The sequence below is a fragment of the Ambystoma mexicanum genome, chromosome 6p (genome assembly GCF_040938575.1).
Source record: "Ambystoma mexicanum isolate Mex_15411 chromosome 6p, UKY_AmexF1_1, whole genome shotgun sequence".
Taxonomy (NCBI): Eukaryota; Metazoa; Chordata; class Amphibia; order Caudata; family Ambystomatidae; genus Ambystoma; species Ambystoma mexicanum.
This window is the reverse complement of record NC_090935.1, coordinates 781848500-782136857: the sequence shown is the minus strand read 5'-3', so window position 1 is coordinate 782136857 and position 288358 is coordinate 781848500.

Below are 288358 nucleotides of genomic sequence, written 5' to 3'. Positions count from 1 at the left end.
TGCACATGCACATGTGTGACAGGCTAGGCTTCTAAATCGAGGTTATCCTCGCAAACTGATTAAACATTCTAGAAAAAGGGTACAATATATTAATCGAGATGCCTTACTTATTGTTAAACCAAAAGGTATAGAGAAAGAACAACTTGTCTGCGTATCCACCTTTTTTCAACATAGTGAGGCTATTAAAGGTGTCATTCTCAAGAATTGGAGGATTCTCAACTCTACGGACCTCAAGCTTCAGAAACCATTATTTGCTCTTAAAAAAAGCAAACATTTGGGGCAGAAACTTACACGCGCCAGTAGATTACCTCTTCGAGCTAACTAGGTTAGAGATACTTATCTCAACCAAGTCAAAGGGCATTACCCATGCACTTCATGTGCAGCTTGCAAATTCTCTAAAAAAACTATACATTTCTTTAATGACGGTAAGACTTTGGAATTATCCACATTTAATACCTGTAAAAGTAAGAATGTGGTGTTTGCCATCCAATGCCCGTGCCAATTGCATTATGTAGGAAAAACTTCTAGAGAAGTACACTTGCGAATCAACGAACACCGCTCCAAAATTAGAACGCACAATCTTTCGGCTCCCTTAGTCACTCATTTTGTGGAAATGGGACATGATGCAGAATCACTCACATGGTTTTGCATTAAAAAAATCTTTGCCAACGGACCAGTGCAAATTGCCAATAAATTGTCCTACAAGGAACAAATGTGGATTTTTAATTTAAAAACACACCATAAAGGTTTGAACACTTTGGAATCGTGGGATTTCAATGTGAGCTAGTCCCTTAAAAAATAAAAAATGTGTCTTAAAATACAACTTGTAGTCATCTAGCCTTAGTGCTTTTGTATTTACATTGATACAGTGTCTGTGTGGGTGCCATTTAATATATGCACAAGTTTGTTAATGTGCATATCTTTTCGTACGCTAATTGCACTATTTAGACATGTATGGTAGTCATTTGTCATCTTTACTACTTGTGTTTCGAAATATATGTGGCCGTTTTGGTAATAAATGTGCCAATTGGTCTTGCAACTTCTTTTTTTGCCTTATTTCTAAAACATCTTGCGGTCTTCTGAGTGTCACAACTGCTGTCTTTTTACTATTGCACCGCTTTGCGGTCACGTGAGCAGAGGCGTTGCTAGGGGGGGCTAAGGGGGCTATATCCCCTGGTCTTTTGGCTGTAGCCCCGGATATAATCTCAGGAGCTACAGCCAAAAGGCTAGCTAGCCCCCAGTCCCGACAGTTCCGACATTAGCGTAGCCCCGGGTCTTTTACAGACCTAGCAACACCCCTGCACGTGAGCGATACACACGTTAATGGTAGTGCATTCTTTTTGACCCAATTGGTTCTGTTATTCTCTTTGCCTCATTTCAAAAGCAGCTTGCGGTCATGTGAACGCCAAACTTGTCCCCTTTTTACTTCTGAACCGCCCTGTAGTCACGTGAAGGGCAGACATATGCTACGCATTGACGGCTGCAGGCTTTTTGGGCTATTTATAAACCCATTAAAACGTCAGTGTGCCGTAGCCTGAGCCGCAGATTTTTGCCACTACGCGCATGCGTGGCGTTTACGGGTGCCTCTTTACTGAAGTGCAGAAGATTAATCACTTCCTCCTTTCCATTAGAAGTTTTGCGGTGCATGAGGTAAGCTTTGTAATTTCTGGGACTCTGTTTATTTTAGGAGGAGTCTCTTCTTACCCCTGTACTCTTCCTTCTATTATTCAGCCAAGGTATCCCGATTTAGCGCCACTAGAAGCCGCGTAGCAGGCAGTTGTAATAAGAGCCAAGGCAGTGCATGCGGCTCTAGTCTCTTGTTAATCCTGGGCAATGGCTGGTTAACTTATGTCACGGACTAACGGCGGCAATATTCATGTCTGTTGGGTCACTTTCGGTATTTGGTTAAACTTCAAATGGCATTTTACCCTTTTTCTTACAATTCCTTGTGCAAGCTTTTCAATCACAAGTATTCATTGCCATCTGACACTTCTGGATTTGTGTTAAATTTCCAGTTTATTCACCTGATTACTCAAGCAGGCTACGCTTATCCAGCTTCCATCAAGTAGTAGCTGCCTCTTGTTTCCCCGCCAGCAAGTTGAGATCTCTCAAGGTGAGCCTTTGCTACCGCTCCATCTATTTCCTTCATAGTGGGCACATTAGGATTTGCTCGCTAATTTTACCCTTTGGTTTATATAGATCTTGGGACCAACTTGGGCACATGTCAAAGGACCATGAGACACCTTTCCTCGCCAATCCGTTTAATACAGCAGTTTGTGCATTCCAGGTTAGTCTTACTAGCATGTTTCCTAGCTGTTTAAGTTTCCCCCTAAAAGTGTTTTGCTGGACTCACCATTGGCAGGCTTTGCCACTAGCACTCAGCATGGCTTCGATCCGGGTCTCACTCGCCCTCAGCTCTGGGTTTCAACTCTGGTGTGTTTTGATGTCACTATATTTATTTGTTTTTGGTATATTTGACATTCTTTTAATCATTTTCCTTCGATTTTTTATTTAATTAATTGCAGTGTACATGCAGCTTATTGTTGATTAGGGTTTTAATTGTAATATTACATAGTTATGTTTTTGTTTTTTTATAGTATGTGTACATCATCCCCCTGATGAAGACGTTTTATAAATTAACATTCCACGTCGAAACCGGTTGAGAAAAACTCAAAGGGAGGCGATCTGTACTTTTGCTGTCATCCACCTTTTCAATAGATTTGTGTTTAATAATTTCTATTGTCTCTTGTATAAACTATAAAATAATTAATGTTCTTATAGGAAGAAATCATGAATTGTGCTCCTCACATGTCTATAATTCTATTTTTCTGGATTTTAACAATTTGTATGAATGTCACTGATTGTTGAGGTGTGTTTGAATGCTGCACTATGATTGGAAAGTGTGTGATTTTTACCAGCCTTTTTTAGGCAAAATAATTTTGCTGCTCTGCTGTGTTTTCTAAAAATGGTGTAGTGCCTAATAATTTGTGATTTATTCACTTTTTCTAATCTTTGTATCATTTAAAAATAAATGTTGATATAATTTTGTAAACAAATTTCTCTGGACATTTTCTCTGGTCTGCTGATGTCTGGAGGAAGTCCATCCTGAAGAGAAGATCACTTGCCGCTGTGGGCCATGGACATTTTAAAATAAAAAAGGGAATGTTGAGTATGTGTTAAGGTGTTCTCAATCAATAATCAATAATCAATAACAAGACAAACTCACAAAGATTGAGTAACTACAATTGCATGAGTACACCCAGCTTTATTCAAACACAAACAGCTGGGAAAACACTCAAAAGCATTCTCAATCGTTGTGATACAAAACACAAGCTTTTAAATGAAAAACGCATGTAGAGGAGCAGCTGAATGCCGCCTCTTCAGGAAGTCTCGCCTCCATACTTTCTATATGCAGGAAGCCAGAAATTGAGACATGCAGAACACCAGTGATTGTGCCTATTCCACAGCAAGCCTTCGAGAAAAGGTATCCATTGAGAAAACCCTATATGATATATCCCCGTAGAGATGACAATATCTTCGAGGAGACACCTGAAGGAATAAGGAAGTTGAGAGAAAGAGAAGTGGTGATGTCACAAGAAGCGAGAGTGACACACTGGGAAGAGTGGCAGAAGAAAAGGATGTATCGACCGTATGGAATCTGATGATGAAATAAAGAATCGAATAAACTTTCATATGTGGAATGAAGGTTGCATGTGTGAAGAGCATTTCAGAAAATGCAAGCCATTTTATAACTGTTCAGATGCAGCAGCGCAAGTAGACTAAGTGATCTTAAAGGCTAGCTATATGTAGTGAATAGACTGCAGGTGGTGCCACCATTGTATAGAATTCTGGACATTAGTGTCACATATTTAGTGAGCTCAGGCCCACGGAGAAGGAAGGATCGGCAAGCTTTGTCGCAGTAACATGAAGCTAAGAGCATGGAAAGGCCGGGAAGAGCTGTCTGGCTCGGTGTCAAAGGATGAAGTAGCCAAGAACTGGTTATCTATCCATAAAGAACAGGAACCGTGAGATGCTGAATACTCTCGTGTTAAGGTGCAAGGAAAGAACAGCATGAGGGCCAAGTTTATTAATTAAAGACAATTAAATGCTGCAAAATAGGCCGAAATACGAATATGTCACGTGAGCCAAGGATGGCAATAGGAGTTGGAGGAGCAAGAATACAATGCAAGGCCAAGTTCAAGGACAATCTGAATGGGAGAAGGCATGAGAGATGTTGGGCTAATTGGGTGGGGAGGCACTGTAAAGTCCACCCACAGGCACCTGGGGTACCAGTTTATGTGCTGCTAGTGGGACGAATGTTCCATTAGGGTACAAGCATGCCAACCAATTACAGAAGGGCCATATAACGAAGGGCCTTATAGTTTGAAAGCCAATGATATACTGTGTATCTAATAACTGATGAAGGTGACTTGCACTAGGGGTGGGCATAAGTTGTCCACCTGACTGTAGAGACCCAATTACAACCCGTCCCTAGATCGAAAGTACACTTAGATGTTCCCTTTGAACGTATCACAACACCCCGTAGGTTTCTCTTATTTGCCACATAGTTTATGCAAAATAATTGAGAGCTCGAGCGAAAGTCCGTCGATGTCCGTTGTACTCCCTGTTTTAGACAATTGATAAAAAAACTGTTGGATGAGAATTTTGCCAACTTCGTGAGTCGGTCTTATTATTTGGTGTAGGAGTTATTCTGCATCCCATCCATGCATGACTTGTCACTGATTTAAGGACCCCCTGGGCTCACGCGTCATAAATGGCATCATTGTTAGTGATAAGAAAACACTTTTATTGACTAATTCTATTGGTTAGTACAATATAACATGTATATATGCTATAGGCAAAGGCTACTACTATTGGATATTCTTTAACTGATAGCTCCTCCTAAATTCATCCCACTAAAAGTGTTACACTTCATACTGTCATCTCATTGGTTGGCTCTCTACTGTGCTAGCCAACATGGCGGACAAGGTTCTAATTGGTTCCAAGTTTGCTCATCCGATCATGGTCACTTTAATATGATTTCAAGGTGCGTGGTCGGAAAGGAGAGAGAAACGGACCGCTATGATCCAATTTGAAGAAGTTACTCCTTTCTCGTTTCCAGGCCTGAGACCTTGGGTGTCATTACGAGGTTGGAGGTAAGGGATAAACAATGCCAGTAAAGGATCGTTTACCGCTCCGGGCCATTACGACCCACCAACCCGCTATTAGCGGCACCGTCACTAACAGTGCATCAAATAGCGGCATGGGAGCGGGCACGGACTACTGAAGCCCAAAAAGTACCTTACTGGCATGGAGTAAATACCGGCATCGCGGACCACCCGTAAACGGCCATGTGCAGTGTTGCCAACTGCCATAGGTGCACACAATCAGCACATGTGGAGGCAATATAGACTGGGCCAGCACAAAAGGAGCACACCCCACCCCTTCCCACACCCGGTCACTCACCAAAATTATTCCAATACTACTAGCCATGCTGGATCTGGAGGACATGATTGCAGTGGAACTGCTGAAACAACAACAACAACAACAACAACAGGCAGCACAGAGGAGACGCAGGAGGAGAATCCCTCGCATCCGAGCCAGTCCATTCAACCTAAGCCCTGAGCAGATCCACACCCTGTACTGTCTGCACCGGGACACCATCACCACCATTGTGGACATGATACATGACGACATCGTCAGCCTGAATGAAATATGCATCGCCATCCCACCTCTACTGAAGGTAGTGTCTGTGCTCCACTTCCTGGCCATAGGCACCTACCAGCACACAGTGGGGCACATGCATGGCATATCACAACCATTATTTTCACGTACGCTGAACCAAGTGCTCGATGCCCTCCTGAAGCACACAGACGACCACATTTTCCTACCATTGACAACCCAGGAGATCTCCAACACCAAAGTTGGTTTCCATTCACTGGCCGAAATCCCTGGTTGCATTGGTGCCATCGACTGCACCCATGTCGAATTGGTGGTCCCACATGCCATGGAGGTATTGTACCGCAACCGTAAGTTATACCACTCCATCAACGTGCAAATGGTATGTGACTCAAACAAGATGATCACACATTGTTGTCCCCGATTTCCCGGATCAACCCATGATTCAATGGTCCTGCAGAACTCCACGATACCACGCTACATGGAGCGACACGCAGGGCTCCAACCATTACATAGCCATCAACATGTACACTGCACATAATCAGACTGTAGTCCCCACAGCACAATGCAGCGACAAGCAATTAGGATGGCCAATGCACTGCACCAAATACCATCATCAAAAAGGACAGGTCTCCATTACTGCGTACAAAGGAGCCACATGAGGGCAAAATACATGAACACCCCTACACAAACACAGAGGTCCACCAAAACAGCATGTCACCATTTGTCGTGCATAGTGATTATAATGACGCTGCCATCAACGTTGACAGGATGGAAGCATACAAATCACTGCACACCACCCAGATCATGGGAACAACCAGTGTGGACTACCACAGTGCATGAGCACTCACAAGGAATTGGCCCCCCCTGCGCCCACTAGATGATGGCACGCACACCTCTATAAGAGGAATACACACATATCAGTCACATCATGTGTCTCTATTCATGCATGGATCTGTGGGTGCAAACAGGAAATGTATCCATGCTATGGTGTCATTGATACAGGTCCCATATGATGTGAGGACCTACACATAATCATTGTTACCCACATGCAGGTGATGCAGGCTATCCCTTGAAGAGGTGGCTCCTTACCCCCGTCCGGAACCCGCAGAACAGGCACGAGGAGGACTACAATTGTGCGCATACACGTACCCGTGTGGTGATTGAGCAGACAGTTGGCCTCTTGAAGGCACGGTTTCGCTGCTTCAGCAGGTCTGGTGGGGCACTCCTGTACGGCCATGAGAAGGTCGGCAAGATTGATATGGCATGTGTCATGCTACACAAAATGTGCATCAGACGGAATGTGCCTCTGCCCCCTGACGCTGAACTGCAACCACCTGACGATGAAGATGAGGAGGGTGGAGATAGGGCTGCACTTCAGGGAGGCAGTAATGCACAGGAGGGACGTGCCATGCATCAGACTCTGATTGACCAAAGTTTCTAGCACACATGGATGGGGAGTGTGACATGGAGGTGGAACTCAGGGCACTGGGTGTGTCAGGGACATGGACACTGTAGACTGTTCACCAATAAAGCACACGTACACAATAAGCAATGTCCGCACATGTGATTTCAGATTTCACAACAGGTGTATTCAGAATATGTAACATATCAAGTGCACAAGCCCTCCACCCCACATACCCACTGCCCCCTTCCCCTCCCCCCTCAACTTCCCCACACACCCTCTCCCCCTCTCGCTCCTCCCACAACTTCCCCACACACCCTCTCCACCTCTCCCCACAACTTCCCCACACACCCTCTCCCCTCTTCCCCTCCCCCTCAACTTCCCCACACATGGTGGGCACTGGCATGCACCATAAATCCACATGAGACCAGAATGCCTGGCTGAACCTACAGCCCTTCTCCTCTTTTGGCAGCAGGTGGACCCCTGTCCGACCTGCGCAGGTTCCGCCCAGACCTACGCAGGGGGCTGGACTTAGTGGAGCTGGCATTGGAGGATATCCCAGGTTGTTCTGCCAGCTGTGCTGGACGCATGGCCTCCATTGCTGCCACCATTTGAGAGAGGACCTGCCGCACTGCTGCCAATTTACTGCATAGTCTTTTGAGGAGGTCTCAATCACAGATTTGAGGGATGAAGCACATTCCCTTATCTCATCCCTTGCCCGGCCACATTCCGTGATGTGCTGTGTCAACAGCCCTGTCAACTCCTCCTAATGCTTCTGGATTGCCCTGATCCCCTCTTGGCTGTTCAGGACACTGGTGGTGTGTGAGGTGCTACCGACATGGTTGGTTCCTCATGCACGGTTGGCGTGGGGCTAAAACTACCGGGCCATGACTCCCCAGGAGACAGCTCATGGCTGTTGCTGTTGTGTATGCTGGATGGGGAGAGGTGTGGTGAATGCGGGGGGCCTGTAGCGTTGGTTATGCCATGTGGCATTACATCAGCCTCGTCATCGGACACAGTGCCTTCAGCCACTGGCTCCTGTGTGTTGGTGGCTGGTGTGGGTGCTGTGGTGGGGGCCGTCATGCATATTGGTACCGTGGGTTCTCGGGTTGTCTTGCCCGTCCGCGGTACTCCAGGTTGCCCACTTCCCCTTGATGTAGAGGGGCGGTTTCCTCCCTCCATGCCCCTGGCCTTCTTGTGTGGTGTTGCAGCATCCTCCCTGTGGTCCTGGTCATTGCTGTCTGATGGCGTGCCTGTGTGGGACCAAGAGAGGAAGAGGATTAGTGATGGGTCTACATGCATCAGGCATGCATTGGGGTAGCTGCATTGATATGGAATGGCAGCTGATTGGCATTGGGGTAGCTTGGCTTTTGGGTGGGTGATGCAGGGATGCGTCTGCGATGAGACATATATGGGGTGCATCAAGCATACGGACAAGATGGTGCTGTGCACTGCATGTAGGCAGTCTTGCAAATATGTTTCTGGTGGACCCTGCTTTCCATCATTGCACTGTCAGGTCAGGGGGATATCATCGTGTTGGTCTTTGCAGTGTTTCATTTGGGACACCTACCTGTATCAGCTGATGACGGGGCTCCTCGCTCCATGTCGCCCACTCCCTCAATAGCCTCCATCCCAATGGTGCTTGCGCAGATCTCCTCCCAGGGTTGCATCTTAATGGGGGAGTCCGCACCTCCACCTGTTGCCATCGCCTGCTTGCGGTTGGCCGAGAGGATGTTCCACACGCATAAGCGCAGGTCGTCCCAGCGCTTCTGGATCTTTAGGAGTGCGGGGGTGGTGCCAACGGCACTCACTTTCTGCGCCACCTCCACCCATATCTCCTTCTTCCGCTGCACTGCAGGTTGAGACATGTTGGTGGAGAATACGACATCCGCATGTTCTTGCAGCATCTCGGGCAGCATATTCAACTCCTCTGGTGAGAAGCGCTCCTTGCGCAAGCTCTCTGCACTTTTTTTGAGTGCTTTGGGTATTGTGAAATTCTGCAGGTAGTGGTAGCGGTGTGGTAGAGGTATGGTGGCGAGATGGCTCCTGGTTACAGAGGATGGCAATGGATTGTGTTTTTAAAGATGGCTACCGTGCTCTTTCCCGTATGCGATGACGCTACTTCCGGTTCCGCTTATTAGCGGTGACCGCTAATTGCAGTCACCGCTAATAGCGGTCACCGCTAATGTCGATGGCTTGGATGGCAGTGGAGCTATCTGCGCTTCGCGTCGATTTTTCAAACCTTTTACGGCATGGCGGAAAGGTCGTTACCGGAATGGCACAAAGCTTGTGCCTGCGTACTCCTAATCGCCCTCTAATAGCGGCCTTGTGGCAACACAGACACGGTATTTGCTCCAGCCGGTAAGAGCCGTACCTTACCTAAAAACTCTTAATGAGGGCCCTTATCTGTCAATTTGCTCATGGTCTTGGCTGCCGGCCCTGTGTCTGAATGTACCAAAGGAGTGGCAGGTGCGCTGTCAAGTTTAGCCTGGAATAAATTATAACAGTTCCTGTTACCTGGTATAGTACCACTGTTCCGACCTCATTTTCGCATATTTATTGAGTTTTACCCGTGTGCGCTGTGCTGTGTGTTTATTCATTCGAAGCCTGCTTAGCATGGTAGCTATTTGCACCTGGAGATCAAGACCATCTGTAGTATCTCACTGCCACCAAAAGAAACCAATCAACTTTATAGCTGCATACTGTGCGTTTCTGGAGAATGTTATCTAGTGGTTTTGATTCTCTGTCAGGGACTCCTTGCTTACTGACCTTGATGCCTGAGCGTCTGTCTGAACATTGTGGGGCTTGGAATTGTGTGCAAAGTAGTTTGATGTCAGGATTCAGTGTTTCATAGTAAAGGCCTTCCAAGCTTCTGCCTAAAAATGCTGGTACTCTGGTACAATCTCTGCCATGTTAATGTTCATTGTTTCTGGCGCGATGAGTGCGACCATACATTTATTATGTATGCTGCAACCTTCCCCTACCTATGCCCATTTCTCACCCTACTTGTATAGCATGACCTATTCTACTCTTTATGGCGGTTGCATTATCACTTATGTTGACTGGCGGTTTACAGGTCACTTGCCAGTTTATACATTTGTTTACCGCTGTAAACGTTTAGGGGCAGGACCAAACAGTGGGCCTCATCACGAGTTTGGCGGTAATCCTTAAATGCGGCAGTAATCCTTAAATGCGGCGGTAGCGCTATTACAGCCGCATTTAAGGGTCCGCCAAATCACCGGTTTGGCAGATTTCCCCCAGCTCTGAGTTGGGGGGAAATCCGCTGAAATTTCGTGCTCATACCGCCGGCGGGAAATCCGCCAGCGGTAAAAGTGTGGCAATTGCCAATTGAGCCCAATGGGGAATGGGGCATTCCCAAATGGGTTCAGTGGGGAATGGGCAATACCCGTTCTGCCAAACCCGTGATCCGGCGCTATTAGCACCGGGGGTTTGGCGGTAGGGCTATTAACGCTGGCGCTAATAGCGCCGGCGTTACTGCCCAACTTGTGATGAGGCCCATTGTGTTGATTTTATCTGCATCATCACATATGCATGATTGATATGTCCATGTATTTGCATGAGTTTATGTGTTTGAGCGAAAGAGTTTATTTGAAAAAATGATGTGCGTGTTTGAGTGACTATGTATCTGCATGAGTAGGTGTGTGTGTGGTGTGAGGGCAAGTGTTAATGGCAATGCAGTGTGAATGTTCTGGGTGCACATGTGAATGAATGATTGAGAGAAGTTGTATGGGTACCTGACTGCTTGCGTGAATGTGTATGTGTGGAAGGCTGGGACAGCATTGGTTCATGCAGCCAGCAAGGACATCTCTTCTTACTATGTCATGACATTTTACGAAGGCATTAAGGGCAAGGGCAATGTGATGAGTGTTCCTGCATTTGTGCATCAATAAAAGACGTGTGTTCTTACTGTGGCATAGCATTTTATACTGGTATTAAGGGCAAAGCCAACATGATAGGTGTTCTTAAATTAGTGGAGGGCATTTGTGCAGCCATTAAAGGCTTTGTTTCTTACTGTGGCATGATGTTTTTTACAGGTGTTAAGGGCAAAGCCAACATAATGAGTGTTTTTATACAGCCAGCAAAGAAATGTTTTCTTCCTGTGACATGGAATTGTATGCTGGCATTAGGTGCAAAGCGAACATGTTGGGTGTTCGTACGTGGGGCGGGGGTGAATATGTGCAGCCAAGCAAGGAGATGTTTTCCTACTGTGGCTTTGAAGTATGCATACTTCACCTGGCTGAGATGGGGGTGGGGAGATGCATACTTCACCTGGCTGAGATGGGGGGGGGAGATGCATACTTCACCTGGCTGAGATGGGGGGGAGAGATGCATACTTCACCTGGCTCAGATTGGGGTGCGGGAGATACATACTTCACCTTGCTGAGATGGGGGGGAGAGATGCATACTTCACCTGGCTGAGATGGGGGGGAGAGATGCATACTTACTTCACCTGGCTGAGATGGGGGGGAGAGATGCATACTTCACCTGGCTGAGATGGGGCGGAGAGATGCATACTTCACCTGGCTGAGATGGGGGGGGGAGATGCATACTTCACCTGGCTGAGAGTACCTGAGAGGATGTACCATGCTCATACCCCAAAGCAGGCCGGACTTGACCTGACACCTGACCACAAAATGCAAGACGTAAGCTGCCCTACCACGAAAATGATGCAGTGCAACAACCATTACATAGCCATCAACATGTACACTGCACATAATCAGACTGTAGCCCCCACAGCACAATGCAGCGACAAGCAATTAGGATGGCCAATGCACTGCACCAAATACCATCATCAAAAAGGACAGGTCTCCATTACTGCGTACAAAGGAGCCACATGAGGGCAAAATACATGAACACCCCTACACCAACACAGAGGTCCACCAAAACAGCATGTCACCATTTGTCGTGCATAGTGAGATCATCATGACGCTGCCATTAACGTTGACAGGATGGAAGCATACAAATCACTGCACACCTCCCAGATCATGGGAACAACCAGTGTGGACTACCACAGTGCATGAGCACTCACAAGGAATTGCCCCCCCCTGTGCCCACTAGACGATGGCACGCACACCTCTATAAGAGGAATACACACATAGCAGTCACATCATGTGTGTCTATTCATGCATGAATCTGTGGGTGCAAACAGGAAATGTATGCATGCTATGGTGTCATTGATACAGGTCCCATATGATGTGAGGACCTACACATAATCATTGTTGCCCACATGCAGGTGATGCAGGCTATCCCTTGAAGAGGTGGCTCCTTACCCCAGTCCGGAACCCGCAGAACAGGCACGAGGAGGACTACAATTGTGCGCATACACGTACCCGTGTGGTGATTGAGCAGACAGTTGGCCTCTTGAAGGCACGGTTTCGCTGCTTCAGCAGGTCTGGTGGGGCACTCCTGTACGGCCATGAGAAGGTGGGCAAGATTGTCATGGCATGTGTCATGCTACACAATATGTGCATCAGACGGAATGTGCCTCTGCCCCCTGACGCTGAACTGCAACCACCTGAGAATGAAGATGAGGAGGGTGGAGATAGGGCTGCACTTCAGGGAGGCAGTGATGCACAGGAGGGACGTGCCATGCATCAGACTCTGATTGACCAAAGTTTCTAGCACACATGAATGGGGAGAGTGACATGGAGGTGGAACTCAGGGCACTGGGTGTGTCAGGGACATGGACACTGTAGACTGTTCACCAATAAAGCACACGTACACAATAAGCAATGTCCGCACATGTGATTTCAGATTTCACAATAGGTGTATTCAGAATATGTAACATATCAAGTGCACAAGCCCTCCACCCCACACACCCTCTCCCCCCTCTCGCTCCTCCCACAACTTTCCCACACACCCTCTCCCCCCTCCACCTCTCCCCACAACTTCCCCACACACCCTTTCCCCCTTCCCCTCCCCCTCAACTTCCCCACACATGGTGTGCACTGGCATGCACCATAAATCCACATGAGACCAGAATGCCTGGCTGAACCTACAGCTCTTCTCCTCTTTTGGCAGCAGGTGGACCCCTGTCCGACCTGCGCAGGTTCTGCCCAGACCTACGCATGGGGCTGGACTTAGTGGAGCTGGCATTGGAGGATATCCCAGGTTGTTCTGCCAGCTGTGCTGGACGCATGGCCTCCATTGCTGCCACCATTTGAGAGAGGACCTGCCACACTGCTGCCAATTTACTGCATAGTCATTTGAGGAGGTCTCAATCACAGATTTGAGGGATGAAGCACATTCCCTTATCTCATCCCTTGCCCGGCCACATTCCGTGAAGTGCTGTGTCAATAGCCCTGTCAACTCCTCCTAATGCTTCTGGATTGCCCTGATCCCCTCTTGGCTGTTCAGGACACTGGTGGATGTGTGAGGTGCTACCGACATGGTTGGTTCCTCATGCACGGTTGGCGTGGGGCTAAAACTACCGGGCCATGACTCCCCAGGAGACAGCTCATGGCTGTTGCTGTTGTGTATGCTGGATGGGGAGAGGTGTGGTGAATGCGGGGGGCCTGTAGCGTTGGTTGTGCCATGTGGCATTACATCTGCCTCATCATCGGACACAGTGCCTTCAGCCACTGGCTCCTGTGTGTTGGTGGCTGGTGTGGGTGCTGTGGTGGGGGCAGTCATGCATATTGGTACCGTGGGTTCTCGGGTTGCCTTGCCCGTCCGCGGTACTCCAGGTTGCCCACTTCCCCTTGATGTAGAGGGGCGGTTTCCTCCCTCCATGCCCCTGGCCTTCTTATGTGGTGTTGCAGCATCCTTCCTGTGGTCCTGGTCATTGCTGTCTGATGGCGTGCCTGTGTGGGACCAAGAGAGGAAGAGGATTAGTGATGGGTCTACATGCATCAGGCATGCATTGGGGTAGCTGCATTGATATGGAATGGCAGCTGATTGGCATTGGGGTAGTGACATATGGGTTGGTTGGCTTTTGGGTGGGTGATGCAGGGATGCGTCTGCGATGAGACATATATGGGGTGCATCATGCATGCGGACAAGATGGTGCTGTGCACTGCCTGTTGGCAGTCTTGCAAATATGTTTCTGGTGGACCCTGCTTTCCATCATTGCACTGTCAGTTCAGGGGGATATCATCGTGTTGGTCTTTGCAGTGTTTCATTTGGGACACCTACCTGCATCAGCTGATGACGGGGCTCCTCGCTCCATGTCCCCCACTTCCTCAATTGCCTCCATCCCAATGGTGCTTGCACAGATCTCCTCCCAGGGTTGCATCTTAATGGGGGAGTCCGCACCTCCACCTGCTGCCATCGCCTGCTTGCGGTTGGCCGAGAGGATGTTCCACACGCATAAGCGCAGGTCGTCCCAGCGCTTCTGGATCTTTAGGTGTGCGGGGATGGTGCCAACGGCACTCACTTTCTGCGCCACCTCCGCCCATATCTCCTTCTTCCGCTGCACTGCAGGTTGAGACATGTTGGTGGAGAATACGACATCCGCATGTTCTTGCAGCATCTCGGCCAGCATATTCAACTCCTCTGATGAGAAGCGCTCCTTGCGCAAGCTCTCTGCACTTTTTTTGAGTGCTTTGGGCATTGTGAAATTCTGCAGGTAGTGGTAGCGGTGTGGTAGAGGTGTGGTGGTGAGATGGCTCCTGGTTACAGAGGATGGCAATGGATTGTGTTTTTAAAGATGGCTACCGTGCTCTTTCCCGTTCCTGTGCGATGACGCTACTTCCGGTTCCGTTTATTAGCGGTGACCGCTAATTGCAGTCACCGCTAATAGCGGTCACCGCTAATGTCGATGGCTTGGATGGCAGTGGAGCTATCTGCGCTTTGCGCAATGCCGGTAAGGTTGATTTTTCAACCCTTTTACGGCATGGCGGAAAGGTCATTACCGGCATGGCACAAAGCTTGTGCCTGCGTACTCCTAATCGCCCTCTAATAGCGGCCTTGTGGCAACACAGACACGGTATTTGCTCCAGCCGGTAAGGGCCGTACCTTACCTAAAAACTCGTAATGAGGGCCCTTGTCTGTCAATTTGCTCATGGTCTTGGCGTGCCGGCCCTGTGTCTGAATGTACCAAAGGAGTGGCAGGTGCACTGTCAAGTTTAGCCTGGAATAAATTATAACAGTTCCTGTTACCTGGTATAGTACCACTGTTCCGAACTCATTTTCGCATATTTATTGAGTTTTACCCGTGTGCGCTGTGCTGTGTGTTTATTCATTCGAAGCCTGCTTAGCATGGTAGCTATTTGCACCTGGAGATCAAGACCATCTGTAGTATCTCACTGCCACCAAAAGAAACCAATCAACTTTATAGCTGCATACTGTGTGTTTCTGGAGAATGTTATCTAGTGGTTTTGATTCTCTGTCAGGGCCTCCTTGCTTACTGACCTTGATGCCTGAGCGTCTGTCTGAACATTGTGGGGCTTGGAATTGTGTGCAAAGTAGTTTGATGTCAGGATTCAGTGTTTCATAGTAAAGGCCTTCCAAGCTTCTGCCTAAAAATGCTGGTACTCTGGTACAATCTCTGCCATGTTAATGTTCATTGTTTCTGGCGCGATGAGTGCGACCATACATTTATTATGTATGCTGCAACCTTCCCCTACCTATGCCCATTTCTCACCCTACTTGTATAGCATGACCTGTTCTACTCTTTATGGCGGTTGCATTATCACTTATGTTTAAACTGGCGGTTTACAGGTCACTTGCCAGTTTATACATTTGTTCACCGCTGTAAACGTCTAGGGGCAGGACCAAACAGTGGGCCTCATCACGAGTTTGGCGGTAATCCTTAAATGTGGCGGTAATCCTTAAATGCGGCGGTAGCGCTATTATCGCCGCATTTAAGGGTCCGCCAAATCACCGGTTTGGCAGATTTCCCCCAGCTCTGAGTTGTGGGGAAATCCGCTGAAATTTCGTGCTCATACCGCCGGTGGGAAATCCGCCGGCGGTAAGAGTGTGGAAATTCCCAATTGAGCCCAATGGGGAATGGGGTATTCCCAAATGGGTTCAGTGGGTAATGGGCAATACCCGTTCTGCCAAACCCGTGATCCGGCGCTATTAGCACGGGCAAGGGCAATGTGATGAGTGTTCCTGCATTTGTGCATCAATAAAAGACGTGTGTTCTTACTGTGGCATAGCATTTTATACTGGTATTAAGGGCAAAGCCAACATGATAGGTGTTCTTAAATTAGTGGAGGGCATTTGTGCAGCCATTAAAGGCTTTGTTTCTTACTGTGGCATGATGTTTTTTACAGGTGTTAAGGGCAAAGCCAACATAATGAGTGTTTTTATACAGCCAGCAAAGAAATGTTTTCTTCCTGTGACATGGAATTGTATGCTGGCATTAGGTGCAAAGCCAACATGTTGGGTGTTCGTACATGGGGCGGGGGTGAATATGTGCAGCCAAGCAAGGAGATGTTTTCCTACTGTGGCTTTGTGTTTTATAATGGTGTTAAGGGCAAAGGCAACGTGAGTGTTCTTACATGGGGGTGTAGTCATTAGGGCAGCCAGCAAAGCTACGATTTCGTATTTTGGCTTGACATTTTTTCTTGGTGTTAAGTGCAAATCCAACATGATGAGTGTTCATGCACAGCCATACTGACAAACATCGATGCAACTAGTCTGGGCACATTTTCTTACTGTGGCATTGCATTTCTTATTGCCTTTTTTTGAAAAGCCAACAGGTGTATGTTCTTATTTGGGGATACTGAATATATTTGCAGAGCGAACATGGACATATTTTCTAAGGGAATCATTACCAACATTATTTCGAAAGAAAACGCGAGCATGTTAAAATCCTGCATTGTATTGCTGAAGACATCATGGACATGTATGGGCACCGTCAGCATGAATGCATTTTTTTGCATTGCAAGAATATTGGCATATATTGGACAAAGGCATCATAAAAATGCTCCCTTGCACTGTTGGTGTCTTCAAATAGAATGTATTTTTTCCTGTCTTTTTTCTATAAAATTGTGCATCTTTTTACCCAATGTTTCACATAATGTGTGCTATAAAGCTTTACTTAAAAAAATATTGGGGGGAGAACCCCTCCCCCCCTCTGATCACCCTTTGGTTAGTTCTTGCTCCCTCGATCATTCCTGCATATTCATGGCAAATGTTTATGCGTCCACGTAAAATGAACACCAGCCGCCACTGTGGGTATGTGGGGATTGATATGAACAGGTCAAAGTGCAGGCATGCCAGCTGTATGGTGCACTGACCTGGCAGGAAATGGGCTGAGACCTCATCACCTCACCCTATAAGGAAAATCCACCACAAACGTTGGCGCTGAATCTAATATGAGAGTTTTGCAACAGCCATTGCCACACTTTGCAGAACCAAAAACTGAAGCGGCAGGATTTGCTTCACACAGTTGCATCTGACTGAAGCACAAAGGGGAGAAAGCAGAGCGGTAAGAATAGAAGGCTTTCACCAAACTATTGCCACTCAAATGTATAGACGCTTTCTCATGAGAGGAATAGGCGCAGCACTCAACCGAGCATGCGCACGTGAAAGCATGCTGTCTTCACATTTACAAGAATGTCTACCTATCAAGGTGCCACGTTTGCCTCAGTGTTGGGCAAGTATTCTTCCAATCTTCAGGTTTAACTTTTGTAAACGGAGGCAGGGCCTCACCATGCCACGTAAAAAAGTTTTTCCCAATGCTTTAAGTGGGGTTAGAAATTGAAAGGGGGGCCTCATTTGGGGGCGTGGCCTAAAACAAGAAGGCGTGGCCTAAAGAAGAGCCTGTAAAAATGAACAGGGGTGGTCTAGTCTACATAATTTAGCGCATACTGCAACACTGCTGGTACAACCAAAACGTGTGGTCCTGGGCAAATAATTTAATTGCATTGTTGAGGGTGAAGCTTTTTAAAAAGAGAGAAAGTTGACTGCTTTTAACATAAAATACAAGCAGTCCTTGCATTCGGGGAGGAGGGCCTAGCAACAACTTTTTTACTCAGAGGGCTTGACATAAAAAAGTTTGTATACCTCTGCCCTTGCCAATGCGGCCAGGGCATGGTTGCAGAGCCCAGTGCCTGCACGTGGGTCTGCTGCCGACAGGGTAAGGTGACAAGTGGAAGATGTTGGCTATGAAAGTGCACTACCGGGGGACCTCATATCCCCCCACACCAACAAGCAAACAGAAAAGTTTACAAATTGTTCTGTTTTTAAATGCATTGGGGTGTCCTCTGGAGTGTAGGGCGTGATGCCCTACATGATACTCGCAGGGGGCATTGTTTAAGAAATAAGAGACGGTCATGACCGTGTGAGGAAGAGAGGGTGGGAGCAGGGGAGGAGCGGGGCAGAGGCGGTGTCTGTGTTTCGGTTCCAAAGTTGTTTAGCATCTCTGTGTCCATTCTCTGCGTCCATGCTCATCTCTGTTCTGTTCATGCAAATGCTATAACGGCCCCTAAAATAACTTCCCAGGCCAGCACCCGCCACCACTAGCACCTCCCCCCCCTTTATTCTAATGTCTGCATTTTCTCTCTTTCTTTCTTTCTTTCTTTCTTTCTTTCTTTCTTTCTTTCTTTCTTTCTTTCTTTCTTTCTTTCTTTCTTTCTTTCTTTCTTTCTTTCTTTCTTCCTTTCTTCCTCCCTTTCTTTCTCTCTTTCTTTCTCCTAGCCACTCTTTTCTTCCTCCCTTGCCCCTCCTCCTCTCACTTGAGTGAACTCCTCCTCTGCCCCGCTCAGAAGGCCTCCCACCTCCCCGCATTCCCTCACCTGTCCCTCCCGCCTGTACTTATTCTGACATCTGTCACTGCCCCCGGCATTCTGTCCCTCTCCTGCCGAGCGTCCGGCTGCCCCGCTGGTTGTCCTCTTCCCCAGTGTCTGTCCGACTGTGGGCTGTGCCACTCCACTGCTCTGTGCAGGACTGTTGTAACTTCATTGTGCGCCCTGTCCCGCCCTGAGAGCAACATCCAGCCCTAATAAAGACAGCCACGCCACTGAAAACTTATTGGGCCCGGCCCTTTTTTAACACTCTTTTTTTTTTCTTTTTAAGTCCAAAACCAAGCTGTGGCATAGAAGGCTGGACACCTTTTGAATCCTGTCATGGGGTTAATGGGTCAAACATTAACACCCTTTTGTCCCCACTTCTGTTGTGCCTGTTACTCCCAGCCCTATGCTGTAAATGGCACAACAGGGAGTGGAGATAAAAGGGTGTTAATGGTGGGTGGGACACTGTGCGTTTCCTGAGCTGTGACTAACACAAGTGCCAGCCAGCCACAGCTTCGCCCAAACTAGTTTGAGCGAAGCTATGACTGCCCTGCACTTCTGTCAGTCACAGCTGCCTGACTTGATGATGGCAGGCTCATCTCCCGTCGCGGCTGCGGCTGTGGAGGGACAATGACTCTCCGTCAAGTGGTGGGACCGGAGGGCCCCGGCAGGGCCCCGGCTCAGCCTCACTTTTTGGAGACTGCCGGGACACAGACCCGGCAGGCCCCAGCCCCCTTAAAGCACTGGCTTTTCCTTAAGGGTAGTCATGGTGACAAGAGCAGTGCAATGCAGTGGCAGTAGCACTGACCCTTACACATGCCGTGTACCAACACTATAAGCACATGAGGTAAGCCGTCTCACTCTGTTCACCTTCCAGTCAACGTTGGGACAATGCAGCTTGTTCCCTCGATGTCTGTTGGGGGCCTGCTCCGGGTCACCGGGCAGGCCCGATACTCATGTCGGGGGCTCCCGATGGGGTTCCGTTGGGTGGCGATCACGCCGCGGATAATGCAGTGGCAATCACCCCACTGCGCTCCAGGTCACTGGAGCCCACACTGGGCTGGGGGCACCCAGCACACGACAGCCCCGGCTCTGGGGGCACCCAGGCCGGGGTCGTCCCCAACAGCCATGTTAACATGGCCCACAGACAGTGGAGGTCAGCGTTGCCCAGCAGGGGCGCCATCCTCGTGGTGGGCCCGGTCCCTGGGCCTACACCACGCGGTGTTGTGCCAGGCAGGCACTCAAAGGACAACACCAGAGCCAGAGTAGAGTATGACTGACGAGCCGGAAGCGGCTCGTTAATTTTATTATGTTGGTCACGTGGCTGCTGCCACGTGACCCATGACAACATCCTGGGAGCAACCATGCTCCCAGGAGGGGCATTATGCAACAATGTCCCTCTCCGTGAATTGGCATGGCCAGCGCACCCCACTTCATCTTCTTTGTTGTGCATGAATGGGGCACGCACTAGGCCACAGCTGGCCACATTTGCAACTGTTCCGGCTGCAGCGCTCATCACACGAGCCATTCCTCAGCACACTGAGGGCCCGATGGAGAGGTTTGTATAAAAATAACAATGTGTTGTTCCACGCAGGAAAAGCACAATTCTTAAGTGCACCATGTTGTAATGATGGAAGATCCATCAGAAATGCAGGGCAGCCACACGCAGGGAATTCTCCTCTCAGCAGCACTAGTTTAGCACGTCAAAAGGAAAGTTAATATGTGGCCTCTGTGAGGTGCCGTTAAACTCCACTGCACTATTTTTCCCTATATAAAAATAGCCTTTCTTAGACTGCACCACTTTTCTAGTTTAATGAAAGTTTAAGAAAACGTTCATAATTAGAAAAGTGTCAGTCTTTTAAGAAATGCTGCAATGGCACCCGAGGACATGTTTCCCCAACAACGAGTGATTTTAGCAACTTTTGCTGCTGGAAAGCACGATATCTCCCCTCCAATACTTCCACCCACTTCAGAATGGCTGTGCTGGAAACTGGAGGCGAGAATGTCGTATTTCCACACTCTTTTTGCCATAGGCTCAGAATCGGCACCTGAGTCATGCCACAGAATACCGATTCAAAACCTTTGCAAATGTACTTCACTTTTCCAAACAGTTAGGTGCCTGCTACAAGCACTGAGCAATTTGGGAAAGTAAAGTGCAATGTATGGGGTATATCATGCCATGCGCGTCAGAACAGAAGCCTGCGCCTGTCGGGACACAAAAGAAAAAAGTGCTCTGTCGTTGTCTGGTGACCTTCCACCCGAGGGCCGGTTGGGTCCTGAGAAAGTAAAGGCAGGCTTTGCTCCTCAGGCCACACCCCTCCTACACCGCTACAGGTAATCAGAGAAAGGAGATAGGATCAGGGCTTTAAATGGGCCGGGGCCTGCCGGGGCTGGGCCCCAGCGGGCTCCAAAATTTCGTTTTGATGCGGGACCCTGCCGGGGCCCACTAACGTCCCCCGGCAGCCCGGCCACTACATGAAAAGGTTTTTTTTTTCTACAGCTTGAAGCTCTCGCTCGTGTGCGAGAGCTTCAGGCATCAGAAAAAAATGCCTTTCAGCCATAATGGTGGCGCCGCACCTACAAGGCATCCCTTTAATTAAGTGATGCCCGTGGGCCGGCACTACCATTAAGGAGATAACGTGAGGCTGCTGGAAGCAGAGGCCTTGCTTTCTAAATTCTGAAGCTCCCGCAGATTCGCAGGAGTTTCAGTCTTTAGGAAAAAGGCCTCAGCTCTCAGCGGCCTCACCCTTTCAGCCTTAATGGTGACGTGGCCCCTCCCCAGCTGGTGAGGGTCAGCGCCACCATTAAGGCTGAATAGACGAGGCGCTATCCCCTGCCAGGCAAGCCTATAAAAAATAAATGCAGAGATCAGCACCCTCTCCCTAAAGGGGAGAGGGTGCTGATCTCTACAAAAGGCTGCTTGGCAGGGGTGCCAGTAGCCCATTGAGCCGAGGCTCGTCAAGGGGGCGTGGCCTAACAGGCCAGCAGGACCCCCACTGTTAGGCCATGCCCCCTCAATGAGCCCGGCTCGATTTGTAGTGCCACTTATGCACGCAAGAGAGACACACGAGCGAACGGATACTCTTAGAATTGTGTCTTCATAGGACAAGGTCTCAACTTTGGCTCCATTGACTTAACATGAGCAAGTCCTACTCTTACCCTAGCGATAGATTTTTCCACTGATAACTCAAACGGTTATTTTACCATGACCAAAGGAAATAATTAAAAAGTCCAAAGAGCAGATATAGAGTGAGCCAAGGGTGCGTTTTAATGGGCTGGTTACGGGATGAATGAATGAATGAAGTATTTATAAACGTGCGCACAACGAACTTAATCGAATCCTGGCGCAGTTGGAATGTATCATCATAACAGGTATAGTAGCCAATCAGATAGTGGTAGTAGCCATAGGTCAGGATGGAAAATCCTTATTTAAAGAGATGCGTTTTCAATCTTGCTCGAAAGGTTGACTACTCAGGCGAAACCCAAGCAAACCCAGGCAGAGCTGACTCAACATATTATTCACGCAAAGTGAAGAGAAGTAATCAAGAGATGTAAGAGGTGGGGTGTCAGGTACCGGAGCTCATCCCATAGATTAGAGATCTTAGAGTTCTCCTTTCCAGCGACCTCATACTGTCCACACTCCGTTAAGGCTTTACCTGAAGGATCGCGACAGGTGATAGAGGTCAAGATTAGTGCAGTCTAGATGCCAGATAGATATTTCCTGGATGAGCAAGTAGCAGCAGCTTTGAGACTGGGAAGGCTGGGCAAGCCGGGCAGTCCTTATCTGCTGCCTCACAGGGGTCTGCAACCTTTGCTCTCCAGAGGCTTGGACTACAAATCCCATAAGGCCTAGCAAGTATAGTCATGGGAGTCAGAGTCCTACAGATTTACAGAGCCACAGGTTGTAGTCCTGTTCCAGGTCTACTTTATGTAAACTGAGTTGTGAGCCCCGGGAGTCACTTTCAGAAAACGGTACATTGCTCGAATAAAACATATATATTACATTAACTAGTGTTTGAAATGTGTGGTGCACATCTGCTTGGACTGCTCCACCAATCCCCAGCTGTCTGAACATCTGTAAACTAGCACAAATAACACAGCAGCATACAGCAGGAGTTCTTCTTCAGGTGTCGGTGCTGCCACCAGTCCCAGAGCACGCGAATGGAAATAAGCTTTCATATTGCATTATTGATCACATGTGCAATAACATATGTGTTCCATCCAGTGCTGCTGAACCTCCGAGTGCACATGTTTCACGTGTCTTGACAGCGTGGAGTTATGTCCAGAATCTCTCCAAAGTTCAACTTCACATATAACTCCATGCAGAGGTCTAATGCTCTCTTGTATTAAAGGAATGGTTCCCCCCAAAAAATGTATTTCAAAAATAGATAGGCAATATAAAAAAAAAAGATTGGCATTTTTTTTGTTGAAGTCCCTATGTAAAATTTTGAGCAATTCAAGCTCAAAGATAGCACATGGGGGCATCCATTTTGTGAAATGGATGTCCGCCGCTGTGATCGCTTTGGCTTTTGCGGCACTAATGAAGGAAAAGCCAGCCAGCTGTAGTACACAAAAGCTACCACTGGGTGGCTTTTCCTTCATTGGTGCCGGGACTCACAGGATGGAGACCGGAGACTACAGGCAGAAAAGCTGCAGCTACATCTCGGTAAATGCTATTTTTTTAATAAAAATAAACACTAGCTGCGTTTTTTTTAGCCCGGAAAACTTCGAAATAAAACCGCAGCTTTAAAAACGTATTTATGTTTGCGGTTGATTTTGAAGTGACCGCAAACATAAATACAACGTTATTGTGTTTGAAAACGCTGCGGTTTTTCTTTCTAGGTTTCTCAGGCTCCTCCGGCTCGGAGGAGCCTGAGAAACTCAGAAAGAAAAACCGCAGCGTTTTCAAACACAACCGCGTTGTGTTTCTGCTTGCTGTGGCTATCACTTTGGGTCTCCGGTGCTCCCCCATGGGAGCCCTAGAGCCCCAAATGGGAAAGCAGATTTAGGCAGAAACACAACGCGGTTGTGTTTGAAAAAGCTGCAGTTTTTCTCGGAGGAGCCTGAGAAACTTAGAAAGAAAAACCGCAGTGTTTTCAAACACAATAACATTGTATTTATGTTTGCGGTCGCTTCAAAAGCTACCGCAAACATAAATACAACGTTTTTAAAGCTGCGGTTTTATTTCTAAGTTTTTATTAATAAAAAAATAGCACTTACTGAGATGTAGCTGCAGCTTTTCTGCCTGTAGTCTCTGGTCCACGTCCTCCGAGTCACGGCACCAATGAAGGAAAAGCCACCCAGTGGTAGCTTTTGTTTACTACAGCTGGCTGGCTTTTCCTCCATTAGTGCCGCAAAAGCAAAAGCCAGCACAGGCGGGCATCCATTTCACAAAATGGATGCGCCCATGTGCTTGCTTTTTCAATTTTTGAGCTTGAATTGCCCAAAATTTTACACAGGGACTTCGAAAAAAAAAATGCCAATTTCTTTTTTTTTTTTTTTTTAAATATTGCCTATCTATTTTTGAAATAAAACATTTTGGGCGAACCATTCCTTTAAGCCAAAAATAGCTTAGGCAGCAGCTTGAAAGACTAACAGCCAATCTTGAATTAATCCTGGCCCGCGAAAAGAAGAGTGATAACGTGAGTGATTCTGGCTTAAGGGTCACTTTCTGGATACGTCTCTACTACACGTAAGAGATATCCGCATCCCACAGCCGAGGAATGTGTCCTTTGGTAAGCGGTCACCATCGGTTATGTCAAGTGTGTAGCGTAAACAGTCACTGAATGTGTGCGAGTGATAGGCCTGCAAAAAAGTTCAAGAACGCTATTGTAATATTGCCCCGATCTTCCACCGACCCTCCCGAACCCGCAGGAGAGACTGAGCAGGCGGGGGATTCCTCGTGTTGAAGATTTGCCTTCGGCACCGCTGCTTTCTTCTGGGAACATTCTAAGACAGACGTGCATATGGCTGGCCGTCAAGCTTCAATTGGCGTTAAGAGAAACATCTCGTACCGTTGCGTGAGGCTTCGTTTTGTGGGACACTGCACACACTCGCTGCACTACTGTACTTAATTTTCGCAGCAGGTGGGAACGCCATGTGTTGCAGCAGGGTAGCAATGTGCATGGTGGCTGCATGCTGACATACCTAATGTATGTAATTCAAAATGAAAGGCCACAGCCGGATCAATGTCACCATTAAAAGGGTGCTTGATTTGTAGGCGCCATGGCACTACTCTTTGGGACCCATGCTACACAAACAGCAGGTGGTTGATTAGCATTCGTCACTTCAAGAACATATCGAAAAATCGTAGCAGTGGATTTGCTTGTGTATAAATGCGTGTTGTATATTTGGTGGAAGCTAAACTATAGGATCTAACACCGCTTAAAGAAGGTCCAATAAGAGCGATAAATCATGTGACTGCAATATATATTTCACTGACGATCTGGACATTGTCTCAAGCTTAGTGCTACACATCTTACTGCGACATATGCAACACATCAGAGAGTCCTTCTAATCAAACAGAGCATGGCCACATAACCTGTTCAGTGGAACGGCTGCCACAGAGGAGGGTCTGCATTCCCTTTTTGGCCTTCTGTGTCTTCCACTGGGAGAGCCCAACGCTGAAATTCTCCTCCGAACAAGAGTGCCAGCACCAACCCTAGAAACCTGGTACTACTTTGTTGGGCATTGTCCGTGCAGTGTGGTTAAATTGCAGCATATTGGGCACACAGAGCTGTCCATGCCTAGATTTGCATTACTAAATTAGGGTGAAATTCCAAGTATTTCTACATTTTCCAAAAAATGTGAGAATGACCATGAGCAAACACGCTACGGTGCCCACTTAGGAGTTTGTACTATCACATGATAGTTCTGTACTCCATGCCAGTGCACAAATAACCATTTGCATATCAGTCTGATCCTGCCCACATGGGCAGTCCAGCACTGAAATGGCAGGCCATTCTTCTCTGAATGCAAGTACCACCGGGCAACCCAGGTAGGTAGATTTAACAAGCTAATGAGGTGTGTCATTCAATCGAAGCCGGGCACTATGACCCTACAAATAAAATTGTAATTGTAATTGGTTATTTATAATGCACTTCAATACCCAGAGATTTCTAAGCGCGGACCCGGGGATCGAACCTGTGCTGCTCCGCGGTTCGGCACACATGAAGAAACTCTGACTGTAATGTCCTACCATTAGAAAGGATCTTCAGCAGGATTTGAAACCCCATCGGGGTCCTGGAAATGTAACTCTTTGATAGAAAATGATATTAAAGATCTGACAGGCTGCTACACAACCATGTTTAGACCTGTAGTTTTTGCAACAATCTTAACTCTACTGCAGATGCCCGACCAGTGATGGACTGGTATAATGGTAAATTGGGATATGGATGCCCCGTCTCTTACCTTCAAGTACTCACACTCTTTACAGTTGGATCAAATCTCACTGAGCTGTCATTTTGTCACCCTTGAAGCAGCTTGAAGCCTCTGGTTTGTGGGGGTGGGGGAGCATTGAGGGTCCCGGTTGAACTGTTTGCTTAATCCATCTGCTCCCTTTGCACCCTTCACCGTCCCTATTACTGATAATATGCAGAACCTACATTCTGCTGACGAATTGGCAGCCGCCTACGGTACAACTTTAGAAATGGCCACTGAGAGTGTGGCTCCTTTGAAGTCCCGCCTAATGAAAAAACTACCTGATAAAAGTGGTATTCGCCAGGCACCAAGACCTTTAGGATAGATAAAAATAATGCTCTTAAACACTGGGAAAGAACCAAATGCAACAGCGACAAGTCCTCCTATTTGCAGGTAGTTAAGGTACACAAGACAGCCATCTCCCTAACAAGAACAAAAATACGACTATAATCAACGTATCCTTGGGGCTGCCTCCAGCTCTAAAGAGCTGTTCAGAGTTCTCAGAGAGTTCCAGGACCCCTGTGCCCCTCCATCTCACGATATCAAAGAAACCAAATGGTGTAATGGTATCCAAAGGCTTTTCTGGACACATTAAACAAACACCCAGGCTACTATCTGTAGCGAAAACGGCCGAGGCAATAAAGAACACAGTGACCAGGCAGTGTCTAATAGCAACAGTACTTACCCTAAATTCCTTTTTCACCCAATATCAGAGCAGGACCTCGCTGATGTCCTCAGTAAGGTAAAACCAATTAATTGTACAGGGGACACTTGCCCGGCCATTGCAGTGAGATCTTGTGCCCCAATTCTGGCTCCGCTTATCACTACATTTGTGAATGCTTTTTTTTGGGAAGACCACGTCCCCAGTGACATCAAACAGCATGGAATTTGCCTTTGTAAAAAAAAAATACTCCTTGGATCCTAGCATACCAGGTCACTACCGGCCCATTTCTAATGTCCCCTATCTGCTCAAAATACTGGATAAAGTGGCACATCTGCAGATTGAGGCCTTCCTCTGTGGACATGATATTCTGTGCTACAAACAACCGGGATTCAGAAGTGCTCATAGCACTGTGTCCACGTTGCTCAATTAAAAAACCAACATATTTCGGATCATGGAGGGATGGACATACTGCTCTGCTTGTGCTATTGGATCTCTCTGCCGCGTTTGACCTGGTAGATCATACCATCCTATAAAGAGACTCGGTAGTACAGCGCATTTCGCCTCAGCAGCAGCCAAATGGGTGAAATACTTTTTGGCTGAACGTAGGGCTAGGGTCTTCTTTAAAGATATTAAACACAGAAAGGACCAAGGGGTGGGTGTTCCCTGTACACAATCCCTAATATTCTCACACATCAAACAGTACAGGTAAAGTCTATCAATTCATTTTTGTTTATTAGTGATTTCCAAGTGACCATCCAACCATACTAACAGAGCCCTCACTTGGAGTTTGTCCCTAGACATCTGTTGTGGACTGCTTATCTAGGGTGAGGTAACAGGGAGAGACTGACCCTATTGCTCTGGGTTGCACTTAAAAGACACAATGCAACACTTTGTGCTGTCCCAGAGTGTTTAGTTCTAACAGAATCACAGTTATTTCATTTATCCTGTTTCAAAGAACTCAAATAATTTAAAACAAAATAATTTATTTTATGCACGTGGTTCGTGCATGTTTTATAACTAGGGTGTCCCTTAGTTAGCGGGAGATCCCTAGATCGAACATGGCCAATCGGTTTTAGTGGTGTATGTTGTTAAAACCGCTTTTCTCAGGACCTCTGGTGCCACATTTCACACTACTAGAAAAACTGTTGAGTAGGTTGGCACTACACCTGTGAGGAGACAGATGGGGCGGGGGCAGATACCGAAATATTTATAAGTGAGTGGACACAGCATTGATCTCTGTTGTCTTCCATCTAAAAAAATAGCTCATATTAGTAGACAACTCCTCACTGCAGTGTTGCATGGGGACTCTGATGGTACATGAATGCCTCTCTCTATTAGTGCTGCAATGGTCTCATAAATGCCTTCATCTGCCTCCTTTGTGAGTGGGCACTGTTTCTCTCTTGGTAAAAATGCTCCTTGTTTCAGTTTTATCTTCGCTCCCCCTATGCTCTTTAAGAGCCCCACATCATAGGGACTTGCCATCCATAGTGTGCTGGGCACCTATGCTAGATCCTCCTCACAGAATGGGGGTGGTGCTTCCAGTGCCATTGACATCCTCTGTGGTGTTTCCCTGTAGTGTATCCTTAGCCAGTAAGTCACAATCATCTCAAACACCATCTCTGTCTCTAACCTCTCTTCCCGGAATAGCTCATCATATGTCACTGCGGTCAACCTGCACCCCTCTGCCACTGCAATCACTGCTCTCCATGCTTGTCCTGTGTTGTCCATCCCATGCACCGCTAGCCAGGACTCTCTTGCTATCACTGCCTCGATTTCTATTGGCACTATAGTTCTCTCTTCCTCGTCCAATTGTGTCTCATGCCTGAATAGGAACCCACCATATGTTACCTGCAATGCCTAGGAGCCATGCAATAGCAATGTCAGTCCCGTACTGGAACATTTCCTCGTCCACTGGCATCCCCCTCTGTACCCTGCATCTCTTACGTTGAGCATGTGCATTCCTGGTGTGGCGCACACTACCCCCTTGTCTGTGAATGAAATTGTCATGTTTAGTCTGCTCATAATGTCTCACCCCAGTATATTTACAGGTGTCTGTCGAGAGTAAAGTAAAGGCAGCGATAGATTGTGATCTCCTATAGAAAGTGAGATATTGTCTGTGAAAGGAACCACTTCCCAAGCCGCAGAGAATCCTTAAGTGTTCATGGCATCACCTGATGATTTAAATGCTCCTTCCCTAATGCAGGACCTAGTCGCCTCTGTGTCTTCAAGAAAGGAACATGTTTTGTCACCTATCGGTTCCTCCACAGGATTGGGTGTGATCGACAGGATGGGGCACATCAAGTTCATCTGTGGGTTGTCCTATTGAGGGTATAGGGACATCCCATTCCCTGTAAAGGGGTTGTTCCCCACCATGGTAACCCCTCCCAGTTGTCTGACTTGAACCGTTTCCATAGAGTCCACATGTGCTGCTGTGTCATTGTTCTGTATCTGTGCCAATTGCTGTGTGTTCCTGCGAGCCTGTGTTGCTTGCAAATACTGTGGTACTGGGGCTTGCATTTGTGGTGCTATTACTTGTGCTTGTGGCATCTGCTGGTGGGTGCCCTGTATCTGTCCTTGCTGCTGTGGGTCGTGTGTATAGTAGTCATCCTGACCCCTTGATATGGCTTCTGGCCCTGTGCTCCCCAGTTCTGCATCTGCCCCCTGCTCCTACACACTCTCAAAATATGTCCTATTTGCCCACACATCCAGCATTGTGGTGGTTCCCTGACTTGTTGAGGGAAACCCCCGAAAAATCCCCTGGGCACTGCTGCACCGGCTGCCCATACCCCCTAAATCCTCCGGGAAAGCCCCCTTAGTTGTGATGCATCTGCAGCCCAAATCTGCATCCTCTTGTTTGCCCCCCTCTTCCTTGAAACCCTTGCTGTGTGTTCCTGCACCCCATGAATGATGCGGTTGGTGATGCTGCTGCTGTTCTTGTGGGTTTGGGCTGGTTAGTACTGCCCCTTCCATTACATACTTTGTAAATTTCTTCTGTACTAGCTCCGCTTCATCTATCTTCCTGTCCTCCGCCTTTTTGATGAGCTTCTCCTGCCATAGCCTACAATGGTGAACTATCGGTAGCTGTATTTCTGGCCACCCTTTTGCTTCCATGCCTACCAACTTCCTTAATTGTTTCTGAATGGGCTTATAGAATATTGCTACTGTTTATCCCATGGTTCGAGAGTTTCAAGGTGCCAAAGCTCTTGAATCTCTTGAATATTCTTCACAGGGTCTTTGTCTTCCCTCATTTTCCGAGATGTAATTGCCCCAATATCTGATGTTTCTGGGTATTGTGTCCTTAATTCCTGCCATCCAACAATTCTGCAGTTTGCAAATGGTGAACCATTGTGCGCCGTGTTTTGTGTTGTCACCCCGGGGAACCCCGCCCTCCATACATCATCAACAGCATCTCCGAGGATCACCACTAGCAGTCCTTTTACGTCTCCCACTGCTAACCTATTTACTGCTGTCATCTTCTCCATTTCGTTAATCCACATCCCACCACCAACGCTGGGAAGCCTACACTTCACGTTCTCCTTGTCAGCGTGTTTCCATGGTATATACGGAGGTGGCACCCCTTCCCACTCCAATAAGGGCATCTGTGGGATCCCCTCCCCTCCCTGCATGCTTCTAATCAGTCTGACCTGTCTGCTCTTGCTCTCAATGCCTGTGTATACATCTATCAGCTCTAGTATGGTTGCCCGGACACTGTCAATATATTTCCTCGTTAACCTTCCCCTTGAGCAAGCTATGGCTGTTTCCCCCTTCCTTCGTCCTGGGAGATCTCTAAGTCTGTCCACATATGTAGTGTCATCATTTAGGGTGCGCAAGCCTGTCGCTGGCTGAGCTTGCTCATCTGAGCTGCCCCCTCCTGCTCCTTGTGTGTATGTCATGTGCTCCCATGTCATTCACTTGTCTGTCCCTGTCCTCGTTCGCTGTTCCTGTCTTCATTGTCAGACCGAGAGCCCATGTTACTGCAGAAATCATCTGCAAAACGCAGCTCCTAGAGGTCAAGTCTCTTAGGTTTCATGCTGAGGTCAATATCTCTCAAGTCATATCTATTTTATCCCCACAGGCCACTAGGCCTGCTCCGCCTCTTTCTGTTGTGCTCCTATTCCATGAGCTTGTACTATCTGGTACTGCTCATCGGTCCTCCACAAGTCTGTCGTTTCTCTATCGATTGATCCTTGTGACTTTACCGCCCTTATTGCTCGCTCATCCTCCTCCTTGCACATGCTTTCTCTTGCCAGTCTGTCCACCTCTAACTTTGTCTGTTCCCTCTCAACAAACTTGCATTTTTTCCATGCTGCTGCCTCCCTCTGCCTCTCATGTTCTTTTACTTCCCTTGTCTTTCTGTCCCACATCTCCCATTCCTCTTCTTTCCTCTCTGCAATACCTTTGAAGCCTCTCTTCTCTTTTTCTCTGCATCTGCTCCTTCTCTTTCTCCTTCCTTTGTTCCCTATCTTCACTCTCTAACCTCTCCTTTCTTCTCCTCTCCCTGTCCTCTCTTTCTAGTTCCTCCTCTTGTTCCTGATCCCTCCTATCTGTCTCGTCCATTATCTCAGCCAAGTCTGTTGTTTCGCTGCTTCACTTCAGACCTCCCATCGTCTTATCCGCCCCCTCTGTCTCCCTGTCTGTTTTTCCCTCCTAGCCTCAGGAGTATCTGTCCTCATATCATCCATTTGTAGCTATGCTCCAGAGTCCCTCCTTTGCACCCATCTGCACCTCGCTGCTTGTCTCTCATTCAGTAGCAGGCTGCCCTGCACCACTCTGCCGCTCTTCATTTGTATATGGCGGTGGCATATATGCCGGATTTGAATACCCCTCTGCTGCTCTCAATTGCCGTATAGCTCTTACTTCTTGCAATGGGTACATCCCTTGCTCGTCGTCTGTGTCATCTAATGCTACACTCGGAGAGACGTCTGGGGGAGCGGAAGGTGAGGTCCCAGGCCCTGGTACCTCCTGCTAGCTCAGCATCCACTGACACTTTGCTGCACCCCACTCACCCTCCTGGAACATGCGCTACAATTTGAATATGGCCATGCGCTTTGCTAACTTCTTCCCTTTATAGGCACCCTGTATAGGTGTCAGTAGTTATTGCTGCACGTCTTTGCAGAAACGTCCTCAAAGTGATCATGGTTTAGTTAACTTTCCCTCTGGGCTTTTGGACCATTCTATGCGATATTTACATATCTTTTCCCTATGAGATGGGAGTGTCTTTCACAGTGCTGTAGGGGCGTGTCACCCACACACTCCCCTTGATAAATTTCCCTTGCCTTTACCTGACCTCAAGTCGAGGGTTTCAACAATCCACTGTTTAGGGAGAAAGCTACAGTGTAATAACAATAATTTTCTGGTTACTATGAGCCTCTCTGGCTCCACAACTTATCAGGCGTGCTCTGTGCACTGCCCCTTTACAACCTCGCTGTCACTGCCTCCTCAGGCAAACCCACAATCTTGCACATGTGCCTTCCGTGCACTGCCACTTGTTCACCTCGTCTTGCCAACCCCAAGTCCCCAATGCTAGCTCCTCACTGTCTCATGCTCTTAGCGTCCTATGTGCAACCCTATGGGTGATGTCACCAATTTACTAACCAAGGTAGTGCTGAAAAAATAAAATAACGCGTGTACACTGTTATAGCCTGTTACTCCCAATAGACACAAAACCCCACAGCTGTCTTCCTCCCTCCAGGCAGAGTATACCAATATTCTCTTGTGATCAAACTGTACCCACTGCGTCGCCTAGCATACAAAATGTTTCCCTCCAGGAGACTTAACCAGTCAACTCACCTTCTGCAATCTAGGTCAGCTTCCCTTGCTAACCCTTACTGGGATACTGTCATCTATGACCCAAGCTAAAATGCCCAACCCACAGGAAATCCACTATTTGCATAACATCTGCCATCCGTGTCCTCGATTCAATAGTCTAGGTTATTCCCCAGAACCGTTTACCTCTAAACTCGAATGTGCCCTAGACATAGAAAAGGGACATCTACCTCTGCTCCTGTCCCTACTCACTTCGACACTGCTAAAAAATACTTTGACAATACTCACGATACTAAACAATACTCAGGAATATTCAATACCCTCCCTCACACCCACAGTTGCCGTTAGACTTGGTCAATACTTACACTCTGTGATCTGCTGGCACTGCTCAGCTGCCGTGTCCCCCAGAAAGTGCTCACTTCCCCGTCCTGGTCTACCTACACTCCTCGCTGACTTTGGGCAGGATGATTCCCAAGCTGGCTCCTGACAGCCTTTCCACGGGAACGCGTCCCCGTCTTCTCAAAATATTCAACGGTCCTGCAGCCTTTCAGGTTCTGCGGCGGAGTAGACGACTTTGTGCCGGGCTGATGCAGCGAGCCATCCTCTGCTACCAACTTCTTGGGGAGAACTCCCAGGTATGCCTGAGCGATGCTGGAAGGCCGCAGACTTGGAGAGCCAACTCCCTCCCCTATTATACACTGAGGGCTCAGTCAACAGCCAGTTCAAAGTGCGGTTTATTACAGACAAAACCAACAGGGATAGATACAAGAACACAGGTGGATTGAAGTACGTCTTGGCTTCTCCTGGCTCACAGGCCAGTTTTAGTATACAATTACGTCTCTACTCCATGATTAATTGGGCCACTCTCCAAAAACCTATTGATCAGTGGGTCTGGCCGTCAGGAATCTAGATACCTATATGGTCACCTATATGTGTTATTCTACTGGCTCTTACATGTCAGGTGGCTGGCTTGTCCCATCCCCAACTTACTAATGCATTGTTGCAAAGTAGTGAGCCTACCATTGGTTCTTGCCAGTTGCTACCCACCCCTAGGATACTAAGCTGTGATCATATGGGGCTGACGTCCCTAGGCTTGGTACCAGAAATGGTTCTCAGCCCACTGTGTACCTGTTTAAGGTAATGTGAATGATTATGTGTCTGTATTGTAACTTGTGTGCACCACCTTTGCCTATGAGACCATGTCACAATCTTCGCAACACTTGTTACACACTTGTTGCAGCCTTTGTCTGGCTGCCTGGTATCGGCTTTCCTTTCCCACCACCGATCACTGCCCATTGTCTGCTTCAGCTGCATCATGTGTCTTTAGAGCACAAAATGGAGCTCTGCAACTCCAAATTATGAGGATTTATTCAATTTCTCTGCAGATCGTTCCTTGTCATCTGAGGATTGCAATGTCTTTGTGTCTCTTGACCTTGGCTGTGGGCCCTGTCTCACGCGTCTTGCTCTCTGTCCTGCCTTAATTGGCTCCGCTCATCTCCTGCTCAATGATTTGAGGCCTATTGTAATTGTCCTAAACCTTATAATGCAGTTTCTGCATAATCCATGGTATACTACATTCCCTATAGGTTAGCTCTATGTGGCAGTTCCGTATATACTCCTGTATGTCCACGCGATTATTGGATTCAAACATCAGCAAGCTCGCTCAGGATCTCTTGTGCCTAGCGGTTTTTGCGTTAATGTGTTTGGCTAACGACAAAATAATAAAAGCAATGACAGTATGTATATGTATCTGTCCTCTAAGTATAGAAATGTGCATTCATGTTCTTCATGCATTCCAGTTTGTGCGGTGCAGTGCGGACTGCACGTCTGCTTCATGTCTAAAGCTGCTGTGTCGTGGTGTCTCTAATTTGGTCAGCAACATGGCTTCTTGGTGCTTAGTCCAGGCTGTCCATATGGGTGTTTCTGACCATGGTCTTTGGCTCTTCATTCACGCAAGGATAGATTTGTACCGCACCTGGTCTGTATGGCTGGCTGAGAAGGTACCTCTCATTGTATTTATCGATCATTGGGGCATTTGGGATTCATCCGAAATAAAATGGGCGGATGCGTTCTCTTCTGGCCTTCCGCCTTGTCATGAACTTGGTGGGAGCCGGTGGGGCCCAGAAGGCCCCTTTCTGACTAAATGTAGCTAAGAAAATCATGCCTTACCCCGTTATGGCAAAGAAAAGCCTTAGTAGGAAGAGATTGCATTAATGCAACTCTACCACATGGGCCTCTATAAACCTCACATTCACCAATTGCAATGACTTCTATATCAGGCAGCTAGAATGGTAGTTGCAGTGAAAAACTGGGACCCTCTAACACCAGCTTCAAAGGCATTACGTTGGCTGCCAATAAAACAGACGATCCGTCCCAAGACACTACCACCCAGAAAGCCCATTCCAACAACAGGTCTACCTACATGAGATCCAGAATGAGCACCCCCTGCCCCAGAGGGAGCCTGACATCTACCATCCATGACTGAATCACCACCACAAATTTTAGGAAGAATAACTATGGGGGCCACGCACCCTGAGAGATATTTTGTGTCTAAATGCTGGAACAGATTAACTTTTATTTTTTTATTAAAATGTTTATTTGGTTTCTGCATACACAAAATAGACCTTTAATATTATTATATCTTCCATACATAAAATCCTTAATTTCCAGATTTCCAAATAACGATCACTGTTTACTAACTTATCGTAGGGCAACTTCTAGCATCTTCATTACGGCAATTACCAATTTGATTCGATCTCCCATTAGCATCCAATTCCACCAATCCTTCCGAGAAAGGGTGACACCCAACATTTTGAATTCAGTAAAAAAAAAACGTATTATTTCACAAAGACCCACACAATGCATCACTAGATGCTCTGGCATTTCAATAGACCTCTCATATGTACATAAACGACACAGAGCCTTTTCAACCCCAGTGGTATTCCTCATAAACAAAACTTTTCGGGCATGCAGAATGTTTAGCCTACATCTAAGTAGAAGGTCTCTATATTTCGAAGAAGGGAATTTCAAAAGATATTTAGGGAGGACTTTACCTGCCCACTCTCCGAAGTTAGAATTCGCCGAGATTTCAAGTTGGAGGACTGGTCAACCGTGGTGATCCAGTCCCTAGTGATTAATTTCTTTTTAGCCATGTCAGGGTTCTGCCTTAACATTCCCACTGCAATGTCTTTTTTCCTGTAGGAATCCTCAATCTTCCGCTTCCAGAGCATCACAGGTCCCTCTAATAGGGTTTTATTGAAGGCCAATATTTTAAACAGCCCTTTCACTTCCTCCAGTGCACACTTTCTGTAAAGGGAAATAGTTTTCCAGGTTGCCATGGACTCTAGAGGTTAGAGCCTGAGTTCCCACCTAATCGCACAAGGGGGAAGAGAAGGCAGCAATTTCAGGACAGATCTCCAAAAGAGCGCCTCCAATTTTTACCACAGTTGCCAAGAAAGACAGAGGGTAGACTCTGCTCCATGAATTAAAATGTGTGCCAACTTCTCCTTATAGAAAGACAGGACTGGCTCCATGGTGAAACGTCCGTATCTGCGTTGGAATACACGACCTTGGTTAATCAACAATGTTAATCTCAACCGTAGGTAGTCTAGATGGGCCGCATCATTGCTATTTTTATTCAGTGTGACTCCCAAATAGACTGTAGATGCTACCCTTTCGAGCGGGGCTCTTTCCACCCTCCACATGAATCCCTCTATTTTTTTCATTCCCGCACTTTTCATTGGGAGGATTTTGGATTTCTTTGAATTTAACTTCATCCCATTTTCCTTCAGATAGAATTCAAAGGACTCCAGTCGACGATGAAGTCCAATTTGGGTTAAATCCCAAAAAACCAAGTCATCCGCAAACAGAACACATGGCACCTCCATGCCATTTAATTTTGGAGGGAAGGCGCGGATCCTCATCTGAGAAGATGCCATAAAGATCACCCAAAATTCAGGAAATCACTAAATACCTGGCTCTTCAACACCACAGACTAAATCTGGAAACCAAAACCAAAAAAAAGGTGACTAAACGGGAAAGGAGACAGACATCCTCGACCGAGAGGGTAACTCTCACGACACCTGGACGGGTGACTCCGGACAGACTGAAACACAGATGGCACGCACAAGGAGACTGAGTGAACTATCCCAGACAATCCCACCAACACCACGCCTGCCCTTAGTTACCACCAGGTACCATATTTGTATGGAATTGACGAGATATTGACAATCACCACACTACCTAAGAGGTTGACATTGGCAGATGCACTTCCCACAGGTGTATTAAAGGAGAATAAGGGGAGCACTGAGAGAGCATGTTAGAGGTGGGGGTCTGAAGAGTAAGGAACCTTATATGCTAGTCGGACCTAGATCTGGACACAGCTGCATGAGGGGAGACCACGCAAACCGAGCGCCTCAACTCAGGATAGAGACGCAAACTAACCAACCCTACTAACAATTTCCCTTTCTGCATACACATCTCAAACGCCAAACCAAACACAACCAAACCTACAGCACAACAAACCGCACAAACTTCACTACACTGCAACAACGAAACAAAAACACACATAGTCGCGCACAACAGTACACGACGTCTATCGGCCGCAAACACCCCAGGCCCAGCCAACGGACCCACCGGGCTGAGGCTGCCAACAGCACATCACTGCACTCTTCCTGCTTCGTCCCACTAACTCATCCTCCTCTCCTTTTTCAGAACCGCCAGAGCGCCAGGGGACCACTCCGGTGGTGATAGTGCGTGGTACAAATGACAACATTTCCACAGCGACAGTGGACAATACCGCGGATTTTCCCTGGATGTGCTGCAACCGGAACTTTACAATGTGTAATGTTTATTATTTATGTTCAATTGAAATTAAGATCTAAAATAAAACCCAACATATATTTTAACAATGGTTGTTTTGATTTTTTAAATGAATCTAGTGTGTCTCCATTGAATAGTCTTCCTGTGCCTTGTCTTGTCACACCACATGTCTCCGGCCAGCATCCTCCCTCACGCTGGCCGCCCACCTTCAATCCACATAACCGTTGAACCCATATGCAGCAGACATACATATGTTATTTTGCGGGTTGGCATCAAGCCTCCCGGCCTTGCCTCCTCCCCCAAAAATACTTACCACACCACTTTGTTCAAGCGTTGGCAATAAAAGGAAGGCCGTTGGATTTTATTGATACAAAACATGGTTATAGGTAAATAATCCATATGGTTGATCATAATAAATCATCCTTTTGGGCACCGGGTACAGAGATGACCCCCTCTGGCCCGTGCCGCCTTGCCACCACAGGCCAGCCTGCTGCTGACTAACTGCCTAGGCATCCAGGGTCTCCAGGGTGAACTGCACCCATATATTCTCCTGGGAGGGTGAGGTATTTATAAACTCACCCCCCTGCCTTCCATGTACTAGATCCTGCAGCCTGCCTCTTACATGCAGTTAGATGGCCTCTCCTTGGTGAGGCCCTGCGGCAAACGAGTTTTGTTTGCACGACCACCGCCCCAATCCACCCCCCCCCCCCGCCCTATCAAAGGCAGTTCGCACCGGGGTACTTGTGCTGGCAAGTGGAGCTGTCAGGGAGCGATACAGGCCAAGAGGTGCCAAAGACCATGTGCACTTCAAAGTGGTCTATAGAGCATGGGTTGTTGTTCCCATGTCTACCTCCAGACCCCGTGTCTCCTGCCAAGCATCCCCCCTCAAGCTGGACGGCCCCCTGCAATCCACATAAGTGTGTCTCCATTCACGAGTCTTCCTGTGTCTTGTCTGCACGACCACCGCCCCAATCCACCCCCCTGCCCCCCGCCCTATCAAAGGCAGTTCGCACCGGGGTACTTGTGCTGGCAAGTGGAGCTGTCAGGGAGCGATAAAGGCCAAGAGGTGCCAAAGACCATGTACACTTCAAAGTGGTCTATAGAGCATGGGTTGTTGTTCCCATGTCTACCTCCAGACCCCGTGTCTCCTGCCAAGCATCCCCCCTCACGCTGGACGGCCCCCTACAAACCACATAATGCCACGACATATACACGTCATTCATTCACAAACACACCCCTGTTTCGAATTCTTTATAACCCACTTCATATTCTAATGAGAACTTCTTTGCGCTTTGCTAGTCAACCCGTGAAGGTGCTGGTTATCTGCTCTTCGTCTTTGTGAACTTCCGTGACCACTTCGAGGAAACTCGTCAGTTTGCAACCTGTGAACTGCTCCCTGTTCTACGACAAGAAACTACTCTGATCCCTGCATCTAACTGTTTGTTCGTCAAGGTAAGGCCATGTACCATAATCATTTTGCGTCCAATTTCTTTTCGTTCAAGACAGTACATGCAAGGAACTAGTCACATGTTCTGAGTTTAGTCAAATTATCTTTCTATTTTTTTAAAGTTATTCAAATACTTATCCGCATGTGAATAACGTGTATAGTTCCAAGAACCAAAACGAACCTTGCATTGAACCTTTTATGTGTCATTTAATTTTTTAACACATTGGTATTCATAGAGAATTGTTGATCTTTACTTTTCAGAACTTTCCACAATGCCTGCCTGTTCCATTGGCGGTTGCCCTTCGAAGACCCATAATAAATCTGAAGGTACTATAATGCATGTTTTCCCTAAGACAATAGATCAGATAAGAGAATGGGTCCGATATTGCGGATATCCACCGTCTGAGCTTGAAAGTAGAGTCCTAGAAGTCTTTTCGGACAAGAGGGGTGATCGATACCGCATCTGCAGCAGGCACTTTAGCTCAGACATGTACTCCACATCATTACTAATAAAGAAGAACACACCGCGAGCGAGGCGAAAATTGCTCTCAACCGCTATTCCCACTCTATTCGTCCACATCCCTCCACTGGTGAGTCAAGTTTACGTATTTATCTCTCGGCCTTGCGGTAGTGTGTAGCATTAGCTAACAATAATTTCCCCATTTATGTATCCACTCAATATGAAGGCGGAAGATTCTCCATCCGTGTCGTTATTGCAGTCATCAGCCACTTCAAGCGCCTATCGGGTAATCTTACTTAGCTATTCTGCCACTGACTTGTTTTAGGCATGTAAATCAATAGTTTTAATTTATCGTGTGATTATTTTACCTAATGGTACACCCTTGTACTCGTCCTCTAGTCTTTGTTTTCAGTTATAATTATTGTTATCCAAAATAATGCAAGTACTGTCTTTCAGGGAGATGCTGAGGAGTCCAACGTATTGACGACAACCGTTGATGTCACTCAGATGCTCGAGGTACGTTTCCGGACAGTTCCATCGATGGAGATCATCAGATCTTACATTCTTGTAGCGTGATTGTTACACACAATGTTTCTTTCGTTTTTAGCCATTGATATGTCCTTCTGTCGTCGCCCTCCTATGTGTCTTCTTTTTTCAATATTGTGTTCATTACTAATGAAAGTCCTATGTTTCAGTTAGTCGATGGAGCATTAGTCCAAGAAGAAGGGGGAGCATGCAGTTACGGGTCGGCGCAACAGCTTGCAGAAGTGTGCACCGCAGTTACATCGTCCCTTGATGTTCTTATGCATTTCAAGGTATGGATACTGACAGTTCGATCAAGCGAAATCATATGACGTGATTACCTCCGCTATACTTCCTTCTTTATTAACGCAAGTACTATGTTTCAGGGAGATGACGGAGCTTCTTCTACAAGAACATCACCCCTAGTAGTTGATGCAGATATCTAGGTGGTGACACTTCCAACGATCGAGCAAATCGAATCATATTTAGATATCCATTATTTATTTTAGACAACTGATCATTTGTGCAGGTCTATTTAGATGAGCCGTTGACGCCTGCACAAAGTGTATGTTCTTTTTAACAAAATAGAAAACCATACTAATGCAATTACTGTGTTTCAGGGAGTTACTGAAGCATCATCTTCAATAATATCATCAATGGAAGTCTATGAGGAGCCCGAGGTATGGATCTTGACAGTTCCATCTAACTAGATCAACAATGCGTGAATAATTGTCGTTTGAATGTTCTACACAAAGCGTTCATTCGTGTTTTGCTATTGAGATGTACGTGGGTATTGGTCCCCAAGTACATTTTGTGTTTTCAATATTATTATACATAATAATGAAAGTTCTATGTTTCAGGGAGTCGATGGAGCGTCAGTGCGTGATGGATGTGCTTATCATAAAAATATATTCGTTGCAGCGCAAGAGGAAGTGGAGACATGCACACACGAGTCGGAGCAACAGCGTCCCGATGTTGAAGTTCGAGGCAAGAAAGTTTCAAAGAAAAGAAAGCAAAAGAAGGTTATTGTCCTGGTCACTATATTATGTTGTTTTTCACTGTTAATAGTTCAATACTGTAAGTTGTGTTTAAACTGAACATCCCTTTTCCAATCTGTCCTCTAGTTGCGAGTGTGTGGGTGTACGAACTAGATCTACACAGACAGTGAAGCGAACGAGAGATGTTGCTTGTCAAACCTTTTGGCAGGGACTTGAGACTGGAGATGCATCGTGCCAATGGGAAGAATATGAAGTGATTGACAACGGAGCTATACCACATCCAGCCATTGATAGTGAATGTCCTCCTGGTAGTTCGGATGCAGTCGGAGATCAATTCACAGAATCCACACCCGCAAAAACTAAGACCGCGAGAAAGTTGAAGGAACAGATGTTGCAATGGAAGAGAATGAAGTGGACGACAATGAAACACCATCAATATCACTGAACATAGCGGAAGACGATATCAGAGATTCTACCTTTCATGTGAGTGACATGTCCTCAACGTTACAGGCCGAACCAGCTGGGATGCAGAGTGACAGTATAAGGAAAGAGGCCAAATTCATTGTATTCGATAGTTGTTTGATTGATATTATTATTCGGATGAAATGTGGGCATTCGGTTGGTGGGGAAGTATGTGGGGAGCCATTGATTAATGTGACTCGTGCAATTCGAGGCACTAACCTTAAAATACATGCCACCTGTACAAAATATCATCCTTTCTCATGGTCTGCACAACCCATGCTGGGGCAACCGCCAGCAGGCAATCTACTTTGTGCAGCGGCTGCACTTTTTAGTGGTTCAAGTTTTAAAAAGTTAGAGTCTTTCTTTCAGTTTGTGGGAATCCATTTCATTGCGAAAACTCAGTTCTACAAATACCAAACCGATTATCTATTTCCAGCCATTAGCGAAGCTTGGAGAATGGAAAAAATGTCTATTGATAGTACATTCGCGGGCAAACGGTTCAGGCTAGCCGGTGATGCACAGTGCGACAGCCCAGGATTTTCAGCCAAGTACTGCACCTACCACTTTCAGGACATGGAAAGTAAGAAAATTGTGAGTTCGGTGGTCGTGCAGGTGTCACAAAGTACATCCTCAGTGGCCATGGAGAAAGTTGGCTTTGTAGCATCATTGCAAGAACTACAATCGCGGGGAATGGTGATCTACCAGTTAGCCACGGACAGACACGTTTCAATTGCCAAGACAATGAGAGAAGAGAACAAAAATATAAATCACCAATTTGACGTTTGGCATCTTGCAAAAACAATCAATAAAAAAATGTCGGCTGCAGGTAAAAAAAAAGATATGCAAGGTATTTCACAGTGGTCCCAGTCAATCAGCAACCATCTTTGGTGGAGCTCAAAAACATGTGGAGGGTCGTTGGAAATTCTACTGGAAAAATGGCGGTCAGTAATGCTACACTGTAGCAACGTTCACCGCTGGACCACAAACCAACATTTCCACAATTGTGAACATGGCCATTTGTCCACAGAGGAGGCACGGAAGAAGAAGTGGTTGATTCCTTCATCACCCACTCACAAAGCCATTGAAAAGATTGTATTTGATAAAACTATAACAAGAGATTTGAGGGGACTCACGGAATTCTGCCACACAGGAGATTTGGAGGTGTTCCACAATATGGGCCTAAAGTACAGGCCAAAACGATTGCATTTTGGCATGGAGGGCATGATAAATCGGACTCTTCTAGCGGTCTTGGCACATAACCATAATGTTGGCCGTCAACAAAGTAGGACGACCGGAACTTTAGGGACGCTTCGCTGCAATAAGGCCTTCACAAAAAGAAATAAATAATGGGTTATCAAACCAGTGTTTGAGGATATGCAATATGACTTTATTGAGAGACTTATTGTTGATGTCCTAGATAGGCACATACATGGAGTTGTGAACGAACCTGTGCAGGGGACAACTGCATTGCCACCCAACATTGCCTCTGTTCCATGTCCACCTAAAGAAGAGCTCATTGAGAAATACACATCACGGTTTAAATGATTGTAATTTGATTGTCTCTTCTCTCGAGTCTCCTCATGTCGCAGGCCCATTGAATATGTGTAGCTATGTATTGTGTAAATAAAGGTGATTGCTCTGTGAGTCCTGTGAGATGGCCTTACACTGAATGTAGCTAACTAGGAATGTGTGCTCGTTCAAAGTGAAGGTCAGCTGCTTTGATTTTTTTCTCGGGTGCCGGAATGGCCCACGACTCAGTATAAGGTTCTATTGTTATTTGACCTTGACAGGCCGGGAGCATCCCGAAAGACTTCTTTTTGGGGGTGTGTGGCAATAACGTAAGAAACGATAATGAATATAATTTCAGAAACGAAAGCCATTTAATGTTCGTTCATTAGAAGAAATAACGTCGGCATAGAAGGAGTGGTATTTCGGGGCTGCCCTACGCACAGACACAATGGAAAATGCAAATATAATGTAAGTAACTCTTTAGATGAGTTTATACCGCAATTTAATTACTATACAGTAGCTTTAAAGACAGGTTAAGTTGTACTTGTTCGTTCTATGTGGCATATTGTTTTGTACCGCGCACTATCTTGAGGAGAACCATCTCCTTTTACGGAAGCACCTCAAAACCTTCCTCTTTGCTTCTGCTTTCTCTCTCCCTCTCCCCTGCTACAACTGGTCCACTGTCTGCGACCTCGGTCCTGGGCCCTTCCACTCTCCACCTGCACTGCCTCCCTGTCAACCCCTGCACTGGGGGACTGTCTCAGTATCCTACAGCCCCCCCTTGACGTATAATACCCAGTTGCACTGTCCTAGCTATGAAATAATTTCCCGACCTAATATATAAAATGAATAATTTTAATAAAGATCTGATGGTGAGACTAATTTCATTTTTTATGTTTTTAAAACAGGTACATCCTTCATTATTGTATGTGTCACGAGTACCAGACACCGGCGGATGGCTTTTATAAGCGCCAGTTGCTTCTCCGCGTGAACAACGTTAGCACCCTGACCATTTTATGGGACGATCGCCAAGTACAAGTATGCCCTTACGCGGTACTAACGGCTAGATGCAACATACAGACCGTTGTGGTGGCCTAGTGCCTCGTTGTTGGAACAGCCATGCGATTATCAGTGCGACCGAAGAGCTTATTTTAACGTAAACCAACACCCTGTGTACTGCACACGAACATCGCGTGCCTCAAGACGAACTATTTTGGATCGAGAGCAAAGAAAAATGCAAATCGCAGAATATTCTCTAAACATTTGATGTCCAATAAATGTACTTTGCCAAATGGACAATCTTGCCATTTGCTTTTAAACCACAGTTTCATATTCCGAATTGTGGCGTTGTATTGTGAGATGATCTAAGACCCTGTGTACAGCAAAGGAACATCGCATGCCTCAAAACGAACTTTTTGGAACGTGAGCAAATAAAAATGCAAATCGCTGAATATTCTCTAAACATTTGATGTCAAATAAATGTACTTTACCAAATTTACAATCTTGCGGTTTGATTTAAAAGTACAGTTTCATATTCCCAATTGTGGCGCGCTGTGTTGTGAGCTGATCTGTGTTGGTTTCCGGGTTCTGTGTGTAGTCGCATAGAAGACGCCTGGGCGCGTTTGCCTACGCAGCACAGTCACGTCACGGATAGAGGCGGGGAATATGAATGTTTTGATAAAGTCTGTTTCAGGGGCGGGGGATTTGATTTAGTGCCGCAAAAGCAGGTGAGCCAGGGCGATGGGGGGAAATGATAGGATTATTAGAAAATGTCGGCTGATTTCGAGTGCGTTAATGGACGAAAAGTCGTGTAAGGTCCATAGGAAAGTTTTCTACGATCTACCGATTTATGCTTAAAAACACATGGCCGAACCGTAGGGACAATAAAAAAAAGTCCCGGAACTATCCTTTAAGTTCTTGGTTACAAAGACCATCTGGTCCCGCTGCTCTCGATCCATTCAACTTACTGAACATAGTAAGAGCATCCTGCTCATCAAATGTGAAATTCCATCTCCCTGTCCCAGCTCTGAGGGCACCGCTTTCACCTCAGATTAACAATTAAAATCAGAAAAGGTTCAGGAAACTAACCAAGGAGTGCCTATTCAGGCTCCCAGGCATTTGAGGCTTCAGCACAGGTAAGGTTTCTCTTGTAACTTTTATGAATATTATTTTGGATATATTATGCATGTTTCTATTGAAGATGCTGCATCTCCTGCGCTGTGACTGAGTATGTAACGTACCTTTTTTTTTCCTAACTGAACATCTTCTCACCGCATGCTCTGAAGTCGCCTATTGGAATTTGGCATTTTGCAAAATATCATATGTATAAGTAAATAAATTCCTGCCAATGTTACAATCCAGGTAGAGCCGGCGGGTGCAAAGTTGTGAAGCACCCCAAAGTAAGCTTGTGGGATCTATGTCTGAAAAACGCTCAAATAAGGGAGAAATTGTGAAGGTCCACTTGCCTTTTCCATTTTCCTACTACATGACCCCACCTCCCCCACCTGGGACCAAACCACGGCTACACTTCCACCGTATTCCCCTGCTTTGCCACTTACCTGCCCTGGGCTGGCTCTTCTCATACCACGTCCATCGACCTTTGCACATTGCTCTTCTGTGCTTCGTGCTTCTCCCTGGTGATCAACAGATAGCTTATAGGGCTTGTGTCACTGGCAGGCAATAGAATGCAGAATCTGGTCCCAAATCACAGTGAGACGAGAAGGGGAGCAAAACATAATGAATATCATGTCAGTGTAGGGAAAGAGCAGGGATCGGTACTACGAAGTAGCCAGCAGTGGAAATAATCACTGTGGCATGGGATAACTGCAGCAGACGTTCATGAGAAGACAGCAGTAGGGATCCCCATGAGGGGCTTCAGTGAAAACAACAGGGAAGACAACCAGTGCCGACAACAATGTATATCAAGCCACAGTGGAGTTAGGTTGCAGAGGCAGAGGTTGTGTAGTAGCCAGCAATAGGACTATTGATTTGAAGTTTCTGGGCTAGTCCCCTGTCTGACAAAATTACTAATTACTTGACCACTATGGCAATCTCCGAGCAAGTGCGCATATTAGTAGACCACAAGAATGTTGTGTGTGGGACATTGACTGGAGAAATCCTGATTTCCATCTTGTCAGGGTGGAGTTTCAAGTTGTTTCCGGTCATCCGTGAGTGGCTGCAAAGCATTGTGTAGGGTTGATGTCTGCGTCTTTGTTGGCTGTCAGTCAATGACATGTCTCCCAGGTATTATCAAATTCATATCTAAACTGCTAAATACAACTACAATCCTAATTTGCTTCCTATGCAATGAATGCTAATGTGGGGTGGAACAGTTTTCATAATGTTAAGAGTAATGAATACATTTAGCTTCTATTCCAATTATTAGTAATGTGAATATTCAGAACCAATTGAATGCTATAATGGCTACGTTTGGCAATTTAAAAATATATATTATTGGTACAAATATGTTCTATGGAATACAACCCTGTAATACTGCTCCATTTCACCCTCACTGAACTGCTGGATACATGGAGAATTGCAGCAATTCTGATTATACACTTTTCTTTTAATCTGCACATAATGTACATTACAGCATTAAATAATTTACTGGAATTCTTGAATTATAATTGTGCACTAAACATTGCAAAGAACCTCAATCATTGTGTTTATATTAACTAGCTCTGTGATTGGCCATGGGAAAGGCTTTTGGACTGGGCATTATGAAATGGCTTTGGTTATTTCAAACCAAGTTTGGCAGCTGTTGGAATACCTCGTCCTTTCTGTTTGTTCTTGAAGCGTAATGTAATAGGTGTAACTTTGTGAAGGGAGCGATATAAGTTCTGTATGCATGAAATCCTTGCAAAGCAGGCCTACAATGTGAAAAACAAATGACTGTCATTTTCAAATGAACACCTGCATCGCCTAACATAAAAGAAATCAACAGCATGAACAGCTCGTATCATGGGATGCTCATAGTCCTGAATTCTATTCTTGGTTCATGTTCCGGTGTTAATTCCTCTCGTTCATCCTTACATGCAAGTGCATTTTTCCACAACAGGCAACAAGTGTTTTGCAGAGTTGTAGGCTTTGCTTCTTGAAAGCCAGATGCGTACTACATTCCTCATTTTGAGTGGAGATGCCTTACACCAACCCAGATTTCAATGGAGGCCAAATGAATGCTTGTGGGATTAGCTTTGGGACTGTCATTAACATTGGCCTTTCAGGACTCGCACCGGGATTGGTTTTGTGCATTTATTTTCAGATTGGTCCTTCAACCAACCTTGTGATTGGAACAGGTCCTTGGGGAAGATCTCTGGAGTATTGACCGTGAGACTTGCCTTAGCATCTTCAGTGGAATTCATCACCGAGATTGATGTCTGGCCTGCTAATAGACCATCGGGGGTTGAATTTGGCATTGTCTTTGGTAGCTGGGCATGGGACTGACCTTGGTGGAATTCCTTTGGGATTGGTTTTCTCAATGGCCTTGGGATTGTCCTTCAAACTGACAATTGGCAGCTGCATTGATTTGGGCAGTGGCCATTGCAGCCTGACCTGGGTCTTGACCATGGGATGGCATTGGGATTGGCATTGCGAGTAGCAGCATTTTGCTCCTTTGTGTCTCTGGAGCAAGCATTGGTACATATTGGGAACCTACCAGGCTCTATATTTCTGTGAGGGCTGGGGACAGAGGTGCGATGCCAATGCATATTCCATAGTTCCCTCTTCACATGGGTGCTTAAAACCCCTTGGAAAGGGCAAGCCATGCACATTATTCTGGTTCTCATTGAGAGGAGAGGTAGAGTTACTTTCAAAATGAGGATAATATGCAGTGGCCGAGTTTGACTCAGTGGGGCGGGCCAACATGACACTATCGTTGTTCATAGAGGGCTGAGGCCATGAGATCTCGATCTACGTTACATATTGGTATAGCAAAAAACACACAACCATGGTATGATGAAGCAACCGACACCAGCCCATGACAATGGAAAGACAGAACTCCATACGATTGGATACCATCACAATTGGTAAGTGTGGAAAGCTCCCAGTGGAAGTCAAAGTGTGGGTTTTATAAAAGTTATCAAGCCTATGGAGGAAAGAACAGGCAAATCATTCCCTTGCTGCCATTTAGCAGAGGTTATAGGATTAAAACAATGAAGGAGGAATATTAATCGTCAAACCTAATTCCATTTAATTTTCAATGAAAGGGATTACAGCCCTCAATGATCTCCTAAACGATGTTGAAATATTTTCACTGAACTAAGTTAAAGGGAAGGGCCGAATCACAGCACTGGCAGCCCCGTGCAAGTGTCAATGGACTTGCAATCTGCGATCCATAATTCTGGGGTGCAGGAGAGCTGTGCAAACGTGTCATTCGCTACAATTAAGTCCAATAACAAGAGGGGTGTAAAGGTAGGGACAGATGGGCTTTGTGATTGGATCCAGAAGTTAGGCAAGAAGAATAGTAGAAGACATGTCTAAATTAAGGTATGAATATTTATTACACATTCTAGAGGGGGTTGCTGATTTTATCCACCTGATGTGAGATTGCGATCATGATAAAACATTCTGAAAGCCTGTAATCAAGATGGTTGAATTCATTTTTTGTGGAACTATTGCAAGGCCCAACTTAACCTCATTGCTAGTTGCTAGTTCCTTTTGACAAAAGTTGTAAATTGGTCAGGATATGTGTAGCCTGATTGCACCCACTTGTTAAATGGCTCAGTGCCAACACTTGAGTACAGGCTTCATTAGTTTTATAATATAGTATAATGGAGGACCTGTGTCATGAACAGGTGTTCTGACATGTAAAAACAAAAAGGTATATACATTAGTTTCAGTACGATTTTACTTAATGGCCCACAATTATCAAAAGATTAATACATTTAGCTAATTCCAAATTGGTTTATTAGTGTGTTATAGATATGAGGCAAAATCCCATTATTAGTGCACACTAATGCCCAGCCACATTACATCATTTGAAATAGGTATTGCTATATAACGTTACTTTTGTTGCAAAGAACGAAAGAAAGGTATTTAAAAAACATGCCACTCCAGTGACTGGGAGAGGTTATAGACCATACATAGAGAGTGAGATTTTACATTCAGAGTGTGCGGATCTTTGCACAAATCAAAAGGAAACCCCTCCGGACTATTAGTAGTAGAAGCAGATATTGGGTCTCATTATAAGTATGCTTACCAGCACCGCTGTTACCGGACTGGCAAACTACAACTCTGCGGCCGGGTGTCCTCCCGCCTGGCAGGTCAGATGTCCTGGGCAGGACGGCACCCGCCCGCAGAGGTTTCACAGGAGCACCAGCACTGTTAGCATAGGTGCCAGTGCTCCTGTGTCCACATTCCCATAGAGTCCTAAGCGAAAGGGGACTAATGAAATTACCGGCACCTCACTTCCTGGCTGCCAGAATTGGAATAGCCCGGTGGCACCGAGAAGTCAGGCACCGTAGTTTTTTACGGGTCCGGCGGCAACCCCCTGGTAGCACCGGCAGGTTTACCGCCAGACCCGCAATGAGGCCCATTGTTTCCGAAGGGGCACAAAGGTCCATGGTCATGCTGTGGTGACTAGTTTGTTTTTTAGATTTCTTTCTTTGTGCAGTTCTTTCTCTGACATTTAGAGACATCTGTGTTCGTAATTTTTGTTTTGGTTGTTAGGTGGTGCAGTAAGCACTGCCTATAAGCTGATACGATTGTCATGGAAACTGAAGATCGAGATGAGATGGGGTGTGAGTAGGGACACACAGTGTGTGGATGTTGTTTGGAGTTTTTACCCACCTATTGACCGCTTATGGCCATGCCAACCCCTATGGTCAGTCCCACCCACTACCTGCACTTTACCACCCAGATTGTGCCACTCCACTTCTCCTAGGATTTCTTTGATCTAGCTCTGTGTTTTCTGAATAGTCAATTGAAAGGTAGCCTTATCTGCAGCTGTAAAACAACTCCTTGTGTAATAAAAATGTCTTAACCAAGTGTGCCTTCAGCAACTTGATTTACAAAGAATATGTGAATACTTGCAACACTTCTGTGCACAGAATTAGTGTTAAAAACAAGCATGTTCAAAGCCAACAGTTTTGCATGAGAAAGGCATTTGCCACACACTGGCATAATATGCTCAGCTACTAAGGCCATTCACAATATTATGGCCAGGTAACACCATTATGGCAGTACCCTGAAACACCCATCTGTTGCCTACACCAACGGCAGAACTCTTAGCTTTGCCAATGCATGTTATTATTTACTGCGCTGCTGTGCTTTAGTAGTAGTCAGTTCCCAGAACTGAAACCGCTCAAAATATGTGCTTACAATATATTGAAAGTTCCAACAGGTTGCGTTTATTCCACAATGTGGGTGATCGCTTGTTGAAATTGTCAAAAGACCATGCATTGACAGAAGGAGGAGAGCGAGGAGATGATTGCGTATTACAAGTAATACATCACCCCCATAGCCTGCATGGAACGGGAATTGTAAATTATATTGCGTCCCTTCATCTAACCAAATAGAGTACACACTCGTTTATCTCTTTCTGTTTTTTATTCTGTACAAACTGCTAAATAGCACTCTGCCTATGGCTGGCTGCTTTTTATGTACTTAATTACTTCTAAACCAGAAGACCTTGTACTGTAGCATATGTGCTACAGCGGCATAGTACATTGCGAAACCGGGCATGGCAGTTCTGCTTCTAATTCCCAATAAAAATGTCCTATAATCAGTCACGTTTCATTGATGTTCTTAACTCTATCTAGAACATCACTAGTCAGGAGCCCTTTTAATTAAGCCTAGAGATATTCCTTAAAATATTTAGACAATAAAAATCTGCTTAAAAATGGCCTGCCAAATAGTGGCAGCTTGTCTTCAGAATCATATTTTGTGTGCATGACACACTTGATTTTGTTATTTTTTTGTGATTTCTCACTTTTATTTGGTTGTACCGCTTCCATATGAAGCAATCAGCAAGCACATGCCATCAACGCGGCTATCAAAACCTACATTTTCACCTCTGATTGCCTCACCACTTCAGGTGAATTAGAACAGTAATGATCGTATTGTCCTATTGCAAGGCACTCTTTTAAGGCTTAACTTTTGCTTGGAGCTGATCCTTTCATGGAGTACTTGTTTGTTCATTGTTTCTTTGAACTAACTATGGCAGGCATTTTAAATTTACATAAATGTATTTCTAACAATATTAATGTGCATGTTCTGTAATAGCCATTTAATCCTTTACCATGTTACCAGCAAGCTCAGTTTTAACTCATACATACTCCCTGATCAATCTGGATTCAGAGATTCAATATTTGTCAAAATGAATACCTCACCAACATTCTACATCACTGCATGGGGACCAGTGAGATTGTGCTCAGATGGTTCAAATCCTACCTTTCTAACTGCCACCAATTCATCCCAATGGATTCCCCCACATCACCAATTCTTCCCATCACCTGTGGAGTCCCGCAAGGATCCATCCTTTTCTCCATGGTCTTCAATCTTTACATGGAACCGTTCGGGAGCCTCCTGGCTCCACACAACATCATCACCCACCAATACAAAGATGGCACACAGCTCTACCACAAGATATCCTTCATCAAAGAGATCAGTGGGATCAAGATCTGCCTCACAGTGATCAATTCCTGGATGTCCAGTGCTTACCTGAAGCTCAACCCATCCAAGACCCAATTGTTACTGCTTAGCAACAACACTGAATACCCAAACATCCAAACTTGTCTCTCTGCTATGAACCTCGAGGGCTTCAGACCCCAAATGTTCACCTGCACCAGGTTCCTAGGGTTGTACATCAATAGACGCCTCTCCTTCAAACAGCACATCGCAAGAAATACACAAATGGCTTTGTACCAACTTTCTCTCCTGATGAAAAATGAAGCCCTCCATTCCAGAAAACAACTTCAAATCTACTGTTCAAACTTTGGTCCTCTCCCACCTGGATGGTGGCAATGCCCTTTTGGAAGGCCTTCTGGCGACTACCCTGGTACCCCTGACATGTGTCCTACATGAGGCAGCATAGCTCATCAAAGGGCTCTGCAAATTTTACCTCATCACCCCGAGACTCATTGAACTGAACCCGATCACACTGCAAGCCCATATCATCTTGAAATCCTGCTACATAATCTACAAGGCTTTTTCTCTGAGGTCACCAAGCTACTTCACTGAGAAACTCAGCACATCCAGAGGCCTACAAACCACCAGATGCATGGACGTGTGCAGACTTGAACTCTGAAAGTGCAGGAAGCAAATAACCAGAAGCTGCCCTTCTCTGTTTATGCCCCCAGAATCTAGAACCTCCTCTCTGTCAACTCCATACTCGGACCCCTACTTATACATTTTAAGAAGGAGCTCAAGACCTTTATATTCAAAGAATGGCTCCTCCCTAACACCTAGGTTCACACACCCTCCACTCCCCACCTAACCTAAGATTTAGTGATCTGGTCCCCCCTTTTTCCAACACTGGTTGCTTGTGGATCCTCGTCTGACGAATTGCCCAGCTTCCCCTCCCCAGTTGTTAGCTCCCCAATTCCATGAATCTCTGCTTCCCCCACCATGTGTTTGCCGCCATTGATTTGAAAAGTGCTCTGTTATCCTACAGTAGTTAAATGCTCTAATACTAATGCTACTACTAGTGCATATAATAATAATAATAATAATAATAATAATAATAATAATAATAATAATAATAATAATAATAATGTCATGTTGTTGCAATATTTGGATATTCTTCTTTTTCCTTCTGATTTATTCTAGTTGTTTCCTTGAGTATAGTTGGTATTGCTTGTACCCAGCTCAGAATTCATATTGTTTTATTTCAAGAAATCTGGAAACATGCCCTCTGTTGAGGTCCTTCTGAACTGTTCCCGGGTGAGCATCATCACATTGCGGATAAGTCTTTCCATTTGAGCTATTCAGTGGTACTAAAGTGCCAACAATAACATGAAAATATTGCATTTGAGTATGGATGGGAGGGAGATGGGATGTGAAAAGGGACACACAATTTGTCTTACAGCCATTCTGCCCCGATTGCTTGCCCCTGCTCTCCCACAGCACATTCTTCTGGCATATGTGAGAGCTAAATCTTTCGAGCAGTAACATCATACATTGTGTTGTAAATGACTGCTGGTGTTATTTGTAAGCATTCTTTTGAGAATTATTGCCTTAATTGCAGATGTAAAAGTACTACTGGCATAGTCAAAATGTCTTCACACGAGGCCTTTAGCCACTTAATTTCTAAGCAATATGCCTCTGCATCTGTTAATGGCCCTGAGGTGCTGTAAAAAACAACATTTGCGAAGCCAGGCATTATTTCATTTACATAATAGTTAGATAAGCATTGGCCAGGCACTGCTATCATACACCCATGTACTCAAGCAATTTGCCAGCTGGTGTTATCTTATAGATAGACAGTTTATGGCAGCGCCTGGCCAATGCTTATCTCATATGTACCCAAAAGGCACAACTATTGGCTTTACCAGTGCTTGTTTGTGAGGTAGCTCGGTCCAGGTTTACATTGTCTTCAGGGCTTCTTTCGGAAAAGGGAACCAATGAGGTTGGTGTGTAAAGTTTGCAGGAACCCACTGGGTGAGGTTAACAATATGTCAGAGCATTGCAATCATTCTCCACTGGGGCACTGGAAAACCTGTTTTCAGTCTTCCACCATTGCAATGAGCAGGAGACTATGGGCCTCATTACGTAAAAAGGTGTCGGCGCCGTTAAACCCTTAACGCCTCATTACGAGTTCCCTTTGCGGGATCCGACCTTAACGCCTGCTTTTAGCAGGCATTAAAGTAGGGTGCCGCAAAGGGACCTTGGTGCTAAGTACAGTGCCGCAATTTGTGGCACCGTACTTAGAACCTTCCCCATTCCCATTGAGCCCTATGGGGCAAAAATGGGAATAGGGAAGGGCCCATGGTGAATGGGGAATTACCGCCTGCCAACCTTGGAATAGGGCGGTAATTCCGCCATTCACCATGGCGGACCCCGGCATGGATCATGGTGCTAATAGCACCATGGTTTAGTGCCGGGGTCGTAATGAGGCCCTATGTCTATTTTGGAGGAAGTAGCATGCTAGCATTGTGGGTCAGCGTGGTTAACAACGAGATATACAGATTGCGTATGATGATGGAGAGTCGCAGAGAGAGGTGGTTGCCTTTAGCTGAGACCATCCATTGGTGTCTCAATCTGTTCAGAATTCATGTTGCTGGAGCCTGAAAGGAATGCTATATGGGTGTTGAGGATAGCCAATGTCCGTTTCCTCATTGCCATTAGACAAACTTGAAGCAGATCTAAAGTATTCTGGCAAAAAATGTCAAACCAAATGTAATTTACCTAAATATACACCTTCACTTAGCTTGTAGCTTGTATGCATGCTTCTCTCCACCCCAATATCTCCCTTGGATTTGCACTTTATCTCCTGTCAGAGCAAAGCGATCAGCTGACAACATGAATTCAAATATTAGGGTCAAAGGGACTTATTACGAGATTGGTTGTATCTCAGAGGTAATATCACTGAGATACCACCAAATGGCATTAACTGTTATCACCACTTGCTCTGGCGGTATTACCACTGGAGGTATTACCTCAGGCGGTAATACCGCTGGATTACAAGTGGCAGTTTGGCCGTGTAAATCCCCATTTTATGGAGTCCATGGGATTCCATTGGGGATTTTTGTCGGTATTACCTCTGGCAGAATTACCGGATGGTAATACAGCTGATTCTTTTAGATAAAGTGACAGAGTTCCTCCACTTTCCCCAGAAAAATCGGCAGTATCACTGTTATGGGGGAATGTGTTGCTGTGCCTTTAAGGCATAGCCACGCCAGAGGGAGACACGTGGGTTGGAAGAGGAGGAGAAGAGAGAGAAACCCACAGATTTTCCCAGGAGTTGTCAGTTAATAAAGTATGAGTGCAGTCCACCTGCATCCCGTGTCATCCTTGCTGTGAATGAGGACCAGTTACTCCCAGGTTGCAATTGGCAAAGAGGCCGGTGAAACTGACTGATCGGAGCCCACACCGACACGTCCTGTTGGAAGACCGACATCGTGTCTGCTATGTGCCGGTGTGCGTCCGCACAAGATAAAAGTATTTGCAATTCCACTGTGCTGTGAGGTCCAGCAATCCCGCCAGATTCCTTTCCCTGGAGGTGAGGCGATACCGCCCGCCTGTTCCTGTTGCTCTGACGATCACGCTGGTTGTGAACATCCTGAGGGGATCCCGGCCATCTACTTTTAAGATGATGATCCCTCCATTTACAGTGTGCCAGCAATTCCGCCGTGGCACAAATACTGTCCCTCACTGTGCCTGGAGGCACTTGCTCCCAGGAGAGGGCCACCACCAACCAGCCTCCCTGCCACCACCAGAGATCCTGCAGTGACCCCCACAAGGAGGTGCACGCAGCAGGCTACACTCCAATGCTAGGATCTTTACCGAGCAGCCTGCCAGCCAGCCACACAAGGTCTCCTCCCCATCCCAGGTAGGTGATCTTCTCAGCGGTATGTAGCGAGACTCGCTCACAAAGGAACACAACTAAGATTTTGTTGGGGGGAGCCAAATTAATCAGGAGAAATAAACTACACGCAGTACACATGATTTCTGGGTGGAGAAAAACTATGTCTGTGGTGCGTGTCACCTGCCAAGCGGCCAGCAGAGGAGCACAAAACAAGGGTAGCCCTGGTGTTCTGGCTGCTCCCTCAAGATAATCCAGCATGGATCCTACAGCACAGGACGCAGAAGTCCAGCAGTCTGCTATTGTCGCCACGTCCAGGGCATCCTTCCTACGGAAGCTACTTCAACCTGACACCTCATAATGACAAAGGCCTGAGATGTCTGGAATGGGTTGAAGAGTTCCATGACTTTGTCAAAGCAGCTGGGGAAGACAAGTCCCCCGCGTTACCTGACATTTTCACCAACCTCGAGATTAAAGCTGTCATAAAGACAATGCCTGAGGGAGAAAGGGACACTCATGAGTACTTCTTTGAGGCCTTGAACAATAAGCTTGTCATCCAAGCCAGCCGGGATTAGTTGTTTTCAATCAATGCACGCAACAAGCACAAGAGGCTGTGGACGAGTTCATAACACGGCTATGCCAGAAAGTGTCTCACTGCTAATTCTCTCAGTTCTTCGAGGACAGGGCTATTAGACTTCACGTGATTGAAGGGTGCCTCTTCCCCAGTTTTCGGAAACAGCTACTAAAAAAACCTCTCCTCATCGATGAGGTCATAGAGATGGCGAGGATCTTCGAATGAGTGGATGCTCGTGTGGTGTCCATTGAGAACAGAGCCGCAAAGAAACAGGACGCGGAGAAACTAGGAGCAGCGGTGCAATCACACACGCAGGGTGACCGGCCACCACTCACTTACCGAACACCCTACCATCAACCAAACAGGCCCCAGAGACTCTGCTACAGGTGCGGGCTAGCTTTTCCATACACAGGCCCTGCACAAGAGTGCTCAAATTGTGTTTGTCGGCAGGACAGACCATTCCCGCCCTTGAGGACAGCCCCTGCAAGTACACAGAGACAGGGAAAAACAACATACCTGTCAACCCTAAGCCGGGGCATACCACAGTAAGGGTACGCACCAGGCCCTCGGAGCTATGCCAGAGCGGTAGAGGGGTCACCTGAGGAGGCCTACACCCAAGGGGAGGATCAACTTTCTCAGTACACACGCTATGGAGACGAATACGATGACCCACCGTACCCACCTAAAAAGTATGCCATGAGTCTGGCGGACCAATATTTTGGATACCATCCAAACCTCGACCAAAGTACCAGGATGAATATGTCAACTTGATACAGGACAGCCAGGAGGCTGTGGAAGCAACAAAGGTGGCCATTAACATGGGAAACAGAATACACCTCTTTTTGATCGACAGAGAAGCAACTGTCAACATAATGGTGGAACAAGAATTCTTACAAATGGCCAGAGGGAACACACTGTCCAAGTCTTGAGCACAGATTTTTCAATGGGGTGCCTCTCGTCCACTACAGTCGGTTTGGCCAGTTCCAGCGCACGTTGGTCGACAATGGTTGATCAGCAGAGGCCACTATCCATGTCATCCGCAGTCCCACAAAATGATTGTGCCTTCTCAGCTACAAGACTGCAAACCACTTGGGCCTCATTGACATCCACTATCAGGCCTCTGACGTCATCCAATCCTCCATGAGTCTGCAGAACCCAAGAGACTCAATATGTATGCTTACCACGGTGCCGCTCTCCAAAGACACCATCCAGGTGAGGTTCCTGCGGCTGTTCCAGGGGCTGGGCAAACTAAAAGAGAAAAATTGTCAAACTGCATATAGATGCATTGGTCCCCCAACACCCACGGAGAGTATGTTTCCACCCCCAGGAGGCAGTGTCCCAGGAACTCAAATAATTGCTGCAAAATTAAATCATTGAATGGCCCACAGGGCCCATGCCATGGATCTCCCCACTGGTGGTGGTCCCAAAATAGGGCATCAGAATAAGACTCTGCATCAACATGCAGTCCCGAGCATGGAAATCCAATGGGAGCGCCACCCGGGCTCCAGTAATGAAGACATGATTGTGCAACTGACCATCGCCACCACATTCTCAAAACTTGACTTCAACCAGGGGTAACATCAGTTGGCGCTCCACACAACTCCAGAGTTATCACCACCTTCTCCACACATGATAGACTCTTTCAGTACCAGAGGTTACATTTCGGTATCTCTTCCGCCATTGAGATATTCCAGGAAGCCGTACGTCAGTTGATTCTCCACATCAAGTCGACACTAAACTACAGTGACGACATCCTGGTGTTTGAAAGTTCTCAAAAGGAACACGACCAGGTGCTGCTGGAGACATGCAAGGCCATACAAGAGGCTGGTCTGGCCCTCAACTTGACAAAATGCAACATCAATAGACGTAAGCTGAGATTTTTATCTGTAACATAAATCAAAATCGTTACAGGCACTCAAAAAAATGTTTTTTTTACTTACCTCAATATTTTTTCCTAAAATGGTTTTGTGTACAATTTTCCTTGTTTGGTTGACCCAATGTTTTGTCAGCCATACTCCTTTTCTCTGTCTTCATGTTCCCTGATGCTTTATATTGCCCTACGCTCCTTTTTACTGTTGGCCAGGAAACCTCATTAGTGCTATTTGTTTTCAAATGTTTTGCATATTTTTGTCTGTTTTATGCTTTTGGGTTTATTCCCTATCCTTTTATTCATTTATCCAATTGTCCGCTTCCTCAATTTTTCTTTTATTCTTTTTTCATTTAAGATAAGCAATCATTTTCATCTTTTTCCAATTTATTTTTTCTGATCCTGTGTAACAAAGGCCCAAAGTCTCCCTAACATTTTTAATCCTTTTTCTAATCATCTTTTATTTATGTTGAGCACTTATTTCATTTTTTTTCATGGATATTAAACCATACTTCCTTTCTTTTTCTGTGTGATGCTGTGAGAAAAGTACCACTTTATACTCCATTAAGCCCTGCATGGCTATACCGTCATCTGTGACTTGTTTAACCTAAATCTTTTTATCTGAACCATTATTGTCCTTCATGATTCTTATTTCAATTTGTTTGCTTCTTAATCATTCGCCATGCTTCCCTACGTTATGGCTGCCTCTAACTACATGGAGGTCATCTGTCTCTTCCTTTTGTTCATAAATGTTCATGGCCTGAGCCTGAATTTATTAAATATTTCCATCATTTCTCCACCAGGTCACAGAGCTGGCTATATTACCACGCCTGCCACTATAATAAAATCCTTTAGTTTTTACCCAAACAATCTCATTGGCCTTCTGCCATTTTCATGCCTCCAAAATTAAGCTTGTGTCTTAATGGTTCATGTCCCAAATAAACAAAACATGCTTTCTTTGATAAACTAAACAATATCATTATGCTTTCAGGCTTTGTCATTCTATCCTTTCCTCAACCATCTGAATCCTATAATAATACAATCTCAACTGTTAGTCCTGAATGAAAAAAGTTTTTCACTATTTTTCAAAGAATTTTCCCCACGCCAGCCGCCAAGGCCTCTAAAAAAGATATTCAAAAAAGACTAACCCTGGTGTAATGCCATTCAGGCTGTCCCATCACACAAGGTGGAGCTCGTGAAAAAGGACTTTTAAGAGCACCCCAAAACACGCATTCAGTACATTATGCTATCCTCAAAACTCCCCAAAAAACAGGTCACAGAGGAAACAATAACCACCTTCAACTTCAGAGGGCTTTCTAAGTCAAACATAATAGAGAACATGAATAACATTAGACCATTCAGTTTAAAAAACCTGCGTAGAATCACTTACTCCATATCTCATGATGTTCACCAATGCCTCCTTTAATTTGAACACTATTTCTGCATCTGTAAAATAACCCTTAGGGGTGTTCTTTGACTCACGCTTGTCCGTGCCATGCCAGATTAAATGCTACAATCTGTTCTGTTGTGCTTATCATTGAATGCCATTGCCTCCGCTTCACTACCAAGTTCGCTGATGCCATCAGCCCTTTCCTTTCCCCACAATGCTTGCAGAAAACTGCTTATTAGTTTAGTTTTAGCTAGTTTTAGTTGTGTATTTATAACGTGCTTAATACCCAGAGGTTTCTAAGCGCGGACCCAGAGATCGAACCTGTGCTGCTTCGTGTCGTCTTGTTTCCAAGGCGAGCATGTTGCTGCTGAGCTATCCTCCCGTGTCATTATCAGAGTTAATTTGGACTACTACACTGCCATCCTTGCAGGCATCCTAGCAAAAAATCTTCACAGGCTCTAAATAGTGCAGAGTGATGCTGTGTGCAGCTCTCAGCATTCTCAAAAGAATACACATTACTAAAGGCAGGCGAGTTGCTCACTGGCAACCCGTGAAGGAATGGTTAATTGCAAAACCCTAACCATCATGCACAAATGCATGTCTCATACAGCATCAGTATATCTAACTGATGCTGTCAATAGTGTCAGTTCAGCCTGACCCAAAAGAAGTCACCATGTCACTCAACTGCAAGTCCCACTAATCAAAAGAGCTAATGCCGGAGGTCTAGGCTTCCCCCACATTGCTCCCAAATCATGGAATGCTTTCCCTAGCGAACTTAGAGCAGAACCGTCCTTCCTCATTTTTCGTCAAAACCCTCAACACTACCCTGATTAACTACCCCATTAGTTCCCCAGCAGTGTCTGTAGGTATTCCCCATGCTGTTTAATTAACCACTATGCCATGTGTTTACTCAATTTCTACTGTATCCAATGTAAGCTAAACATGCAACTTATCCATTGTAACTACAGTGTGTATTTGTTTGTCCTATAACTACAGGCGAAGCTGTGGCATGCAACTACTTATGTATGCAATTTTCCTTATAATCTGCAGGCCTCTTCTTTGTAACAGCACTATGATGCCTAAGGGCTGCTAGGTGCTCTATAAATGCTAGTAAAAAATAAATAAAAAGGTTTTTCATGCATTTAAGCCTTTCCTCTCTACTAGGAATTGCTTATTCCTTGCCAAAACTACAATGGGCACCAATAGTGGATCACTGCAATGCCCCTTCTCCAGGCATTCATGGACAACTCCTCAATAAAATATACATCACACAGAATAATGCCTCTAGGCAGTGCTGAATATTCCCATAAGGAAGCCTTTCAAAAGCCAGGAAAGAAGCGCACTGGCTAACAGTAAACAAATGCATTCCTTTTTTTTTTCTTTTTTTTTTAACTCATGACCATCACACAAGGATGCCTTTTTGTCCACGTCCCTTCATACTTATCAGAGCAAATTACTCTTTTTAGTCCATCAGACCCTCCTGGTCAGTCCAATATATATGCATGCCTTTAAAAATCCACAACTGGGGGGCCCAGCTTTAGCCATCTGGCTCCTACAAAGCTTGAAAGCCCTCCCACCAGCACTAGGAAACAAAAGAATCTTACATTGCTTTTCTCAAAACACTGAAAATATTCATGTTAAACCAAGCCTCTTTGTGATCTCATCATGATGAATAGCTAAGCTGGCTATGACAATGCCATCCATGTGCTAATTCCTCTCTTGTATTCCTGTACCTGTACCATTGAACCTTCTGTACTCGCGCCACAATGCCGTTGGGCTGATGTGCGCCTTTATTTTCAAATAACTACCACTGAAAAGTGCCTACTGAAGTTACACCACAGCTAACACTTTTTCCTCAAAGACTGCTAAACCAATGCCACATCTGTAATCTTAAAAGCCGTCTTTGCTCCATGGATACAAAGTCCCAATGTCTATCACTAGACCAAAAAAACGTTTTTTCTTGCCATATTTCTCCTTGTATTCTAAAACCCTAGTGCCACTTAACTCTTCTAAACACATCTGGTCAACCCCTGAGGCTGTTCTCCTGTGAAACACATTAATTTTTCTGTTTTGCAAAAATATTCCTTACTTTTAGATTGATACCTTTTATTCCTAGGTGTCTCTGTGTATCCTGTGTTTACATATTGCTGGGCCTACATGTAAGCTCACATACTCGTCCTCTGCAACAAATTTACTTTATTTTCACAATAAATGCAACATATAAAACACAACTAACCTGAGGATTTTCCAGATCCCTAAAAAATAGCTTTCATCTAACAATTACACCAGCTGCACACATAGCTGATACACCCACGCATCATACAATGCTATCTCTCTCGACTGACTTGACCTATGGTTCTCGAGGGTGTTCAACCGATCAGTGCTTTAAAGTAATACCACTGATATGTAAGGTGCTATATGCCTGCCAAATAACATGACATGACATCCTTGCTCATATTAATGTGTCTTTTTTTACTACACATTTTAAAATAATGTATCAAGTTTGCCACCCTGCTAGAAAATGACCATTAAAACTCATAATGAAACATAAATGCAGAATGCAATGACCCAGCCAAATCCGAGCCCTGTGCCCACCAGAAGTGGGACACGCAAACACGGGCCACATCAACTCTCTTCTCACTTCAATAGTTGCGCTTGCCTGGTGCGCACAAGAAATGTCCTTTATCAAAAGAATGCCCCCAAACTTTTCAAATGTTTTGGCAAGTGTTTAAAAAATGCGAGACAATGTTTGACAAACAAAACGCTTCATATCTACAATCTGCATTTGGCACATGCTTTTGATAATTAAAGACTGTCTGTAAACGCGGCTCGTGATGCACATTTTGCACTGCCTCAACATGGGCCAATTTCCTGAACTTGCAATGTTATCTTCAAGGCCGCCACTGTGCATTCCTCCCTAGTGCCCTTTCGTCTGAGCTCTCGTGCCATGTTTTTGAGCAGAACAAAAACACAATTGCTATTCGTGTGTCAGTTTGCCTACTTCATTCTGCACATAACAACACTGTTCAAACCTCAAATATTTCTCAACTGTGCACTTTTAAGCAGTTTTCTCTGATTTTATATTCAACAATGTTTTTTCACCTTATAAACAAAATGCCAACTGAGTTTTTAACACTGCATTTCTCTTTAACAAAATCGCAGTCTAAACATAACATCATTTTTCTCACTTTGCTAAAGATATGCTTAATTTGAAACACACAAACAGACTGGAATTCCACAATACCGCGCTTCTTATCACAACCTCATTAAATCATTCCTTCCCATCTCCACCGTTCCTTGTCCATTTAATCACTGTAAATCCAATGCGATTCTCTGTTTGCACAAAGTTTCTAAAGGTCCCGACCTCTCATTCTGTCTTTCAACATTTTCATTTCTCACATACACCAGCCCTCTTTAAATCAATGTAAATTAGTCACTTAAATGCAAAACTCTATCGTTCTTGGCATGATTCTTTTATTATCTTGTCTGGTACAAGGAAATCACAAATTTAACTCCATAGCTGCCAGTTTGAATTTTTTGTGATGGCTACAAGTTCAACAGCTTTTTTCGCTTATCTCAGAACTGTTAAACCTTTTTGAGGTGAAATCACCACTAATTTGTGTGCCTTAAGTCATAGCATCTGATCATCTAGATTTTTGTTATGTTTGGCATTTTCAAAAACTTGGCTGAAAGTCAAGTTTTTAAATTAGCTTGAAAATCTAATTTTATGTGTTTCTAATATTTTACAGTGCACACAGACAATATGACATATAAAACAAACAACATAACATATAAAATCAGACAAAACAACATAACATGACATGTGACAAAATCAGACAGACTCCGGCCGACTACATGAATATCTGCCCCTAAAACTTACCCTGACATAGAGTTTAGACTCATCCCTTTCACGGGCGTCTTTAACTGCTGTGGTGGCCTACTTGTTCCTCTTTATTCAGGACTATGGATGCAAGTTTCTTCTTGTCGCTATATTAAAGCATAGGAATAAGGCGAATTCTCCCTCTTCTCAGGTGTCTTCCCCGGTATCCTCTTTTACTACTTTTAATCACCCTTTAAGTCACTATTTCCTTCCCCATATATATATACACATTCTACTCTACTTCTGACTATATTTTGGTTCCCCATGAATGTTTTACAATTGTGTTTTTTAAATGCTGTTATATCTTTGGCTTTTTCCCAATTCTGGACTGGCATTATTATTTTTCACTGAAAAGTTACCACAAATATATATTTAGTCTCTTTCTGCCATACTGTTCTCCCTGGGCAGAACAGTATGGGTCACCTTAGTCTCTTAGTCTTAACTGTCCAGGCTCTTTTTCGGCTTGAAGAGATGTAATATGTTCATTATCCTATCCGTCCTGGGTTGGCTCGCCCTGTGTTCTCGAAGTCCTAAGACCCCGATCTTGCTTTTCAGCACCTCTTCCGCTCTGACCGGCTCGCCTGGATGTTCTGGGCCTCTCTGGGGCTCTCTGGGGCTCTCAGAATTTCAGAAAAAGTACTCAGACAGTGGGCAGGAGACAGAGCCAAGTTAATAAAAGACTTCAGGTTTTATTCACACCAGACTGACACAAACAGCATCGTGTTCAAATACACGAACTCTGGCCCCCGAGCTGAAAACAGAGCTTCTAACCCCCACCCTTTTCTAACACATGCCCAGGCAAAACTCTCCATTGACATTACTCGCGTACCAGGCAATTATTCCTTATCTGCTTAAATCTTCAAATTGAAATACATTTTGGCACCCATCCTTGGATTTTCCTGGCTACGCTACCCAAATATGGTCACGCAGCTGTATTCCTTGGCTAAAAATTCAGACATGGCCTCATTATCTGTCTGGTTTCAGATTGCTTATCTGGTTTCTGCAGGGCACAGTGGCCTTGAAACTTTCCTGCTCCGGGCTGACTCATGCTACCACTGTCTGCAGGGAGCTTCTTCATTTAATGCATTCTATTTACTCATTAAAGGCATTGTTCGAATTAAAGGTATTTGTCAGTTATACAAATGGTAGCGTTCCTTTCTGTCGGGTATATTTAAACACTTAATCATTTCCCTACTCAATCTTTTATAATATGCATTCTGTACCTTGCCTACTTACTGAACCATGTTAAAAAGCATTTTTGACTTTATAAACAGGACACCATTAAAGTACTAATGTCTTTCAACCCTATGAGTACTATTTTCACAAATTTACAATACTACATCAATCCACACAAATTTCTATGAGTAGCTTTAAGTGGGGGGTCTGCCCCCTACTGCATTCAGTTGCTGGTACCTTATCTTCATATTGGTACCTCCGTTACACCCCGAATGGCACACCAAGATCAATGTTGACGTGAGCCCTGTCGCTCTAGGGGCCATCGTTGCTCAAGCAAAAGACAATGGCTTGCACCCAAACACATTGTGGCATACGCAAGCAGGGCTCTGTTCACCACCGAACGAGCATGCTCCCAGGCCGAGAAGGAGAGTCTAGCCATGGTCTAGGCATGTGAACACTTCCACAATTTCATCATTGGTAAGACCTTCATGCTCGTTACCGACCACTAGGCCCTCCTCTCACTTTCTGGCATCCCTTTCACCAAGATCCCTTCCAGGATTGTAAGGTGGGGCATTTACTTCATGATTATGACTACACCATTGTCCATAGACTAGGGGGGACCAAAATCTGGTGGACTACATCTCATGCTACCCAGCGGGGACCAGATGACACGGAAAGGTGACACAGAATATATCAACTACATCACGGCTAATGCAATGCCACCCGCACTCACACTGGAAATTGTGGCCCATGAGTCAGCAAAAGACCTGTTCATGGCATTGGTCATGATATGATATGATATGATAGTTTATTTATATAGCGCCTATACACAATGTGTTTCAAAGCGCTTCAAGGCAAGGGAGGGAACAAGGGAAAATACAATGACATTCTTACAGGCCATGAACAGTAAGGATGTGAAATAACTATCTTACTCGGCCTGACGACATTTCAGATAGTGCAAGAGCTATGACATAGATAAGGAAGGGAGGGGGAGAGTGGGAAGGAAATGGAAACAGACAGGCGACTACCGTACTAGGCCTGACGACATTTCTGGCAGAGCCGGAGAAAACAAAAGGGGAGGGAGAGGGGGGCAGAAAGGGAGGGGAGGAACAAAACAAGCGACTATCATACTAGGCCTGACGACATTTCAGATAGTGCTGGAGGGGGTGGGGGGTGGGGAGGAAAAAAACAGTAATGGGAGGTGGAGGAAACAGACGAGGTTGCTATCATATTAGGTCCAGGGACAATTCTGATAGTGTAAGTGCATAGAAGAAAGTAAGGGGAGGAGATAGGAGAAGGGAGAAAGGGAGAGGAGGAGAGAGCAGAGAGTAAGCAGTCCAAAAGAGTGGAGAAGCAAGAGGGGAGAGCGAATACAATTGCAGAAGTCAGTAGTAACACAATGTTGCAAGCCAGGATACAAGATGAAGATGGGAGTAAAAGATGCAAAGGAAGTCCAGCATGAGAGTTGAGAAAGGGTGACGCACCGTGAATGAATCAAGTCCATAAAAGTCAAATCCAGCATTGGCCACAAGACGGTGATGGTGAAACCAGAATGTATCAGGACAGACTCCTGCAGAAGTAGACCTGTGTCACGCATAACACCATGATCCAGCACCTTCCATTTGCATGCTGGTACCTTTAGGCCCATACTTATAGGGGAAAAGAACAAAAATACCAGTTCCAACATTCAACGAGAAATACAGAGACTGGCTCATGTTTGAACACATGACTTGGGCTACCTGGAAGCTCTGCAAGGGAGCAGAAGACCGGGAGGGGGGAAGAGGGGGGTGTGCAGGAGTCAAGGAGCGGCAGGGCAAATGATAATGACTCGCCAAGGACCAGTTGGGCAACAAAGCAGTGAAGCAAAGGATATACTTTTATAAATCTAATACATACAAGAAATGAAATAAGACACATGTTCATGAAATACAAAGTGTAATAAAAGCTTTATGTTCTCACATACTATGTGTTCACTCTATGTATGTATTTTTGGGGGTTATGCCTTAGTTTTGGGACCTATCCACAGTGTTTTAGGTGTGGCTTGTTTGTTAGCCTCGTTGGATGGACAGTCAACACTGTCTCTCGCTCTCTCACCTGGTTGAGCTGCGGCATCAGGGCTAGGCTCATGCAGGCAGCAGACTTGCCAGGCTCGGGCTCCTCCTCGCCGTCTGTAGGGTCGAGAAGCAGGCTTCCTCCTACGCCACGACAAAGACCACAGCCCACAACAAGGTCGTACATCTCGATACCTGCGTCGGCCAGGGCCAGCGAGGCGCACGAGACCGCACCTGGTAGAGCACAGCCGCGATCCTCCAGCACGAGCACCCACACCTCAATCTGCGAGCGGGGGTAGCTGCGTAGCCGGACGGCCGCCTCCAGGCTCTCCTGCAGGGTTAAGGCCAGCTCGCGCTCCGGGTTGCCGGTGCCTGGCGCGTGCGAGAACGGCCACTGCGCGCGCCCCCGGCGCGCAAAGGGCGCCCAGCGGAAGTCGCACAGCAGGCGGCCCGCGCGCTGCGCGGAAGCCGCATCGCGGCGCTCAGTCACCTCGCGGGGACCGTGATCCAACTGATGAACCGGAACAAATGAAGAGACTATCACAGGCAAATAGCCACACACCCAGAAGCCAACCAGACATAGGTGGAGTGTCTAGCAAAGATACACAAAGAGCTAGCCATATTGAACAACTCAATCCTACTCAGGTGATGAAGGCTTGTGATACCACCAACACTGAGGAAATAAATCATCCAGATAGCTCATGAGGGAACACAAGAAACAACTAAGGCAACACGTATGGACACACTCATAGAGGACATGGTGCGACAGTGTCTGCCCTGCCAGTGCACAGCCCAAAGTGATCCTCCAATACCGCTAAAGCCTACCCGCATCCCTTAGAGGCCATGGGACAGAGTTGTGGTTGACTTTTACAGGCTAATGGACACTGGAGAACACCTCCTAGTCTTCGTTGATGAATTCTCACAGTTTCCCATTGTGAAAAGAACAATGTCGCCAGCGTTCCCATAAGTGGCGGCACTCATCGATGAAGTATTCAGTGAATGGGGAATCCCAAAGACCATCAAGTCGTACAACGGACCCCTGTTCAACAGTCATGACTTAGCAACTTTCGTCCGCCATCTGGGATGCGTTCATCGGAAGATAACACCCAGTTGGCCCCAAGAAAATGGAATGGCAGAACTAATGTCCTCCATCAAGAGGACCATTCAGTGAGCCCACATTGAGGGCAGATCTCCACACCAAGCACTCTGCAGCATGCTGAGAGACTATCAGAACACGTCCCATGAGCCACAGCGAAATCGGCTTCTGAGATCATGATGGCGTATCAAGTAAACACCAGAATCATCAACATCCCTCCAGAGCGAGGAGACATGGACACTGAGATAATCAGACTGGACACCACTAGGAAGCAACAAGGCAAAGAAGAGACTGATATCAGGATATGAGCGAGGCCAAAGGAGCTGACAGTAGGAGATTAAGTCCTCATGAGACAACAAGTATGAAAGAAAACAGACTCCCGATACAGATTGCTTCCGCTCAACATCATAGCATTAAAGGGATCAATGATTACAGCAGGAAGTGAAGGTCAAGAAGTGACGAGAAATGCATCCCAGTTCAAATAGCTAATCAAGGGCGAAGGGAACACCAGTGAGAGCACGGAGCACAAGTTGGAGAGAGCTGAGCCCGTAGATGAGCCCTGGTGCCCTCCACCCACACTCGTCGAATGTGAGCTAGGTCTGTTACAAGGGCATCCAGAGGAAACAGACTCTGGTGGAAATGCTCACCCCCAGCGATTGGTAGAGGAATGCTAAGCCCGACCAAAGAACATTTGTGTGGAGGTGGGGAGGGGGTATTTAATGAGGGAATGTGTTACTGCGCCTTTAAGGCAGTCCTTCTTCTTACTCCTTTCGAAGTCAACATCTCTGGCGGCCGCATCCCTATGTTGCGGTGCTGCTCTGACGTTTTGTCATTTGCTTATGGTCCAGATCTCTTACGGGTTCGTAGTTACTGCTTGCAGTATGGTCAATCCGTTTCTTTAACGGTTCTTACTGCATTGGCTTAGGGTAGCACTTTTTTGTTTTATGATATATATTTTATGTTTATATGTTATCTTCTGTACTTTGTTCGTCTTGTATGTGCCATCATGCCTGAGGGTCAATTGTGCGCGATAAAAATAAACAAATGTAAATGTAAAGCATACCCACGTGTAAGGGAGACACATGGTTTGGGAGAGGAGGAGGAGAGAGACAAACCCACAGTGTTTCCCGGGAGTTGTCAGTTAATACAGTTTGAGAGCAGTCCACCTGAGTCCCGTGTCGTCCTTGCTGTGAATGAGGACCAGTAACAATCACCATCCGGTAATTCTGCCGGAGGTAATAGTTTGGCAGTGTGGGAAAAATGGAGGTAAATGGAATTACCTACACTTTTTTCCTGCACCGCCAAACAAGTAATGAGGCCCTTTGTATTTTAATCAGAACAAAAGCAAATGGGAGTTTGAGCTTAACTGAGACAAAACACTGATTTTTGAAGCAATAGTTTATTTAGATTTTCCTAGGACCCGGTTCCTCAGTCTTTCCCTCCCCCTTGAAGTGCTATGCCTTCTCAGTTAAAACACACATTTGCTCCTACTCACTGGAATATGCAATACCCAGAACATCTTTCTTGGCTTTGTGTACAGTCTTACTTGCCCTTCGTTGGACGTATCAGTTTTACTTGATGGTTCTCTGGGACTTCCGATATAACAGCACCATCGCGCTTGATGCCCTGGGTTATCTGCAAGGGGATTAGGCACAGACACTCTTTAGAAAATGTTGGACCTCTGGATGCCAGGATTACCCTCCCCTTTAAGTCTGTCTTGGCCCTTTCATATTTTTCTCTTCCACTGTGTAATGTATTTCTCCAGGGCCTTGGGTCTTTGCAGGGTCTTTCTCTTGCTGCCCCTTTGTGCAGGGCAAACCCCTTTGTCCGTCCTGCTACTTCCCCCCTGCCTTCTTTTTGGTTTCACTTTTCTACCACACCTCCTCTCTTCCCTCCTTCATTGGATACCTTCACTTCTTGATGTTGTAGCTTCCCGCTCCTATGCTATCCTACATCACTCCCTCTTTTGCTCCTCTTCTAACTCTCACTGACTCTCTCTCTTCACTGTATATTCTAAAACCATCACCACTTCCCTCCTCTCTCTCACTCCCACCTCTGCTTTTGATTCTACCTCAATCTATGTTCTTCCCTTCTTTCACTCCCACTTCCATACTTGATGTTCTCCTGGCCACCTCTGCTCTCCTTTTTCTCTCCTCTTTTCATCCACTCTCTTCCATCACCACTCTCCTTTCTCTCACCTCCACATCTGTTCTAATGTCATTCCGCATTTCCTCATCACTGCACCGCCACACAGTACTGTCCACTTCACTATACATAGTTCTCACTCCACCCTCTTCTTTTATCTCCCTGCTGGTGAGGATCAGTGGTCATTTTCATATGAGAATGCTTAAAGAGTGTGGGCTTATCTTCTAGATTATAAATTTGACATGTGTCATTACTGGAGTGGCAGCCTACATCAGGGGTCAGGTAGCCAATGTGGAAAAGCATCCATTTGCAATTTTGGATTTAGTTCAGGGGAGACTGATGCTTCTGTTGGTGGGGAGGTCTGGAACTTCAGGCATTCAATATTCATGCAAATAATGTGTGTTCTGATATCTCCAGGCTCACGTGGCTGAGTGTGCATGAGGCAAACCACACTATGAGCAGTGTTCACAGACTGTTGTCTTGCCATGTATCAGACCTTGTTGGAATCCATTTTACGTTTCCACTCTGTCTGCTCAGTGAACTGAACATCTATTGATTAGTTACAATATGTTCCCCAAAATATGACCACTTCCCGCACCTCCAACAAGTATTATGACCAACTGGGCTTTGGAAATACATTGGGCTAGAGTTGTCTGAGGAATATGCCATTTGCTTCCTTTGAGTCCTGTGTCAAGGAAATGGTGGTGGTCCACAACCCACAGTGTCACCATAGTTCCAACCTTGATTTTCAAACATGGACTCAATTACACTCCCCACCCATCTGTTTCTGCCTCCCTTTTGTTGTTTGCCTCTTTTGTTCTTATCAAAAATTGTTTTTCTGTTTTAAGGGAATTTTACAAATGTTCTCGTTAGATGTAAATCTAGAGGTTCGCCTGTGTCATGAATCCTTTTTTCCCATATGGTTGTATTGCACCCCAAACCTTATTTTCGGTCAGAGTTTCTTATATTCCTCCACAATGTACAGGAAATGGATCCATCCACTATTTGCCAGATAATACATTGGAAAAATATGTTCCCCTACGTCGCTGAGCTATGAAGAGCATCCTACAAATGTACTTGTCATGGGCATGGTCAGAGGAATAATTCATATGGTTTGCTGTGGCAGCTATGAATAATTTAAAACAAAAATCAGTTGCAGATGTAAATACAGGGATGAGATTGGCTTTTTGAAGGTCTATGACCAAGTAGTCCATCCTTGGAATATTCAATGTATCTGCACTGTAACAAAGCAACAGGCTGGATGCTGAGGACTGGACGGTGAGATTGCGTAGTGATTCGGCACCAGCTTCATGATGCAGACCCCAGAGAATGAATATGCAGGATCCTCTTGGCTCCAGAGCACATTCCAAGCCTTGTGGTGATTGCCCACCATATCACACAGAGACTTCTTTGGGAGAGCTGGAATGTGTCACAGTGTAATTGAAGTGAAGGTCCCACATTGTCCTTGGAGGAATCAAAATCACACTCTGGAACTGAAGGACAACATTCACGTAAGCCGTGGAGTCATATCTACCCACGGCAATGACTCAGATCATCCCCCTCAGAATAGCTAGTTCATGCAGAGATTTGAGTCTGTGGGTATAGTCATTGCATGTCTGCACACATTTGAGAACAAATATTGGTAATGCCAACAGGTTGGGCTTTTACCTAGGCAGGGGAAAGGCACTTACCAGGCACTGCCATAATGGTATAACTGACCATTGATGGTAGCACGTACAAAATGGTTTGAGTACCTGGGCATCTAATAGTGCTGCCTGTCAAATGCCTAATACTTATACACCAGTTGAAACTGTTGGATTTGCCAATGCTTGGTGTTAACAGGACCTCAGTGAAGGACGTCCATAGTGCTTATAAATCAAGGCACTGAAAGCAGACCTGGTTGTCATTTTCGTGACACCAGTAGTGGGTTGCAACATCGACGTTATAAGGTTTGAGCATCATGATTGGTTACAAAGAACAGAGGACTGCCAATGAAGATCAATTTTACTCAATGGGCCTCATTATGAGTTTGCTGGTCCGGTAGTAACGGCGCCGGTAAGCTACCGGCGCCGTTACTACCGGACTGGAAAACTGCAAGTTCTGCTCGCGGGTGGCTTTTCGCCCGCCAGGTCTGACATGGCGGGAGTACCGGCACCTGCGGGCAGATCATGTTGGATGCACCGACTTCATTCACGAATGGTGCCGGTGCATCCGGCTTCCCCATTCCCATTTGAGCCCTATGCGGCTCAAATCGGAATGGGGAAGAATATTTTCCGGTGCCTGCAAATGGGCAATTACCGGGTCCGGCAAGGCCATAATGACCCGGTAATTGCCCATTTGCGGGAGCTGGAAAAATAATTATACCGGCGGCAGCAGTGTCATTTTTATCGGCACAGCTACCACCAGAATCCTAATGAGGCGCAATGTCTTCTATGTAAAAATACAAGAGTACAACTATATAAAAATGAACATAGTTAAAATTCACTTCACCAGCACTAAAAAAGGGGTGGGTTTACAGCACCAACTAAACCATTAACTGTCTGAAGACTGCTTTGTAGAAACACTTGCAGGCACTTCAAGTGCAAAGTGTGATGTTAAGGCTTGAATAAAGCAAGCTGAAAAAGTTCCCATGAGGAGATGTTTTGGGCTGGGAGGAGCAGGAACTGGGTGGGAACGACCATAGGGAATAGCATGGTCATGAGCAGTCAATGGGTGGGTAAGTAACCAAACGACACCTTCAAGCTTTGTTTCCCTCCTCATCCGACATTTCTACCTATCTGTACTCTAATGTAATAGTTTTGGCTTATAGGTGGCCTTGACAGTGGTGGTCCATGGTCTAAAACAAGATGGCACATAAACATAAAATATCCTCACTGGGGAATGCTGCTACATGGTCTGACAACCCTTCAGATTCGGTTGCCAAATTTGTGAATTTCAGAACCAGCATCCAATCCCCCCACACACATGTACACACTTTACAGACCTGAACTTAGTAAAACAATTGACAGGCCCATGACTCGTTCACCTGGTGATTAACAAGAGCAGAGAGATTGAAGGCTGTATGGGTGCTAGGGGAAGAGACAGGAGAGAATGAGACGGGGGACAAGAGGGGAGAACAGAGAGAGGAGGTGAAAAAATTGAATGCAGAAGAGAATGAACAATGACTGTGAGATGAATGTGGGGGAGTGGAGGAGGAGTAAAGGAGGACATGAGAAGAGCAAAGGTAGAAAGTTAAGTGGGAGAGGGAGTTATAGGAGCAATGATGAAAAGAGGAGTGGAAGAGGGAATGAGAAGAAATGAAGGTGAAAGGAGGAGTGGAGGCAAGGAGGAAGAGTGAAACGATTAGCAGTGGAAAGAGGAGTGGAGGAGGAAGCATAGACAACAGAAGTGATTAGAGAAGTGGAGAGTTGAGTGAGTACCGAGGTGAAATTAGCAGAAGCAAGAGTAGACGAGGCCGCATAACAGGGAGAGGAGAGCAGAGTATAGTGAGAATTGAGATAGAGAACCAAGTTGCTTGGTTTGGCAACGAGAAGGGTATAGAGGAGAAAAGTGGGAGAGGAATGCGAGAGGAAAGGAGGAAAGAGGAAAAGGGAACAACGTAGAGTAAAGGAAAGGAAAAGAGAAGTGAAGGGGAGACAGAGGGGTGTCCAACAATTTCAAAGTGGTGGCAATAGGCTGGTCTCCAGTTGAGGGAGGGGAAAAATCAGCTAAGCCAAGCTAACCCCTTCACAAACGGAAGAAAGTGATCCAGGGTACAACCGCTGCCTAAGAATCGGATGCCTGACACCTGTCACTGGTGACCCCAAGCACTGGGGGGGTGGCACTGGCAGCTTTTAGTCCAACACAGGAGAAGCATAGCAGTATCATGGCAAGAACAGAGCAAGCCAAGACAAATCCAACAAACTGCAAATAAAAAGAGGAGAAGGGACACTCAATACTGCAGATATTGAGAATGGATGTTTGCTGCCAAGGAGGGCACTCTATACTGGATGGAGCACAGTCTTAAGATGGGTCAGTACCTTTATAGCCATTCCTAAAGTACCCACACAGTGACCTCAGTTAAACCTAATTTCCTTGTTTCTGAAGTTTTAATAAAACCTCTGAACTCTTCTTCCTGGCTTTAAGTCGTCTTTTGAACCCTTGACTGTGACAACATCTGGAGTGTGGCATCCTTTTGGTCTGAATTTCACTCCTGAACGCAGGGTATTTGCAATACAGCAAACAGGCCTGCCCTTCAAACACTTAGACTTGGTGTGTTTAATTCCCAGTCTTTGAATTTTGGGACGAATGAACTGTCCACTGTATGTCATTTTCTCGTGCATTTCCATATTCAATAGGAATGTGTCTGGCAGCATATTCCTTGGTCTGCTCTTCCTCTCAATAACGCATCATTCCATGAAGATTACCAATACGTAGCTAGATTCCTGCAAATCTGTAACGCTTCTAGGGTTCCCAAGTCAGTAGGGAAATTTTGCTCTAAACTCACGCTGTGTCTGGTGCAGTTGAGGAAAATTAAATGTATTTTTTTCTAAATTCTCAATAATTCCTGCTTTGATGTTTTACAGACAAAAGGTCCCTCCACCTCTCCCCCGCCTTCTTATATGGCATGACAGTTGCAGATATCCTTGAGGAGAAAGAGGGGTGTGCCATTAAGGCGCTTGTCTGGAAAGGCGTACCGCTTCTTCCACAAAAAGCACACCTATCGGAGCGATTCCATTGGAGCTGGGGTTGCAATCTTTAAACTCCATTATATTACCTAAGCAACTTCACAACATTTCAAATCCCCTGGTTAGTTCTATGTATGTCATTTTGCAGAAGGTTTTGGTAAATCAGTAGCATTAAGCTCTTTCAGAATATTGTAATGAGGCACTATGCGAGGCAGCCTGTTCTGCAAGCGTATTCATAATGACAATTCGCCAAAACCATCAGGATGTATGACATAGGCCCAAGTCATTTATCCTGCTTTCCCGATCCTCATATACGTTTTGTAATTATGCAGTAATCTACTTCCCAGCATTGGACATTTGTGACCATCGTAGTGGTTTACAGAAGGAAGAGCGAATGTGTTGCCTTTGTAAGGAGCAGGAAGCATATCATCTAAATTGTCCAAATACGCGATTATTGTCTTTAAGAACCTTTGGGAAATTTGCCAGAGGTTTCCACATGGCTTTGGAATGGAATATTTATCGTCTGAATAGTTCTGGTTGCAAGTGTTGATTGGTGACAACCATAAGCTCAGTATTGTACTGATGCACTTGATTGAGTTGATCTGTACAGAATGGGGAGAGAGTTGGTCTTTTGGAAGCCTGTTATGGGCAAGACATGACAAAGGACTAATTATTGCTTGAGACCCTATAGTTTGGTTGGAGTCTAGATTGGGATGGACTCATCAGTTTGGTGTTGTGCTGTTTGTGTGTGTATATAGGTATTGTATTATAAAGAATTGCAAGGAATGTTATTGAATTTTACGGAATAGTTGACCTACATAGAGGACATATTGAAGTGATATGGATCAAGGCGTGAAACGCTATGTGAAGGGTATGAATTGTAATGATTTATGAATTGGATGAATTGTAGTGTTTTGTACCAAATGTAATATGTGTGTTTTTAGTGTATTAAATGGATGTGTGTATAAAGGTTTTTATAAACCAAATATAATAAACAAAAATAATAATAAAATAAAAAATAAGTACTAGGACTGTCCCCGTGTTCACCTAGCCACCATTCAATCCCAGGCAGGCTTATGTAAGAGCTGCAGATTTGTACTGGGAATACACAGCTTCTGACCATGCGTTGCTTGATAAAGTGCAGGAGAGGTTTCATTAGATGCATAGATTATCACGTACATAAAATGCATTTAATCCGCTCTGCATTGTGAAAAAAAATTCTTGGCTTTAAAATAGACATAGAGAGCAGAACAATACACAGTACATTATTGTCTCAATATTATCTGACCAGTAAGGGCACCAGCATTCCATGGTGTCTTATTGTGTGAAGGTATTGTCAATCAGCAGCATGTTCATTTTTAAAAGTGTCAGTAATGTTCTTTGGTGCCATACATCTGTCCACGTTAGGTGATTACCCCATTGAAGAGATAATGGTATGGGCTCAGTTAGTATGGTTTCTTATTTCAGTATTGTTGTATCGTGCGTGTTGTGAATGCAAGTGCTAGGCAATGCATGAGAGAATGTTGGTGTGCGTGAAAGAATGTTGGGCAGTGAGTGTAGGAATGCCTGTTGCGAATGTTCCGGAGTATGTCAGTTGGAGAGGCCCAGCCTGGGTGATGGGACCCAGTGGTTCATGTCTAACATATTAATGTTCAAGGAATAATGCTTACCTGTGGAACCTTACAGATGTGTCCAAGGAACTTACTTTTCTACACTGGCGACGAGGCGGTCTTTCAAGTAAAGAAAAAGAACCTGTGTGGCAAGAAAGTTGAAGATAAGGTGTCCAGTCTGCTGCAGGGTGTGCAGAAAAGAAGGAAAGGAACCACTGCCCCCACCCAAGTAAGTCCCATCGCCCAAGGCCAAGAAAAGCAGGAACTGCAGCCTTATGACAATCCAGAAAGAAGAAAGAGGGTTAGCTGCAGTACATCCAGGCCAGGAAAAAGGGGGTGCCTGATTACCCAGGCCGAAGAAAGGGGAGGCTGATCCACCCTGAGAGCTGGGCTGGCCCATCAATTAGAGAGGGGCATGAGAAGGGATCCTCATCCCACATAAGAGCCAATACCAAAAGGAACTTTATAGTGATGGAGAAACAAAGGGAGCTGTCCCTCTCCCGAGGGCTAAGGAGAAGGCGAGCTGTGCCCCAGGGAACATTGGGTTTAACACAAGATATCGGATGAGTTAGAAGTAAAGATGGCTGCAGCCATGATGTCCCAATGCTAAAGGAATATAAACCGCTTCTCTCTGTGAGGATCTGCTGGCGCAGCCCCTCAGCTCGTGCTACAGTGAGGGACTACTGGCCTGGCCATAAGCTCTGACGCCCCTGGGGGTTGAGGGAGGAATGGTGATGTCACTTGAGGCACTGAAGGAGTTGGTGAAGAGTGGACACCATTCCGTTTAGAACCCTGACAGCAGTGGCGCACTGCAAGTCGGTCTCCCGAATGCGCAGCATCTGAGTAAGGGATCCTGTCCATGACGGCGTCTCATGCCGTCCGTGTTCCAGGGGTGAGGGAGTATGGGTAAAGCACCCAAATTGCTGCTCTCCGTAATGAATAAGAGGCTTGGAATGCAGAAATTTACTAATATTGTACTTGCACTATGTATGCAAGCTGTTTGTGTTCAACATTGCGTAGTCCATTTTCTATGGGACATTTGAGAGAATGTGGAAATGAAGATTATACAAAACTTGCGAGTGGTGAACGTTTCTACGGGCAACCCATTTCGTATAGCCTTATAAAAAGGAACATCCGAAGATCAAAGGGATGCTGTCGAGTTTTCCCAGAAAAGGAAGAACGTTGTGCGGGGTGCCGTGCACTTACGGTAGGAAGCGGATGTGAAAGGGTAAAATATAAAAGGTTAAGTGTCCGGAATTGGACTGCTGTGGGAGACGTGATTACAGAAGAAGCAGGGGAAAGATAAAGGACAGAGAGGCAGAACAATGATGCCAATATGGCAGTCCCAGCAGAACCTGCATCGCCGTCTGCAATGTGCCACACTGCCACATTGCTACAAACATAGCACTCGGGAGAAAGATGGACAAGATGAGGAGAACTTTCCTGACATATCCTTTTTGGAGTTTTAATAAGTGAGAGTAGCTTATGAAAACGTTAAAGAGTAGCAAACAAATCTTGCATGCCTAGCGGAATGTTTACGGGCACCTTAGGAGGGTCGTGTATGATCATTGTTGGATGAGGAAATGGTTAGAAGATGTGCCCTCGTATCCCAGCATACTGTTGCTGGGTACATGCATTGCAGTGATATAGGTAAGATGTGTAGGTCTGCAGTTTTGAGGTGCAGACGACTATGGACTTTTAGGGTTTATTGATTCTCATTAAGGTGGGTTAGATGTGCAAGGACCTATGGACTTTAAGGGAATTATCGACTTTCTATTTTCATAAGTTGTAATGCTTATGAAAGGGTGCTGCATGGGGAAAATGCAATATGGTTGAATACAAGGGACTAACACATTTTTAGGATTTACAGGTTTACAGCTGTGTTCAGCTATGGACTTTTAGGATGTGTGGATAGTGCAAGGGTCTAACACATTCTGAGGTTTTTGTAGGCTGATAGCTGTGTTAAGATATGTTAGAATATCGTTGTGCAACTATTTTGGAGTTTAAGGGTGTTTGAGTGAGGTGTATATGATGTGCGACTACTCCGGTGTAAGGGGTAGTCACAGGTTAATGAAATCACTGCGCCAATACAAATGTGTCTTTAGAAGGGAGTGGGACTTCTGCTCCGGTGTGAGGGCTGGTCATAGGTTTTTGAATGAGGCATGGTTTGTGGCGACACCACGCCCACACAATTGTGTGCATAAAAGTGAAGTGGGACCTCTCCTCCGGTGTGAGGTTTGGTCAATGGGTACTGTGTATGCATGGAGAGTTAAAGGAAGTCCGGAATGGGTACTTTGTAGGCATGCAGAGTTAAAGTGAGGTGAGGAACGGATGAAATGTGTTTGTGAATTAAGGGGGGGCGCCTACCTATTCACGTGACTGAGAGAAGTAGAGTATGGGATAGATGGGGGGAGCCTTCGGTTAGAATGAGTGGCTGCTGTTGGAGGCACAGCCAGTATGTTGGGGAGACGCCCTCCACCTTTATTGTGAGTTGCAACTCTCACAAAAAAGAAGCCTTGTATGAGTATTCCCTGTACGTTTCCTTTTGCGGATTTGTGTGTGTGTGAAGAAGGTAGATGTTTTGTATCGTGCTTGGTGTGAATGCAAGTGGATTATCCAAAGGAATTTTCTCCATTCTCTGTGACATTTATCGTGATAGAGAGAGTGTCATTTTTAATCATTTCTATGCAACAATAGTATAGACCTCTTTCTTGAAATAATGTAACCACGAGATCCTGAAGGACATTTTATTCTAGATGGGATATCTCCCAAAATAATCATCAAATGAGTCTAGCAATCCTTGAATCATAATTCTAGCCAAGCCAACGTTTGGCTCCAAGTTGATCTGATAAATAATGCTCTGACAACTGCAAAGGCTGCTGCTGCTGATGATTGCAAGAAGTTTCTTATAAAATTACTTTTCAATGGTTTGTATTCCTTCTATGTATTCATGCCCCAATACATCTGCACCGATGCTCCGACGCTCCGACGCTCCGACGCTCCAACGCTCTTGCCTTGACTTTAAACCGTCACATGTATGTTGGATAAGAGCAGACTCAGAAGCCTTTTTTCAATTTAAGCAATTCTATGTGAATTCCATTAGGACAGGGTGATTTGTGTAGAATCAGAACAATTAACATAATGATAAATTCTTTAATATTACAATCTCAATATGTTCCCTGTTGTCGTAATGTTCCTATCAGTATCAACATCAGCTAATGGGTCCTTATCTATTCCGCTATAAAATATGAGACAAGCATGATCCTCTATATGTAACAGCAATTCTCCTAATCTTTTCTAAATTATTGCAATCCTTGGCTGCTAGAAGTCATAATTGGGATGGTGTGTGCAAAACCTGAACCCCTGGAATTTCAACAGTTTTGACCAGGTAGAACATCTCAGGTTTTTCCCAATGTTTGAGATTTTTCCTAAAGTTCTTCTGGATTAAAACATGTGTCTATATAAACACAGTTGAATAGAAACATGATGGTTGGTAGTTGAAGAGGCAAGATCAATACTGTGTAGGTGTGGATTGTTCTGGAAGGGACTTTTAAGTAGTTTGGAAGTAATTAGCATTATTTATAGTGCATGTTAAAGTTGTACTTAATCCCCTTAATCCATGAGAGGGTTCAGGTAGAGTTATGGAATTGAAAAAGGGTATGTAGGTGATGCGGGCGAACATAATTTACGGGTGCATGGGGAGCACAGCAAATGGGGAGAAGCCAAAGCAGTGAGAACTTCACACACATGTTATATGTGTGGGACCATGCAATAGCAATATCAAGTATACATGAATTTGGTAGCTGCAAACATTCCACAAAGCAAGCTTAGGCACACACATGTTATTTAGATGGGGGAGTGGAGTGCATCTAAGTAGTTTTAGACACATGTAAATTGTGTATTAATGGACGTTTCTTAAAGCAGTTCTAGCACATCTGAATTTAGTGGTTGGGGAGTAACCCAAAGCAGTCATACGCGCATGTGAATTTTGTAGTTAGCCCAGTATGGTAACACATTATTAGCAACAGGTAACTTCTGCAAGGCAGTGGAGTAAGTCTAAGTAGTCTTACACATACATGCATATTGGAGGCAGGGGAGTATGCCAAAAATTCATAGACATGCAGAAATTGCAAAGATGAGGGAGTAGGTCAAATCATTCTTAGACAAAGAAATTCATAGGTAAAGAAGAATGCTAAAGCAGTATTTTAGTAGGCAGAGCATAATGCCTAAGGAATTGTAGGCCGACAGCAAAGGCAGAACAAGGGGACACATACGTTGACAAACCCATGTATTTGACACTTCCTGTGTGCCTGTGTGCAGTCTTTACAATTCATAACATGTGCTAGTGGTAGTACAACTTGCATTAAGTCCCATTGACAGCACCAGCTACTCAGTCAACAATACACATATAGTATGTACTGCAAAGGACACTCAGCAGCAGGCCCGGCTCCAGAATGTATCATCTAGGTGGGCCAGAGGTGGTGTTGGGGGGGGGCTCAATTTCCAGTTGGTGTGAGAGTAGCATAACCCACCCAGGAGCTACTTTATGTAGCCTTACAAGCCACTGGTAGAAACAATACACGGGTTAGATTCTGTTTCCATACAGACACTATGGACAGTTACCCAAACTTCATGAGCTACTGAAGATCAGTACTTTATAAACAATCCCAGCCATGACATCCTCTGGCCGGGCAGTCTTCCACACTTGTTTGGTCAGAAACCCTCCAGTAAGTCGTACAACAGGAAGCACTGAAACACGTCCCATACTCACCATCTTGCCATAGGGGTGTGTGTGTGCATGCGAGCGATGTAGGCACACGCATGTTTTGTGCATCCATGGCATATCGTATGTCCCGGCCCAGTAGTACACTAGTCTGGTTCTCTCACCATTCTCTGCCTCTCTCTTCTGCTTTCTTCCTGTCTCCTTCATCCTTCCCTTGCTGACTGTTTATTCTGTTCTACCTCTCCCTGCCCACTTCTTCCTGCCTTTCCTGCACCATCTGTCGCTTCCTAATTTCCCTTCCCCTCTGTCCCGGTCATCCTGACTGTTCCTTCTGCTTTTTGACTGCCCATCTCCTCCCATCCTTCTTATTCATTTCACTCAGCTCTAACCCTCACTTCCTGCCTATCCCTTCTGCTTTCTCTGTCTGCCCTGCACCTCTTCTTCCATCCTTTGCATCCTCAGTGCCTATTCGCTCTACCCCACCTCTATTGCTGCTTGTTACTTCTGTTATCTTCCTGCCCCCATTCATCCTTCTCTTTGTCGCTGCCCCTCCATCGTTCTGGCCCTTCATCCTTGTACCCGCCATTGCCTGGCTCATCCTTGTACACGCACATCTCTCCCCCTCACGCCTCCATTCTGCCCATTCTCTTGGCAGTCTCTTTGAAGATAGGCTCCTACAGCCCCGATGCCCCACAATGCATGAGCTCTGGAGCGCATGGCCTAGGGATCAGGGTAGCGCAGGAGTGGGGCAGGGGCACACTAAAGTGTGTTCCTATAATAGAAGGGGTGCTCCTCTGCACCCTTTATATCTTAAGGCATTATGCCTCTTTTTCAAATTTGATTGTGCATCACATCTGCTGCTGGTGTGACCCCGGGAACCCAGCTCCACCCCTGGATATGCATGCACCCCCCAACACCTCCATGAATAAGGGGAGAAAGTGTCACAGGCAAGGTGCAAGGGAGGTGGTATGAGAGTGTGAACAAGAGTCCAGACAACACAGGGATAGTAGCGGTAGGAAGAAGGAAATGCAGTGTATAGGGAGTGGTAAGGTGACAGGAAGAGGTCACAAACATGGGCACGTGTGGGGATAAGTAGGGTGGGGCAAGTGTATGCAGAGTTTGGGGAAATATCTTTCAGCCAAAAAAGAGACTAAAGGAGAGGCAGTGATGCAAAAGTGAATTTGGCTGGAAGTAAGAGAGGGGGAGCTGGGGGAGCTGAGGAGACTGAACAGGGTGATCATGTGATTATCAGAGAGAGCGCGAGTAAGGGACACAGTCTGAGGCCAATCCATTGCAGTGTTGCAGGGGGTCCTTGCACCTCCCCTCCCAGAGTTGCAGGAGGTGCCCTCACCCCCAGTGTTGCAGACAGTGCTTACGCTCTACTCCCAATGTCGTGGATGGTGCCAGCTCCTCAGCTCGGGCTGTGGGTAGTGACTGTGCCCCCAACTGTGCCAGCAGTGGGTAACTCAACCTCCGCTGACATAATCAGCCTGGGCGAGGAGTCACTACCATAGATACAGTCGGATGAGGTATGGGATTTCTTCAAACCCCATGTAATAAGATGGAGACATCCATGGCTCACTCAGTGAGCGAGGCATTAATCAATGTCAGTACAGCTGTGTGGACATTAGCCGCTGACAAGTACTTAAAGGTTTCCATGAACCCGGGACTTTCCAGCAACCAGCATATATTTTATGGCACAGAGCAGAGCGCGGGAGACAGGAGCGGAGCACGGGAGACAGAGTGCAGTTTTCTACGCAGTTTGCCGCGGCAGAAACAAACAAAAGCTGGTAAGCCTCTCTTATATTCAACTACTCAAATCACAGTTATCGGACATTGAGCCCCAGGCATCTAGAGCCAATGGTCTGAAACTACCCATTATTAGTCCGCCTGTCACTTTGAGTGTGCTTTCAATCAAGCAAATTTAGCAACGTGGATAAGCAAAATGCTTCTCTTGCGATGTCGCAGATAATCCAAATTTAAATGAGAACACATAAGAACAAAATACTCTTTTCCACTCCTCCCGTGACATTTGGGTGCATTGGAAAAGAGTATTTTGTTCTTATGTGTTCTCATTCGAATTTGGATTATCTGTGACATCACAAGAGAAGCATTTTCTCAATACTCATAAAAGTGCCATCCAATTAAAAAAAGTAAGCAAACCATCAAAATCCCGTCTGAACACCTGGGGCTAGGGCTGACTGGCCTCTGCATCCTCCACCTACCTACAACTCCTACTCCGATCTTGACCAAGTTCCAAAGTAAAGTTTAGGCACTGCAGCTGGCCCGATGACTGCATGCAGTGCGATATTGTTCTAGCAAGGGTGTTTAGACTTGGCCGCTGCCGCTTGGGCCAATGCATGTGCATAGTGAGGGCATGTGCAAAAATTACAGAATGTCACTGCTCAATCAATGCGCAGGCGTGGGCCAAGGCTGTGCGATCCTGCAGCCTTGCTGTATGTGGTGCTCTGTGTTGATTTACTTCGATGACATTGCACCTGAGCAATCCTATTAGTGCTGCTTATTGTTTGGTACAGCACAGTGACAAACTACGGAAGTGCTACCTTAAAGACATCAGTAAGCCCCAAAATGGTGCATTTCCTCTGCGCCCAAAATCTGCTACGCTTATTCTCATTGCAAATGCATATGCTTAGCCAACTGTGATTTTCAAAAGAAAGAATGCCCATTATAAATAGAGCGCAAGACTCTTCAGCTCACCTGTATTCTGCATCACAAGTTTCAGAGGCCTGGAAAATCATGAGCTCTTCTAAAGCAGCCGGGATGTTGCAGTGTTCCGGCGACACTGTGCGTTTGAGGCTATGGTGACCATGTGCATGTGGGGTGAAATAAAAAACTACTGTGTGAGTAACTACGTGGCCGCTTGGTTGTAAAGCACCCAAGGACATTGACAGGCCTGATTACGCAAAAATGGGGACATGCGCAATTGACTTGTCCAGAGATAGAAGCACTGTAGAGCGTCATTCCATCTGGCACTGTGCAAGCTCCGCACCACAGGGTGACTTTCTACTCAATCGAAAGACAAAAATAGAAAAGTGATTAGCGAATCCCCGGAGCGATGGAAAGCAAAACAAGCACTGGCAATACAAACGGTTTGTCCTTTTTTCCAAGCATGGAAAAGCATTTGCCAGGCACTGCTGTAGAGGTATTAAGTAGCTATTATGTGCAAAATGGTACAAGTACATTGGTATCTAATAGCACACCTGTGTGCCTCCTAATTAACCCTAAACTAAGCTGGTGACCACCGTGAGCGCTTTCTGCAGTGTGTGTGCCGTTTTCTTTTTGTTCATAAACGGAGCGAAAAAAAAACTGTATACAAGAAACTCTTGATCAGAGGCCTCCTTTCTGGGGGGGGGCAGAGCAGTTTCTTGGGGGTGCCTGGCCCCCTGCTACCTCTGGCCCCCCTGCTGGAGCCAGGCCTGCTCAGCAGACTAAAGAAGGAGAGGCAAGGCTCAGTGTCAGCTCCCAAAGAGAAACAGGTGTGTGGAGTATGTTTTTGCAGAAAACCAACAAACATGTTGCCACCTGCCATATACGCAAATATAGTATCTTGTGAGCAAAGTCTAGATCCAATTTGGGCACCTCTTCCTTGTGGACCTATATGCATTATTATCATCATCCTCATGCTGGGGAAAATGGAAAGGTGACAGGACTGCCTTCCATTGCTCAAATGCATGCAATAGGCACATTTCCACTGCCATCCTAGACCACTATACCAAAGAGTTATGCTGATTCATAAACGTTCATAAGCTATTTCAGAACACCAGCTTTGCTCATAAGTACCAGAGCATGTAAACTATTTATTTAACCCTCAATGTGAGAGCGTACTTTTGCTGAGGCTTTTGAGCGTGTTACAAAATGTCACAAAAGACACAAAAAGCTCTGTCTCTTCAATGAACAACTTAGAGTAATGTGTATCACTACATATTATCCCCACCAAATATATTGCCACATATATTGTCGTCTGGAACGGCCATAGGCGATATTTTTTGGGGGAATAATTTTGGGGTTTTCTGGGAGCAGGGGTTGCGGGGGTGAACCCCCGCTCATTTAAAAATATTGCAGGGTTTGAGGGGGTGTCCCCCGCAGGTTCCATGCCTTAATATCGCTGCAAAAATATGGCGATATTTTTGGATGGCGATATTTTTGCGGGGATATTAACACATGTTACTGAGTAATGTTGGCAACACATTTAGTGCCCTACTCCTTTGTTCAGAACAGGGGCTTCAGACAGACCCTTGGCCTCTTCGATCCCTGCTATGTTCGCACTACATCACACAAACCCAATACTGATCCTCTACGAGCATGCTATGAAAGCAGTAAGGATGGAATTGGACATCTGTGAGGGGAAGCTGGCCACCCTGTCAAATGCACAGTGATGGCCATGTAATCACAGCATGGATTTCATGGCCATCACTGGACACTGAGTCAAAGCTCAGGACAGTGGCTAAATAATGCCATTCAGCAGGAGAACACATTTAGTATGAAAGGGTTGACCACAAGTAAAGGAAGTTGTAGCCATTGGCTCACTCCATGGGGTTTATAAGTGGGATTTGTGGCAGCTGATAGTGGGTCTGATTTTGTAGCTGCCATTTTGATAACTGAAGCTTTCACCTGCCCTGCTTTGTACAAATGTCTTCCGTCTTGTGGTGAACCTCTTCATAAACCAGTACCCACGACTAGAGGAGCTGGTAATAGTGGCCCAGAAGATTAGTGCCCACTTAAGAGCTATAATGCCTTAAAACTTTAAGAAAATTATAGTTGTCTCTCCAACTCACCTACAATCATATAATTACTGCAATGCTGGCCTTCCATACGCGGGATCATCTGCGAGAACTGAGCAATGCAATTACACACTACTGCAAAGGCCAGAGGCAGCAATTGCACTCTGCCTACTAAACACCTGCACAGTGGAAAATGTTGGAAAATTCTCTATTTCATTGCAGGATTTTTGTTTAAGGCCTTTGACAGGTTAGGAAGTGCGCTAAGTCACTCATCAAGGTTTTGCCTTTGGTTTATAGGTTGAAATGTATACTCTCCAAAGTAATATATGAGCATCAAATGTGTGGTGATGCAGAAGCAGGACAAAATGCCATGGAAAGTCTCTCCAACTACTTACAGGATCCACATATTCTTGCAAGAAAAGGGAATATGTATTTTCCCCTGCCATCTTTTCTTCATCCTTAGTTTAACATTCAGGTGGCATATTTCAAACAAGCTCACAAGGAGGATGGGGAAAACACAAGGACTTGTCATTCATAATGGAACACTGCAATTCTGGCTTGATAATTACCATGTGTGATTATATGTACTTCAGTTATGTGAGGGAAGCCTTAGGTTGATACTGGCTAGCGTGAAGTGTACATGGGAAGTTAGAGTTGCTGGGGCTATTGTCTCAGAACACAGGAGATGCTACAATGACACACATAAGAGAGAACTTAATTTCATAAAAATGAATGGGTATTGTATTGCATAAGACTAAAGTGGGAAGATACACCAGGTCCTTCACTTGGAAGGCCATTGTGATGGATTTCCATCTGCACCGGGGAATGTCCGAAAATATTGACATTTTTGGATCTCTAGTAAATGGATTCTGCCATGAAATTCAGATCTGCTAAACAGTCTCACTTCAGACAGCGCTCTGGCATTTATAAACTGTTTTCGGTTGGTTTGTACCCAGATGGACCTACCACCCATTTAGGTGTATAATTGAACTTAGCAGCATCCATATATACTTTCTGCTATTTTGTACTTTGTATGTTAGCAGCATGTTAGTAGCACAGGAGTGAAACATGTGTTCATTAAAAAGGTTAAAACCTGTTTTGGTTGCCAGATCTGCCACAAAAGTGGTAGGCATATTCCCACAACCATTTGATATGTTATTGTCAGCCTGGCTTCTGGTGACTCATGCAACCTTCAGAGTTTATGGGTTCACCTCTCTGGGACTGTGGTCTCTTCACAACAAGCTGCTCAGGCTCAGCTCAGAAACCCCCTCGTTAATACTTGGGACGATGTATCACCTTCCCTAGAGAACAGGATGACCCAACTGTCCAATTGTCCTAGGAGGTTGGGGGGGCAACCTGGCCCCAAAGGGCAAGCTCTGCTAGACTTGAGGAAATCACACTAATATAGGAATTACTGCAGACCCTTTGATTTAGGACAGCCAAGGAGAGGGAGGAGTCTGACCAGAGAAAGTACCAGCCTGTTGGATTGTCTTAGGCCGATTGGATGCGGCTTTCTCCAGGTAAGGTCTTTGATGCAGATACTGTGAACTTATGTTCATTTACCCCCGTAGATACCACACACTGTTGTATAATGGCATTTGCCAAACTTATGAAAAGCGTAAACCATTCGTGGATAGTAGCCATTGAGTTGTTATCCCTCTGCACGGCATGGATCACTAGCGTTGCTGAAGGGCAGACCTTTTACTCCCCACACATTCAGTCTAATAAGACACCGCTGAGCATGAGTTTACCCACATTGACTCGTTGCTACGGAGATGTTTAGCCGTTATGCTAATATTGAAGTAACGTGACATGTCATCCTGACATGACTGGTATACCCTTTTATCTCTCCATGCCTTCAGCTGTTCGTATTGGGAGTCACAGCCCGACACAATTACAGCACCCTGCAAGACGTTTTGGTCTTCTGACCTGGGTGAGTAATCGAGAGCAATACATGTATCATTCTAGTACAAGGCCCTTTTCAGAGAGTGGACATTTACGATGTGTGTTATGTTGCATTTACCACACAGGTGATAATGAATCCTCTCTGCTTACCGAGAAAACAATATTAGTGTATTTCCACTTTTTTGAGAGAACTTGCTAAGTCTCCTAAACTCTACAGAGGTCTAAATAGTTTATGTGTTACCTTGTAGGAACCCTAATTGAACATTGTTGAAACTAATGCACGCCCTGCCCTGAAGATGGATTATGATTAATCCGAAACACGTTGGCACTTATTACCCCTTAGGAGTGTCATTAGGAAGTTCTGAGCAGAATGAAGTAGACTGCCCAGACCGACGAAAAAGCAAATGTGGCCATTTACCCACACATGAATCTCCTCACTATGTTTGAATGCATGTAGTGTACTTTATACATGCTTTTTTTGTAAACTACTGTTTGTTTGAGCACCCGTTTCAGGTCATTTGAATTACTGTTTTTGCTTTTGAATTGTATAAATACATGTTTAAGTTGAATTAGCATCCCACACTGTGATGTAACAGCGTGGTGCCAATTGAATTCTGTTACGACATAGATAAAGATACTTGATCTGTCTTATACCTGTCTTCTCTCAGCCTTGGGGTTCTTGACTGTAGACATACTTATTGACAGATCTTTATATTCACTAGTCATTAATTGAGCACTAGTCAAGTAATGTGAAACTAACAAATTTGAAGACTAATAATTTGATTTAACCAACCCTCACAGATCAAACACTTCTAGTTGGGAGCTGTTTGAGTCCACGAGGCCAAAATAGCGCTTGGGATTAATTCCCGTTACGAGTGCAGCATAGGGCTACCGAGTGGCAACGGTCGGTGTGTGTCTTGTGTCATACATTGTGAACACATATGTAAGGGAGGCAGCCCTTGTGGCCAATATTTTCAGGTCTAAGGTGTATAGGGCCAGTGGCCCTGATGGACTGTGCAACATGATACTAAAGGGATAGCCTCACCTCTAGGCTTCGCTACTCTGTTATTTATATTTGTTAATATGCAAACAGGAATTATTCCTAATTCTTGGAAGAGCTCTATTCTAATCCCAGTTTATAAGAAAGGCCCCCGCAATTTAGCCTCAAACTACAGGCTCCTAGCAATGCTGGACTGTAGCTCAAACATATTTGCAAATCTCCTATTGGGTTGAGGAGAAGGGCCTATTGAATTTCCAGCAAACATGATTTAGAAGGGGCTGTGGGAATACCCACTCAATCTGGACCCTTCTGACCCTGATCACTGATACTCAACTCTATCCGGGAGCAGTGTTGTATTTGTGCTTCAGGGATCACTCGGCCACTTTCGACAGTGTTATAAGAACATAACTCTGGAGAAAGTTGGTCCAAAGGGGCTTAGATCTGTTGCTCCTATATTTCATCAAGGCACTAAACAGTGATATACAGGTCAGGGTCCGATTGTCCCAGGAGGGTGACCTGTCCGAAGATTTCCCTACCAACTGCGGGTTAAAACAGGAATGTAACCTTGCACCCCTTCTCTATAACCTATACACATCTGAGTTATCCCTGGCACTGAAGACCGCCAAGAATCATCTGCCATGATACGGCTGTGAAGGCATTCCTTATCTGATGTACACAAACGACACATCCTGGGCTGCACACCAGTGGGTCTGCAGCATTCCCTGGATGCATTACATCTATTTGCTAGAGAACATGGTCTTAGTCCTAACACTGTGAAAACTAAAATCATGATGTGTGGGAAAGGGGCCTACGATTCGCCCTCCTTCCTATGGAACCTAGGTGGGGTTAAATTAGAACAGGTAGAGGAATATAGATACATTGGTGTTGGCATTAGAGAAACCCCAGTGTTTTCATACTTGGAGGAAGGGATAACCCACAAGACCTGGTATAAGTGGCTGTCAGTCAAAAGAATAATAGACACCCATGGGGGATGCTCAATAGAGGCAGAAATCATGGAATACAGGACCTTATTTATTCCGTGCATATTACATGCCTTAGAAGTTTTCCCAGCAACAGCTATCACCTGGCTTCCCAAGGTGGAAGGAAAAATGTTATGGTCACTATTAGGCCTTCTGAGCAGGGTGCCGCTAGAGGCGATAAGACTTGAATTGGGAGTCCCATCCCCAACATCACTTTGGAAGATTGCGGCCAGCAAATTCTGGGCCAAAATATATTATTGCTGTATGGGAGATGACTTTTTGCTGAGCCAGACCATTATTCACTCAAGTAGGTTCAGCAAAATAATATGGTTCAAGGATCTAGGGGCTCTGGTTGAATCCAGTTTTTTTTTTAATTGGTATAAGTAGCTTCCCAGATTCATGGCTGGATTTCAATGGAGCCAAGTTAGAGGAGAAATCCAGAAAACATGATAAGATACTAGCGCTGAAGAATTTGCCCCGATTGCCTAGGTTTGAGGCCTATTCGCAATAAGGGTTCTCTATTGACCACCCAAAATTATTCTTGATAAAGCTTTGCGTACCAGCAATGATTAGATTTATCCTTGCGATTCAATTCTGTGGGATATTTTGACCCACTCAGATGTGCTATGTTACACCACTTTGCTGCTTTGATGCCAGAAACAGAACACAATGGATACGCTGACTCATGTGCATGCCAAAATCACTAAACTGTGCTTTGCAATAACCAGAAAATGGCTGCCCCACCCTGCCAAAACACATTTCAGGTGGGGTGGAACAGAGTACTCACTGCACGAATGTGCCAGTGTGCTCTGCAACATTTTACATGGAGCAAAGGAAAGAAGCAGCATTACTTTGCTGTAAGCCCACAATGCCTCTTTAAAATATCAGCTTTTCAACCTTAAAAACTGCTGTTTTGGTGCTAAATCCATCATTTCTACTGAACCACTGTGATTAAGGGCCCTGCAATGCCCAGGATCAGTCTTGAGTCTCAGAGGAACCGGGCCTCATTTGAATGACAGCTCATACCAAAAGTATCTTTGAAAAAGCAACCATGGGACTTTGTTTTTCATTTTCCACGAGGAAACGCGGCTATTTCTTTGCAACAAGTATCAAGAAACAGCTGTCCAGAGAAAGACTCTAAACAAATGCTTGAAACATTTATCCATGCTGCAAACAATTCCAGCACTCATGGAAAGGACTAGAGCTGACTAAAATGTGTATCTGCTGCAGATGAAAACTGAATTTAAAGAAATCATTTTAATGTGCTTTTTCCTGAATGAAGAGCCAAATCGCCTATTTTTAAAAGTATGTTATTGTGTAAAGGCTTGATTATTTAAGAATGTAAAAGGATTTGATACTGTAAAAAATCCACTTATAAACTCTTTTAATTCCATAGGTTTAAAGTAAAGATTTAAAAATTGAAACTCAAAAGTAAACCCAGTCTGAGTTAGTAAACTATATAAAAAACCTGCTCTGCCAGTTCGTAGCCCTGAGAATGGGTGACACCTCAACTGCTGGAACAAAAAAAGGCTAGTTGCTAGCTGGAGGCTTTGAATCCCCAGGATAATGCGGCTTTTCAAGTCACATTAGACATTCGTCTTTGCCCCAGGCTAAGACAATAGCAGGCTAAGACACTCTCCCTTCCAGTGGGAGGGGCAGGAAGCTTCAATCACAAGAGAGAGGCCCCTCATTCTGCTTCAAAGGATTTGACATTTGCTCACACTTGGGAAAAAGAAAACAAACTGACAAATGACATTTGGTGTTTAAAATGCCTATTTTACAACTGAATTTTCAAGACATTTAACTTTGCCACAAGAATGAGGAAAAATCTGAAAGTGGGTAGTTTTAAATCTAATTTTATGCTGTTCATTTGAAGACTTGGTAGGACTCAGTACTGCATAAGGAACAGAAGTTATGAAAAATGACTGATTGTGCGGAAAGTATTAATGTTGGAAACATAACATTGTGTACACATATCTCAAGGGTAATTGCGCATCTATGTACATAATTGGGAAATGTTAGACGAATTCTTTCATGGTTAAAATTGCCAAAGTTGCAGAAAGATTAAACCAGGTCCTACAGACTTGGGAGTTGGATTGAAATGTAACCCACAAAATATGTAACCTGTGCATCTGATTTTCTTGGAGGTCATAATTACATAAATATGTATTTTTGGGAAAGTTAGATTTGGGTCCCAATAGCTATGGGAGGTTTCCAGACATTGTAAAAATAATCCCACAAACATGACATCCTTTTCTGTCATCCAATCAGCAAAAAGCAAGGCAGAGATTATGCCTTTGCCCAATCCTAGCATTAGGGGTGTGTACATTAAGACTGCCCCTGCCATATACTTTAGTGATGTCATCTGGCATGATAAATAAGGGAACCTCACAGCACACAGACACACTGATTCTTGACTTCTTCCTGATTTCTGCGTGGCGCCCTGTTTCTGATTTCTCTATCCTTGTTCCTGATTCCTGATTTTCCTTACAAAGCCAAGGCCTCAGCATTTCTGAACTCCTTTTCAACTAAGCCTAAGAATTCTGAAACAAATCCCAAAACCCAAGGGAACCATCTTGATCCTGCTGGCTTGCTACTACTAAATGCATGCCTGCTGCAAACTCGCCATCCCACTGATCTCCAGTCTCCAGTAACCAGTGCAGTCCAGTCCAGTCCAGTGACCAGAACCACCCACCTGATCCTGTTCCGCAAGATGTGCCCTGCTGTCCTTGGTTAGATTCAATCTGTGTGATGACCAGAACCCTAGACGGTCCAAAATCCTAAATTAAAGTGGACTGTAAGTATTAATAGGAAGCATAGAAAATCATAGCATACCTTGCTTGTTTTGTTTCATCCGAATCTCTAAACCATCCTATCCTTACCTTAAGAACTTGTAATATTGTCACAACCATTCTTGAAACCTTGCCTTTGATTCTTTGTGCTAGTGTTAACTTCTTTAAATAATTTTGTCTTGGGAAATCCCAAACCCTTAATCCTCCCTCGGGTAATCACGCTGAGTCAGCCAGGCCAGACACGGAGGTGCTGGGGTTGGTTCCGCGGATCAACTCTAGAACTTACTGGGCCTCATTACGAGTCCGGCGGTAACCATGCCGGAAATTCCAGCAGGTTAGCGCCGGACTCGTATTACCATTTTGCCTCCGTGATTCCCAGAATCACCGGGGTATTACAACCCCGGTGACCCGGTAATTCCAGAGGCAGAATTCGGTAAATCCCCATTCCCACCGAGTCCCATAGGACTCTGTGGGAATGGGAAAGTGGAAACACCGGCACCATCTTGTAATGGTGCTGGTGTTTACATGTCCACCTGCAGGCGGGTGGTGTTAAAGCCACCAGGTCAGACCTGGCGGGAATGACACCTCTCGCCTGCAGGACTCTTAATCAGCTGGTCCGGAAAGAACGGTGGTGGTGGATTTGCCACCACCATTCTTTCCGGACCGGCTGACTTGTAATGAGGCCCACTGTGTTTCAATCTGGTAACCTAGCCTGAAAGCCCTAGTGTAGAGATAACTATGCTTGTAAAAATTGATTTCTGTTTTCTTTTTCGCACCATTATTTTCCAAAAACACCTCTCATTCAACATTGCATAACTCACTCAATTTAATAGCGAGAGACTTCATTTCAACTCTGAAATATACCTAACGCCCATAGCTACCTGCCAACCTAAAACCCACACTCCAAATCTCCACATTTTATTAAAATCCATTTGGTTATTTTTAGGTAGGAATCCGCATTTCTGAAAAGTTTTACACGTGTGATTTTCAATTTAAATTATTTCCAAACTTCCATTAAGATTCAAAGTGTTTACTGTTGTTCAAACTATATCATGATTGTTAGCGTCTTTCCAATGTTGCTCCCACAGAAATGTATACTGATTTAAGGATTTTTGCACACTTTTCATTGTTTTGCTAAGCCATTTTCAAATGTCATTTTAAAACCCGTTTTTCTCTTGTTTGGGCAGGGAAGGTTGTACTCAAATTCTGTTTACTGTTCTTTATTCCTGAATACCTGCTGCTTCCTTATATCTGTTTAGAATTGCTTATCTGTGAGTTGAGGAATATTGCAGGGGGAAATCCTAACTTAAGTGCTATCCTTCCACACAAGCCAAACATGTTCTTTTCTCTGATGCTTTATATTCTGTGTTGCTAAAAGTGAATTTAACTGCCTTACATTCCTTATTATCTGTTATTGTCACCACATTGGTGATTGCTGCTCCCTATTCAAAAGTATATGTTTAATTTTAGTTTTAAATAAATAAATAAATAAATATTATCTTTACCAGCCAGCCTGATTCCTGGTCCATTGTGACCTGGGTTATTTTGAGAAGGGGTGTGATATGAGTGGTATATCACTCAGAATATTGAACCTATAGACATAATAAAATAATCATTTCAGCTGTGGTCTGCATACTAGGCTGAGACCAGGGTGTACCGCCTGATTGAAATACTTAACAATTATACACTCTGCCGGTCCTAGAAAACACTGGGGTATATGCAGGGCTGCCATGGAGTAAGCAATTTTGCAGACTTTGTTCTAAACAGGTAGAACCCCCACCGCAAATATTAACACAATGTATAGTGCTTACCATTGTTTATACCAAGGCTTATAGTCAATTTGCTCGTGGCCCTTTGGACAAATTATGGAGTGTGATTGTTTGGTGCTGAGTTGCTATTGATTACAGCGGCACCTTTCATTGTATGATGGCAGGCAGGCAATATTTTATGCCTCGAGCCGTGAGCAATATTTTTGGGTTAAACAGCATGGTTCATGTAGAATGTGCAAAGTGTGAACATAATTTTGTATTCATATGTTGAAGTTTTCATGGAAAAAGGAAAACAATATAATGTATTTCTATTTTATTATTGCAAAATTGCTAATTTTTTATGACTTATTTTTTATGTGTGATACAGTGTGAAAGGTTATGGTATAACCAAATGCACTTAATAAAAAAATACAAAAAATAAAAATGATTAGGTTGTCAGTCTTCCAGATGTTCCCTGCCATAGGGGGAACCAAGGTAAAGAGCAGCTCCTCTGCCCCTCCACTCCCCCCCCCAGTGCACTATTTTGAGTGACCTGCATTTTAGAGCAAAGCTTGCTGACTTGCTGGGACTGGTACCCAGGACTCTGCCTACTGGAGGAGGAATCCCTGCAAGTGCGCTCTCTGGCCATATTCCTGGCTAGGAAGGGAAGAAAAGGGACTCATTTTATTCTTTGGGACCCTGGAATGGGTCTCAAAGCAACTCAGGGACAAAGGAACAGCTCTGATCTCTGCTAGCCCGCTTGTGAGTTATGCCTGAATGGACATCATCTGCCTGTCCCAATCTTCTACGTGCTATGTGCCATTGCTGCTTGTTGAACCACACTTCATAATGGACCTAACCAAACTGCTCACCAACCTGACAACCAATTACCACCATAGAAAGCTCCCAGACGCTCAGATCCACTCTGTTGAGCAAAAAGAGCAACGCGGAAAGGTGTCTGTAATAGGTCTGTCTCCTTGGACAGGTTTTATGGACCCTAGTGACATTTAGGGCCCGCTCTTTACCTTTCCAAACAATTATTTTTTAAAATTAAACCTTTCTGTTAATGACAATTGTCTGCATACCCTTGTCTTCAAAACCATGGTTCTCCTTTTATCCAAAGTCTGCATCGTCTGTGCATTTCTTTGCACGGGTAGGTTGTATTAGTTTGTCATTTTAGTTTGAATAATGTATTTTATTTTGTATAGAACCTTGATTGGACATTTCCTTTATTTTTATATTTACTGTGCTATCGTTGTTTGGAAGTTTCTTTGCTCCTCTTGAGGAGTGCAGCCTGCCATGAGCCTGTTATCATTAGAGGTGAAAGAGGTGTACCATTCACGCTATGCCTTTTTCTTCTTCATGAATGAGATCACATTTGGACTGGTAGTAGTGTGGGGCTGAGTAAGGGTTTAGAAACCAATGTTCACCCCTCTACTCCTGCAAAACAGAAGTTATTTCATCACAGGTACCCAGCAGATTCTTCTCAGGATGATCTGTGTTCAAGCCAGTTGCAGTCATGGAAATGGGGAAAGGGCACTAGGAAGGTGATGATGGCTTTGACTCTAACAGTAGTTGCTGATATGCATGCATGAACAACCATGCAACACTCAGTCTTCTCAGTTACACTTGGGCACTTGAGTGCACTGCACGAGTAAATGTTGCTTGCCCCTTCATCCTCATTCTATTAGGCTATGCCAAGTTACCAAGTGCAAACCAGCAGAACCACTCTCTCAGTCCTAGTACCAGGCTCACAAAGACGATGTTCAACCACTATCTCCCTGCACCTCATCAACTCCTGCAACCACTGAGTCTCGCCCAATGTTTCCCTGGCCCAATTCGGCACTCTACAAATGGCCATTCTCTTCAACCTCTATCACGTCATGCGCCATCTCAACCTCTATTCGTCATTCCTTCATCTCTGTCTCACCATCTGGGTGACTACCTCAACCTATGAAAGGTTGTAGAAGAGTAGTCCAGCTCCTCATCCTCTACCCTGCTACACCGTCCATGTAAAAAGGACATGTTGCCTAAGATGTCGATGTGCAAAACACAAAACATTGACAAAGGGACTTACACAACAGACCCAAAATGGGAAAAGGTTGTTTTGCGAACAAACAGGCATTAGGGTGGGTGATTGAATGATATACAGCACAGGAAGACTTCTTGGTTTCACAAAAGATTTCTACAGACAAAGGAAAGTGAAGGCTGTAGTTTTGTTTAATTTGTTTTTAATGTATGTGTCACACCAAGGGAAAAAGGTGCTGGGGAAAACACAATAAGAACTTTTTGTGGTTTTGGAAAATGGTTCACGTGACACAAATTATAAAAAAAGAGCATGGATATGTACACGAGGTTTTTAAGACAGTAAGCATAAAGAGGAAAGATTTTAGAGGGGGCCTAAAAACACAAAAACAGACAAAAGAATAGAAAACGGGGATCAACAAACACAAAAAAGCACCACAAACGACAATATTCAGACCAATCAGATTCAAACAAATAATTATCACAAACACTACAAAAAAGTAAAATATGACTCTAAAACCCTGGCTACATTCTCAAACTTGCCAAACGCAGTAGAAAACTCTTTCAAAACCACCAGTTGTGAGCCTGTGCTGTCCACTACACTCTTGACATTTACATGAAACCCACAAAGGAAGCAGAGAAACAGCAAGGCCTTATTAAGGGGCTTGAATCTGTTTTAGAATGGCTGAAGACCTCCGATTGGGTGGAAAAACACATCTCTCAAATTTCGCTGCTGCCAATTGAACAGCAGTACTCAAAATTGGCCTTGAGTCCTGAGGGGGGATTTAACCCTTGGTAGAATCCACAGAGTGCATCAAAGCCACCGAGAAAGTTTGGACCGTCCCCTGGTCAGGTATTCGCGAGTTAGTGCACTTTGCTACTTGTTGTAAACAAATTCAGCTATCTTTTGTCTTATCCAAAACTTCAAGGGTTTTCTTTGCTTTTACCATGCATGTAAATATGACCTTACATGATGCTTCTTCATATGTCCTCTGTTGTACCTTGATTTCCTATTAGCCCTCCAGGATTTTTGAGGGAGATCAATAATTTTCGTTTTTATTTTTACAGTCTGAAAGGTACAATCTGCAACCATTTTTGTATCTCTTGTCCCTGTTCATAAAAGATAAGGAAATAGAGTAGGGTGGTCAAGTCTCAGGAGGTCAATAAAGGTATTTCCTATCAAATTGAGCACAAACCCAACTTTGTACCACTCATCAGTATCCTTCAAAAGGACATTATGTGAGGTATGGGTTTCCCATTTCATTCTCTACTATTGCTAGATAAAGTGCCTTCCTCGTGGAGAGCAGACATTAATGCTTTCTTTATACAGCTTCTCAGAGTTATTACAGGAACAAGCATTAGCATTGCCAACAGTTTTGGCTGTTGTGTAGGCATGGGAAAGACATTTGCCACCACTGACACAGTAGTATTAACTGGCCATCGATAATAGCAGCTACAAAATGGTGTGAGTACCTGGCCATACAATAGCAGTGCCTGGCAAATGTGTAATACTTATACACAAGCCAAAACGGTTGGCTTTGACAATGATTGTTTTTTACAGGACATCAGTGAAGGACATGCATAGTGCTTATAAATGGAGTGGCTGAAGGAAGACCTGGTTAAGATATGTCTATTAGACCAGTAGCCCATTAACAACTACAATTAAGTCATTAATTCTCAGAAGACTGCTTTGAACAAACTGGCATGTCGAGCACAGAGTTTGATGGTAAGGCTTGAAAAAGCTAGCTCAAAGCAGGGCAGGAAGTGGATGGGAATGGCCATAGGGATTGTCATGGCCATGACAGCCAATGGGTGGGAACAACCAAACAACACCTCCAAGCACTGTGACCCTCCTCATATGCCATTACTTCTTAGCTCTACGATAATGCTATGGTTCGGCTTATAGGTGGCGCTTAAGCGACACCTAATAGTCAAACCTAAAAGCTGGAAAGTGTTCACACTCTCTTCAATAATCTCATAGATTTTTTGGGAGCCTAGTGCCTAATGAGAACAAAATAATCAAAAGATTCCCCTGTCACGTTTTTCAATATAAAGTTAATAGGGGAATTAGACATGGTTGTGTGGTTTCTGACAATTGTGACGGTTCATGTGATCACGTCTCTTCTCCCCAAGGGGATGCCCTTCCCTGTGAGGCTACAGAGGTGAGGATGCTACCCAATAGATCCCCCAGGGTTGGTAACTCACAGGTAGAAACTCCCCCTATGGGGACAAAGATCCCCGTTCCATTATGGAACTCCCTAAACCTCCTACCCTAGTAATTATGAAATCCTTAAGATCTGTCGAGGTTCAGGCTGACAGTCCTACTGTGCACTATTGTGATATTCCTTTTCTTTCTGTAAGATTAGACACTATTAATATGAACACTCAGTCTAAACAGGATTTGTACTATGAAGGTACTGAGAAGAAGAAGAACATTCACAGAGTCATGCAACACCAAAGTATAGGTAACGGGAGCTACGGGAGACCTAATTGGGGAGTGGGTGCATGTAAAGCAAGCCTCAGGAGTGTGCTCCCTCATCTCAGCAATTGTATTGAAAATTAGAATTGTTAAGCAAGCCTCAGGAGTGATCTCCATTATCTCAGTAATTGCATTGAAAATAAGAATTGTAAAGCAATCCTCTGGAGTGATCTCCCTCGTATTAGTAATAGCACTGAGAAAAAGAACCGTGAAGCAAGTCACAGGGGTGACCTCCCTTATCTCAGTAAACCCGTTGAGGATAAGGGTTGTGAAAAAAGCCTTGTGAGTGACCTCTCTCATCCCAGTAATTGCCCTAAGGATAAGAACAGTTGGGAAGAACCCCTGGGAAGGTATCTCCTTCCTCTCAATTACTGTTCCAACAGTAACCAAAGTGAACAGAGCCTCAGGAGCAGTCTCCCTCGTCTCAGTAAGGGCAACATGATTGTTAACATCAGAGATAAAGAAATTGATACTTTCAAAAGAGCCCTCGGAGAAGCCTGGAGGGAACCAGAAGGACTCATAAGAACTGTTGTGAAAAAACAGATAGAAGAGCACTTTGAGTCTTGGTACCAGGACAAGGGAGTTAAAGGCTGTAAGGAACTGTCAAGAGAAGGTTGGACGTGTGGAGCAAGGAGAAGGAAGTCATTCTCCTGGAATTTCCCTCTTCAAGAAGAAGAATTGAACTGAAATACAGGATCTTGGACATTGCCCCTGTTGCTGATCCTGGCACAGCCAGGGGAAGGGAGTCATTCTCCTGGTACTAGGTAGGTTTCTTTCTGTTGTTTAGTGCTAGAGTAGAGGAGGTTTTTGGACAGAGGATGATATTCATTTGGACTGCCACCCTGACGGCGACCACTCCAGTTATTCCTTGGTTAGGTATGGACAACCCACTAGCACTAGGGAAAGGTAGGTGTGTTTTTCTTTCTTTAAATAAAAAGCACACTGAAATGCTACCTCTGTCTCCAACGCCTCACTCCAGCAGCCCACACTATAAACCCTATTCTTTCAGAAATGGGTGAAACTGCAATCCTCTTAAGCTCTGTGACCATACATTTCACAACTAGGAATGGAACCCCTGCCTTGGTCTTCCTCATCATCGCAAAGTCACTCTCATAGGCCTTTTCCAACATTTACATTAAGACTTTGCCATATAACTCGTTTCATTATTCACTACTATTATGTCTATGTACATTATCTATAATGTACTTTGGGTGATTTCCCGCCATCTCGGGGCATTCTGCACACTTTTGCTGTATTTTATTTCCTGATAGGCCATTTCTCCAAAACGAATCATGTATGCACGTGAAGAGACCGGAAGTGGTGGTGATGCCAGGACACGAAAGGAAATGGCTCAGAGAGGTCAGGTCAGGTGATTAGGTTGGCAGGGCTGGATTAAGATTCTTGTTGCCCAAATTAGCAATAATTCTGGGGGCACAAATGATTGAGAGAATCCAACGCCTTACACAAGCATTTAGAGTAGTCACATGAAATAAAACGTGAGAAGTAGACGTGAAATTAAATCCATCTTCTAACATGTGCCATTACCCTCTAAGATGGTACTCTTTTTACTTGTACAGAACAAAATACTGGCATTTGAAGCATGTGATGCTCAAGGAACGGGATGTGTGAGTAGTTAGGCAACTTCACACATAACGCAATAGCGATTTCAAACACAAAACCTGTAGTACATATGGTGAGGCAGCTAATAGCCTAAAGCTGCAGTTAGCCATCAGGGCCACTTCTAATGAACTCTTCTCCCTGCCATCTTTATACACTAGCCTGTGCTACTCGAAGCACACGCATGATAACCTGCCACGAGTGCCACCGGGGATAGCAACTCCTCTTATGGGAGCAGACCAGCTATGGTGCACTTCCGCTTGAAGGAAGCACTGCAAACAACCCAGAAAGCGGTTTTAAAAAAATCCCTTATGAATGATTTGTTGACTGTTTCTGACACTCACTCTAGACCAAAGTTCAGGATGAACAAACCTGTCGATACAATTGGGTAATGAATTTGCAAATGTTTTTCTGTTTCTATAAATTGGTGCCACCAAGGGACACTCTGGACTGTTTCTTAGGATGGACAAAGTGGGTTGATGCTGGGGTGCAGGTATTGTGAGGGTGCGGGATCCAATGTTCCTAGCCAAAGCTCAGAAACTAATTTACAAGCTCTGTTCCTACTTGTGTGTTTTATTTTTTTCTTTATATTTCAAATTAAAGAAAGAAACAGGATAACACAAAGTCTGTCAACCATGATTAAAAGATATCTTTGTTGTAGGCAGAGCATTTTAAAAGCAAAGTGATTAATAGTAGATGACTGCAGGCACAGCTATGAGTGGGTAATTGGCAGTCAACATTCTTAGTGGGAAATCCTGAAAGAAATGCAAACGTGTTATTAGAAGCAGGAGGGGTGCATAATTAGCTGCATATTGTGTTAAACAATGACTACAATCAGGTGACTGTGTGCATTTTCTTTCAATGCATGACATCCGAGTAGTACAGGTGTAAAACGCAAAGGAGAGTTGTTTAGGCTTCCAATAACATATAGCTATACAAACCAGAGCCTGGACTATAGGTGGTTAAGTGCCTAAATTACATACTTGGCGAAATCTCTGTTGACCACCACTTCACCGACGTGGGTGATCCTGGGCAAATCATTTGATCTCACTGTGTCTTAGCTACCACAATTGGGAGTCCTAGGAGGGATTCAGTTCCCAGTATGTATTAATCAATTAAATCCTCACTAATGGCTTACTGTGCAATACTTATTGTCAAAGCTAACTATTATGATGTGTGAATAGTGAAAATTATGTCATTGTTGCAACGTGTTACACAAACAAAAATAGATATTTGTATTTTCAAATTTGTGGGCCAGCCCGAGCATCTTGGTTACAGGTTCTGCTGCTGTCCTAATGGCTGAAGAGCATCTATTGGGTCTAGTTATGAAGTCAATTGAGAGAAAAATGAACTGATGTGTATGTATACAGCTCATGTGCCAGAGCTGTCTTTTCTCCCCTGCACCTGGATGTTATACTACTTCCAGCAAGATTGTTACTCTGAGGCTTTTTACATACGATGCTAACATATATGTGTGCGACCTGCAATATATCCTCATACCTTTGGGACCATCACAGTTCGCATTCACAGTACACATATTTCTATTTGCCTTTTGATGTAGAGCAATGTGGTCATGTGTAGTGCACTGTGTCCCATTTCGTTGAATCTTTTCTTCTGCACTTAAAGGGTCGTATTTAGAGCAAATACTGAAACTCTCAGGAAGCTCAGCCTAGACTTGATTCTGACAAATGAAAATCCATCTGCCAGTAAAAAAAATTAAAATGGAAAGTTGTGGCATTCATCTACATTCGGAGGGCCCTTTGAGACTGGCGTGGTATCTACGGCTGTACCTTTTGCTCCATGGTTAATCCTGCCCTGGCTCAGTTTGAGGTTTGGTTACCATGCCGAGGGGAGCTGGCTGTCAGCGGCAAGAGGGCGGAGTCACTGTAGGGAGCAGAGTGGGCCTGGAAGATGACTGGGGTTTCCGGGGTGTCTCCACGCAAGCTAAGAAAGATGGGTGGGGGCAAGGGACTGGGAGAGAAGAACAAGAGGGTCAGGGGAAGCAGGCACAAGAATGGTGTTTTCCCTCAGTGCCAAAGGAAGCAGCTAGTGCTTCGCCAAAACTGGTCTGCGGAAAAAAATCATAGACCATTGGTAGAAGTAACTAATGGGATCATTAAAATGTCCTTGTCAGGGATATGAACATACACGACCTGTCCCAGGAGGATGACCACATTTATTTTGAATGATTCCATAACAATGGTTGTATTGCTATCTGAGTGCAGTGGCTCATGGGACCAGGTTTCTATCAGTAGTGTTACACTACACCAGGCAATTCTACTCTTCTAATTCCTTTCTGTTCCCTAATTTATTCCATGAAGCTACTGGGTGTCTTGACCTGGGTGCTTTGGCCCGATCAATGTAAATACCAGGGAGCAATTTTTGTTTTTTCCAGTTATAAAATAACTCAAGGGTGTGCAAATAGGAACATTATAAACTTAAAACCGCAACATCTCTGGGCAGTTGTTTCTCAAAGGGATCCATCATTCCACCCTTCTTGACGTTAAAATATTGTGTGGATCAATGTTCACACTCCCTACAGTAGAGGCCAGCCAGTAATCAGATGTACATTTTAATGACAAAGTATAATTGTGGCTTATTTGCTTTACTTCTGGAGAATTAGACATAACTACCGCCAAAGGCACCTCTTTGCGTGGTTCACAACCATACATTAATAGTATGCATTTAAATCGCAGGGCAATACCTGGCAAACATGGGGCTTGCAAGCCACTGTTTGCATTGTACCTTGCACCGCATAAATGTTTAAGGCGCCCAAATGATAAATCTACAAACTTGGCTGCCCGTATTCAAGATGATGATCAGTCTTTTGAACACCAGCCCTGCGGAGCCATTGGCCATGTCAAAGGAATTGACACGTCATGCAAAATGCATTGGAAGGAGTCAGGACTAATAACCCAAGATCAATCACAAGCTCTGGGCAATTACCAAGCACAGCTGCAGCCACTCGAAGCTTAGTCTCACAATCATGGAAAGAAATGGGATATTTGAGGGAGCCATGTCAGACCAGGGCTTTAGAACTTGGAGTCAAAAAGGTTATATGGAGAGCAGTGAAGAGAAAGTAGAGAGAGAGAGAGAAGGGTGAGGGTGGATTCATGCAAGAGGGTTTGAGAGAGAAAGACAGAGAGAGAACATAATAGGAGAAACATGTGTATATAGAGGAGAAAGGGATTCAGAAGAGAAGTGGAATACCAAGTGACAAAAAGAAAAGAAGGACACAAAAATCCCAGGAGAAAGAGGAGGGCGAGTTCACAGTGGTATAAGGGAGAGAGTGAGTAGACGAAAAGAAACATCTAGTAAGAGAGGTGGAAGAGGAGAAAGAGTATTTATCTCAGTAGCCGTTTATACATGCGCTCCCTCGAGTTCACCATAAGAGCTCTCATGGCTTGGGATGTGGCCTCTATTAAGCAACCAATAGCAATAACAGTAATATCAAGTGGGAGATAGAGAAGAGAGAGGAGAAGGATGAACTTTTAGAGGGAGAGGAGGAGGATCATGAAATCCATGTGATGATTTCCACAAACAAAGAGTAACCCACGGCCAATAGAATTCAAAAGAAAAGTGATGAAAGCGTCCTACTAAGCCTCAAGATCAAGGTTGTAAGAAGAGCAAGATTGCTGGAAGGCAGTGAGTCATCGTCTTCAACTTCAATAATAAGTAAACAAGCTGTAAGGGACACTCACAAGCTTCACGATTATATAATCATCCATCTAGACACCTCCACGCTTGTGATAAAACACAGGTAGAAACGGGCCTCTCTTTTTGGTACATGAAAGTGACTACTTTACATTTCAGAGCACAATTGTAGATGGAGCTCTGGTTTGTAGACACACAGTTTTATTTCCTTTAGTTCTGGGCCCTTTTGTATCGATGTGTGGCATTGTCACACATGTGGACTTGAAAGATGCCTAGAGGAGGAGGGAAGGGAGCCTGGGTTGTTAGTTGACATGCAAACCCAGCTTTTGTCTCAGAGCCTGGGGGTAGTTGCCAGTCACTAGTACTCACACTTCATACTAACAGTGGCACACCTGTCTTTATTAACATATTGTATTAAGGATTATGTATATATAAAAGGGATAAGGAAGCATAGTTAATAATATTAATAATGATAATAATAATAGTCATAATAGTACCTAATCAAGACACTAGCCTAATTGTGCTCAATAATTCACATCAATGACATCTCTCTTATCAACATTTCATTAATCAAATATCACATACATGTTCCAAAATCTGTTTCAAATTTCGCCGAAGGATAGTTTATATTTCCTTGTTAATAATGCTAAGGTTGGTAAATCACCTGTGTATTCATACTTAACGTACCCAAAACCTAGTACTTCTTATTTGAAATTCTCAAGTACATTTATCTAATGCAATTGAAATATGAATTCCAGAAGTCCATGCCAACAGGTATTTCGCTTAGTGATCTACAAGTATATGATGTTGCCCCAGTGAGCTTATCCCAGGCTGGCCACTACACCCACAATGAAGAATTAACTGTGCTCTATTTTTACATCTATAATGTCCTAGATGTCTTGGATCATTTGCTATTTCAAACTCCTTTACTCTCCTATTATTTCTTAATTAGCTTTCCCTCATTGTTTTAGCACAAGTAATCTGTCTTTGCCATGCTATATTTGCTTGTCTGGTACAAGATCTCTGTGACTTTGGGGGCACTGTTGCGCACGCTGCCGTATGGAGCACGGCGTGTAGGATCTGCAGGCGAGCCGAGGTCCGGGGCTGATAATCCGCAGCAAATAGCCTGATTTCCTACCAAAACAACGGAGTTGCTGTGGGAGGATGGCATCTACCCACAAATCAAAAACCGGATGCAATGGTGCAGCGGTTCCAGAGATACACCATGAATTGTATGCATCTCCGGATGGCCCAATGAAAGGATCTGGAACGCCACGTGAGACTGGAGTGCAGAGGCTACAACAAGTAATGGTGCGTCTTTGTTAAGTGGAGAAACCTGCTCCACCTGCGTCTTTGACTGGTGGGCAAAACACAGAAGCCAGGACACACAGCCATACATGAGAGCTGAGACCTACGGTACAACGAGCAGCATGCGGGCGCTCTGGCAGGAGCCGTAGAGTGCCTGCACATGCACAAAGTCTCAGCAACACTATCCAGCAACCCCGCGGGAGACAGAGCCTATGGACCATCTGCCATAAGGTGAGGACCTTCACCGTTCTCCCCTCCCCACCCAAGCAAACACTGCACAGCACAGGACAGAACTGGCAAAGGCGCCCACAAGGTACGGTTGGAGGCAAGAGTACGAGTAAGAACATGAGAGCAACAACACTGGGCTGCGTGCCTGGCCTGATATGGGCACCCGCACAGCAAGCCTGAGTAACGGCCCGCTGAGGGTGCATTTACAAGTCCACCAGGGTCTCTCGAAAGACCCACCAATAGTCACCATCACTCCATATTGAATTAACGAGCACGGGAGCGCTCCACGCTCGGTAGAGGGAACCCATCCTCCTGGACACAACGGACACCCGGTGTGGGGCCCATGCTGCGCAAGATCCCTCCTGCTAACACCACCGCCCGGACACGGTGGAGACCAGTAACCACCCGAAATAACACAGAAGAAGGGGCCCCCCTAATCCCCCAGGTCTCCTGTGAAACGAGTGAATCGGCCTGCAACACACGTAGAGGACAACACGGGGCAGGCACTCAAGCCTCACTGCAGAAACGAACAACCCAAGTTGACATTCAGTGCCCATAGACAATAGGCTGCAACACTCCTGCGGCTCCTCTGCCCCCGCCCCACGTGCCGCCCACTAAAACGTAACGGTGAGACAGGTGTCGGGACAAGCTGTACAACCTGTACATGTAAGGGCTAACTTCCAGTTAAACACAGCACCCCGGTGCTCAAAACTCGGAATGTGAGAAAGGTAAAGCAGCATACCAGCTACATACTTGGGGCATACCATATAATGGCCGCACATGCTCGTAACATGTAAACTGGAATACAGAGCCACAGGATATAAACCGCATGGTTGAGAAACATAGGGGCTGAAGAACTGAACACACCTTGAAACTGTACACATATCTGGCAACACCCCGGAATCATCCAGACTCTGCTGGAGCAATCAGTAAAGTGGGTCATAGTGGACAGGGGGATACAAAATGCAGTACTTGCAGTGGAGCGGAGCAGAAAACCTAAGGGGCCTCCAGGCATCCGAATCGCACCATAGAAGGGTGTATAACACTTCATATCGAACTGAGCATCAAGTCTCTCACAGCACAGTGTCCTGCTGGGCCCACCCCACTTGAAACTCTAGGGGGGGGTACATTTTTGTTACATCATTGGGGCAACCCTGGCTCCCAACACCAACCGACACAGGCGGCTGTCATATAGCGCCACGACATAACGGACCCAAGACTTCAAGATAGAAGGCACTGCCTCACACATGTCATGTGCAAAGGACTCCCGGACACCAACGTGGATGTGGAAGATGCTAATAGTTACCATCAATAACTCTGTAACCCCATTGTAGGTGGTGCGGAATCCGTGGCAAGGCATAGTACAATGCAAAAACGGGCTGCACCCAAGAAGGAGAAAGGTGCCATTGAGAAGTTCACAACAACAGTCACCAAAGCAAACACCATGAGCAGTGTTGGCACCGAACAGGACATGCAATCCACTCCACTTGCCTCCCCAGCTAGCATGGATCCCCAAGCGGTATTTGCATCAATGCAGCAGGGTTTTGCGACCCTGAACTACAGACTTGACGGAAACAACTCGAACGTGCCGTCAATAAAAAAATACAACTCGAGAAAGATACGGCCCGCATCACAGAGGCCGAAACCCGGATCAGCTCGATGGAAGATGCACTCGAAACCCTGAGGAACAGTGTGACAGAGATGGCCAAGGACCTGGGAACAGTGAAAATCAAATGTGAAGATTTGGAAGCAAGATCCCGCCGCAATAATGTGCAAACTGTGGGCATGCCCGAGGACGCTCTAAAGGGCCCTAAGGAGATTGCGGTGGAGGAACTGCTTAAAAATTTACTGGGAGACCCGGGCTCGTCTGAAATATTCATCGGCGAGTGGATGCATAGATCCCTGGCACCCAGCCCCAAACCAGGTGCCTACACTAGACCTATCATTGCCAGACTCATGAATTACAGAGACAGGGACCTGGCACTTCGTCTGGCAAGGGATAAACAAACGTTGTAGCTTGGATGCAATGTAGTTTGGATCTTGCCAGACTTTACGCTGGATGTCCAATAGGAGAGGCGGTCATTCACAGGGGTTAAGAAAATGCTCCGCAAACGCAAAATCCCCCTATGCAATGATGTACTCCGCCAGACTGCGTCTACAATATAACAATGAAACATACTTTTTCACCTTTCCAGAAGAAATGGCCGCCTTTGCAGAAACAAATATCCCTACACCACCCAAGCATCGACTGGGCGCAGTGGGGAACAGTAAGAGCACCTAACTACTGCACAGACAAGATGGATGCACTGACTGACCGGATCTCACACCGAGAATACCGATTGAGATGCTACTGTTGTTGGCATTGATGGCTAATTATGTACATGATAAAGAATAGTGATACAACGGTATGCCTCATATTTACTATGAGTACTGGAAATGGCACAAGTTGGAAACCTCAGGGCAGTTAAACTACGTTCTTCAGCCTCGGCTGCTGCAGACGCGACTCCCTAATGTGGGTGCATTGTTTATTTAAGCAGAGTAGAGGGAATATGGGTGGAAAGGGTGGGGGAAAATGCATAATTGGAACTATGAGGGGTGGGTGGGAGGGTACAATGCTGTTCGGGGAGTTAAAGTAAAAAATGTACAGGCCCACACTGTTTGGATGAACAAGAGAGGGATGGGACACATAACCACAGATAATCAGACAAGAAACAATGCAGAGAATGGCTGAGAAGGGCTCAACTGGGATTAAACTAATAAGCTGGTATGTACGGTGTGTGGGGTTGCAAGTGAAGACGAGGAAAATAAAGGCGTATGTTAACAGGACCGGAGCCCGAATTGCATTTCTCCAAGAGACACACTTGCTCGATCACCAGGCAGACAAAATAGCTCCTAGTTGGGGCGCCCACCGCTTTTATACAACCTATTCTAGCAGAGCCCGAGGGGGGGGGGGTACTGATCTTAATACACAAAACAATACCATTTATACACTATGCGACTGAAAGCGACCCCGAAGGGCGGTATGTGTTAATCCATGGGAGGCTGGCTGAAGAAGAGGTCCTTCTCATTAACCTATATGGCCCAAACATAGGCGACCCTGATTACTTCAATAGGGTTTACTGGAAATGTGCCAAATACCCTACAGCCCACATAATAAGCGGCAGCGATATCAACACGATACTCAACACCCAGCTAGATCACATATCCAGAACACTCACTGGTGCAGCCCGTACTATACATATGCATATGACAGATCTGGAATTGCGTGATGCATGGAGATCATTACATGGATCACAGCGGGCATATACTTTTTATTCATCCGTGCATGACATGCACTCCAGAATCGACATCTGGCTGATATCACAAAGGGCCCTAGGCTGGGTGGAGGAGGCTGCAAAACTGCCTAGAACACTGTCCGACCACTCCCCAGTGGTGTTGACCATGCACATCCCCAAAGTCCCCCCACAGAGACCTCTGTGGAGGTTCAAAGCTACCACATTTACTGATCACATATACAAGATCAGTATAACCCAACACATCAGCAAATATTTTGAAATAAATTATGGCTCAGTTGAAAGTCAGGCAACCCTATGGCAAGCCTTCAAGGTACATATGAGAGGGGTGGCAATGGTAACCGAGCTCCAGGTACTCAAAGACATTCGGAGGGAACTCGGGAGGTGGGAGGTGGGAAGAGAGCATGGCCCAACTACAAGAAAGATATGCCACCGACCCTACCCCACAGATCAAGCTAGATATTAGAACCCAACTGGATGAATTTAAAGCGGCGGCAGAGGGAGAGGTGTGCTATTTTGACAGGCCCGCAGCTGCAAGATGGTACAGTGAACAAGAACGTCCTGGCAAACTCTTGGCTAGGATGGTGAGGGGAGAATGCAGGACCACCCACATTCGAAGCATGACACGACCAGACGGTGTAGTGGTCACTGGCTACACTGAAATAGGGAAGGTCTTTTATGATTTCTATGCTGGACTATACTCCCCCCAGAGCGTCGCCACGAAGGAGGAAATAGACAGATACCGGGTGAAGATACCCACCACACTCCTGTCCAATAAGACAAGAGACGCATTAGAAATCCCCCTGACGCATGAAGAAATAATGGAGGTCATCAAATCCTTGCCAAATGGAAAGGCACCGGGATCAGATGGATTGGGAGCCGAGTTCTACAAAGAATTCTCGGAGGTCTTGGCCCCCTGACTCCACGCTTTCTGGATTGAGGCCTTTTCAACGGGTAAACTGCCTGAGACAACTCGAGAAGCGATAATAACCTTGCAGGGAAAAAACCCGAAGAGTGCAGGTCCTGTAGACCGCTCTCACTGACAAACACGGACGTGAAAATATTCGCAAAAATATTAGCCACTCGACTGAACCCATTGATGCCACATATGGTCCATGAAGACCAGACGGGCTTTGTACTAGGTTGGTCGATGGCAACAAATATTCACCGCTGCTACACTATACTAGCATCAATCCCTAAAACTATGCAGGGAGTGACACTGGCACTGGACATGCAAAAAGCCTTCGAAACCATCTATTGGCCGTTCCTCTTCAGGGTACTGACAAACTATGGGTTTGGGCTGAACTTTGTGAGCTGGGTACGGATACTTTGCACCCTACCATACACCAGAGTGTGTGTCAATTGGCTCCTGTCAGCGATTCTGGAATTGGCCGGAGCAACCCGACAGGGATGCCCACTATCACCACTACTATTTGCACTGGTCATCGAACCCCTAGCCGACCTACTAAGGGCTAGGCACAGCAGGATCGGGATCCCTCTGGCCGGTAAAATAGAAATCATCACTCTTTATGCAGATGACATAATGTTATACTTGAGAGACCCTGAGACAAATCTCAGCAGAGTACTGCACACAGTTAGGGAAGTCGGGGAATACTCTGGTCTCACATTCTACCTAGGCATGGACATAGCCTGCTCAGCATAAACCGTGCGCACTCTCAACTATGCAGCACTTGCAGAAGCGCTATGTGCCAAGCTTGTATGGTGGCAGTGCTTTCCAATCTCTCTTATGGGCAGACTCGCCTTGATTAAAATGATCATCCTGTCCAAACTATTTTACCTATTTAGTACAGTCCCTGTATGGCCGGGCAGGTCATTCTTTTCTAGAATCCAAGGGGCTTGCACAACATTTGTATGGAATGGTCAACCTAGAGTGAGCTGGCGTAGACTAACCGAATCATTCACATGAGGCGGCCTCTTCGCCCCAGACTTTGAATTATACTATCTTGCTGCACAGGCACACTATGCGACACACTGGGTAGATGGAAACACTCAGGCACCACATGCAACAATCGAAACACACGCATTGGCCCCAACAAAGCTCTTACACAGAGTTGTGGATGCCAAGAACAGGAACAATAACACAATTAATCCGGCACTTGTAAAATACGCCGCCTGGACCAGAATAGCAGAGCTGGACACGAAGTTTTATACAAACCAAACATGCCATTATGGGATGCACACTATCTCCCCCGACACAAGATAAAACACTTGCTGCACACTGGGGGGACAAGGAGATAGACCGGTTCGGTGACCTATTCTCAGACAAGCAATTCATCAGTTGGGAGGAGATCAGACCAACCGTAGGAGATACCCCTTTGCAGAAGCTACACTATTTACGCCTACGCTCTGCCATGGCAAATGTTTGGAAGACATTCCCCAATGAACCTCAGATACACTTGGGTCTGGGATACATATTTACTGCACTTGAGACCAAGACGTCCGCTTCAACACTATACAAGATCCTGTCCTCCACTAGAGAGACCCCCCCACCCGGATGCTGTAGTGGGAACTCAACCTTGGCCACCCCATTACAGACCAGCAATGGACACAGCTATGGGCTCTGATAAGAAATATTTCCTGCAACTTGAGATACAGATTAATACACTATAAAGTACTACACAGAACCTATTATACCCCGGCCAGGCTCAAAACCATATACCCCACGACAGAGGGAAAGGGCTCTAGATGGGGGAGTGAAGAGGCAGGCATATTACACATGCTATGGGCGTGTACATGACTTACTGAATACTGGGCATATGTGTGCAATGCAATAGACGAAATGTGAGATCACCCCATTGTGTGGGATCCGGGTACATGTTTGCTGGGGACAACAAGCAAAATGAATCCCACGTGGCACAAGTTACTTAACCTTAGTAGATTATTACCGAAACGTGAAATATTGGTGTGTTGGAAGTGTAAAGACCCGCCAACGAGAAGTGATTGGGAAAAGATATTACATGGGCAAGTGACTGTGAGGAGGTATACGCCGACCTACTACCTGTGCAGAGCCATCCCAGAGACCTATGGGGCAGATACAGGCAATACCTATCAGACCAATCTACGAGGGAAGAAGGCTCAGATGCACTGTGATAATGGTTGTGATGTGTACCCAGTAGATGTGATGCAAAGTAATGGCAATGTTAACAATGTAAAGTTGAAGTAATGTTGATATGCCTGTGCAAGTTAAAATTAAAATATAAAAAGAAAAATTCTGCGACATGTCCTGATAAACACGTTGTTTTGGCGTTCTGTGATAACATCACATAATTGTGAACCACTAAGCAAAACACTTGTTGGTATAAACTTGTAGAATTGAATACTTCAATTTCATTAGATAGCTATATTTATGTATTTCAAATAAGAAGCACCCTGTTTTTGGCACGTTAAAGGGGAAGTTCACTCAAAAATGTTAACGTTTAAAATATTGGCCATAATTAAAAATATATATTGACATTTTTGTTAAAGTTCCGATGAAAACTAAGCTGCACATGTGCCTCCAAGTCCTGATTTTAAAGGACAAAGAGGAACCCATTGTGTATGCGTAAACAGTATTAACTGTTTAACAGTATTGTTAAATAACAGAAGTAACTGTTTCTTTCATTCTCTGCTCTCGCGGCACTATGCAATCAGGAGCCCCTTACTGGGAGCTTTAGCTTGTTACTGCTGGAGAACAGAGAATTAAAGCATACGTTCACAGGACAGGAAGTCCTAATAATGAAAATCCTTTATACAGCAAACAAACACTTTTTCAGCAAAATCTGAAAACCGTTTTTTACTGCATTAGGAAGGCATTTAAGGACTGCCTGTCCTGTGAATGAGTGAACAAGGCAAACAGGTTCTGTTTATTTAACTGCTCCTCTGTAGGGAAGGTCTATAATATGTGCGCATAGCTCCACCTGCCGCTATTTCACCTACAATAGTTCACTCAATCTTTCAGGCCTAGCTTGAACGGTTTTACAGGTGTTCGATGCATGCTATATGCAATCTTCTGTTCACACATAGGTTACTGTAAGTTAATTCACTCTTTAAGGACATAGCCTAGCCACATAGCCCAGTTGTTCTTGTATATGTCCATGTACAGCCCCCTCATCCAATCTCGTCTCATCTTGTCGAAGAGCTTCATATTGTTCTCTGCCTTGTGTGTCTGGGCCTTTACTACTGTTACCATTCTCCCTTTCCCCAAGGAGACCTTGTTCAGTTAGGAGCTTGCCCTATGCCTGTCCCTTCCATTCACTACATTGTCTTCATCCACCACTTTGTTGATACCCACATAATTCCCTAGCTCCCGAGGCAGGAGGTCAAACGCCTTTAATCCCCATCTGGACATTCTGGTTGATCCACAGTGAGACTCCTGGTCCCTTCCCTTATTTCTTTGGCGCCAACCTCTGCACAGCTCTTCCCAATGCAGGTTCACTGGTTGCCTGTTTAAGTCACAGTACCTTCACTTAAACAACGTCAATCTCCTTGCACATTGTTCTTTTCAAGTCAACCCAGCCAGGCGACTTGGTTGTGTATATTCTTAGTGTCTGAGAGCATTGCTCTAACATGTTTGACCTATAATAGTCGCCCAGACATGAGAGAAACAAATGCCCCCTTTCTAACAGATATCTTGAATGTGTCTAGGCAACTACAAAATCTGAGATAATCTTGTCTATCTCCAAGAGCTGTGTCTTCTGAGTAGGTTTGAGGGAATCGTTGGTAATGCCATGATTTTTACCAGGTTGATATTCCCATAGATCCACAGTTTCAATGTGATCATCTTTGCATGCAATTATTTGTTGTAACAAGCCTTTGATCCAGGTTCAGTTACACTATTCTCTGCATTTCTTTTGGGAAGTAAATTTACAGATAACTGATGTTGTCTGTAGCTTCTTGCAATCCAAAGTGATCTATACTCTATTCATGCGGGGTCTAATGCATTGACATGATAGTTGATTTTCTACAACTTACTTTGTATCGCAACAACACCCTCCAGTATTTTTCAATACAGTTAAATGTACAGGACAAGTCCCTTTCTAACTGCCCAAAAACAAAAATGAAATCGTCAGCAAACAACAATGACTTCAGTTCCACTATGTTATTCCCAATCCTCTGTATATGTCATCCACCCTAAGGCTAGTAGCCATCATTTATAGGATCGGGTCAACTAGCAGCTGAGACATTTGGCATCCAGCAACACAGCTGTATTTCTTCAGACAGTATTCCATTTATTCAGATTCTTGCACTTGGGTAATGTTACCAAGCATTTATAGTGCGCATGAATCCCTCTACAAAATGGGCTTTCCCTAACACTACAAGCAGGAGCACCTAACATAAATCATCAAATGCTTTTTCATCACTTCAGCCAATATGGTTTTGTTGCAGTAAGGTAGGATGTCTGCCAATGGGTGGGTTTGGTGCTGAGGCCGCCGTCCCCTAACAAAACCTGCTTGTTCTCTGTACACCAGTTTAAGCAATAGTTCTTCCACTTTCCTTGCATGTACATTCATGAGAATCTTATTGTCTACTTTCGTGAGGCACACAGGTCTGGAGGTGCTGCAGATTGCCATGTCCCTTCCTTGTTTTGTGAACACACACATGAACAACTCCTTAAAGGTTTTGTGGAACTTCCGATCTTCAATCGCTTCATCATAGAGCCGAAAGATGCCACCAGCTCTTTTTCTATTGGTGATAGAACCAGAGTGGGTGCACAACCGACCAATGCGGTTTTGCACATCATCAGTTCTTCCATTGCCATTTCATTTATTTTCCCATAATCTCGACATCCAGCCTCTTTCTCTCTCCTAGGTTGATACTGAAACTATGTTGACATTTCTTAACTTCCAGTCCTGCCTAATGATGCAAATTCCCAACTGTTGTGTCACAAGAGTCTGTGCTCATAGTGCAATGAGGGATTACAGTTTTTTCACCTAAAGAAAGTAGATGGTTTTGAGTGAAAACTTGGCTACAATTTGATAACTAAATAATAGGGAAATTGGGGCAGGTGCAGTCAGAATGACATTTGTGAAAATACGGTACATGGATATCAGCAAATTAGCTAATAGCTTCTTAAATATAATATATCTAATTACTTCTCATATACGTCATTGAAAATATTCTGAGAACCTAACTTGATTTAACTATTTGGTAGGAAGGCCAATCCTTAAATTATAGGCAATCATGTGCTGCTTTTCAGTATTCACAGTGGACGCAAACGGGAGCGTGAAGTCGAGATAGATGCACATTGTGTGTCAGTGTGCTGTGTAACAAAACATATACACAATTAAAAAGATGATTGCATTGCTTGAAAGAGCAAAGCAACTGTGCACTGGCACTTTGCAGCATCCTCCATGCACTAGCTGAAATTTCCAGTAAATGTCTTGGCCCAAATAATCACACAGACCCAAGGAAAATGGTAAAATACTGCTTTAATCTCAATGAAAGAAAGCAGGGAGTTGTACAGCTATCAAAATAGATGAATGCATAATCACACCTCTTGTTTGTACAGGATTTATGTCCGTTTTCATGCATCATTTATGATGCCATGCTATGTGACATTTTGCAAAAGCTACTACCGGGAGAGATTCAATTAGGGGAACATGTCAATTTATAGAATCATATGAGTGTTAATATCTCATTGGCTGCCCATTGTCTGTAGCACACGCCCTGATCTACGTCTAAATACCTAGTACACTGATTATGGCAGAGAATAAGGCAGCGAGTTGGTAACTGCAACATTGTATGTAAACGTGCATGGCAGGTTTTATGATTAGTTGCAACCCCATCTAACCTTGGACTTACGGCTTGTTTAGCAGCATGTGAGTTGAAATGAAACTTACGTGCTGCGTGAGATGCGTCAATGATTTTCTTCTTTTCCTAATAAGTCTATTGTATGTCATCGACATGATCCTTAGCCAAGGCCTTCTGTTTGTAGTTGACCTTGTAATCTGCTCACTGTTCTGGAACATTGAGACAGTATGAGCAGACCACTATCTCCATCTGGGTTAACGAACAGCCCTTATTTTTGACTTCCGAGTCACGTTTTAGGAGACCACAAATGTGCCTAATTCAGGAGGGGTATCCACCTGCTCCTCTACATCCCCCCATTGGCCAAATATTCAACCATACTCTTCTTTTCCTCTTCTTCCGCAATTCCTGTGTCATCTTCTTCTATCATCTCATTGTATTTTCTTTTCTTTGGGACCCATATTTTCATCACCCCCCTCAGGTGACTTGCATTTTCTATGTGTTCATCCACACTCCAAGTCATATATCGACAATCCCCAGCTGGTGAACAGAATATCCATCATCCCATATACCTCTTACTATCTTGGGGATAGTAACATTTTGTTCCTGGAGATGCAAGAGAACTCTTCTTAATGTTTTCTCAAGTACTTTCTTCCATCTGAATGTTTTCTCCAGTGCCACTGTTAATGTCAATCATTATCTTCATTCCAATAGCTTTCTTGGCTGTCTTCTGGCATTGTCCCAAAATGATCCTTATGAGACAGAATCCTCGCAGCACCAACACTAGTATTGGTCCAAGCAATTTGAAAGCATTTGCCAACCAAGATGGACTCCATGAAAAGAGATGAGAACAATTGTCTCCTGCCATCTCATTAGCTTCCTCTTCCATCTTTGTATGCAGGGTTGTTAACATTGTTATTGCTTCTGTCAGGGTTCCCTTTTCTCCATCATGAGATGGTGTAAAAGTACAGCAAGACGGCCCGACCTTGGCACAAATGACTCCTTCCATTACTGGTATTAGATTCAGAACACACCTGTTTTGGAGAGTCATCAGCCTGATGACTCTCAATTCTTCTTTGATTGCATTGAATCCCTTTAGTGTTGCATTGATTGTCTGCAGCATTTCCCACCTACTGATCTGTAACCACTTGGAATTCACTGCTGCTTGCTGTCCTGGTGTAAATGCAGATGTCATTATCATGGCAGTCTTACTGAATAATTTGAATTTATCAGGAATATCTTCATAAGACTTTATTGATTTTGATGAGAAATAGTTTTCTCTTTTTAGTCAATGAAGATGAAGTGATCTCTTCCTTCTTAGGTACTCATTCATTTTTGGCAGCTCCTCAATATGGCGATCACTTTGGGGAATCACTAACTGTGGGATGTTTACCATTACAATGGAGAACACTCCCCACAGTCTTTGGGTAATTGCATGTAAGCTCTGGATCTGGAAGCCCAATACCGATCCATTAGCATTACAGGTACTACATTCCTTCCTGGCAATTTGTTTATTTCTCCACAACCTGTATTCTTTCCAACATAGACCTTGCCATCATTCTTGAAGCAGGTCGTTGCATTGTTCACTTGCAATATATTCACTGGTCCTGCTTCGTTCTCAACCCAGGTTAGTAGTTTTGCATGCTTGCCCCATGATTCTAGGCATTCATCATTCACCTTTTGCACCTTGCGGATTGCTTCTTTCTTCAATAAGTGTGCAGGGCATGATATTATGCCATCTTCCCATCCAGCACTGGTTGCTACACACCCATACACCAACAGCTGTGTTCTTTCCCAGCATCCTGCCTCTCCTGATTTTTCAGTCATGTTTGAGCAATTCATTCTCGTGATTTAGACAGTTTTTATTGAGTACCATACTGGGACGGATACATGAGTCCCTTGCTTGTCCACCTCAATCCAGTCTCCATTCTCTGTATGGAAAATTCTGCATTGATTGCCATTTTAGAGTAGCCCATTTCCTTTGAATTGTCCTCTGGTGGTGTATGCTACTAGGTGGCTGAGACATTTCGCATCATGTGACGGCAATACATGTTCTTGCTGTATTCATGGCATACAGTATTATGGAACAGACATAACTTTCTTTGGTCGTTCTTTCTCCCACTTCTTGCATGTGCCACAGGTTCAAATAAGTTTGGTGTAAACCATTTGTCTGCAATAGTAGCATATAGACTTATGAGTCACATGCACTGGGTAGTGAGGCTGCCCCAACGCTACCCTCAATAATGCTAGAGGCATTAATCGATTTGCAGTGCTATCCTGTCTCCAAATTGCTTTAGTAGGGCATAGAGAACATCCTTGTTTTCTCCATAACTCCTTTTCTTCCTGCAATGCTCGTCCTTACATTTCAATTGACTGTGCAATGGATGTCATATTAAATCATTCCTTGAGCAGCATGAATCGCCCTGTCATCTGCCTTATATTTTTTACTTTGCCTTCAAATGTGGTGAGGTAATAGGCTGCTTTATTGCCCTCTGAATCTGCGGCTTTGTTTCAGCGAGAAATTAAATCTGTTCTTTTGGAATGGGCTGTGCATTTTACAATTGTTATGGTCTCTGGGAAACATAATGCCTCAATATGTTATTCTAATAAGCCTTCCTGCCTGTTGCACTGGAGTGCTGTCTGCTTGACAATATGACAGGACTGCGTGCATAGTTGACATCATGTAGGCGGAGCCAGAGTACACTGTCACTTCCTCATCCTCAAAGCTTCATAGTGCACCAATAAGCGCTGCTAATTCTGCAGCCTGTGCTGAGTAATTTGGGGACAATTTTCTGCTAATCATTACCTCAAATATACCCTCTCGGTTCAGTTTTATCCCTACTGATCCAGTGTGTCTCACCCCATCTTTTAATTAATTCTTGATGACTCATCAATGAAAGCCACTTCCCCATTTCCTAGAGCATTCTCTCTAATTTAGGGAATATCATCATAACATTCAGAATACATCATAGAGTTATACACATAGCCATCTCCTCCTACTGGTTCGGCTATAAACATTTCTGGATTTACTGTACTACACCTACTAATTTTAATTGTAGGGTTTGAGATAATTACCTCATGTCCTAATGTTCTTTGTGTGGTCAATGTAGTTATGGGTTTCTCTAAAATTGTAAATAGTGAATGTTCTACCAACAATGTTACCGAACACTCCATAGTTATATTTGAGGGCTTTTCAATCACAAACAGAGCTGTGGCTAAAGATTGCTCACAAGTATAATGTCCTTTCATGATTGGATCGAAGATCCCACTATAATAAGCCAATGGTTGATGACCATGTCCTAGTGTTGTTTTCTGTGTAGCTACTTCTGTCATGACTTCTCAATTTGAATGAGAGAATAAGTACAATTGTTCAGTATAGTTTGGAATTCCTAAATCATTTCTTCTGTCCATTATATTTTATTTTTAGCCATCTGTGCCTCTTTGAGTCCTTTTAAATGTGGATGAATATATGTACTGTAATCAAAGACCAGGCCCTGCAATAATTGCATAGACCTAAAAAGTGTTGCATTTGTCTCAGTGTTCTTGGCTGTTCAGTTCTCATAATAGCCTCTGCCGTTTCAGGTGTCACTCTTCTTCCTTCGTGTGAGATCAACTGTCCAGTATACAGTACTTCTCTGGACAGTATTGTAATTTGTCTGTATCTTCTTTATACCCTTTCACTTCCAGTATAGTCATAAGTTTGACAGAGTCTTCCTGGCAGCTTTCTTCTGTCTCACTGCACACTAAAATGTCATCAACGTATTGAATGATGGTACTTTCAAGTTGAACAATTACCCAAGTCCATCTGAAGGACTCTACAAAAATAATTATGGGGACTCACAGCACCCTTGGGCAAAGGAGTGTTTCTCAGGCAAAACATTCTATATGAAAAGGAAGTCAAATCTTGTGACTCTTCATAAAGGGGAATTGAGAAAAATGCATTTCTTTAAATCTACAACAGTGAAATACTTTGCTATCGATGGGATATTGCACAATATTGTCACAGCATTCAGAACCAAGGATACCCTGCTTCAACTATTGTTCAGAGGACGAAAGACCTGAATAAATCTCCACACCTCCCGTTGATTTTTTGACAGGGTACACAGCCGTGCTACACGGGGAAATCAGATAACACCAAAATACCTTGCTTCGTTAAAGTGGATATGGTTTCCAATATACCTTCATCCAATTTCTGGACATCAGATACTGTTTTGCACGTGGCAGAATTGCTCCTGGTTTAAGCTTTCTCTTAAATGCTCCTATTCCTTTCAATAAGCCCACATCATATGGAATGGTAGTCAGGAATTCTTAATAGCTTAACGATCAATTTAGGCAACCATGATAATAAGATAGTCACTCCATACCAAAACACTTCCTCATTAAGGGGCCGATTCATGGAACAAACGTGCGCCGAAAATCTTCGCGCAAGCAGGCGCAAGCAGGCGCAAGCGGAAAAAAACAGGCGCACGCGCGCGCGTGCGATACATGGAAGTCCCTGCGCGTGTTTACCACGGGATGTGCGCCAAACCCGTGCATGGCGCACACGTCACTGCAACATCCCAAAAGACGTGCGCGATGCGCACAGTGAAAGCGCACAACCTCGGCGCATACACCAGAAAGTGGGCGGAACACGGGGCGTAACGCGCGGAATGGGGAACAACTCGCGAAAACAAGGGCGTAACTGGGGATGTACTGCAGGGAAGCAGACGGAATGCCCACACGCACCTGAACCACACGTATTCATGGAATCGAATAGGGCAAAACCACGCACAGCGAAAGACACGCACAAGCCGATACACGTCCGCCACACGAAGGCAGGCGGTAGCGTCCCTGCGCATTACAAAAGTGGCAACATACAGCAATTGTGCGAGGGGGGCACGTGTATTTCGGGGTTGCGCGGGAAGTTAAACACGCGATTGAGCGGGATACATGTATTCTGGGGGTTCGCGGGAAGTCACACACGCGATCGGGCCTGGGGGAGCGGGCTACGTGTATTTCAGGGGTTCGCGTGAACTTTCTCACGCGATCGGGCCTGGGGGAGCGGGCTACGTGTATTTCAGGGGTTCGCGTGAACTTTCTCACGCGATCGGGCCTGGGGGAGTGGGCTACGTGTATTTCAGGGGTTCGCGTGAACTTTCTCACGCGATCGGGCCTGGGGGAGCGGGGTACCACTCACCGTCTGCCTTGCGTGTAGAAGAACGCGTAGCCAACACCCGCTGTGAAGCAATAGCGTGTGAACCCCAACGGATGGAAAACACACGCACCGCACGAAAAGCACGTACAGAACATAAATGCACGCGGGATCACCAAGCCCTGCCAGGGCAACGCCTGTGCGCAAAACGTCACAGACGCGCTTACGCTGCAAGGGCCTTGGGTCCAATGAAATCGCTTACGCGTGCTGACGCGCTTACGCGCTAAGGGCCTTTCCTCGATTTTCACGCTGACGTGCAGGATTTTCACGTGCCAAATCACTCCGTATCAAGCTGGCCACGCGAAAACACACGGAAGACCACGCTCCTGCCCAGAAGGCCGAATCACTGCCCCCCAGTGCCCCGAGCAGCCTCCCACGTGCCATCTGCTGCTGCCTGCCTGCCTGCCTGCCTGCCTGCTGCCACCGTGCCCTGCCATTTGGTGCCTGCACATCAGCCATCTGCAGGTGTCCAGTTGCTGTGTCCACCCCTGCTGGAACAGAAGACTCCCGACTCGGATAACATCGCTCCACAGCCCAGCCCCAGGACCCAGTTGCCCACCCACTCCTGCCCCTGGGGTTGCCATGTCGGGCACATCAACATCTGGCACCAGTGGCAACCCCCAGCCAGAGGGGCAGAGGGGCACCAGCTTCACTGCCACCGAAGTTGGTGTCCTGGTGGAGCAAGTCCTGGGGCAGTATGATGCCCTCTTCGGATCGTCCCGCGCCAACAAGGAAGGATGGGACAGGATCTGGGCCGACTGTGTGGTTGCCATCAACGCGGAGGGGGTGGCAACCCGCACCATCCAGAAGGTCAAGAAGCGCTGGGAAAACTTGAGGTCCAGGACCCTCAGGAAGGCCCGGCGCCTCGTGGAGGGGGGCCGGGGCCGCATGAGTTCCATCCAGTTGAGGGTCCTGGAACGCGCACACCCAGCGCTCCACGCCCAGGTCCTTGAGAGGGAGACCCGTCTGGAGTTGAGCGTTAAGTGGCCACGCATTGCTGTGTGAGACAGGGCATGTTGCAGTGTGCTGGTTGTCTGATACTTGCCTGCATGTGTGACATAGCCCATGTACGCATGTATGTGTGCAGGGACATCATGGGAATGCATGTGCGACCTGTAATGTGTGAACCGCACGGTTGTTGCATGTGTTTGAATGCGACATGGGGAGCACTGTGCAGATTGCACACATGAGAGCATGGCAGTCTCTGTTCCTGGACATGGGTGGGGACGAGGGATGGGTGCTGATGCCAGATACATATGTGGTATCCATGTCTGTGTGCCTGACCTGCGTGTCTGTGACTTGTGAGTGCCATGGATGCATGACACATGTCTGTGACAATGTACAGATTCACTGATGCAGCCTAGTCATCCTTGTATGTACTGTGATTGGGGTGTACGGGGCCAGATTGATGTGACTGAGGTGAAGTGTGTGCATGTGATAAGCATGACCCATGATGCATGTGAGTCCCATTACATTGTATGATTCGAGAGTCCATTGGACATGCATTGAAATGTCCATGGCACGCATCATGACTGTCACTGTGTGTGTTTTGCCTGGACTGACACATGTGTTGTGGTGTGACATGATGGAAGTGTACTTTGACAGTGGCACTCATCTGCTATTGCTTCCTGTCTAGGGGACCATTGTACAGTACCCTGATGCTTGTGTTCTATGTCTCCCTCTACGCAGCGGCTAGTGAAGGAGAGGGCGGAGACGGCGCTTTGGAGCAAAGCGGCGGGGATGCCCCCACGGCTGCAGCGGAAGGGGTGGGTGAGCCCCCACAGGGGCCTGCTACGGCGGTAGACGGCGAGGAGCCATCCAGGTTGGTGGTTTCCACAGAGGAGGAGGAGGCCGCCACTGAGGCGCACATGGGGCCTGGTGGGGGCATCCCTGCTGGTGCAAGTGGTGCAGTCCAGGGGCAGGGGCAGTAGGCAGCACAGGTCACCGTGGAGGGGCCTGTGCATGTCGCTGTCCCTGAACCTGTGGGTGCACCACCTTGCACCAGCAGGGATGCCCCGTCCCAGGCCCGTCCGCAGGTAGAGGGGATGTCCATGTCATCTGACTCCCCTCCACCTGCGGACGAGGGGACCCCTGGCCGTGTGGAGAAGGTCCTGATTGGGGTCGCGATGCGCCTGGCTGTGATTCGTGATGCCGTGCGTGCTTCCCAGGAGGAGCACGCACGTCATCACGAAGAGCACCGTGCCGACGTGGCCCAATTGGGATCGGCCATGTTCGGGGGTTTCCTGCATGTGTTGGCCAATCTGGCGGCCCTCTCCTCCTCTGTGGAGACCATACGCCAGTCGTTCTCCTTGCCGTCTTCCGGCCCAGATGCCACCAGGGCCCCCTGTGGACCTGCCCTGACCAATGCAGCCAGCTCGGTGGGGATCCCATCCCTGCCACAGTCGGGAGTCAGAGGTCCAGCAGGGGTGGACAACACAGCAACGGGACCCCAGCAGATGGAGGGTGTGACGGCATCATCGGGCAGGGCACGTGCACGACGGCGTCTGTGGTTTCCATCATCCTGGATGCCGTCGTGCTGGCAGAGGCAGTGGCGTCGGAGGCAGCAGCAGGCTCGACGTGGGAGGCATCATGGCTCGGGGCCATCAAGATCAGAGGGGCAGGCATCGGCCGGAGGGCAGGAGGACCCTGGGATGGTAGTGTCTTCCGTGTGGGAGCAGTTGGTCCAGCGGATAGGTGCGGAGCGGCAGCGGGCGGAAGAGGAGCGGCTCACCATGGTCAGGGCAGAGGTCTCCATGCGTCGGGCGTTGTGGCGGGCTGAGTGCCTCGAGGAAGCTCGCAGGGAGTTTGAGGTGAACATGGGGTTATCCCTGCGAGACCTCGGGGCCAGGACAGAGTCCCGCCTCCAGGACATCGACATGGAGTTCGATGATGCCCTGGCCGGCAACATCACAGAGTGAGCCGCAGGACTTGCCCGCTGCCATTGTATATAGTTATATAGTTAGTGGTAGGTTTCCTTTTAATTATTTTTTTTTTATTTGGTTGCGATTGGACAATGCGCCACTTTTTTGTATATAGTTCAGTTTTAGTTAGTTGACATAGTTAGGTTTCATTTGGTTGGGCTCATGGACCCGGGATTGTCTTGTAAATAGTTCTTCTATGGATTTTTTGATTTTTTGGATTTTTTTCCTTGGACATTCATCTTCTTTTTGTTGTTTTGCTTTGTGGTTTTTCTAATTTCATTTCCATTCTAGTTGATTTTCAATACATTTTTATTTTCATCCTTCAATGTGTCGTATCATCTCATTACTTTCATGCATGTCATGTTGATTGTTTTGACATTCACTTGCAGCCATTGTGTGTGACAGACATGTGTTCATTTGCATTATTTACATTGGGTGTGTAACATGTAATTGCCTTTGATATGTGGGTGGATGTGATAGTTGGTTGGGCCTTTTGGCAGGGGAGGATGGCCATTACGGACATGATTGGGGATTGTTGGGACCCAGATGCAGGGGGGCATGGATGGGACATGGGCGAGGGCCTGGTGGAGGGTGCCCCGCAATGCTGGGGGGTGGGGGTGGTGGGGGACATGAGTTGGACATGGGTGGGGGCCTGCTGGCAGGTGCCCCACAGTGCTGGGGGGTGGGGGTGGTGGGGGAAATGAGTTGGACATGGGTGGGGGCCTGCTGGCAGGTGCCCCACAGTGCTGGGGGGTGGGGGTGGTGGGGGACATGAGTTGGACATGGGTGGGGGCCTGCTGGCAGGTGCCCCACAGTGCTGGGGGGTGGGGGTGGTGGGGGACATGAGTTGGACATGGGTGGGGGCCTGCTGGCAGGTGCCCCACAGTGCTGGGGGGTGGGGGTGGTGGGGGACATGAGTTGGACATGGGTGGGGGCCTGCTGGCAGGTGCCCCACAGTGCTGGGGGGTGGGGGTGGTGGGGGACATGAGTTGGACATGGATGGGGGCCTGCTGGCAGGTGCCCCACAGTGCTGGGGGGTGACGGTGGTGGGGGACATGAGTTGGACATGGGTGGGGGCCTCCTGGCAGGTGCCCCACAGTGCTGGGGGGTGGGGGTGGTGGGGGACAAGAGTTGGTGTTCATTAGTTCAAGGAGACATGTGCCTTTGCTGGGGGGCATGCCCATGTTGGGTGGGCTGCCTGCGGGACATGACCAGGGATGCAGGGTAGTCCCCTGTGGTGTGGGCTGCCTGCAGGGGCCGTGGAGGGTGTACAGGGAACACCTGGGAGGACCCACACTGTCAAATCACATGTAGGACTCCCCGGCACCCCTGAAATACACGTACCCTGCTGAAATTGCGTGTAGAACTTCCCGCGCACCCCTGAAATACACGCGCCCAGGCTATTCGCATGTGAAACTTCCCGCGCACCCCTGAAATACACGTACCCTGCTGAAATCGCGTGTAAAACTTCCCGCGCACCCCTGAAATACACGCGCCCAGGCTATTCGCGTGTAATACTTCCCGCGCACCCCTGAAATACACGCGCCCAGGCTATTCGCGTGTAAAACTTCCCGCGCACCCCTGAAATACACACGCCCAGGCTATTCGCGTGTAAAACTTCCCGCGCACCCCTGAAATACACGTACCCTGCTGAAATCGCGTGTAAAACTTCCCGCGCACCCCTGAAATACACGCGCCCAGGCTATTCGCGTGTGGAACTTCCCGCGCACCCCTGGAATACACGCGCCCAGGCTATTCGCGTGTGGAACTTCCCGCGCACCCCTGAAATACACGTACCCTGCTGAAATCGTGTGTAAAACTTCCCGCGCACCCCTGATATACACGCGCCCAGGCTATTCGCGTGTGGAACTTCCCGCGCACCCCTGGAATACACGCGCCCAGGCTATTCGCGTGTGGAACTTCCCGCGCACCCCTGAAATACACGCGCCCAGGCTATTCGCGTGTGAAACTTCCCGCGAACCCCTGAAATACACGTAGCCCGCTCCCCCAGGCCCGATCGCGTGAAAAAGTTCACGCGAACCCCTGAAATACCCGTAGCACGCTCCCCCAGGCCCGATCGCGTGAGGAACTTCACGTGAACCCCTGAAATACACATAGCCCGCTTGCCGTGCTGGTACAGGGTTAGCGCAGCCCTTTGCGCTGGATTGGGGATTTTGATGGCTTTTCCCTGCGCGGAAGGCGTTCTTGGGGGCGTAACTGGCGCTGCTGGAAGGTCGCTGCGCCACTGTGCGCCACGGCTGGTTTTGGTGGCTGGAATCCATGAATACGCTTGGCGCGGAAATGGGTTTTAGCGCACGCGGCTGGCGCAGGGATTCGCACGCGCACACTGTGCACCAGCCGCGTGCGCCACTTGTGCGCTGAATTCTATGAATTACCCCCTTAGAGTTAGCCCTCGTAAAGCTTCCTTTACTGTAAATGCTAATATGAGCTCTCTCATATTTACATAATGTATCACTGAGTTGAACACACTATTGCCAATCAGTAAAAGATATGGGCCTCATCACGAGTTGGGCTGTAGCCCTGAAATGCGGTGGTAACGGTATTACAGCCGCATTTAAGGGCTGGCCCTATCACGAGTTGGGAGCTAAATGGGCTGCTTTACCTCCAGCCTTTCTCTGGAGGTGAAAATCCCCTGTTTTTGGCTGTGTTACCGCCGGCTGTATTAGCCCGCATAATTAGCGCTGAAAATACCCCATTGAATCCAATGGACCCAGTTGGGGATGGGGATTTACCGTTAACACCCAACTCGTGATCCAGCGGTAATACAGCCGGACCGGTCGGTGCTAGGGCTATTACAGTTGGCGGTATTACAGCCGGGAATACAGCCCAACTCGTGATGAGGCCCATAGTCATGTTAAGTTTCATCATCGAGTCCCACCTAACTATGTTTACTGGTGTTTGTATAATAATGGGATAAAAATGTCATGTTCACCTACATAAATTGGTTATTCATCTGTGAAAGGAACTAAGCTCATCACTCCAGAGAATCCCTGTGCATTCATTGCAGCACCTGGGTATTTTCCTGCGCGGACATGGGATCGAGTTGCTCCAGTGTGCATGAGAAATGAAAACGTCTTGCCTCCTATCGTCACTTTGACTCTTGGTTCCTCTTGGGTGTCTGGTGTCATAGATCGTACTGAACACATCAGGTTTCTCTGTGGGCTGTCCTATTGTGGGTATAAATCCATCCCTGTACCTGTGAAAGGATACCCTCCTACCACAGTCACACTCCCCGATTTAGGTGCAGCTATTTGCATGGCTCTGGTGTCCATGTAACATTGTGATGCAACTGCCTGTTGCAATGGAATATATTGTATTTGTTGCATCAGTGCCTGCTGTTGTTGCCACTGCGGCAATTGCATATGCATTGGGACGTGTTGTATTTGCTGTTATTGCGGTGCATATGTCTGAGGTTGCATATGATCTTTGGCATAATGTCCTTGTGAATCCGTAATATACTGTGGAGTATATCATGTGGGATATTTTGACCCATTCCAATGTGTCCCACTGCATCACTTTACAAATGTGGAAAGAAACCACCCAAAATGTATGCACTGACTCCTGTGTGTGCCAAAATCTGCAAAACTGCATTTGGGTCACAACCACACAAAGCTGCAGACCCTCCCACACACAGTCGGGGGGGTGAAAAACAGTTCTCACTGTAGGAGCATGCCAGTGGGTTCTGTTCCATTCAACATGGATCAATGCAGCAGAATGGTGCTAAAAACTGAAAATGCCTTTTAAAATGTTAGCTTTCCAACCTTCAAATGTGCTGTTTTTTGCGCTAGATTCATTTATGTCCATTGCTTGATTGAGATTAAAAAGGGTACTGAAATCTCAGGATCGTCCAGTGTGGCTCAGAGGAACCGGGCCTCATTGACTGACAGCAGTTCTGAAATGTATCTAAGGAAAAGGCAGTCCAGGAACATGCGTTTTCAGTTCCACGGGAAAAATGCAGCTAAAATTGCAACATGTAACAAAATCAGCTGTGCAGACAGAATCTTTAAACACAGGCTGGATACATGCATCCAGACTGCAAACAATCTCAGCACTCAAGGGAAGACCTAATGCTGAATCAAACTGTGTATGTGCTGCATAGGAAAATGATTTAAAAGAACTCCGTTTAATGTGTTTTTGCATGAAGAAAGTGCAAAATCGCCTGTTTTGAAAGCCTGTTTTTGTGGAAAGGCCTAATTCTTTAAGAAATGTCAAAGGATTGCTAATGTAAAAATCCACCTATAAACTGTGTTCATTTTATATGTTTTAATGAAAGATGTAGGTACCTTAAAGTAACTCAGTTTGGAGTTAATTAATTGTTTAAAAAAACAATTCTGCTTGACAGTCCTCAGCTGGGCAAGGTTGACACTTCAGGTTGACAAAGAACTGCTGGCAGGAAGGACCAATTGCTGCTGGGAGGCCTCGAATACTCATGACAAAGGACTCATTAGACATTCATCTGTGGCCCAGGCAAAGACAATGCAGGCTTGAACACTCATCCCTACAGGGGAGGGGCAGGATGCTGGGAAAGGCTTGAAAGGACTGGCCATTTGATCACACTTGTGAAGGAAGAAAAAAAACTGACTTGTGATTTTTGGATTTAAAATGCGTATTTGCAACTGAACTTCATGACATTTAACTTGGCAGCCAAAATAAGTAAACGAGTGAAAAATATATACATATAAATCTGAACTTAAGCTAGCCATTTGAAGACTTGGTAGGATTTCTTAATGCATAAGGAACTGATTTTATGAAAAATGACTAATTGCGGAGAAACTATTAATGCTTCAAAACTAATATTGTGTACCCATGTTCATGGGGTGATTTCACATATATGTGCCGAATTAGGAATTGTTAGGCCAAACCTTTATGATTAAGATTCCCAGAAATCCATAGAAAGACAACACCAGGGGCCTCATTACACGGATGGCGGAGAACCATGGCGCTAGTAGCGCCATGGTTCATGCCGGTAAAATACCGGCACCGCCTTGGCGGAAAGGGGAATTACTGCCCCATTCCAAGGTTGGCGGGGCGGCAATTCCCCCTTCCACCATTGCCCTTCCCCATTCCCATTTTTGCCCCATAGGGCATAATGGGAATGGGGAAGGCGCTAATTACGGTACCGCAAATTGCGGTACCGTAATTAGCTCCCTGGGTCCCTTTGCGGGTTGGTTTTTAACGCCTGCAAAAAGCAGGCGTTAAATTCCCCAACCCGCAAAGGGACCTCGTAGTAAGGCGGTAAGGATTTACCGGTACCGGTAAAATACCGGTACCGGTAAACCCTTACCGCCATCCGTGTAATGAGGCCCCAAGTCTCAATGACTTGGGAGTTGGATGTAAATGTAACCCACAAAATATGTAATGTATGTGTATGATTTTATTAGAGGGCATAATCATGTAAATATGTATTTGTGGGAAAGTTAACTTTTGGTCCAAATAACTGTCGGAGGTTCCCAAGTCATATTATAAAATATGACAACCCTTTCTGTCATCCTACGAGCCAAAATCAAGGCCGGAACTGTGCCTTTGACCAATCATAGCCTTGTGGGTGTGGGTTGTAAGTCTGCCCCTACCATAACCTTAGTGATGTCATTTGGCAGGATAAATAAGGGAACCTCAAAACACACAAACACCATGATTCCTGACTCCATCCTGATTTCCGCATGGTGCTCTGTTCTTGAATTCTCCATCTTGTTCCTGATTCCAGATTTCTTGACCAAGTCAAGGCCTCAGCATTGCAGAACTCTTCTTCAGCTATGCCCAATCCTGAAACCATCCTAAAACTTAAGGGAAATAATTCTGATCCAGTCTGGCTTGCTACCATTAAGGCTTGCCGGCTGAAACTCGCCGTCCCACTGATCTACAGTGTCCAGCAACCAGAAGGGGCCAATCTAATCCAATCCAGTCCAGTGTGCAGTGCGGGGACCAGAACCGGCCAGCTGACTTATCCAACCAGAAGTGCCCTGCTGTTTGCTGTTGTCCTGCGATCCGTGATGACCAGAGCCCTTGACGATCCAATCTTAAATTAAAGTTGACTGTAAGTATCAATAGGGATCATAGTAAACCATAGCATATATTACCTTGTCATATCCCAATCTATAATCTATCCCATCTTTAACTTAGCAACCTATAATAGTGTCAGAACCATTCTTGCAAGTCTGTCTGTAATTCTTAGTGTTAGCACCGATCTTTTCTCATTTTGTTTTTCTTGAACATAAGTCATTAGTGATTTTGAGTAACTAAAGTAATTCCCATAAAGAACGGGGTATCCCCCACATGAAGGGTTACAAGCGGCCCTGCATAACTCTGGAGATTCACGGTTGGCATTCTTTGTTTCTTAGCCATTAATCTATTTTAAGTAAAATCAACCTGTCATTTTAAAACCGATTTTCTGCTTTTCTCTGTTCTGTTTTTCTAAAAACGCCTCTCATTCAAACTTGCATAACTTCCTAAATTTAATAGCTAGCTGCTTAATTTCAACTCTGACTTAAACCTAAGACCTGTAGCTACTTCCCTACCTAAAAACAGTGTATTTGACCCGTTTTTCTTAAAGATCGCATAGTGAAATTTTGGTGGGAATTCGCAATTTTGCTAAAGTTTTAAACGTGTGTTTTCCCATTCAAAGTATTTCCAAGCATCCATTCTGATTCAAAGTGTGTACTGTTGTTCATATTATAGCTTATGTTTGTTAGGATTTTTTCAGTGTTGCTCCCATAGGAATTTATATCAATTTAAGGATTTTTGCACACTTTTCACTCCTATATGGTGTTATGGTGTCTATTCTTTCCATCCCTCGTGGGCCTGTGAAATTGAGGTATCCTTTTCTCTTCATTAAAATCCCCAAAAACCAGTTACTCTTTCTATATATACATACAACTCACCACAATACAATCCCTCGCCCCTTTCTCTTTTACCACATTCAATTGTCTACTTACATCCGCTATTCAGCTTGAGTCCCTCGTTATCGACTCTTTCGACAGTTTTCCTTGAATCTGCGGGCACCTGTGGGGAGAAGGCAGGAATTTCATCAAAGGGGGAACTGCCAACCAAATCTGGAACATGTGTTCTTTACGTGCCGCTATCTGCAGGAAACTCTGTGATAGTCTAGCTAATGGTAGGAGCAGGCAATCGATCAGGGTCTGGATCTGGGCCTAGATATAGGTCATTAGACCAGAACCATCCGCATCGCTACCAAATGTGCCATGGCACTGTTAAGCATCCTGTATGCGCTAGATGGAATTACCAGTAAATATCTTAGACCAACTAATCAGACAGACCTAAGGAATATGGTAAAATACTGCTTTAATCTCAATGAAAGAAAGCAGGGAATTGTACAGCCATCAACAAAGATGCATGCACAGTCACACCTCCTCTTGTTTGCACAGAGTTTATATACTTTTTCATACATCAGTTATTATGTCCTCCTACGTGGCATTTTGCACAACCTACGACTGGGAGAGATTGGATTAGGGAAACATGTCTACTTATAGACACACATAAGTTTTAATATCTCAATGGCTGCCCCTTATATGTAGGACATGCCCTGAGCTGCTTCTACATACTTAGTATACTGATTATAGCAGAGAATATGGCAGCGGGTTGGTAAACTGCAACATTGTATGTAAACGTGCATGGCAGGCTTTATGATTGATTGGTTGGCACCCCATCCAACCTTGGACTTTCGGCTTGTTTAGCAGCATGTCAGTTGAAATTAAACCTAGGTGCTCGAGATGTGTCAATTCATTTCTTCTTTTCCCAATTAGTCCATTGTATGTCATCTACCTGATCCTTAGCAAAGGGCTTCCGTTTGCAGATGACCTCGTAGTCTGCTCAATGTCCTGGAACTTTGAGAGAGTATGAGCAGATCACTATCTCCATCTAGGTTTTTAATTAATAGCCCTTGTTTTCGACTTCTCAGTCACGTGTTAGGAGGCCATGATTTAGTCAATTTCAGCCTCTTATTTAGGACTATTTGATTTTATTAAACAGGGTGCCATTAACCTCTCTGGCCTTTAGAGACTTGCTCACTCCACCTCCCATAGGCTTTTGCCCTTGTGATTGTCCAACACTTGAAACTTGCAAATGTCCTTGTCTCTCTGAATCTTAGCAAAAATATGTCTTATGCACATATTATGTTCCTTCATCTCCCTTTGTGCCTTGAACCCATCTCTCGAAAAAGCCTTCTTGATCTCAGGCCAAGGTACTCCCTTATTCTGCACACAAAACAGCTTCTTCATCAATTGTTCAATTTGCAATTGTAGGCTCGTCTTTTGAGGTAACAGGGTTGATTCTTAACACAGGCCGTCGTTCATTTTCTTTCAATGACCATCCTAAATATTGTATGTATATCTCTTTTTAGCAAGCGTCTATGCATCTAATTTACAGTTATTGATCAGCACGTTATTTCATCTTCTTATATTCAAGATTACTTTGTCTGTAAGTACATGTTCTTAGTGCATCAGTTACATTGTCATTTTTAAGTATGTTCATATCGTGTCAGCATAGGTTAAACATCTACTTTATGACATTATTCTGTCATCTTCAGACTTTACTCTTAGTTCATCGTTATCACTCATAACCACATTCTGACATCTTGGTAGTGGGCACCCTTCCTAGCAGCATCCTTCTTCTGTTTCTATGTGAGGGTATAATCTGAATGGCTGCTTGAGTGCATATCATTTTTCAGACACTCAATGTGTTATAGGAATGTTGCATGGATTCATGCATGGGGTCACAATTGTAGTTCTTCACCTCCTACTCCAATAGGATGGTGGTGAGGGGAGCGGGGACCAGAGGAGAAGCATCCACCTGCTCTTCTACCCAACTGTGAGATTGTAAAGCAGAGAGTGGATGCAGATATTACACAAAACATGAATTCAGAAACATGCTTTCAGTGCCTTCCTAAAAGAGAGGCGATCATGGGTTTTACAAAGAAAACATCTGGGTGGCATTCCAGCAGGAGACAGAAGCAGCTCCAGAGAAGGCTCTCTTTAAGGTAGAGAGGCGCTGAATCATGGGGACGTAAAGAGGAAGTTGGTCTGTCCTCCTCAAACTTCGGTGACCCCAGAATTCAGAAGCTTTGTAGTTAGATAAGGTTAAGTTTTCAAATGGCTAGCTCTGTAGGTTAAATAGGCAAACATGAGACCTAATTATAGCATGTAGCTGCACCCAACAGTAGCTGCTTGCATAAACAGTTCATTTTATTATTTTATTAATCAAAATCACAGGGAAAGCAATGAATTATGTGCACAAAAATGCTTGCAGAATTACAGAACAGAGGACATGGGTCCTTTACAATAGAGTGAGAGAATTTGACTTGAAAACCTGATGTTGCAGGAGAAGGTGAAACATAAACCAGGGATGAGGACGGGACAGAATGACATAGGTACAGGATGGTGGAAATAGTGTTCAATTAAAGATGGAGGAGGTGACAGAAAAGTGTTGTAGGGTTGTCCATGGAGGGTAGTGAGAGAGGAAAGTAGGGTGATGAAGAAGCATATAGTGCTAGGAAATAGGTTCTTCAGAAAGGAGAGCTTTGAGATTGGTTTTAATAAGTGGTAAAGTTTGCATAGTATGGAGAGTGAGAGGAAGAGCATTCCAGAGCAAGGCAGCGCGGCGAGAGAGAGAGAGAGCAGAAATGAGAGGGAGTACTGGGTGCTGGAGTGGTGGCAAGGAGGTGAGCCCTGGATGATCTCACCGAGCGAGTTGGAGAGTAGGGAGTGAGATGAGTAGATTGGTATGGTGAGGTGCGTCCATAGATAGTTTTGAAGATGATGAGAAGATGTTTATACTTAGAGCTTTGTTTCATAGATAGCCTGCCAATCTGGTGCAGGGAATGTATGTAATCACTGTGCCGTCTGTAATTTCACCAACAAAAATGTCAACTACAATTATGGCGGGGAGCAGTGATCAAATAGATCACTTTTGCCCGCAATCCTCCAACCTGCACCTACCCACCCACCACTTAACTTTACTGTGGTGCACTTCTGTGTGCACTGCCAACTTCCTACTACTCTAGCGGTGTACGTGGGACGGTGCTGATGCAGGAGGGTCCTTTTTTTTGTTGGTGTGCCCTGCTTACCATAATGGTAGGCAGGGGGTACATCCCGCAACCTTGGACTCCCATTATTTTGACCAAGGAGGCTGAGGAACACTCCGGCAACCTCCGCTATGCTTGGGCACAGTAATGGGGGTCAGGATTTTTGTATAGAGCTCAGGCGCAGTATTATTAATGCCGCCACAATCGTGATGACATTTTGGTATTATTCTGCGATGGGCAGAAGAAGTAAAGGAACATTAAGAAAGGTTGAAAAGTGTGCGAACTGTGAGGTGAAAAGGCATAGTTGGGAAGACCAAAGAGGAGACATGAACAGTAGTCAGATCTAGAAAGGACATGGAGGAAATAGCTGTTTAGCAGTATTGAAAGGAAGACGATGACAAATGTGTTCTAATATTTAGAAGGTTGAGTCTGGCTGCAGTGGCAGAATTGGAAATGAAGAGCGAGAAGTTGTGTTTTGGCTTGAAGGTGACACCAAGGTTATGAGCGGAAGTGGTGCAGGGAAGGTAGTCAGAAGAGAAGAAGAGGAGAGGAAGAGATAGCCTTTTTGGTTGGGAAGAAGAGAACTTCAATCTTAGTGGAATTGAGCATGAGCAAGTGAGACGCTATTCAATATTTGATGGCAGAGAGACAATATGACATTTTTTACAACAGCTCATCAGACAAGAGTGAAAGGAGAAGATCTGAGTCTCGGCAGTGCAGAGTTAGCCATAGGAGAACCCATAAGAGGAGATTAGTGTGCCAAGAGCTGAGGTATAGAGCGTGAAGACAAGTGGTGCAAGGGCAGACCCTTGGGGAACTCCAACCTTAAGGGGGATGAGGGGGTTGGAGGGGAGATAAGGCTGTTCCAGGACACTCAACAAGTGTCTGGGGTAAAGGTATAAAGCAAACAAACTAGGGCCTTATTTCTGATGAGGCAGTGAAGAGAAGAATAAGAATAGATGAAGGTTTTGCATGCTGATAGGAAGAGATGAAGTTCCTGATATTGAGGAAAGCTGTCTCAGTAGAATACAGAGGTCAGAAGCCAGATGGAAGAGGGTACCGGAGGTTGCAAGTATCTAGGAACTCAGTGAGTTGAATGAATACTACTTGCACTAGGATTTTGGAATAGTGTGGTAGAAGAGGGGCCGGGCAAAAGTTAGGATCTAGACCAGGTTTCTTAAGGACAAGGATGACAGTAACTGTCTTAAGGGATGAGGGGAAGTGGCAATGTCAAGAGAGGAGTTTAAGAGGGAAGTAAAATGTGAAGCAACACTGAGAGCTATGTGCTTCACAATGAGCAGGTACAGTGGGTCAACGGAGGCACAGGATGGGCTTGCCTTGAGGTGTAGGGCAATACCCATTAGCGTTGGTGGGTGCAAAGGACAGCATAGTAGCAAAAGTGAAGGTTAGGGGTGGTGGAATAAAATGAGCAGGAGAAGGTAATTAGTGAGGGGAGGGTAGTGTGAATGGTATAAATTGTAGATGCAAAGTAGAGAGCATGATCATTTTCAGAAAGAATAAAGGAGATGGAGATGGGTTTAGGAAGTGAGAGAAATTAGTTGAGAGATTTTTGGAGACAGCTAGGTTGGAAGGATTGAGACAGTAGACATAATCTGTTCAAAGTCTTGGTTACAAGTTCCAGACTAAGTATCTGATACTGAGTATCCCACCAATGTTATGTGTGACATTTGCTTAGCACATAACTTTTATTGGTATGGCCTCAAAGCACTTTGGGTTGTCTGGAGTTTGGTAGACAATAACCTCAACATTACATGATGACTGTACATTACATTGCAGAAAAAAATAACAATGTTTCCCATCCCTTCCCCGCTCCCTTGCACTTCCTGTTACTGCACAATCTGAATGACATAAGACCTAGTAGGCCCGTTTTTTGTTTCATTCCTGTTCCCCCCTCTCTCTTGTCTTGTTGTGCTTTGAAACATCTTTGCTGTACAGGCACATTATAACTACCCAATAAATTAAATAAATAAATAAATACAAATAAATAAGCAATGGCTTTGGCATAGTCAGCTGGGATTGGAACATTATTTCTAACTGTTGTTTTGTGTTGGTGGCATGTATCATATCTGCAATGACTCCTATTCTTCTGCCAGGAAACATATAATTTCACCTTCACTGTATATGTCATATGTTACTGGTATGAATACTGCACACTGCTACCATTTGCACAGCCTCCAGTCGCTCTGCTGGATCTCAAAATGTGGTGGGTGGCTTAGGATCGTGGGAAAAGAGGGAGGATGCTAGATATCTTTGTCGTTGATTTGATTAAAACTGTAATTACCCAGTCACTGTGCAGTGATCTGTGTGTTTTGTGGGGTTAGGTATGTGCATGTGTGAGCTTTGTGGGCCCAGGGGTTAGGATGCATTGGCCGGCGCTTTGCAATGTGAGCATGTAGTACAGGTGTAGAGTGCTGTTATTTGATGTCTGTTTGGAGGGATTTCAAATAACCTTGCGAGAGTGGCAAAGTTGGTCTGTGCATAGAGTGTTTGAGAGTGGAAGATGGGAGTGCTGGTGTAGGACAGGTTATTGAGAACTTCGGGCGTCCATCCAATGAATCAGGGAACAGAACATACTAGGGCATACATCGCCTTTGGTCAACATGCAGCAAAATATCAACCCCCACCGCTGGTCTACAACCCTAGGGAGAATACATTAATCTAGGGTGAGAGTTAAATACAGTGGGCAATCGTTGATCTAGGATGCCAAGGAGCAGAATATAGTAGGGCAGAAACTAGTCTTTAGGCTTTTGACACAGACTCATTTTCCTGGTCTGATAGACCTTTGTAACACAGCCCTATTTCTTGCAGATGACTCTCTGCAATCAGTGCAATATGAAGTGCCATCTCTTCATAGCACTTCTGAGCAAGACCCCTTAACAGCGTATAATGGCGAGCAGGGAAGGCCTTATTGGACTAACGATGATTTCTGATGTCTGAATCCTGACTTTCCCTTCTAAACAGATACTGTTCCTTGCAAGCTGGCTAATATGTTCCATATGCCTGACAGATTTCAACGTATTCCTGGTGGAAGAGTGAGCTGGCTCAGATCCACTGCTTTGGATGTGAGGCTGGTAGCCAGGCCTGGCACAAAAACAGGAAGAACCACATTTATTTCAAATGTTTTCGTTTTATAGGACTCTGAGGTTAAATCGTCTCAAAATCTTTATACCACACAGGCCATTTGAAATCCCAATGGAGTGCACCAATTTTGTATAGGCCTTCTTCATTAGTCATAATCAGAATTACATGCAAACTCATTTTGAATATCTCACAGGAGCATACGTGCATACAAGTCCCTTTTCGATACTGCCCATTCCAAACTGCAGCTGCCGATTGGCGCCCAGTGCAGAGCACGTGCGATTTTATTAGAAAAAGAAACAGTTAATTCTTCCCTTTTTGTTCCACATGTTGAATTAAGGCAGGGTGTCAGAAATAGGGTCATGGGCTGTGCGGGGCTCATAATGTAGAACATACGTTCCCCACATATGGTGAAGCAAAAGTTAAGTAGATAGATTGAATTTGTGAAATTCGAACACAATCAGCACATCGTCATTTTGCTGAAATCTTAACACCCTGAGACAGCATGTGTATTTACTTTATTGCGCTGGAAACTATTTAAATGCATTGGCAAGCGCAAACAAAGACACATATTGTTAACTAGAAAAAAAGCCTATTGACAAACGTTTTTTTTTTTTAAATCAGGCCCAGTGAAGTAACTTTGCTGAAAATGTTGGGGGGCTGCAACATGAAATCTAAATGAAAGGGGCCCCTGGCAAATGAGAGCAGCGAAATCGTGTCCCGCAAAAGTTGGGGGGTCGGCAAACCCCCCCCCCGACAATTACACCCATGATCAGGCCATTGCATTAAAATGTGTGTCCCAATTCGCATCTACCGAGTGCTGCTTATGTGAGTCAACTGTTCACACAGTTCGGGAAATAACCACAATTTGCTCAATGCCCCTCACACGAAATCGGGACGCCTAATGGAGCGCATCTCTCTGAGTGCGGAATAATAGCCCAGTAGACTCCCTGTGCAGCAGCCATCACTTGCACCTCACCACTGCACCGGAAGAGGAACGTGTTGCAAAGTGAGAGCGTTTCCGGTAGTACATCAGCAAATTCAGTTGCTGACCACATCGCGTTAAATGTGCGCTCTCAGTACCACAGTGGGTGCTGTTCAGTGAGTCAGTTACAAAATCTGCCTTCAGCGGTAATACGGACGTGCGTGCTGTGAACATTTCCGGACGTACAACAGCCTTCCTATGTAAGGCCATACCTGCCTAAGCTCCGGGTTTTTTCGGAGACTCCGGGTTTTTAGCCTATTCTGCGGGTTTTTGTGGGCGGGACCAAAAAGAATGCAGACTGGGGTAACATAAACGTACAATCCTGCTTTCAATCCGGTGTTGAAGGCAGTATTACTGCGTTTATTTTGCTTAGCTTTCATTGTTTTTGGCCAGTTTGCCTTATGTTTTAGTCGCCCTAAATGGAAGGGTGACTAAAACATAATGCAAACTGGCCAAAAAGAATGAAAGCTTAAGCCAAATAACCGCGGGAATACTGCTTTCAATCCTGTGTCATTAATGACACCAGATTGAAAGCAGTATTCCGAGTTTCTTATTTTTTCAGCTTTCATTCCTTTCGGCCAGTTTGCAAGGGCTCCAGTCGAGGGAACACGTGGGTGGACTGAGTCCACCCACTTTTTCAGCGGGAGGGAGGGCCTCCTTAAAGTGAGAAACATTGAAGGTCCTCTTTGAATTCATGCCGACCTCAGGGATTGAACCACCGCCATCAGGTTTGCATGCTGGACACGTCACCACTATGCTGATGGAAAACAACATACAACCAATGTGAAATGTCCAATTTCGGTACTTTAACGTTTTCAGAAACACTATTTGAAGGCAATATCCTCTCCTGGTTTTGTGTGTGTATTGATTTTATGGAGGGCGAATGCCATTCGTCCTATGCAATTTGGGCGGTAATGAATAGCCAATTTAATAACATTTATTGCATTGCACTGTAAAGTGCAAACTGCACATTTTGACATGTGGGTGTGACGTGTTTGCGGAGCGTGTGCAAAGGGGGTGAGTCTTGTGTGTCTGTGGGCGGGGCATACATCTCAGGGTTTTTGATTTTCAAATGTAGGCAGATAGGTATGTGTCTGGTCTGACCTGACACAATGCAGGCGCAGGGAAAAGTGCAAGGCAGAGTTTGGTCGGCCTCGGCCTTGCTTGCAGAGCCCCAAATGGAAGGCGTCATGCACGGATTGAGCATTTCTGTTCATTTTTTATTTATGAAAATGTGAAATGTCCATGTGATTTGACTGACTGAGCTCTGAGCATCCACATGCGTGGATGCCTTAAGGTCTTGTAAAAGTTATCGCGAGACTACCTGCGCTGGTATCCAAGTAATAGTGGTGAAATATAATACTACTTAAATTCATATACAAAAGTGGATTCCAATAGTGAATAATGTATTTGAAGAGTTAGCCAGCACGTGTTTCGTCCTACCTGGGTCTTTACCAAGGCCATGAAACATGTGTCTTTAATTAAGCTTGATAGTTACAGACATAAGGATTTCTCTGTTGGTGGAAATCCATTTAACAGAAATTACTGTTATGTATTACAATTAAGGGTTATGTCTGGAGAGCCCTGAAAATGTGGCCAACTCTCTGGAGTATGAGATTATGGTGGCTTAGTCTCCCCCACTTTGTGCCCCCACAGCTGCTTCTTCCTCACTACTTACTTGGCCTACTTCTATTTACTCCTCCGCAAAAAGTTTGCGACCTGGCACAGGTTGATTCATTATCTAGTGCCTGCATTACCCTGCATTACCCCGTTCCGTCTTTTAATAGTTGCCTATTGTTGAGACGACATCTTCTGTCGTCCTGCGGAGACAATGGAGTTGTGCACATGTCTTGGTCTCATCTCTAAGTTAGGAAGTCTGGTTAGCCAATGCACTGGGCAGAGCATCCAGGGCGAAACTCCACTGATGCTCATGTCCCTTATCTCTGTGGAATATACAGGGATGAAGGGCCACCCCCTGCCCATTAAACATCGAGTGGGCATCGCATGGGGCCCTCACCTTGCTTTGACCCCAAGAAAAGTTCCTACCTACTCTTTGCCACTAAGCAGACCCTTTTTTCAGAGCTGGACCTGCTTCAGGCTGGAAGGTCTGCACTGTTCCACAGCAACTTTGGCACGACCACGTGGTCTCTTGGCATCCCCAACGCCTGTAAGGAACTTTCTGTCTTCCATACATTGGTGTGGACTTTAGGGTCTCCCTGGAGCACAGAGCTTGATGCCAGATGAACCCCAGGGATGGGCAGGCCATGTCTGTGACTATAATGAAATGATGACTGCTCTGCACTAGTACTGGGATGAGTAGTGGTTTCTAAACTCCTACGCTGCCCACACTACTTTTAAACCAGCCGGGATCTGAATCATAATGGTAAAACAGCACAACATGAATTTTACACGTCTTTTGTTGATTTAAGGTAGCATGGGCCGAGGAAAGATTATACACTTCAAGAAGGTCTGAACCAGCATGGAAGCATCCAAACAACATTAGTACTGTCAAACAAAGTAAAACAAATGTACAATCAAGGTTCTATAAAAAAGTAAAACTTTAATTACAATAAAAGAACAAACAAACGTGCCACATACCACTGGAAGACAATACACAGATAATATAGGTTTAAATGTTTTGGGAGAAGGGGGGCACTCTAGGTCTGAGAAATATAGGTATGCAATGAATAGTCTTTGTAGCAAGTTCAAGACTATTTCTATTCAGGTAAAGAGTGGGGCCTTAAGTGTCACCAGGGCCCATAGAACCAGGCCAGTAGGACGCAACCTTATTGTCTTCTTTCAGTAGTTTGACACCAATGAGCCGGGTTTGTGGACACTTTCCAAAGAGGCAATTCAGGTCGAGTTGGTCAAGCTGGTTCAACAGGAATCAGCACAGCGCAATTCAACAATTGATAACCTATCAAGACTTGAAAAAGCTTAGGACATTTTGTGATGTGAAGGTCCATGCATTCTGAAAACTCAGCAGTGGTTTGGTGGAACTATTCAACTTAAGCAGTGAGCTGTGTCAACTGGGTTCAACACGACATTGCAATTAATGAGCTGCAACAGCTCAAACCTGCAAGAAGCTGGGACACAGGCAGTCGATGTTGGGGCCACCAGCTCAGAGCTGCTCAAAGTGGTTCCCAAACAGGAAGGTTGCCAGGGACACTTGCAGGTTTGCCACTAGGCAGATTCCTGGTACCACTGTTACAACAGTCATCAGGTTAAAAAAAGCAGGTCACTTCAAATGTTCCCCTGGTGTGGTTAGTGGAAAGGTCTGCACCCTCCTTGGAAAGCATGCTCTTCACTCCAATGGCTGGGGGCTTTGGGCATGACTTACCCCAACACGTTTCCAGTGAAATCTTGTAAGGAACCTCAAGAAGATGTTTCCATAAAGATGATTCAAAGAAGATTAAACTAAAGAGGGGGCAAAGCGGAGAGTTTACAGCCTTAAATAGTCATTTTGCCTCAACAGATTTTTTTAATTATAATTTTTATTGATCATTTATAACGCGATTAATACCAGGAAAGTTTTCTAAGCGCGAGCTCAGATTCGAACCTGTGTTGCTATGTGTTGTCTTGCTTCCAAGACAACCCGTTGCCCCTGAGCTATCCTCCCTGCCTATTGGTCAGTTTCAAGCCTTCTGACTTCAAGCCTTGCTGCTATAACAAGGGTTTAGCTTTCTGATGCTAGCTCCGAGAATGCCTTGTCTGCAGGAAGCTAGGAGAGGTCACAGTAAAAAAATGTGGCCTAGGCATTTTCAAGATGGTGGCACCCTTCTTTCAGTGCTCAAATCCCTTCCTTAGCAATACCATATTTATTCTATACATTCCCCATATGTCTGTCTGCGATCAAAAAGATTCCAATTAGTATCCCACTGGGGTGACTTCCCTATAATGTTGCAGAGAGTACCGAGCTGCCACCTTACCCTCAAGGGTATGGCCTGTCTTCCTGGAAAAGTTCTCAACCTTCCCAGCGGAGATAAAATGTGCATCCAGGGGTGGGCTCAACATTGTTGTGGGTGAAACCCCCAGACAGAAAGAGGCAAAGGACTCTGGCAAATGCCTAAGTCACAGTTTGAAAATAAAATGGCATCAGATTGGTTTCGGCATTTATAATTTTAATTCCTCATAGGTCACTGCATCAAACTAGATATAGTTTTATATTTACATTTAACCATGGATATGCACTTATTTATAGTATGAACCACGGGTTCTTATTGTCAAAGGCAGCACATGCCTGTTGAAATAACATGGATTTCAGAAAGCAGTTGCAGGAATGTACATTCAGCCAAATGCACAAACGCATCTTAAGTCCACTCTTAGAAATGTTCCCATACCTGGGCAACGGTCCCTGAGGGCACTCCTACCACAAAGCGCTTTGAGGGCATACAAATGGCAAAAGGCGCTATATAAATGACTACTACAATACAATACATTAAAATGTTACTCTGTGGCTGCAATGTTGCCAAATCACATTTCAGCTGCTGGTATATAAGAAAACAGGGCCAAGCAAGAGCACCCATGGGTACTGTATTTTTTCTAGCATGGAGCTTTAAGAAAAATGAGACTTGGTTAGCAGGGTCAACCAGTGTCCGACTGGGACAGGAAATAGGGCTAGCACTAAAATAAAAGTGGCCCACCCGTTGCCTCAAAAAAAGTGGCCCTCATACCATCATCAGTGATTTGCATCAATTCACGACTTTATAGAAAAAGCAACTTTTGGAGGGTTAAAGGTGTTTGTTGCATGTTATGTTTTGTGTAAATGCTTGAGTAAGCGATAACATTCCTTTTGTTCAACTTTAAATAAAAAAAACATCATCATCACATAGCTAAATACTTATTTTGCAGACCCAGACTCAAGGCATGTCCACGAGTTGCCACCAGTAATGAAAACTGAGTTGCATTTAATAAGCAGTACTGCCAAATGATGGCATCAGAAAGTATCTTGCCAGTTGTATTTATGCTCAAATATTACATTACAACACAACTCATAAAATAAAATAACTTTAAATACTTACAGTTCTGTGACAGGGTCCACAGTTCCAAGCCCCAAGAGTGGCATGAACCAACCACCCCCACTTCGGTTATGGGACCTGCAAGTCGATGCTTAAAGAGGACTCTGCAACCCTAACAGGGAAGAAGGAGTAGGGTGATGATGGTTGGATAGGATGGGGGAAGTAGGAAAACCAGAGTGAGGTTTAGGGAGAGGTTATGGATATGTTGGGGATGTTAGGGTGAGGTTTTGACCACTGCTATGATGTTGGAGAGGGGGGTAGCAGTAGGGGAGGGAGCAACGTGAGGCGGGGGCGTTTTCTGGTGTTTCACCCTGTGCAATATGGTCTAGAAACTGCCCTGGAAACAACGGTACATCTTTTACCAGAAGATTTGTTGTGGGCGTATGGGCTCGGTATGAAAAAGTTTATCTAATGAAATAGCTCAGGTAGTAGAATGTGAGTACCTGCTGGCTGCAACAATATGCGTAGAACCTGCATGTGGCCATTTCAATGCACTATGCACTATGAGCAAGCGCCTAAGCTAGAGGCTCTTCAGTTTTGGTGCACAAAGCATTTATTTGAGCATTTTTTAATGCGCCACCTATGTCGGCAACGGGCACTTCATGGTCATTGAGCGAGCGGTGGCTAGTAGAAGCAAATAGCGAGCAGGCTAGTGAGGGCCCATTTTTTTTTATGAAAGTGTACACCTATTTTGACCAATGTGAGAAGTTACCTCACCATCACCATGCGGCTTGTAGCTTTGACCACTTACTGAATAAATATTCTATAAAATGCACATTTTGCATCACATTCTATAAAAAAAACTCCCCCCTATAACTGGGCTACTACTCATATGGGTTGTCACAAAAGGAATGAACTGCCATTTGCAACTGTGGGACACTAATTTGGTGCCAGATCAATTTTATGACCCACCAGTGACAGTCCGACCCTGAGCTTGCAGCGTTAACGCTATGCAAACGTCAGGAAAACATAGGTGCATGTCATTGTACAACATAGTACAGCTACACTGGCACGGTTGAATCCGCCCTCTCCTCCTCCAAAATGGCCAAATACCTCAGATTGGGGAATCTCCAAGCAGAAACTGATGTGCGTGCCTGGGGATAGTGTGGGCAATATTTTGTGTGCACGGTATGGGGTCACTGACTATCCAGTACCCAGTATTTACCGCTGTATTTGCCCACTGTCCTGACGGTTGACCTTCTCTCCGACTTGTCCTCAGCGGGCTGGGCCTGGGTGGTGGGCACTGCTGCTGCAGCAGCCTGGCTGAGGCAACTCGGCAGTCGGCCCTTCACTTGGTGCAGTCAGTTTTTCCTTTGGCCAGAGCAGAGAGCAGTCTGGTCCACCTGATGCTCCCTGATTCCTTGTGTCCTGCTGCTCTGCCTGCCTCGTGCTGGGGTGTGCGAGTAGTGGCCGCAGACCGAGGCTCATGCTCACACCACCATGCGCATGTCCCCCTACTGGGCCAGCCCAGCCACACAAACTTGATACTGACACAACAGGAAGTCACAACAACATGAGGAGGAGCATGCTCAGCGGCTTGCACCCCCGGCCCCCGGGCCCCAGAACAATTGCACTTACAAAGGTATAAGCAACTTGCAAGTCAACTTGAGTATGTTGTTACAATTTGCAGTCTCGCTGCATCAGCGGCCTCCTGACTGGTGCCAACCACGCTGTCGCCGGCGGATGGGAGGCTTGGCTCAGGGGTACTGCCAGGCCAGCATGGCGTAGTGTGATGTATTCATCAAAGAGAGGTAACACTTATGTGTTACCTCTCTTTGATGAATGCATCATGTCAGTGCCGCAAGCTGGCTGGCTACTGAGCGGACCGCAGCCAGCAGCCCGCACTCCGCAGGCAACTAAGGCAAGCAAAGTAACTTACGTTACTTAAAGTAACTTAAGTTTCAAACACATTGTTTTAACCTTAAAAAGACGGCCCAGGGTGGTGGCTTGTAATGAAAACAGCCCCCTAGGCCTCGAAGTCAATGCCCGATAGCTACAGTCCGACCTAGGAGACAACATTCTTGAAGACAAAACCAGCATCATTTTGCATAGAAAAATAAAAGCTCAAGATTGCACAACTACGCAGATGGAATTCTGTCACAGTGACAGTCCCTGACTCCAGAAACTGAGCATTTTCTTGCTCTGTGCATGCAAAGCTCAGCTGAAACACATGTTGAAACACAATATTGTATTGAAAAGTAACATGAAGAACATGTACAGCCCATCTCTCCTACCATCCCCATGCCAAAGTACCCAACATAACACACCCACCATGCACACCACAAATACCCATTCATCTTTCACCCAGCCCAAGCCAGCAGACTTTCAAGATGACCCCAATGCCCATTTCCCTTATTGCCACCCTAACCGAAAACCTCCTCCAGGAGCACAATTTCGCTTTGCAGGTCTGTCCTTTCTGCCAACATAGATAACCACAGGAAGAGTCCCATTGCCGTCAGTACATAGGAAGGAAGACCACCCGACGGTGAGAGGATTCTAAGTCTGATTCTTAACATGGGGGAAGTTCAGCCTAAAATCCAGGAAAATCTCTTCTGAGCAGCACCATCCCTCCAACACGAGTTTCTTCCATGCTCGTGAAAGTAAGCCCCTGAACGCTCACACCAGAGAAAATACAACCTGCTAGGGAAGAAAGTCCCAAGTCGATCTTGTCAGGATAACAAGTTTTAATCTCATGTGCAGATGAGAGCAAGAGCAAATAACTCTGCTGCCAAGAACGTTCTGCCAAAAAGAGGTACAAACAGAAACATTTAAGGCAAAAACATTGTCATAATGACACAATGCATATAGTACACACCTGCGTGGCTCATTGGATGCACCTCATGCAGGTGCTGCCTTTATCCATATGGAATGGCAGTTTATTGGTCCAAGCCCAGTCCACTCATCTTCCATCACATGGTCACTGCAGCGATCTTCTTCTCATGTCGAAGGTCACAAAACAAATGATCTATACTCCTACTATACAGCTTGTTCATCACTCATACTGTACACTTGGCAGGCTTCAAAACAGACACACGGGAGATTCCAGGGCACTCTAACCTTCACCCGCACATTTTATTCACTCCCTCCACGCAATCCGACTCCAAGATCTCGACCCTTGTTTGAACTATAATGTATCCCTCCCAGCACCTCGCAATACAAATCACATGATTGTCACTGCAACAATGTATTCTGTCCATCCTCTTTCAACATCTCAGGACTTGTTACTTTGGGGTTGATGGTCAAAGGGCACCTGGTGTCATGGAATTCGGGGATCTTAGTGTTCTGTCATTTATATGGGCTATTTTATTTTTAAATGGTATAGTTTATTTATAAACTTTTTCATTGTGTAGAAGGATAGAACATTTTAGAGAGATAGAGGTTAAGAGGTGGGTGAAAAAAAAAGAAAGTTAATCACTTTGTTTGTTAAGTTCAAGTATCTTTTGGAGAAATAAGGCTATCGTATAGGTGTATTTGTTATTCTGTCCACTTAGAAAGGTAGACCATCTTTCTTCTGTTGTTGTCTGTTGGTCAGAGAGTTCAAAAAAAGCACCAAATTGTTTGCGTTGGGTGGAAAGGCAGTGCCATTTCATTACAAGGTGGAACAGAGTTTCGCTTAAGCTTTGCACATCACAAAAGTGACAATGTTGGTCCTTGCAGGGAATCTGCTTGGTGATGGCAAGGTAAGATCTTGTCGGAAGCATGCTCAAACGTATTCTGAGGAAAGTTGATCTTATGGACGGATCTGGAAACAGCACAAGATATTTAGGGAGCTCATGTATTTTCCGGATATCTGAGATGCAGTTCAGAGTCTGTTGGTAAGTGTGTTTTGTTTGTATAGTTTTTATCCAATCATTATGTAGAAGTTTTATTTTGGCATGTTGAGGGCACATTGTTAGCAGCTCTTCTGAAATATCCTCGTTTGCCATTTCGGAGATCCTGCTTCCATTGTTGGAGTGTTGTGTTATTAGAAGTGCTTGGATGGTGTCTCAAAATTTGTATAGCCAGTGTTTTTTTGTCTGTGATGAGTTTACGAAAAATATCAAGTTGTTTCCACAGAACAATGGAGGCTAGTGATTGAGTTGCCATCTCATATCTGATTCTTGGCATCAGGAATGCTGGTGGTAGATGTAGAAATTTGCGCCAGAAGATTGTGTCAAACTTCGTCCAGTTTATTGAGTTTGCACTGATCATTTCTTCTGTTCCATAGGTGATGATTGGAATTTATTTTTGTCTGTAAAATATTATGATTGGTTTAAAGGAAAATTTGCCGCATTTGTGGTGTATCAGACAGCCTTGGCGTGCTAGTGATTGTCCTTTTTGCTCAATTTTATCTAGCTATTCTTTCTCTGAGTTTGATTGGTTTATTTGAACCCCTAGGTATTTGAAAGAGGTGACGTTTTCTAGTTCAGTCCCATCAAGTATGAATGTAAGTTGTTTTTGTTTCTTAAGTGGGATCTTGGCTAGCGTCATAGTCTTGGTTTTGCCGGTGTTAATTGCAAGCTTGTTTGAGGACATGTATTTGCTCAGTGCTGTTAGGGCCACTTGGAGACCGGATGGTGTTTTATCAAGAAGGATGATGTCGTTGGCATAGAGCATGATCGGGACAGGGATGGAATTTATCCTGGGCTGATTTATCCGGTTGTTTGTTTTTATTCTTTTCAATGTCTGAGGTAAAGAGGTTGTAGAGGGTTGCTGCAAGTGGACATCCCTGCTTTAAGCCGTTTTCTGTTGGAATGGAGTTTGTGGTAGCGCCTTCTTTCGACAGTCTGATCCTGATCGACCTTTCAGAACATAGAAGTTTAATTGGTTCGAAAATGTTTGTTGGGCAGTCCCATGCTTTCAATTTAGACCAAAGTTTGTCTCTGGATATTGCGTTCAAGGCCATGTGTAAATCTATGAAGGCAGTGTACACTGTGCTGCAATTTTTGATTGCCTCATATTTGATTAAGTTTAGGAGGATGAGGTTGATGTTAGTTCCCACAATCTTGGTGAAGCCTGTTTGTCTATCGCAGAATCTGCCCGTATCTGTCACCCAGGTGGTTAGTTGTTTCAACAGGATGGACGCAAATAGTTTCCCCAAGGGATCGAGAAGCGCGATCAGGCGTAAATTCGCTGGGTCCTCGCATGGTCCTTGTTTGTGTATTGGGACGATAATTGCAGTTTTCCATGAGTTCGGAATTTGATTTAGGTCTTTGATCAAGGTTGTCAATTTGCACATCAGGTTTGCCCATATAGGGGGATCTACTTTGATGGTGGCATTGGTTGTGCCATTAGGTCCTGGAGCTCTTGAGATATTCAAGTTTTTGATCAATTGAAGAAAGTCATCATAATCTGCATTGACTTGCTATTTTGGTGTATTGAGAGTAATATTACTGGATTCTTGTGTCAGTCACGCTTTGTATATGTTTGAAAAGTGAAGAGTCCAAGTTTCCTGTGTGACGTTAGCTGTTCGTTTAAGTTGCTTTTGTGAATTGTTGTTGAGTAAGTTCCATAACTCTCTCGTGTTATGAGACTTGTAGGTGTTCAAGATGGCTTCTGCATCTAGCTGTTGGAGTTTCTTGTGGGTTTTCCTCCAGTTCGAATATTTTAGTTGGAGCTGGTTGGCCATTGCACTGTTTTCCTTGGTTTTGTTTTTATTCAATCGACGGAGTGCTTTTGCTAGTTTTCTTTTTCTTTCTGCTGTTTCTTGGTTGTAGGCATGTTCGTGGTTGGTCCGAGATTGGGATTTGCCGGGCTTTTGGAAGAGAAGCAGTATCCATTGGCAGCTGAGTTTTTCTTAGTTTTTCATCTCGGAGTCTTGAAAAATGGTAGGTAAACTTGTCATCGCTTGATGTGAAATGTGTAGTCTTGTCGCAGCGCTGTTCAATTCCAGAGCGCATTGTGGGAACAGTTTCGGGGGTTTTTGTGTTCCAGAGCCAAGTATAATCAGTTGATTGTGGTCACTTTGATCGGAGAGCACTTTTTCTACTTTGGATATTAGATCATGTAGATTTTGTGACATAAATATGTAGTCAATTATCGCTGTGCTATTGCCTCTTGACCATGTTGGAATTGGTTGATTTGTTTTATCGGTGGCATGATTGAGTAGTTTGAGGTTCCGGGTGGAAATTTCCTTCATCCATCTTCTTGCTTGTGCAGATAGATTCTTTTGGTTGATAAATGAGCCTGTTTGATCATATAGATGAATATTTAGATCTCCGCATATTACAAGTTCAATTGGATGATATTTGGTGGTGAGTCTGTCAATTGCCAGGAATACCCCATCAATGAAGGTTTCATTCGTAATGGCCGCTGGGTTCCAATAGAGATTCAATAGTATGATTATGGTTGCTTTGCGGATGTGAGGAGAGTTCTTTTGAAGAGTTGTGACCATTCCTGTAATCTTTAGTATGGTAATTTGTATCCAGGGGTTGATATTTTCTGTATTAAGTATATTCCAGTGTGGATTAATCTTGATCAGGGTAAGTAGTCCGGAGGCCGGTCTTCTTTGATTTTTTGTTAATGCTGGATTTAGAAATGTATCGCTGAGCCACGTTTCTTGTAAACATATGATTTGAAGATTTTCAAATTCATGTAAGGAGTTATTGAAGAGATGCAAGTTGCCTCTGGTGTTCCATGAACATAGTGACCATGTGGGATCAGGATTGGCTAGTGGTTATGAAGTACCGGCGGAGGAATTTCCAGCATCTGAGGACTGTGTGTCGTAATTTCTTCTGAAGGGGCGAACATAGCTGGTGGATTGTTCTGGATGTTGCAGTCTTTTCTTAAGGTCAACAGACACCACCCAAGGTCTTGCGGTGTTCAAAGGCTGGGTTGTTTTATTGCTTGCAGTCCGTGGATTGATTGAAGTGTTTCCAGTAGTTTACCAGCAAGAGAATCCCAGCTTTCTAAGTTGCGAATGCATTGTTAGTATTAGTTCTAGGGTTGTTGGATCTATTATCTCCATGTAGATTTGATCCAGATGATGATCGTCTTTGAAGGTTATCAATTTGATATCTTGGCTAGTAATCTTGGTTTGTTGCGGGATTGCTCGGAGAAGGCGTAGAACATTAGTTCTGGTTAGAATAAGACTAGCTTTTCTATTTCATAAGTTTTCTATGCAGATTGTGTGTGTTTGTTTTTGATGCAAAGGATTGATGAATGAGAGGTGGATATAAGAATCTTCCGTGTCGCTGTTATTTGTCTCTTCCAGGGTGCTGTTAGATATTTGGTCATAAGTTACAGATGGGATTTCGTCCATTGTTACATCATTTAAAAGTAAGTCCGAAATGTCTTCATATCCGTTCGTTGGAGAAGATGGATGTTCTGAGCAGTATTCATCTATTATTATGAAGCTTGTGGCAGGCATCAGTGTTTGTGGCATGGATGGACTTGTTTGTTGAGGATCCTCGTGGATAGTCAGATTGAGCAGGCCTTCGTCAATCTGAGATATCTCATGGGGTATGGTAATCACCTCAGATTTTTCTGGAGTAGATCTTTATATGGGCTATAACTCGTGGTCACTCAGGAATGTGCTGTGTTGTGCTTTAGCCAAAGTAAGATAACATGCCCACCAAGCGCCGTCCTCTAATCACGGCCTTGTAGGGCACAATCCTTTTGGGTGAAAGAACAGTGTGGCGGGTGGGGTTGCAAACTGTCCTCATGGGAGCTCAGTCATGACTGGAGAATTCTGTAGCCTTGCAGATTTGGGCCTAGCGCATTCAATGCTGTCTTTACTGTGCTTACCGTGCGAGCCTTCTCTTCTACTAAAGAATATTAATATCTATGCAAAATAGTGATGCCGCTCGCACCTTGGGACACACCATATGAATATGCTATAATTGATGATGTTAGCATGGGGTCCTGGGGGAGGGCTGTCCCCTTCCCAACATTGGTCATCGTTTGAGTTGAAACTGAGCTGCAGCACTACCTCTCTAGGTACAGAGGAGAAATAGGCATGCCCGGTGAGTTGCCGAAACACTGATATCCCAGCGCTCTGGTAACATGTGCCTTGGTACATAGGAAGATACAGTTATCTCAAGACTCCCATGTGTATTTTTGTGCAGCTTTATTGGCTGCATTTGAGAAAGATTTCTGTCGAATGACAGGAGAAATTACTCCCATTTGGAGTGTTTTGTCCAAAGGTAGCTCTCAAGTGCAATGTGGAGAGTAAGAATGCACTGGTGGAGGTAGTCTTAGGATGGTGTGCAGGAAGGTGTGCAGGAAGGCGTATTGCTTGGTTTGTAACTGCTTTCTCTGCATAGTGTAAAATACCCCACTGTTTCACAACCCATTACTCACAATTAATATATAGTAAACAGATTAAATCGTAAGAAATCACAGGTTATTGGGATTCTACCAAGATTTGGCAAATCTTAAAATTTGATCGTGTGGGGTGACTTATTCATGTCCCATGAAATTGTTATCACGAGATAAAGGAATTGTCCAACCCATGTCAATCTATCACCCACAATCTATCAGAGCTTTAGAAAAATGTCAGAAATACATCAGATTGGGCTTTGAATTAATATTCAGCTCCCTCTTTATTTACATGACACATTTCATCAATATGTTTTGCAAAGATCAGTGTTAATGGACTTACTGCCCTAGACGGCATTTCACTAAAATGGCCTATCTCCCCTTAATAATTTGGCATTTATATAGCGCTACGAACCCTCAGGTATCTGAGCGCTGCTTATTATTACCCATGGTGTGTGGTGCTCATTTATCAACCTCGGAAGGATAAACGGCCGAGTTTGGCCCCGCCGGGATTCGAACCTGCATTAGCAAGCTCTGCACGGATGTCAAAGCGAGCGCTCTGCTCGCTGTGCCACTTGACCAGCTACCCTTGTTCTAACTTTGTCACCCCTGCCTAACTCACCAAACTATCTTACCCCTAATCCTTTTTTACTTCTCAGCTGCTTTGGCATGTACCATTCCACTCTCCTTTGGAACATGAAGGGCCTTGGCCTCCATGGCCCAAATCTGAGTTAATTAGTCCTACTTCTATTATTACAAGAGCTAAAATGGCACCCGTTTCGAATCAAGATAGAAAGTACTGACATTCTAAGAAATTTTATTTATTGAATGCATAGTGCTCAAGGACATAAACTGGATGGTTGATATTTGGATTCCATATGAAATAATGCCTTAGAAATAGTTTCGCTATCTGACAATTTCTGTGTGTCACCCACCCTGAAGAAGCTCAAATAATTGGTAGTGAATGTGGCTATTAATGAGAGTAACACGTGTAGGCTTGGTTTAGAGTAGTTAGGCATGCTATTTGGATAACAAAACAGCATGAGAATGTGAAATATAAATGTTTCAATGTCTTATAAATGTTTTGGGGAAAATCGTTAATTGTTATAGAGTAGATTGTGTACTTACAGTTAACATACATTTCGCTGAGTTAGTAAACAGGTATTTGACATAAATGATTGATATGTTTTTGAGAAACATGGATTAAAAACCTGAGTTGTCTGCACAGATATTACGAATGGGAATATTTATTTTTCTACATGGTTATCGCTGGCCCAACTCCTCTCCCTGTTTGCATCTCACAAGGCTCTGTCATTGCTCCTCTTCTATTCACCCTTTACACTTGCTCCCTTTTACAACAAATCCACTAATTCAGGTTTTCCTAGAACTTCTACGTATCTGTCCTTGGACAACTGATCACTAACTTTGGATTCTCTTATAACCTCTACACCTCCTGCTTAGGAGAACTAATATCCTATTTTGGGTTCTCCTATCATCTCTACACCTCCTCCCTCAGAGAACTGATCTTCTACTTTGGGTTTTCCTATCACCTCTACACCTCTGGCCTTGGACAACTGATCCCCTACTTTGGATTATCCTATGACCTCTACACCTCCTCCCACGGACAACTGATCTCTTACTTTGAGTTCTCCTGCGAAACGCACACCTTCTTTTGCTTCTCCAAGCTTATGCCTGACCTCTCTACCCATACATCTGATTGCCTATTGGCTATACTTTACTGGATGTAATTTCACTGTCACATGATTTATCTCTTCAAGAACAAAGTTTTCTACCTTCCTGCCACAAATGCCCCACTCCCCTACCTTCACCCCTATCATTTCCACCCTGTTTACTTTCTTTTTCTTCCAGGTCTAGCACATTTGGGGTTCTCTTTGCCAGGAATTTAAATCTTGATCACTTTATTACCCACCCCACCATTGCGGTCAGAATTGACATTGTCAACATCTAAAAATGCTGCCCCTTCAACTCTCCAAAACCTTCATTATGACCTTTGTACTTAGCCAAATTAACTACTGTGCCGGTCTCCTTCTTGGCCACTTTCTATACTCCTTTCTCTACTAGTACCCATTTTACTAAAAGTGTGAATGCTGCCAAACAATTACACTTTCCAGATGGCATTTACAAATGGGTTTATAGGAATCCACCAACTTCTGGCAGGTGCTAAATGGAGGCAGATTTCAAGATATATGTGGAAAGCACAGCAGAGAAGTTAACTCTGGTTCGTGCCCGATTATCCACCTTGACAGCTTTTGAAAATTGTCTGGAGCAGTTAATTGAGGGATAACAGCATTACGTCTTGCTATTGCGCCTTCAATTACTGCATCACCCATTAGAAAATGACCCCATAGTGAATTAGAAATAACCTATGAAAAAACTGCATAGGAAGAAATTATAGAGAAAAGTGGATTTCCCCAGAAGACATCTGATGAAGAAATGTTAGAAAAAGCGAGATTGTTAGGAAGAAAACAGAGGAACAAATGACAATACCTTAAAGGAAAAGTAATATTGTATAGTCAAAGCACGACAGAGAAGCAAACAGAAATAAAGTATGTTCCCTGAAAAGGAGGACTCGGATTCCAGTATAGGACACTGTAATATTGTAAACGGAGCAAGAGAGGAAGAGAGAGGAAACATTGGGTAGGAAAGATTATTGACATCAATCAATACCTTTTACACTCACCGATGCAGAGCCTTGGAAAATAATCGAAATAGAAGTAGTAAACACTTCCAAAGTGGCAAGTGGAAATGGAGAAGAGACTATGGGCCTCATCACAAGTCCGAAGGTAACAGTGTCAGTAAAACTCTAAGGTTGCGCCGGACTTGCAAATTTTACTGACACCTGGCTTGCCGGAAACACCGGGGGATTACAACCCCTGCGTTCCGGGAAGTCAGACGCCACTAATTGTAAATCTCCATTCCCATGTGACTCCCATAGGACACAATGGGAATGGGGACCACGGAAGCACCAGCACCTTTAATAACAGTGCCGGTACTTCTATGAAACTCTGCAGGCGGGTGCCGTTCCGCATGCCAGGTCTGACCCTGGTGGAGAAGAAAATGCATCTCCGGGAACAATAGACGAAGTGTGCTTCTTAAGCAGACAGATGCTTTGTTGCCAGTGATCGAAGTGAGTGGAAACGGTCGGGAGTGGTGGTCAACTATTTTTTATTTATTTCTGTTTACCCTCCCTCTACTTTTTATGAACATATTCACCATTCTATATAAAATATTTGTCCATTCATAACCCTGTGCAAGTGTAAAATTGTAAAAGGAGCCTTAGTTGCTAGTCATTTAGACAATTGTAATTCCCGGCTGCCTTACCTCGACACAGTGGCACTATGTTTCCGCCTATACTCTCCCTTGCTGAGACCACAGTTGATCCACTTTTTTTCGTACACTTCTAACACTGGTTATTGCCGGCTTCCTGATTAGTGATTAGGGTCGAAGTGAAATCTCAGTTATAAAATATGTATATTAAATCTTGCACCATTTTCTGCTGAAGACTCATTACATAGGCAGTTGTAATCAGTGGTTTCATGTGCCCTCCCTCAAAACAACCACATAGAATTGCCTATCCCCAGATTTTTGGCCTGATAGACGGTCTTCTCTTGTCATGGTGTAAGTCATGAAGGAAGGTAACCCATGTCCCCCTGCTTGCCACCCCTGGCTTCGGTTGAAAGTGGTGCATATATGATCATTTTGGGGTGAAAATACAGCCCCAGAGGGACAGAGATAGGGAGGCGATGCTAGGCCCCTGTTGTGAGAGTGAAGCTGGCTATTGTGGAGTTCCATTGAAATATAAAAGTCAGTACAAAAAAGTGGGACTCATTATGACTCTGGCAGTAGCTGTGTCGGTAAAAACGGCACGACTGCCGCTGGGGTAACTTTCTTTCCAGCACCCGGCAATGGGGACTTACCGGGGCATTACAGCCCCGGTGGTCTCGGTAATTCCTCATTGCTGGGTGCCGGAAATTATTACTCCCCATTCCCATTCGAGTCCCATTGGACTCAATGGGAATGGGGAGGATGAATGCACCGGCACCATTCATGAACAGTGCCAGCGCATCCGTCAAGGTCTGAGGGTGGGTGGCGTTCCACTTGCGGGAGGGCACCCACCCGCAAAACTCATAGTTTACCAGTCCGGAAACAACAGTACCGGCAAGTTTACCGGTACTGTTGTTTCCGGACCAGCAACCTCATAATGACCCCCAGTGATTTCTGAGATAAGGCCTAGTGAAATGGAAAGAAATGGGGCTAGCCAACTCCAGTAAAATGGACAGATGCGCAAGTGAAAGGGAATCTAACGGAGAGCTTCCAAATGATGGATATGCCCAATGAATAGGTAATAACATGTGGTGCTGCAGAAGCTGACTTTGTGTAAACTGGGAAAAGGCAACTTTTGAAAGATTCAAAACTGCAGCATTATACATGGGAAAATATACATGGAAAAGATAGACATGTGAAAAACACCAAGGAGGAATTGTGCCTTACATTTCAAAAGTGGAGCCAAGTGACATAATTCGGAGAAAAAAAAACATACTTTTCACAAATAAACTGACATTCAAATGGAAAGGCCCACTTGTTGGATTATTCTATGTAACTGTGGCCTATGTGTGAATAATACCTAAGGTTAACTCATATCTGTTCAAACCGTCTGTCAAGAAAGATTGTATCTCAAACAATATGCCCAAATATAATGCTAAAATGTTACATGTAAGCACAAATTGTTGATTTAAAGCTATATTTTCTGAAGTATGGATGCAGCTGGTGATTTTCCCACTGCACTGAAAAGTCAGACCCTATGAAACTTTAACCTCAAGACCTGTGGGCTAGGCCCACCAGGAAAAGCAGGCCTGGTTCAGTTATGAATACAAAGAATGAACAGAGAATTAGATCAAAACTGTGGGATTTAAGGTCAGATCTCCCCATTAACTGTGCATTAGTGGCCATCAGAAATTACCTTTTCAGGGCTAACTCAACCTCAAGAAATGGTGTCAGAGCCACTAATGGATGATCGGACATTGTGTATGAAACAGATTGCTGATAAGCAGATGTTCGAGCCAGGTGACAATGGAGAAATTAAATTTAGGAATAGGTGGGGGCTAAGTGAAACTGAGGGACCCATGTCATGCATCTGCATATGAATAACATTGGGCCATCTTTTCTTTAATTAAAAGATAATCGTATGTCCAAATGAGCTCATGCCGGACTCATCTTAAAGGGGATAAACAATCTGTCGGTACCACGTGGATATGAATCCTGTCTGATGTATACAATGTAAGTTATGAAGACAGTTATGATCCCGGCCTGCCCATAATTCTGAGGGAATAGAAAGTTTGTGTGATGATATGTTATGGAAGTAGGGTTTGAATCAGGAAGGGGCAGATTTGTGACTATGACAGCTCAGGAGTAAATCAATAAAAATGCTAGCTCCTCCCAGTAAGGGCGTGCCGAGATATGATTAGTACTTTCTGACTTGCCATAAAATATAGAACTCAAAAATATATAAATGCCTCCGGTTATCTGAAACATTAGGGTAGCTGCAAAGTAGTTAGATTTTAAGCTCACTGAAAAAGTTAAACCCCCTTGTCATTTTGGGATGATATATTTGTCTCCTCCGTTAGCCTCCATCATTCACACCCCCTAACTCCTTGTCCTATTTAAATTGAATTGTGTTGGGAACTGCCTGCCTTAATCCTTTCCATTCAATAGTGAGGATGGGGGAAGCTGTGTAGATCCTTACCGCATTAAATTGAAGTTAAATCAATTAATTCCCATATAGAAAATCACGGGATGAGTGTTGTTAGAGTTTGAAACTAACAAAGTTCATGGCCAGTGTGTTAGAGCCAGTATAGGCAATAAAGTACTTGGGTGACTCTCCCTTTCTGAAACTCCTGTCTTCGCTACCAAAGCAGGGTGTCCATAATCCCAAAATAAGTAACCGTAAAATGCTGCCATTCAGGTGAATGTAGAGGGTTCAAAACGAAATTTCCCATTTATTTAGTTGCATCCCAAAAAGATTTCCCAAAGCACTGCATTTCATGCAAATAAAAAGGCCAAAGCGATTTTCCCATTGAGTTCCTTTCCTGACTTTGCCTTTCAATTAAAAAACCCAAAATGATTTCCATTGTGTCTATTTTTCAAACCCTGCATTTTTAATAAAAAGCCAACATGATTTTGCTACTGTATTCCCACTACCTGTACCTTGCCTTCAAATTAAGGGGTCATATATAACTGATGCCTGGGGGTGGGGGTTTCTGCGAGAGAAGAGCATTGTGATAACCCAAGCAATCACTGTGGGTTGTTCAAATTTCATAATTGTTAATGTGCAAGAAATCCTCTGTGTGTGTTTGATGTACAGTCCCTAAATGTTACCTGTGTGTTTCAAATACAAGTCAGTCAATTGGGGCAAGTAATTTGAATTGTGACATTGTGTTGTGCAACAGCGTTGGTGGCTGATGTTTTGGTGGCTATTATTCCTTGTCAAACCTTAAATAAATATATATTCTTACTATCCACCAGCCTGGTTACTAGCACATTGGTGGTACAGAGGGTATTTGCTGGGGTGGTGTGAAATATGTTGGAGGCTTCACTAAACTTGAATCTGTGTAAGCGCTTTGGGCGCGTGCCACCTTGCTTGGGCGGTGTAGTATCATTTAGCGTGTTTTGGAGTGCAGCGCCACTGCATGAGATCACATTATTACTGTGCTGTGGTACAGCAAGCCATGTGTTGCCAGGGTAACATATGGACATGCATATGAAGACAGGTTATCTATTTTTAAAAGCACACCATTTTTTTCCCTCATTTTTTTTCTCAATACCTATTTAAAAGCACACCATTGTTTTCTTCACTTGAAATGCCTCACTTACAGGAGACACATTAGATACTTGATTAATTAACTTAACTAACAAATACTAACACAATTCTAACTCGTTAACATTATAATGTGTTCTGCATGTGCAAAATGAGGCAGGCTGAGATTCATTTTTAAATGGGCAATTTTTCTTTGCCCTGTTCACTGTCTTTGCTGGAAGCAAAATTTGAATGCCAGGAAATCAGTTAGATACAGTTGCTTTCTATAAAAGTGAGCTATTGTTCAGGAAGGAGGAGGCAAAACTCTACGTAGACTTAGGGGAGGTAACAGAGTTTTTTTGGAGTGTCTCTGACAGAATTACAAAGAGAAGACATTTTGTGGAGTTTCAGTGAGGTTGCCTTCGTTCTGCTGCTGTGAGGAGCTGGACCACTGACCTTCAGAGACTGGGGTTTCCTAGTCACTTGGCAACGGCTTGAGAACTGCAGATTGCAGATTGAACTGCATGTTCTCGCTGGGTGCTTTAAAGAAAGAAAAAAAAGAGAGCCCTGGGTTACTGCTCAAAGACGACAAGCCAGGAGATTTCGCGTGCTGAAAAGCTACAAATAGTTGGTAAATATACAAATGGAGTGAGATTGCTGTGACTGCCGGACGAATAATCTACTATTAGACAGGCAGTGTAGCGATAGGGAATTCTCCTGTGTTTAACTGCCACGTTATAATGTTGCAAGACACATGATATAATCTCTCTTTTTCTTGTTGAAAATGTAAAATGAAATTTGTGGTATTATTGCATTTGTTTCTCTTATGTTTATTTCAGAAAGGATTGTCTCACCAGAATGGTAATGTATCATTTTGAAATGAAATTGTGATAACACACAGTCTGCCTGAGAGTATTCTTGCTTCTGTTCTTCATTTGGTGCCTATAAAAAAAAGAAAATACTCTGTAGGGGAGGGAATGATGTTTAAAGTGCCAAGTTTATTATACAGATGAAGCAATGTCAGGAGCCATTATAAATAGTTGTGCGTGTGATTCCACTCAGGGTATGTGTTTGTGGCTTCTGAGTGGAATATAATGCAATAGTCTGCTGAGCGTATATGAATCAGCAGAGAGAGGCCTATGGAAACATAGCCTCACTAATGTAAATAAATTAGTAATAATACCACATGTTATTGTTAATATTCCATGGAAACATAGTCTCACTAATGTAGATAAATTAGTGATAATACCACGTTATTGTGAATACTCCATGGAAACATAGTCTCACTAATGTAAATAAATTAGTGATAACAGCGATAGGTGGCCCTCCATATGAAAATGTGGTGTTTCTGAATAATGTAGAGGTCTGAGGCCTCTAGAGATCACAAGAACAGTCTAAACAAAAGACAGGGATTTTGTATGTTGGGGCCACAAATAAAACAAAGAAATTATGCTCACCAAAATACCACCAACAAAATGTATTCCACTATAAAGCAAAACCCAATCTGAATGCAAGGAATAGTCACTGTCAAATTACCAAGCCCCAAGTTTATACAAAATACCCTACAGGGGAAAGGATCTCCCTGAGTTGAGAGTGACCACCTAATAAATTGCGACAAAACTGGTGGCTCATCCGGGATTTGGTTGAGAGTCTTCACTTGTGACAGTGAAGTTGCAGCAGACTATTAATTTGGGTGTAATTGCATTACAGTGGATGGAAAGTTGTTTTGCATTGTGAAGGTGTCACTCAGGCCTGTACCATGGGTTCCAGGGCGGTGTATAGATAAAAAAGTGTTCAGTTTAGTTTAGTTTAGTTTAGTTTAGTTTAGTTTAGTTTAGTTTATTCATTTATAATGCGCACCAGACCAAGAGGTATCAGGGCGCATCAGTTACAGATAATGCAAAGTTTAGTTAACAGGTTACAAAGTTGGCAGTGCAATCAAACAGTAGTGCAGATTAGGATCACAGAGAGAAAAAAGAAAACGCAGTAGAATATACATAGACAAATGATTACAATATAGACAAGGTGCAGAGGCATGGTTCGTACAACTAGTATACAGGGGTACAGGCAAATATACTAGAAGGGGTACAGTGGTGCAAGAGTATAGTCCTGAGGGATAGAAGTGTATGAGTGGAGATTAGATGTCGTTTGACTTAAGCCAGTTGATGTAACTTAGTCTGAACTTTGATTTTGAGTTGTCATTGCGAGTGGAAAATACGCTGTAACAGGGTTGAGATTGTTGCCCTTGCATAGAGAGTATATAGGTGCAGAACACATTTCAGAATGAGCACCCTAGAATTCAATATGGTCAGGAAGCACCTCCTACCCAAATCATTTATTAAAGGTGAACGGGTAGAACAAGAACATGAAATGTGGCAAGCCAGAATGATGTTACCTCTGCAAATGTTGCCATGAGGCAGGTGAATGGGCTGTTACATCAGGCCCTGACAAACCTTTACATGACACACACCAGCAAAGATGAGCAAATTAAAATGGGTCAGCTCACATGTATTTAGATATGCTGATCATGGAAGGAAGACACCAGAATAGTGTGGCCTCTTTGCAACACCAGGCTGAGTCTTGGATTCAAGCCCAGAAAGAGCTGAAATAATTAGAAGTGAAAGCGCAACAGACCAAAACTTAGAAAATATTATTGATCAGCTAAAAGATGAGTTGAAAACACAGCAGCAAGAAAGTGGAGAGCAACAAACTCTGGGGCCGATTCATGAAACAAATGTGCGCCGAAAATCATGGCGCAAGCGTGCAAAAGCAAGCGCACATGCACACATGTGATTCATGTTTCCCCCGGGAAGTGCGCCAAATCTAGGCATGGCGCACACAGGCGCACTCATCATTGGAACATCCAGAAAGCGCACAACGTTAGCGCACATACCAAAAAGGGGGCAGAACATGGGGCGTAACACGCGGAATGGGGAACAACGTGTGACAATAAGGGCGTAACTGGGGATGTACTGCTGAGAAGTAAACAGAACACCCACACGCACGCGAACCACACTTATTCATGAAATCAAATAGGGGAAACCTGCGCACGGCCAACGATACGCACAGGCCTAAACACGTCCACCACACCAAGGCAGGCGGTAGCGTTCCTGCGCATTACAAAAGTGTGCGCAAACAGAAAACATGTATATACAGCTATGATGAATGTCCCTTTCTGTGGCACCCTAGGAGAAATGACGTGTCACGCAACGCACAGGCATCCCAGAAAAGCAAAAAAAAGAGATAAGCGACCCATGTTGCCCACGAGCATGTTAAAAAACACATGCAATACGCTGTGGCAGCCAGGAGCCCAGAAAATACGTATGCGATCAACACTCAGGCTAGTATGCCCATAAAAAAAGGGGTATGCGACAAACATGGACACCTGCAGTGGGAAAAATAGCATGTTTGACTCACCATCTGCCTTGCGTGTAGAAGAAGAACACGTAGCCAACACCCACCCGCTGTGAAGTAATCGCGTGCGAACCCCAATGGCTGGAAAACACACGCACCACTTCCCACGAAAAGCACGTACATAGCGATGGAAACCAACGTGGGACCTTCAACCCGTGCCAAGGGGAACGCCCGTGCATGTCACGTCACCGACGCGCTTATGTGCTAAGGCCCTTTCCTCGAATTACACACTGACGTGAAGATTTTTACATGCCAAATCACTCCGTATCAAGCTGACCACGCAACAACACACGGAAGACCATGCTCCTGCCCGGAAGGCCATTTCCTGCCCCCCAGAGCCCCGAGCCCGCTCCCACCTGCTGCTGCCTGGCTGCCTGCTGGCCATGTGCCCTGCTGTTTGGTGCCTGTACATCAGCCATCTGCAGGGGTCCAGTTGCTGTGACCACCCCTCTGGAAAGAAGACTCCCGACTGAAGTTCCATCGCTCCACAGCCCAGCACCAGGATCCAGTTGCCTACCCACACCTGCCTCGGGGGTTGCCATGTCAGGGGAAACACCATCGGAGACCACTGGCAACCCCCAGCCAGAGAGGCAGAGCTTCAGTGCCGCAGAAGCTGGTATCCTGGTGGAGCAAGTCCTGGTAAATTATGATGCCCTCTTTGGAAGTTCACGCGCCGACATTGAAGGACGGAAGAGGATCTGGAATGTCATCATTGCTGCCATCAACATCGTGACAGCGACATGCAACATGTTCGGAAGCGCTGGGAGGACTTCAGGTCCAGGACCCTCAGCAAGGCCCAGTGCCTCTTGAAGGCAAAGCATGCAGAGGGGTGCCGGGTCCGCCTTAACAACATCCAGATGAGGGTCCTGGAACGCATACACCCAGTGCTCCACCTCCAGGTCCTTCTGAGGCAGACCCTTCTGGAGTCAAGCAGTAAGTGTCCATGCGTACTGATTGGACGCAGTGCATGTTGAGGTGTGCCAGGAGTGTGCAGGTTCGACATATGTTTTGAAAGGCCCATGTATGGATGTGTATGTACAGGGACATGAGCCTGCCGCATGTGAGTCCAGTCATGTGTGAGGCACATCAATGGTGTATGTGTTCAAATGCATAACGGCCAAATGCATGTGTAGGCGCACACAAGTATACATTTCTGTGTTTGTACTGTGGCATGGTTGTGGTGTGACACATGGATGCTGGTTCTACCTTCATGTATATGCACAATGTACATGTGCATGTGTGTGTATTTCACATGAGTGCCACTGTGATACACCATGGATGCATGTGACACTATCATGTAGGAGGCTGATTGGCAGATGTGACATGGATGCCGATGATTTCATTGCAACATGTGGTGGAGATGTACAGATGCATGTATGTCTGGTGGCGTGTGTGCATGTGTTTGTCACTCCCCGTGTTGCATGTGACGTCAGGCTAATCTTCGGATGCTCATGCTGTTGTATGTGTATGGATGGTGCTGCCTGCTGCAACATTCCTGTTAATTTGCGCATGTGTGTGGGTTCAAATGATATGTGTGTTGGGGAGTGTGATGCCATGTGTGAAGTTTGACACGGCCACTCATGTGCAACTGTCATGTGTGTATCAGACCATTGTACAGTGCCCCGATGCCTGTGTTCTCTCTCTCCCTGTCTGCAGCGTCAACTGATGAAGAGGGCGGAGATGGTGCTGTGGAGCACAGCAGCAGGGATCCCAGCGGCAGCCGGAGACGCAAGGTCCAGCTCCCCTCCCATGTTGTCATCTCATCTGGGAGTGAGGAGTCTGGTGCCGAGTCCGCGGCCACAGCTGCCGAGGATAAGTCCAAGAGGCGGAGGTCGGAGGTGGACGCCTCGGCAGCAGAAGGGGCAGCTGAGACCCCACAGGGGCCTATGGAGGAAGATGGCACAGAGTCATCCAGGTTGTTGGGGGGTTTGGTTGAGGAGGAGGCCGTGGAAGGCTCACGCACGGGGTCTGCAGGGGGGATTCCACTGGTGCTAGTGGTGCAGTCCAGGGGCAGGGACAGGAGGCAGCACAGGTGGCTGCGGAGGTGCCTTTGTGTTATCCTGTCCGCGATCCTGTGACTGCATCATCCCGCACCAGCAGGGATGCCTTCGTCCCGACCCATTTTTAGGAAGGAGATGCGCAAACAACAACTGGCCTTCCTTTCCCTGCGGACTTGGCAATCCAGGACCGTGTTGAGCCTGTCCTGGCTGGGGTGGCGTTGCGTCAACGTGGCATTCGGGAAGACGTGCAGGGTTCCCGTGTGGACAATACACATTTTTTTGGATGCGTCGTTGGCCGCGTTGACCTAGTAGGACGGGTCACCAGTTCTGGGTTCCTCCATGTGCTGGACCTTCTACCGACCCCCTCCTCAACTGAACCCCCTATGTGCCAGTCGTCCTCCGTGCCATCTTCCTGGCCATGTATCACCTGGCCACCCTGTGGAGCTGCTCCTGGCCCAGCGGCCAGGCTGGTGGAGGACACATCCCTACCACAGTCCGGAGTCAGAGGTCCAGCAGGGGTGGCCACCACAACAACTGGACCCCAGCAGGAGGAGGACGTGCAGGCATTGACAGGCAGGGCACATGCACGGCAGCTGCAGGCTCAAGGTGGGAGCGATGATGGCTCGGGGCCATCAACATCACAGGGGCAGGCATCGGCCAGAGAGCAGGAGGACCCTGGATTTGGAGTGTCTTCTGTGTGGCAGCAGTTGGGCTGGCAAATAGATGCAGAGCGGCGGCGGGCGGAAGAAGCACGGCTCACTATGGTCAGGGCGGCAAACTCCATGCACAGGGCGTTGAGGTGGGCTGAGTCCCTCAAGGAAATTCGCAGGGAGTTGGAAGTGGACATGGCTTTATCCCTGCAAGACCTCAGGGCCGGGGAAGAGGCCCGCCTCCAGGACGTTGAAGAGGAGTTCAATGATGCCCTGGCCCGGGACATCAACAAGTGAGCCGTTGGACTTGCCCGCCACCTTTGTAAATAGTTCTGGAAGTGTAAGTTACCTTTCTATTTTTTTTCCTTTGGGGCGCATGGACTATGCCCCACTTTTTTGTATATAGTTATTTATTAGGTAGGCTTTTTGGTAGGTTTAATTTGGATTGTTGGGCTCATGGACCCTGGATTTTTAGATTGTATATAGTTCTGGACTGGATTTGACTTCATTGATTTTTTTTTTTACTGTGGAGCTAAGGTTTTCTTATTTTTTAAACTTTAGATTTGGTTTAATGGACAAACGCTTTGGAGCTATTAATTTGGATTTTATTGGATTCAGCATTCACATTGTTTCATTCATTTTGAACATCCAGGCTTTTGTTTATTATATCTTTTCTTGTGTGATTTTCTTTCATTCCTTCAATTTTGTATATAATACATTTTTATTTCATACTTCATTTGTGTGGTCTTCTCATTGGTTTTGTGCATGTCACGATGTGGGTTTTCTCATTCACGTGCCCCCATTGTGTGTGTCTGACAGACATGTTTTGATGTGCATACTTGTCATTTGGGATCTATCATGACATGGGGATTTCAATATGGAGAGGATGGAATGCTTGGTTGGGTGTTTGGGCTGTGGTGGCATGGTGTGGGATTTGGGTGGCCATAAGGGCCATGAGTGTGGATCGTGATGACGTGTTGGGTGGGGGGACATGAGTCGGGCCAGCTGGCAGGTGCCTGTCAATGGTGGGTGGGGTGTGGGACATGAGTCGGGGCCTGCTGGCAGGTGCCCGTCAATGGGGGTGGGGGACATGAGTCGGGGCCTGCTGGCAGGGGCCTGTCAATGTTGGCTGGGTGGGGGACATGAGTCGGGGCTCACGAGTGCATGGTGCCAGGTGGGCTGCCTGCAGGGCATGGTGAGGGTTGTAGGGTAGTCCCCTGTGGTGTGGGCTGCCTGCAGGGCATGGGGAGGGGGGAAACCGCACACCTGGGAGGGCCCACGATGCCAATTTGTGTGTGAAACTTCCCGCGCACCCCCGAAATACACGTTCCCCGCTCACCCAAGGCCTGTCGCGTGTGAAACTTCCCGCGCACCCCTCGAAATACACGTTCCCCGCTCGCCCAAGGCCTGTCGCGTGTGAAACTTCCTGCGCACACCCGAAATACATGTTCCCCACTCGCCCAAGGCCTGTCAGGTGTGAAACTTCCTCTGCACCCCCGAAATGACACGTTCCCCGCTCGCCCAAGGCCTCTCATGTGTGAAACTTCCTGCACACCCCCGAAATACACGTTCCCCACTCGCGCAAGGCTTGTTGCATGTGAAACTTCCTGCGCACCCCCGAAATACACGTTCCCCACTCGCCCAAGGTCTGTCGCATGTGAAACCTCCCACGCACCCCCGAAATACACATTCCCCGCTCGCCCAAGGCCTGTCACATGTGAAACTTCCTGTGTACCCGCAAAATACACGCAGGCACCCCATCCACCCTGGGCATGCCCCACAGGCAGCCCACTCACCCTCCCCATGCCCCACAGGCAGGCCTTCCACCCTGGGCATGCCCCTCAGGCAGCCCACTCACCCACCCCATGCCCCACAGGCAAGCCATCCACCCTGGGCATGCCCCACAGGCAGCCCACTCAACCTCCCTGTGCCCCACAGGCAGGCCATCCACCCTGGCCATGCCCCACAGGCAGCCCACGACACATGGGGGTACTTTTTCTATGCAATTTACCTTGCGCGAGTGGGGTACGTGTATTCCGATGGGTGCGCAGGGAGTTTTACACGTGATAGGCCTGGCGTGAGCGGGGTACGTGTATTTTGGGGCATGCGCGGGGAGTTTTACACGCATTTTCGCTGGCGCGAGCGGGATACGTGTATTCCGAGGGGTGCGTGGGGAGTTTCACACACAATGGGCCTGGCGTGAGCGGGGTACGTGTATTTTGGTGCATGCGCAGGGAGTTTTACACACATTTTCGTGGTTGGGGGCTGTATTCCTGTCCTCTGGCCTATGTGCCATGTACTAGATTTATGTGATGATGCACGGGGCGGGTTGGGGGCGTAACTGACGCTGCAGCAGGGACGCTGCACCACTTGCGCCACGGCTGCTTATGGATGTTGAAATCCATGAATATGCTGTGTGCCTAAATGGGTTTTGGTGCATGCGGCTGGTACAGACCGCCGCATGCGCCCTCTGTGCACCAGCCGCATGTACCACTTGTGCGCCGAATTCTATGAATTACCCCCTAAATGAGCAGGTTGTTCATAATTGAGCATGCTTAGAGGACATTTTCACATTTCAATCGCAGGTAAAACATTTCAAAGCTGAAAACAGCCAGTTAATTATTAAGGTGGTTGATTCTCAGGGTGAGTTTGATCAGATGCACCAAAATCTGAACACCTTGAAACAGTAGAGAGAGCAGTTGAGGGAAGAAAATAACACATTAAGTAAAGAGAATAACGTACTAAGAGACCGATTAATGGCACAAAATAAGGTGCTAGAATCCACTCAAACACTGGTGTCAGAATTGAAAACTCAGGCCTCTGCATATCATCATGAGATAGGGACTGAGAAAAACAAATGTGCGAGATTGGAAAGTGAAATAGCTAAATATAAACGGGCTTTGAGGCACCCCGACCAGTCAGGGTATGAAAAGGCGCTCTCCAATTATAATGTGATGACCTCTTTACCAGGGACCTCAAGCCAACTCACCACCTCATATATACACAGTGCAGCTGGCTTCAGGTAGGCCACTTCTCAAGAACAGGGAAACATGAGGCAGCTGGAATCAACCAGGCCTAGTCCAACTGATCCAGAAGGCCAGTCCTAACCCAACATCAATGAGGGTTTAGGGTTACCAATTAGAAGGGAAGGTGGCTGGATCATTGGGCTCTTGGAATTTAAAAATACCATAGCATGTACTTCTGACCAGGAGGGTTCCTATGATGAAAGGATCAGGGAATTGGACTGGCAGAAAATTAAGTTGCAAAGGGACCACCTGGTCTACTTTACAGAAAGAGAAGAACCAGCGTTTAAGCCTCAAAAGAGTACTTTAAAAACCTCCAGACATTCAGGGAGGTAGGGGGAATTCCCCATCATCCCTAAAAGGAGGGATGAGGAGGATGAGTACTCTCCGGTGCAAAAAGGGGACTATAAGGGAAATGACCCTGAGAGCCCACAGCATCACAGGATAGAAGAGTCCAGACCCATGATTCTGGGAGGGATTCCCTGTTTCATAGAGGGAGGCAGCGCCTGGAGGACAGGGAATAGACCACCAACAGTAGCAGCTCTGAGTCAGAGAATGAGTGGACTCAAGTGCAGCGGAAAAGGAAGTCTGCCAAACAGAAGAAAGGTCTGGTGAAATACTCAATTTGGCAGATAAAGGCCATAAAAAGCTTCATGACCCCTTACCAATATAATGCAAACTACTCTGTATGGGAGTATCTAGAGCTTTATGACCACATGATGACATCCTTTGGTATTAAGAATGATAGAAATTCCAGGGAGTTTGTCAAATGGACATTCTCCCCTGAATACTCCAGTTTCTTTGCAAGGCTGGAGGACCAAGATCTCCAAAAATGGTTCACCTAAAAGGCGTCCATTCTACAACACTTCTCTATTCATATAAATCCTCAGGAGGCCCGCAAGGGTCATACAACCTGCAGTGTGGGGAAGACCAAGTGCCTAGGCAGTGTGTGCAGGAGCTGAAATGAGCATCTGAACAGACGTCTAGGCGGGTGAACACCAATAGCCGAAAGTTGGTTAACACATATTTTCATACTCTCCCTACATACATAATGACCCAACTAGTAAGGGGTTTCCATGAGCGTAGGACCCTGGATTGGGTGTTAGAACAGGTCCCATGGATTTATGAGGTGCAAAGGCCCTCAGAAAACAAAAACAACCCTAAAAACCCCAAACCATCAAACACACCTACCACTGCAAAGGTAGCAGAGGTGGAAAATATTTCCCCATTGAACTTGGAGATGGGGGTGCCTAAAATACTCCTACCACCAATAAGCAGAACGAGAGACAGAGGAGACCCTCGGATCCAGCCCAATCGCGTGGTAGCCAGGCAGGATAGCAGACTAACACTCCATCTGACCCTGCTACCTACATCAGTCTGAGATACAAGGGAAACAGACCCATCCTGGGTTATGTCTACACTCTGCCAGCACAGAAAGAGGGACCCGACAAGGTAGGTACTGCCCCTGGAAACGTCCTTCAAAACTTCCCACAAAACTTCCCTCAGGAGTGAAGAAATACTCCATCTGTCAACCTAAGCTTCTTTCCCAGATACCTATCAAACCTTTATTTCCAGAATAATTCTCTTCGCCCTCCCTGCATTCAGGACAATAGATTCCTGAATCCTGGAGAAGGAAGGTTATCAGTGAAACTCCCAATACGCAAGCTATTCTGGGACAACTACCCTTTCCGGAAGCTCCCTACCAACCAGAAAAAATGTCATAACTGGAACGACAAGTTCAACAATTAACCCATGACCTGGGGAGCATGTTGAGGGCTTAGCAGAACCCTCAACTGGAAACTGTTGCCCCGAATAATGTAACAGCCTTGTATGATGCCCTGGGGGGGCAATGATGGGGAGAAACCTCCGACAACCAACAGGTTCCAGAATAGGGGGCCCGGGTGGAAGGGAGATGTGAAGCCCTGTAGCAAGCTTAATTTCCTACCAGAACAAAACCCCTGGAAACCCCTGAACCTGAACTTATATCTTCTACCCCGAAAACCTGGAACCTAAAGAACAGAAGGTAAGTAGGAGAAATTGAAAGCCAAAGACAACTCACTTTGTGGAGGAAGTCTGCATCATCCCTTTCGAAGGAGAAGAATCCCTGGAGGATTCAGGGAAGAAAACCTTCTCTTTCAGAGATGGAGGGATCCCTCCCAAGAACAAATGGGTCCGAAAAGACCCTGATTTAGATGGGGTAAGTATTGTTACGCTCACCTGGATCCCACAGAGGCATCGATCTGAACTGGACAGCTGCGGTCTCCACCAATGTGACGCATAGGGCCGAGATGACGGACTCGACTGGCCCACCTAGCTTCGTTTGCTTGGCCCGTAGGAATATTCTTCTGCAAATGGATAAAGGGAATTAACCACCCGTGGAGTTGAGCGTAAATTCCCCCCACCCCCGCTGTTCTCCCCACAGATCACCTTTGATGTCCCCTCTTATAGTCTCACCTGATGGTTTGAAAAGATGAGCACAGGGACGCGTTGATAACCAGTTGCTTCACTGGCTCGAAGGAATTGGTGAGTTCCAGAACAATATTGACTGCGAAAAATATGTAGTTCATAAGAGTTCACATGTCTGACTTTCATTCTTGTCCGATTCCTTGCAGTTTGCAGCTTGACCCCAGCGAAGAGTTCCTCGTGGTAGCTGACTAAGTTCAGGTAAGGATTTGGCTTATCCTACACATTCAATAAAATAAGGCCAGAATGTAAGCTGCTTGTTCCCTTATTCAGGTGTGGCGAGAAAATATGAAGTTCGGGGAATTATGCCTCCTGCGGTAAAATTAGGTAAGTCTATTGCAGTGAGAAGAGTTCCCCTTATTTGTCCCGTTGTCTCACCTTATCGTCCTTTTGTTCCCCTTAGGGGCCGGGGTGTGGTGAGGATGCAATGGAGACTGCGCCGACCCGTGAAGAGGAATAGTACCCCCGGCGGTAATCAGGTAAGTCTATGGGGGTAGTTACTATTGCCTCTGTTTATTTCCTTGGCTCACCTTTGCTGTTCTTGTGTTCCCCTTAGGTGCCAGAATGTGGCGGGAACATGCAGAAGGGTGCAGTGGATCATGAGGATGCTGCGAAGGCCAGTGAGTTCAGCGCGGCGCTGCAGAAGGCGAGGCGGCGTGCGTAAATGCTTCTTTCTTCCAGCTTGAAGGTGCAGTGCATTCGGAATTGAGGTAAGGATCGAAGGTTTGCTCTTATTCTAACCTTTTCACCTTCTGTTCCTCCCTTTTTCTAGGAGCTGCAGACTCGAGGTGGGCGTGGCAGAAGATTGGATGCAGGCGTGCAGACACGGTGAGCGTTACGCTGCTGGATGCAGAATACCGCAAAGCATGTGCTGCTCTTCGGGCGTGGTTTAAAAAGCCTCCAAAGTAGTTCCAGGTAAGTATTCTTCCCCAGCCCCACCCGAGTAAAAAAATAGTCCCTAGCTAAAATAGTCCCTTCCAAGCCTCATTTGGCTTGGAGCTCTGCAGCATGGTCTGCACCAGGTAAGCTTGCAGCATGGTCTGCATCAGGTAAATTCTACTCTATGAGCCTGGCACCTATGGCGCCAGGACTGACTCTCCATATGAGCCTGGCGTCATAGGCTCCAGGACCGCACCCAAACACCCCCTAGCAGGGGAATTTGGGCTTGCTAAAAACAACTTGATGCCTGCTTCCGGGGTTGCTGGACCTGGTCTGGTTCCCCGGGGGTAGGCATCATGACAGCACTCCCCCCCAAGGCCCCTCCTAAAGTCGTTCTTCCCCGTGGTTTTGGTTTGTCTGGGAAATTTCGGTGGAATCTTTTCACCAATAGAGGTGCATGCACGTGGTCACTAGGTTCCCTATCTGGTACTGTGGAGTATCATTTCTATGCCGATCAGCATCTTTCTTATATTTCTCCTTCGCCTGTTTGAAATGTGCAGTTGCCTCCTTAAAGACATTTGTAATCATAGCGTGTAGATGGTCCACTGCAGGCATTTCTAAGGGTTGGGGTGAGTGAAGGTCTGAGGTTCGAGGGTGGTGCCCATATAGGGTATAAAAGGGACTTTGTCCAATTCCAGAATGTACTGAATTATTGTATGCATATTCGGCGATCCAAAGGATGTCCTTCCAATTACTCTCAGTTTGATGTAACATACAACGCAGGTATTGTTCAAGAGTCTGGTTGGTCCTCTCCATTTGACCATCGGTCTGGGGGTGGTGACTGGTCGATAATCTCACGTCGACTTGCACCAATTGACAAAATATCTTCCTAAAATGTGAAATGAATTAAATGCCCCGGTCAGAGACCAACACGGACGGAAATCCATGTAAGCGAACAATGTTTTCAAAGAATTCTTTGGCCAGGATTAAAGCTGAAGGTAGTCCTTTTGAAGGAATAAAGTGGGCAATCTTGGAAAAAAGATCCACATTAACTAGAATGGTGTTAAATCCATTACAAGGAGGTAGATCAGTAATAAAGTCTAACGATAAAGTGTGCCATGTTGTTGGCGGAATGTCTGAAGGTTGTAAGAGTCCAGCTGTTTTTTTCTTTTGACTTTTGTTTTGGGCGCAAATGCCACAAGACATCACAAATGATTTAATATCCTTTCGCCAGGTGGGCCACCAGAATTGTCTTTTAATCTTAGCTTCAGTTTTTGCAATACCTGGGTGCCCCTCCATTAGGTTATCATGATAACGGGAAATGACTTGCTCTTGTAGTTCCTTGTGTGGCAGAAACAGTTGCCCTTGGTAATAAGGCAGATCATTGGTGACAGAGTAGTCCGGGCCTTTCTTTGCCCAGTCCTGCAGGGCTGTAGGATCAAAGAGTTGCTGGATCTTTACCTGAATGTCCTCTAGTGTCTGTAGAGTAGTCATGCCAAGGATCCTTTGTTCGGAAATTATAGGTACTGGTTCTGGGTTCACTTCTGCCTCTCCCATCCCTATTCGGCATAAGACGTCTGCTTTACCATTCTTAGAACCTGGTCGATAGGTTATCACGAAATCACACTCGGCAAAGGACAATGCCCATTGGAGTTGACGTGATGATTGGGCCTTGGCTGTTTTTAAATACTGTAAGTTCCGGTGATCAGTGATCACAGTAATGGTATGCCTGACACCGAGAAGATAGTGCCGCCAAGCCTTGAAGGCGGATTTAATGGCCAATAACTCCTTGTCGGTAACCGCATAGTTTTACTTGGGTGCCGAGAACTTTCTGGACCAAAATGCTACTGGGTGAAGCTGGCCAGTTTCAGGGTCCTTTTGAGACAGGACAGCTCCCATGGCTAGACTGGATGCATCAGTTTCCACTATGTATGGAAGTTCAGGGCACGGGTGCTTTAACACAGGTGCAGACGTGAATTTCGCTTTCAGCTCTTGGAAGGCTTTTTCAGCTTCTTCAGTCCATATAAAGCGTTTATTTTTTCGCAAGAGTGCTGTGATAGGATGTACGACGTGAAAAATCTGGGATGAATCTGCGCTAGAAATTGGCAAAACCGAGCATGCTTTGTACTCCTTTAGCAGAACTTGGTGATGGCCACTTAAGGATTGCGTCCACCTTTCGTGAGTTCATTCAGACTCCCTTTGGGGTCAGGATAAACCCAAGGAATATAACTTCTGTGGCATGAAAAACGCATTTTTCTAGTTTTGCATATAGCTTGTGCTGGCGCGATTTCTCAAGGACTGCTTGGCCGTGCTTCACATGGTCAGATTCTGAAGAGGAGTATACTAGAATATCATCTATATACATGACAACACAAACGTCAATGAGTTCACGAAGGACATCGTTCATGAAGTATTGGAAGGCTGCTGGTGCATTGCACAACCCAAAAGGCATCACCTGGTACTCGAATAACCCATACTTAGTGCAGAAAGCAGTCTTCCATTCGTCGCCCTCTTTTACACGTACCAGATGGTATGCCCCCCGGAGATCTAATTTAGTGTATATACAAGCGTCCTTCACTTGGTCTAATAGCTCAGGGATCAGAGGCAATGGATATTGGTTCTTAACAGTTATCTGGTTCAATGCTCATTAGTCTATGCACGTTCTGAGGTCACCTTCCTTTTTGGGCATGAAGAACAAAGCTGAAGATGCAGGGGACTTGGATGGGCGAATAAAGCCATTGGCAAGGTACTGGTCTAAATATTGTCGTAGGTGAAAGTTCTCAGGTTCCGTAAGGGCATAGATCCTGCTACAAGGGGGTTGTGCACCGGGTATGAGATCGATTTGACAAACTTCCGATCTGTGAGGAGGTAAGGTGTTTGCCTGTTCCTTTTGGTGAACATCCTGGAATTCTTGGTATTCTGGAGGTAGTTGCATGACTGCTGAGGTTACTGTGGCCAGGCCTACATTCTGATTTTTCTGTGGGTAGCAGGTTTGTGCACAATCCGGAAAGGTTATCCTCTTCTCTTGCCAATCAATACAAGGATTATGTGTTTCCAAACAAGGTATCCCCAGTATTTTTTGGAACTGTGGGGCTTTGATTAGATCAAACACAATAGTCTCTCGATGCCCATCCTGACCCAATAGTGTCATCTCTGCGGTGGAATAAGTTACAGGCCCAGAGGCAATTTCAGTTCCAGCGACTGTGGTGATGACATCTGAGGTGGTTTTTCGGCAGAGAGGTAGATTCATCCTGAAGCCAATTCATAGTCCACATAGTTTCCTATGGCCCCGCTATCAATGTATGCCCTTACTGCGTGCATACGCGATGGCTGCGCTGGATCTACGAGGACCATTGGTATGATGAAATGCGAGGTCTGAGTATCCTTCTTGATGCTCGGCAAGCAGACCTCTACGCTTGTCGGGCTTGGTCGTTTCCCGAGTCTGACTCCATATGGCTTTTATCAGTAGCTCCTACCGCCTTCTTGGGTGGTTTTACAGGGCAATCCCGTAGAAAATGCCCAGAAGTTCCACAATATAGACACAATTGCATTTGTTGTCTCCTTTCTCTTTCCTTCTGGGTTAAGGGTCCTTTAACCCCCCCCCCCCTTTTGCATGGGTTCTGAAGCATCTGCTCCTTTGGGGTTAGCGTGGGTTTTGACCAACACCCGATTCTCACACTTGGCTCGATCAGCCTTTCTGTTCTGAAGTCTCTGATCTAACTGGACCACTAAGTCTATATATTCAGCGCAGTCTTGAGGTGGGTTCACGACTTGAGCCAAGACATCCTTGAGTTCTCCTCGAAGCCCTCGATGAAATAATGTGATTCGTTTTACCTCAAGCCATCCAGTTTTCACTATCAACCTATTAAAGATCGCAATGTAGGATAGAAGGTCCTGGTTACCCTGTCGTAGGGACAAAAGTTCATTATCCAGGGCCTGTCCTTGGGAGTGCCGGGCAAATAGTCTTTCCATGCTAGTTTGAAAGCCCTGAAAATCCCGAAGAATTGGGTCATCCTAAGTGACTAGTGGAATTGACCAATCAGCTGCACTGCCGCTGAGATATGACAATACAAGGGCTCCCTTGGCTTGGTCGTTTGGGAAGGTTCCAGGTCTGCATAAAAAGTGCGGGCGGCATTGGTTCATAAACACGGCGAACCTTTGGGGATCTCCGGCAAAGCGTTCGGGTGAAGCTAATGGAATATTTCCTTGTAGGTTGATTTGCACAGGGTTACTCGATAACACAGGAGCTGGATTACCCCCGGAACCTAGGGGTGCTTGTCCAGCCTGGCTTTGCAATAGTTGCCTAGCAAGGTCATCAGTTCACTCCTTTGACAAAATCAGTTCTCTCCTAAGAGCATTAGTTTCTTGACGGGCTGAATGGACTTCAGCCCTCAGTTCCCCTAGTAATTGGGCCAATTGGTCAGTCTCTGAGGTATCCAGAGAAATAAGAAGCCTTCTTGGACTCACTAATTATTGCAGAAAGTTAATTGAAGACTACACAGAGGTCACTCAACCCGTAGTCCATTTATCAAAGGCCGGGTCAAGTAGGAGTGGGGTCCAGAACAATCTGAGGCAGTAAAACAACTAAAGAGAAGCCTTTCCCAAGCCCATTGTTTGGCTCACCCCATAAAGAACAAGGAGTTCTTTTTGGACACAGAGTTCTCAAATACTTGCTCAACAGTGGTATTGTACCAAAAGCACGACAAGTTCAACAAAGTTATCTTGCATGTGAGCAAGACTTTGTACTCTGTGGAGGAAAAAGTCAATGATTGTGAAAAGGCCCTCCTGGCAACAGTGTGGGCCTTGAAGAAATACCACCCATTCATCCAGGGGGAGCACATCATTGTCGAGACTCCTCATCAACCCTTGCAATATCTCCAGAGTGACCGAATCCCAGCAGGGAACCTGAGTAATTCCAGAATTACTTTCTGGATTCTGTCAATATAAGGCTTTCCTGTGTAAGTCGGATATGGCCAAAACAAGAATAGTTTGATGTTTTGATAGTACAATGATTGGCTGGCTTGCATGACTTGCTCAAGAAAACTGTCTCGAGGGCGAAAGTCTAAGGACCAATGACAATATGGAGGAATACCTTACTTCCCCACACAAACTCTATGAGGAAGACCCGTGTCAGGGGATACTCAGAGTTTATGTGGCTGGGTGGTCCTACCATGTTGACAATCACAGAGAAAAAGAATTAGTGTCTGACATTGGGAATGCTTGGGTGAATGATGCCCCAGAACACTCTGCTGGGTACAAAATAGGTCCCCAAAGTAGTCAGGTGTCAGAGTTGATGGTAGTACATCAAGCCATCCTCACTGCAGCTCACCACCAACTCAAACAACTGGTCTTAATCACTGATTCTGATTATGACAGGAATGGGTTTGTGGAGGACTTGATTAACTGGAAAAATCGAGGCATGCTGTCTGCCAACAATAAACCGCTAAAGCATGGGAGATTAATTCAATCAATTGATCTGGTAACCTCTAATGAGATGACCATCTATTGGAAAAATATCGGAGGTCACTCCAAAATAGAGGGACCAGGCAAAACTGGAAATGACTCGGCTGACCAGTTGGCCAAAACTGGATACATTCACGGGGATCTCAAAGAAACAAATCCCTGTTCAGTTTAATCCAGGTCGCTGATGTCACCAGGTCCCAAACACATGTCAATAATGAACTCACAACTGCCCAGTGGAGTAAAGAAACCCCAGATGCAGATTTGATTACTGCACAAAAAGAGGACCCAATAATTGGGAAATATTATCAAGATATTGAAGACCCCACACATTCTCCTCTGACAGAATCCAATTATATCAGAAAGGAGGATGTCTGGGTGTTGATGAAGTTTTCCAAGTTGTTTCCAAATCCAAGATGGTTTGTTGATATGGAGATCCATATATGGATGTGACCAGTGGGAAGTACCTACCTCATTCCGAAGCCTGATGTTAAATCACACCCATAAACCGGTCACTGCCGGTCATAGGGGGTTTCATACAACATTATAACTATAGCGCAAGATCGCATATTGGCCACACTTGCGCCAGGAACTCAAAATCTACTTAAAGGGGTGTCTTGTGTCTGCTGGTTTCCGCCAGGTTCTCTCACACACAGAGCTCCACTACAGAAAAGTGGAATAACATTGCCTTTGTCAGATTTGCAAGTTGATTTCATTGTGCCAGTGATTCGCTCCTCTAGAGGAAACAAGTACATGTTGACCGTGACATGCTTGTTTACCATGTGGGTAGAATGTCTTCTGGCCCCAAATTGCAAGGTGGAGAGAGCTGCCGCAGACGTCATTTTACCATCGAGGTAATGACCAATATGTGGGAGATACTAGGGGTAAAGAGAAAACTCCACATTGTCTACCACCCAGCCTTGAGTGGGGGAGTTTAGCAGTACAATGAAACAATTGTGGGTCTCTTGAAGAAGTTTGTGGTGGACCATGGACGAAGTTGGGACATCCGACTACCGCTTGTCCTAATGGCCATCAGGTCCACGCTGTCTTCTGCAACCAAAATGTCTCCATTTGAGTCCAAGACTGGATGGAAAATGGTGCTACCGTAGCATCTGCTCTACACAACTCAAGAACAGACCCTGATCATCAATGCGTCCACTACCTATGAGTACATTGAGAATTTATGGAAACACTTACAGCATGCTTTTCCCCAAACTCAGTGAAATTTAGAAAAGTCAACAGAAGGAATGAAAGCCTACTATGACTTAAAAACTACCAAGAAGGAGTACAAAGTAGGAAAAATAGTCTACCAGTACAATTTTCAAAGGAAACAAACCAAGTAGTGGAAGTTCCTCCCCTCCTGTCGTGGTGCCTTTGAAATTGTTGATAAAATCTCACCTGTCACCTATAAGTTCTGCATCGCTAAACAGAAGAGAAATGGATCAGTATCACAGTCAGAATGTACGACTGATTGAAGAGTTCAGCGAGGGTTGAGCCCAGGAACCATCTGAAGAATGAAAGGAAAGGATGAAAACCTGGATGTAGAATATCGCATATTAACAGGGAGTAAAAGAATTTATACAAATCAGGAAAGAAAATAATTTGTGTAGAAAGGTACATGTAAGGGAAATAAGTGTCAATGTGTTATGTGATGTTGTTTTGTTGTTTAAGTCGTATGCCTAATTACCAGGAAAATAAGTACAGTAATCATATACTTAACCTCTCTTTTACTCTCTGCAGATTCAATAATTCCTCACCTTCACAGCCTGGGGGTAGGAGGTTCCAAAAAGGGAGGGGGTCCAGAACCCAACCACAAAATCCAAAAAGAGTGGAGTGCAGACCAGAGCGTCACTCCCTCAGTACAGGAAAAGAGCAGACATGCTCCATCGATGAAATTCATGGAATGAGCCAAAGCAAAAAGAAAAGAAAAAACCCACTCCCCCTTGCTCTTTTCTACGGGTCGACCGAGACGAAGACCGGCGGGGGGACTTGTGGGTGAAAAGACAGTCCCAGAGTGACAGAGATGGAGAGGCCATGCTAGGTCCCTGTTGTGAGAGTGAAGCTGGCTAATGTGGAGTTCCATCGTTTATATATAAGGCTGAATGTATGTATGTGTGTGCATATGTTTGTCCGGCTATACAAATACACATCGTTGAACCCACGTTTACCAAATTTTGTATGGATTCCTCTTTTGTCTGGGGCAAGATCATATTCTGTGTTTGGATGCAAAAATCTTATATGCAAAAAAGATTTTTGAATGTGTGTGTGTATGTTTGTCCGGCTATACAAATCCACACCGTTGAACCCAATGCTACCAAATTTGGCATTGGTTTCCTAATTTGTCTGGGGCAAGATTGTAGTCTATGTTTGGATGCAAACAATTCACTCCGTACACACTCTCATTTACTGATGCTCACCCTGATTCACTATAGTAGGTGCTAGAAGGAGGGAAATTTGGAAAAGTGTCTGAAGCAAAATGTTCAATGTGTTGGTTATTCCTTTGACATTTTTTACTACTGTATACAGTTGAAAAAATTGTATTACTTTTTTTAAAGGGAATTAAAAACATTTCAAAATGTAAACAAATTTATCACGCCACTCCAAATGTGGGAAATGGCAAGGGTACAGTTTACTTAAGAGAATTCACGAGAAGAGAGCACAATCAATCAATCTTTCTTGGACAGTTTCTGAAATGTGCTGAAGCCATTGAGTGGCTGAAACAGCTGCACAAAAAAAGAACATCACTTGGAAAGGCTCCATCTGATGCAAAGCGAAAATCCATATCCAGAGCTTCTGAAACACAACAACAAACAGCTGTCAAATTTGCAGACCAGAGGACAAGAATAACTTTCTCCAGAGCAAATGAGATGCCAGAGCAAACTGAAGCAAGACGTGCTAACATGAGGATAACAGCAACATCTTCCAGGGCACATGAGACACCAGAGAAAATTGAAGCAAGACTTTCTGACAAGATGACAAGAGCAACATCCTCCAGGGCACATGAGACACTACTCGATCACGACACGGACAATGCCAGGTACCCCAGTAGTTCAAATATAAAGGCAAGTACAAAACTGTGATGTTCGACATAAGGGCTAGTAAAATGGAAAGAAATGGGACTAGACAACTCCACTAATATGGACAGGAGCGTAAGTGAAGAGCAATGTACCTGAGATTTTACAACTGATGCATATGCCCCAGGAATGGGTAATAACATATGGTGCTGCAGATGCTGACTTTGTGTGAACTGGTAAAAGGTACCTTTTGACAGATTCAAAACTGCAGCAGTAAACATGGGAAAATATACATGGAAAAGATAGGCATGTGAAACATACCAACGAGGAATTGTGCCATACATTTAAAAAGTGGATCCAAGTGACATATTTCAGAGAAAGACACTTACTTTTCACAAATAAACTGACATTCAAATGGAAAGGCCTACATGTTGGATTATTATATGTAACTCTGGCCTATGTCTGAATAGTACCTAAAGTAAACTTATATCTGTCCAAAACGTCCATCAAGAAAGATTGAATTTCAAACAACATGCCCAGATATAATGCTAACATTCCTTGTCGATTTAAAGCTGTATTTTCTGAAGTATGGATGCAGATGGTATTTTTTCCACTGAACTGAAAGGTCTGTGCCTATGAAACTTTGATCTCAAGACCTGTGGGCTAGGCCCATAAGGAAAAGAATATGAATACAAAGAATTAAATGAGAATTAGATCGAAATTGTGGGAGTTACAGATAACTAAGCCAGCAAAAAATAACCTTTAAGGTCAGGACTCCTCAGTAACTGCATTAGTGGCCAACAAAAATTACCTTTTCAGGGCTAGCTCAATCTGAAGAAATGGCTTCAGTGCCACTAAGGGATGATCAAACATTGTGTGTGAAACAGATTGCTGAAAAGCAGATGTTCGGGTGAGGTGACGATGGAGAAATGAAACTTAAGAATAGGTGGGGGCTATGTGAAACTGAGGGACCCATATGATGACTCTCCATATGAATAACATTGGGCCATCTTTTCTTTAATTAAAAGAGAATTGTATGTCCCAATGAGCCCACCCCAGACTCATAATAAAGGGAATAAAACTCTTGTCTTCTGTACTGAAGGGGGGTGTCCATAATCACAAAATAAGTAACTCTAAAATGCTTGCATTCAGGTGAATGTAAAGTGTGCAAAACAACATTTTCCATTTATTTACTTGCATCTCAAAATGTTGTTCCCAAAGCACTGCATTTCATGCAAATGAAAAACCCAAAACTATGTTCCTCTCCTGATTTGTTTTCAGTGTTTCTATTTGTCAAACCCTGCCTTTTTAATAAAAAGCCAAAACAATACTGCTACTGTATTCCCACTCCCTGTACCTTGCCTTTAAATTAAGGGGTCATATATAACTGATGCCTGGAGGTGGGGGTTGCTGGGAGAGAAGAGCAATGTGATAACCCAAGCTATAACTAGGGGCTGTTCAAATTTTGTAATTGTAAATTTGCAAGAAATCCTCTGTGTGTGTTTGATGTACAGTCTCTAAATGTCACCTGTGTGTTGTAGTATCTATAAGTTCATTAGAAATACAAGTCAGTCAACTGGTGCAAGAAATTTGAAATTCTGACTTTGTTTTGTGCAACAGTGTTGGTGGCTGATGTTTTGGTTGCTATTATTCCTTGTCAAAACTTAAATAAATATATATTCTTACTATACACCAGCCTGGTTCCTAGCTCATTGATGTACAAAGGGTATTTGCTGGGGTGAAAGACCATAAAATGAGGCTTACTACAAAGAAATGGAAATAGCCAGTCACAAGGTCAAAGAACAGAGTTTATTACAGTCAAGACTGGGGTATCAGCACCCAACGATGCATGCGTACAGACACTGTGGCGCGAGGGAGCCCTGAATAGCTAAGGCATGACACATATATACATTAAGGAATAACAAATGATACACTTATCCAGCCCCCTCGTGTGATAGGGACCACAGGGTTCATGTCCTTTCTACGTAGATGGTATTACCAAGACAACGTTTTCACATTTTCCCCTGGCCTCCTATTGACAATTTACTGTCTGGGAGCAGGAAAAAGCAGTGCGTGGGGGCATATTGTGTTATCTGGTACAAGGTAACATTTGCTGTACGCTTATTTATGTTGCTCCTAGAGCCTAAGGTCAGTCCGCTCTAAAGCTTGGGAATAGGGTTTTCTCTAGAGGAGCACGTTGCAGCTGCACATTATTACAATTAATGGTTCAGTGGAGAAAACATGGTCGAGACAGGTGGGAACCTAACTTATAGATTAGCTATGCTCCTGCAAGGATTTCAAGGTTCTACAGTGTAAGACAAACAACACGCTCAGCAGAATGTGCATTCCTGTCTTGCAATTGTCTAAGAGTTCATGCCGCGGTCTTCTACTGTGTTCCGAGCGAAAACACAGAATGAGCAAGGAACTGAACGGAACATTGCATCCAAGATGGCGAATGAAACAAAATGGCAGTGCAGCCATCATTATTGCAGCAGTAGAATTGTAGTGTGATGTGTATGTACTTAGGCCAATATGCATATCTTATAGGACACTAAACTAAATACATTTTCACAAACCCTCCTTTTGGCCTAAGCCAAGAGCATCATCCAAACATAGCATCTTCAGACGATTAGTATGCAGTGCCATCATCAGAACACCCTGAATCATCACTATCATAAACACTGATGGACATAAACTCTTTTATAGTGATGTCCTACATGATCAGTGCGTTAGTGAAATGTACAGCCAAGAGTGGGCTTGGTTTTAATTTGACCATTGTTTGACCACAGCAATCTCCTATCATGGAGCTCAGGACAGGTAAACATTGAATACAGCAGCAGCAAAATAGAATTATACTAAGGACTATAGCTAAAACAGAAAATATCTTCCCAAAGTTCATAGTAAACTCCCAAACCATGTACTAAGATCCCAATCCCCTCAGGGAATATGCACCTCCGAACCTAAAATGTGTAGTCTCTTTATTGCTTGGAAAATGGCGGGGGTGGAGTCAGGTGCGTAAACGCAACACGCAGACCCGACCATTTTGCATACACCACCACGCTCCGCCAGGATGACGTCAAACACCATCCTGTTCTGAAGGGCCACTAATCTAATGGTCTTTTGCTCTAATGTCATTTTGAACATGATATCAGTAGTTTCATTGATAGTTTTCTCCAAAATTCTAGCCAATTTCCTAATATCTTGAGAGTTGATTATCTGTCCCCAGCACGAAATAGGTTTGGAGGCCTCAATAAAGTTGAATCTGTGTAAGCGTTTTGGGTGCGTGCCACATTGCTTGGGGGGGGACACCCTAAGTTGAGAGTGACCACCTAATAAATCATGACATCTTTCTGCTGCCTGGTCCAGCATTTCCTTGTACGCACCAAAGTTTGTGCATTCTTTAAGGGTTGTATTGTTCAGTAGCCGTGTAATGACAGGTATGTTTCCAAGAGTGGGCACTCTGTAACAATAGGTAAGAAGGTGTAGATCACTGAAAACTCCCCTAGCGCTGCTGATGTCACCACAAATGCTATGCACATACCCATAGAGGATATGAGGAGCAAAAAGAGCCACAAATACTCTGCAAATACTCATAGAGGACATGTGGAGCAAAAAGAGCTGCAAATGCTATGCACATAAACATAGTGAATATGAGGAGTAAAAAGAGCCACACATGCTCTGCACTTACCCATAGAGGATATGAGGAGCAAAACGAGCCACAAATGCTATGCAAATACCCATAGAGGATATGATGAGCAAAAAGAGCCCCACATGCTATGCACATACCCGCAGAGGATATGAGGATCAAAAAGCACCACAAATACTCTGCACATACCCATAGAGGATATGAGGAGCAAAAAGAGCCACAGATGCTATGCACATACCCATAGAGGATATGAGGATCAAAAAGCACCACAAATACTCTGCACATACCCATAGAGGATATGAGAAGCAAAAAGAGCCACACATGCTATGTTCATACGCATAGAGGATATGAGGAGTAAAAAGAGCCACAAATGCTATGCACATACCCTTAGAGGATATGAGGAGCAAAAAGAGTTGCACATGTTATGCGCATACACATAGAGGATATCAGGATATGATGAGCAAAAAGAGCCACAAATGTTATGCACATACCCATAGAGCATAGGTATTCAAACTGTGGGGCACGCCGTGAGAGTCCAGCAAGAAAATATGTTTTATTTTTAAGATTGGAGGAAATGGGAAGAGGCGGCTCACGTGGTCGGGCTGAAGCTTGGAACAATTTCAGGCACCAATGAAAAAGTGGCCTGCAGTTGTAAATGGATATTCATTCCTTTAGTCACAAGGGAGTGGTTTGTGTTAAAATGTAAGCAACTTGTGATATTTAAAGAATATTCAGCAACAATGGTCAGAATTAATAACTGCATAGTGAAGTAACTCATCAAACTGGCTCACATTGGCCAAAAAGGTGGGACATTTTGACTGGCACACATTAGCATTTTTGGTACAGGCATTGCCCTATTGCCCTATAGGCCAGTCTGAGCCTGGTGGGTCATCCATAATGGCGAGGGGGGCCCACCCAGTGGCCCCCTGACCCATTATGGAGGAGCTAAGGAGCCAGCCTAGTGAAACAATGAGCACTCACTCACTACTTTTTCCCTCCTGCGTCTCCTCGCACATATAGACATAGCAGCCTGGAGCAGGGCATTTCAGCACCCACACGCAGGCCCCTGCAGAAGGTATATTTATGTTAATTTATTTTTTATTTAAACGTGTATGGATGCATGTATGCTTGTGTTATGAGTGATTGTATGGTGATGGATGTTGTTGTGAATTGTAGAGTGATTGCTGTATGAATGTGTGTGCGTTAGTTTGTTTTGGTCCGTTGAGCTGATTTTGGCAAGTGTTGGATAGAGGGGGAAGGAGGGTTGTACAACAAAGGTATTTTAAAAATGCCTAAATGCCTTTATTGCAATCCCCCTACCCACTTGCCAAAATCAGCTCTCCTTCTGGGGCGCTGTGGAACCCAGGGGACAGGGATGGTATTTTTTTACTGGACATCTAACATAGATATCCAGTCAAAAATACCATGCTTCCCCCCTTGGTATCCCAGCGCCTTGCATACACACACAATCATGTTGATTGTGTTAGGCCCAGTGGGGGTTGGGGGACAGGGATCGTATCTTTTTACTGGACATCAATAATAGATGTCCAGTAAAAAATGTCATGCCTGCCCCTTTGTCCCCCCCTTTGCCCCAATTGCAAACTGTTTGGCTATTTACCCATTTTATTTTTAAAGTATGCTCTACAATGAAGCATTTTAACCCATTAGAAATTCACAAGGGGAAACACCCCAAAACCCCCTTGATTAATTCATGCTCCCCTGCTACGCTCGGTCACTATGGCAATTTTGGGGGAAATATTTTTGCCCTTCCACTTATAAAATTTACCAGCCGCCACTGGCCCTCGAACTGTGTTGGGAACGGAGTTGGAGGAGCCCAGGGACTGTGGTGAGAGTAGGATAGGCGCGACCATGGGATAGTGGTGGGCGCAGGGTGAGGAGAGCTCAGGGTCTACGATGGGATGGGGAGAGACTAGGGACTGGGTAGGAGTGGGATGATGGAGCCCAGCGACTGTGATGGGAGCAGGTGGGGGAGCCCAGGAACGATACTGGGAGTAGGGTGCGGTGATGGCGCTCAATTGTTCATAGCCATTTGTACATTCTGTCCATTTGGCATTTTTGTGGGGGCCCAGCCTGCCCAAATTTTGCACTGGGGGGGTCCAGGCCAAAAAAGTTTGAAGACCACTGCCATAGAGGATATGACGAACAAAAAGAGCCACACATGCTATGCACACACACGCACACAGAGGACATGAGTAGCAAAAAGAGCCCAGGAAAATTAGTAGCACCCAAGCTGGTTAGGATCACTTTAAATTTAATTTTAGGGCCAACACAAGACAAACCCATAATGAACTACACAGATTATTTTCCAGCCCACATTTCCCATTCAAATAGGTGCATTGGGCCTCATAACGATTTTGGTAATAATCTGCCAAGATAACACCAAACTTTATCACTGTTACCGCGACTTGGTCTGGCCGTATTACTCCCAGATTACAAGTGGTGATAGGCAGGGTTAGTCCCCACTGCATTGGAGTCCATGGGACTCCATGGGGGATTTTGGGGGGATTTGGGCAGAATTACTGCAGCAGTAATTCTGCTGGCAGTAATTCTGTTGAAATGGAAGGTCAGTGGATTTACTTCTGAGGCACACTGTCCAACTTTCCACCAAAATCATAGTTGGGCGGTCCGTTAATGGGGCAGAATATGGTAATACCGCCACATTTTATCCCCGCCAGACAACTTGTAATGAGGCCCAATGTAAGCACAACATCTGGAAACATTGTAACTATTTAAAATCATCCCATTAGAAAGGTGATGTATCCCGCACATCCTCACTATTCAACACTTTCCCCACACATTTTTGGATGGGAGCTTGTTTGTATCTCTCTACAGGTCCTAGAATATGTTGTGAAGGCTGGACAGTGAGATAACAACAACAACAAACACGTGTTTCTACTTTATCAGTGGGCGTCGTAAAGTGAGAACCCAAACAAAGACTTTCTGAGCAATGAAAAGAGCTGGTCCAGATATGGTTGCATAGTGGTGGAGTCAGGCATCATAAATGATAACTTTGTGGGGGTTCGCTGTTTAACACTGTCCCTTTACCAACGTTTTTTACTGAAAACAAATTATAAATATGTACATCTGGCGTGTAGTGCTTTGTGCTTCATTACCGCACTGTGGGTCAGTGAACTGTCCTTTTATCTTCGAATCCATGCAGTTATGAGCCAGCACTTAAGGATATTGTAGTCAGGTGTGTATTCTTCCATCTGATCATACTAGGCGAGATATGGGCGCCATATTGTATTTCATTGCATTTGAACCTCGTGCTCCAGATTCCCTCGGTGTCGATTGCCCCCTGGATTATGCGCTGCTGTTCTCAGTAAATGGCGAAAGCTAAACTGTGTGTCTCACTTCCTAGGCCCGCGACAAAAGGGGCAGTTGTTATTTCCCCGCGTGTGATCCAGTGATGCTCTGTATTTGCTGATTGATCGGGCGCTAACTATTTCAAATCCTCCATGTCATAATGGCGTTTGTGTTTTTAGTTTAAAAAGGGGGAAGGGGAGGAAGCCAAGGCATGTGCTTTGGTAACTCCGTACCAAGTGGGCGCTCAAGACTGCACCCATATCCAGGGCTGCGTTTCAAATCTGGCAGCACTCTGGGAGTGATTGTTTGGATAATCCCCCAACATATTCGTTCCAACCGCTGTGTAACAAGGGATGAAGTAATAGATGGATGGGATTAGGAATCCATCTCATTGGCCCGAGAGCGTTGCTCTAACAACCAGTTTCTCGGCTTAACGTGTTGTGTATTCACAGTAGATTCAGCCACTCAGCTCACCCTCCCCCGCCCCTACATGACCTGAGAGGAAGACACACGAATGTACGGTATACCGGATGCACACTGTTTCTTCACGTCCCTGTGTTAGCAGCACGCTGCACTTTACAAAAGATTCATATTTTTTTGGTGAAACAAATGCACACTAGATAACTATTGAATTGAACCTATTCTATTATTGTGGTATTTTATTGTGGAATTGGGTGGGGGGGGGGGGGTGGTTGTAAATGTTTTCCCAAGCTTGAACCATTATTTAACAAATATCTGTAATGCACTGCCATACCTACTAAATATTTGACCCATGACCTTTGACACAATGTAACCACCTTATTACTATCATACCTGTGACTTTATGTAGTTTTAACCTGTCCTTTAGCACTGTGATACCTCTGGGTCTGGGCGCTACCAACAAATACAATAAACAAATAAATAAAAATACAATTTGCAGGGTGGGGTCTTTCCTCAGAATTGTTTTGAAAAACTGAGTCGAAATGGTGCATTTTACAGCACACATTTCAGAAGAATTGTGTAAGAAAGCCATACACTATAATTGATTATGTAGGAAAACGCATTGAATACTCAAACAGATGTAAAGTACAGAAGAACGTGTAGAGGAGGAGCCAAGTACCCCTACTCCAACTACCCTACCTCTATTACCCGTAGAGTGGGAACCAAAGTATGTGACTTTTGCGGAAAAGTTGAACCAATAAAGGGCAGAGCGTGGACTCTGTGCAGTACCCATAAGAGTACCAATACCTAAGAGAATCTGAGAGGTAAGGTACCCATTGAGAAAAACGTACCTGCATACAAGAGAATATGATGGCCATTTAAATGAGATTCCTGAAGAAGCAGAGAAGATGAAAGGCAAAGATGAATGGTGACGTCACAACTGAACTGAGATGATGCACACAGAAGAGATGAAGAGACCAGAGGATGCAGATATTCTATAAGGCATCAAGAAAGTACCAAGGATAAGTGACATCTTGGGATCAAGGTGAAGAAGCTTATGGCACAGAAACAAATGAATATAGTATGCTAGTTTATACATGTACAGATGCAAAAGAAACGCAAGCAGCAAATAAATTTAAAAAGCTAGCCTCAAGCTTTATAGTAAATAGATTGCGGTAAACCCCCATTACACGGCCACGCTAGTGGTCGTGTAGTTATGGATAAGTTGCTGTTTCCATAGGACAAGCACTTTTTGGACGGTTTATAAAAAAAGTATATGGGCTACTCTGAATTGTTTTGCAAAGTTTGGTGAGGATTCGTCCGGGGGGTTATAAGGGGGGTCCCAAAATGTCTTTTTTTCCCATGGACTGAATGTGGGAAAAATTTGCGCACGGCTACATGCCAAACCGCTGGATGGATTTTCACCAAATGCAGCAGGGGCTTGGTCCCAAAAGTATGCTTTTGTAAATTTGGGGACAATCCATGCAGTACTGTTCTTTAAAATGACCAAAAAGTAGATCTTAAAAAATTAGTGATATCTATGTCCGCTCCACGGTCACACTTCCCTGTTCGCTCCGCGGACAAGAAACCGATTGGCTAAGGGGCTGGCGTCATGACCGCGGACACGCAACGCCTCTGCCGATTGGCTGCAGCGAGCCGTGTTCTGTTTCAGATTGTTTGGATGCGCCCGACATCTTGGATCCGCCGATAGCAGAGCGACAACCAGCACAAACATGCTATATTTATAAAACTCTTTTGCTGTGTCATAGAGCGTTGGGAAAGGTTCAGACAGTAAGACATGGGTGATCAATGCATTTGTTCTGGCGGTCGGTCTTCATGATGTATTTTCTATGGCCACTTTGTACGCACAGAAAATGAGGTGTCCAATAACGGTAGTATTTCAGTCCATGCAGTGCAAAGGCAACTTGTAACTGTTGTAAGGACACGCGTGGTGTTAGCGACCATTGAAATTGACAACATGCCGTAATTGCATTACTTTTCCTATGGGTATTGTATTCATCAGTACGCCGCCATGGGTGTGACATGCCACAGTGGTTGTGGCCAGGGCCTAGAGCCTTGGATGCACGGCCGTCGGCTGAAGGCCTTACTTCCGAGACTGTAGGCCCTGGCCACAACCACCGCAGCAGGTCACACCCATTAATACACTCGTAGTATTGCGTATCGATTGCCTGGTGTTGGGGAGTGTGTACACTCTTGGGTGCATGGCCGAAAGCCATGCACCCAAGAACAAAGTTATAAGCACTGGACGTCCAAGCCACTCCACATCTATCCAATGTAATATCTATGGACATACAGCTAGGAGTGCAGTCTCTGGCCAGAAGTACTGAAGGATACCACACCTATAGAAAAATCACAACTACCACACAACACTGAGGTGGTTGTGAGGAGACCCTGTATTCTTGGGTGCATGGCAATAGGCCATGCACCCAACAACAAAGTTATAACCTGTTCACTTACAAGCCAACATGGGTTTTATCTAGTGCAGTGGTTGTGGCCAAGATGTATACATTTGGGTGCATGGTTGCAGGCTGTATGCCATACACCCAAGCATGTCGACACTGCACACAACCACTACAGCTTATCAAATGTATACTTCACACCCACACAATCGATTATGTATCTGGCAGGTGTGGCCAGCTCCCAGAGTTTTGGGTACAAATTCAGTACATGCTACATTTACAATGTTTCCTTCTGTGGGTGTCCTACTGATTTTTACACAACCATGGGTGTAATATGCTGCAGTGATTGTGGCCAGGGCCTACAGTCTTGGGTGCATGGCCGTAAGCCGTAGGCCGTAAGCCATACTTACAACACTGTAGGCCCTGGCCATAGCCACTGCAGCATGTCACAGCAATGGGTATACCTGTAGTATTCATTCTTGATCAGATGGTTGTGGGGAGTGTGTACAGTCTAGGCTGCATGGCCGAAGGCCATGCACCCAAGAAGAAACTTCTAAGCACTGGAGTTATAAGCCACTTCACATCCATATATTGAAATGTATGGACATACACTTAGGATTTTAGGCCCTGCCCACAATCACTGCAGCATTTCACAGCTACAAAGACACCCCTCGTATTGAACATCACTCAGGTGGCTGCGGGGAGGTTCTGCAGTCATGCGTGCATGGCCTTAGGCCATGCATCCAACAGCACAGTTATATGTAGTGTATTTACAAGGCACAATGGATGTGATATGGTGTGGTAGTTCATCACTCAGGTGGCTGTGGGGAGGGGCTGCAGTTATGGGTGCATGGCCAAAGGCCATGCCCCCAAATGCACATTTGTACGTAGTGTTGTTATATGCCCCAATGGATGTCATATGGTGTGGTAATAGTGGCCAAGATGTAGAGTATTTGAACAAAGTAATACGCACTGCAGTTGTAAGCACCTATGGATTTTATATACTGTATACCCATTAATTGATAAATCTATAGCCACACACTCACGTCTGTAGCCTGTGGCTACAAACTACTGCAGCATATCACAGCTATAGGTACACTTGTACTATGCAACATCATTAAGATGGTTGTGGGGAGGGTGTAGCGTTTTGGGAGCATGGCCGAAGGCTATGCTCCCAAAACCAACTTTGTACGTAGTGAAATTACAAGGCACACTGGTTCCAATATTCTGTGGTGTTTCTGCCCTGGACCCAGAGTCTTGACTGCATTTCCAAAGGTCATGCACCGTAGACTGAAGTCATAAGCAGTGGGGTTATAAGTGAATATGGGTGTGGTGTAATGTGGTAGTTGTGTACACGTCCTAGCGTCTTGGCTGCATGGCTGCCGACAATGGTCCCAAAAGTTAACTTAAAAGTAGTTAATTTAGAAGGACCATGGTTTTGATATGCAGCCATGGTTGTGGGTAGGAACTATACTCTTTGTACCTTGGTCGTAAGGCGTAGGTGGTAGGTTATACAACCAAGATGCAAGGGCCAGCCTACTGCCACAGCAGCATATTGCTACCATAGATTTGACGTGTAGGTTCGCTTGTGTACAAAATGACTGCTAATATACTTACGCCTTACTTTATTCATAATCCATATATGTGTAAAATGCATTTAGTACTTGGCGGAAGTATCCTTTGTTAATTTCTGTGATAAAAGAAAAAGGTATGTTAGTTTTTGTATTTTATGAAAACTTACCACATTGCATAATAGACAGATAACTTTTATTTCGACCCTCATATTTAGTTTACAAACCAGTGTACTGTGCATTCAGCACACTTTCTGTGTTTGCTTTTCTAATCCTTGGGTCTGGGAAAAAAATGTCCTTGTCGGATTAAAAAAAAAACTTTATTTGCTATGTTACTACTTCCTTGTTTCCTTTGAGTGCTTCCTTCTTGTTGCCTTGCTGCCGATTTTGAACAACAGTTAGATACCTGTAGGCGTATTCTAACTGTGCATTTGTTCTTACAGATCTGTGATATTCACTTATTTGTGTCGTTGTTATATCCTCTTTGGCAGTTAGATACCTGTAGGCGTATTCTAACTGTTTGTAGTCTTTCACATAATTTTTTGGTAATCTTGAAGTACACATTATTTATTACATTTTGGCTTTAAGAAGATTACATACGCATTTATAAGATTAGCTGGCAATCTATGCTTTAGAGGAATGGTGCTATCATTACATTCGAACCATCCACATTTCTTTTTAATGTATGCTGTGTAGTGACCTGCATTGGTTGTAGCTCCTGCATGGTAGATAATATCTATTGTTGTAAAGGTTTTCTTTCCAAGTGACACTTGACCGTGTGTGAATCCAGTCAGTTTGCAGTTGTTTTTAGTACCATTTGCATTATAACGTAGAAGCATAAGTATTATGTAGGCACAATGTGATTGTATCAGTAAGGTGGAGCGATTGTCTGAATTGCAAATAGTACATAATCTGCCATGGTTTGCATTCTGTACAAGTTGCTGAAATGGAATAGATTCACAATTAGGTATGTAAACATACACAAATCGCTCATTTGGGATTTGTTCCTGTATCACATTGCTACAGAGAGTGAATGTATGTTTCTACATGTACGAAATCTGGAAGATATCATTTACAGGTATGCTTTTTTTTCCAATACTAGTATTAGGTACATTAGAATTTCTTGTGGATCTTCTTGTGAGTTTATTGTGAATCTCACCATTCTAGCACAGTGGTCCAATTCTTGCCTTATTCCATGCACACTGTACGTGTTGTCAGGATTGTTTGTACATTTGCAAAAACACAATTGGTCTGTACTGTGTAAGTAAATATTGTTAACAATTAGTGGCAATTGAAATAGAATATTCATTGCTACATTTGCACAGCAATTTACCCCAGTTTCATTTGCAAATTTGAATGGACCAGCTAGTTCTGCATCTGAGTGCATTTTTCAGAGTTTCTGTTCCTTCTTTGAAGACGTACCTGGTTCACATTCCCTAATAGGTTCTTCTTTGTTTGTGGTAATTGATGAAGCTATAGCTTCTTTTGTTTTCTTTGAGGGATTTGCTGTTTGATTCTGTTGCATTTGTGTTTGATTTAGTTTTCTTATACCACGTTTTACTTTATCTGGAACAGGATATTGTTTCAGATGGGGGTGTACATTGAACGCAGTCTATTGTATTCTACAAAGCAAGGAATTTCAGCTTTGACTTTACTTGCATCAAAGTTCATTAGCAATAGACCGTCAAGTGTACGTAAGCGTGATAATGCTACGTAGCTCAGGCCTTCTTTAAAGACTGTGTTTCCTATATCTATCAATGCTTGGTCTAGGGTAAGACCTTGGGATTTATGAATGGTAACTGCATATGCAAGAGTTAGAGAAAATTGTTCCTACGTACATACATGTCTTTGAAGAGATGGAATCTAGCAATTGAACGCCCTATCCTTTTCACTTCTGAAAGTTTATCAAACCGAATATTGACAAACTGAATATTGCTATCACGTGGGTATGATTGAAAGCCAACAACTGTACCCAGTGCTCCATTAACTAGCCCTTGCTCGACGTCAAGGTTACATTTAAGCATTACTCTACAATGTAAGGATAATTTTAATATTTTTTCCAACCCAGCTGTGTTGGAGATTGAATTTTCTAAACTACTTAGTCTTGTTGTGGCTTGCTCACACATGGGTACTGTCATACCATGTACGTCTGGTTTGTCTGTAGCCCTAATTTCCATTATTGGTTGCATTTCTTTATTTAACATTGTTTCATTGAATTTGAAACAGCTTGCAAGAGTTGGCATTAAGGCCATACAATTGACATTTTTGTGCGCTAATTGTTCCATAACATCAGTTGCACATGCGTTGTCACCATAAAGTGCATGAATGTGCCGGTTTTTCATAACTACTTGTGCTTCTTGCGATAGTACACCAACTCTTATACTTTTCAAGATGTTGGCATAAGTGAGATCTGCAGATTGCCGCATGTGTTCTGTTAATTCTCTGTATTGGAAATGTTGCCAGCGGTTGACATTTCCTATGCTGCCAACAGTTTATGGCATAGTTTGTGGCCTAAGGTTTCAAATATGGGTTCACCTTTCACGGGTGTCAATTGTAGAAGATCTCAGAAAATGATAATGTGCTTCCCTGCAAAGAGGTCTTTGTTGTTTTTTTTAAGTATTTCCTGCAATCTGAGGTGAATCAAAGCCAACATTAGGTTGGAGACCATGCTCACTTCATCTATTAGTAGCATTTTCATTTGTTTCAATACTCTGCGTACTTCCATTGCAGCTTCTGCAGAAAGTTTGTAATAGTCTAATTTATTTTGATGCTCTACCGGAAGCAGTAGTAATCGGTGTAAAGTGACATCACCTATGTTTTAGGTAGCTAAACCTGTGGGGGCCGTTACAACAGCTGACAGTTTGTTGTTTGTCAATTGTTGAAGAAACTTGCTGATGATTTTGATCAAGAATGTTTTTCCTGATCCAGCTTCACCGCTCACGTACAGCAGTATAGGTTTGTAATTTTGCTAGTTACATTCTTTATTTTCGTGTTGTACACCATGTACAATTTGTTTTGTTACGTCTTCAAAAATGGTGCGCTGATTTTTGTTAAGTTTTGCTTGTTGTACAGTTAGGTTGTCTGCATCTTCTTGATACTGATACATGGTGTTTTCTACTTCTGCCATAGCTACTTCTACCTCATTTGCTATTAGTGGTTGTCCTAGTGGTTCTTGACTTCCTGTTACAGAAGGTTGACTACTGTCGGAAGAGTCCTTATCTAGATAGGCCTGAAGTTCTTCTTCCTGTTGCTGCTCATTGTGTAACATTGTTTTGTACTGCGTAAAGTTCACATCGGTGATAGCGCTTTCATTTGCTTTGAAAGCATCTTCATAGCAGTCACAGATATCTAGTATGTCTTCCTCTTTTCTCCATGGTTTAAAAAGTTGTAACGGAGACATGTAATATAGTTCTTTCTGTTGAGGAGTTTTTAATGACAATTTTACATGATTAATTAAGCTTCATTTGGTAAGTTTCACTAAGCTCCCTTCACAATCGGTCACTCTATATCTACGTTTGCTTTCATCGGGTTTTATATTATTTTTGTATGCAAAGTTTTGAGCTATGTGGTATAGACACATGCTTTCCAAAGTGCTACTCCTGTTCGGATAGTATATGTACAGTAAATAGTTTTTTAGAATGTCTTGGCTGTTAGGATCATTTCTGGTAATTGTTTCTATGTCCTCCAATGATTTCAGCACTCTTTTCCTAGATTTAGCAGGACCAAGACTTAGCCATGCTATGTTGTCTGATTTTCCATACAAAGCAGTACCGGTTAAACGGTCTGCTGCTTCATAGGCACCACATTCTCTATGCAAGAGCATTTTTATGCTTAGGCTCTGCAATGTACACTGTGATAGTGTTTTGTTTGATGCTAGGTCATCCCAGAGGTCTTGAAGCTCTGTTTTTTCTGCTTTTGTTAAGTAGGCTGTAATATATTGTGCAACAGCAGTAGAATTATCTGCAGTGTACTGCACATCTATGTTTGCATTCCATAATAGGGCAATTATTACACTGTAATCATTGATATATTTTGATTCTTCTGTTCTTTTGATTTAATATGTGTTCTTAGGTGATTTACCTTTAACACTATGTCGAACTGAAGACATGAAGTTGTTCACTTCACCTGTTTCTTTAACTGGTCTAGGGAAACCAAAGCAGCATTTGGTGTAGTATTTACCTTTTTTTTGTATTTTCGGCAACAATATTTGCCACATTTGTGTCTTTGAAATAGTAAAATCTGCCCATGCAACTCTCTATGTGTCTGTTGTGAAGGGATTTCACAAGTGACATATTTTTGGATAAACTGCAAAACAGTGCTATCACTGTCGTGACCAAATTTAGGTGCACCTTTATTCCATAACAGCATGTGAATATGTGGTGCTCCTCTCGCTTGATATTCTTGTATCCAAAAGAAGTGTTGCACTTCTCAAAGGGGAGGAACAGTTTTATTGCAAATAAAGCGTAGCATGGCAATGAAACGATGATGGAAATATCTTGACACATTCACTGGATCTAGAGAGCTATGTTCTCCAGATGTTAACATATCTATGTCGTTTTTGTTGCTGTGTGTTATGCGTAGGAACTCATGTAAATCTTCCCATGCATATTCTGTACAATTTAGTGTAACAAACCAAGTCTGTGGTCCACGGTTTCTGATCATACAACCAATAACCAGTATTCCTTTGTACCACGCATGTTTGCAAACCAATTTGCTATACTTGATTGTAAAACCTCATCTTTTTCCTGTACTTTTTGTATAAACTGCGTAGCTGACATGTTTTGAAAGTGGGTTCTACATTTCAAATGTGTACAACTCCGTAACATAGCGTTGCTAATTCACTTTCATAGAGTAGTTGGAATATGTACTCCACATTTTGTCTAAATCTAGGATCTTGCGAATACATTCGTAGTGAGCGGTATTCTGATGCCCCAACCTGAGTGGGTCTATCATCGTATCTTCCACCTTTGCCAGTAGGAAATAGCAGTGTAAAAGCACTTGCTTCTATACTTTTTTCCCATATACTCATTGGTGAACCTTTGGTTTGCCGCATTTGGTAAGTTTCTAGTGCATCATCTATGCTTTCATTGGAATGCAATGGATGCATTGTGTACTGGTCCAAAAGAGGGGATACTGTAGCAGGATCCAGAAGTTCAAATTGTCCAGTATCTTGAATGATGTACTGATATCCTTTTGATATCATGGAAGGTGCTTTTGCAAATAGGCCCAGAAATGCAGGCTAATGAATGTCCTTGCAGTCATGTGTATTTGCGCACTGGACAAATATCCATATTTTGCAGCACTTTCATTTTACTTTTGTCTTTTCCTTTTACATACTGATTGAGGAACTGACGTAAAGATTTGAAAGATTTGTTTGGAATGGCACACATTGATGTGCACAGCCATTTGTATACTGGACGGTGTGGTTCTGTCGAATCGAGAGGTAATTCTGAGTTTTCACCGGATGCTTTTGTAAGCAGTGTTTCTTGTTCCATGATGGTATTATTGATTTTTTCATACCCTCGTCCATTGCTATGGATGACAATTGTGTTTGTTTGATTTTGTTTGTATGCTTCTTCATTAAAATATGGTTCTGTGGTTGTCGTGTGACTCCATTCACCTCCACAAACATTTAAGAAATTATTTTAGTTCACATTCCGTTTATTGATGTTTCTTTTGTAGTTTAGTACTTAGTTTTGTTAGTGCTTTCATCCTACTTAACACTAATATGAACAACTTCCTTTTGAGAAGGATTGCACTGTCCACGAGAGCTTGTAGGATTAATTTTCTACGGTCGGACGGACAAGAAGCATTATTTGTAAATGAAATGGCATAAAATTGAAACAGCTATTTCTTTCCTAGTACTAACATTCTAATGATTACGTATGTTTGAGTCCCAAACACACAGAGATTTGTCAGTCATTCTGCCTGTTATTCTTTGTTTAACAAATGGGGATTTGTGAATAGAATGGTGAAGAAATCAATGTTTGCTTTGGTCCCCAAAGTTAACAAATAACCCATGCACCCTCATTGAGGAACAGTTAGAATATAAAGGTAGTACTGTACTTACTTTTTTTTGGAAAAGATTAGGTTTCTTCGGATATGTCGTTTGCAGTGCAGATGCTGTTGCTTCCCAGGAGAGTAGTCTTCACTGTGATTGAGAAAACAAAATGTATTCACTTTGTGTGTTTAAAGCAGTGATGCCACTGTACACGTTAATTGTGCATCATTTGTCAGAGTATTCTCCTTTTGTATAGCAACACCGTGCATGTGTGCATTTCACTTCACTATGTGCTGTCTTTGTATGTATTTTGCAGTATGTTACTTGCAAGTCCTGAGATGTCACCACAGCAATCGGGAGCACTTATTTTTCCCATACGATTGCATTGCAAGTAGTATTATTGTAGGCCGTACACAGTACACAACTCAGACATTTCGTAATGTAAACTTGAGTTTCACAGTAAATAGGCATGCCTGTAACGTATGTATAGGTTATGCAGGAGACAATAAGACGTAGTGCGGTTTGCCAATGAAAAATCGGACATCTTGCCCTTAAAATGGGAAGCGCTGGTATGTATTGCCTATGCAGATTTGGCGGCATTAATTTGTTTAAATGAAATCATAAGGCTTGCACATCTTCTCTGATTAAAATATACATACCTGTACTCTATACTCATGCATTTGCGCATGCATGGAGGTGTACGCAGAAATCTGCGACACTTCCACAGTCGTTTGTGAGGTAGGTGCCTTGCAACGACATGCGACTTCCATTCAGAGTCATCGATTGTAAATTTGAAGTGCACAATGTTGCTGATGGAGTTAGATTTAGCAATGTTTAATGTGATTGGTGGATGGTTGTGTGACTGCTTAGTTGTGTCCAATGAGGGACTGGATTTGCGACTGATGTGGAAAGGGTAGAAGGACTGGGTAAGAGTTACGTGCCGCACGTAGACAACGCTTGTCCGCGGTGAGGGCGTGTCACATATGGGTTTCTACACCAAATCCAGCAGGCAAAGGGGACTGTAGGCATTAGCCAATCAGACGTTCACATTGCTCTTTTGTGTCGAAAGACGTTGCGTATACTGAAGATGGCAGAGGTGGAGAGGGTCAGGGTTTTGGTGCTTGGAGATATTTTTGTCCATGGCTTACAGCACTATGCCGAGAGTAGGCATGTGGCATACCATTTCGATGTGAGAGGAGTGGAGGTGGTGTGGAGTGCTGAGGGTGATGGCGATGTTGCGTCAATTCTGCAAGTTTGCAGACAAATGCGTACGATGACCTCTCCTCATGTGGTACTTTTGCACTACGGTGCTTGCCATTTGGGGTACGTGAGTTCACGTACTTTGTTGGAAGATTTAAGAGAGTTATTTCAAGTACTCATGAACATCTTTCCAACTGAAAAAGTAATTTTTTCCGGTTTACTTCCTAGAGGAAAATGGGACAACAGGTCTGTTTTCTGTCCAGCTCAAAGTATTGGGAGGTGTAACATGCATGCTTTCATGTTACGAGCTGGTATGTTTTTTGCAGCCACGACAACATTGATCCCAGTAATGCGGCTTGTTTTGCAGCTGTCTTCTTTGGGAATGCCATGTTCTTTTGGAATGTATGGCTTACTTTAGAGAACATTCTGTAATGGTTGTAGGAGGAAAGTAAGAACAAACAATTTAAAAAACACACAAAATAACAGGTGTCTGTAAGGCATCTGCCCAAAAATAAAAAAATAAACAGCTTTTTTCAGAGCCCACTTTCAAGGGGAAAAGGGGAATATTACTTAACTGTACAGTCATCACGCTCTGATCCTGTACTTGTCCGCGGACATGGCGGTAGTTTGCAGGCAGCGCATATTACCAACGGGGATTATGGGGTGGAGACACATGCAAATGAGAATGAGCGCAGCTAGGGATTGGTCAACACAGTTCAGTAGGTGTGTTCTGAACGGGGAGATTTAGTGAGACTGTCCTCTTCTTGATAGGAGACGACTCAGCTATGGATCTGTGTGCTTGAAAACAGATTTTCTGGATTTTGGGAGACTCATGGATACATTGGTTGAAGGTGCATGCAGAAAGTTGCTGTCTATCTACAGGTCTTGGATTGCCTCATACGGAAGTGCACTAGCAGGGTGTGCATGGAATGAGATGACTGGACTTGGTACCTCTCTGTGTCACTTTACTGACAGAGCGTCATCCTGATATACTTATCATTCATTGTGGAGGCAACAGTTTAGGCAACGTGTCTGGAATTTATTTGCAATTTGCAATGAAGGAAGGACTTGCGCAGATCATGGACATGTTCCCCAATTGCCACATACTTTTTTCCCGTATTGCACAAAGACAAATATGGCTGCATTCTTCTGCATTTGGTCCACAAATGGAGAAAGCGAGACGCAATGTGAATAAGGCTGTTTGTGCTTTTCTAAGAGATGTTGGCATGTCCTCATTCCACAATGAAAAAATTTAGTTCGGAGCTATTTCATTTTCCGCCGAGATGGCGTCCATCTCACGTATGCTGGCAACCAAATTTTTCTTCACAATGTACAAAATGCATTGTACCATTTTTTGGAATCACCCTAACCTATTTGCTATTCCGTTTTTCCAAATGTACAGTTTTGAAGCAGACACAACACCACCAAAGGCGCTTTTCAGAGCCACCACTTACTCGCAGCGTAAAGTACATTGAATTTACTCTGCATGCACCCTCCATTTCTGTGTCCTACGACTGTCCGCTGACTTTTTCAAAAATGCGCAGGGGCCTACAATGGTCACTTGCTAATTCTACTGTTAAACTGAGAAAGGCGGCTCTGAAAAGAGCCATTTGTTTTACATTTTTATTGTTTTCCACTTTCCTGCTTTTGGCCACACGACACACTAGTAGAGGAGGGCAAAGGAGGGTAAGGAAGGGACACCAACCACGGGGATAAGAAGGGGCAGGTGGAGAGAGAAAGATATAGGGTGATCTTTACTTGGGATGGAAGCAGTTATTCGATGGTCCGTGACCGTAGCCTCAAAAGCACTTCGAAAACTCTCCCCCCTGCAGAGTACTGCGTCACAATACATACACACTATTGTCACCTTTGAAAGAAAAGATTCAATAGCATTTCGAATGGCTTGTGAGGCAGCTGAAGGGAGGCGCTCTCCCACAGGAGTGTCTCTTGTGGTGAGAGGATCGGACACTGAGGATGCTGTAGAGGAACTTAATCTACTACGTTCTTCACATGGCACCACCTTGCGAACGTCTGCACTGTGGAACGAAGTTAGGTGGCGCTTCATGGTTGTAGTACCAAAGCTGTACACACCAGGTCTCCCGCAACTCAGCACCAACTGGCACTGGTTACACCTGACCTGGTCCGCACGTGCTTTTGGTACGTTCCCACAAACGGAAAACAACCGCCACACCCATGACCCCCGGCAAGTGCTTGTAGTGTGCAGTTCCTCCAACTCATTCTCTTCTTCCTCCTCTTCCTCGATCTCTACATCCTCACCTGTATATCCCTCTGCAGGCCCTTGGGTAGGTGGTGGTGGTGGAGGGTTTGGGGGTGTTGCTGAGGCTAATGAAGCGACAGTAGCCATGGATGCCATATCAATTCGTTTTCCTATTGGTCACTACAGCAGTAAAGGCAGCACAACTCTATCTGCTATAGCCAGAAGCACAATGAAGATGCGCTCGGGGGGTGTGGCCATTTATAGTGGTGGAGGTATGTGCCTCATCACTGAAAAGCGTTCCAAAAATGTTACACACCATGTCCACAGCTAAGCTATTGTCTGCGATATGTGAAATGATATTTTTATACTGTACAATAATTGGCTTTGTGTGTATAAGTTATTTTGTACTGTTGCGGAAGCACACAAACTGCGCAAATTAGTCCACACACTCAGCGTGAGTGCGGTCACATGATGACGTCCTGAACACATTCGCGACAGAAATGGGTGTCCGCTGGACAGCAAATGCAGAGTAACAAACGTGAGCATGCGTGCAAGTGTCCTACAGACAGTGTTCGGGTTCTCAAACTAATTCAAAGTGCGACACAAGTGAGACGGACAGTTAGGGACAGGAGCGATGTTCGCTGTACTCATGGTTGTACTGCGCATGTGCGTACAAGATATGCTCACTGTACGGACAGGCCCAGTGTGGTGTCTAGTCAAATGGTCGACAGACAAATGGTCGACAGACAAATGGTCGACAGAATTTGGTCGACAGGTCAAATGGTCGAATTTATTTTTAATTTATATATATATTCTTTAGGTTTTCGTTTAGGGAAAAAGGGGTTTTTAGCAATAAAAAGGGGGCTGGGGGGACCCCCCCAAAAAAAAAATATATAAATTTGAAAAAACGAAGAAAAAAAAATTTGACCATTTCACCTGTCGACCTTTTGTTGTCGACCATTTGTCCTGTCGACCATTTATATTCGACCAAATGACCTAGAACCGCCCAGTGTCCTTAGGACAACTCCATTTTGTTTGGCTACGAACATGCCGGCCACCGCGCCTGTTCTACGGACGGTACCATTGTGAAAACAGAAAAGTAATATGAGGCTGGGAAGCCCAAAAGGAAACACACCAACACAGGTTACAAAGAAACATACAAGTACTTTATTTCAAGCTACAACATTTACCAAGTCAACTGACAAACGGATAGGTATTCGGCTCTCAGTATAACATAACAAACTTCAACGAGGGTTCGATGTGTTCAGTGAGAGACCGCACATTGGAATACCCGGGCCATTTATACAATTTGTCCAGCCCTTGGCCAACCCTCTTGCGGGTTAACCATTCTGTGAAATACAATACTGGTCTAGGGTTCCTTGCCAGGTCAACCTTTAATATATGCATTTTGATTAGTTTCGCTGATATAAGTAGTAGATTTACATATAGGTCAATAGTAGGACAAGGTCTCCGTTCACGACCCCGACAAGTAGCCTGCAGGCATATTAATCATTCAGCTGTACGGAGGTCACAACGGCCAGAATCTATTTGAAATGCCATTTGGCCTCCATTTTGATGTTCAGGGTGACTTCTACATAACAAGAGAACCTAAAATGGCGGCTTGATTCAAGATGGCGGCTTACATTGATTTCTCTGAGGTCAAGACCTTGCCGTGGAGTTTGTTTGTGCATAATGTTTAGACAACTTGGCGTAGGCCAATACACATATAACTATTACAATAGGAGGCATAATATTATTTCTATTCCGACAAACCCTCCTTTTGGCTTATGCCAAGTGCTAAGATTATTTCTGATGTCTTTGCAAATAACTCCATGCATTGTCGTCCATACATCCTGAATCGTTATCTGTAATATCTAAAGCCATAACCTCTTGTAACACAAACTCTTTAGATGCTGTATCTGGGGCATACACTTTATGTCCTATCGTGCTCACCGCCTGAGCGCAACATCCCGCTAGCATTGCCCATGTACTAGGTAGACATTGGATACAGCAACAAAGGAATAGCAAAATTCCCAAAATAACCAGTATGACAGAAAGCACCTTCCAACCCCAGGATCGTAAGGAGTCCCAGAACCAAGTACTAAGACTCCAATCTCCCACAGGAACATGCACTTCTGAACTAAAGACGTGCAAGTTCTGTATTGCCTTGAAAATTGTCGGGGAGGAATCTGGTTACAAAACACAACAAGCGGACCCCACTAATTTACATACTCCACCACGCTCTGCCAGAATGACATCTAATGCCATCCGGTTTTGGAGCGCTACCAATCTTATTGCTTTCTGTTCCAGTGTCATATTATAGAGTATATCCATGGTCCGGTTGATGGTTCTCTCCAGTACTCTTGCTAGCCCCCTAATATTTTCAGAATTTGCTATCTGTCCCCAAAATGGCACAGCTGATTTTGCTATATCTCCCAAGATTTGCCCAGGGGTATCTCCATTCTAGTCCCGCTGTGGACGAGCCTTAGAAACTTCCAATGTACTAGCTATAAATACCCCAGGCAACAGGATCCCTAAATAACAGGTTCCCTGCCAATCCTTGGGTAACCAGGGAAATGCTGTACTACCACAAATGAAATAGACAGGCCCTCCTACATACAAAGGCCTGTTCTCCCCGGTCAAATTTACAACGTTCGTACAACCTTCAAAATCTCCCATTGACCGGGTGCCATTCCTTTGTACACAGAAGGGGACTGAATCTGGGCTATGGTTAATAGAGTAGGAAGGATGCACGGCATCCTTATTGCCTATCGGAGCCATTTTAAAGGAAATTAGAGTTTGGAAAGGAAGAGACAGTTTATCAGATGGCCTAATAGAAGCAACATTAGGCTTACTTCTATTTGCAAAAAGCGAGCATCCCAGGGGAGTCAATACCAATACACGTTTCTCAAAATCATTCAAATTAGTTCCATCAAAGTTCTCTGAGATGCTATCATTCCAACGGCCAAAGAATAGTGCTCTAAGAGAGGCAAAGCAAGCAGTCGTTAAAGTTAAAGGGTGAATATACCATCCTAGCCCCTTGTTCCCATGTTGCGGTAAATGGGTGCAGATCCAGCAGTTGCTCTTATTAAAAATGGCATGCGTCAAATTCATTATTATCATTAAAGTGTTATTGTGATACTTTCGTCTATGCTGAGAGTCCCTAGGTGACAGAGTATGAAGGTGCACAGAGGGAGTCAGAGCAGTAGGTACAATTTCAATTGGTAAAAGAGGTTCTAGAGGATACATTTCTTCAAAGTACCAGAGTCCCACGCCAGTGACTATACAAATCCCAATTATTATCATCACAACACAGCAATACATTTTCGGGGCCCAGGCACATTGTTCATTGTCCGGGTTGGTCACCCCCTTATTTACAATTCCAATACGAGCAGTAGCGGTGGAGGTGGCAGACATCGTAGTTTCTCAATCGACGACCCCAATGTTAGTTGCTGGCGACACTACGGTCGCGCGACTTCTTAGTCCTTACCCAACCCTAGCCAGCATAATCCCCTTTTTTCCCAAAACTTTCCTTTGCAAGAACAAAACTCTCAATGACTCTTTTCTTTTCCAGATGCACAGGCAAAACCCGCGCCGTAGTTCTATTTTCTTCGTCGAAGGTCGTACCTGGTATTTTCCGGTACTGCTTGATCCGGAAATAAGGATCCTGAGGGAAGCAACGTATCAGAGGCGACAGAAGTCGCAGAACTTGAAACAACGTTTTCCGGAAGTGACTTTTCCGAAGAGTGCAGAGACAAAATGGACGGTTCCCCAAGCTCCTCTGGCTCAGAGAGATTCTCCGACACACTCACAGCACTATTTGCTACTCCAGGATCAGAGATTGTAGCATCAGCAAGGGGTTCTGCTTCTTCTGTAACGTGTGGCGTCAGGTGAGGAAGTTTCTTGACATGCGTCGCGTGGATCCAATGCTTCTTTCCAGCCACCCGCACTGCTGTCTGGGTGACCAACAGCACCTGGTAGGGTCCCGGCCAGCGAGGCGCGAGGCAGGAAGACCTTTCGTAGGCCTTCACCAGGACTCAACTTCCAGGCTGAATATTGTGTCCTGGGCCCGTAAACCGTACAGGTAAAGCTGATTGAACCTGATGATAAATGAAATACAGATTTTTGGTCAACTGGTTACAGTAGTCTGCAAGCAATATATTTTCAACATCTCTCAGCGCTTTAGGCTTTGGAAGACCCCAAATATTAGCAGGCCTCCCCATCACCACCTCGAATGGAGAGAGCCCAGTCTTAGTTTGAGGTGTGGCACGCATGGCTAACAGCACAATAGGTAAGACGTCCGGGCATTTCAGTTTGGTGCCGGCACATGTTTTAGCAAGCTTATTCTTTAGGATACCGTTATGTCTCTCTACCAACCCAGCACTTTGAGGATGTCAAGCCGAATGAAATCGCTTTTCGATAATGCTGTGCATATCTGCAAGATTACTGCTGCAACAAAATCTGGACCGTTGTCCAACCAAATTACTCTTGGCAACCCAAATCGTGGGAAGAATTCCTTTACCATAGTCTTCGCAGTGGTCATGGCACTAGCATCATTAACGGGGAAAGCCTCAACCCATTTACTAAAGGCACAAATGATCACAAGGACGTATTTTAGATTGTTACACTGTTCCATCTCAATAAAATCAAAGTGGATGACCTCGAAGGGGACAGAAGGAAGCCCAAAACTACCCCTTGGAGTTGCTGTCCCCTTCCCCACATTGTGCTGCAAGCAAATCATGCAATCTTGGACATAACGCTGCGCGATTTTCAAAATTTTATCATTTACCCTGACTTTTTCTAACATTTTCGTGATCTGCTGAGCACACACATGCGTATGACCACCTGCCATCGTAACCATCGGCAGCACATACGAATTAGGGAGCAACCATTTCCCTTCAGATGTGTCCACCCAACACCCATCTTCATCTAGTTTCCCCATCCCTTCGGCCCACTTTTTAGACTCTTCTATTGTGGCATCAGCTTGGATATCTCGTACAGACCCAATACCCTCATCCATTACATAGGCATCTCTTATTTCTCTTAGAGCATACATGTCTGTGCTAAGGTCTGTGGCCGTTTGCCTGGCTATCTGGTCAGCAAAAGCGGTCCCTTTCCCCACATCATCTATGACCTTACGATGCGCTGCACATTTCATGATCGCTAAATGACTAGGGAGCACGAGTGCCGAGAGCAATTGCACTATCAGGGGGCAATGCTGAATCTTGGTCCCATGTGAGGTTAGGAACCCTCTTTCTGACCAGAGCCTCCCAAAGTTGTGAGCCACCACAAAGGCATACTGGCTATCAGTATATATATTTACTGTACGCCCTTCGGAGAGTTCACAAGCTCGGGTCAACGCTACAATCTCTGCGGCGTGCGCGGAGTTATGCGGAATTCTCTTAGTTTCAACAACCGTACTCAATGTAGTGACTGCATAAGCAGCTGTAGATGTACCATCCGGATGTTTGAAGCAGGAGCCATCACAAAACAGCTCCCCTTCCGCATTATCCAAAGGAGTATCTATAAGGTCTATCCTGCCCTTTGTTTCCTGTTCAGTAGCATACAGGCAGTCATGTGATTCTTCGTCACCGCAAACAGTACTTTGCGGAAAAGGTAGGAGTTCAGCCGGATTAAGAACACAACACCTCTTAATTTGAATGTGAGGGGTAAACAAAGTCAATTCATACTGCGTCAGCGTGCAGAGGTAAGGTGCTGTGTTTGGGTTTTATTCAATAGGACATCTACAGAGTGAGATACCATCAGGGTTAAATCATGGCCTAGGACCATTCCCTCACTCTGTTTTACAGACACGGCAGCAGCAGCGACGGCTCGCAAACATCTTGGCAAAGCGCATGCAACAGGATCAAGGGCGGAAGAGTAGTAGCTGCACGGTCTATTCTTCCCTCCGTGTTCCTGTGTTAATACAGACAAAGCATCCATCACATTCATGCACAAACAACACAAAGGCCTTATTGTAATTTGGAGTACCCAGAACCGGTGCAGAGCATAACGCGGTTTTGAGAAGCTCAAATGATCGTTGATGTTCCGACTTCCATGGCAGCGGCGAAGAAATGCCCTTCTTCGTCAATGCCAACATCAGTTTTATCACTAGTGAGAAGTTCAGGATCCACAGCCTACAGTAAGAAGCCATACCTATTAAGGCTCTGACCTCCTTCTGTGTATTTGGGACAGACATGCCAGAAATGTGTTTTATTCTTTCAGGTGTCAATCTTCTCCCCTCCTTTGACAGGAGATAGCCTAAATAGGCAACCTCCTGACAACAATATTGAAATTTCTTAAGCGAAGCTTTATGGCCATGTTCAGCCAAATGAATAAGCAACAATACAGTGCCTTCTTTACAAGCACTTTCAGAATCTGCAGCTAAAAGCAAGTCATCGACATACTGAAGCAGTGTACAAGTAGATGGCAATTCAAGGGTGTCAAGCTGCTCTTTCAAAGCCCTACTATAAATCCTTGGACTTTCAGTATAACCTTGAGGTGCACGAGTAAATGTGAACGAACGTCCCCCCAAGGTGAACGCAAACAAATATCTACTATCCTTGTGTATAGCAATACTGAAGAAAGCATTCTTCAGATCCACAACACTAAAGTGAGTAGCTGTAGCAGGGATCATCGTTAGTATCATTGTCACATCAGGCAAAATTGGAAATTGTGGGGTGACAACTTTATTAATAGCGCGTAGATCAATTATGAAACTGAATGGGATTGCATTGTCGCCTTTCTTGTACACGGGTAAAATCGGACTGTAACATAAACTACCTGCAATCTCTTCGATCACCCCTTGATGCACAAAATCGGAAACAATGCACTTCAAAGCACGCTCACCCTCAACTGATATTTTATATTGCGGAATGCGTGGTAGTTTAACTCCATGTTTCAAAACTATTTTAACGGGTTCAACCTGTAATACCCCGACATCATTGTCTTCAACCGCCCACAAACATTCTGGGACAACGCTAAACTCAGGAGGCAATGGTCGAGTCAGATGCTGAGAACTGGGAAGTTGCTGTGGTGAAATCGTCAGTCGCACTCCGTCAGAGGAACAATGAATTACTGCATTTAATTTCATCAACAGATTTAACCCCAGCAAATTCTCTCCACAGTTTGAAGTCAAGAGGAATGGACAGTGGTCCTTAAAGGGACCCAAAGAAACAGGCACCGGCGAAGAAACCGGACAAGCAACTGGTATGCCAGAAAACCCTACAGAAACATTAGTTTGCCCTGACAGTGGAATGTTTGGAACCTGAGAATGATCAATGGAGCACTTCTGTGCTCCAGTGACTATCAAGAACTGATGTTTCCTTTTCCCCACTAACAGTTCAAAGTAGGGACCTTTTTGACTAACGAGAATAGGTGAAGGTTCCAAACCCTGCTTCGGGCAATCCTAACTAAACAAGATGTCGTCGAAAGGAAGCTCTTCAGAAAGGTAGGCAGCAGAAGGGTGATCAAATATGTTTCTTGTGTCCACACTCGAAGTCTGATTATCCCGTGAAAAAAAGGTTGCTGAGGATCTTGTGAGAACTGACCTGTATCAGGGCCCCCCACTCCGAGGCGACCTCTAGGTCGTCTACCCATACTCCCAAATGTGTTGTTTGACCTCTGTCGAAGGACGGGGCACTGTGCACGCCAATTCCCTTCCTGGCGGCAATAGGCACATTAATTAATATTCACAGGACCCAAAGGGACGTTCCCTTTCGGAACATACTGACCTCTGGTCTGTGAATTACCTCCTCTGGGATTTCTAACAATTTGCTGTAACAATACTGTAGTCTTCAAATCTCCTTTCCTCTTCTCCACTCTATCTTTTTCATTATTGACACGGTTCTCGTAATACTGAGCCATGTGCAAGACTTCAGATTGGGATTTCGCCTGCCAAGCGCTCTCAGAGGACATACTCTGTGACTGGATGTCAGGCAGCAATCCACGCACAAATGTGTCCACAAACAACCTTTTCCCAGACTCTGTGCCCAAGTCCTGTCCACTGAAGTCAGAGAGTACCTGTTCGAATCGATTAAAGAATTTGGTGGCACCTTCAGATTTTCCTTGAACATAGGCCGTAAGCTTGTCCCAAATAATTTTTTTTCAGGAATTATGGTTTTCAATTTTGCAACAATTCTATCAGGCAAAGTAAGTATTACCTGAGGTGGCTTCTCACCAGCTGGTCTTTCCCCATCAAGCCTAGTTATGTTAGCCCATGTATCTCCCAACCCAGGCACATCGTCAATTGTTCGAACCTGCTTCCATAAATCTACGGGCAGGAGTACAGAGAATAGCAAGTCAATATCACTTAGGGTGAACACAGAGGACTGTAAAACGGACTCTATCTCTTTGTGGAATTCTGTTGGATTTTTCCTAATGTCAGGAATTGATTGTCTAATAGTGTTCACTTCCTGTTGCGAAAACGGGACGTGAACAAATTGTGATACATAATGTGCGGGAATGTCCACAGCGGGTGCACCTGTCCCAACGTTAGCAGGAATCTCAACCTTTGGGACAAATATCGGAGGAACCTCTCTCATAGGCAACTGAGATATACGTAATTCCGATCGCTTACTAAGCAACAGAGCCAGGTCGAGCGCTAAGGCAGTCGAAGAAGTGTCGGGCGAAAAAGCCCTCTTACAAATACCCAATAACTATGTAGGACAACTAACCTTCTTCCTTACGCATACATCCTGCAGGTACTGCACCATTACCTGAATCACCTTCCTCTGCATTTCTACTGTATACTGACTATACGTGTCATACACTTCATCTGGCGGTATCGATGAATCTGAGATCCATCGAATTGCATGTTTCGTACAGATTCGTACTTCCTCAGATGCCGATTTACGACACGGAAGGAATTGTTTCTGTACATACATACTGTCGTCTTCATCATCCTCATCCCGCAATTTTTCTAAGTCTCTCCTATACTCAAATAACCTCTCAACACGACCGTGTCCCTCGAAAGCGCTAAAGTATTCAGATCCCTCAACCCTTGTGGGAGATCTGCATTATGTAATTTACCCCATATTACACATAAATAAGTCCCCAAACTTTCAATAAAAACATTTTTCTCAGGAAAATTGCCCATATTTGATAATGTGGAGAAAACATTAGCTTGATCATCTCTCTCAATGCAATGCTTATCCCATGCAAACAATTCCCGTTTCTTTTCTGCAGAGACTGTATTTCGAGTGACAATCTTTGACCCCGCATCCTGATCAACTACAGTCGGTACAGAACCACTCGGGAGCGGAGGTGCGGGAAAATTCAATGGAGGTGTGATTAGTGGCGCAAGGGGAAGAGGTGGTAGAGTAGGTGGAGGAACAACAACTGGAGGAATAGGAATAATAGGTTGTACAGGGGGAACAGGAATAACAGCAGGAATAAGCAGAGCACCAGGGAGAGGATCATACGGAGGTGGCGCAGAGGCACCAGGCCTTCATTCGCTTAACAATTTGTCAATAAATTCTTCAGAAGCATGAAAATCTTTAGAGGGATAGATTTTCTGGATACCGAGTGTGAAAGCCCTATCCATATTCTTGACTGACTCTGAATGTTTTTCCTTATCATATAACAACGCCTTTTCAGCATTCGTTTTATGACGGCGTGCATGTTTATCCCTACTTTTAAGCTGCTGCAATGCTTTTTTTTCCAATTCTGCAAAATATCAAATGCTGCAGGTCTGGCCTTCTTCTTTAGCAAGAGCGATTCTAGGTATTCAATACGGGGGATCTCGAAACTACCATTGATTGGCCACTGAAATTCGGAGGCATGTCTGGTTTGTCTTTGCTAAATATCATTAAATACTATACTTCCAATGCCATGCTTACAGTACATAGTACAAGCCGGCGACCCCTCCTGTGGTGCTGGGCGGCTAAATTCCAAAGATTGTCGATCGCTGCGGAACAGTGCCCTAAAGCAGCTAGACAATTTCCCAGGCATTTCACCAAAAATCGGTGTTACCTGGTCAATAATTGTGTCTGCAGATACAATACGCCAAATTCAAATTGTCAGGGTTAAATTAAGAGTCGGGTCACGACTACACCTGACCAAACCTAAGGAGGACCGTACAGTTTACCAAAGAACTTGCCTAACGAATTTTACCTTGTGTTTGGTGGTTTCGACAAATCTGCCCGCCTCAAATATGGACCCTCGTCAAGATGCCGTGTCAGACCACACGACTATCGTCCAAGGATCGGATCGTGCAGCGCTGCCGAGGTATTGCGTCTCGTTCGGTCGGGCCCGTAGTATCACACTGTCCGATCCCGGTTTGATAGCCTGCGTCAACCTTCAATGATCCGGCATCAATCTTGAGGGTCCCTATTCGGGCGCCAACTGTGAAAACAGAAAAATAATATGAGGCCGGGAAGCCCAAAAGGAAACACACCAACATAGGTTACAAAGAAACATACAAGTACTTTATTTCAAGCTACAACAGTTACCAAGTCAACTGACAAACGGATAGCTATTCGGCTCTCAGTATAACATAACGAACTTCAACGAGGGTTCGATGTGTTCAGTGAGAGACCGCACATTGGAATACCCGGGCCATTTATACAATTTGTCCAGCCCTTGGCCAACCCTCTTGCGGGTTAACCATTCTGTGAAATACAATACTGGTCTAGGGTTCCTTGCCAGGTCAACCTTTAATATATGCATTTTGATTAGTTTCGCTGATATAAGTAGTACATTTACATATAGGTCAACAGTAGGACAAGGGGCCTCATTACGACCCAGGCGGTAAGTTACCGCCTGGGCCGTCACTTTACCACCATGGCGTAAACTACGTTTACGCCATGGTGGTTGGCGGACTTACCGCCCCATTCCGACCTTGGCGGGGCGGTAAGTCCCCAATCCCCATTTACCCTTCCCCATTCCCATTTTTGCCCCATAGGGCATAATGGGAGTGGGGAAGGCGTTAATTACGCCACCGTAAATTACGGTGGCGTAATTAACTCCATGGTCCCTTAGCGCCATGGATTTTAACACCCGCTAAAAGCGGGTGTTAAAACCTCCATGGCGCTAAGGGACCTCGTAATTGGCGGTAAGGGGTCGGCGCAGCTAACGCTGGCGTAAACCCCTTACCGCCAGGGTCGTAATGAGGCCCAAGGTCTCAGTTCACGACCCCGACAAGTAGCCTGCAGGCATATTAATCATTCAGCTGTACGGAGGTCACAACGGCCAGAATCTATTCGAAATGCCATTTGGCCTCCATTTTGATGTACAGGGTGACTTCTACCTAACAAGAGAACCTAAAATGGCGGCTTGATTCAAGATGGCGGCTTACATTGATTTCTCTGGGGTCAAGACCTTGCCCTGGAGTTTGTTCGTGCATAATATTTAGACAACTTGGCGTAGGCCAATACACATATAACTATTACAATAGGAGGCATAATATTATTTCTATTCCGACACCATCTTGTCTGCGGACGATACGGACAGGTATAGTGTCCTTCACATGCTCCCATTTTGCTCATTTACAGACATCCCAGACATCTGGTGTGTTCTACGAACATGTTTTATGTTGTTTGTAAGCGGCACGGCGAGGTATAATGTCCTTAGGACGCCACTTTCTGTTTCTTTATGCACAACTTGCACAGATGGTGCTGTCAAACATCAATTCCATCTTAGTTCACATTAGTACGGGTAGTTGTAGTGCCATTACAACATCCACATTCGATTCCTTACGGATAGGTCGAACAGGCGCGCTGTACATTTGAAGTCTTTTTAAAAATAATTTTACTACTCTTTAAACTCTTTAACTGCAACTACTATACATAAATGACATTTGCGATGTCATCTTTGATGTCCTGGGTGTTAGGCTTAGCAATGCACGTAGGTGGTGTGAGTTATGGTTGCTTAGTTTAGCATAATTGGGGAATGTGCAGTGTTTTTTGGTTTCACTGTGAAGTGTAACATCCCTTTAACAAAGTTTTTTTTACTAAATGGACATATATATGTATGGCAGAGAACGAAAACAAAGGGGATAAACATGTGATGTCGTCAGTGATGTCATCAATGACATTTGTGATGCCGTTGTTCATGTTTTGGGTGTTAGTGTTAGCAGTGCGCAGTGGTGATGGCAGATATGGTGGCTTAGGTTACCATAACTGGCGAATTTCAGGGGTTTTTCGGTTTTAATTTGAACTATAATGGGGAGGTGGAAATGTTTTTTTTAGTGAAGTGCACAGGTTTTTGGTAGGGCAACTTAACCATAACGTCCCCTTAACCAAGTTTTTTTTGTAGTGAATATATATATAGATGCATATGAACGAGTAAAAGATGGATGTTTCCACTAGGCAATATAAGCATTGCTGAACGTTAACAAGAAGGCCTCCCTTCAGTGTGTCACAGTTAAAAAGTTAATTGAATTACAAATGAATCTCAGCAGAAGGAGTTGGATGAGCCAAGAAGCCAAGGTCTTACCAAAACTGGAATTGGCTGACATTGGATACAAATCGTGTGAAAGAACAGAGACTCCTGTTCAGAAGGTTTGAGCAAAACAAAAGACGTCAGAGGACTATTAGAAAATAATATTAAACACACGAAAAAGCTTGATTTTATGGTGTCCAGTCACATGGAAGAAGAAAGTTGGAGGATCGAGGTGGTCAGACCTACGCACGAGGGCAGGCTGTGGCCGCACTCCTTAAAATTCTCTGAGCACAGTACAAACTCAAGGCCAATCTTCAAACCGCTAATTGACACTGGACCATTGAGGTCATGATGGATTGATATGTTAATTGGTGGGAAGCTAGTGTTAAGATGAGCTCACCAGCACCTGGATGTTCAGTCTGCATGCTTCTAGACATAGGTGGAAAAGTACTGACAGGGGTTAGAAGCCAACCAATTATAGAGGACCACGTAATGAAGGGTCCTACAGTTTGTGAGGCCAATGGAATGTTGTGAATTTAATGACGTTCATAGTGGCCAATTTGAGGGGAGGGCTTATTTGCCCCACCTGATGTTAAGTACCCTTTCCCTCTCCTTCACTGTTCTATACTCATATGGAACTTATACTTAGACATTCACTTAGAGCCTATCACCCCCTCCAATAGGTTTTGTAGTTTGCCACGTAGGATGACGTTGCAAATGACGCAGGTCAACGCGTCACTGATGACGATTTTAGATGACATAACCTCAGTTTTTACTAAATTAAGTTTAGTAAGAGGATTAAGTGAATGCTGATGTTCGTTGTACTCCCTGTTTCAGATACTTGATATTAAAATGGTCTCCCTTTTCCCAAACTACCTCAGTAATCTTGATTATTGATGTATGAATAAAATCTGCATCCCCATCCATCTCGAGGGTATTGCTACTCATTTTAAGGGCTGGTAGATCCAGTTCAAATGTGTTTGTAAACTACTTCATGCCAGCGTTTACCCAAGGAAATCATGAGGCCCTGACTCAACAATGTATGTATACACCATCGGCGCGTGGCATGCTCTAATGTCACTCTCAGTGCTGACATTCATGCATACACACATACACACAAAAGGACACATGCCTGCACACACGTGCACACACAAACAAACACATTCAAAAAGTACAAACACCTTCTACTCACAAACACGGGTAACCCCATATCCTCTCCCCTCACACACACCACATTCCGAAATCCCCTCCTTCTCAAAAGAGCCCACAGGCCCCTTCACATACAGCCTCACGCCACATATGTGCTGCCGCCAGCAGGCAAACACACCCTAGCAAAAGGATCTTCTTATTGGAGTGTCCTGACCATGTCATTTTCCCTCACAGGTTGCTGCGTGATTTGGATTGGTTGTCACAGACAATAAGGGGCAGGATGCAGGGGCATATATAGCCTTTTATTTTACCCAATTTGAAAATTGCTTGTGTTGATAAAATGGCAGATTATCTGCTGTGGTCCTCTAAAATGTGTTTCAGAACTAGTTCACTATTTAGGAGGGTCATAATAGGAAGCCAGGCATTGAGATGAAACGACTGAGACCCTCGTTTGGAAGGTCGCAGTCTGACCCTCATTTGAAATTAGGACTTGTCCATTGACATGTCAAATGAGGGTTATCAGAGGGCAATGCTTGGACAGGTACAGGACATAAAATTGCTTCACAAGAGTTCCCTTGTGGTCACTTCTTGTTTTCATTGCAAGTCTATACTGTGTTTTTCTCTGTTTTGTCTGCTGCTCCGGAGGGCTCGCTGCTTACCTCCTGTACTAAACACTATGTCTATCATGTGTTTCTTTGTGCTATCAGTGTTATCTCTAAGCTCCTGCAACATTCCTACAATCATGCCCCATTCACTCAGGACATTTTTGACAAGTCCCTAATTTTTAGTTTAGGCTGTTAGGTGGCAGAGACGAAACTATTGCATTCGAAGGTGGAAGCTTGAAGGCGGTATTTGGTTTTTTTCCCACCCATTCACTGCCCTTGGCCATGCAAATCCCTATTGATGATGTCACCCAGTTCCTGTGCCTCCCCGCCCAAAACACATACTCATGGGAACTCTCTCAGCTGGCTTTAATTAAGCCTTACCATCAAACCTTTCACTCAAAGTGCCAGCCAGTGTTTTTTCAAAGCAGTCTTCTGAGAGGTAATGACTTCATGGGGTTGTAAACGCAATACTGGAGTAATAAAATAGTCTTAACCAGGTCTTCCTTCAGCCACTCGATTTATAAGCACTATGCAAGCCCTTCTCTGAATTCCTGTTAAAAGCAAGCATTGGCAAAGCCAAAGGTTTTGGTTTGTGGATTGTATTCTCTATTTGCCAGGTACTGCTATTACATGCCCAGGTATTGGCACCATTTTGTGTCTGCTACCAACAATAGCCAGCCAATATCACTACGGCAGTGCCAGCCAATTGCATTTCCATGCCTACACAAAAGCCCAAACTGTTGGCATTGAAAATGATTATTTAACTTTGCATGTTGGGACATTTAGCCCTGGATGTATAAGGGAAAACAGAACTACAGCTCCAAACTGCATAGAACAGAACTGAGAAGTATTTGCTGAAAGACTGAGAAGTATGCATGCTGTCTTGTCCCTTTTCTTTTTTACTAATCATGCTGCACTGCCTATTATGCACAGCCCATACTGTGTTCCCCCACTTGGTCTGTTGTGTCTCTTTAGTGTCTCCCTTGTGTCTGCTGTCTTCTCCATTAGTCTGCCTCCTTGACGGTAGGGGCGTTACGCCTGTGAACACAACTAGAGGTCCTACTTTATGTCCCCAACGCTTGGGCAGCAATAGTAAAGAGAATTGCTAATAGAAGTTGACCAAACGTGAAGATGCACGAGCGAAAACTGTTTTTAAATCAAGACTTTCCAGACAACATTTCAGGCTGACAATGCCAAGCAGGCAATCAGATGCATGACTTCATTGGGAATGTCAGACAGTGCCTTTTATGCACATTTGAGGTCTCAGTGTGTTTTAATTTCTCCCACAACCCCTTTTAGTTCCTTTTCAGCATGCTTCTCTTCACCCTTTATGCCAAGCGATGCTGCCCTCTGATGTGTGGGAGATTTCAAGGAATCTACACTCCAACTGTTATATGTCCTGCTCCTCACCCCATCGAGCTTCACATATTGAGCCCCCTGCAGGTTTGCAGAACATTTCTGAAAATGCAGTTGTGGAGCTGCCTCAACACCAGGTGATGGAAGAAGATTGGCTTATGGCCTGCAGCTGCGCACGCTATGTGGGAGAGTTGTGTGCTCTCTTGGAGACCCTGGGGTAGACTTCTAGGAGGCAAGATGAGGGATTTTAGTGCTGGATGAGCACCTGACAAACACCGTTCTTTGCCCGACGAGCGTTGCACTGATAGGCAAAAGTCCCAGCAGGCTCAACTGAGCACAGCACCTCAGCCAGTTGGCACGAGGCTTGAGGTGACTCTCAGCCTGTTAACGTGCAACTGAGGAAGGTGACGCAAGTGCTTGGGGTTTTCATACCACCGTCAGCCCTTTCACTGTTCCTAAAGGTTCATGCCTCCAGTAACACTTAGCAGTGTGCTCAGGGTTGTGTACTGTCAGGAGTGTGTTGGCCTATAGGACACTCTGGAGGTTTCCGAGTGGGCCTCTGCACGCTGGTCCTCTTTTGTGTGGTAACCTATTCTATGTTCAATGTTATCATAGGAAAGGGGCTGCGTATTGTGCGGCCAATTTGAACTTTATTTCCAAGGCCATTTTTCTGGTACACAGTCCTTCCCTGTGTACTGTTCCATCGATCATGTAAACGAATAATTTAAAAATACTTTTCCTCATCACATGCGTACAAATAATGTGTCAATGTTCCAGGTGGCTTATGCCAATATCTATTGTCCATTAAACTCAAGAATGCGTTGACCTATGATTCTATGCGAAACAAAAATGTCTGCAGCCAAAATAAATAAGTCCATCGCCACAAAGGTCATGTACAATGAGGTACACCTCTACAAACTTCCATCTATAATAACGTCCACATCCCCAAGCCGCCCTCTATCATTTGTGCATGTATCTCTCTGTATCCTAATAACATATTTTTAAACTCAAGCAAAATGACTTCTTTAAACAATACATGGAAAGGTAACAGCACCACAAATACATATTCAACTTTCAATATACGCCGATTCCATATGCACATAACATGTGCAATCATGAATGTGCTCCTCCACACCCAGATGTAAGAAAAGTACTGGTAGCTACAAATATGTCATAAGCATACCCCCCCCCCCCTTACTATTCATTGAATTGTGTGACAATACCTGTGCCCATACGCGGATATCGCCCATCTACTCACAATATCAGCCATACCTTAAGAAAAGGGTGCAGGCGGATATTAGGAATTAATCTGCGGATGTTCACATGAAAACGGGCTTATATAGCCATACTCATAGACTTTCCAACTACACTATTATACAATATGAACATGTCATGTGCGAATGTTATCCATATACTATTCAGCAAATTATAAATAAAATATGAATAAACTTGGCTACATCCACAATTTATGGTGTCGGGCCCTTTCCAGACAAACATATCATGCTCGGCATCCAGGTGTACGTCTACAAAACAACATACAGAATTTTCCAGTGTGTCATACATGTAAAGGACACCGTGAATGTTAAAAAAGAAAAAAATATACTACAGCCTACTCAAAACCAAACTATGTATCCCAAAGTGTACACATGTGTTATATGTGTGCATATACCTTTTGCAAGTGTTAGAGTCTCTCAACTGCAACAGTTGTAATTACAAAAATGTCTATACATATAAATGAAAACTGCTCTAGTGTAATATTATAGACCATTACAAATATTTGGAAAAAATGTTGCAAAAACTTTACAATATCCAATTAACTTATGAAATATATGAAACACAAAAATTGTCCACAATTATGCTTTGCATTGCACACAGTAATACCTGATATTGTTTTCTAATATTAAAAGGCTACTACAATTTAGGGACAAATTAACCATCCATGCACTCATTGCCACACTATACTAGATAGGGCACCGACAAGCGACAAACAATGTGATTGGACACACTGCATCAATTTCCATTTCACTTTTACATTATTCTATAAGCATCCATAGAGCCATCAGATAACGTCTACCATTTGTAAAACATAGCATTGAAATGCAATACTATTGGCTCCAACCTTAATATTCTCACTATTGCTAACCTTACACATGGCATTGTTCTCTCCTTATGTTGCTGAACTGTAAGAGAACACCACTCTTTTACTGCTCATTTTTACTGTGAAAGAAACAGCATGACTTTACAACCAAATACATTCACACACATTTCGAGCTTTGTTAACGTTGAAATAGTTTTCAAAATAAACAATGGGATATGCATATTATACAGGTCCTTCCAGTGCCAATGTCACATGTTTTGTAACCTGTAAAGAGAGGTTAGGGGCCAGAGAGAGAGAAGAGAGCCTCCCATGCAGTATTGTGAATCATGGAGGCAGCATAGCAAGGACAACATTGGGCCTCATTCCGAGTCCGGCGGTAAGTAACAGTAATTACCGCCATGGCGTAAATACCATGTACGATGTGGTCGGAAGGCGCTATTTCCACCAAATTCCGACTTCGCGTGCACGAGTATTCCGCCATGGCGGTAAACTCCCTTGCGGCATAGCGCAAAAGGTCCCGGCAAACCCCTTACCGCCATTAACCTAGACGTAATTAACACCATCGCCTTCGATGGAATGCGTAATTAGCGGAGACCGTAATTTACGCTAACCGTAAATTACGGTCACCGTTAAATACCGGAAACGGCAATAACGTCATCGCACAGGAACGGGAAGCATCACGGCGGCCATATTTAAAATCACAATCCATTGCAATCCTCTCCATACAGGACATACAGGACTCCATACAGGACTCAGATCGACCAAATATACAACAGAGAAGATCATCATGCCTAAAGTTCTGAAAAAGGGCGCTGCGCGCATCCGAAAAGAAAAATTCACCCAGGATGAGTTACAGGTCCTGGTCGACACTCTGCATGAACATGCAGATATCGTATTCTGCAGCGACATGCGTAGGCCCACCATCCTCAGAAAGAAGGAGATATGGGAGTTGGTCGCACAGAGGGTGAGCGCCGTTGGGAACACCCCCCGCAGCACAACGCATTGCCGCAAACGCTGGGATGACCTCCGTCTCAGGGTGCGGGCCATCATGTCAGCAAACCGTCAGCAGGCCCTGGAGACAGGAGGAGGCCCAGGCTCACCCATTAAAATGATGCCCTGGGAGGAAACATGTGCAGAGATGATGGGCACAGAAGCCATCGAAGGTGTGGGCGAAATGGATTGCGGTGATCCCTCATCCGCTGATGCAGGTGAGTGTCATGAGTCCAAACAGTACATGCATCCCTAATGTAATTCACCGCAAAGGGCCGGCCAAAGAGTCACATCATGTTTGCTTCGTAGCCCCCCCCCCTGCAACCATGTCGTAACAAGTGGGACCCAGGATGATGTCAGGTGCAAGGCCGACACCCATATTGGCCATGCCACACAGAAAGCTGGTCAATGTCACTCACCACAGTACTCCGCCAACATGATTGACCCCGCCAACAGTATGCTTTTACCATCCAAGCCAAGTTCACTCACCGACCAAAATATCACCAAGACGCTGCTCTCCCAATGTGTTACCATAGGCTTGAAGTCATGATGACCCCCAGATCATTGATCATGCTGTCTCTCTCTTGCCCCCACAGGTAGCGGTCATGAAAGTGAGGAGCAGGAAGGCTCCCGGCCAAGTACCTCCCGGGACAGGGGCAGGGTACAGCGCATACCTGCTGGCAGACATAAGGCCCATACTACACCACCTGCTCCAGCAACCCCCATGGAGGGTACACAACCCCCACCCGAGCACCTGGACATGGCTGCAGTTCCGCCGGAAACATGCCCCACGCTGCACCCTGAGGAATCCAGCATGTCAGGGGAGAATGCTGCCATGTGCCTCCTTAGTGTGCCAGACAGCCCCACATCCTATTCCGTGGTCAACGTGGAGGAGACCAACGTCTACAGCCCTGAGTCACCATCATACAGCCAGGTTGCACACAGCGACTCCGGGTCGAGTGATGGCCCAGGTCTCACAGGCGAAGGGGTAACACCTGTCTCACATCAGCCCACTTCCCCTGCCGAAACACCTGAGAGGCCTGCAGGCCCAATACCGAGCCTGCCAACCACATCCCCCACATCGGCCACAGAAGCTGTGCACTCCCAGAACCTCACGGCCATGATTGAGGAGTTTCTCCGGGACAACCGGGAATCAGGGTTGGTGCATCACAATGACCTGCAGGCTCTGGGCGAGGTCATCACTACATCCACAAACCGGCTCTGTGAGGTGCTCGGCAGGATTGCTGATGCCCTGGAGGCAGCAACCCCCAGACCTCAGCCCCAGCAGGAGGAACCACCCTCCCAGTGCTCCTCCACGCAGACCAGCCCGGTCCGCAGGTCACAACGCACAATGCGAAAATGATTCCTCATGCTCGGGGCGTGCCCATTGACTATGAAGCCACACACATGTGGCCTATGTAGTATTGATGGGACCATTGTGGGGCTGTTGTGGGGGGAGGGTGAGGGGGGTGAGGGTGTGCGTGGGAGTTGGGGGGGAGGGGGGTGAGGGTGTGCGTGGGAGTTGGGGGGGGGGGGTGAGGGTGTGCGTGGGAGTTGGGGGGGAGGGGGGTGAGGGTGGAGGATTATTTGTACATGTTTTCACATGATTATACAATACACAGTTTGGTGTATCCTGGAAAACAGAGTGGACATTGATCATTGTGCATGTGTCTTTTAATGTCTCACAGTGCATGTAGTACATGTATCCCCACACCCAGTGCCCAATGTCCTGTCATCCTCACCCCCTCAGCTGACTTGTGACTCAGAAATATTGGTCAATCAATGCTTGTCGCACGTGACGTCCCTCCTGTGCATCGGCCCCGTGATGCTGTCCTGCCATTCCTTCCTCCTCCTCCTCCTCCTCCTCCTCTGGTGGTAGCAGACCCACGTCAGGGGGCAGTGGCACGTTCCGATGGATGCACATGTTGTGCAGCATTGCACATGCCATGGTGATCTTGGCCACCTTCTCGTGGCTGTAGATGAGGGCCCCACCTGACCGGCTGAGGCAACGAAATCGTGCCTTCAAAAGGCCGAAGGTCTGCTCTATCACCACCCGTGTACGGGTGTGAGATCTATTGTAGTCCTCCTGGTGCCTGTTTTGTGGGTTGCGGACCGGGGTCATGAGCCACGGCTTCAATGGGTAGCCAGCATCACCTGCATGAGAGTGGAATGAAGGTAAGTGTTCGTGCAATCATGGTGGAGAATTGGGCTAATCTGACATTGCAGCAGGTGTTCACTGGCCATGCACACATGTCCCAGGATACAGTCACCCCATTACATCGTACAATGGCGTTGACTGTCCCACCCTTATGCATCTCTCTACCCCCCCCTTTACCACCCGGGTGGAGTATGCTGACAGCCTACTCACAGCCCCAATGGACTGCCATGGCCCATTCCGGTTACTCACCAAGCAGCCAGGTACGTCGTTCAGCATGTCGCTCCATGTAGCGTGGTAGTGTAGAGTTGCGCAGGACCAAGGAGTCATGAGTTGATCCGGGGTATCGGGCATTGCATTGTGTGATGGCTTTACTGGCATTACACACCATCTGGACGTTGATGGAGTGATATTGCTTGCGGTTGCGATACGGCACCTCCATGGCATGGGGAACCACCAATTCTACGTGGGTGCAGTCGATGGCACCTATGCAATTTGGCATGCCTGCAAGTGCATGGAAGGCAGCTTTGGTATCATATGTCTCCTGGGGAGTCCGGGGGAGGCATATGTAGTCCCTTCTGTGCTTGAGGAGGGCATCGAGCACTTGGTTGAGTATCCGGGAAAATATGGGCTGTGAAATGCCATGCATGTGCCCCACTGTATGCTGGTAGGTCCCTGTGGCAAGGAAGTGGAGCACGGACACTACCTTTAGTAGAGGGGGGATGGCAGTGCTGATTTCTATTAGGCTCACTATGTCGTTATGTATCAGGGCCACTATGGTGGTTATCGTGTCCCGGTCAAGCCGGTACAGGGTGTGTATCTGCTCTGATGTGAGGTTGAAGGGGGTGGGTCTGATGCGTGGAATTGGGGGCTGACGGTGTGGTAATGGTGGCTGCACCGGTAGGGCATGCTGGGCCTGTCTCTGCCTCCTTCTCCTCCTGTGTATCCTCTGTGGTGGGGGCTGTGGTTGCTGTGGTTGCTGTTGTTGATGTTGTCGTCGTTGCTGCCTTGCAAGCAGGGCCTCCAGCTCCATGAATGCTGCGAGAATTGGTATCATCTTGGTGTGGGAGGGGGTGTGGTGTGTGGGTGTGCTCCTTTTGTGCTGTGCCTGACTCTATGGACTCCACCTGTGCTGATTGGGTGCACCTGTTCCTCTTTCTGGCACTGTTCAGGGTTGTTAACACCTTCTCTGCAATGCCGGTAATTACGCCATGGCGTTAAGGTACTTTGCGCCCTTGTGGAGGCCGTTTTTACCGTGTCCGCTTTACTTGGGATCAGCACTGGTTTACGCCTTGGCGTTATTTCCGACGTGGTGTCTCGGGCGCGCGACACTGGTCCGCTATTAACGCCGTCGTACTTTACGGCGGCGGTAATTACGGTGTGAAGGGTCGGAATAGTCCACGGCGGAAAAGGATGGCGGAATTACTTTACCGCCATCGTTTTTCCATTAGCGCCGGACTCGGAATGAGGCCCATTGACAACCCACACAGTCCGAGCTTGAATGACCAAAAGTGCAGTCCTCAAAAGCGGTAAAAACAGAATTTATCAGTCAGTGGCAATATGTTTAATGTGAGAGGAGAATACACATCTGAGTTGGTGGGTGCCAGGATGGCATTTCAGAGAGAGAGAGAGCGAGAGAGAGAGACAGACAGACAGACAGAGAGACAGAGAGAGAGAGGGGGGTGTTATAGCGAGCAGAAGGAGACAGAGGGAGAGTTTGAGAACAGAAAATGCATTTGTCAAGACAAGGAGCAAATTACTAACAGGCAGTAAGAGAAGGAGGTTGTCGTGTCAGTTATGACACATCTTGAGTGAAGCCAGGCTACACTAGGAGGCCTGCTGGGATGCTAGGGACAAAACCTGGCAGGGGACAAATCGTCTTGAAGTTTTTGGAGTGAATCTAGCTTGGTGCTCTAGCTCAGACTCTGCTAAGAATGCTGAGGTCACCAGCCCAAAAAAAGCAATTTTTAAGGTTTTTGAGGTGGGGGATGGAATCATACCCTAAAGCATCTGATATAGAGAACAATAGCTACAATCATCAGTCTAGTGGAAATCACGTTGACAATAAGGGCCCAACATATGGCTTGCCCCAATGCCACTTGTGACACCATTGTAACGTCTGACTGTCCAGGACAATGACAAAGACCATATCCAAGATAAGGCCAAAGCAAATACCAAGGCCAAGAGCAAGATGGAATCAAGGGCAATGGCCAGGCCAAGGCAGTGACCAAGAACAAGATCAATAATAAACAATGTAAAAGAAGTGGGCTGGTACAAGTAAACATGTGCCCGTAAGTCACTTGAGAAACACCGTCTTGGGCAATTTCCAGGAAAAATAAAGTCTAGACTAGGAATTGAACTGTGGACATTATGTCCTACTGCTTAGGCTTTGGCACTGAATGTATTGTATTTCTCATTCCTACTACTATTTTGCTTCAATATGTTGCTCATTTAGTTGAACACTGTCCCGTGGGCCACCCTCAACCGCTACCATTTTTACAATGAAAAAAGGTGTTGAAACCTATGTGTTGTGTTCATGTGTAGGGTTTTTATTGCATAACATAATTGCTATGTCTTGACATTGCATATATGCTACACAAATCAAGAACTGTGGCATTCATATCCCAATACATTGTCAAGAAGGAAATAATGAAGGCATTTTCCATCCAAATCATTAAAAAAAAGCTTAGTTTGCTAATTGAAATTCGAAGGAAAACTGAATATAGTGTTCTGTTCTTAAATGGTACAGGGGCATGTTTACTATATTCATTTAAGTTTGAAACCAGTGTACTTCGGTTTACCTTTATAAAAGGCTGATACTTTTCAGAAGGAAACGAGCAAATCTGTTTTTTGTTTAATAACACTGCTCATTTATATTACTGGGAAAATGCAGGAAAATAGTGGAATTGTTTTAGAAACAGTGGTCCAAAAGTGATAGGAATGTTTTCTGAGTGCATTTTTAAGTTGATGAATGATGACCTGCTGTCACGCAATTGCATTCAATAAAAAGGTGGTTTTGGGGTCCGAATTAAGTTTTGCCTAGAAATCAATAGTGAAACAAATGCTGATGTTAAGGTGAGCTCAAAAATATCTCACTGCTTTGTACAAAGGAAGTTAACACATTAACCAAGCAATTTGTTGTTTCAAGTTGAAGCCTTGAGGAGTTATATTAATTAGATAAACAAATATTGGCTCATCTACATATTCTATTCTATGATCTGTGATATCAAGGATACAGCTCTCCAAACTAATGCTTTAAAAAAAAAAGAACGTGCGAGAATGAACAGAATGGGTTGCATTTTAAAGACCCATTTAATTACAAAAATAGTCATTCTTTCAGTGCATGTTAAGGAATTATGACACACACATTCTGATTGTGAATAAATGTCACATCGAAAGAATATGAAAACATTGCGTAGAAAAAGTGTATTTCACTATGTAATTAATACATATTAATGAAACCAGTTTGCTGTGAGTCATAAGATTCAAAGATACCAGGTTAAAATAAGAGGGTTGTAGAAAAAATATGGTGTTTACCACAATCTTCTTTGAACACAAATTCATATTTTCGATACATTAATATTTTAAAAGTTATTAACTCTGGCTCACCTAGGTAGGGGTGTGATAGAAGTTAGAAACTGCTCCTGGTGGCATTCTGAAACTTGTGAACAATGGGAGCAACAAGAGGATTTTTTCTGGTTGCTCCATAGTGACACAAGCTAATTAGAAGGCCCAGCCAATTGAATATTGATGCAGCAGATTGCACATATATAGGAGGTGCAAGAGGAATAACAATGCCAAACCCACTGGACTAGGGGAGAAACACATGTATTCCTGAGAGCTGACAACACAGATGATGGGGCTTAGGAAATCCATGTCAAATTTACAGACAGGGAGACATTTTGCTTCAGAACATTAGATTCATCATCAGAGCCAGTAAAGGGACAGAGTTTGAATATGTTGTTACCTGGATCCTAAGGTTGATATGGAGAATCAGATGACCAGCGGCTTAGTGATATGCTGCTCCATTATGACAAAAGGGTTATGCCACCAATTAAAGGGTCCTGAATAATGTATGCATGATTCTGGTCTAAAACATTTCTTATTCAACAACTACAAATGTAATTGACCCAATGACCTTTTGTTGTATTTACATGCTATAATCTTATAGAAATTGGGTATTAGGAAAGGGGCAGCAGTATTTTCTTTCTACTGATAAAAAAAAACAATTTCATATCCCTGGCCTTTACATGAGGCAGCATGGACCTCACATATTGACAGTAGCTTAATTAACATGCTATCATGTAGTAGACTTTGCCAATTAATGTTGCAAATTTAATTCTCGTTTTCTCATATTAAGAACTTTGGGGGGTGAGTTGTGTTAAGGGAATACAATCCAAAAGGGACATTGGTGCATATTTATTCCCCTTCAGCTTTCTTTTCTAAAATGAAAACCATTTACAATAGTTTGTTTATTCGGCTTTGGCTAGAAATGCGATTTGGACTACACATTTTTGGTACCATGCATACAGACCGTGACATCTTTCATTTATAACTTTTCAATCATTTCTTCTGAACTGCTTGCCAATTGAAACCCAACATCTAAAATGATTCCACTTTTAATTCCCTATAAATAAATAATGTGCTGCAGATTTAAAGGTATATTGACTTCAAATGTATTGATGTGATTAATATATGTATTCTGATGTTCCTTTGTTTATGAATGCTTTGATTTATTAAAATTCGACCAGCGAGCTTTGTCCACGTTTGACTATATGACAATACTTTTGGTAAATGTATGCTTGTTATTAAAGTGGATCAAGTATAGAGCTTTGTGATCTGGACTAGTCATTCACTGATAATAATTTATGGATAGATTTCAGTTTGAATGAGCAATGTTATTTATGTTTTATGTTGTTTATTTGCATTACAAGACCAAACACAGAAAGCTTGCATTTGACAAAACGTATCATATGATATTTCATCTCAGCACCAATTTATTTGTATTATTTCAGTGACTTCCTTTGTTGTGAAATGGCATTAAACTAGTGTTATTCTCATCCACTAAAGGACCTGGATTTAAAGGCAGCACCCACTCAATTTCAGGTGTTTGTTAAATGGTCTTCGGGGGTAGGGGGGTTAAATGTGTTGATTCTCACTATTATGTGGCAACCACCTGCGACAGATATACAAATATAAAATGTGAATAATATTATGCAATAATCTTCATAATCTCTATTTAAAGTCATACATTGAAAGTTCGATAATTCAAATTCTAACAAAACATTAGCTTCATAAATAAAGCACATAATCTGCATCATCCGAATGTAATAATGACACATTTGCAAAAAGGATTATTTGTACTTTAAATCATAGGTTAATTTAAATGTTTATGCTACTAATTATATCATATTCCATGAGGTATTATTTTTCCCTGTACACTATTCACACAGTATATGTCAACATGGCAAAAGGCTCCCACAAGTACCACAAGGCCTTAAAAATGCATTGCGACCCATTACGAGATTAGGAGCAATTTTTAGATAATTCTGCAAAATTACCATAAAAATAATTCAACATTAACACTACCCAATCCTTGGGATTGCTGCCAGATTATGAGTGGTAGAATGGGGGTGTAAATCCACATTTCCTGAGTCTATAGGAAACCATATAGATTATTTCAGCTTTAGCATGAGTGGTTATTCCAGTGCAGTAAATCTGATGATTTTTGGCATTAAAGTGGAGGATTGTAAACCTATTACTTGAAGCTCAAAACTCTAAATTTGGCAGTGCAATAAAAGTGTCAGTAATTCTATTACCACAAAAAGGATTTTTGATGACGGACTTATTGGCACTTTTTTACTGCTAATAATATAAGTGAAATACTGCTAATGAGACAGGTTACGCATAGTGCTACAACAACATGAATAAATCATTTGTCAAAAAAACATAAGTTTAATAGTTTCAAACATAAGCTAAAATAGTATTATATTAATGTGCCATTTATGAGTTGAGAGATATCAGTAGCACTTTGTGCGACTGAAAGGCTGCTTTCATACTTTTCTTGCAGTTTCGCAATGGCAGATTATTTAGAAGTCCTCCTCAACTGAACTAAGAAGTTGTTCACCCCCACACGAGCCTATCCAGGTAACCTAAACCATTGGATACTGGTTCAGTGTTCAGTGATAGAAACATTAGAGAATCCTCTATAGCTGACTCTATCTTCCTTTCTTTTAACCCAACAGGTTATGTTTGTTTTAACCTCTTCCCAGCTGTAGCCACTGAATAGGAATCTGATTTGAATCTTCTATCCTGAAAAATGTTCAATATTCATCACCTTAAAGAACAGAGACATGTTGAGAACATAAGCTCTGTAGTTTGACAGAGCTACTAACCAACAGCACTAGCCAATCTATGGACTATTGTATGCATTGATATTTTGTTTGCAGCCTTTTGACGTGGTTTTTGAATATTAGCCACTTGTAGGCTCTATATTGTATTCCTATAGACCAGTTTTTGTTTTACTACACTAGCCCCTAAGTGTTTATCTATATGTTTATTGATTTAATACTATTTTAACTTATGTTTGACACTATTAAACTTATGTTTTTTTGACAAATGATGTATTCATGTTGTTGTAGCACTCAGCGTAATCTGTCACAATAGCTCTATCTCACTTATATTATTAGTCTATCTTGAACGGATGTAGATAGAGTTTACACTCCAACGGCTGTTTGATTAGTGTTAACTGGGATTCCTCAAACAATTTCTAGTACTTTTTTACTGCATCACCAAACTTGGAATGCAGCCCATAATCAAGCACATAAAGGAGAAATGGGGCTGCATAGTGTAAAATTGACAAAACATGTGCTACACCACACACATTATAAACCATGACAAAACAACAAAAGATAATCACTGAAACATCCTTGTGTTCAATAGAATGCATTAATGGACAAATATAGAAATCTGAAAATACAGCAACCACATTAACAGGCAACTTACCTCGGCAAAGCACTCTTGAACGATCCAAAAAAAGGTGTTTAGCAAAAACGGCATTACAAAATATTGGACGATACACACAAAAAATGTAAAACAAAAACTATTGGTAAATGGCCATTCTATAACAGGATAGTACAAGTGAGAAGTAACCTACAAAGTGAAGTGCTAAGTGGTTATACCTGTACAATGTGGGACAACAGCTTTTAATGAAAAATTTGAGAAATCTATATACTCATTCAGGTCCCATCAAACAACATTTTCAATAACATCAAAAGCATATTCAACCAGAAACAAAGGATACATTTACCTTTTCCAAAACATTGACCCTTGAAACATACGTCAACTTTTTTTTATTAATTAAAGGGATACCATAACTCATGCTTTTCTACTCATCAATCCTACACTTAATTTCATCACATTAGAAGTGTGACCCCTCATAACACTCGTGAATGTGACATGCTATTGAAAACGAGCAATTGTAAAAACAAAACATAAGAAAAGATGTGCACCAAAGAATTGTGGGTAAAATGAATCTACTTGCTAAAGATCTTGAGTAAAAGTACATTATAGACATTCAACCAACTAACACCACTTCAAACTGACCACAGACATACACACAGAAAACAGAGCAAAATATACTAATCAAATTGAACATCATCCACCACTTGTTTGTGAAAGCTGTAGATGTATCTGCTACAAAACCTGACTGAAATACAGTAATATAAACGAAAATACAAGTGACCCTAATAATGTACAGTGGATTGGTGTATTGATGCACGTATTCACTGAAGAAGTTATACCTTTTTTATTAATATTTAACAATATGTTTTGACCGCTCTACTGAATTAGATGTAAACAAACTGCAGCACTCATTGCATTGCAAATAGCGGGGAATGGGCAAAACAGTTGAGCATAACTCAAACATCTCGATTTTCACTGGTTCAACCAGGTGGAAATTTGAGAGTTTTTTCAAGGCTCAAAAAATGTGTTTCAAGAAGGCTCAACCTCATTTCTACATAAAGGATGGTCAGTAGAAACTCAGAACCCTTAAGTTTCTGTTTGAGGAGACAGGAGCAATACATTGGAGCTGTGGCTACCTAGGGAAGGGAATTTGTGTAGCTTCTGGGTAGTTAAGTATTGGTAAAAGTGTAGATTGTTAGGCAAATAGAGTGGACATTTTTTTAAATTGTATTTCATTTATATACCACCCAGACCCGGAAGTATCACAGAGCTTGTACAGTGTAAGTGAGTAAACACATAGTGAAACAGTGTGCGCAATACATACACATATTATGCAAATTATTTGAATACCCAGGTTTTACACGTTTTTTGAAAACAGGTATGAATGTTCATTTCTAATTTGTCCAGGAAGGGAGTTCCAAAGGGTGGGAGCAGTGACACAAACGCTGGTGTCCCCCGCTCGCTTGTGATTGAATCTGGGAGTAAGCAGAGCACAGCTGGAGGAGGAAAGGAGGGAACAAGCCACTGGTTTTGCTGAAATTCAGCGGGTGAGGTAAGAGGGGGCATTGTGGTGCAGACATCAGTGAGCAATGACTAGTGTTTTAAATGTGATTCGTGCTTTTATAGGAAGCCAATGCACCTCCTTCTTGTTGCTGAAATGTGGTTGAAAAGTTTTAAGCCCAGGGCCGCCCTTAGGGCCTTATTTTGTAAGAGTTGCAGTATTGCATAAATCTTGGAGGAAGTTCGTAAGAATAGCACATTTAGGTAATCAAGTTAACTGCCAGTAATGGTTTGTGCAAGAGTGAGGCAGTTTGGAGGAGAAATGAATATCCTGCTCAAGAAGATGTGCTTGCCTGTGTAGGTTGTGGTAGATGCCAATTGGTGGGGCGGGACATCTTGAGTTCAACATCAAGATAAACCCCTAGGGCCCGATTCATGGATTTGGGTGCAGAAATTGCACAATGTCTGTGCACCGAGAAGAACCCTGTGAGAGCCGTGGAGCAGAAAAAATTGCGTGCCCCGCGTATTCATGGACCGAAAAGCACATTAATAGCCATCACACAAGTAAAAACAAGCTGCATGGGGAACGCCCACAACATGCCCCCAAGTGCACAAAAAATCAAGCAAAATCCCAAACCAGGTGTAGGCCTTCGCTTCCACCGCTTTAACCTTGAGCAAATGCATGCCCTACCACCCAAGCCCAGGCTGCACCCCTGTGAAAACACAGGACTCCCTCGTAAGTGGAGGCATCACCCCAGAGAAATCGTGCACCTCATCTCGCAAGCCCAGGCTGCACCCCTGTGAAATCACAGGGCCTCCCTCGCAAGCCCAGGCTACACCCAGCAAAATCACGTGCTTCACCTCACAAGCCCAGGTTGCACCCCAGCGAAATCGCGGGCCCTCCCTGGCAAGTCCAGGCTGCACCCCAGTGAAATCATGTGCCTGACCTTGCAGCCCAGGCTGCACCTCTGTGAAAATGCATACCTCACTCCTAAGTGGAGGCTACACCCCTTACGAAAATGTGAGTCTACCCTCCTACACCCTCAGCACCCATTCTGGCCACATACCCCCCTACTGCACATCAACTACTCTAGGCCAGATACCACCCACCAGCATCCTCACCTGTGACACTCCCCAGGCAGCCCTCTCCAGTTAGGATACCACCCACCAGCCCCCCTCCAAATTGGATACCATCCCCACAGGCCCCATCACCTGTGATACCCCCCCAGGCAGCCCCCTCCAGTCTGGACACCATCCACCAGCCTCCTCAAGTCTGGACACCACCCACCAGGCCCCCTCACCTGTGACACCCCCCCAGGCAGTCCCCTCCCCAGATTTGACACCACACGCCTGGCCCCCTCACCTGTGATACCCCCCCAGGTAACCCCCTCCAGTCCGGACACCACCCACCAGCCCCCTCCAGTCTGGACACCACCCACCATCCCCCCTCACCTGTCACATCCCTGAGGCAGCCCCCTCCCATTTGGACACCACCCATTAGCACCTCACACCTGTGACACCCTCCCAGGCAGCCCCCTGACAGTCTTTTACAATACCAGTGCAATGCATGCCTCTAGCTCACCTGAACCTACGTGGCCTGTCAGCACCATGAAGTGGACCACCAACATGTCCACCACAAACATGATCATCAGTAAGCACCCTAGATTCATCCAGGACTGCAGCATCGGCTGACATACCGTTCCAGACCTTAACCAGCCGGCCCCATAGACATGTGACAAGTGAATGCAATGACAAGTGGCATGTGCATGTTGGCCATGGCACATTGCCAAGACATCAAAGCACACCAACTGAATGTTTGCCCACGACAGAAGTAAACATACTAAAATATTCTCCAGTTCCACAACCAATAGCCAAGGGTGTCTAGTCAAAGGATCGAATCTAAAGGGTCGACAGGTCAAAGGATCGACACCAAAGGGTCGACAGGTCAAAGGATCGAATTTATTTTTTTAATTATATATATTTTTTTAGGTTTTCGTTTAGGGAAAAAAAGTGGTTTTTAGCAACAAAAGAGGGTTGGGGGCACCCCCCCCAAAAAAAAATATGTGAAAAAAAAAAAATTCGATCCTTTGACCTGTTGACCCTTTCAATGTCGATCCTTTGACTGACAACCATAGACAGGCACATCACATCCTGAGCATCAGTGACCTGGGTGGAAGGGTGGCAAAATACCTGTCAGGGAACAATAACATTACTGGGTCATGCATGGGTAATGGGAGGGCAGTTAGAGAGCGCATGAGTCACTGAGACAGAGCAAACATGGCTCTCAACTGCATTCCAGTGGTAGAGGCGGATCAGCATATGAGAGAAGGCAGTGTGTGACTGCATATGCTGGTGGGTGTCTCTGCATGAAATGGGCTTAACACAGCAATGACTAACAAATATGCAAGTAATGTGACCATGGCACACCTCCACTGTGAACCCACCACCCTCCACCCCAACCACACTGATGACAAACACACAGTGATAATGCACAGGTAAATGCAAATGAAAAAATACAGTGCCGACCCAGGGATCTGATGGACCCACCCCCACATGTCAGGCACATGTGCATCCCTCCAGCCACAACCATCACACCAACAACAACACACAGGCAGGCACGCTACAAGACACATGACTTGCAATAGAGAGATGCACTGGCTGAAAAGTGAACTATCAAAGTTGGTGACGCACAAAAGAACTGCATGAAGTGTGGAATGTAACAAAATGTAACAAAATGAAAGATGTATTGAATACAAATAAGTACAATTCAAATGGGGAGTGAAGGTCCAAGCATTCCAGGGGAAAATATGAAATGAAAAATCAACCCTACGCCTAAATAACTATATATAGGAAAAACTGGGAAGGAAAGTCTGCAAAGTACGGGGTAAATAATAAATAAAAAAAGGAAACCTACTCCTAAATAACTATGTACAAAGGAAGCGGGCTAGTCCCCCTCTCCAATCACACTAAGGCTTTTAGGCGGGCCTTCGTTGTTGCCTGGAGGGCTTGCAGGTTGTCCAGCATCTGTGCTTATACCCCTCTAGCACCACCCTACAAGTGGCCCCCAGGATGGCAGCGCAATCTCAAACCCCGCCATCATAACTCATGCCCGCTGCCTTTCTGCCACGATCTGCCCTTCATATTGCCTGAACACAATAGACATTGAATGCCTCAATTCCATGTATACCTCATGCCTCACACTTTCTGCCTGCCTTCTTTAGGTGGTCTGCCCTGCAACATAATGCCTCCTCATTGTTGCCACATACTGACACAGTGCTCTGTGCCTGCTACATATATATGCCCTCCAAGCTGAGGACAATCCCTGTGGGCGTAATGCACCTGCATGGCTCCTAGGTGCCTACTGGCCCACTATTGCCTGTGACCCTGTTGGTGCCTGGGTAGGCACAATGACCACCTCAGCTGTTGTGCCTGGGACTCCCACCTAGGGCAAGGATGTGAGCTGCACCAGACGGGGCATTGTGTGTGGGACAGGTGCACAGGGGCCCCTGATGGCATGTTGGCAGGAAGGTACCCTGGAGAACGACTGGTGCTCAGTGGATAAGACGAGGAGATGGTCACAGCAGTGAACATACTCTGGAGTCCAGGCTGCTGCAAGCAAGGCCAGGTGGTGGTATAGTTCACTGTGATGATGGGCAAGCAGGCTACAAGTAGCCTGCCCATCATCACAAATGACACCTGTCTGCCTCGTCAACCTGGCTAGCAGGTGCAGCATATATCCCAGATGGACACACCAGATGGCAAGGGGGTGTCTATCTGGTTGGACACACCAGCCAACAAGGGGTTTGGGTCTAGGTGGAGGCATCCTGGCAGGTGCGCACTGCTGCATTCGATGCCCCAGGGACAGGATCTTACACAGGCACCTCCACAGTGACCTGCAAAGCCTCATGCCCCTGGGACAGGACTGCAGAAAGCACTTCTCCTCAACACCCCCACCTGATACCATGGACTGGGCTGCAATGGCCACCTCCTCCCACTCCCCCTCCATCAACCTGGATGACTCCAGGGTGTATCCACCATGGATGGCCCCTGTGTAGCATCCCCTGGCCTCTTCTCTGCAGAGGAATCCCTTCCCACCTTCACCTTCTTGGACTCACCCCCGGCAGCCTTGCCTGGTGTCAATGATGCTGCCACAGCCACATCGCTCCCCAAAGAAGAGCTGTCCTGGGGACGTGGTTGGGGCCTGCGCCTCGGTCTGGTGGATGCATCCCTGCATCCATGCTCCACAGCACTGCTTCTGCCCTCTTCATTAGATGCAACTGTGGAAAAGAGATACAGAACAGCAACATCAGTGTACTACACCAAAGCCGGGCTGCCATCACCAACATTCACAGGAACATGACTTGTTGTCATGGATATCAGGCAGGTAGTTGGGGCAAGCTGGGTGGAGGCTTGGCAGGCCTGGCATAGGCACAAAAAGAACCCATAACAAATCCCTCCTTTCATTCCTTCCTAGTGTTTGTAGTAACTTCCTGGTTACCACTTCCCGTTGCCAAACAGTAAGTGCGTGATAACTCATGAGCTCTCTAGTGTTTGGGTGTGGCTGGCTATATAAGCCACACCCAAGATTCTTCCAGTGATTCGTGTTGCTTACTGTGAGCTGTATCAGCAACACACGTGCCGTGCTCTGGATCATCCTGTTTCTGCTTACCTGCTCCAGATCATCCTGTTTCTGCTTACCTGCTCCGGATCATCCTGCTTCTGCTTACCTACTCCGGATCATCCTGCTTCTGCTTACCTGCTCCGGATCATCCTACTTCTGCTTACCCGCTCTGGATCATTCAGCTCCAGCTTACCTGGTTCTTACTCCACGCCGCAGCTATCTCCAGTCAAGAGGGGACTTCTACACCGGCACCTGTAAGAACAAAGAAGAACAGCGTTAACATGCGCACATCAGTAACGCTGCGCATACTCACGGAATCTTCCCATGATGCTGGAATCCAGGTTAGTTGCACGAGCGCACAAACCCCGGTAAGAAAGAAGAGACATTATTCATTGCGCTCGCTCCAATAACACGGACACTTATTTCCCTGCGCTCTCTTTCTCTCTACGCGGTGCATACTTACCAAAAGACGCCGTGCAAACTTACCTAACCAGCAAGTCTCCAGTAGCGCTGAATCCGGACTTGAGGCGCTAATACGACATTATTTCTCCTGCAAGGGAAAGGGAGAGACATTACCGGGCTCGCTCGAATTGAAGGTGCTGCGCAAACCTACCAGCAGCTAGCTTCTACATGCAGCGCTACTCACCCACAAAAATACCGGCAAGCAAAGACAATACGGACAATTTTGGACACTCAACATTCTCCAAGCAACATTCACTTGTGGGAAGGACTTTCTAGCCAGTGAAGAAACTGGCGCTTTGAACTCTCAGCCTTGCTGTGAAGGCACAAAACAGCGTTTGGCATCTGGACTCAGCCTACAGACATTGGAACCAATCACACGAGTGAATCGTGCCCCTGCAAATGCAGGATGGAGTACACACCCTACTAAAGATTAAGGTATTCCTCTGGGTGAAACAGGGGAAGTGAAGACTCGGGGTCAAGGGAGGCTCATCCAACGCTCCTGCAGAGACACAGGTGCGTGTGACACTTGTCAAAGGAACAACCATCAACCTCCACACCCACACACATGGACATGCAATCCACATCCATGCAGACATCTGCCTGTCCATCTCTCCACACAATCACATCAAATTACATGCCATTGCCACAACCAATCAATTGTGTATGCTATACACACATGCATCAATTGCACATGCACATGTGAGCATTCCATAACACCAAGCACATACACATGTCATGCACACACATCAACTCAGAATGCCCAACCCTATCACCAATCGCATCAGAGTCCCGGAAACTGCAATGCCTCAACGTGACTAAGTCAGACATCTGAATACACGTGTTACATCCAGGTGTGAGTGATGTCCAGTCACACATTCCATTTTTGGGCACATAAATATATGCATATCATGCATGCACATGACATGGGCAACACTACTTCAACTGGCACACTTGCCATCCTGGTACGTCTCAGACACAAATAACATTGCATGTGCACGGTCTGTAAGACAGCACTACAACACATAATGCAAGTGAGCACATTTCAAATCCGAAGATGTCTGAATGTACACATGGAGAGAAATGCCCGGGGAATGCATGCAGACATCGTTTCAGAAACACACATGCTGCAAGGCTAAGGGGGTCACTGACAACAAGCAAGTACATGCACAACACACATGCACTGTAGAGCAGAACAGCACATGGCTACTCACCAGTAAACTCCAGACTTTGGCGTAATTCCCAGACCTGGGAATGAATTGCTGGTAGAACCTCTCCAGGACCCACATGTTGTCACTCAACAGCCTGCACATGCGTGCACGGTGTCCCTCCACATTAGCACCTGATTTACTGCCATGGGGTTGCCACTCTGGTCAGAGGAAGATGGTGCTGACATGGCAACTCCCGAGGCAGGTGTGGGTGGGCAAGGTGGCGATGGGCTGTGAAGCGGTGGTGGTGGAATTGCATGGAGTCCAACAACGCAGCTGTTGTGGTCACAGTGCCAGAGACAGGAGCATAGGCAATGGCTCGTCAGCAGGCAATCCAAATGCAGTGCAGGTGGGCAGCAGGCACTCACACTGTACAGGCAGCAGCAGATGGCAAACCTGGAGGCAGCACAGGGGATGAGGAGGCAGGTAATATGGCACAGAGGAAGGAGCATGCGTCTTCCGTGTCATGCAATGAAGGTAGCCGGAAACAGAGTGAAGAGACTTTCAATGTAAAAATTGAGAAAAGCGTGGACATGTGAAAACAGAGCAAAGGCCCTCAGCATGTAACTTACGTGACACTGTGGGATGTTTTTACCCATGCATCCAAGCCCTACCATAAAACTGTGCAGTACTGGCATGGAAAACATCATGATGGCCAGAACTCCCCAGAGAGTGCACAGGGAAAACATGAAGAATAGGCTGCCACCCATTTTTGCCTATGTTGTGAGCACAGGAGGGCACTGCCTAAAACCACCATTGGGCTACACACACAGTAGCCTGAAACCATTGGGAATGGCAATGCTGATTGCCAAAAAGCAACTCAGAACTGTGGGGAATTCATTTTCTTAATCCCAAAAATGGTTGCAATACCGGTACTCACCACTATCAGAAAGCCGGTGTTTTAAAACCACCAGACTTTTGTGTAAAACTGAACAAATGAAACAAAACCAGGCCAAGGAAAGACTTGCTAAGAGGTGGATACAATGTAAAACTATATTCTGAAATGGCTTGAAGGAAGTAATTATTTAATGTATATGTAAAAATTGTAAGTTTGATTTAAACTGGGAACAAAAAGTGACATTTAGCTGAAACCTGGCTAATTAAACTGGATTCTGCCTGACAACTACCCCCGACAGGAGTTGAAACCTGCTCAACCACTCTTCCCAGGCCTAGCTGGATCCTGCTGCCCCTTGCCAAAAGGAGTTGACAACTCTCTGATTGAATTAAGGGAGGGGACCTGGGGACTGCAGAAAGTTGAACAAAGGCCTGTCCTGGATTCAGGCAAATGTTATATTGGGGGGGCCGTAAAGTGGCTTCCTCTTAGGGGAAACTGGGAGGGGCAGTGCCTCTGCAAGCCAGCTGAGCTTGGGGGAAGTGGATAAACCAGTTATTCCACCATGTGATGTGGGAAGCCACACCCCTTTTTGACCAGGGCATACTTTTAAAAAGATGGATAATTCATAGTACGGACCTGTCAAAATTATATAAATAATATAATTATTCTTGTGATTTTTCTGTGCACATTTTAAGAGGTGTTAGGACCCTGTGGTATGTTCCTGGGGATAGTAGCGGAAAAAAGGTTGTTACTCCAAATGTATGCATGTTAAAAATCTGACACTTTATCATCTGTAACCCATATCCCTGGTGCACATTTGTGTAAAATCTGGAAAGGTTTAGAGGTCGTTATCTGGATGAAAAGGGGAGAATTCTGTCATCAGTGGACACAACATCGTACAAAGACAGGGATCAGATGGTTTGGTGCTACAGAAAATATGTTAACTGGACCTATAATATTAGAAAAATGGTACATAGATAAATATGTATTTGGTCAGAAATAGATATGTGTGCAAATTGACCAGGGGAGGATCCTCTGACCCATAAACAGACCTCATCATGATGACAATCCATTTCCTTCCCCCAATCATGGGAGAGGGGAGAATTGGGCCAATGACAAGTAGAGAGGGGCAGGCTTAGCTAGGCCCAGGCACACACCCATTTTCAAAACACTTAAAAAGAGACTGCTGGGACAGGTAGAGACATTCAATTCCATTTGCTGCGGAGCATGCTGACCAACGACTTCACATCCAGAGATCCAGACTTCAAATCCATCAATCTCCAGAACCTGTAGCAGAAATGAACTCCAGAATTTGTAGCAGAGAGGCCTGAATCCACCAGCTGAATCCTCTTCAGCAGGCCTCAAAACCAACCAAACTATTCAACAGCCGGGCGAGCTGTTTGAATTTTTGCCAAGAATTTTTGCAAGAACCTGTAGCAGTATCCAGAAAGCAGTGCTGTATCCGGAACCCGAGAGAAGCACAAACCAGACCGTTGTGAGCAGATCCGGTGCTTGACAGACCCAGAGAGCAGAGCTGACCCAGACCCACCTGCCGGAAGTCCCGTCCAACCTGACCAGACCGTGACGAGGCCTATTTTAAATTGATATTGTGAGTACCTAGCAGAACTGCGCAGAACCAATCTCTTAGTTAAAATAATCTAATCCAAACTATTTTAACCTAAGTAGAACAGCCTCCTAGAAATCGTGTCATCTGTCATTTTTAAAGCTGCACAACTGTCACCTGTCAATTCTGCAGCTGCAAGCTGTCACCTGTCATTTTGAGTTTTACTTTAAATCCGAAAATCTACCTTTATTAAATCGTCCGTATCTCTGGAACTGTTTGGGCTAGGAACAAAATTTCCCGCAATTTGAGATTTTGGCTCAATTTCTCCACTTGTCAAAATAGCAGCTCCATTCTTTCTTTTGTTAAAATCTGTTTGCAACTTGCTAATAACTCATAGAGCATTGCTAAAGTGAGCCTGAACTAATACCAACACGCATCTCCCACTCATCTCCCCCAAGACAAATATAACAAGCATCTTCTTGAGCTGGTGGAGTCTGAAGCACCCCTCACTACAAGGTTTGCTAGAAAAAACAACAACAGCCAAACATGGTTTACACCAGAGCTCCACTCACTGAAGAAGGAAAAACGGTCCTTGGAAAGAAAATGGTCCATAGATAAATCTGAGGTTAGCAAAAATGAATGGAAAAGCAAAGACAAGGAATATAGGGACAAAATTAAGACAGCTAAGGCGGAATTTTTCAACTCTGAAATAGAGCATGCAGACAACAAGACCAGCAAACTCTTCAATATTCTGAAGAGTATTGAGAAACCTGCGTCCATCACTCCTCCTTTTATGCCCACAGAGGCAGATTGCAATACGGTCCTAAATGCTTTTCAAGCCAAAACGGATAAAGCCAGACAAAACATTATTAAGGCTAGATCCTCTGCTAAACAGGATTTGCCACCAACACAAATGAGGGCAATTATCAGAGAACAGCTTTTCAAATTTGACCCCATTTCGGAGGCAGATATGCTTGAGCTGCTGATTAATATGAATCCTACTACTTGTGCAGAAAACATCCTACCTCCTAGTATCATCCTCCAACACAAAGACATTTTTGCCCCGGTCCTTCGGAGAATAGTAAATGCATCTTTCCAAGAGGGCACAGTCCCTAGAGATCTGAAGAAAGTCACTATCACACCGCTTGTAAAGAAAGCTGGCTTGGATCCCAAGGACCCAGCTAACCTTCGTCCGATAACTAACTCGAACTTTATACTTAAACTCCTAGACAAGGTCGCAACACAGCAACTCCAACATTTTGTAGAAATCCAGGAAGTCCTGCACCAGCAACAGTCAGGCTTCAGGGCGTCTCACAGTACTGAGACAGCCATGCTGGACCTGCAGAATCGGATGCTGAGTTTGCTCGATAAGAACAAGTTAGGGTTGTTAATGCTCCTTGATCTAAGTGCCGCTTTCGATCTAGTGGACCATCATCTACTCATCAAGGCACTTAGAGAAAACGTGGGGTGCTCTGAAGGAGCCCTGGACTGGCTTTTGTCATTTCTATCTAACCGCCAAGCCAGAGTCCACTGGGGTAACAGTTTTTCTGATCCCTGTGACATCCTTTTTGGAGTTCCCCAAGGTGCTAGTTTATCTCCCATGCTATTTAATATATATATGCTCACTTTGTGTAGCTTATTGGTGGAAGCAGGTGTGTCGTTCACGAATTACGCGGACGATACCCAACTCATACTGGAACTGGGGGGCAGACACCACGCTATGGACAGTGAACTGATCGCCAGGATTTACATGACAATAGACGACTGGATGCAGGCAAACTGGATGTGCCTGAATGACTCAAAAACCGAATTGATGATGTTCGGCTCCAGCCGCCAGCTGGCAAATTTGGGGCCTGAGTACAATTCTTTTCTAATCAAAAATGCCACCATTCTGGTGGCTCCCACAGTGAAAACACTGGGTATGATGGTCAACTCTGCGGTCGACTCCCATGCCCAGACCAGCTACCTGCAAAAGAACACAGCGTATTACCTGAGATTAATGAAAGCTATCAAGCCGTTCCTCAATAAAGGTAACATGGCCACGATAGCGAGAGCCATTATTCTATCACGGCTTGATTATGGTAACGCTCTATTGTTGGGGGCCTCTTCTAAGGACTTATCTAGCTGCCAAGTGATCCAGAATAATGCGGTCAGGCTTGTCAAGAACTTAAAGAAGAAAGACCACACCACAGCAGATAGACTATCATTGCACTGGCTCAGGGTTGAAGAGCGTATCAAGTTCAAGGCCCTCTGCTTGGTGCACAAGTGCTTCTACGGCTCAGCGCCGGTATATTTGAAAAAGAGCCTAGTGCCCTACATACCGAGGAGAAGTCTACGCTCGGAGGGAAAATGTCTGCTGTCAGTCCCTAACTTCAAGCTGAAATCTGGCTTGGGCAGATCATTCGTGGTGATGGCCCCCAAATTATGGAACAGCCTGCCTGAAGTGCTGAGGTCAGAGGTGAACCACCTTACTTTCAGGAAGCACCTGAAGACATACCTCTTCAGATGAAGAGCCTGGGGAAAGCAATGTTTCGGGGTCCTTAATAGGCCGCAGTGTTTGTTACTTTATGTCTGTCTTGTTGTTGCTGTATTGTAAGTGCAAGCGCCCTGATGCCCACGGGCTACCGGCGCTATATAAAATAAAATACAATACAATACAATACAATACTCACCCTGAATCTCTAGAGGGAATTAAAATCAGTTGGCACATTTTCCCATCCATTGCCATCACATTTAAAAGCATTTTGGGCCTGTGTTTCAAACCTCTACCTGTTTTCCTCTAAGCTTGCTGGGGGGAACTGCATTTCGTATTGCATTTTGTTGGGATTCTTGAAGACTGTGTGCTCTCCTTCCATTTCTTACATTGCATAGGGGGGGGAATGAATTGTCAAGGAAAAGTGATTACATTGTCTTTTGTTGAAGCCATATTAAGTTATCTTCTGTACTGCATTTCATTCATCATTGCGTTTCCTTGAACCATATAAAGCATTCTTTCCCACCTTATTCTTCTGTTCCTATTCATAAGTTACCTCTTGCTGATTACTGCTCATATTCACAAGTGTAATATCCATTATCAATTTATTTATAGAAGTGTGATATATATATTGTTTAAATTTTCAAATAAACCTTTTAATTTGCAAAACAAACCTACTTCTTGGCTCAGTGGGGTCAGGGGGATTCTAAGAGGGGGGTGTTATACAAGAGTTGTCATCCAGAGTACTGAACTGGACATAAAAATACATCAATAAGGGTTTTCCTCAGCATCCCAGACTAGGCATTGTCTTAGCTGTAGTGTTGATTGAATATCGCTTACAGAAGTGGGGGCTCGTCCGGGATATTCTGGGTTAGATTTACCACTTGTGCAGATTAATACAGTGTGCCAACTGACCAGATACACATATCCGGTTAGATCACCACACTGTTTTACACTGTGAAAGCACCCCTCAAAGGAACGCTCTAAGGAAACGGTCTGTTTTGCAAAATAAAATACTAACTTCTGTAAGTCAGGAGGGAGATCAATCTCCAGCATGACGACCGTGGTAGATATGAAAATAGCGAGGGAGCACCTCTTACATAAGCTATTTGTGAGAGGTGAGTGGACTCATCAGGACCAGGCGGTCTGGTTGCAGGCAATCGCGCAACAGGTCACTGAAACAGGGTCAGATATATGGAGAGATCAGGGTCCCCTACATGTGGCCCTGAGCGAACTATATATGGCCCCTAAAGCAAAAGATGAACACAATAAGATTGCCAGGATAGCGGCATATTTGTATCTATATATGGAAGTCATGCCGGACAAATGTGCTGAAGGCCAAGATCTGGCAAATAGGCAACAGATGGCGTTAGAAAAGGCCCAATCTGACCTGGTCTCTTCTGAGCAGAGGCTGCACGGGAGCCAGGAGTCAGAAAATGGCAGCAGACAGTACATCACTAAAATAAAGGAGGATATGGATAGGCTGCAACAGGAAAAGGCTGACCAGGATACCAGATTTCTGGCCTTGTGGAAGGAGTACCAAGAAGGTTTAGACTCCCTTCTGCAGTGCCAGAAAAAGCTGGAGCAACAACTGGACTTCAACAGGGCATGCACAGAGCAGGTAGCCACCCTGCAAATTCGATTAGACAGAGAGAAAGAGGAAAGCAATAAATTGATTCTGAAAGACCTGGATACCCAGGCAGAGTTTGATCAGGAGCGCCAGAAAGATGGTGCCTTCCAAAGGCAAAGGGACAATCTGGCGGCACAGATGCAGGCTCTTAGTCAGGAAAGGGATACCTTAGGCCAGGAAGTCTGCCACTTAAAAAGGAAAATGGAAGAAAATCACCTGGCCCTCCAGGGGCTGGGTGACCTCCAAAAAGAGCATCAGGGCTTGCTAGATCACACCAGGAGGGTGGAGGAGGCTCTGGCAAGAAAGGAGCAGGCCAGTAGGGATGGGACTGAGGAGGTAACCCTCCTGCAGCAGAGAATGGCCCAGTACTCCAGGACCAATCAGGAGGCACAGAGAGAAAATGAGGCTCTCTGTCAGCACAATGATAGGCTCCAGCAACAGGTAGCGATGCAGGAGAGACTGATAGAGTCTAGTAAGGCCTTAACTGAGGAACTGAAAGCGCTGGCTCTTGCATTGCAACAGGGAGCAGGGGCTGATAGAGACGAGGTTCGCTGGGAAAGGGAAACGCCTGAGCATAACGTCAGGAGCCCTGGTACCAGAGGCCTTCATCTCTCCCAGTCCCTGGACTCTGCCACCCCATGTCCCCTTGCGCACATGAGCCCAGGGCCACGTGGATTGCAGATTACTATCCAGCTAGAAGAATGGGGCTCATTGACAAGTACCTCCCAGGAATAGATGGGCGGGCATCCGGGTATGGGCACCCAAGCACAGTGCAATTTAGTGGGGAACCCCAGGAGAGTAGGCCCATTAAGGGCATCCTGAAAACCTCTGCCCAGTTAGGTCAGTGGGGGGGTACCCATCAAATCCTGGCAGCAAGGAGGGGTCTGAAGACTCCTCTGAGCATTACAGGACACAGGAGACCAGGTCCCCACATTCTGCCAGCCATTCCCAGGCTTGCAGAATCCGGGAAAACCTGGAAGATCAGATGGCACCTCTGGGAGCAGTGCTTCTGAGTCAGAGGATGAATGGACCAGGGTTACCCGAACCAAAAAGGCCAATAAGGCAAAAAGGGCCTTGCTTAAGGACCCATTGAAACAAATAAAGGGAATCAGGAGTGTCATCACTCCTTATCATAAGAACGCCAAGTATTCCGTTTGGGAACACTTGGAGCTCTATGAGCAAATGATGGAGACTTTCCATTTGAAGGACAGCAGTATCTGCATCCAGTACGTCAAATGGACATTCTCCCCAGAATACTCCAGTTTCTTTGCGGGGCTGGAGGACCAACATCATTTAAGATGGTCCACCTATAAGGCGGCCATCTTGAAACATTTTTCTGTTCACAGAAATCCTCAGGAGGCTCGCAAGGCAGCCTACAATTTGCAATGTGGGGAGGATCAGGCCCCACAAGAGTTTGTGTAAGAATTAAAGAGTGCTTTTGCGCAGACCACCAGAAGGGTGTGCACGGATAGCAGAGAATTTATCAATACGTTTTTCCATGCCTTACCCAAATACATAATGACCCAGCTCGTGAGAGATTTTCATGAGAAAAGATCTTTAGACTGGGTAATTGAACAGGCTACACGGATCTATGAGGTGCAGAAGCCCATCGAAAATAAAAATAATGCGCAGAAAAACCCCAAAACCAACAGCACCCCTGCTGCTGCCAAGGTGGCAGAGGTAAAGGTTGCCCCTGTTTTAGATTTGGAGATGGGGGAGCCTAAAAACCTGCTTGCACCAAATAATTCACAGCCCAGAAGGCCCTCGGGCCAGTCACCGACAGGGAGTCGAGGAGGTAGTCCCACAAATGGGGTCCCCCGCTCCCCTGACTATGTATGTCCCCGCTACAAGGGAAACCGACCCATCCTGGGTTATGTGTGGACTCCTCCAGCCCAAGGGGGGGGATCCAGCCAAGCGCCTAACCCGGGGAACTTCCCTCCTAACTTCCCCCAGGAGGGCAGAAATTCACCAAATCCTGGGCAGAACTTTTTTCCCAGGTATCCACCCAACTTCCAACCGCAAAACCATCCATCCTTCTTCCCCAATTCCCTGAGCCCAGACAACCTAATCCGGGAGAGGGGAGGCCAAGGGTGGAGGGGTACCCAAATCTTCCCAATCCGGGGTATTACCAGAGAAGGGATAGCTACCCTTCCCGGGATCAGCCCAAGGGAGAAAATAGAGCCCCGTATCAACCTGAGCGGGTTTCACAACTTGAGCGCCAGGTCCAAAATATGGCACGGGATCTGGGTCACATACTGAGGGCTCAATAGAACCCTCAGATGAGCATGCCACCGCAGAATGCCCCAAACTCTGGACCTGGTGCTCCAGAACAATGACAGGGGCAGCACCCCGATAACCCACCGGTTCCCAGGGAGGAGGCACAAGGGGAAGGGGTGTGTAAAGCCTTGGAGGAAGCTTCCTTCCCAACTTGTAAACAGCCCCTGGAAAACCAGGAACCGGAAACAAAATCTCCTACCCCTGAAAGTCTGCCACCCAAGGAGCAGAGAGGAGGTAGGAGAAACAAAGTACCCAAACAGGCCCAGTTTGTGGAGGAGGTACAGATCTTCCAATTTGAGGGAGAGGGATCCTCAGAGGATCCTGGGGAAAGGATCTTCTCCTTTAGAGATGGGGGAACTCCTCCCAAGGAAAAATGGGTCCCAAGGGATGCCAATTCAGACTGGGGAGATGTGGAGACTGAGCTACCGCCGCTCATCATCTCATCCCAGAACCCACAATACCGAAATCCCCTGGTTCAAACCCATCCCGGTGACTGCCTCCAAAAAGGGGAGGGTGGCCCAGAACCAGAACCAGGGGAACCCACAATGGCTCTGATCTCCAGTTGCCAACTTTTTCTTTCAGATTCCCAAGACTCTCCACAGAATTCTGCCCAAATCTCTTCTCTCGCCATGTCCAAAACCAGAAAGTTAGCCCACCAGTTGTCCAAAAATGTGCATTATCTGTGCCCCCTTGAGAAGAAGGAGGGAAGATATTATGCCCCGGTACAAGTACAGGGGCAGGGTACAATTTTGGCACTGGTGGACACTGGATCCCAAGCTACCCTTCTGTCCAAAAGGGCCTTTGATGAACTAAATGCAGGAAGGGGGGATAATTACCGTATTCCTCTCACCTCTCTTCCTGGACAACTGCAGAACTTTGACGGGAAGGAAATTCCTGTCGAGGGGACTGCAGATTTGGACATCAAAATTGGGCGACACAAGGTGAAACACCCGGTCATAGTAGTGACTCCAGAGGGCACTCCTTGTTTACTAGGAAATGACCTCCTGAGAAGGTTGTCACCTCTAATAGATTGCGTAAACAAGGTCCTCTGGACCCAGACTAGTCGACCACTAAAATTAAAACAGAGTGTCAACCATGTTAGTTTAAATGGCACATGCCACATGGTTGATCAAAAATCTGACCAAGTAAAATTTCACTTCCAGAACAACCAAATTCCAGACGTGACAGTAATAGCAGTAGGACAACAGACTGGTGATGGGGGGTCCTCTCTATTTCTGAAAATCATCCTTCCTTCCAGTTTAAGGTGGTATTCCACACTGGAAAGAAACACCCTGAAATTCTTTACTAATCCACAATCAGAAACTCCCACTCCTATAGTCCAGAAAGATGTGAAATCAGCTCAGAGCCTGGCTGATATTCAGCAAATTGGAGAGCAGTTGTTCATCCCTGTTCAGTTAAATGATGGGAAGGTCTCTGTTCTCGCTCGAGTGTGTGTGAACAACGGTAAGAGCTTCATCAGCGAAGCCATGTTCCGCTAACTCCCAAAAGATCCAGCCATTCCCACATTTAAACTGATAGACAAATGGGAAATGGACCTGGAAGCACCTAATTCCAAACATCTCCTGCCAAGCAGGTGTATGCTCAAAATCTCCATTGGCAACAAGAGCATAGTCCATAATTGTTGGTTCGTACAAGACGTCACTGCCGCCTTTTACTTAGGCAGTGACATTCTCAATCGCTTTGCCATTAGTTTGGACCTAATAAACTTCAAAGCTTGGTCCCGATTAGCGGATAATCCCATGGGCTTTGATGATTCAGAAAAAGCATTTAGGTCAGCTCAATTGCTACCTTATGCAGTTGAAATTCAGATTAAAGAGGACGTCACCATCCCAGAAAGGACCCGACAATTCTCCCTGGAAGTGAAAGTTAAAAGAGGACAAAAATTGAAAAACCCTGATGCTTATATTCATCTAAATGCTTCTCTCCAACAGCAAGGGTTAGGGGTAAACCCAACACCATTAGTCAACATAGAACATGACACCATTCCAATAGAGGTGGATAACTCTAATGACTTAAAGAGTATTACTCTAGCCGCAGGCACCATTATTGGAATGGCGGTTGATGACCGACATTTTTCCATTGATCTAGGAAATGAACTGTTAGGACCAATCCCCAATGACTGTTTTGACAGGGACAGTGATGACAATACAACACCAGACAGGATCTTCACCCGGCATGGGGGGAACTTCCCGGTGTACACTTCTTGCCCTTATGGTAAGGAAGATGTGAATTGTAACTTCAGGAAAGATGAGGTGATTTTCCAGGTCCATGAGGGCTGCCTTTCCCACCTGAAGCCTCCAGTCCAAATCAGCACTCTGACCAGGGACTTCTCCACCCAGCTGGAGGAGGCCGCTGAGATAGCCAAACCAGAAGTCTTTCCCGGCTTCAGGCAGATGGTGGAAGAGAGGGTCAACCTAGCTGATGCCTGCGTGACTCTGGAACAGAAGCAAAAGATGAAACAAGTTTTCTTGGATTTCCAAGATCTCTTTGCGGTAGACTCATATGACTGTGGTCGCACCGACATCCACACCACAACAATTCCCACGGACCCTGGAATGACTCCAGTGTTTGTGAAGCAATATCGCTTGCCTCTCGCATCCATGGAGTCCCTTACTGAAATAATTAAGAACCTTGAGTCCCGGGGAATAATCCGTCCAGTCCACAGCACTTTCAATAATCCGGTGCTGGGAATATTGAAGCCAAACGGCCAGTGGAGACTCTGCGCTGACCTTAGGGAGCTCAACAAACGGGTCCATACTTCCCGATGGCCTCTGCCCTACATTGACCAAGGGCTGGGCCAGATCCAGGGGTCACAGGTATTCACAGCAATAGACCTGACCAATGGATACTGGACCGTGCCTGTCAGTAGGGAGGACCAATACAAACTGGCTTTTACCTTTTGGGGCCAGCAGTACACATGGACCCGGACTCCCTTCGGATACATCAACTCCGGCAATGAATTCAACATTTTCCTACATAAGGCCATGCCCGACCTGGGTGCGAGGGGTAACCCGACTTATGTAGATGATGTCCTCATCAAAAGTTCATCTGTGGAAGAACACCTAGCGGAGATCCATTATGTTCTGACGCAGTTGAGGGCCGCCGGAGCAAAACTTTCCTTCCAGAAGGCACAGTGGTGTAGAACTCGTGTTAATTTCTTGGGGCATGAGATTACTCCTCAGGGTCTCTGTCCCCAGGAAAAGAAAGTGGAAGCACTTCAGAAACTGAAAGACCCCACAACTCTGCGGGAACTAAGGAGCCTCCTTGGACTGACTAATTACAGCAGAAAGTTCATTGAAGGCTACGCAGAGATCACTAGACCCCTGATTCATCTCTTGAAGGGGGGGGTCAAGTGGGAATGGGGCCCAGAACAATCTGAGGCAGTAAGACAACTCAAAAGAAGCCTCTCACAAGCGCCTTGCCTAGCTTACCCTGTCAGAAACAAGGAGTTCTCCCTGGAGACAAGGTTCTCTAATACGTGCTTGACGGCAGTATTATACCAAAAGCAGGACAAGGTCAATAAAGTAATCTCCTATGCGAGCAAAACCTTATCCTCTGTGGAGGAAAAAATCAACGATTGTGAGAAGGCACTCCTGGCAACAGTGTGGGCATTGAAGAATTACCACCCGTTTATCCAGGGGGAACACATCATAGTGGAGACTCCACACCAGCCTCTGCAATATCTCCAAAGTGACAGAATCCGGGCCGGAAATGTGAGTAATTCCCGAATTACTTCCTGGATTCTGTCAATGCAAGGCTTTCCTGTGGAGGTCAGATATGGCCAAAACAAGAAGAGTTCCCTCGCGCAAGGTCTGGCTGACTTGAATGATTGTGCCAGAGAAAACTGTCTCGAGGACGAAAGTCTAAAAATCAAGGACAACATGGAGGCATACCTTAATTCCCCACACAAAGTCTTTGAAGAAGACAAGTGTGAGATAATGCCCACTGTCTATGTGGATGGATGCTCGTACCATGTTGACAACAACAGGGAGAAAGAACTGGTGGCCGGCGTAGGGAATGCCTGGGTGAAGGAGTTTTCAGAACCCTCCGCTGGATACAAAATTGGTCCCCGAAGTAGTCAGGTGGCAGAGTTGATGGCTGTGCATCAGGCCATCCTCACTGCTTTCCAACATCAACTCCATGAACTGGTCATTATCACCGATTCGGATTATGTACGGAACGGGCTCGTGGAGCACCTGGTTAATTGGAAAACCAGAGGCATGTCATGTGCTAATAACAAACCCCTGAAACATGGGAAGTTAATCCAAAACACTGATGATATGGTCACCTCGAATGGGATGACCATCTACTGGAAGAAGATAAAGGGTCATTCCAAAGTAGAGGGACAGACAAAACTGGAAATGACTTAGCTGATCAGCTGGTCAAAACCGGGGCCATCCAAGGGGATCTAATCGAAATAGAGTCCCTGTTGGGGGAAATCCAGGTCACTGCTATCACTAGGTCCCAGACAAATGCTCACAATGATCTTTCAACTGCCCAATGGAGTAAGGAGACCCCTGATGCTGATTTAATTACAGCTCAGAAGGGGGATCCAATTATTGGTAAGTTTTACCAACACCTTGAGGACCCTGAGAACTTTCCCCTGACGGATACCGATTACATTGGGAAAGAGGACCTAAGAGTGTTGATGAAATTTCCAAAAATGTTCCGAATCCAAGACGGTTTGCTGGTAAGGAAATCCAAAGCTGGCCACGATCAGTGGGTAGTTCCTACCTCATTCTGAAGCCTGATGTTAAGTCACGCCCATGATGCGGTCACTGCCGGTCATAGGGGGTTTCACACAACACTGGAAATCTTAAGAGAGGTTGCATACTGGCCACACATGGGGCAAGACCTCGACCAATACTTGAAGGGGTGTCTTGTGTGTGCACAATTTCAGCCATCATCCCTCAAGCACCGTGCACCTCTCCAAAAGAGGGGGATGACACTGCCATGGTCAGATTTGCAAATCGACTTTGTAGGCCCTGTAATTCGCTCGTCTAGAGGAAACAAGTACATGTTGACCGTTACATGCTTGTTTACCAAGTGGGTGGAATGCCTCCCAGCCCCAAACTGCAAGGCAGAACCAGCAGCTGCCCTGATGATTAACCACATCTTTTCCTGTTTTGGTCTACCTCAAAGGATTGAGTCAGACAGAGGTAGCCACTTCACCAGTGAAGTAATGACAAAGATGTGGGAGATACTGGGGGTTAAAAGGAAGCTACACATTGCTTACAGGCCAGCTTCTTCTGGAGCAGTGGGGAGATAAACCGAACCATTGTGAGCATATTAAAAAAGTTTGTGGCAGATTCTGGGCCAAGTTGGGATATCCGATTACCTCTGGTCCTAATGGCCATCAGATCTACCCCTTCATCTGCAACTAAAATGTCACCATTTGAGTTGATGACTGGACGCAAGATGGTGCTTCCCCAGCATTTGCTCTACAGGACTCAAGAGCAGACACTGATAAATGTCTCCACAACTCATGAGTATGTGGAGAATTTAAGGAAACACCTTCAGCATGCTTTTGCCTATGCTCAGTGGAATCTAGAAAGATCAGCTGATAGCATGAAAACCCACTACGACCTGAAGACCACCAGGAAGGAATATACTGTGGGGGACCGGGTCTATCTATACAATTTCCAAAGGAACCAGGCCAAACAGCGAAAATGTTTGCCTACATGGAAGGGACCGTTTGAAATTATAGACAAAATCTCCCCTGTGGCCTACATGATCTGCATCCCCAAAGGCGGTTTGGCAGAGGGGGAAGACAAGTGGGTCCATATAAATCAGCTAAAGTGTTGCCATCCCAGACACACTCTGCAACAACTGGAGGAGTCCTCTGCAATACCAGAGGGGACCGCTCCAGAGTAATTCAATTCCAACCCTAAAATATCCCACATATAGTCTCTAAAAAATTATGATTTGGAAAAAAAAATGTCTTATAATTGTATCTTGTTTTGGTTAAAATAAGAACGCAAATGTTTTGACTATAAAATGTATATGCCACCCCACTATATCAATGGCGGAGAAGAAATGTCTAGGAATGTGTATTGCCGCTTTGCTTTATCATCCTAGGAGAGATGAAACCATGGAGACTGACCAAGGAGGAGGACCGGGGACCGGGAGCAGAGACCAGAGGGGCCCGGGGTACCGCCCAATCCTCCCATCAGGACCAGCAAGGAGAACTGATTGATCGACTGGAGGGAGGAAAAGATGCTGAACTGTGCCATCTATGGAATTGGAAGAAGAGGAGGCGAACATCCCAGATCTTGCGAATTCCATCAGTGAAAGGACAGAATGGGAATCGCAAGAGGGGGGGCTGGTGGGATGTTTTTACCCATGCATCTAAGCCCTACCATAAAACTGTGCAATAGTGGCATGGAAAACATCATGATGGCCAGAACTCCCCAGAGAGTGCACAGGGAAAACATGAAGAATAGGCTGCCACCCATTTTTGCCTATCTTGTGAGCACAGGAGGGCACTGCCTAAAACCACCATTGGGCTACACACACAGTGGCCTGAAACCATTGGGAATGGCAATGCTGATTGCCAAAAAGCAACTCAGAACTGTGGGGAATTCATTTTCTTAATCCCAAAAATGGTTGCAATACCGGTACTCACCACTATCAGAAAGCCGGTGTTTTAAAACCACCAGACTTTTGTGTAAAACTGAACAAATGAAACAAAACCAGGCCAAGGAAAGACTTGCTAAGAGGTGGATACAATGTAAAACTATATTCTGAAATGGCTTGAAGGAAGTAATTATTTGATGTATATGTAAAAATTGTAAGTTTGATTTGAACTGGGAACAAAAAGTGACATTTAGCTGAAACCTGGCTTAATGAAACTGGATTCTGCCTGACAACTACCCCCGACAGGAGTTGAAACCTGCTCAGCCACTCTTCCAAGGCCTAGCTGCATCCTGCTGCCCCTTGCCAAAAGGAGTTGACACCTCTCTGATTGAATTAAGGGAGGGGACCTGGGGACTGCAGAAAGTTGAACAAAGGCCTGTCCTGGATTCAGGCAAATGTTATATTGGGGGGGCCGTAAAGTGGCTTCCTCTTAGGGGAAACTGGGAGGGGCAGTGCCTCTGCAAGCCAGCTGAGCTTGGGGCAAGTGGATAAACCAGTTATTCCACCATGTGATGTGGGAAGCCACACCCCTTTTTGGCCAGGGCATACTTTTAAAAAGATGGATAATTCATAGTACGGACCTGTCAAAATTATATAAATAATATCCTTATTCTTGCGATTTTTCTGTGCACATTTTAAGAGGTGTTAGGACCCTGTGGTATGTTCCTGGGGATAGTAGCGGAAAAAGGGTTGTTACTCCAAATGTATGCATGTTAAAAATCTGACACTTTATCATCTGTAACCCATATCCCTGGTGCACATTTGTGTAAAATCTGGAAAGGTTTAGAGGTCGTTATCTGGATGAAAAGGGGAGAATTCTGTCATCAGTGGACACGACATCGTACAAAGACAGGGATCGGATGGTTTGGTGCTACAGAAAATATGTTAACTGGACCTATAATATTAGAAAAATGGTACATAGATAAATATGTATTTGGGTCAGAAATAGATTTGTGTGCAAATTGACCAGGGGAGGATCCTCTGACCCATTAACAGACCTCATCATGATGACAATCCATTTCCTTCCCCCAATCATGGGAGAGGGGAAAATTGGGCCAATGACAAGTAAGAGGGACAGGCTTAGCTAGGCCCAGGCACACACCCATTTTCAAAACACATAAAAAGAGACTGCTGGGACAGGTAGAGACATTCAATTCCATTTGCTGCGGAGCATGCTGACCGACGACTTCACATCCAGAGATCCAGACTTCAAATCCATCAATCTCCAGAACCTGTAGCAGAAATTAACTCCAGAATTTGTAGCAGAGAGGCCTGAATCCACCAGCTGAATCCTCTTCAGCAGGCCTCAAAACCAACCAAACTATTCAACAGCCGGGCGAGCTGTTTGAATTTTTGCCAAGAATTTTTGCAAGAACCTGTAGCAGTATCCAGAAAGCAGTGCTGTATCCGGAACCCGAGAGAACCATAAACCAGACCGTTGTGAGCAGATCCGGTGCTTGACAGACCCAGAGAGCAGAGCTGACCCAGATAGCCAGGACTTCAGAACCACCCGCCGGAAGTCCCGTCCAACCTGACCAGACCGTGACGAGGCCTATTTCAAATTGATATTGTGAGTACCTAGCAGAACTGTGCAGAAACAATCTCTTAGTTAAAATAATCTAATCCAAACTATTTTAACCTAAGTAGAACAGCCTCCTAGAAATCGTGTCATCTGTCATTTTTAAAGCTGCACAACTGTCACCTGTCAATTCTGCAGCTGCAAGCTGTCACCTGTCATTTTGAGTTTTACTTTAAATCCGAAAATCTACCTTTATTAAATCGTCCGTATCTCTGGTACCGTTTGGGCTTGGAACGTGCTTTAACTTCCATTTTAAAGCTGTGATACTAGGCTTTCCAACGAATCTAGAACCGACTTCCTACTCCTTATACTTTTTCCGCAATCACGATTTACGCACTCGCAGAATTTACCGCAATTTGCGATTTTGGCTCAATTTCTCCACTTGTCAAAATAGCAGCTCCATTCTTTCTTTTGTTAAAATCCGTTTTCAACTTGGTAATAACTCATAAAGGATTGCTAAAGTGAGCCTGAACTAATACCAACACGCATCTCCCACTCACCCTGAATCTCTAGAGGGAATTAAAATCAGTTGGCACATTTTCCCATCCATTGCCATCACATTTAAAAGCATTTTGGGCCTGTGTTTCAAACCTCTACCTGTTTTCCTCTAAGCTTGCTGGGGGGGAACTGCATTTCGTATTGCATTTTGTTGGGATTCTTGAAGACTGTGTGCTCTCCTTTCATTTCTTACATTGCATAGGGGGGGAATGAATTGTCAAGGAAAAGTGATTACATTGTCTTTTGTTGAAGCCATATCACGTTATCTTCTGTACTGCATTTCATTCATCATTGCGTTTCCTTGAACCATATAAAGCATTCTTTCCCACCGTATTCTTCTGTTCCTATTCATAAGTTACCTCTTGCTGATTACTGCTCATATTCACAAGTCTAATATCCATTATCAATTTATTTATAGAAGTGTGATATATATATATATAGTTTAAATTTTCAAATAAATCTTTTAATTTGCAAAACAAACCTACTTCTTGGCTCAGTGGGGTCAGGGGGATTCTAAGAGGGGGGTGTTATACAAGGGTTGTCATCCAGAGTACTGAACTGGACATAAAAATACATCAATAAGGGTTTTCCTCAGCATCCCAGACTAGGCATTGACTTAGCTGTAGTGTTGATTGAATATCGCTTACAACACGCGCTGTGCGCAGGTGTTGAGCCCGCCATATTGGGGAATACATAAGTACGTGTAAAAGCAACTCCGAACTTGCGTGCAAAGGGGAGGTGATGGACGAGTGGAGTACAGCCATTTTTTGGGGTGCCATGCATTCCGTTCACTTCAAGGACCATGCATACTTGTTATTTTGGTGGGGGCTTTGCCTCTGTGCATACGCGTATGCATTCGTTTCAACTCTGGGTGTCCCTGTGTATTGCGTACCACTATTCTTACTTTTCTGGTACCTTTCTGGCGTTCGCATATGCATTTTTCGTGTTGCTGGGTGCCACTGCGTATCACGTACCACATTTTCTTATTTTGGAACCTATTTTGGTATTGCGTAAGCATTTGATTTTTTTTGGGTGCCTGTGTGTTACGCATACCATACTATCCACATCTGGGGAAAATTTGAGCCTTGCTAGACCACAGAACTATGTCTCACATCATGTAGACTGCTCCCTCAATCATATTGACCAGGACAATAATTTGGTGTGCCTTCCATATTTCCGTTACGCCTGGGACATGTGTGGAAAGGCCCCAAGAGGGAAAGGGGTCAGACATGGCTGGGGTCAGAGGCGTGATTTGGAAGCAGCTGCCCCATCCCCAAGGGGTCAGGGACGTGCTTTGGAAGCAGCTGCCACTGCACCAAGGGGTCAGGGAAATGCTGTGAAAGCAACTGCCCCAGCCCCAGGGGGTAATGCTATGCCCCAGGTCACTTGTGGTCCGGCATCTGGATCCCAAAGTGTCTCAGACACACAGGGGTGGCACCAATACCTCGTGGCACCCATGGCAAGAAGGCAAAGCCTGCACAGCAGGAACAGGCTCAACCCCATGACACAACTCTGGATACTGGAACATTGAAAAAGAAGAACTTCCATGATGAAGAACTCGAGATCCTCATGGACTACCTGACCATTCACCACTGTGACTTGTGTCTGAATCTGGGGAGCACCTGTAGAGCAGGTCCCAAATAAAGCTTGCACTACAATCGTCCATTTTGAAGTACCAGGAACGTTCACACCAAAATATGTGATGTATGATGAGAAAATAAACCAGAAGAGAGCCGCAGTAGGGCTCTGCCCAGTGCCTATCGGAAGAACAGCACCTATCGAAAGACCAATACCCAGAAAACCATGGACATTAAGGTATCCATTAAGAAAAACCTACCAACAAATGAAACAAAGTGAAGAATGCCTAAGTACAGTCCCGGAAGAAACCAAAAAGGTCGTAATGAAAGACGAATGGTGACATCACAAGGACCTGACTGACTTGCAGATAGAAGAACTGATGACCCGAGAATGATGCAAAGAGATGAAACGCCATGAATAAGGATATCGTGAACCTAAGGTGAAAGGATTATGTCGAAATACAAAGAAGTTTAAAGCTGTAAGCAAGATGAAGACATTCGACCAGTTTACACCTGTAAATATGCTTGGAACCGCAAGAAAGCTAAGAAAACAGTGTGGCTTGCTATGCTTAGTAGATGAATAGTGCGGCAAGCACCATTATACATAATCTACCTCAAAACAAAGCACAGTATTATAAGTGTATTTCTACTTTGCACAAGAAGCAGAATCAACCCAGGTAACTAAAGGCCAAATGAGAAAGATTCATATTTAGCAAAACAAGAAGAGACAGCTGAAACAAAACTCAGCAGAGGCAACTCGTGCCAGGAAAGCCAGGGTCTTACCAATAGAAGAAGCAGACAGTAGCTATATTTAATTGAAACTAAGAACAGAATATCCTGCCTCTGAAAGGTCGAGATAAGAAGACGTAGGCAGGTGGTGGGCTAAATGAGAATCAAATACACAAAATTGAGAGAAAGAGACAAACTCACGGTGTAGGAATCACGTGACCAACCGAGCAAGAAGAAGAGAGGGTCCACACCTCCGCTTGGCACCTGAACAGGCAGAAATATCAGAACTTTTCCAGACAGAAGATGCAGTCTTGAGGCCAACCACAGTGAACTAATTGACACATGGCTACTAAAGGGAAGATTGATTGTAACCATAATCGGAGGAAGTCCGGGTAACTAAGGGGCACCCCGCACCTGGCCGACCATTCTGCATACTGCTAAGCGAAGTCAAAAAGTATGCATGGGGTTGGTGCCAACCCAATCACAATGGACCAAATAATCTAAGGTCCTATAGTTGGTAGAACCAATGGGACGTCGTACTTTTAGTGACGTCTAGAGTAGTCTACAGTAGTCATTTTTGAAGACGCCCACCTGACAGTGTTTACCCAATCCCCTCACTCTGTTACCATATACAGATATAGTACCTATAGTAAAGTTACCTTTTCCTAACCAATAGAATTGCATATTAACTTTTGAGTGTTGCACGTCAATGATGACGATTTTTGAGTATAAATGTTACAACTTGTATGAAGGTCGTTGGAGTTGAAGCGAGAAGGACGATCGCATCACTGCTGATATCCATAACTCCCTGTTTTCTGTACTTGTCATTAAACAGACTCCCTTTGCCAAACCATTGAGTTGTCCTTATTGATTGGTGTTGGAGTAATTAATCTGCACCCCCATCCATCTCAAGGGTGCAGCTATCTCGTTTTAAAGTACTTCTGAGAAAACCTCGGCTCTATGGGCCGGCCAGGGGTCTCGGAGTACACTTGGTAGCAGAGATTGATGGTTATTGATTATCGATTAGAATAAGACACCCATTGACCGTCGACATAAAGTAACTCTAGGTCTTCTGCAATATCACGAGTCCTTTGCCATTTGGTTGAGTAGACCGTGAAGCTCCCCGTAGACAGTGGTAATGTAAGAAAACAAAACCTGCAGGACAAGGTCTGAAGGGACCTGTGTTTCCCCACATAAACCCTTCCCATTCTTACGGGCAACTGAGCGGGAGAAAAGTCGAAGAAGGTGGTAACGAAGCGGTGATCCTGAGGGTCCAGAGAGGAAACATGTGAATGGTGAGTGAAAAAGACTGAGTGTTTTGGCAAAAATGCATGCTTTTAGAAGAAAGAGAAAAGGTAACGGATGGAGGTGGGAAAACAAAATACAGCTAGAAGTAGAGAAGAATGCATATATCTAAGGGGAAGGGAATAATGACTCAAGAGTAACTGTGAAGTAACTAAAGGAAAGATACCGGGGAGGACACCCCAGAAGAAAGAGGTTACCGGGAAGGACACCCGAGAAGTGAGAGGATTCGCCTTATTCCTACGCTAATATAGCGGCTAGAAGAAATGTGTATCCAGAGTCTCAAATAAAGGGGAACATATAGACTACCACAGCGATTGAAGATGCCGCAAAAGGGATATGTTTAAACTCCATGTCGGGGTAAAATTTAGAGGCAGAGATACATGTGACCAGCTGGTGTTCGTCTAGTCTGTTAAACGTCTGTCTTACCTATTGTTTGCTGTGACGTCATAAGTTGAAAATGTTCTTTAACAAATTGACTTACAATTTACGCAACGGAATAGCTGAGATTATATAGTATATGAATTGATGTTTTTTGATAAAAATAGAAGATATAAAATTTTGTGAAAAAATCAGGATTGGAGCTTGCAGTGTTTGGTGCTTGCTCATATTGTTGGAACTGTTTAAGTCACGTGAAGCTTTGACAAGTGTTATATAAGGAGAAAGGGAACAGATTTAAGCATGGAAGACCTAATTCCATTGGCACACCTATGCAAACGATTGCCAAAACATGCACCTAAACTGAAGAAATATAGTACGGAGTGGGTTAAGGGGACCGCCCACAGAATCTTTATGCCATTGCCACAGGGCAGGTCCTTATCTAAAGCTGTTTTTCAACACATGACGATATACTTGCACGCCACATACATGGGCAAAAAGTTAGACAAACGCCTAGCTGTTTTAGAGCTTTGGAAAATGTATGAACAGGGAAAGGAAGACGAGCAGCCAATAGATTGGATACTTAATGAATGTTCAGAGGGGGGTGAGACGCCTACCGCGCCACCTGCCCCAGCCAAAATGAAGATGGAAGAAAATAAAAACGAGGGGTTAGACCCGCTGAGAGAACTCAAAGCCGCTACAGGGTATAGCAACCCGGCATATGAGTCACCTTCACAAAGGAGTGACGAAAATCAAGGGAAATTAAATGATAATGATATCACCTCCACAGTCCCAAGGGACAGGGAGAGTTGTGATGATGAAAGAAGGGACCAGGCACAGACAAGTGCATCTCTCGATAAGAAGAGAGACAGCAAAAGATGGAAAGGCAGCGAAGATAGAACTGATGAGATAACATTTGCAAAAAACGAATGGATGGGAGGGCAAATCCTATTGAAACTTGATGGCAAAGGCATTGATGATGCAAAGCAGAGAGAGAGGCTAGATGATGTACAGAGAAAAGAGAAAGAGAAAGAATTAAGAGATTAAAGAATAAGAAAGAAAGATAGACAAAGGCGAGAACAGATATATCGTTAAGAGCAAGAACGACAGCTCGATCGCAAACAGAGAGCAGCCAATGATCAAGACAGACAGAAGCAGCAAAGGTCAGAGGAAGAGCAAAGAATACGAGAGAAGGGAATAAATAGACGAAGGGATGATGAAATCCGAAGGGCAGATGAACGTAGAAATGAAAAGAAAAAGGAAGAATATAGGGTCGGAGAAGAGGCGAGGAAGCACAGAGAATTTGATGACGATGTAGAACGTAAGCGAAGACAGAGAGCACACGATCTTGAATATCTGGGGAGTGAGGTTAAAAAACCTTAGCCAGTAGTAGATTGGGAAGATATAGAAGAATACTTCCCTGCGTACGATTCAATACCAGGCATATCTAGGGCGAATATCGAGTATGACTTCAACACCAGAAGTATCGGAGAAATGATCGATAGAATATATGATGAAATGGGGTTAGAACAAATATATCAAGGGGAGGGAGAAGACAAGCGCCTGGAGGGCACCCAGCTGTACGACAATGAGGATGTTTGCCACTTTCAGTGCTATGCGGACGATACCCAGCTCATTTTCAGGCTACCCTCGGCCTCCTCCTCTCCTTCCCTCATCTCCGACTGTCTGTCTGCTATCCAGGAATGGTGTGCCGCCAATGACCTCTGCCTTAACGCCAGTAAGACTGAGATTCTACTCATCGGCACACCCACTCCCTCCTTTCCTGCAGCTCTCTGGCCGGCCTCCCTTGGCCCTCTTCCTGCCCCTACCTGCAAAGCTAAAAACCTCGGGGTCATCTTCGACTCCACACTCTCCTTCTCTCCTCATATTTCTGATGTCTCTAAGAAGTCACACTACCAGCTGCACCTCCTCAGAGGTATTCTTCCCTTCCTCTCCTTCCCCCAGAAGCTCACTGTCTCCCGAGCCCTGGTTCTCTCAAGGCTGGACTACTGCAACAGCCTCTATCTTAATCTGCCTGCCTCCACTCTCCGCCCTCTGCAACTTATCCAGAACAGAACTGCGAGACTTGTCCTTGGCCTCAAGCCCAGGGACCGTATCTCTCCAGGACTGAAATCTCTTCACTGGCTCCCAGTGGCTGCGAGGATTAAGTTCAAAACCCTCTGCATTGTCCACAAGGCCTTCTGGGGCCTGGGGCCACAATACCTTCAACTCTCTCTTCCTAAATATCTGCCTTCACGAGCCCTTCGCTCATCCGTCTCCAACTCCCTCATGGTCAGCCGCTTCTCGAAGCAACGAGCTGGGGGTAGATCTCTCTCCGCAGCAGGGGCCTCCCTCTGGAACAGCCTTCCTGCCTCCCTGAAACTTGAGGAGAACCATCTCCGGTTCCGGAAGCACCTCAAAACCTTCCTCTTCGCTTCTGCCTTCTCTCTCCCTCTCCCCTGCTAAACCTGCTAAACTCCCCACTGAAGTTTGCACTAAACCTGCATCTGGGCCACTCTGTGACCTCGGTCCAGGGCCCAGCCACTCTCCACTTGCACTGCCTCCCTGGCTCCCCCTGCACTGTGGGACTGTCACTGCATCCCTACAGCCCCCTTCCCAGCACTTGCTCTGCACTTACCTCGCACTTGCCACCAGCTGGCCCTTTTATTATTATTTATTATTTTATTACGCTACTTACCTTGTACTGCACTTTCCCCCCCACCTCCTCCCCCTGCACTTTCTCCTTTTCCCCTTACCTCTGCACTTGCGCGATCTGAATGACACCTGGCCTAGTAGGATCGTTTGTCTGTCTTCCCCTTGTTTCCCCCCCTCCCTGCCTCGTCGCGCCTTGAAACACTTGTGTATAGGCGCGTTACAAATACCATATCATATCATATCATATCATGTTTCCCAAAGTAGTGGGAATAGAGAACTATCCCTGCATAGACTAGAAATAAGTAGGAACAAAGAAAAGAAGTGGCACGAGTTGGGCACAGACAATGTCTGACTCAGAAAGGGAGAAGAACGAGGAAAAGGAGGAAAAGAGGAGGAGCGAAAGACGACTACCAAGGGAGAAAGGGATAAGGTGGTGAGACACTAGCGAGTCTGCACCGAGGGCATCAGAGGAGTCAGCCACACAGTCAAACCAACACGAAGATGTATTTCACGGTCAGAGGGGAGTAACACCACCGCCCTATGTGAACAGGCTTAGGTCATTGCCAGGCAGGCAGCAATACAGGAATATTACCACTGCAATAGATAGGAGAACAATGAGAGAAGAGCGAGAGTGCTATTCATCCCAATTTATGTTACTCGAGAAAGGGGGGCAAGACCACAATATATTCCATGGCCACACATGTAGCGAGAACATTTGAAAAACAAGCTTCCAATGCTGACAGCGGGAGCTGGAAAATGGATACACGAGTTCAAAAAAGTGATAGGCAGGAACATGTTAGCCATAGGGGATATCAAGGGTCTCCTAATCATCATACTTGGTGAGAGAGCAGACGATGTGTGGACAAGGCAGGTTACCCCGGTGTGACCACATTTAATACCGCGCATGACGTAGCTCCATTTAATAATTGCAGAGCTGCAGTATGGAAGGCACTACAATTGTTTTACCCAGACACTTCTGATATAGGAGCTATAATGACACATAAAATGAAGGAGTCTGAGGATCCGTTTATTTACATACAGAATTTTCAAGATGCATGGGTACTCGAGACTCATGAATCTTGGGTGAAATCTATTCCTGTGTTCTACCATATATTGTGCCAAGGGCTGCCAGAGCCGGTACAGAAACAGCTAAAGAAATTGGTAGGAATCGAGGCTAAACCATAGTCAGAAATACAGCTGACCACCGCACACTATTGCAGGCTACTAAAAGAAGAAAAAAAAATCGCAACAAGGAAGCTGCATGAAAGGGTGAGGAAGCGAAATTGGTGCAGAAGAAATTGTCAAAATATGCTCTTAAGGGAGCCATGATAACTAGCACAGCTGAATCGAGCATGCAGCAGGTCAATAATCCACAGCAGAATAGTCAGGGCAATACAGGGTTTTATCCAAGGGGAAGAGGATTTAGAGGAAGGGGATGGCAGAGCAATCAGGGAGGTTTTCAAAATAATGAATGAGGTTTTCAAAATATGCAACATGGTAGTCCAGATATGTCAAATGGGCAAATGATCTGAGGGTTGTGTGGAATGACAGGGCATTTAGCGTGCACATTCAGAAACCAAGGCATGGTACAGAATGGCCAAGGGACAGGAGCAGGCACGGAAAATCCACCCACCTTCATACAACAGGGAGTTGCACAGAATCACATGGTGCAACAACAAGCACCAGGAGCGCAACAAGGTTTGCAACCTCAGAATATAGTGAGTTTTCCACAAGGGCAGTCCCAACAGTTACCGCTGCAATTGTCACAAACGATCAGCTCAGGGCAGACCATGAACCCTGGAATTGGAATTAGCACTGCCAATGGGGGAAATCCATCAGCACAGGGTGGGCCCAAGCTATATATGGATTAGGACAGCTCACTGGGAGCCCTGATGTGTTCTGTCCTATCAGTGACACCCGCCCCTCACTGGGAACCTAGGGTGGATGTTGTTATAGGGGATAAAGAATATTCCTTCTTAGTTGACACAGGTGCAACACGCTCATGTATACGTGAAAGCAAGTTTTCTTTGTCTGGCGAGGCCATTTATACTCTGAGTTTCACAGGAGCTACAAGTCCTGTTCCCTTTAAAAAAAGCACTTCCAGTCTCCGCAGGAGAATGTGAAATGAATGTGCCTTTATTATATTCACGACAGACCCCAGTAAACATTTTGGGTCAAAATCTAATGACAAAGTTAAATATGACAATCTCGTTCACGGAAGAGGGCATAGTATGTTCAACTCCAGGAATGCACTATTCAAATGTAGGCGAAATGATTAGAGCATACACAGGACACACAGCCATGAGGGCTGTACCATTAGAGCCAGAAATATTTGCATATGGAATAACTGTGCTAATGGCAGGGCTGCCAGGCCTTGCAGACAGAATCATGAGAACCCCAGATGAGTTTCTATTTAGACCAAGAATACCGATGCACGAGGAGAAGGGACAAGTATTTCCCTTGATGATACACACAGCTGCAGTACGAGGGAGAATGGCCTTGATTGATGGTTATGACGACAAAGGCTGACAATGGTGCACAGTAATTGCCATTGAAGAAGGATATCGATTGACTGACGTCACTGATGACGATCTGTTTGAAGAGCAAGCAAATATGGGAGAGACAATGATGGAAGTGAGTCTCACCTTTTGGGTGAGAATGATCAAAAGAAAAGTGCCTCAGAGAATGATGTTGGCACGAAACCTTCCTGAATATTTTGATGACGACATGGCTCAGGTGTCTGTCTCATTGTGGACCACAGGACCCTATGACTTAGGCCTATTGAAAGGGGTTGGAGAAGTGAAAGTCAAACTGAAACCAGGAGCAAATCTACTAAGAGCCCGACAATATCCCTTGTCCAGAGAGGCAGATGAAGGGATTTTTAAGACAATTTTGGCTATGATGGAGCAGGGCATCTTATTGACGTCAGAATCGTCATGCAATACTGCGGTTTATTCAATCAAGAAATCAAAGAGAGAGTCTTGGAGGCTAATTCAGGATTAACGCCCAATAAATGATATTGTTGAGGCCAAGTTCCCTTTAGTCGCGAACCCGGCTACAATTCTATGTAATACACCTGTTGAGGCAAAATATTTCACAGTGATTGAGTTGAAAAATTCATTTTTCTCAAACCTGTTGCACCGTGACTCACAAGATATGACTTCATTCACGTTCAGATGCATCTGAAAAGCACGAGGCTTCCCCAGGGGTACTGTGAGTCTCCTTCTATTCTTAACAGAGTCCTGCAGATGGACCTAAGCAATATTGCATTAGAGAGTTTTGTTCTGCAATATGTGGATGACATCTTAATCTGCAGCATGACAGAGGAGCAATGCAGGCACGATTCTGTTCAGCTATTGACTATACTGGCTGAGAAAGGATATAAGGTTGACAAGGAAAAGCTACAATATTGTCAACAAGAAGTGCTGTACATAGGCCAGCTGATCTCACAGAAGGGAAAAAGAGTGACCCCAGAAAGGACTGAAGCCATAATGAACACGGCTAAGCCACACACGATAAAACAGATTCAGAGCTTTTTAGGCCTGTACAACTATGTCAGGGCATGGGCCTCGACTATAGCTTTTTCACTAAGCCTTTACTTCAGGCCCTAAAGAAGGCCCAAGTGACGAAAGAAAAAAATTAATGGTCTGAGACCATGGAGGAAGGATTTGCTGAACTCAAAAAAGCTATTTGCACAGCACCAGTTCTAGGGATTCCCAACTATGCTGAGAAATGTTACCTGTTTTCACACACGAATGGCAGCGTTATGGCGGCAGTGCTTGCAAAGAGAACCACATTGGGGTACAAGCCCCTGGCATACTATAGTGGAAATTTGGACCCAGTAATGAGAGGCCATTTCCTGTGCGAACAAAGTTTAGCTGCCACAGCATTCGCCATAGAAAAGGCTACAACCATTGTGATGGGTTGCTCTATGACGTTGTATGTCGAGCACTGACTATTTGCTATTCTAGAGAAACCAAAGGGAACGTTGACATCCCAGAGAGCTTTTATGAGGTGATCCTCTCGAATCCAGCGATTAAAGTAGTCTTATGTTAGATAGTGAACCCAGCTATGTTTATAGCAGAGCCAGTCACTGAAGGAGAGCCAATACATGACTGTGTGAACTATGAAGAATTCTATGATGAAATTCCCAGGGTGAAAGAAAATGCTTTGGCAGAAGGAGAAAATGTCTTTATTGACATTTCTTCAAGAGGTGATGAGCAAAGATATACAGGCATCGCTGTAATGAAACACACTGCAAATGGAGAATTTCGAGTACTCCTTAGTGCACAAATACCATCTCACTATTCAGAATTATTGGCGTTGATACTCACCATTGGGAATCACGCAGACCAGGAAGTAATGGTGTAGCGTGACTCTGCCTATGTGACATAAACAGTGCACGCAGGCTTAGTGTGCTGGAAAAGGAGGGGCTACCTCCGAGCACACGGCACGCTAGTGCAGCACGCCGCCCTATTGGACAGGCTGATCAAGGCACTACAGCTCCCAGTGGGCATAGCAGTCGTGAAATGCCCCGCCCACATGAAAGGGACAGATTTTATCTCACACGGAAATCAAGCAGCAGACACGGAAGCCAAACGTATGGCATCCAAGAATGAGACGACCATAGAAGTGGAAGTCACCCATACCAATGAAAGAATGATGGTTGCACGAACTACACCTGAAAACTATAACAATCTAGGGCAAACACAGTTGATGGAACTCCAAGTGGAGGCACCACAAGAAGAGAAAAATCTATGGAAACGGCGAGGGTATTCTTTAAACCCCTCTGACAGTTTGTGGTGACAAGACAGCACTAGTAAACCAGTGATGCCCATAGCCCTGTTAAAATTAGCACTGGAGCAGCTACATTATCCGGCACACATGACAAAAGAGAATATTGCAGCAACGTTTGCAGAAGACTGGTTCATACCAAATTTAACTGGGCACGTTGCATTTTTTATAGTGAACTGTATAATCTGCCAACAATTCACAGCTGGGCACACATTAAAAGTAATGAGAGGAGTCATCCCCAGGCAAAATGGGCCTTTTCAGCACTTGCGCGTCGATTACGTCGACATGATTCAAGTATGTAACAGGTGCAGATACTTAATTGTTGTGGTGTATCCATTCTCTAGATGGATAGAGGCAGGTCCATGTACACACCCAGACTCTACCTGTGTAGCCACATTTTTAGTGAGAGAAGTGTTCCCCAGGTGGGGGGTGTGTGAAGGCATGAGATCAGATAATGGAGCTCACGTTGTAAATAAGACATTCAAACAGATTAGCCTGCTGCTTGGTATAAAGCAAAGGTTTTTGTCGGCGTATCATCCACAAGGTAACGGAATCTGTGAGAACCTCAACAACGTATTAAAGGAAAGGATAGCCAAGTTGAAGCTTACTCTAAGAAAGGGATGGTTGCACTGCCTTCCTTGGGCATTGTATGCACTCCGGAACCAACCCGGTTCCGACCGTCATCTTACGCCACATGAGATAACCACATGAAGAATAATGCGCACTCCCCTGACACCCCGAGATAGAGCTAGATGTAATGCCCAGTCCACAGGAAATGCAAAATTACCTGAATTGCATGACATCTTGCCTTACTGTAATTTCAGACCAGCTGCAGCAACGACAAAAAGGGTTCGGGCCAGCACGGAACACAGAGGGAGATACCGCTACAGGCACAGCTCAAGGACTTTGTGTACCATCCATTTTCCCTGGAGATATGATCCTTGTAAAGAATAATACGTGGAAAAGGTGGGACGAGCCACGATTTAATGGTCCTTTTACAGTGGAGGACTGCACTCCTTTTGCAGTGAAACTACAAGGCAGGAGAGCTTGGATTTTTCTGGGCGATATCAAACCCTACATCGGAGAAGGCACCCTGCCTGCACCCCAATGCGAGGAGACTATGAGCAACGGGGAAGAACCACAGCGCGTGCATACGAGATCCATGACGAAGAAAAAGGATGCATGACCAGCCAGACAAAGACAAAGAACTTTTTGCAAATTGTGGCTTAAAATAGGACACTTCCTCTGAGCAAAAAAGGGGATAAGGACATAAACAAAGGACTCTCTGTGCATCCTAGTTGCAGGGTGAAGAAGACAATTGCGCGTAGAAGTCAAAACATAGTCTGTTGAACTTGAACTTTGGATTGAGACACATTAAAACTGTGATGAGGAAATTGTGGAATCAGAAAAAATACAATATTACGGCTGTTACACCGAGCAAAGGAAAATACACCGACACAGGCTTATAAAGATTCCCACAATCTTTATTACAAAACTGAACAGTATTAAACAAAGTACACAAATAGCTATTTGTCTGTCAATAGATCACAGAGATCACCAGCAGGGTTCAATGTGAGCAGTGAGAGAATTTCCTAGCTGGACATCGACGCATTTATACAATTTTTAAAATGATATCCAGCCCGCTTGCAGGTTAATCATCCACTGGGCTAGGGTCGCGCCAGGTTCACTTTCCTAATTTACATATCTCGTGCATGCGGTTTACTTTTTCAATACATTTACTAACACACTCCATTATTCTTTAATTTAACATTTACACTCTTTATATATTGTTTTAATACAGACCAAACAATGTTTCGCATATTATATTCGGATAGCATTACTGTTCTTGCATACTTGTAGTTTAACATTGCTAATTCAAGTAATCCCCTGCTCCCGAGGTCCACAAAGGACAAGGTCTACATGACCCTAACATGTAGCTTGAGGGCAGGTTGTACATTAACTCCCCTACAGAGGTTGGAGAGGTTAAGGCAAGAACAAGGACACACGAGACGGCCATTTTAGATTACAGGGTGACTTTGTATAAAACCACAAAATGGCGGTTTCTAACCTAAAATGGAGGCTTGATTCAAGATGGCGGCTTACATCAATTTCTAAGGTGAAGACCTTGCCGCAGAGAGTTATTCGCGTACAATTTTAAGCAACTTGGCGTAGGCCAATATACATACAAACCGTTTGTAATAAGAGGCATAATTTAATATTCGGTTTGACAAACCCTCCTTTTGGCCTATGCCAAGTGCTAATACTACTTCTGATTTGCTTGCAAGTAACTCCATGCGTCATCGTCCATACACCCCCAATCAGTGTCGGACATATCTATTGCCATTAGGTCTGATACCAGAGTATCTTTCAACACATACTCTTTGGAGAGCTCCTTTGGGGCGTATATTTTATTCACTAATACACTTGTTGCTTGCGTGCAACATCCCCCTAATACTGAGCATATACCAGGGAGACACTGTATACAACAACAAAGAAACAGAAAACTTCCCAAGATAATCAGTAGGGCCGAGAACAACTTCCATCCCCATGACCGTAGGAGGTCCCAAAACCATGTACCAAGTTCCCAATTTCCTTCAGGAACATGTACTTCTGAACTAAGAACATGTAGATTTTGGATCACCCTAAAGATCGTTGGAGAGGAGTCGGGAACGTAAACGCAGCAAGCGGACCCCACTAATTTAGATACTCCTCCTCGCTCTTCCAGGAAGACATCTAATGCCAACCGGTTCTGAAGAGCCACTAATCTTATCGCTCTCTGCTCTAACGTCATATTATAGAGTATGTCAGTGGTCCGATTGATGGTTCTCTCCAATACTCTCGCTAGTCCCCTAATAACATCTGAATTCGTAATTTGCCCAACATATGGCACAAAGGATTTCATAATATCTCCTAAAGTTTGTGGTGGAGTATCCCCTTTTACACCTCGTTGTGGAAGAGTCTTTGAAATTTCTGTAGTACTGGCAATAAACACCCCAGGTAATAGAATCCCTAAATAACAGGTTCCTTGCCAATCCCTGGGCAACCACGGAAATGCCACATTACCGCAAACAAAATAGACAGGTTCGCCTACGTACAGAGGTCTGTTTCCACTAGTCAAATTCGCAACGTTGGCGCACTTTCTAAAATTACCCATTGACCGTGTTCCATTCCTCTGTATGCAGAAGGATACTGAATCGAGGCTGTGATTAACAGAATAAGATGGAGGCGTGGCATCCTTATTGCCTATAGGAGCCATTTTGAAAGAGATTAAAGACTGAAAAGGACGAGACAATCTATCAGAGGGCCTAACAGAAGCAACATTTGGCTTACCTCTATTTGCAAAAAGTGAGCATCCCAGGGGCATCAAAACATTCTTTTCAAAACGATTTAAATTTGTACCATCAAAGTTCCCTGAGATGCTGTCATTCCATCGACCAAAAAATAGTGCTCTAAGAGAAGCGTAACAGGCAGTTGTCAGAGGCAAAGGGTAAATATACCAACCTAGCCCCTTATCCCCATGTTGCGGTAGATGTGTACAGATCCAGCAATTGGTCTTATTAAAAATTGCATGAGTGGCATTCATTATTAACAAAAGGATATTATTCTGATAATTCCGTCTATGTAAAGAACCTCTAGGCGACAAAGTATGCAATTGCACAGAGGGAGTGGGAATCACAGATACATTTTCAATAGGTAAAAAGTCTTCTAACGGATATGCTTCTTCCAGATACCATAACCCAAACCCAAAAGTCATTACAAATCCAGTAAATAGTACGAGAAGGCAACAATACACTTTGGGGGTCCCCTTAAATACTTGATCATTGTCTCTGCTAGCCACATTTTTATCTAAAAGTTCGGTACGAACGGTAGCGGGTGCAGGCATCGTAGTCTTCAATCGAAAAAACACCAATTGTTCGTTTGCTGGCGACTCCAGTCGCGCATCTTCTTAATGTCTTTCCCACAACCCTTAGCCAACAGAATCTTTCCGTACAATCGGGCCAAAAAGACAAGCCCTCAAATGATTTTCTCAATCACACAGTCAGACCATGCTGTACGTTTACTTCCTTGGGCGCAAATTATATTTTGCAGTTTCTGGTGGGAACAAAGTGTCGTCACTTCCTCCTGGAAGTGGCGAACGGACGGAAATGGGATCAAGAAAGGATTGATCCGGAAGTTCCACTGTTGGGGACTGCAGAGACAAGATGGCCATTTTGTCCGGCCTTGCGGATTCTGAAGCGGTCTCTGATTCTCCCGTGTTGGTTGTTGCTGTTTCAGGCACGCTAGTTACAGCAGTGGGAAGGGATTCTATGTCTTCTGTATCGTAAGGCACGTGCTGTGGGATCCGTTTGGTGTGCGTCGCATGGATCCAGTGTTTATGACCCGCTACCCGCACGGCAGTCTGAGTGACCAGCAGGACTTTGTAGGGACCCCTCCACCGAGGTGCAAGGCAAGACGACCTCTCGAAAACCTTTGTCATGATCCAGTCCTCCAGTCATAGAGTGTGACCGGGGCCCTCGTAGTGCACAGGTAATGCCTTTCGCACCTGGTGATAAATTGAAAACAGATTTTTAGTCAACTGGTTACAGTAGTCTGAAAGAAGCACATTTTCGATATCCCGTAATGAGCGACTTTTTGGCATGCCCCAAATATTAGCAGGTCTCCCCATTACCACCTCAAAGGGAGAGAGCCCAGTCTTAGTTTGAGGGGTCGTTCTCATCGATAGTAACACAATCGGTAAGGCGTCCGGGCATTTTAGCTTGGTGCCAGCACACGTTTTAGCGAGTTTGTTCTTTATAATGCCATTGTGCCTTTCCACTAATCCGGCACTCTGGGCATGTCTAGCTGAATGGAACCGCTTATCAATCTGTAATCCTTTGCAAATTTGCAGGATTACAGTGGCAATAAAGTGTGGCCCATTATCAGACCAGATGACTCTCGGCAGCCCGAACCTACTAAAAAAAACTCTTTCAACAGAGTTTTTGCTGTGGTTATGGCCGTTGCATCTTTAACCGGGACGGCCTCAACCCACTTACTAAAGGTGCAAATAACAACCAATACATATTTAAGATTGTTATACTGTTCCATTTCAATAAAATCAAAGTGAATAACCTCAAACGGGACAGAAGGTGGAGCGAAACTTCCTCTAGGAGTCGAGGTACCTTTTCCTACATTGTGCTGCAAGCAAACCATGCAGTTCTGGACAAAAAGCTCTGCAATTTTGAAAATCTTATCATTGGCCCATACACTGTGTAGCATTTTTGTTAACTTCCACGCACACACATGTGTCGGACCATGAGCCATAATAACCATCATTGTAATGTAGGCGTCAGGGAGTAACCATTTCCCTTCAACATTGTCTACCCAACACCCATCATCATCCAATCTTCCTGCACCCTTGATCTATCTCTTGGTTTCCTCTATGGTAGCATCTGCTTGAATATCTTTTACAACATCGATACTTTCTCCCAAAGTGCAAACATTTACAACTTCTTTTACAGCGTACATTTCTGAACTGCAATCAGTGGCAGTCTGTTTAGCTATCTGATCGGCGAAGGCATTCCCTTTTCCTACATCATCCGTAACTTTTTGATGTGCTGAACATTTTATGATAGCTAACTGAACAGGGAGTGCAAGTGCTGAAAGTAATCGCAATATTTAAGTGCCGTGCTGGATTTTCGTTCTGTGCGAGGTCAAGAAACCTCGTTCTTTCCAAAGTCTACCGAAATTGTGGGCCACCCCAAAGGCATACTGACTGTCAGTATATATATTCACTGTATGCCCTTCAGAAAGCTCACAAGCTCGAGTTAATGCTATAATTTCTGCGGCCTGCGCAGAGTTATGCATAATTCTTTTAGTTTCCACAACCGTGCTTAAATTAGTGACAGCATAAGCAGCCGTGGATGTTCCGTGTGGAAGTTTAAAACAAGAGCCATCACAAAACAGCTCTCCTTGAGGGCTATTCAAAGGCGTGTCTTTCAAATCGATTCTGCCTTTTGTCTCTTGTTCTGTCATATAAAGGCAATCGTGTGACGTATCGTCATCATCAACAGTATTTTGTGAGACAGGTAAAAGTTCAGCCTGATTTAATACGCAACACCTCTGAAGTTGAATGTGGGGGGCAAACAAGATCAGTTCATATCTTGTCAATCGTGCAGAAGTGAGGCGTTGCGTTTGAGTTCTATTCAATAGAATATCTACAGAGAGAGGTACCATTAGGGTTAACGCATGACCCAGGACCATTCCGTCACTCTGTGAGCGCGCAAACATCTTGGCAAAGCGCATGCTACAGGATCAAGGGCGGAGGAATAGTAGCCGCACAGCCTATTCTTCCCTCCATGTTCCTGCGTTAACACAGCCAAAGCACATCCATCACGTTCATGCACAAACAATACAAAGGCCTTATCATAATTCGGAGTTCCTAAAACCGGTGCGGAACACAGCGCGGATTTGAGAAAATCGAATGCTGTCTGGTGTTCCAAGGTCCATGGCAATGGCAAAGAAATGCCCTTCTTTGTCAAAGCCAACATTGGTTTAATCGTTAATGAAAAATTCGGAATCCACAATCTACAGTAAACAGCCATACCTATCAAGGCTCTAACTTCCTTTTGCATATTTGGGACAGGCATACCAGAAATGGTCTTTACTCATTCAGGTGTCAACCGTCTTCCCTCCTTTGACAGGAGACAGCCTAAATAGGCGACCTCCTGGCAACAATATTGGAATTTCTTAAGTGAAGCTTTGTGGCCATGTTTTGCTAGATGACAAAGCAACAACACAGTGCCTTCTTTACAGGCACTCTCAGAATCAGCAGCCAAGAGGAGGTCATCTACGTACTGTAGTAACGTGCAAGAAGTAGGCAACTCGAGGGTATCAAGCTGCTCTTTCAATGCCCTACTATAAATACTTGGACTCTCAGTGTACCCTTGTGGTGCACGAGTAAATGTAAATGAGCATCCACCTAGGGTAAACGCAAACAAATACCTGCTATCCTTGTGTATGGGAATACTGAAAAACACATTTTTGAGATCAACAACGCTAAATTGAGTGGCAGAAGCCGAAATCATGGTTAATATCGTTGTAACATCAGGTACAATAGGAAGTTGAGGAGCCACAATTTTGTTAATAGCGCGTAAATCAATTATAAAACGAAAGGGAATCGCATTATCACCTTTTTTGTATACTGGCAAAATGGGGCTGTTACATATGCTACCCGTAATCTCCTCAACTACTCCACGATGTACAAAATCAGAAACTATACATTTCAAAGCCTGTTCGTCTTCAACTGAGATCTTATATTGCGGGATGCGAGGCAATTTTACTCCATGTTTCAAAATAATTTTAACAGGTTCAATTTGGAGAATGCCCACATCATTATCATCAATTGCCCATAAGCATTCTGGAACATTACTAAATTCTGGCGGTAAAGGTCGAGTCAAAAACTGAGAGGCGAGTGATTGCTGAGGTGAAACTGTTAGCCGAATTCCATCCGTAGAACAATGAATTACTGCATGCAATGCCTTCAACAAATTTAGCCCCAGCAAGTTCTCCTCACAGTTTGTGGTAAGTAGAAATGGACACTGTTCCGTGAAGGGATCCAGTGTTATCGGTACCGGCAAAGAGACCGGACAAACTACAGGTGTACCTGAAAACCCTACGGAAACGTTGGATTGCCCTGACGGGGGAATATTTGGAACCCGCGAGTGATCAATGGAACATTTCTGTGCTCCCGTATCTACTAAAAATAGATGCTTCCTATTTCCCACCGCCATCTCAACGTAGGGGCCTTTCTGATGAACAGGAATAGGCGTAGGTTCCAAATCCTGTTTTGGGCAATCCTAGCGGAACAAAATATTATCAAAAGGAAGCTCTTCGGAGAGGTATGCGGCAGAAGGCTGATCAAAAATGTTTTTATTATCCACATTCAAAACTTGCTTATCTTGTGAAGGAGGTTGCTGTGATTCTGGTGTAAACTGACCTCTGCCAGGGCCCCCTGCACCTGGGCGACCTCTGGATCGCCTACCCATGTTCCCAAATGACCTTTTCTGTCAGGTCGGACATTGTGCGCGCCAGTGGCCTTCCTGCCGGCAATAGGCACACTGGTTAATGGTTACCAGAGCCAAAGGCGCACTTCCCTGTGAAATGTACTGACCTCTAAATTGATTACCCCCTCTAGGGTTTCTAACAATCTGCTGCAATAAAACTTTAGTTTTCAAGTCACCCTTTTTTTTCTCAAGTTTCTCTTTTTCAGTATTTACACGATTTTCATAATACTGAGCCATATGCAATACTTCTGATTGGGACTTCGCCTGCCAAGCGCTTTCAGAGGACATAATCTGTAACTGGATGTCAGGCAGCAATCCACGTACAAATTTGTCGACAAACAACATTTTCCCTGACTCTGTGCCCAAGTCTTGTCCACTGAAATCCGAGAATACCTGCTCGAACCGATCGAAAAAATCAGTAGCACCCTCAGACTTTCCTTGGACACAGGTCGTAAGCTTGTCCCATATGATTCTTTTTTCTGGAACCATAATTTTCAATTTTACAATAATTCTATCAGGCAAATTTAATATCACTTGAGGTGGTCGTTCGCCAGCTGGTCTTTCTCTGTCTAGCCTAGTCATGTTATCCCATGTATCTCCAAACCCAGGTATGTCATCTATAGTCCTAATCTGCTTCCACAAATCAACTGGCAGGAGTACGGGAAATAATAGGTCAATATCACTTAGAGTGAAGACCGACTCTATTTCTTTATAGAATCCGGTCGGATTTTTTCGTATATCAGGAATAGATTGCTTTATGGTGTTCACTTCCTGTCTTGAAAACTGTGAAACGTAATGTGCAGGAATTTCTCCGGCTACTATACCTCGTGCAGCATCAGCCGCAATCTCAACTTTTGGGGCAAATGTCGGAGGGACCTCTCTCATAGGCAACTGAGAAGTAGACAGCTCCGAACGCTTATTAAGCAACAGAGCCAAATCAAGCGCTAAGGCAGTTGAAGAAGTATCAATCGAAAAAGCTCTCTTATAAACACTCAACAATTCTGCGGGACAACAAATCTTTCTTCTTACACACTCATTCTGCAGGTGCTCTACCATCACCTGTATCACTTTCATTTGCATTTCTAATGTATACTGACTATATGTGTCATATACTTCATCTGGAGTTATCGACATATCCGAAATCCATCTTATCGCGTCCTTTGTACAAATTCGTGCTTCCTCACCTTTCAATTCTCGACAAGGAGAAAACCGTTTCTGTAGGTACATAATACCTAAACTATCACCATCTACTTCCTCGTTCTGTAACTCTTCCAACTCCTTCCTATACTCAAAAATCCTCTCAACATGCTCATATACCTTCTCAGCAGTAGCTCTGGACATCGCTAAGGCGTTCAAATCCCGTAACCCTTGTGGGAAATGCACATCATTTAGTCTATTCCACATTATACTTAAATGAGTCCCTAATCCTTCGATAAAAACATTTTTCTCAGGAATATCTTTTAAATTTTCGAGTGTGGAAAAAACATCAGCTTGTTCACCCTTCTCCATACAATGTTTAGCCCAAGCAGTCAATTCACTCCTCTTGTCTGGCGACACAGTATTACGAGTCACAACCCTTGGTCTTGCTCCCTGGTCTACTACAAGCGATGCAGGATCACTTGGAAGAGGAAGGATAGGCACATTCTGAATAACAACAGATGAGGGCAAGGGGGCAGGCAAAGGGGCGACGGCTGGAAAAACAACAGGAAGAACAACAGGGAGGACCGGAGGAACTATAGGAGGGGGAACTACAACAGGAAGGGGCAAAGCGCCAGGAGGAGGGACATATGGAGGTGGCACAGAGGCATCGGGCCTTCGTTCATGCAAAAGTTTATTAATCAATTCGTCTGACGTATGAAAATATTTTGAAGGGTAGATTTTCTGAATGCCTAATTGAAATTCCCTGTCCGTGTTCCTAACTGACTCCAATTGTTTATTTTGATCATATAACTGTGCCTATTCGACACTCGTCATATGTCGATGCATATGTTTCTCTCTACTCTTTTGTTGCTGCAAAGCTTCTGTTTTCCAACTGTGCAACGTGTCAAATGCTGCAGGCCTAACCTTTTTCTTTACTAATACAGACTCTAAATATTCTATACGAGGGATTTCAAAACTACCATTGGTTGGCCACCGAAGATTAGAATTATGTCTGGTTTGTCTGTGCCAAATGTCATTAAATGCTATACTACCAAAGCCTTTCTTACAGTACATAGTACATGCCGGTGACCCCTCCTGTGGTGCGGGATGGCTGTCACTGCGGAAAAATGCCCTAAAGCAGGCAGACAATTTCCCAGGCATATCAAAGTTCTGGTGTTACCTGGTTAAATAATTGTGTTCGCGAGTACAATACTCCAAATTCAAATTTGTCAGGGTTAAATTAAGAATCGGGACACGATTCACCTGAACAAAGGAGTGGGAGGCCCGATCGGGTTACTAAGGACAATGCAAAGGACCCACGTGTCTGGTGATTTTGGGCAAATTTACCCACCTCAAATATATGGACCCTCGTCAAGACGTCGTCTCGGGCTACAGCTCACCGTCCAGGGATCGGATCGTGCAGTTTTCGTCAAGGAATTCACTTCTCTTCTTAGAGTGGCCGGTTCTGTTGGCACCGTCCGATCCCGGTCCGATAGCCGAGCCAACCTCAACGAGACAAAGTCAATCTTGAGGGTCCCTATTTGGGCGCCATCTGTGGAATTAGTAAAAATACAATATTACGGCTGTTACACAGAGCAAAGGAAAATACACCGACACAGGCTTATAAAGATTCCCAGAATCTTTATTACAAAACTGAACAGTATTCAGCAAAGTACACAAATAGCTATTTGGCTGTCAATAGATCACAGAGACCACCAGCAGGGTTCAATGTGATCAGTGAGAGAATTTCCTAGCTGGACATCGACGCATTTATACAATTTGTAAAATGATGTCCAGCCCTCTTACAGGTTAATCATCCACTGGGCTAGGGTCGCGCCAGGTTCACGTTCCTAATTTACATATCTCGTGCATGCGGTTTACTTTTTCAATACATTTACTAACACATTCCATTATTCTTTAATTTAACATTTACACTCTTTATATATTGTTTTAATACAGACCAAACAATGTTTCGCATATTATATTCGGATAGCATTACTGTTCTTGTATACTTGTAGTTTAACATTGGTAATTCAAGTAATCCCCTGCTCCCGAGGTCAACAAAGGACAAGGTCTACATGACCCTAACATGTAGCCTGAGGGCAGGTTGGACATTAACTGCCCTACAGAGGTTGGAGAGGTTAAGGCAAGAACAAGGACACACGGGACGGCCATTTTAGATTACAGGGTGACTTTGTATAAAACCCCAAAATGGCAGTTTCTAACCTAAAATGGAGGCTTGAGTCAAGATGGCGGCTTACCTCAATTTCTAAGGTCAAGACCTTGCCGCAGAGAGTTATTCGCGTACAATTTTAAGCAACTTGGCGTAGGCCAATATACATACAAATCGTTTGTAATAAGAGGCATAATTTAATATCCGGTTTGACAAAATAACATGCCAAATTGTGAACGAGGACACATAGATTGGAAGAAAATACAGTGTCCAGACTCATTCCACACCGAGACCATATTCGGAATCACTTATGGTGTCCCACAGTAGTGACATCACTAAAGATGTGCTAACATATTTTAATCTAGTGCTAAGATCATACTCGTCATTGGTGGGGAGACTGACCAGTGTCACTGACTTTCTTCAAGATCCTGAAAACAAAAAGACAATAAGAGGATTTCTTTTTTTTTTAAATTTGTTTATTTATCAATCGACACACAGGAGAAATTATACAAGGACATTACATATAGTATCTCAGGTCATGTAACCCAGAGTCCCCATCACCCACCCCGTACGTTCCCCGGCAAGCATAGTTCTCGGCCTTAGTCAGACTGACTCGGTGGCACTGGTGGGTCCTCGATAGTGTGAAGGGCCCTAGCGATCAGGAGCGGTTTGTGGGTCAGGGCCGGATAATTCCGGTCATAGTCTAGCACTGGTTCCCAGATATCCCGAAAACGATGAAGCAGTCCCGCCCTGGCTGCCGTGACTTTCTCAGCTATTAAGATATCCCAAAGTTTGACCCAGCAAAGTGCCATCAAGGGTCCGTCCGCGGACTTCCAGGTGCCGGCCACCGTGATCTTAGCCGCTAATAGGAACTGGGATATCAGGGCCGCTCTTCTCCCCGACCGCGGGTGTGAGCCTGATAATGGAATCCCGAAAAGGACCTGTTCGGGCGTGAGCGGAATGATCGCCTGGGTGACGTCTTTAATGGTGGCTAGACAGAGAGACCAAAACTCCTGCACCCGGGGGCAGGTCCACCACATGTGAAAGAAGGATCCTGAGAGGCCGCAAAGTCACCAACAGAGAGGGAGAAGTGATGAAGGCGTGGGGGGGGGGTAATACCAGCACAGGAGTACTTTATGGGCATACTCCCTGTTGGTTATACAGCGGGAAGACGTCCGCGTTCTTGTCCAAATGTCTACCTATGTATGGTCCTCAATGGCGTGTCCGAGGTCCGTTTCCCATTGGGACATGTAGGAAGGCCTAGACCGGAGGGGGTCCTCCTGTAGCAGCCTATACAGGGTCGATATTTTCCCCCGGGCTGGTAGGTCGCTCACCGTCAGTTCCAGTGAGGTAAGGGGTCTTGTGACCGCCGCTCGGGTCTGTGGGTGAGAGCACCAGTGTCTGAGCTGAGCGTAGGAGTACCTATCCGTTTCCGCTAACTGAAAAGTCATCTTGCAGCATTCAAAGATTAGGTGGGAGTCCCCTTCAAAAAGTTGTCCTAAAGTGGCGAGGCCCCCTTCGACCAAGTTTCTGAAGTTTTGGGGACGGGCCCCGGGGGAGAAAGCTGGGTTGTGGAAGATTGGGGAGAGCGCACTCAAGTCTCCTGGGATGCCCCGGTGTCTGCGGGCCCACTCCCAGGCCCTGATTGTTTGTTTTGTATCTGTGAGAGTGCCCGGCCAGCTGCGGCGTAAAGCTGTGGGTAAGAACGGGAGGAAGCAAAGGGGAAGAGAAAGGCAGGATTGATCGATCTCCACCCACTTCGGTCGCCCGTAGCAAGTCCCCATGCCTGGAGGTGGGCCAGCTGTGCCGCCATATGGTATTTGCGGAGGTCGGGGACCCCCAGGCCTCCCAATCTCGTGCTGGCTGCGGGATGCGCGGTTTCTTCCCCTTGCAGATAAAGTCCACCATCTTCCTTTGGAGCCGCTGCAAGGGGGGAGGCGGAATGGTGATCGGGAGGGCGGCACAGGCATAGAGGAAGCGCGGAAGTAAGTTCATTTTGCACACCGTGATCCGGCCTAGGAGATCTCTTGGGGTTGCCAGCGGGTCAGATCCTTTTCCAGTTCCTCGAAGAGTGGCGGGAAGTTAGCTCGGTAAACTTCCGTTGGGCGTGCGGTGATATGAACCCCCAAGTAGGGGATCGATTTGATGCTCCATTGAAACGGACCTCTCTTAACCAGGGCCTCCCGTTCAGCTGGCGTCATGCCCACTCCCAGCGCCACCGACATTTGATAGTTAATCGCGAATCCCGAGACCATCCCAAAGTTGGTGATTTCAGTTAAGACCTCGCTCATGGATCTCTCAATGTTTGTGATGGTAAGCAAAACATCATCCGCGTAGAGGGCCACTTTATGTTGCGCAGAGCCAGTGCTCAGGCCACTGATTCGGGGGTTCTTCCGGACTCGTTGAGCCAGCGTCTCCATGGCCAAAGCGAAAAGCAGAGGGGATAGAGGACATCCCTGCCTCGTTCCGCACGTGAGGGAGATTGGGTCTGACAAGCGGCTGTTGACTCTCAGCCTCGTCCTGGGGGACTGGTAGTTCGCCAGGATCATCTTCTGAAAGGTCGTACCGAAGCCAAAGGCCCCCAGAGTGAGGCGCAGATAAGACCAGTCCACCTTGTCGAACGCTTTAGTTGCGTCCAATGCCAATCGGACTAGCTGTTGGGAATCCCGGGTGGCGATTTCAATGAGATCCAGGGCCCTGCGGATGTTGTCTTTCGTCGACCTGTGGTTTATAAAGCCTGTTTGATCCAGGTCTATGATATTAGGGAGGATAGGTGCCAGACGGTTGGCCAAGACTTTAGATTATATGTTGGCGTCCAAATTTAGCAACGCAACGGGTCTATATGAGCCAATATCGTGAGGGTCTTTCCCGGGCTTGGGGATAAGGACTGTAATAGATTCTTGCATCGTTGGGGTGACGGTGCCAGTGGCCACGAATGAGTTGAAGAGGCAGGCCAGGGGGGCCGCTAGTTGGGGCCGGAAGATTTTGTAGAAGCGAGTGAAAAATCCATCCGGGCCGGGGGCTCTGGGTTTTAAGCTCTTAATGGCCGCCTCCACCTCCTCGATTGTAATCGGGGCTTCCAGGTCTTCCCCGGCCGTCTGGGTCAGGTGTGGTAGGGTCGCCTCTTGGATGTATGAGTGCAGCTTAATTGGATCTCTTGGGGCCGCCGTCATTATTTCCAGGTGGTGGGCTGTTGCCAAGCGTATTTTCTCATGGTCAGCGTAGTGGATCACCCCCTGCGGATCACGGAGGCCTAAGATAGTGTTTCTGCTCTTCGCCTTTGCCAGTTTGCTAACCAGGAGCTTGTTGGCCTTGTTGTTGTGAGCGTAGTACCATTGCTTAGACTTGGTTAGCAGATTCGCTGTTGCCTCAGCGTAGTGGGCTTCCAGCCATTTCCTGGCCATTTGCAGGATCCTGTAGGATTTAGGGGCCCAGCCCTTCCTTTTATGTGTAGCCTCAGACTCTCGGACTGCTGCTTCCAAAGCGTCGTGCGACTCCCTCTTCCTTTTGTGGTATGCGGCTTCCTGGGCAATCAGCTCGCCTCTGAGGACCTCCTTCATGGCGTCCCAGGTGTTAGCCGGGGAAGTGTCCTCATCCCGGTTTTCAACAAAAAAGTTCCTAATGGAGTTGGCGATTGAGTCCCTCACTGCCATGTCTCCCAGGATAGGGTCATAGAGGCACCACCGGCGGTGCGGAGGGGGGTCTGGGTCATGAGATCACAGGGTCAGAGTAACTGGAGCATGGTCCGAAAGGATCCGGGGGCCAATTATCACATCATCAGAGAAGGACAGGATCTGTGGGGAGGTCAGGATTAGGTCAATTCTGGAGAAGGTACAATGCACATATGAATAGAAGGTAAAGTCCCGTTCGTCTGGGGACAGACCCCTCCAAGAGTCCACAATGTTTAGTGTGCGAAACAGGTGGAGCAAGCCAGCGGCCAATTTAAAATCTCTAGAAGACGGGGGGTGAGATCTGTCCTTGAGAGGGTCCGGAGCCCCGTTAAAGTCTCCTCCCATGATGACATGCCCCTCAATGAATGGGAGGAGAGAGACCTCCAGATCCTGGTAGAAGCTATCCTGATACTCGTTCGGGGCGTACACCGAGATGAGGGTGTAGAGCTGGCCATGGATGGAGCATTTGACTGCAATAAAGTGACGCTCCTGGCACTGTAGTGAGTCAAGGATCTGAGGCTTCAGGTCTTTTGCAAATAAAATAGCGGTGCCCCCCTTCTTAGTGCCGTTAGAGGCGAGCAATTGTAGTGGGAAGAGTTTGCTTCGCAGGCGTGAAAAGTCCGCCCGGATCAGGTGCATCTCTTGCAAAAAAGCGATCGACGACCCGTTGTCTTGTAGCCTCTGTAGGATCGATTTCCTATTCGGGGGGGGAGTTCAGGCCCCTAACGTTCAAGGAGGTGAACTTGAGTTTCAAGTGAGGGAGTTGGTCCGGGCGATCCTCCTGCTGTGGTAAGGGGGTCGTGGGGGGGTTAGGTCAGCCATGGACGTGAGAGCATGATTGAGTTGGAATCTCCTGTGGTCGAGGGTTTTTAAACTGGTCTAACTGATCTCCAACGGGAGAAAACACATTCAAAAGCGACCTCCAACGGGAGGACCAAAGTGCGGCCAGGGGGGTCGATTTCGAACTATCGATATGTCCCCTAGGCAACAGGGCTGTCATTCGACAGCACCAACATGTTTGAAAGTCTCTCCAAGGGTAAAGTGGTGTCATCCGCCTTGGAGGGGGTTATGGACCGCATCAGATCCGCGGAAAGATGTGAAGCTTAGGGTCGTTCCAGAGTCATGGTTCCAGTGCAGGCGTTAAGGCGAGTCATTTGGGTTTGCGATTTCTCTGCACTCTGGTCCATGGGGTCCGTTTCGGTTTTGGGGAGGTTGCTTCTAAGGCTGGGCTTGATCGGCCCGGAGTGGAGGGGTCTAAGATCTCTGGGGAGTCCGGGCGGAGGATTGACATTGCATCGTTGAGGTGCCTGATGGTGCGCTGAGTGCCCTTGTACAAAAACTGTAGGGCCGTAGGAAAGAGCCATCGATAACGGATCTGCTGATCTCGAAGAAAGAGTGACAGAGGCCGGAGCATTCTGCGCTTTTGAAGAGTCAGCGGGGAGAGGTCCTGGAAGATCTGTATCGGGATTCCCTGAAATGAGAGCTCGTCAATCGCTGCTATGACCTCCTTGGTGATGTAGAAGTGGACCCTAGTGATCACGTCCGGGGGGGTCCGTGTCGATCCCCCGGCGAGGGCACAGTCTGTGGGTCCGATCCAGCAGCAGTTGAGTCTCGTTCAGATCTGGCAGGAGGGACTGGAAGAAGGTGCTAACTTATTCTGGGAGCTCCCGGTCAGAGATCGAGGCGGGCACCCCGCGAAGACGTAGGTTGTTGCGGCGGGAGCGGTTTTCCAAGTCCTCCTGTTTATGTTTGAGGATTTCGGTTCTTGCCACCAGCGATTGGACGGTGCGTTGAATTTCCGTCAGTGAAGCGGAGTGGTCCGTGGTCAGGTCCTCGACCTCGCCAACCCTCAGTTCGATGCCGGCGACTCTTTGTTCGGTCTGTTCCAGTTTGGCGGTGAGTTCCGACATGCAGGCTCTGAATTCAGATTTAATATCGTTCATGAAAGCCTGAAGATCCTCCTTAGTTGCAAGCGTTCCGCTGCCATCAGACGTTTTCTGGGGGTTGAGCTTGAGGGGGTCCGCTTTCCCACCCTTCCCCGAGGCCTGCAGCATAGCAGAGATGTCAGCTGATTTAGGAGGCTTTAGTGCTTTGGCCATCATTCCGCAGGGAGGGGATGTCCCCCGAGGGTGACTCCCGAGTTCACGTTTTGCAAGGGGTTAAGGGGGGCGGCCAAATAGATGTGCGGGGTGGGCAAAGCCCGAGGATCCTAGGTGGTGGAGCGGACAGGTTAAGACTCCAGCTTCTCGCGAAATAGAACAGTTCCTCAAAGTTGGGTAGTCCAGCGAGCTGGGCATCCGCCTAGGAAGGTGGCGGTCGACACCTCCGGCCGGTGGTGAGCAGACGTGGGCAGGGGCACCCCAGGAAGTCACAGGGGGGGGACACACTCGGTGTGGGGTCGGAGTAGGTGGAGCTCGAGGGCCCTCCCTGCGGGGATATTAGGCGCCCGGAGGGGGTGTTGTGGTAGGCCTCAGGTAACCCCAGGGTGGGGGCAGAGAGCAGGTAGCAGAGGGGCCAGAAGACACGAAGTCGTCCCAGGGCGGTGTGTGTTGCTCAAATCGGGGCCATGCTGTAGCTGGAGATGGGGGGCCTCCGGAGTGAAGGCTGGCCGGGGGGTTGCTGGGGCAGGGCTGAGGGGCAGCCCACCTCACCCATGCGTGGCCGACCCCCGAGCCGGGGCCATGCTGCAACAAGTAGGCCTTCGATGGTAGCCGGGGGAGGCAGGGCCCCACCCCCGAGAGCAGCAGGCCGAAGGTGGGCAGGGGCACCCCAGGAATCGAAGAGGGTGCTGAGGTGGAGCTGAGGGGCCGCCGATCTCAGCCAGGCGACGTGTGTGGCTCTCACTCGAGCCAGGATCACGGGTGGGCCTCCGGTGGTAGCCGGGAGAGGCAGCAGGCAGAAAGTGGGCAGGGGCGCCCCAGGAAGACGAGGGTGGAGGGTCTGCAGAGAGAGCAATCCCAGCGACGCGGCGGTGGCGGAAACCGCCGAGTCGGGTGATCACAGGGGCCCCGGCAGCAGGCCTCGCACCATTGAGGACCAGGCACAGGTGGGGAGACGCTCCGGTGCAGGCTGTCGGGCGGGATGAGTCTCATACGCGTCTCATGGGCAGATGATGGCTGCCAGCCGCCAGCCTGGAGCGGGTCGCGAGATGCGGCGGCCATTTTAGATCGTGGTACGGGAGCAGGCCTTCACGCTCCCCATCGTGTTTTCACCGTTAGCAAAGGCGTTATGCCCTCAAAACGCTTCCATCCACTGCCCAGGACCACAGCAGGTGATAGATCCCCATCACAACCCACGAACTTAGCTGGAAACGGGTAAAATTAACGCTGAGCCGCGGATCCGAGCGGAGGCCATCAGAGGAGCTGCCTCATCGCTGGCGCTCCAGGCCACACCCCCAATAAGAAGATTTCTTACTGTAATTGCTGAACAATTTCTCCTACTTCCTGAGTACGTTGAGGAGAAGCCAAATGTCCCAAGCAGAGAAGGAAGTAAATGAGCTTGTCAATAGATTGTTCTTTCGAATAATTGAAGACTGTCCAAATCTTGTCGGAAGAATGACAGACACACTCACGTTTCTTCGAGATCCAGTGAATACAGAGCGTCTGAGCACACTCCTAAATAACATTGTGATCTTAGTTGCACTCCATGCAAATGTTTAGTGCAGACATTGTTTACATTGAAGTGAAAGCATACAGTCCTGAACATCAACAAAATGGGACAGTTGTCCCAGTCAACAGAAGACAGCAGGCTGGCCCACAACGTTCTCTTTCATTTAGTCACTGATTTTCCAGAGCTAAAGGGGAGACCGATCGATGTTGATGTCCTCACTTTCATCAGAGATTGAGCCAATATTGCACAAGTGGGCATGCTCTTGTATGAAATAGTACTGCAAGTGGAACTCTCTAACCATCAGCAGAACTATCTGAGGAGATTCTAAAAGCTTTCCGCCAAGGGACAGATCAAGAGAGCATTGCCAGAGATTTCTTTTCTTAGTTTCCATTAACAAAGGGAACATGTCTTCTGGACTGAAGCAGATCAGGGGCACGGACTGGGAGCTGAGATACTTTGAACATGCACAGTAAAGAGACTTGCTGAATTATCACTTAATTTTGACACTTCCCATATTTTAGTGAAAGAACTGTATCCTGAGATAATAGACAATTCACTATTTCACAAGAGGGGGGACAATTGCGTAACACCTGAAACTCATAACAAAGAATCCGAAAGACATTATTGTTTAAAGGAGTATCGTAAAAATTAACATTTTGGAGAATGATCGAGATGGGGATCCAGAGCAGCAACCTCGTCATCCCGCAGGAGGAACGACGTACCTATTTCACTGGAAGTAAATGCTGCCGACTAACATACAGGGGCATAATGTATTTGTGTATTATATTCATCATTGTTTTACTGTCATTAACGATCAGAACTGCATTTTTCATTGGTGCACAAAGCGTTCCAATTCCAGTGCATCCACCTGATGATGTATGCATAATACCCACACCTTACATAGTCATTACAGTCTCTAGAAGATCTGATGGTAGAATGAATGAACTTGAAATGGATGTGATTAGCAATGACACACACGCACTTGTGGTAACAAACAAAAAGGAAAGCCAGAGACAGGGTCGGCAAAGCATGAATGTGAAAAGATTACAGACGACACCGACGGAGACAAAGAAAAACTCAAAGAAAGCAGAATAGCAGAATCCATCTGGCCGCCATTAGCAGGAGCCAGGAAGAGGCAAGAGGAAATAGAAAGAATTGCCTGACTTTCCTGCACTCAAATGGTGCAGATGAGGAAGCCTGCACCATGGATCGGGATACCTGAGAATCCTCCAGCAAGAAAGAGCCATACGGATGCATTCAGGCATGTAGTAATAGCAAACTACATGAAAATCTTAAGAATCAAGAGGAGTATGCACAGAGATGACAACAAACTAAATGATTACCTGGACAGCACAGAACATTTGGGAAACAACATTTGGTACCAGCACATGAAAGATTGGAAGACGAAATTCAGGAGGGGAATGCTTTGTTTGTGCACTTCTACCATAAAGCATGGGGAAGTCCAAGATCTTCGTAGCTATAGAAATTGATGTCCAAACAGCACACTGTCTTTTACACGTAGCCATGTGCAAAACTAGAGGCCAGTTTATGGGCAGTGATGCTTCCCTGATATGGGCAACTGAAAAAGCCTATCCCGATGAAGATGATTATGTTCTAGACATAAAGACAAGAAACAAAGCTCATACAAGGAACCATGTAATCCGGTACGAGAAACCTGCAGTGAAAGGAGCAGAAATCAGATGGGAAGTAAATCAGATGCTAAATGTCCAAGGAAAAACTCCAGAAGAGGCTCAAAGTTGGAAGAACAGAGGCCAAATGAAGATTTGGGAAACAGTGCTTTCACCAGACGGATGGGAGAAAGAAGTAGTCATGTTTAGAGCTTGGATGGTCACTGGTCGTTACAAAGGCATCGTCGACATTGTACAGAATGGATGCAAGCCATTATGTCCAAAGCTTGCAAAACTACTGACATGGGTCGAAGACAGAGAAGGACCCTTGCAGATAGTGCCACTGGAGAGCCCAAAGTTCTGCTTCAGGAATAATTGCACTAGAAAAATGGGAGAGAATCAGAACTGTGGGTGAGTTTTTGACACTCCAGGAATGGTGCATGGAACAGCAGTGATTATGGATCATTATTGGGCATGTGGATCCAAAGCATACACCAGACTGCCGAAAAACTGGGGAGGTATATGCACAATAGTGAACGTCCACATTCCAGCATTGGTGATCCCGAAAAGTGACCTGAACATTGACAGTTTCCTGAAAGCAGATGCTCACCTGAGGAAAAGGAGATCTGTGGAACTGCTAACTCGGATGAAGAGAGATAATTACTTCTCTGCCAAATCAGAAGAAGCCTTTCATGCAATCCCATATGAACATAGGCTGTTCAGCCTCAACTCATCAGTGTTCAGAACTATTTTCATGCCAAGATTCCAAGTGGGAGCAAATACTAAATGGTTGCAGATAATCAGATGGGAGCTACTGCAGACCATCAACACGACAATAAAACGATTCAATGCAATCAAGGAAGAGTTAAGAGCCATCCGACTGATGACTGATATTTCCTTGACATGATAACAGCTATGGATGGGGGAGTTTTTGCAAAATCAGAGAATCATGTTGCACATTTAAACCTTCTCATGATGAAGAAAATGAAACTTTAACAGAAGCCATAGTTATGCTGACAAAACTGCAGAACCAGTTGATTGATGAAACTGACGAATTGGATGATGACAGCTGGTTTGGATCACTATTCTCATGGGTTCCACAATGGATGGCAGATGCATTCAAGGTCCTGGGAGCCCTGCTAGTGATGATATCACTAGGCTTTTGTGTTATCAAGATAATAATCTCTCAATGCCAGAAGACTGCGAAAAAAGCCATAGGGATGAAGATCATGAGTGATGTCAAGCCAGGATGGAAGCTCAAAGACCTGACTGATGAAGAAATAAGAGACTTTGTGAAGGCCAGCATTCACGCACCCGAGGGAACAAAGTTTCTCTATCCCAGGAAACATCAAAACTATGTGGGAAGATGGGTTTACTGCAGCCCAAATGGACAATGTCAACTAATGACACAGAATAAAGACGAAATTGTAAGGACCGCAGGAAGCCTGAAAGGAGTAATAAAGATATGGACTCCAAAGAGACACTTCTTCAAACCATCATGTGTAGATCCAGAAGATGAAGAAGGAATGAACCCAGGCGATGGAGTGAAGATGAGTACAGAAGAACCGAGTAAGATGAATCCAAAGATGGAAGTGAAAGTGGTCGATGAACCGTCCAGAGGGGGGAGTGTAGAGGAGGTCCTAAATAAAGCCTGCACTCCAATCATCCATTTTGAAGTACCAGGAACATTCACACCAAAATATGTGACGTATGATGAGCAAATAAACCAGCAGATAGCCGCAGTAAGGCTCTGTCCAGTGCCTATCAGACAAACACGACCTATTGAAGTACCAATACCAAGAAAACCATGGATAGTAAGGTATTCATTAAGAAAATCCTACCAACAAATGAAATGAAATAAAGATTGCCTAAGTACAGTTCCGAAAGAAACCAAAAAGGTCTTAAAGGAAGATGCATGGTGATGTCACAAGGACGCAGACTGACTTGCAGCTGGAAGAACTGATGACCCGAGAATGATGCAAAGAGACGAAACACCATGAATAAGGATATCGTGAACCTAAGGTGAAAGGATGATGCCAAAATACAAAGAAGTTTAAAGCTTTAAGCAAGATGAAGACATTTGACCAGTTTACACCTGTAAATATGCTTGGAACCGCAAGAAAGCTAAGAAAACAGTGCTGCTTGTTATGCTTAGTAGAAGAATAGTGCGACAAGCACCATTATACATAATCTACCTCAAAACAAAGCACAGTATTATAAGTTTATTTCTACTTTGCACAAGAAGCAGAATCAACCCAGGTTACTAAAGGCCAAATGAGAAAGATTAATATTTAGCAAAATGAGAAGAGACGGCTTAAACGAAACTCGGCAGAGGCAACTCGTGCCAGGAAAGCCAAGGTCATACCAATAGAAGCGGACAGTAGCTACATTTAATTGACACTAAGAACAGAATATCCTGCCTCTGAAAGGTCGAGATAACAAGACGTAGGCAGATGGCAGGCTAAATGAGAATCAAATTCACAAAATTGTGAGAAAAGAGACAAATTCACGGTGTAGGAATCATGTGACCAGCCGAGCAAGAAGAAGCGAGGGTTCACACCTACACTTGGCACCTGACCAGATGGAGATATCAGAACTTTTCCAGACAGAAGATGCAGTCTCAAGGCCAACCACAGTAAACTAATTGACACATGGCTACTAAAGTGATGATTGATTGTACCCATAATCGGAGGAAGGCTGGGTAACTAAGGTGCACACCGCACCTGGCCAACCATTCTGCATGCTGCTAAGTGAAGTGGAAAAGTATGCATGGGGTTGGTGCCAACCCAATCACAATGGACCAAATAATCTAGGGTCCTATAGTTAGTAGAAACAATGGGACGTCGTACTTTTAGTGACGTCTACAGTAGTCATTTTTGAAGGAAGGGCTTAGACGCCCACCTGACAGTGTTTACCCAATCCCCTCGCTCCGTTACCATATACAGATATAGTACCTATAGTAAAGTTACCTTTTCCTAACCAATAGAATTGCATGTTAATTTTTGAGTGTTACACGTCAATGAAGACGATTTTTTAGCATAAATGTTACAATTTGTATGAAGTTCGTTCGAGTTGAAGCAAGAAGGATGATTGCATCACTGCTGATATCCATAACTCCCCGTTTTCTGTACTTGTCATTAAACGGACTCCCTTTGCCAAACCATTGAGTTGTCCTTATTGATTGGTGTTGGAGTAATGAATCTGCACCCCCATCCATCTCAAGGGTGCAGCTATCTTGTCTTAGAGTACTTCTGGGCAAACCTCGGCTATATGGGCCGGCCGGGGGTCTCGGAGTACACACCCATACAACTGCTCAGTGTGAGGTGCATTGGCAGTGTGTCACGGACCAGATCAACACCTTAGGTTTTGAGAAGCACACTGCTGCACAGGTAGTGAAGTGCTGGAAGTATCTCAACCGTCGCACCAAGTCCAAGCTGGGTGCCAACCTGGCCTCTGCTCTCACAACTGGAGGGGGATCACCAGAGGAAGAGGAACTGACCCAGCATGAAGAGGCTTTAAGCCAATTCACATTACTGGAGAATGGTGCAAGGTGTGGGTGCAGGGAAAATTACGAGGACACATCTGCTAATTGAAAAACATTGTGCATCCTGAGTATGTGAACTAATGCATCATTAAGATGTATAATAGTGGTGTGCATCTGGCTGCATTGGAATGTGTGACCTGGGTGAACCATGTCATTTGGTGGACTGACTCCTGTCCAGTGGAAACAATAGTTTATACAAACCATGTGTTGTACATCAGTGGAACATGTCCGTGTGACACTACTCAAGCATCCCCCCAACATCTGCAACATGATACCACAGCATGCACAGTTGATTGCTGCATCCTCTATGATTCTGCTCTGCTAGACATGTGCATGTGTCAGAAATCCTAGTTAGACTTCATGCCATGCAGGGTATTGAATCTCTTTTCAGGCATGTATTTATGTTCTGCCATGCCACATAGACCATGCAAGCTGACACACAACATGCCTTATGGAGTTCCCTGAGTGAGTGTGCCTATGTTCAAACTGTACACATCCCTGCTGGCCCAATGGCAATGACTCCAGAGGCAATTCGTTGTGACGCCTGCTCCCTGTTACTCTCCCACACTCAGCCAAAATTCCATGCGCCCACGCCCCTCTCCCTCTTTTGGGTCACTGTACCTTCTTCCTATCTACAACTCCATTAACCTACTCACTCCACTTCAAAGACCTTAGCAAGGTAGTCCTCTTACAGCCATACATCACCTGGGACTCTTTGCTGTTTCCTAGACTTACGGCATGTTCTCATTGTCTTCAGTCCCTGTACCAAGACAACACTGGTGTGGCATGTGATGGATGAGGCGTTCTATGTGGATATGTGTGCCTGCCTGTTGCCATGTAATGTAACTGCAGGTCACAGAGACACATGTCATTGCCCATTTCACTGGTATTAGTGAACAGTGTGCGGTAACATGGCCCCTAACTGTCATGATCTCTGCTTCCAAAAGGTCAGGGTTTTCCCAACTCCCTTGGAAGCAGATCCATAACCCAGGTTCCGAGTGCCAACCAGTCCCAATTGGGACCTTTTGGACCCAGTCCTGGCGCCAGTGGCACCAGGCTCATAAATATGCCCAGTCCC